This window comes from Thamnophis elegans, chromosome 5 (genome assembly GCF_009769535.1).
Source record: "Thamnophis elegans isolate rThaEle1 chromosome 5, rThaEle1.pri, whole genome shotgun sequence".
Taxonomy (NCBI): domain Eukaryota; kingdom Metazoa; phylum Chordata; class Lepidosauria; order Squamata; family Colubridae; genus Thamnophis; species Thamnophis elegans.
Genome location: NC_045545.1, coordinates 79977535 through 80245177, shown reverse-complemented (window position 1 = coordinate 80245177; position 267643 = coordinate 79977535). Strand labels below are relative to the sequence as shown.

At 40.8% G+C, this 267643-nt stretch overlaps 1 protein-coding gene across 1 annotated transcript; it reads left to right on the top strand.

The window, feature by feature from the left end:
- Positions 1–64259: 64259 nt before the first annotated feature.
- Positions 64260–227852, top strand: NFATC2 (nuclear factor of activated T cells 2). Its single transcript, XM_032218150.1, is given in 19 exon segments — positions 64260–64814; positions 85414–86446; positions 87425–87593; positions 118691–118893; positions 120660–120832; positions 138045–138185; positions 153247–153255; positions 168683–168732; positions 169484–169529; positions 169532–169594; positions 169597–169608; positions 171425–171451; positions 171454–171511; positions 171513–171533; positions 171535–171665; positions 171668–171780; positions 171782–172102; positions 211534–211622; positions 226619–227852. Coding segments are annotated over 18 exon segments (2709 nt in total). The 5' UTR covers positions 64260–64681; the 3' UTR covers positions 211540–211622; positions 226619–227852.
- The last annotated feature ends 39791 nt before the right edge of the window (positions 227853–267643 follow it).

Below are 267643 nucleotides of genomic sequence, written 5' to 3'. Positions count from 1 at the left end.
GGTACTAATTATGACCTTTAAAGCGCTCCATGGCTTAGGCCTAGGGTACCTGCGAGACCACCTACTGCCACCGGTAGCCTCCCATCGTCCAGTGCGATCCCACAGAGTTGGCCTCCTCAGGGTACCTTGGCAAGACAGTGTCAGCTAGTGACCCGCAGGGGGAGAGCCTTCTCTGTGGGAGCTCCTTCCCTCTGGAATGAGCTGCCCCCGAGCTTCGTATAATCCCCGACCTCGGGTCCTTCTGACGCGCCCTAAAAAGTTGGCTTTTCCAGCAAGCCAGCTTGGCCTGAACAAAACAAAATAAATTATTGATCACTGTTAATTTTAATTTGATTTTTTTTAAAAAAATGTCATTGTCAATTTTAATTGGGTTTGGGATATTCTATTTAATTTTTTTAAACTTTTGTATTATGTGTTTCTTTTAATGTTGTACGCCGCCCTGAGTCCTTGGGAGAAGGGCAGCATATAAATCTAATAAACCTAAACCTAAATTAAGATAACAAGGAACCAAGATTTCTACTATAACTGGGACATTTTGATAACTTCACACATTCTATAATAGTGTGGATTTCACATTGGGAATATAGATTATGTGGCTGTTATGTTGATCCAGAACAATTAATGATAAACCCATGATGGAATGCATCATGTTGAGTTACCTGTTCTTCCTTCAGACATGGGAATTATAGTTTTCAGTAGTCCCAGATGCCATGGCCATTCTATAGGTTGTCCTGGTGGTGCAGTGGTCAGAATGCAGTATTTCAGGCTAACTCTGCCCATAGTCCGGAGTTCAATCCTGACAGGGCTCAAGGTTGACTCAGCCTTCCATCCTCTGAGGACCCAGATTGTTGGGGGCAATATGCTCTTCTGTAAACCGCTTGAGATGGCTGTAAAGCATTATGGAGTGGCATATAAATCTAAAAGCTATTGCTATTGCCAGGCATGATAATTTGTTCATGACTTGAGGATCCATAGCTTCCCCCTCTGGATTATATCAGCCCTCAGCTTTCAGATCATGTTTTTTTCAGGCTGGCCCTGGTTAGAAGACTATTGGATGACATGAAGACAGAAAGGTTCTCTGGGCACTCAAGGTATGGAAGGCTTTTCGTTTGTGGGTCATTCTTTCATTTGGGCCTTTGTGGGGACTGCCTTTTTCCACTTGCCTTGTCCTTGTGACAAATGATGCCATCATCTCCAGTGCCAAATATCCTTTGGACGCAGATACATAAACATGGTGGCTCAGTGGTTAAGACGCTGAGCTTGTCGATCAGAAAGTTCAGCAATTTGAATCCCTAGCTCTGCATAACAGAGTGAGTTCCCATTACTTGTCCCAGCTTCTGCCAACCTAGCATTTCAAAAGCATGTAAAAATGCAAGTAGAAAAACAGGGACCACCTTTGGTGGGAAGGTAAGAGAGTTCTGTGTGCCTTCAGCATTTAGTCATGCCAGCCACATGACCACGGAGACGTCTTTGGACAGCGCTGGCTCTTCGGCTTTGAAACAGACATGAGTACTGCCCCCTAGGGTCAGGAATGACTAGCTCATATGTGCGAGGCCAACCTTTACCTTCACTTTTTTACATAACCTCTGCCTGAGAGCCACACAATGCTTTATGCAATGTGTCAAGGGCTGTGCTCACAAATATGAAAATAAAATCCATTTAAACTCTTCCCTATTCCAAAAAGTAAATAAAATATCAATAATCCTATGTTGGGCTATGCGGCCAAAGATGGGAATGCCACTTACAGTCTCCCAGTCAATTTTTATACTTCTGCTTTGCAATGTGCATATCATGCATGAGTAATACATTAAGGAAATATCCTGGAGGTAGATGCTTTAGTGACCATTCGCAGTTACGACAATGATGAAAAAGTAACTACAAGCAATTCTCCCATTTAAGATTTTCACCAGTCTGTAAAGCGTAAGGAAACCTGAAGTAAGATCTTATACTGAAGTATGATCTTATATGCAGAGTAGCTGTTACACTTAGTAACCGCTTCACTTAACAACTGAGTTGTTCCCATGTGTAGTTACTAAATGTGGACCACCTATATATTAGATACTAAAACCAATAATGACTTACTAATGTAAATCCAAGGGGAGGAAATTGTCTACCCAATAATTCCATTTCTGGGGCAGATTAGGAAGGGTATTAAATAAGCCTCCAAAGACTATATCAGATCAGAATACAGCAAGAGTAACACATCCGGCATAGCCTAATTAGGTACAGAAAACTAAGACTGAGGATTAGGGTTGGATTAAAACTCATGCCTCGGCATTTAAAATGGAACAGTCCGAGGGGGATTGTGCTTCAAGTTCTATAAAACTTGTGTTTGAGAGTATTCCAAAACTTTCTGTTAATTGTGATTAGGTTGGTTGCCATCACCTAATTAAATATGTATTTCTAAGCTTTTCAAATGTAGGGCAGAAAACCCTTCCCCTCTTTCCTGTGTTGGAGGTATGAATCCCCATGTCAAATTATTTGTGATGCTAATGTTTTGTACTTGTCCTCTTGTCAATTGAGATGTGCATATTCTTGATCAAAGAGAAATATACATGCAAATTGAGTAATTGTCATGTGCAGTTCCATGTTGCAGATGTAAGAACTTTTAAAAAGGGAATGGTTGAAAACAAATTAACAATAAATTTTATGGAACTTCATACCTATCTGGCAGTGTGAATTTAATATTGTCTTGGTCAAATGTTGAAATTTCTTTACTTCTGTCTCTGTTGCTGCATTCAGAAGTGAACATGAATTTAGTACAACCATCATACTAGTGGATTATAAGAAGAATGTCCTCCTGAAAGATTTACAATCAGTATTAGATAAATTACACATGTGGAATGGATAAAATAACAGTAGGCAGATAATAGTAAGGCTGGAAGAGGCTCAAAGGGTAAGCTTTAATCAGGCAGAAACAAGTGTAGTTAGGTGAAATTCACTTAAGGAAAGAAGAGTTGAATGAAGCTAGGTAATTCGACTGAAAATGATCCAATTCTTCCACTGTGTAGTGCTCTAGGCACCAGCCATGTTTAATAGGGAATTTTCAACCTATTTTAAAATTTGTATGAAATCATTTTTTAACATTTATTCCATATACAGTTGCTTTAGAAAAGCATTTTAAAAGAATGTGAAAATGTCAACCTATATAGTAGGGGGAAAATCCCATTCAACTATATACCATTCTCAAGACTGCCTGATCAAATTCATACAGGTTTTTTTGGTAAGGTTTTTCAGAAGGGGTTTGCCATTGTTTCCTTCCTAGGGTTAAGAGAAAGTGGCTGGCTTTGTGCCTAAGGTGTGACTGGAGCTCACAATCTCCTGGTTTCTATCCCATTGCCTTAACCACTATAGCAAACTGGCTCTCACTAGAAAACTACTGGTAACTCATGTTTAGCAGGTGTAGCTAATGGGCAGGTATAGCTAATCAAGCCAATGACTGAATTTGAAAAAAAACTAAGCAAGATCAGATCTAGTTAATACCTGGATGAGGGTCAACCAGGAATGACCAGGAATGTAAATAAGACTAGGATATAACTTGTTGCCAACAAAACAACAGGAAATCATCAGTTTGATGTGAAAGAGACTTGACTTTAAAATGGCAAAGGAACAACTGATATTTTCTTCATCAGTTTTTGACTAGCACCATCATCATGTACAATTATTTAACTCCTTTTGCATCATTTTAAATACCAGAGCCTAAGTATTTGGCCCCTAATCAAAGTGCTTGTCATCATTTTATGACGATAAAATGAAGCCTTCGAAATAGGTTGATAAATAATATATTAAAATGTCAACAGAAGTCAAGGAAAGTGAGCAACATGTGTCAAGTCCGTTTCTTGGGAAAGAAGGAAGCCTAATACTAAATGTTAAATCATAGAAAAGAGAGATTCTGCAGAACTGAATTAGAAAGAAATTAGAATGAGAAACCTTAGCTTGGACAGTACCTCTCTCCACATGAAAGCAATTCCCATGCACTCTCAGCTGCATTCATGTTTATGCATCACAAAGAGGGAGGGAGGGAGAGAGAGAGAGAGAGAGAGAGAGGGAGGGAGGAGGGATGGGGAGAAGGCATGCATGCATGCAGGCTGGTGCACAATAATGTGAGCCGGAATATTTTGTGTGAAATAAAATGCAAACATTCTCATCATAGAGTCTGCACTGAATCTATGCACAGATGCACTTTTAAAACCAAAACATGTGAAACACCTTTTTGAAAACCAAGGTTTAAAACTAAAGTCTTCATTCCATGATTTTCTGCTTAAAAGGAATGAAAACAGTTGTAAGTATAAAGGTCACAATTGAAGATGATGGAAACCTATAGACAGCAGCAACTACAAAAAGAAAAACAGTTGAATTGGAATTATGTTCCAAAGCCATCCATTATCATTTCCATACAGGTGTCTATTGATCTTTATGTCAGCCTGCTGCTTGCTCCCTAAATTTCTCTAGTGTGCAAAGCTTGCACAATTTGTCCACTAGGTGGAACCTGAGTATTATGGGAATCTTCTCAAATGTATGTTTTCTAGAACCAGTTAGTCCCAGAGTACCTAACTGTCCTTCAGTCAAAATTATAAATGCAGCTATATTTAGTTCATGGGCTGCTACAATGCTTTGCATCTAGCGCAGACATGTTTTTCCAAATTTAATATATTTTTTTTCAGAATAGGCATTCCACAACCTAAAACCATTTGTTTAGTGACTGCTCAAAGTTACAGCAGCATTGAAAAAAGTTACTTACAACCAGTTTTCACCCTTAACAACCAATGCAGCATCCACACAGTCCCATAATCCAAATTTGGGTATTTGGCAACAAGCTTACATTTGCCACAGTTGCAGCATCCTAGCCAGCTTCCAAAACCCAAAGTCAATGGGGGAAAAGCTAGATTTGCTTAACTATCGTATGTTTCACTTAAAACTGCAATGATTAACTTAACAATTATGGCAGACAAGGTTATAAAATCAGGCACAATTCACTTAAAAACTATCTTGCTTAGCAGTGGAAATTCTAGTCCCATTTGTGGGCATAAATCAATGACTACCTGTCGTGAAAAGGTCTATGTTAGCAAAAATGAAACACTTCCATCAAACTGGGAAAAGCTTTTCCCAAAGAAAACTGGGAATTCTGGGAGTTGAAGTTGTACACACCTCTTAAAGTTGCTGAGGTCAAGATCTATACTAATATGTCCGGCATCATATTACATGTGAAAACCTGCTGTATTTTAGCTCGATATGTGAATGTAGCCTACTTCTCAATGTCATCTGCTTCACAAGGTACTAGTAAAAAAAAATGTGAAGAATGACATATACATATACCCAGGAGATATTTGAAGAAAAAAATGAATTATAAGTATAAGTAGCTTGGTATAGGTATTGGAGCTGGGTTCTAAAGAACTGGGGGGGGGGGGGCTGGAGCATCGTAGCTTTGAGTGGTTGCTAAGCGATTGTATACAAAACTGGCACTCAAAATCTAGGTATGTGATGGAAAAAGGGATCTAGACTTGGGATACTTGATTGCCAAGTACTAAAACTTGGCAATCAGCGCAATAGATAAACGTTTATTTTGGTTTTGCTACTCTTTACAATGAACCTCAAAGGGTTAGTTATTAAAGTCATATCTGTTGTATTAGTCATCAATAAAATTAGTTTTGTTCTGTTATCTTCAGGAGTGGTTCTATTTTTTGTTTTCATGAGGGAAAGATGGATGCCCTAGGTGTGGTAGCCAAGGTGGATTGAAATGATTCCCCACAACATTCAGGACACCAAGGCGCTGTTTACTCAGACATTTTTGTCGCAAAATTAGAGAGAAAAGGCAGCACTATCCCCTAAAACAATTTTTTTTAAAAAATCTCAGCAACTTTTTAGGATGCATGGACTTCAACTCCCAGAATTCCCTAACTTCCTGGGGGATTCTGGGAACTAAAGTTTACACATCTTAAAGTTGTTGAGGTTGAGAAACACTGACTTAAAAGGCTGCAGGATTCTAGGAGTTGACATCAGCACTTCTTAAGGTTGCTGCGGTTGAGATATAACTCCTTAAAAATCCTATTTAAACCCCCTCCTCTTAAAAAAAAAACAAAAAAAAAACCACACGTATGAGGAAAAGTCTAGAACATTCTGGGAAAATAAAATGGCTGCCAGACTGTAATAAACTGGGTCGATTATAGAAAATGAAACGTCCCATTCCACACAATAAGAGAGAAATGAGCAACAATGAGCAAGGAGGAAAAACCAGCACGAAATGTCCATCTCCCATGCTATTTGTTTCAGAATAAACGGGACCAAATTTAGTCTTGTTTGTTCCAAAGCAAAGGGAAACCTTCAGAGAGAACGTTAGAAATCAATCTGTCTGCATATAGGTCTTTCCAATCAGCACTGTCTGCTCTGGCAGTGAGACAGAAAGCTCTTTAGCCAAAGCCCTGAATGTGTCACGGGCTGAACATGAAACCCTTTTCATGTAATCCATATGTTGTGCCACTGAGCAGCCATCCCTTCCTTATAACAAACGTTTGCAGTTTTTCGATATTTCATCTGTCCTTCCAGTGCAGGATAATTTCCCAAATTAATTCTCATTGCTTATCCCCATACCCCTACCACCAAATACCTGCAAACTATTGTCTGAGGAGAAGATTGGAGAATTGAATGTGTTGAGAGCAAAGGAGTACATTTCATAATTACAGTAAGTCCTTTTCCTCCAAATGTTCCTAATTTCCCATTTGTAAATGAGTTACATAAGTTTTGTGCAGTGAGCCACTATTATAAAAAGCTGTCCTGAATTAATGGTGAAATGTAATTAAAAGCTAGAAATAGTTTTGGAGAGACATAGGGAATTTCTACAATAGCTTTTCACACAAACATGGCATAATGTTAAAAATGTCATAGATTTCCGTTGGATTACAGTTCATTTTTCATGTGGCTGTGGGTTGTAGAAAACTTTTTTTAAAAAAAGCTTTGCAGAGTTGTCAGTGTTTTTGGAGCTCACCCATGGTGGGCCAGGATTCCAGATTTTAATTTGAATTTGAATTACACCTTAAATCTTTAATTCTCCTCATAATAAATTAAGGCTGTTCTGCGGGAAACACCATATTTGAATGATTGTGAGTGGAGTTGCAGAAACACATAAGGGGGAAAACATCTTAACAGAACCACTGGACGACTATAATAAAGAAGCTGATATACGAATTTCTTTCACATATAGAAGGTGACAAGACTGACATCTGAAACTAATTTCACTCGTGGCACGACAAAACCGCGCTCGACTAAGCTGCGCCCGATTAAACCGCGTCACTGACATCATCAACAGGGCGACAACAGCGAGCGCGGAGAAAGAAGGGCGCTTTAAATAGCGCTTTGAAAGCAAGCCGATTCAACTTAAGATAAGGGTTAGGTTTAGGGTTAGGGTTAGGGTTAGGGTTAGGGTTAGGTTAAGGGTTAGGGTTAGGTTTAGGGTTAGGTTAAGGGTTAGGGTTAGAGTTAGGGTTAGGTTAAGGGTTAGGATTAGGTTTAAGGTTAGGTTAAGGGTTAGGTTTAGGGTTAGGTTAAGATTTAGGTTTAGGGTTAGGTTTAGGATTAGGTTTAGGGGGGTTAGGTTTAGGTTTAGGGGTTAATTTTAGGTTTAGCGTTTACAGCGTGCTTCTGTCTCCGTGCTGTTGTTGCCCTGTTGATGACGTCAGCTACGCGGTTTCATCAAGCGCGGTTTAGTCGAACGCGGTTTTCTGGTGGAACCAATTTCACTAGGGGCTCATCCACATGCTCTGCTTGCTGTGTCACAAAGACATTCCTCTAACCCTTTATAGATGTTGTGTTTTTGTGATCTTGTTTCCATCTCATTGTAACCCAACATAAGGTCTTCTATGAGGACAGTCTAACATGCATGGAGACAGAGAAGCCTTATGACGATATACTCTGGCTTGGTGACTAATTGACCTAGTTGTTGTGCCTGTTGGCTGCTGGCCCCTCCAGCAGCTGAATCAAAAAAGGAGGAGGTATGGGATTCAGGATCTGCAGGGAAAGAGGGAATGGAGCTGGCAGAGTGATAGAGGTGGAGCCTGGGCCATCCATCAGCCCTCAGATGGGAGTCAACAGCCCCCAGGTCTGGAGGTGGCTGATGAGGAAGAAGATGAACAGCTGGAGCATGCGCACACTGAGAACAGTTGATGAGGAAGAAGAGGAACAGCTGGATCATGCGTACACTGTTCTTCTGCCTCACTATTGTCTAACTCCCTTTCTGCCTCCGAGGACGCAGAGCCCTCATTTGAGCTTTCCTCAACCCCTAGGATTGGCCCATGTTCCTCCCCAACCTCCTCACTGCCCGACTCTGCTGCCATTGGCCCACAACAGTTTCAAATGCATAAAAAGGACTTATTGTGGAAACAACACAGCTTATGCCAACATGATTTCCTTCTGCCTGTAGGATGGGAGGTAAGTATAGGAAAGCACTTCTATGGATGAACCCATAGAGTATTCTTTGGTAGCAGCAGAAGGTGCTGTTATGAATGGTCCTAACTGGATACCAACTGTGAACCTAATTTTTCTTTATCTCATACTCATCCAGTGCTACTTCAACATTAAACCTCTTGTACAATGTGAGGAGAACAGAGGTGCATTACTTAATACAGTTGTATGAGAGGATGACAGTCTCATAGACACCCTATAGAAATGTTTCTCAACCTTGTGAACTTTAAGATCTGTAAACTTCAACTCCCAGAGTTCCCCAGTCAGCGATGCCGGCAGGGGAACTCTGAGAGTTGAAGCCCACACATCTTAAAGCTCACAAGGTTGAGAAATACTGTGTCAAGGCTCCGACTAACAAACCCAAGAAAATCAGAATTCTGAGACTTGGCCCTTTCTCAAAGGTCTTCTTTAATGAGTACATGGTATCGGCAGAGCTTCAATGGAAAACTAAATCTAAATCTTTCCTGTGGTTTCAGTATAATGAAACTAGGAAATAACCCCGTCCCCAAGTGTCACAGGTCACATTAGCCAATTGCGTTAATTGGCAGGCTCTTCAGGCACTCCTTCCTGAACCTTATCTATTGCTAGTAGAGACGACCTTGGTTCTCATGAGAAAAGTCCTTTGTTATGTCTAAGTAATGTATTCCAACCAGCTTGTGTGGCAGAACAAGCAACATGGGCATGATGGGAGGGTCGGTAATTACGTCCCCAATCTGCCATCATGGGATCATCATTGTATAATGGATCTACTATGAAAACAGATCATATCTTTATTTTCACTTACTCATTTACTATGCTACTGTGTGCCTCCTGCATCAAAGCTTCCAGGCAGTTTAAACCCAAGCAATAAAACCATTAAACCATAAAAACAAATCAAACCAGAACTTCTAAGCATTACGTTCTAAGACTAATCATATCTATTATGTGTAACTGCCTTCAGCAAAGTAACTTTCTTTATTTTTTACACAAGGTCTTCTTGGAAAAAAACAACAATCTTGGTTGCCAATAAAGGATAATATTTGTAGTTCAGGGCTGAAATAATCAGACTGATGATGTTACCTAGTTCGGGTAATGAAACATCTTCAAGAAAATAGCCAAGCTCAAAATAGCCAAGCTCAGAGAGCTCCAAGGACCTCTCAAACTTGCTTTTGAGAATGTTAGCAAGGAAGAAACCATCCTAACTGGGGGGTGCAGGGGGCAACTTATAGAAGAGCAAAAGTGCAATGACTCAGAATGCTGATTTCTGAACTTCACATTTTCACATCTCAAGTATGGGAGTTTTTTGGTCGGGGGGGGGGGGCAAAATGGATGGATGTATTCTAGCTTAATCAGATGACCCTAACCAGAGGTGGTATTCTACTGGTTCAGACCAGTTCGCCCAAACCGATAGGGGAAATCATGATGTCCCCGCCCACTCTATGGCATCCCATTTAGGCCCTTTTTTTTGCCAAAAGCGCATGTGCGGAAGGCTGTGTGCATGCTCGGAGGTCAGTGCATGCTCACATTTGTGAACCAGTAGGGAAGGTAAGTCAATACCTCCCCTGGTCCAAACAGCAGTAAGGATCAGAGCTATAAAGGCTTTATAAATGAAAACCAGAACTTTGAATTGGACCTGGAAGCCAACTGGTATGCAGTCCAATTCCTGAAAAGTGATTTTATTCTACTACTTACCAACAGGAAGCAAACACTAAGAATGGTTAAGGCTTCCAACTGCTTTCAAGGGCTCTGGTCCAGAAAATATATTCAAATGCATTGATATATTTATTTATATTAATATTTATTTCAGAAAGGATTCTAAAGGCCAATCATTCTAAAAGCATCCAACTCTGAAGAAGATTGCACATGGATAATGCCCCTCTTTGGAGCATGACAGTTTCCAAATACTTAGAATATTCCAATTAAAAATTAAACTAGTGTAATTTCCAGAAATGGCAATAAACATTTGAATTTACGTGGTATCTGATTTACCTGATATATCTTAACCATTGGGCAACACAAAGAAAATGAAGGAGGAAACAGAGCTATGTAATTGTGGGCCAGCTACAGTCTCGAGGAGGCAACAATATTTTTTCAATATTAAAAGAATATTCAAATAGACTTGGCAATTTTGGATACACAAGGCTAATTAGGATACAAAACTAATATGGTTTTGTGGAAAGGTGTTTTATCTGAAGCTAAAAGGATACTGTTCAACCTCAAAGCTGAGTATCACTTCTATAACCTTCCTAAATTTATATGTGGTGGGGACAGGGATTAGTAAATATATGATGACTAATTATGAATGCTATTTAAATAATTTTACTTTCAATTTAAGTGAAATTTTCCTTTATAGACACTGTTACAGGGAGCAAGACAGAGGTGGTATTCATCCAGTTCTGACTGGTACTGGAGAACCGGTAGCGGAAATTTTGAGTAGTTCGGAGAACTGGCAAATAGGCTGGCCCCGCCCCTGCTGCCTCCCAGCTGATCTTCTTTTGTTGCCCTGAACAGGAGAATGGAGCTGGAAAGCAGGTTAGTGGGGAGGGAATGGGGATTTTGCAGTAACCTTCCCCTGACACGCCCACAAAGCCATGCCCACAGAACCGGTAGTAAAAAAAAATGAATCCCACCACTGGAGCAAGAAATAGGTTAACCAAAATCTGTTGCCATTGCAACAATCATGGTGTAGGTTTAAATTAAAATATTAGTTAACATTAGCCTTTCCTTCTTCATTGATGTAGGTTTATGGATTTATAGGGGATTTTGTTATTAGGGCCCACAAAACCTCAGTGGACATGACAACCATGTGATTAAACTCGGGGTAGGTAGAAGAATTTTCCTGGAATTAAATTATACATCCAAATTGTCCCTCAATTCTCTCATTTTTTTTTAAAAGGTTTGTGTAAGGCATACATGTACAAAAAGGAGTTTTATTCTGTGTAGATATTTTCAAAGCAGTAGTAACAAGAACAATCTGTGCAAAGGAATTTAGTGCATTAAAGATGATGGTAACAGCCATTCTCATTTGTCCTTCTATGTGAAACAGATTTTTCATTTAAATATGTTCTCGAAATAGGTTGAACTATATCCAGAAATTTATTTGCCATGAAGAAAGCAAAATTATCTATGCTATAAATTAAACTGTGGTAACAAATAAGATGACCGACCCACAAAATGCTTTTCTATTCATTTATGCATTAGATATGAACGACCACAATTTAAAAGACTGTTGGCTCTTCATCGACACCAATAAAATACAATAAGACATCCATGGTAAAAGAATATAAATAATCACACAATAACCAGACAGTCTGATGGCATCAACTCATCCCTAAAGGTCTTCCAAAATAATTTAGTTTTTTAATAGCTTGCAGAAAGCCAAAAGAATGGGGGCATATCAAATGTCTGGTTTCCCCCCCACACACACACACACACACAAGCACACTAAAGGCATGCCTACAACCCCTCTTCATGAAAGTAGAGGATTGTGAGCAGGTTCTCCCAGGATGTCCAAGTCAGGCAGGCAGAAATTAGATCGAACAGAATAGAATCATAGAGTTTAAAGAGACCCTAGAGATCTTCTAGCTCAACCTCCTGCTCAAGCAGGAGAGCTTAAACCATTTTAGACAAATGGCTGTCCAAATTCTTCTTCAAAACCTTGAGTGAAGTTTTACAACTTCTGAAGGCTATTCCACCGATTACTTGTTCTCACTGTCAGGAAATGTCTCCTGATTTCCATGTTAGATCTCTCCATAAGTTTCCATCCTTTGCTCCTTGCCCTTGTCCTTCCTTCAGGTGCTTTGCAGTATATTTGACCCCTAGTCTTTGTGGCAGCCCCTCAAATATTGGGACGTTGCTATAATGTTTTTCTTTTCATAGGACTAGACATACCCATTTCATCTTATGCTTTATCCTTCAGTTCCCTAATAATCTTTGTTGCTCTTCTCAGCAGTCTCTCTAGTAGCCTCGACATCTGAAGTTAACCTTGGAATTAATCTATGCTGATCTGAGTGGAATTACTGATGGAGAGGTGCTCGGATCTTTTCTCTTTGGACTCATTGATTATCTCTTTTTGCAGTCTATAGATGTTGCTAATGACTAGACCAAAGAATCTCTAAGACCACTCCCATCCACACAGACAGGCGAGACAGGATGAGTTCCTGTCACTGGCCTCAGTTTCTGTCCACCTAACAGTTCGACAGTATGCTACATGTAACTAGATAAATAGGTACCACTTTGGACAGTTGGAGCCCTGCCAGATGCAATGCCTGATTGCAAAGAGCATCAGTGGTGAGAATAGGCCCCAAATGACTCCACAGGGCATCACTCATCTTTCTGGGGCAGATCTAGATAGTGCATCAATATGAATTAAATGGACTAGCACACTTTGGCAGCCAAATAACTACTTTGTACTAACATTGTAGTCTCCTGGCTAATTGTACCATACACCAAACAATAACCTGTACATTGGGACAAAAATTCTTTATTAAGAATACCGAGAGAAAAAAGTGCTGCTATGTGAGGACTAGTTTTTTTCTCCACATTATCTGCCTATATACCTTTTACTTTAGTTGCTTCTGGACAACTTCTGAAGGCAAGGTATTCCATTGATTGACACTGAGAACAATCAACCCATGAAACAGCTTGCCTTTGGAAGTTGTGGGAGCTTGATCACTTGAGACTTTCAAGAAGAGATTGGACTGCCATTTGTCAGAATGGTAGGGCCTTCTGCTTGGGCGGGGGGTTGGACTAGATGACTTATAAGGTCCCTTCCAACTCTGTTAATCTGTAAGACACCAGAATGACAGCAAACAGTATTCCTTACTTCTGTAACACTGACGATGTTACCTAGTTAGGGTAATGATATATCTGCAAGAAAACAAGGAAGCTCAGAGAGCACCAAGGACCCCTCATTTCAACCCTGAGCAGCAAATATTCTCCTTTATTGATCAGAATAATCTTTAGTTGAAAAGCATGTTACAATCTGAAGTCACTGCCAGGTTACTGGTTTCCCTACAGACTTGTGCATAGCACTGAACTCATCAACTATAACCATCTTGCTTTTGTTTATTTTAAAATTCACTATCAATGAGATGAAAAGAAACTAAATTTTCAGCCCCCTGTTTCCTGAAACCAGCTTCTTTCTTCACTTTTTACTGAACATACAACTATGGAGATGTTGTAAATTTATATAACATCCCACAATTTGGTTCTTTCCTGATGCGATAGGATGACAATCTCCAGAATTCCTATCCCACATGGCCAAAAGGAAATATGACAGTTGCTGTGTCAATAGAGCATTCTCAAGACCACAAACACACTGCCTTATTAATTGGATTTCAGGTCACACTAGCTACTTTCCTTCATGTTTTACAAGGCTTCTGTCAGGCATGCCTGCATCAATAACCAAGAAAGAAAACTCCCAACTCCATTGTTCATGGAATTAAAGATACTTTTACAGCGAAAGAAAAGCAAGATTTGAGCCAAAAAGGCACGAACAAGTACATATCAAATGATTAACCAGCTCCCTCCCTCCAAATACCCCAGCCCAGTGTCCAATCTGCAACTCCCTAAGGTGTCATGTGGGATGCATCTTCAAAAGGCCTCATCAGGTTGGTATGCGAGACGGTTGGCCCTGACCAAGACCAAACATCAGCCATCAGCATGCACAGAAGATGGTGAGAACAAAACTCCCTTCTACATGGACTAGTACCATATAATTCCCTTCCTAAATACCATGCCCCCACCCTCCCCGTTTCTATGGCAGCCGATAGCAAGCAAGCGAAGCAGAGGCTAACAGCTTCTCTTTTATCATAGGCATCAGATGTTTCAGAAGGCAAAAGATCTGCCTTAGTTGACAATATTTGGAAAATTAACTGTGTTTAAAAATTATAAACATCACATTTTAATTAATTAATAATTAATAAATAAAATAAAAATAAAAACCTCCAAGTGTAGACTCAATGGACCTGTAGTCTTTTTCTGCCATCAGTTTTCTATGTTTCTACATTTCTGAGTTCAGCCGCAATGATATGCTCTCTAGATAGGGAAAATGTCAATTTATAAGATGCTCCAATTCCATAAGCTCCAGTTCAGTCAGCAGCATTTCTGCATCATGCCCCATCATAGAGGTTGTGAATAGCATTACCTCAAGGTGGACAAGCCAAAATATCATCTTCCTTTTTTCTCCTCTGCCCACTCTTTCCTTTTCTTCTTCCCTTTCATTATCCAACATAGGGAAAGCATCATATAACTCTTTTTCCTTTTCCTTTTCCTTTTTTTCCATGTTTTATTTATTTTATTTATACCAGCATTACTTTCCATTTCCACCAAACAGTGTGAGATCTGGGTACAGTTATTTAAACAGTCATAACCCACATATTTGGTATTAAATTTGTCACAATAATATTAATAGTATAACTATATATCCATATAATTACAATAATACATAACATCTTCATAATCAAATTCTCTCCACATTAACATTTCCTCTTTTTTATATCTCCTCCTTTCTAATTTCTGTTTCTATGGTCTAACCATTGATAAAATACATCCCACGTCAGAAAAGATTCAGTTTCTTCTTTATCCTTAATAATGTGTGTTAACCTGTTCATTTCTGTGCATTCTAAGATTTTCTTAATTACACCCCATCTGACAGTATCTCATCATTTTCCATTGTTGCACAAATACAATTCTAGCTGCAATTAATTTATGTAAAACCAGATATATAGTCTTTTTATCATATTTTTCTGGTGAAATGCCCAAGAAAAATATCTCAGGTTTCAAATCAATATGTGTGTTTTTGTCCAATAATTTTTAGCTTTTGGGCAGATTCACCACATATGATAGTATGAATCTAGTGGTTAATTATACTTCCAACATTTGTCAGATCTATTTTTATACATTTTAGCCAATCTTGCCAGTGCAAAGTACCATCTATAAAACATTTTGTACAGCTCTTTTTCATCCATTTGGGTTAGGCAACTCTCATCTGCCTGAGCCCAACTAGTTGATGGTCATGGGTTTTCTGCCTATCCATGAATTAACCATTCGTGCTTTCTGTCTGTCCTTACCATCATTCATTCTCATTTTCTTTCCTATTCATCTCATTGGTGATATGGTTTATGTCTCCAAGGCCTTCCTTACAGGTTGCTTCAAATAACCTTTTAGATTTTAGATGTTTTAGAATCGCTTGACCTTCTGAATCCTTCTTTTCTTTCCCACTTGGCTCCTGCTGGTGGCATGGAAGCTAAAGATGCATAAATTAGACCAGTGTTCTGCCTGTTTTAGTTTGATGGGTGTAGAAAAAAAGAATACACAGGGAAAGGCTACCGACTTTAATTTAGCATGCAGTATTAATACTCTATTAACCGTTTCCACTTATTTTTTGAGAAAGGTAATATATTTCCCACCCAAAAAATGGAGACGTAACTCTCAAATGCCGAAAGCTAAAGCAAATCTTCCATGAATTACTGGTGATATTATTCCCCAAATATGCCACCTTTTCTCCAGTTGAATAATGTCACTGAAATGCTGTCATCCAAGGCTCAGTCCATTATGAAGCAAAGTACTTCATGCACAGAGCAGTTCAATTTTTTACATCATCGGTAAACTTGAAACTTGTGGATGAAAAGGCCACTTTTAGAAGGACCTCTGTTCTCTTCAACAACACTTCCTTTCTGACCGAGAGGAGCCTAAAGAATTGCCGCATTCTGAAGCTGCGCTAGCTGGATGACTAACACTTTTGGATCTTTTTACTTACTGGGACATCCATGGAATTCTTGACACAGCGAACATGAATCAGCTTCCCTGTGTTGCACTTGGATTTTAAAACATTAAAGGGTCACTAACATTCTCAACACAGTAGGTTGCAGCTGTAGATCTCTGTGTCACAAAGTCAAGCCAGACTAAGGCACAAAGGAAAACAAAATAGGATTTTTGTACCTTGAAGAGTTTTAAGGGCATTTTAACACCTTGTTTCTCCAAAAAGTAGGCAGGTCTTATTTTCTTTTGACCCACAAAAAAACGGCTAGAACTTCTTTTTGGAGGATTTTAATTATTAATTCCTAACTCCTTAACTATCTTGCCTCATCCCATACATAGTGTCTGTATGGAAATTTCACTTCCCAATTGAGTCCAACGTGTAACCGCCATATAAAGCAGCATGAAATAGGAAAGATGTAAAAGCTACATGGATAAAAGGTCATTTCCCCAAGTGAAGCTTGATCTCTGATAACTACTTCCATGAAGTTTCCTTGGCAGTATTACAGAAGTGGTTCCTATTGCCTTTTCCAGAGTATTTTTTACTACTTCTCAATCTAGCCAATAGATCTGGAACTTTTTTCTATCCAATATGAAGCGGGGGTGACCTACCTTAGCTTCCAAGATCAGTTAATATCAGGGAGAAAACTATTGTCTCGTTGATCTCATTATATGGATGTAGACAACTATTTAAAAGAACTATTAAAAAATACAGGTAGTTCTTGACTTACAGCTATTTTTTAGCAACCATTCCAAATGACAACGACACTGAAAGAAACGACTTACAACTGGTCCTTGCACTTACAAAATTCTTTGTTCCCTCATTGAATGTTGACCTATCATTGGAAATACAGATGAAAACACCACTTGTGCTCCTAATTCCTTAACTTTCTTGCCTGATCCCATATAGCAATAGCACTTAGACTTATATATTGCTTTATAGCCCTCTCTAAGCAGTTTACAGTATCAACATATTGCCCCCAACATAGTTTCTGTGTGGGAGTTTCACTTCCCAATTGAGACTCTAACCATATTGACTATCATTAATTTATTTGAAAGACTTATAGTTTACGATAGTTTTAAAACTATTGTAAAACTATTGTAGCATCCCCAGGATCATGTGACCAAATTTGGGCACTTGAGATTCCAGCATGCAATTAACAATGGTTGCAGTATCCATTGTTGTTGTTTGCAACCTTCCTAGAGGGCTTTCGACAAGTAAAGTGAATAATCAGATTCTCTTAAGGACTGTGATTTATGTAACTTAAATGATTTGCTTCATGAACATGGCAAAAAGGTCATAAAATCAAGCACAACTAACCTAACAACTGTCTTGCTTACCAATGGAAATTCTGCTCCCAGTTGTGGTTGCAAGTCAAGGACTACTTGTAGTTTGGTGGAGGAAAGACTGTGGTTTAGAATTAGATCCAGTGTTGGGATTCAACATTTTTACTACTGGTTCTGTGGGTGTGGGGTAGCTTAGTGGGCATGGCTTGGTGGGTGTGGCAACGGAAGAATACTGTAAAATCCTCATTCCCTCCCCACCCCACTAACCTGCTTTCCAGCTCCGTTCTCCTTTGCAGGGCAACAGAAGAAGACCCAGCTGATCATCTGGGGCTCCTATCATCTGGGACTCAGGAGGCAGTGAATAGATGGGGCGGAGCCATCAAGAAGTGATATTTGCTGGTTCTCCAAACTACTCAAAATTTCTGCTACCGGTTCACCAGAACCGGTCAGAACTGGCTGAATACCACCTCTGATTAGAACATACACGTTGCATCTAAAACCTATTTTTCCTTAAAAAAATAAGACTGGGGAAAACCCCTATCTGAGACATGGGACTTAGCCCATTTGTTCATCATTTACAGCAACCAGGTGCCTTCCAGATGAGTTTGACTATAGCTTCTAAAACTGTAGGAACAGGATCAGGGGGTCAAAACTGTAGCCAATATTTCTTGAATGGCGTCAAACTGGAAAAAATTGATTGGAAAAGAAGTTAAACATTCATTAAACTCATTGGCTTGGTTCATATTATCCTACTAAACCACACTGTTTAGATTTCTTTGTTTGCTTTGGGTCTTTTGTTTTGAGGATGGCTTAGTATGATGTGCTCTGGCTACTTAAGAAACCATGACAAGCAAACCATGGCTTAATATAGAAGGGAAATCAAACAATTTTAATTTTCCTACTTCTCTCCAGTGAGGATGGTCTACAGTAGCCATACTATAGCTAACCTGTAAACATCCAAGATGGTAGTAAGGAAATACAGAAACGTTTAGCTATCATGAGGTTCTCTGAGATTCTTGAAGCCCAGATGTGATATACAGTATGCCCAATTAATAGTTTAGGACTCTATAGAAGACTTATTCTCCCTTTTCACAGGCAAAGTTGTAGCCAGAACAAAATCTGACTTAAAAATCTAAAGTTGGTAGAATGAAGTCATTACGGTTGTGATGGACCATAGTCCTTTCATTGCATTGGCTTTTTCTTCATATGCAACAATGCTGTTCATTGGGACAATGCTGTTCATTAGGAGTTCTTCTAGTTGGTCAACAATAAGGACTCTGTGTCTTTTTTAATTATGTTGTACCAGGGCTGTTGCCACAGGCAGATACAACAGTTTACTGTTGTATTCGCCCTTTGTGCTATTCACTAAGTGATTTATGCTCTTCTGGGTTTCAAGATATCTCCTGCTGATGATTTTGCAACACAGGTCCCTCCCTCTCCTTCCTTCCTTCCTTCCTTCCTTCCTTCCTTCCTCCCTCCCTCCCTCCCTCCCTCCCTCCCTCCCTCCCCCTATCTCCCTCTATTGCTTCTTTTTCTTTCTTTTCTTTTTTTCTTTCTTTCTTTCTTTTTCTTTCTTTTTTTCTTTTTTTTCTTTTTCTATAACAATTCTAATCATCCAGGTCATGGTTGCCCCAAAGATGCTTTTTTTTTCAAGAGACAACTTGACTTTCTGGTTTTTCTTTGAAGACGTTTCACTTCTCACCTGAGAGCTGAAGAAGCTTCTTGGATGAAAGGCGAAACATCTTCAAATAAAAACCAGAAAGTCCAGCTGCCTTTTGAAAAAAAAAAAACACCTTTGGAATTCCTTCCTTCTTTCTTTCTTTCCTTCCTTCCTTCCTTCCTTCCTTCCTTCCTTCCTTCCTTCCTTCCTTCCTTCCTTCCTTTCTTTTCCAGAACAAAGCATTCAGTAGTACCAAAGATTGAAGGGAACATCATGTCGGCTGGCGACTCCCCGGGGGAGAGCCTTCTCTGTTGCAGCTCCGGCCCTCTGGAACAAGCTCCCTGTTGAGATCCGGATCCTTACTACCCTCCTGGCCTTTCGCAAAGCCACCAAGTCCTGGCTGTTCCAGCAGGCTGGGGGGAGCTGAAAAGCATCTACCTCCATAGAAATTGTGAATGTTGGTTTTGTTTTTAATATGTTGTCTTTGTCTTGTTCCCCCCTTTCCCTTGTCTTTTGTGAGCCGCCCGGAGTCCTCTGGGAGTGGGCGGCATACAAGACAAACAAACAAACAAACAAACAAACAAATAAATAAATAAATAAATAAATAAATAAATGTGTTAATATCTAATAAGAGCTCAACATGCCTGAATTGAATTGTGAGCCGCCCTGAGTCCCCCCAGGGAAAAGGGCGGCATACAAATAAAGGAAATTCAAATTCAAATCAAAGGTCATTGCAAGGTACCTCTTAAACAGGCTGGATAAAATTTGGCCTGGGGTTGAGGTAGTTGGGTTTTGTTATTTTTTTAACAGCAAAGAAGAATGTACTCATATTAGAATCTGGGCTGCATCATGAACTGACTTGTCAAATTAACTTAGCATCCCAAGGATCAATAATTACACCGTGAAGTCTTTTCCATCCTTAACTAACTTAGCATGTTTGGCCATTGAGACAGAATGCATCTAAATCTGAAATGCTGAAAGAAATATAGCACCAGAGAGAATGCTCTCATTAATAGAGGTGGGGAGGAGGGGGGGGTTAAATGTTCAGATTATTAAATGACTCAGGTTGTGTAGGTCTTGCGTGGTTGTTATTGTATTTAATATTCATTTAAATAAATATTTATTTTCCAACATTTTCTTTTATAATCACAGGTAATTCTAATGGTGTAAACAAGAATTTACAGATCACATGGGTTGGTTGGCTACTTTCTTCCAAGTAAGGAGTTCATTAAATGTGTAAAATTGAACATTAGCGGCAGGGCGCGGCCACTGACCGCAGTAATGAATAGCAAATTGTGCTGAGATTTAAAGTTTGGTGCTCTTTCCCTGCGCTACATTTTTGCAATAGCAGCTCCTTTGTTTAAATAAACAAACAAAATTAATTTTCCATTCTCTTCTCAAAAGTTGGATTTTTTTTTAAAGGTCTGAACAAGTAAAAAAAATACCCCAAAAGATAAAAAAACAAAAACTGCAGGATTGCAGCTTCAGGCTTCCTGCCAAAAATAGATAAATAAAATGAACAATTCTATATGGAAAACAATGAATGTGCATTTATCCTCATTTTATTTCACCTGGGGCCATGAGTTAATTTCTTTAGATAATTTTCACAAAAGCAGCTAGTTGATTTGTTACAGATAATTCACAGCAAAAAAAAAAACTTTCTGTGTGTGTTTGTGTGTAATTTTAGATTTTACACACACACACGCACACACGAATACCTTTTAGTGCAGGAGTGTCAAACTCAAGGCCCATGGTCAGATTCGGCCTGCAGGGCAGAGGTGGGTTCCTACCAGTTCGCACCTATTCGGTAGAACTGGTTCGTCAAATCTACCGAACCGATTAGAAGAGGTTCCACCAGTGGACCCGGAAAGCAGGCCACACCTACAGAAGAAGTTCCCAAAATTTCTGAAACCCACCACTGGTCCTTGGATATGATTGTTCTACACTATCATGCTCATATTTATAAAACTCAGTGCCTCTGTGAAAGGTAAGGATGACTACTGCGTTTGTGGTGCAATCAAAACATTGTGTGTGTTGAAGTTGTTTTAACGCAAACCAAAGATGCCTTTTAAAAAACAAGTTTACATCGGACTTCCTGGGAGGAGCTTGCTGGTGGAGGCAGCAAAAAATCAGCTGCCTCCGAATTCCTGGCTACGTACCTGTTTAGAGGATCTTCCATCTGACGTCTTATCAGGTTTTCTTATCCTTCAGGCAAGAAGGAAAGAAGAAACTGTTTTGCTGGCAAATGCTCTTCGATTTTTGCAGCTTTTGTGCTTGCAAGGAAAGGGGGGCTAGCCCAAGGCAGAACGGCTGTCCGTGCTGGGAACTTCAAACTGCCTTGTGCAGGGACAAAGTAAGTCTCCCCCACTCTGCTCAAAGTTTTGTTTGATTTAATCTTATCACGAGCTGAATCCGTTTACTGCGTGGACAATAATTGTTTATCAACATTTTAGCTTCTTTTCTTTTTCTCCTCCGAAAAATTATTTACTTAGAGGCTTTTAAAATGGCGCCGAGCAGGCTGGTTTCTCCAGTAATAACGAACACTTTTTGCTAATCCTCACAAGAATTCAAAACAAAAGAGATTGCTTATCATATGTTTTGGTTTCACAATAGAAGAATTTTACTCCTTCATTAACTTTGCTTATTTGGAAGTTAAATGGTGATGAATCTGCTGAACGGTTTTGATACAATGTTTACTCACTGAAAGTTTTGCCAAGCCTTAAACTTCAAAATAAAAGCCTCTTTACTTAAAGCTGCATATTCAGGCAATAGAGTTCTACTAACTGCAGGCAGATAAATTTTGAAATGGCCTCAAAACCAAATATTAACCTGAAGTCGTCACCCTCTACTTCCAGGGGCACATGTTCAGTGCCTGGCACAAAGCTGCAGCCTCCACTTCCTACGCCCCCTGCTGGGGATGTGTTAACGAAAGAATTTTTCCTGAGTAATCTAAGCGAGGCTCTTAATGCACAGACAATTAAAATGGAAGATAAGTTTAGAGATAATAGAGAGGAGAGAAAAGAGGAAATAAAAGAAATGAAAGAAGAAATTAAAAGTGAAATAAAAGGACTTAAATAGGAGCTGTATGAGAAATTTGACGCTAAGGTTGATAAAATTAGAGACAACATGCTGAGTCTTGTAACTGTATTAACAGAACATATTTCTGGAATGGAAGATACTCTAGAGGTTCTTAATGATGCCAACGCTAACTTGACATTGAAAACAGAGGTGGTGGAACAAAAAGTGGAAAATGCTGAAAAAGAAATTATTATGATACAGTACCGACAAATGGAGTTCGCATTAAGAGTAAGGGGGCTGCGTGAGGAGAAACAGGAGAACCTGAAACAGATCCTATCGGAAGCTTTTGATCGCCTGATGGGAAGACCAGGGACCAACCAAGACTGGCAAATTGACAAAGCTTACCGCGTTAACTCCTGGCTGGCAAAGCAGAAGCAGCTTCCTCGAGACATCGTTATATATTTTACTACAAGAGAGCTTAGAAATATGGTACTGCAAGCGTCTTATAACACTAAGCTTCAAATTGGCAGTCAAGACCTGGCTGTTTTGAAAGAGATACCACCTCAAATGTTAAGAGCCAGGAGAGACTACGCTTTTTTTGGTCGAAGAACTCAGAAATCGTCAGATACAGTATAGATGGGATGCGCCATTCGGCATCATATTTACATTTGATAAGCAAAGGTACCGCCTCAACTCTGTATGGAAAGCCCGAGATTTTTATTATAATATATTGAAGGCCGGACACCCTGCACCATCTGGACCCAGAGAAAGACCACAAGAAGGACAGGATAGACAGCAAACTACACAACCACCAGACAAGATGGAGCATCTCTCTTCTCTAGAAGTGCAAGGTGCTATGGAACTAAGACCTAGCCGCATGACTACTAGACGTATGGAGAAACAAGCTAAAAAGCAACAGCATCAACAATCATCGGCCATCGATCAAGGAACTACAATAACAAATCTGGAAGCAGTGGGAGGAGCTAGATCTAAGGTTAAACAGGCCGTGCAGGAAGCTCTAAAAATGCTTCAACCAACCAAAGATGACAACTAAGATTTTAACATGGAATGTCAACGGACTGAATTCTCCACAGAAGAGGAAGAAAATATTTCATTATCTCAAACAGTTTAAGAACGATGTAATTTGTTTGCAAGAAACTCATATCAAGTCAACTGATCAAAAATATTTGATCAACTCAAAACTTGGTCAACATTTTGCAGCTTCTGCTATGGAAAAGAAGAATGGTATAGTTGTATACTTAAGAAAAGATATGAAAGCTGAATTAATAGAAGCAGATCCCTTCGGAAGATATATTGCTTTAGATTTAATCTTAGAAGGGAAAAAGACATTACTTTTGGGAATTATGCTCCCAATCAACAGCAAGATAGATTCTATAGAAATCTTCACGCTAAATAGTACAGTGGGACTATAGTTCCTGTATACTATTGGGTGACTGGAATGGAGTGATAGATACTAAGAGAGATAAGAAGATTTCCCGCCTAAATACCAAGATGCGAGCAAAGTTACCCAATCTTTCTTTGACATTATGGATGATTTTGAATTGAGAGATATTTGGCGAGAAAGAAATGCAGAGGAATATGACTTCACTTTCTTCTCGGACAGGCATCAATCCCTTTCAAGGATTGATTTTATCCTAACCACTAATGATTTGCTTTCTAGGGTCAAGAAAACAAAGATTGCAGCTAGGGTCCTTTCGGACCACAACCCAGTTTGGATGGAGTTGGAAGGGTAGTGCAGGCAAGAAGGTCTTGGAGATTGAATGAAAACTTATTTAGATATGAAAAGTATATTAATGATTGTAAAAAATTACTATCTGAATATTTTGTTTTGAATATGAATAAGGGTACATCTATGGAATTTGTATGGGATGCAAGCAAAGCGTATATGAGAGGAGTTTGATGAATATAAATAAAACACATAGAAATAAGCAAGGGTTAAAACGAACAGAACTGGAAGAGGAAATTAAGAGAAAAGAGCTGGAGTTAACAATGAACCCAGACGATACAAAGGTTAAGGAAGCTATTAACATATTAAATCTCAATTTGACATGTTGATCTCTGACCAGGTAGCTACTAATTTATTATGTGCAAAACACAATACTTTTTGTAATGCAAACAAACCTGGCAGATGGTTAGCTTATCAGATTAGGAAAAAAAGGAAAACTCGAAATATATCTAAACTGATTTACAGAGGGAAGGAGGTGTTTCAACAGGAAGAGATTCAAAAGGCTTTCTGGGAATTTTTTACAGAACTGTATAAAGGGGATAAAATTAATGGTTTAGACATAGACAAATATTTAGACAAAGAGAAAATACCTTCAGTTAGAGAAGAACACAGGCAAAAATTGAATCAACCAATAACCTCGGGGGAAATCCTGCAGGTAATTAAGCAATTAAAGTCAGGGAAAGCACCAGGTACAGATGGCTTGACAGCAGTTTACTATAAAAACTTACAGTTAGAAATGGTACAACCTCTTAGAGAATTATTTAATATGATTCAAACGGAAGGTAAAGTCCCTCCATCTTGGAAGACAGCGTTTATATCTTTGATACCCAAAGAAGATCAAGATACTACTCAACCCAAAAATTATAGACCTATTTCATTACTGAATGTAGATTATAAAATTTTTACTAAAATATTAGCAAATAGGTTAATGTTGGTCATTCAACAATTGATACATATGGACCAAACAGGTTTTATACAAGGGAGACAGATGAAAAGTAATGTTAGATTAATTATTAATGCATTAGAATATTTGGGAAAGAACAACCAGATCCCTGCTGCGTTTATATTTTTGGATGCTGAGAAGGCCTTTGATCGAGTTAACTGGCAATTTCTGCTGAAGATACTGCAAAAAATGCAGATAGGAGATAATTTTTTACAATCAATTAAAGCAATATACCAACAGCAAACAGCACAAATTATAGTCAATGGAAATTTAACAGACTCTTTTCAAATTGGAAAAGGTACAAGACAGGGCTGTCCTTTGTCCCCATTATTGTTTATTATAACTTTGGAAGTATTGTTGAATAAAATACGGGGCTTGGATGGTTTAAAAGGGATCAAGATTAGGCAGCAAGAATATAGAGTCCGCGCTTTCGCGGATGATTTGGTCATAATATTGGAACAACCACAGGAATCCAGTATGGTTTTAATGAATACGATTAATCAATATGGTCAAGTGTCGGGTTTTAAAATAAACTTAGGAAAAACCAAAATATTAGCTATAAATATGAATATTAAACAAAAGGAAGAATTAGGAGTGATGCTAGGATGTGAGGTAGTTAAAAAGTCAAATATCTTGGAGTAACATTTTAACTTCAAATGGGAAATTATATAAGCATAATTATGAACCACTTTGGCATAGCATACAGACAGAGATGAAAAAATGGGAGAAATTGCACTTATCTTTGCTGGGTAGGATAACGGCAGTGAAAATGAACATTTTACCAAATTTTTTATTTCTTTTCCAAATGTTACCTATACTTTAAAAAGATGCGAACCTTTTAGAATGGCAGAAGGGTATCAACAAATTTGTGTGGGCAGGAAAGAAGCCGAGGGTAAAGATGAAAATAATGCAAGATGTACGTGAGAGAGGAGGATTGAAACTACCTAATTTAAAACTATATTATGATGCAGTGGCATTATCTGTAATTAGTGATTGGACTCATTTAACCAATGATAGAATATTGAATATTGAGGGACACGATCTGGTATTTGGTTGGCATGCTTACCTGTTATTCAACAAAAAATTGGATAAGAATTTTAAAAGTCATATTTTAAGAAATGCTTTATTGCGGGTTTGGAAGAAATACCAATATAAATTAAATGACAAGATACCCATGTGGGCAATTCCTAGACACGCAATTGAAAATATGAATACAGCACAAAAACAGGACAGAATTACTTACAGACAGCTTCTTACCTCGGAAAGGGGGGTATTACAATTAAAATCTTTTGAGGTATTAAAAGAGGAGAAGGTAGTTCAAACATGGTTTCAGTATGGGCAATTACAGGCTAGGTGGAAAATAGATCAAAAAATTGGTTTTATTCAAGTTGAGGATAATCTGTTTAAACAAATAAGAGATCAAAGCTTAATGCATATAAAGAGGATATATAATGTACTAATACAGATGGATTCGGAAACAGAATTAGTTAAAGATGTATGATAAAATGGGCTCAAAATATTGAGGAACCATAATGTTGGATACATGGAAAGAATCTGGGTAAGAAATGTGAAATTTACACAAGCTCAAATCTGAGAGAAAATTTCTACAAGATGTTCTATAGATGGCATTTAGATCCTAAAAAGTTGGCTTCTATGTATCCGAATGTACAGCCTAAATGTTGGAGGTGTGGTTCTCTCGATGCTACATATTATCATATATGGTGGACCTGCCAAAAGGTTAAGGCATTTTGGATAAAAATATGGTGGGTCATGCAAAATGTTTTTAAAAGAAGGATAAAGTTTATTCCTCAGTTATTTTTACTAGGTATATGTACTGACTTTACAGTGGTAGAGACCAATTTGATTCTGCACCTGATAACTGCAGCAAGACTGTTGGTGGCGCAATATTGGAAGAAGGAAGACTTGCCTACAATCCAAGAATGGACATTGAAAGTAACAAACTTAGCCGAGATGGCTAAAATATCGGCATATCTCAAAGATCATTCAAATGAGATATATAAACGAGACTGGAAAAAATGGATTGACTATATACAAAATAAATACGGGACTAAGAAATTCCAGTTAGCCTATGCTTAAGATCAGAAATGATTTAAACTGTTAAAAGTCAGTTCAGTAAGAAGAAGCTAAGGTCAATCTAGAATGTCATTAATTTCTTTATTTCTTTTTTCTCATAGATTTAGACTGTGTTAGTTAAAAATCCATACCGTGTACGGGTTCTGGGAAGTCGGGGGGGGGGGGAAAGAGGAGGGGGTGGGGGGGGTGGAGGGAGGGAGGGGCACACACAACAAAAAAAAATTGTACTTCAATGTCTTAATGATTGATAAATGATGACATATTTGTGTTTTTTTTAAAAGAAAAATAAAAAAAGTTCTGTTTAAAAAAAAAAAAAACAAGTTTACATCATATTCTTATGCATGCCAGTGCTGTGTGAGAGGTAATTTAAGGTGGTTCTGACAAGTGTCGTCGGCGTCTTCATATCCGGTCACAGGGGCGTCAGGCCACTCCCATCTGGTCACATGGGCAGCAAGCCACTCCCACAAAGGAGGCCAGACCCACAGAGTAGGTTCGAACAATTTTTGAAACCCATCACTGCTGCAGATGATCTGGTCTGTGGGGCCAGCTTGGAAATAGCAAAGGATCAGCCTGCAGTGCCTCTGGCAGCCAAAACAGGGCACAGGGGCGCATGCACAAACACCCGTGCCCCCGTTTTCAGCCTGGACAGCCTCCTGCAGCCAAAACGGGACTCCAAGGAAAATTACAATGCTGATCTGGCCCTTGAAGAAGTCCAGTTTGACACCCCTGTTTTAGTGCATCTTTTAAAATGAGCTGAAGTTTATGGAAACTTATGCCATAATAATTGAGCCAATTAAGATACTGTAAGATTTGCATAATATGGACCATCAGCTCTGGTACCTTCTAATGATTTTGGATATTTTTATAAGGACTAGCATTGTACTCTATTGTCTGTGACTTGCAATTCGAAATATCTGGAGAAGCTAATTGTCTTATAAAGTCTTTCCTCAATAGAAAACTATGCAGTCAATAGTTTAAATGATAGTCAGGAAGAAAATTTCATTAAAAAAAATATTCATGAAATACTGGCTGGAGAATTCTAGGAATTGAAGGCCACACAACTTAAATATGCTAAAGTTGAAAAACATTTCTCTAGATTCTTTCACAGCAATGAATGAAGACACCATATAACATCTGGAGAGTAGAAAATTGCCTGCCCTTGGAACACAAAACACTAGGCTAAATAAATCAGAGGTCATTTCATTCATAATAATGTGTACATTTTTAACTTACAATATTTTTAAGATAAATATCTTCCAATAATATGTGATGGTGGTGGTAATGATGATGATGATGATAGGTGCATTTGAATTCTGACCTTCTTGACAAATCCTCTAGCTGAATGAGCCAGAATACATAGTTGGAATCAAACCACCAATATGATAATCTACATAAAACCTGTCTATTTTTTTAGGAAAGGCAATTCCCTAAAGTATGTAAGCATGGAAGGAGTAGATGGGAATATAGTGATACAGGATGAAATAAAAAGGGCTCAAATAACAAAAAAAAACCCTCCCTTCTTATCTGTCCCTATTCAATGTGGAGTTCGACTGGATTGAGCTGAGCATTTACTGGGTGGATGCCCTTCCCGACACCTATGCAGAGTTTGCAACATTTTTTTTTCTTTGCACCCTAGGAGAGAAACATCTGCCCCTACATTTGATATGTAAAAAACCAAGCTGGCATTCACTGTAAATATACTGCTTCATATAAAATGAGCTGAGTATATCAACTTAGAACCAAATCAGTTACCTTCATTTGTTCCATCTCCAAAGCAAAAGGGATGTTTCTTGCTGCCAGCAGGAGACAGTTAATATTTGCTCCTCCAAATATTAACTATCCCATCCCAAATAATCCTCATGACTATTCTTTATCACACTGGTGGATAATTCTGGAGTGATGGAGCCTGGTCCATAGTTTAAAAAAAAAACCTATGCTATCTAGTTAGCATAGGTGCTATATAGTTAGAAACATGAACATTATTTCCATGATGCCATAATCAGGAAATATATTGGATTCAATATTCCTTGTTTTTCTTGCACTGTTTTTCCCCCCCACCAAAATTCAGGCAACTGTCTTAAATCTGTAGGAGAGCAAGTGGACTAAAAATATATATCAGAAAATCCAGCTGAAATAGCTCCATGTCTAATAAAGATGTAGATAATAAGGGACTAATCACATCTGTTCAAGATATTCTCTTTATCAAATAAGATTTATTATATACATTTTGCTTGGTGCTTCCACTCTGGTGGATCTGGTTCAAGATCTGCGTTCAGCGGCAGAGTCTGTCTATTTGTTTTGGAAGGACCACAGTCTTTTGTCAAAACTAAGTATTGTTGCCGTGAGACTGGAATGCTTTTGCAAGTAGAAAACCGAGTTGGCTGTTATGATAAGCTCAAAAGAGCTGCGGTGGAACTTTGGGGCACATCCTCAGGAAGCCTTAAAGGTTGATCTTCTCAAGAGCTTACAGACCAAGGTGGCCATTTGGAGCCTTTGTTCTGCTTCCCTAAACATCTCTTTGCATCCTGCCACCGAGCCAATATATTAGATCAAGAACGGTCAGCTAGCACCCATGACCTTAAACCATGCACTCATGCAACTGGATTTGGCACCTATTGGAGAGGAACTCTAGCTCAGGGGGAGAAAGTAAGTTTTGCATATAGCAGGTCTCTGGTTAAAGCCCTGCTCTTTCCAATTAGAAGGATCATGTAGCAGAGAAGAGGGAAAAGTCAACTCTACTTTAGAGTTTGGAAAACTGCTGTTAATCGGACAGTTAGTGATATTGAGTAGCAAATAATCTGATTTGGTATCTTTCCTATGAAACAGCCACAAGCATTTCAAATCATGCCGATCAAAGTTCACTGCAATTTAGCTCAAAAGGAGGCACATGTGTGTGTACCACGCCCCAGACATATACCCAAAGAGGGAGAGGGAGAGGGGGAGTGTGTGTGTGTGTGTGTGTGTGTGAAAGAGAGAGAGAGAGAGGGAGGTAGAGAGGGAGGGAGGGAGGGAGGGAGAGAGAGATTTTGTTAGAAGTTTTGTTATGAATCTTAATTGTATGCTGGTTTACCCACAGGGAGGGAATCTATAAGGCTGTGCTTAAAAATATAGCTCCATGATGGTGAACCTATGGCACACATGCCACAGGTGGCACACAGAGCCCTCTCTGTGAGCATTCCAGCCGTTGCCCCAGCCCAGTTCCACCACACATGAGTGTACACCTCTTGCTGGCCAGCTGGTCTTCAGCTCTCTGCCGTGCATTGCATTTTGCTGTGCATGGTGCCCCCCCCCCACCTGTTCTGGGCCTGGAAAGCCTTCTGCACCAACCTGGAAGCCAAAAATGGGTCAGGGTGCGCAGGGGATGCACATGAATGCATGGGGCACACACTCATGCACAGGGGGACAAGGCACATGAAGGGGGTGCATGCATGGGGGGGGTGCTTGCATTGCATTTTGGGGTTTCGCTGGGCAGCCAGCACCAAAAAGGTTACCCATCATTGATATAGGTGATGCTACAGTTTATATGTGAGAAAAGCGTCTATACAAGTGAACGAAAGCCCCAAATATTCATACTTTTCAGTATGCAATAATTTTTCCCCGTAGTGCTCAAAATAAGGGAATATAACCAGAAACAAACTTCCTGGGGTGGTATGGCAAACTGGTATGGTGGATAACTGTGGCAAAGATTGAGGAACCGGTGAGTAGACTGGAACCTCAGACAAAGAGAGGAAGGGAGATTGCCCACAAGTACTCTGGATTGCTGCTTCTCATGAAGAGATTGCAGGGCAGTGAAGAACAGTCCTATCAGACAACAGGATTAGCCATCTTGCCAGCAGCCCCAGCAGAGCTTTTTGAAGGAAGTAAGGTTTGTAAACCTAACTTTCCAATCACTTTTGGAAATTGTTTATTAACTATCTCTAAACTATCTTCAGAACAAGTTTTAAAACAGGCCAAGAGAATTACTCAGAAAATAAATGTTGTTAATTTGTTTTTCTTCCACTTAGTCATGTCCGATTCTCTGACACTGTCTGGACAAGTCTCTGCAGTTCTCTTGGCAAGTTTATCTTTAAGTGGCTTATCCTTACCTGGTGTTGGAAGAACGTGGCTGGTCCAAGATCACTCAGCTGGGTTCATACCCAAAGCAGGACTAGAACTCATGGTCTCCTGGTTTCTAGCCTGATGCCTTAACCACAGAGGAAACTGGCTGTTTATTAATTACAATTATATATTCAAAAAAAGAAAGAGTTCTTATAGGGCTGCAAAACTGTAGACAAACCTTAGATGGCAGCAAAGGTACAATGAAACTCATTCCTGCCATCTAGTGGTCATCTGATTTTTTGCATTCCAAATCTGGTAGCATTTACAAAATTATTTACAGTAATAGTAATATTCTAGTTGAGTACAGCAATACTATAAGTCAGTGTTGGGGAACCTTTTTGGCACTGAGTGCCGAAACGAGAGCACATGCGGAAACCAGAAGAGCAGCCACCTAGTGTGCATGTGCATGCGCATGCTGGGAAGATGATCTTCTGGTTTCCGGTCCGTGCATGTCACCTGGTCTTCTGGTTTCCGGTGCTCCTGCGTACGTGAAGACCAGATGGTTGGCATGCCAGAATCCAGATGAGCAACAGGCGATGGGCTCATCTGCCCAGAGAGATGGCTCTGTGTGCCACTTCTGGCACGTGTGCCATAGGTTCACCATCACGGCTATAAGTAATACTATTACAATTATTAAAACTTGGGCTTTTAGAATACTGTAAAATGACATGCAGGTGGTGCTTTATTACTAAGATAAGAGGCAGCTTAATTTTATAATGATAACTCTCAACTCTTCCTTAACTCTTGCTTTCTCATTTGACGCACATGGAGAAAAGTTATGAATCCTGCCATTCCTGCAAGATTTTTCGGTGACTTCATGTTACAAATGTAGCAAATGCAAGTAGAAGAAGCATCCTATTTTATTTAGAATTTGGGAAGGAATGACTTCCAAATTAATTTGGCAAGAGAGTTTGGCATATTTAGCCTCTGCTGGTATAATTGAATTGACTTTTCTTTTCTTCCTGAATGATGTCTTTAGCTTAATTTGCTAGCCCATATAATTTCATGCAATGCACCCATCTGCAACCATAATTTGGAGACTGCATGGTAAGGAAGATGGGCAGAATCCAAAATTTGATAAATAAATAAATAATGTTTGAAGTGTACTGTACCCACATTCTGCAATGTTTCATACATTTGAATGAATACTTTCTGTGTGTGCGTATTTTATGGATGGAAAATGATCCGGCATTTAAGAATTAGCTCATTTAGATGCCTTCCAGAGATCTAGCCACAATGCAAAAAATATTTTTATATATTCATGAAAAGTATAGAACTGCTGTTACACAACTCCCATTTTGTAAAATCTGGACGGCAGATCTTCCTGTGAGACCTTGCCCTTGAACATTTGGATGGGGAGGGGAGGAGAAAAAATGTTATTTTCTGATTCTGATATCACCAAATGAAGATCTGGAGGCTAAATTATACGACAAACTGTTAAGGGAACTATGTACGTCTAGCCTAATGAAGAGAAAGTTTAGGGAGTGACATGATACTTGTCTTGTGGTACTTAAGGGCTGTCACAGAGAAGAGGGGATTGACCTATTCTAGAAAGCACCTGAGTGTAGGAAGCAATGGGTGGAAGAAAGATCCAACCTGGAATCAAGGAGAAATTTCCTGATAGTGAGAACAATTACTGTATTTTTCGGAGTATAAGACGCATCGGAGCATAAGATGCACCAAGGTTTTGAAGAGGCAAATTAAAAAAAAAAATTTGCACACTGTAAACTTCCCAAAAATGGCCTGTTTTTTCATGAAAACGGGCCCATTTTTTTTCTTCAAAAAAAGGGCATGGGCAGCCCTTAGGAGGCTTGTAGAGTGTTCCTGGAGGGAGGTGGAGCAAAAACGAGCAAAAAAAAATGGCCCTTTGGAAAAAGGGCTCCATTTTTTTTTTATCAAAAAAGGACCCCATTTTGTCCCAAAAAAAGGGCATTAGGAAGCTTATAGAGTGCTCCTAGGGGCTGGAACGGTCCATTTTTCACTTATTTCTGCCCTCCCCTGCCCTCAGGAGCTCTTTGAAAGCCTTCTACAGGCTTTGCATGGCCATTTTGGTGAAGGGGGTAGGATTTCAGGAGGCAAAAAAAATCTGTATTCAGTGTATAATGAATTTCAGTCTCTTTTTTGAGGGAAAAAGGTGCGTGTTATACTCCGAAAAATACGGTAAGCAATGGAACAGCTTGCCTCCTAGTGTGGGTGCTCAGTCACTGAAGGTTTTCAAAAAAAAAGATTGGACATCCATTTGTCCAGGATAGTATAAGGACTTCTGCCTTGGGCAGGAGTTTGGACTAGAAGTCTTCTAAGATCCCTTCTACCCCCATGGTTCTGCTCTGCTCTGCCTTGTCCTGTCCTGTCCTCTCCCCTAGGGAGAGAACATCTGACTCAGTGAGTTTCCCTTAACAAGCCTAACTCTGCTGAGGAATATACGTATGACCAGAAGAACCAATCTCATCTCAATCCCTGTTAATTGAGTGGGAAGAGGAACAAAAGATTCAAACCCAGATGGAAGTCAAGAGAATTCAACAACTGGGAGAAATGGTGTCAAGGAGAACATTGGAAGGAATTAGGAATAAGGAGACTTCTCTCCTTACTAAATGAAATAAAAGCCACAATCCTGTTACTAAATAAAGAAAGGAACAAAATTGGGGGAGGCATCTGGTCTTCCCCTGAAAGGAACTGAAATATATAACTATATAGAAAACTCTTCTGGTTTCTAGGGAAACTCCTTCTCCTTGGGAATTCCAGGAAGTTATATAACACATGAACTCGCTTCCTCCCCAATCCATGGTCACTCTCGGGTCTCCTGTAGCAAAGCCAGGCTCAGGAATGGTCCCACCAGGAAAATTTAAGTCAGCCGTTGAGGAGCAGATGGGGTTGGCTATCCTTCTCTCCAAGCCTTTGACAAGCAGCTGGGTTTGGGGAAGGTTAGATCATTCAGAAGGCAGCCTTTGTGGCTGACCGTCCCTTCTGGACTTGGATGGGAATAGTAGGAGTAAGAGGATTCAGCATTTTTCAAACTTGGAAAAAAATGCTGGTGGAAAAGAAATATTTTAGGAAAATTCTCTCATGTGTAGCAGTAGGAGCAGATGGATTTGGGGGCTATTTAAAGAAAAGACAATGTATTTTTAGAACCAGACTGGCTGAGGAGGGCCAAATGAAGTGTCCTAGCCATGGAAAAAGGATTCTCCCTGTTGTAATGCAGGAATGCGGAGGAGGCTCTTTCCACCTGCAGAGCTCAAATTCTCCCTTCCTTTGAAGGAATGTGTTGATTTAGGAAACCCTCTGCCTCTCAAGAGAAGCAGGAGTTCCTATACTGCTGTGGTCAAGTCTTGCCTTGAGTATCTACTACCATACAGTATGTACCCTGGCAGGTAACTCTAGCCACTCAACTACTTTTAAAAAAAATATATTGATTTACAGATTCAAAAATGCCACTTCTTAGGGGCTGAACTGAACGTGTCAGTCCTTCTATTTTAGCATTCTTCACATTCCTGAACATTTAATATACAGTATTTTTCGGACTCTAAGACACACCGGTGTATAAGATGCACCAAGATTTCAAAGATGTAAGTGAGAAAAAAATTATCCTCCCTGGCCCCCAGGTGCACTTTGCAAGCTTCAGCAGGGCCGGGGGAAGGCAAAATTTCCCCTGGTTTTGCAAAAAGATGGGCAGAAAATGGGTCATTTTTTACCTGTTTTTCACAAAAATGGGGGGCATTTTGCCTTTCCTCAGCCCTGTTGAAGCCTGCAGAGTGCTCCTGGGGGCTGGGGGAAAGCAAAAACACCTGCATTTTTGCAAAAAAAAACCACCCCGTTTTCCACAAAAATGGGATGCGAGGGTGGGCTTCAAGAGACCAAAAATGGCTGTATTCAGTCTATAAGACACACCAACATTTCCACGCTCTTTTAGGGGGGGAAAGGTGTGTCTTATACTCCAAAAAATACAGTAGATTGAGCAACATTTACCATATTTTTTGGAGCATAAGACATTCTGGAGTATAAGACGAACCTTAATTTTGGGGGAGGAAAATAAGAAAAAACAACTCTGCCTATCAGCATCCATCAGCATTCATCTGGCTAGAATCCTTAGCAAACAGCCTGATCACCTTCAGCATATTAACACAGCCTGATTCAGCATGAGCAGCTGATTGGCGGGTGGATCGGTCTCCCGGAATACCCCCAATCAGCTATTCCAGAGGTGAATATTAAAAACCTGCTCAGACAGTTAACACACGGCCCTCCCGAGCTCCATTTTCACTGGCAGTGCTCAGGTCTCCACAGGACCCCCTGACACGAGTGATGTTGAGCTGGCCACACCCACCCCATCCCCCTAAGGCCAAACACAACCCTGATGCAGCCCTCAATGAAATTGAATTTGACATTCCCGGCCTGGGACAAGGCCTTGAGAAGTGAAGCAACCTCCACCAGGCGAATCATGTGTCTTCTGTAGTCCAGCTGAGGTGAAGCACAGCTGTCTAGACCAAGTCTAAAAAATTGCCAATATCTTTATGGGGCCAAGTGAAGTCACAAAAATTGGTACAAGCCAAATTCTATTTTGGACTGGCCATGACATGGCTGAAAGCTTGTCTAACTATGCAGAATTTTTATTTATTTAGTTGTTGCTTCTTTGTAATTCCCTAATTTTTGTAACACCCAAACCACATTGTGGCTTCATGCGATATGCAAAATGAGCCTGCGTAAATCAGTTTCAGATGTACCTTTAATGCTGCTTTATTATGCACTTCAGTTTCAAAGGTACGTTTTAAACCAGGTCTGTATGATCATAAAAGGCTACTTCAGATATCCTGAGAAATATAACTCTTTTGCTTTATTTTATGTAACTCAAGCACTTTGGAGCATTCTTGGATCATGATCATTTAATAGTGTCACATCTCAATTACCAATGAAGAAATCAGATTGATTACTGATTAAAGCTGAAGATAAACAAATGGCATTTTACTTCTGATGCAGTTTCCAAGAAATGTGTATAAGTAACATAATGTTACCATTTTATCTGTAGAAATCTATATATACTACTACTAAAACTATCCTATTGGTAACCTTTAACTTGGTGAAACTTGGTGCATTGTAGGTCAAAATGTTTTGAATGAAGGTACCTCAAGTGGGACAACCTACAGACTGCATCAAAACCAAGGATCCATGATTCCTATGGAATTGAAATTCAACCATTTTTATAAAAAACTAGCCGATAACCCAGCATTGCCCAGGTATTTATTTATTTATAGGGGGAAAATGTTCGGACCAGTGGTGTGTTCCAGATCCCGTCACAACCGTTACGCTGTGACAGGGCCGGGTGTCCACCACGGGCATGTGCGCTGCGCAGGCATGCACACCCACCGCCCTGCTATACTCCAACTGCTCAGTGGAGGTTGCGCAGATGCTGTACGCTGCGCGCACATGCGCAAATGGCCCGGTTAACTCAAATAGAGGTAAGGAACAAGGACGGGTGGGTGGGCTCTCCAAAGCACCGTTCTGCTGCGGTGGCCGCTGCTCCCAGTTTCCACCGGTATGCCCATACCGGGGCATATCAGCTGAAACCCACCACTGGTTCGGACCAAACGTAATTTCTAACATTGGACTTTCCCCATTACCAGAGGGAGCCCCCTTATGAAGTACTATGAAGCTGTTACCATAGCAACTGCACTATGCTGTACAGTAGAAGCCATTTTATTGCAGTATAATAGAAGCCATTTTATGGTGCAACAGGCTGTATCTTAATAGAACACACACCCTGGGTTTTAGGGGGTATCTTACCCCCCACAGAGAGTAAGTCATCTGTGTACCAACTTTGGTTGAAATTGCTTGAGGCGTTCCAGAGTTATGCTGGAACCTACACACACACACACACACACACACATTTCAAGACATTTTATGATATAATAAAAGATGTCTTAAAACATTTCCTTTGGTCGATTTGTAAAGTTTTACGGTGCTATGTAGTTCAACATGGGTTACTTTCTAGGCAGATACATCTCCATGAATTTTGAAGAACTTTTCAAGTACATTAGAAGCTCTGTGATTGGTTGAAGGCACTGAGGAATATGGTAAGGAAATACCTCTGCAACAATGAGCAAGAAATATGGGCTTGTCTGGTAATAGATAACATCTTCCATCACACGGAAATCAATAGGATTCCGTATATATTTTCCATTCACTTCAGTAGAATTTCAGGATTTCCTCTCTATATCTCCACTCACATCTCTAATTAGCATCCATCCTCATGAGAATAGTTCTTTTTTTAAAAAATATGACTTCTTTAATAGGGACAAAGGAAATGCTTTTATAAAAATGATGTATATGCATATATACTTTTTGACAAAATGTCAGAATGAGATCTACAAAAATCTTGTTTTATACTGTTTTGATATTTTGCTAATTGCTTTGGATGAGAATTCTGACAAATGCTGGCCCATATCTTTCTGGAAGAAGTAAAAAAAGGAAGGCCTATGCTCTGAATTCAGTATATTGTGCTTGTAATTACATTTAATGGCGCACATAAATGTGGAGTTGAATTATATCTATTGTTTCTAGTGTTCCTTGATTTATTTCTACAGAGCTTTTCTCCCAAAACAGCAGTTTCCATTGTGAATTCTGAACAGATCTGGGATTAAATTAGTCAGTATACCTGACCTGGAACTTACATTCAGTTATTCTCCTGCTTTCACATAAATATAATTCATAAATTAAATTCACAAACGAGACCAGAGAAATCCCAACTGACTTTTCTGCTGAAATATGAACATGAGATCAACTGTTTTTGCAAGCCAGCTGGGTGACTCTGGGCCAACTCACCTCATAGGTGTGGGAAATAGGTGGCAGAAGGAGTATTATGTCTGTTCGCCACCTTCAGTTATTTTTAAAGTCATAAAGGTGGGATAAAAATTAAATAAGTAAGCCCTATTTCTTCAAATGTAAATTAGATCTTTTGGCATTGGTATTTGTAAGGAATCAAGATAGTGGTCATTACTTTAACTTGGGAAATGGCCAAATAAACTGTGAGAAGAGGTATAGACAAACCAATGTGGAAGTATGCAGATAGGATCCTGAAGGCAGATTCACCTCCCATTCCTTCTCTAGTGACATCTCTGATGGAGCTTGAAAGCCAAGATACATTTGCCTATAGGAAGTGGAACACTCACAAATCAGAACAATGCCTTTGGACAATTACTCAGAACAGATACTATAGAGCACTGTTGGTGAACCTTTTCGGCACCAAGTGCACCAGAAACCGGAAGAGCAGTTCCCCAGCTTGCATGCGCATGCAGGGAAGCTGAGCTTCCAGTTTCCAGCATGCCCATGCACACCAGTCACCTGGTCTTTCAGTTTCTGTTGCACATGTGCATGCAAAGACCAGCTGGCTGGCATGCACACATGCGACAGAAACCAGAAGAGCAACAAGTGATGGCTGGCATGACCAGAGAGATGGCTCTGTGTGCCACTTCTGGCATGTGTGCCATAGGTTCGCTATCACGGCTATAGAGATAAGGGCAGGGTGTGGCAATGTGATGGCACATCTTATGTTGGCATTGTTTTGAGCTATGTCAAGGATATATGCCTACTACTTTTGTTCAGTTGTAGGAAAAATCTACCATGTAAAAAAAGATATAACTAAATCTACAATATTCATCTTTTAGGAAGCAACAGCTGTAATGTCAAAAGGAGATGAGGGCAGGTTCAAAAGACAGCTGTTATTTCTCCCTTTGGGACAGAAGTCTTTCTGTCTTTCACACCTTGTTCACTGAAGGTTCATGTCCCCCTGTCTCTTCCAGTTGAGCACACGCTGGCTGCTTGCGAAGAAATTGTGTTGTGTAACATATGCCCCTAGGCACCAATATATTTTCTCCTAAGTTGTTTCCAAGAGTGATAGGGGAGAAGGGGGTGGGGGAATGTGTTTCCCTCTCTTGCTCTCAGTTGCTACTACACAAACCTTACCATAACAAATCCAGGAACAGAAATTCCAGAGATGCAATTCAAAAACGGAGGAGAGGCAAGATGGAAAGGGCTTGTTTTATGCCAGCCAGTTGTATTGTTGAACTGGAGTCCAAGTTCATGAACAGAAGATGACTCAGCCTCTGCTTATTCCCATGGCCACCTCTGACCCTGACAGCAGTTTGTGTATTGAATGGCAGTTTTGAGATGGCCCAGAGCATCCACAGTTAACCCTAGTCCTGGTGGTAATTCAGATAAAGGCCAGCAATTCCAAGGTATCGCAAAGGGTCAGGTTCAAAGTTGAGTCCAAAAATCTAGTTTTATTTAACCTAAATCATCTCTTACTCTGACAGTGGACTGTACCAAATTCTCTTTCCAAACTTATCATTACAACAAGTCTGTAAAATAGCTTAAGGCTGTGTGTGGTCCAAAGTCACCAGGAACAAGGTTATCTCAATAGGACCCTTCCAGCTCTCTCTAAAACTCTAAATATTGCACTATCTTCATGTGTATTACAAAGTGGTTACAAGCTATAGCTTTCTTCTACATAATATTATTTAAACACAGCAGCTAAACTCGGTTTAATGATTCCTACCCATCCTGATTTTTTTTAAATTTAAAATTAATTGTTTGGAGATGGCCATACGTCTCTCATTCCATTCTTATATCAGATCCCATAAGCAACCTGTATGATTCACTGAGTCAATTCATCAACATCAAGTAATCTTGGGCATAAATTGTCAATAAATGTAGTGAAGGAACTGTATGTGCATTCACACAATTATATTAACACATTATATAGAAATTCTCTTAATATCAATGTCCTGCTATATCAGTTTGGGAGTCTCATTCTTCCAGGGACACAGAGAATTCAGGCTGTCTTTGAATTGTAAGTGTTATTCCCAGATGTGCTCTTAAAAAGCACATGGGACCAGGGTGAAGAAAGTGGAATCAGGCAAAAGCAACAATTGATTTTCATTTAATAAAATGTACATACAATGCCATAAAGGCAACTGATAAAGGCTATGTAGACTTGGCTGAGAAAGATCTGACTTCAATTCAAACCTACCAAGACTGAGAGGACCAACTATACACTTGGATGGGGTAGCAGTTCCCACTTCAAGAGTGGTATCAACAGTAGGGCTTGTCTTGGACTCATAACTCCTGCTTGATGATTAGATGACAACTGTAGCCAAGGAGCATCTGTTACTAAATCAAAAGGTTCTCCTGAAGACGCCCCTTCAGACTGTTATCATGTTCTTGTCATGTCAAATCTTGACTCCAAAACTGGTGTCTAATGTAGAGCAAATCTGAGTAAATTAATCACTAGATTTATATCCTGCTTTTACATTGTTCAAGTCCACGGGGTGCAGTCAATTGTTGGAATGGGTCATCCAAAACAGGGCTGCTGGATGCAGTAAGGGTGAAGAAACAACCATGTTTTACCATTCCTTACAGCTACAAGGTAAGCTTTAATAGAGGTTCTAGGGATGATCTTCCCCAGGAGTACTGTGGGTATTTCTTAGCCCTCTTCAGCTTCCTCAACTCTCCATATATCATGGAGACCATATGGACATGATCTGATCCATGGCTACTCCCCCATTCCATGTGGCCAACCAAGCAGATTTCTCAGGACACCCCAGGCTCCCTCTGAAACCCAGTTGGGTCCATTAGTTGCCTGAGGCAAGTCAAGCTCATAGGTTCAGCCTCCCTGTGGAGGGGAGTGTCACCAGAGAATTGGAGGCTCCCCAAGGTCTTACCAATATCTCCCCCAATTCCTCAGCACTCGACCATTGCTTTGACAGAAAACCATATCATGTACATCATCAGAGTCCATTATGTATTGGACTCTGGATGATTTAGGCAGGACCATCTTGGTATGAATTCCAAGGCTACCTCAGAACTCATACTTAAGAGTTGGCAAGTTGAAATCTCCCAAGACCATAAGCCTGGGGAACTCCACTGCCAGCCCAGCCAGGTAGTCAAGGAACTCAGGCAGGGATGTTGATATACAGCAGGTAAGCTGGTACAAATTACAGTCCCAACTGATCCTTCTTAGTGCCTATTTAATAAATAGAGCCTGGTACCTGGTAAATAGAGCAGTGTCCTTAGATGCCTCCCAAATAAATTGAATGATACGCCCCCCACACACACATCCTACCTTGGGCTAATAAGAGCAGAGGTGGCACAGTGGTTAAAGTATAGTACTGGAAGCTACTTCATCTGAGTGCTAGCTGCAGTTCAGCAGTTCTATTCTCACGGGCTCAAGGTTGACTTAGCCTTCCATCCTTCCAAGGTGGGTAAAATGAGGAACCAGATTGTTCGGGGCAATAGGCTGACTGTAAACCGCTTAGGGTTCTGTAGAGCACTGTGAAGCAGTATATAAATCAAGGCACTATTGCTATTCTGTTTGTCCCACTAATAGATATTGGCTGAATATCTGTTATAAATGCCCTTTAGATCGCAAAAATTAACATCTCAGCTGCTGTCCTCTACCATCCTCTGGAGTCCATTAAAGCTCACGCCAACTGCACCTCATTCTCTGTCGCCCCCTTCTTCTTTTGCCCTCAATCATTCCCAGCTTTAGGCTCTTCTCCAGTGAGTCCTTCCTTCTCATTAGGTGGCCAAAGTATTTCTAAAGAGCAGTCGGGGTTGATCTCCTCTAGGAGTGATCCATTTGGTCAGGGACTCGCAGGAATCTTCTTCAGCACCATAGTTCAGAGGACATTGGGGAATATAAATCGGTCGCCCTTCTTCCAATTCAGTCTCCCTTGCAAGGTTGTTCTGAGGATAAGACAGGTTTGGGGGTGGGGGGGAGTGAGAAGAATTGAAAGCCATGAGAGACACAGATTATAAGATATTCAGCCATGAAAAGGAACTTTGGCTAAATTTCAGCTCTGGTTATTTGGTCTCCTGGTGTGTGTGTATGTGTGTGGTTGTTTGTTTGTTTGTTTGTTTGTTTGTTTGTTTTGCTATTGTTATAAAGGTAAGCTGCAGAGGTTACCGTAATTAAAACCGTTATCCTCAATCTGTCCCTCCATGCGTCCATCATCTTCTCCAGGAGTTTTTTTTTTCTCCTTTTGCTCCTGGCGTCCCTTGCTCCCCCCCCCCCCACACACACACACTTGGCATAGCTCAACAATCGGCTGCTTGTGTCCCGGCCCAGAGAAAGAGGAGAGCGAGAGAGAGAGAGAGAGGGAGGGAAGCCACAGGGCCGCCTTTTGGCTCCGGTGCAAGGAGACGTCATGGATTCCGGAGTGTGGAAGTTTGCAGGAAAGCCCTCCGTTCAGGCGATGGAGGCGATCCAGGGGTTTCCATGGCACTGGGCATAAACAGGAGGAAACAGTGAGGGAATCCCGTTATTTTACAGCATTCAAGACTATAAACACTCCGAGCAGGGAAGGAAGTGGCTTTTCCCTCTCGGGTGACCCACCTCTCGCAGCACGCAAAGTCAGCAGCGCCCTCCGGGCCGCAGGACCCACGCGCGGCGCGGATCCTTCCACGCGGTGCGAGAGGCGGCGGCTGGGCGCGGGACGACCTTGGTCTGAATGAAGAAGACCTCCGTCGGCTCGCTTCTTCGCCCGTCCTCGGCGTGTTGTTCTCTCCCCGAGTAGCTTTCCTTTTCCCAAGTCCAAATGCAGAGAGAAACCGCGTGCCGGCTGGTACACTATCACCACATCATGAGGTCTGTGGATCAAGGTAGAGTCCTCGCATTTCTCCTTCTCCTTCTCCTTTTTTCTCCCCAATTAATGTTCCCGATCCCTTCTTCCGCGCGACCCCGTTGTCCGCTTTCGCTGTGCCTGAGTAAATTGGGAACACGGGTGGGTGAGCTCTACTCCTCCCTCCCTGCTCTTTGGCGCTCTCCCTTTCTCTCTCTCTCTCTCTCTCTCTCAACCCACTGGCCACAGTCCGCGCGCGCCTCTGCATTGGAAGGAGGCACGAAAGCCCACGAGGGACCCGCGGGGCTCCGGGGGGCCGGAGTTGATTGGCAAGCACCCCCGTTTTAAGAGCGGCATCCCTCACCAGCCGCCTTTCTCGATCCTGTAGCTAAGGTTGATCGTGGAGAGGATTGGGGAATGGTAGGAAGGGATTCCGTGGAAAGGCTGGAAAGCGGGAATAAAAGAAGTATTTTCACGCGTGTGAGAAGGCGCCCACGCACGCACGCCCACGCGCCCCGGGGGACGCCTTTGCAACGGGGGAGAGAGGTTAGAGGAGATCCCAGGCGTGGGTTCGCCTCTTGCTCCCTTCCGTTCGGGATCCTTTCCTTCTTCAATCCCTCCGAAGGGACGATTTTCCTCCGGGACAAACCCCTTCCCGGAACCGCAGACTTTCGGGGTTGATTAAACCACTCGTGTAGTTTGCACTGAATTCTCGATTCAAAGAAGCGACTTCAGAGAAGTCGGGGCTTTTTAAGGCAAGGGCAGGATCAGTGTGGGAAGAAGTCATGTAATCCCGAAATCAACGGCTCTGGAATATAACAGGGTTGCACTCACGATTGGACTCCATTCTCGGAGCGCCCCATTTGAGCCAAGGTTGCTGAGGAATGTTAACTATGATTTATGATCTATGACCTATCACTTTGTTCTTTTTATGTTTGTACACTGAGAGCTTATACACCGGAGACAAATTCCTTGTGAGTCTAATCACACTTGGCCAATAAAGAATTTCTATTCTATTCTATTCTATTCTATTCTATTCTATTCTATTCCATTCCATTCCATTCCATTCCATTCCATTCCATTTCATTTCTATTTCTATTTCTATTTCTATTTCTATTTCTATTTCTATTTCTATTCAATGCTATGCCATGCCATGCCACGCCATGCCATGCCATGCCACGCCATTCTACTCTACTCTAATTATATACTATTCTACTCTACTCTATTCTAATTCTACTCTATTCTAATTCTACTCTACTCTACTAGAGTAGAATTAGAATAGTCTGTAGTCTACTGTACTCTACCCTACCCTACTCTATTTTAAATAAATCGCGCAGTTTTAGCGCGCTAACTTGTACCAAACTTATCCGTCCGAGCGCAAGTTCCCCAGAAGCCCACCCCCCTCCCCTCCACGTTTTCCGGGCTTTATGTCCAAGTATGCCTACAGCAGAGCTCTCCGCCTTTAGGTTGCTTCTCAGCCATCCACTCACCAATATTTTTTTAGTTCCTGCCTAGTCCTGCCAGGTATCTTCAGCAGCGTACACCAAGGGAAGATTCTCAGAACGGCAGGAGAGCCGTTCTTTTTAACGGCGGCCTTATAACTGACATATTCCCAGTTCCTTTAATTGGGATCGCGCGGTTAGATTTCCCAGCCGATCCGATCTGGGGATTATTGAGGTAGAGCAGCAACACCAAGGATTCAAATTAAGGCTCGTCGAGGGGGGAGGGGGAGGAAGGATTGGGAATTCCAGCGGGAATGGGGTGAAAATGGAAGAAATTACCCCAAGAGCCAGATACTGGAGGGGTGGTGGTGTCCAAAATGTGCTTCAGCATTTGACATCGGACAGATCGCTACCTTTCCTTAAAGGCGACAAAGGCAAATAGTATGAAAGTATCAGTGAAAGGAATGCATGTATTAATCAGTGAAAGGTATGGATGTATTAAATACGATCCCTGAATATCATATTTCATTATTGTGGTTTCCCCCCCAAATAGGACTTCAATGGAATTTAGCCCTGGAGCACAAACGCGGACCAAGAGAGAAGCGGGTGGGGTCAAGTAAATATTCTCTCCTCCCTCACCCCCCCCACAACCTTTCCCTCCAGGTTTGGTGCCGTGAGCCCCCTCCCTGCGTGTCCCGGTCCTCGAAGTGAAGGAAGGGTTAAGAAAGGCGAAGGGGAGGAGTTTTTCAATCGAGATCAACGTGGAGGGCTCCTCGGTCCAGCCCGGGCCTTCCCGCGGAGGCGTCGGTCGCTTTCCTTGAATTGGGGGCTCGAGGCTGCGCGTTGAGAGAATTAGGTAGCTTCAGATGCCCGGCTCAGAATCATTGTATAGGGGAGGGGGAGGCTTCTCCCTCACCTCTTCCTCCTCCTCCTCCTCCTCCTCCCCCCTCTCTCTCTCGCTCTCGCTCTCGCTCCCCCCCGCCCCCATTTCGGGGAGTTAAGAGCCCGGCTGAAACTGAACCAATCGCAGTTTTCCAATCTGAAGATATTCTAGGGGAATTTCCTGGAGCACGATCGGTAGCAAATGGTTTAAAGCTGCCCTTGGCTTGCCCAACCACCCCACGGCTTGCCCCAACATGCTGGTGGGCTAGGTTGTGGTTGGCAGGGTCTTCACTCGAGGCCTTAACCAGTCGAAGGCCGAAGGTCTGCATAGGCACTGGTTGGCACTCGTCTTGCGAAGGGGAATGGGGATGGGGGTTAACTTGGTAAGAGCCCCCTTTCCATTGTTACAGGCGCCTTTCAAAGCCAGATAGTGGGCTGATTCGAGAATAACAAGAGTTGGAAGGGAGCTTGGAGGTCTTCTAGACCAACCCCCTGCTCAAGCAGGAAACCATACACCGTTTCAAACAAACGGTTGTCCAATCTCTTCTTAAAACGTCCCAGTGTTGGAGCATCCGCAACTTTTGGAGGCAAGTGGTTCCAAGCCACTGGGGAGAAAGGCGGCGTTCAACGAGGACCCTCCGGGGCGCCGCCTTCCTCCTGAACGCCATCGACTCTTCCCGGGAGTCGGACGGTTCGCTAACAGCGTAACGCCTCCCTGGGCTCTCTCCAGCCTCCTCTGCGGCGAGGCGGTCGAGTCCAGCGCGACCGGGGCAAGAGCTCCGGAGATGAGAAACTGCGGAGGAGGAGCGCGGAGAGTGCAGTTAAGGTGAAGCTGGTTGGGAGTGGCGGGGAAAGGATTGCAGGCGCGCGTTTTTGCTTTGGGTGTGCGAGGGAGCGAGCGAGGGAGCGAGCGAGCGGGATTTTCTGATCGCGTCGGAGAAAAGGCTCCAGGGAAGTGCTCCAACGCTCCGCCGGCTGGTAACGGATAACAGATAACAGATTAACAGAGTTGGAAGGGACTTTATAGGTCATCTATAAAGCAGGAGACCCTACACCACTTCTGACAAATGGCAGTCCAATCTCCTCTTGAAAGTCTCAAATGATGAAGCTCCCGCAACTTCCGAAAGCAACTTCTGTTCCATTGGTTGATTGGTCTCACTGTCAGAAAGTTCCTCCTTATTTCCACGTTGAATCTCTCCTTGGTCAATTTCTATCCATTATTCTTGTCTGGCCTTGAGGTAATTTGGAAAATAGCTTGACCCCCTCCTCTCTGTGGCAGCTCCTCAAATATTGGAACACTGCTGTCATGTGTCCCTTGGTCTTTCTCTTCACTAGACTAGCCATGCCCAGTTCCTGCAACCCTTCTTCATATGTTTTAGTCTCCAGTCCCTTAATCATCCTGGTTGCTCTCCTCTGCACTATCCATTGATAGGTGCACTTTCTGGACACTATCTGGATAGTGTCTCTCAGGATTTCACGCCTGCCTCCGTCCCACACGCACTCTCCCTGCTAGAGGGGACGCTCCCGCTTCTCAGCAATCGCTTGTCCTGTGTTCTCTCTTCCCAGCTGACTACGAGCTGGCGAGAGAAGCTGGCGGGTGATAGGATGGGTGGTGGAGGCATGGAGACTTTTGAGAAGGGTCTGGTAAGGCAAAATAGGAGAGTTCACCCCCCCACCCCCAGTAGCCAAACGGACCTCAGACCTTCCTGGGTTGGGAAATAAGGGTTGATCGATTCACAAAGTGAACCAGCAAGAGTATCTTAGACTTAAATACTATCCCCCAAACCACTGTTTGGGTGCTTTACAGTAACAGCATAGTATCCCCAACCATCTGGGTCCTCATTAAACCGACCTCTGAAGGACGGGAGGCGGAGTCACCCTTGAGCCCTTCAGGATCGAACTCCAGACTGCGGGCAGAGTGAAGTAATCCCATCACTCATCACAGCTCTTCTTTAAACCTGAAGCAGGGGTGGGAAGATTTGCTTGAGTGGAAGGGCAAATGGATTCATGGAAAACAGGATTTTCATATTAATGGCCAATACTGGTTAACATTGCTGGGGTCAGGCTGTCCCGAGACTTTTCAATGGGGGTGGGGGTGTGCAGACTGCATTTTGCTCCTTCACATGTTCCCCCCCCTCCCTCAGTCTTCTTGCAGGATTTTAGGATTCACTAATATTGATTCTCTTATGCAGGTTTTAGCTGAGTTAAATACCAGTGTGCCTTTGAGGCCCAGGAAATGGAATTGGGACTGATTTTTTCTTTGAAATTTACTCATGTTGACAGTTAAAGAATAATTTCAGTAGGGTAGTGGTCTGTATATCATTAAAGAGTCCCATATCCATTGAATACTACTCCAAGATTATCTTGTGAATCATCAAGGACACAATTGTACTTCTAATTATTTTAGCCATTGCAACTGTTCTTGTAACTCTCTTACTCTCTGAACCATCAGCCAAGAATACATCAAACCCTGAATTGCTAGTTTTACATAGCATTTTAATTGGCGTAGCAGCTTCTAGTGTTACAGGGGTCGTAGTACTCCAGATTGCAGAGTGTAGTACTTGATCGTGTTCTATTTAAACAGCAAAACTGATTGCTGTTGCTAAGCTGTAATGATTGGATTTTCATATCACCGCAAACTAAAATGAGATCAACCATATTACCAGTATTGTTGCTTGCCCAGTACACTAATAGCTAATTAAACCCAGCTGGCACAACACATGGAGCCACTAACATTTTAGTCGAATGTGTGTGAACTAAGCCTAGAGTTTAGCAGTGTGTTGAAGTTGGCTGGGTTCACACACAATTCTAAATTATTAACTGTGAGTCCCAATGGCTGGATTTGGGCGATTGCACAACCAAATTTTTTCTTATGCTCATTTTTCATAATGGGCTTAGTGAAATGATTTGGAAGGCAGAGGTGATAATAACCCAGGATTAATGGACATGGAGCAGAGAGCAAGGGTAATCCTGCTTCTTTGGACATAACTATTTGCATAGTTGGATCCCAGGGATAGCTAGGCCCACCTTATTTTACATTTCAGAAATGATCCTCATTTCGGAGCAGATAATTTGAAAAGGAAACTATAGCAGAGAATTTTGTGGCTTATTTCAACAGTCGAATAAGCTTCAAAGATTCTTGCTATATACCCTGTTTCCCTGAAAATAAGACCTCCCTGGATTATAAACCCAATAGGGCTTTTGAGCGCATGCGCTAAAATAAGCCCTCCTCTGAAAATAAGCCCTCCCAAAAAATATTGCAACACAGCAGCAGCCATGAGGTGATCACACTTGTTGCCTCCTGCTCCTCAAAAGTAATAAGACCTCCCCAAAAATAAAGCCAAGCGCTTATTTCAGGGGTCAAAAGAAAATAAGACCCTGACTTATTTTCAGGGAAACATGGTAACTGGATGGGGAGGAAAATCATCCTATAATTAATCAGAGCAGCTTTGCTTCCCCCTTTCTACCTCATTATGTCAGCATCCCATGAATACCTACATTGGCCAAATTAGCTGTGCGTTATTGCTGCCAAGATCTTTTCAGTAACGAGGCTGGCAAGGTGGAATCTCCCAGCTTGGTTTCTCCTCTAAGGTCCACCCGTCAGTGAACAAAGCAGTCACCACTCATTCTTCTTCAGGTGTGATGGGACCTAGGTTGAAAAGTGATTGTACCGTAATGGTGATCTAAGCAATTTGTCAAATTCTTTAACTAAAGGTTAAAGGTTATGTAGGTTATGTGGAGCATTTTGGGTATTCTGTACAACTTCTGACTAGCAAGATGGGTATCATATAAATTTAATAAATATGCTTCATCTGTTAGGATCATAAATAGGACTGGATAACTAATCTTAAATGAGCACAATCCTTGGAGATGCAAACATTATGGTTAGGCGGCCAATACTGGCAGCAAGACGCATGGCTTGTAACCAGAAATAGCCTACCAAATTGGTCAAATGTAGATGTAGTTTTCCCGATCTTAGCTACTGCCTGGGGTATTCTGGGAGTTGAAGTCCACATATCTTGGGAAGATTGGGAAAGGCTGTGTAGACAAAATGGCACCTCTGCCCCATTTACTGGTGACCAAACTTGTAATGTGGCTGGGAGAAACTATCTGTCCTCTGGATAGCACAGGACTAAAGCTCTATCCAAATTTGCTAGTCCTAGTTTTTAAATAAGTCTACCACTTTTTCAGTAGTATCCAACCTCTGTTTATATGGTGCTCATGTTTAAGACCCCTCAAGAGCATAGCATCTTGGGAAGCAGAAAAATGTCATATGTTTGAGATAATGAACTCTAAAAAGAAAGAATTGGTTTTAAAAAATGCATTAAAGGTTACTGGAGCTGGCAGCCATAATAAATTTAATAAATAATATTATGCTTATGCATTTTATTTTAAATTGTATGACACTCGCTTCATAAAATTGAGTGGCTCATATTAGTCATGGTTCATCTTATGACAAAAAACAAAAAAAAACTTATAATAAAATCCTGTAAAAATACAATGCAGGAAATAAGTGGACTAAAAGAGGTTTGACCAGCTAAAACAAAGTTAAAAGTTAGGTTAGAAGCCTGGCATGCCTCTCATAGGAAGTATTTTACAACTGATATGTTACTGCATGGAGAAGAAAACTCTTCACCAATAATCCATCTATTGTAGCTTATTTATTAAGGGCCCATAGAGAAGACTCTCTAAAGAAGATCTAGAAACTGGATATTGTTTGGCAGTGAAAAAGTCTAACTACTGGTATGATATATTGTCCAGCTCAATAGTACCCAGCAGTTGTGCGTTTCAAATTTTTTTAGAACCTCTTCTGTAGTTGTGGCCTGCTTTGTGGGAGTGGCTTGTCGGCCATGTGACTGGATGGGAGTGGCTTGCCAGCTATGTGACTGAGTGGGTGTGGCCAACTTGTAAAATGTGGTGAAACTGACTTAACAACGCTCTTACTTAGCAACCAAAATGTTGGCTCAGAAATTCTGGCATTTGAAGCACGCAAGTCTTAAAGCTATCAAGTTATAGGACCCTTGCACCCCCAACCCGTTAGAAAAAAAACCCAGGGGTGTTCAAACTTGACAGCTTTAAGACTTGTGGACTTCAACTCCCAGAATTCCTCCTCTCGCTCTTCATCTTGATGATGTGCGGACAGGCGGGGGGAGGGAGCTGGAACCGGTTCTAAACAGCACTGTAGATTTGTGGAACCTCTTCTATAGAAGAGGTTAGAACTGGCAGGAACCCACCCCTGGTACCCAGCAGTATTCTGTGCTAATAGAAGCTCCCATATACATTTCCAGCGAGGTTTCCGTGGTATTAATTCAAATGGAAGTATAAGAAGCAAGGCTTTTTATGTTCTAACTAGCTGATAACCCAGCATTGCCTGGGTATTTATTCATCCTAACCCTGTATTATTCAGGAAAAGGAATGAATTATATGTATATTGTCGTGCGACACCCACCCCTGCCTCCTGTGCATGGGCGCACGATCCACCCACCCCCATGGCTCGTTTTGGGCCTAGTAGGCCTCCCTGCAGCCTCCTGGAAGGCAAAGCAGCCCCTCCCCTTGTGTCTCACTTTTGGCCTAGTGCACAGGCCATGGTTGGGTTCGCGCCACAACCCCTGCACTCCCCCTGACCCCCGTGCATGCGTGGCAGAGACTCAACAATCAGCTGGCCGGTGGGAGGCATGTGTGCATGCGCAGTGGAGCTGAGCTGGTATCTGCATGCCACCCAGGACGCCACCCAGGACACACACATACACACACGCAAACACTGATGGGTATTAGGGGTTTCTTCTTACCCCCGCAGTGTTTGTCTCCAGAGAGTAAGTCATCTGTATACCAAGTTTGGTTGAAATTGCTCGAGGCGTTCCAGAGTTATGCTGAAACATACACACACAGAACTACTTCTATATAAAGGAGGAAGAGGAGGAAGAGGAGGAAGAGGAGGAGGAGGAGGAGGAGAAGAAGGAGAAGAAGGAGAAGGAGAAGGAGAAGGAGAAGGAGAAGGAGAAGGAGAAGGAGAAGGAGAAGAAGAAGAAGAAGAAGAAGAAGAAGAAGAAGAAGAAGAAGAAGAAGAAGAAGAAGAAGAAGAAGAGAGAACAGCTGACCTCTTGGCTTAAGCTTTTAAAAAACTGCTTCAAGCATTTTTATCCCTGGAAGGAAGAAGATAGATCATTAAACAATAACAAGGAAAAAAAACCTGATCCCTTAGAGCAGCGTTTCCTAATCTTAGCAACTTTAAGACATGTGGACTTCAATTGAAGCCCACATATCTTAAAATGGTTAAGATTAAGAATTGCTAAGATTGATGTAAAAGCACCTCCATGGGAGTTGTAGTCACAAGGAATACATTTTAGGGGCATCCCAAGACAGAGGACTCTCTGTCTAAGCAGAGAGACGGAGCTAATCATTCTCATGCAGGCTTAGTTCTGGATGTTGTTGAATGTTGAATGTTGATTTTATTTATATGCCGCCCTTTTCCCCCGAAGGGGACTCAGGGCAGCTCAAAACTCAACCAGGGAAGGGGGATACAAACAAAATTTAAAAAAAAAAAAACAACACAAAACAATGCATAATTAAAAACACACAACAGTCATACCATTCGAGACGGGGGCAACAGTTCTTTAGCCCCAGGCCTGTCGGAACAGCCAGGTTTTAAGGGCTTTGCGGAAGGCCTGGAGGGTGGTGAGGGTTCGAATCTCCACGGGGAGTTCGTTCCAGAGGGTCGGAGCAGCCACGGAGAAGGCTCTCCTCCGAGTAGTCGCCAGTCGACACTGGCCGGCAGATGGAATTTGGAGGAGGCCTAATCTGTGGGATCTAATCGGTCTAGTGGAGGTAATTGGCAGCAGGCGGTCTCTCAAGTACCCAGGTCCAATACCATGAAGGGCTTGGATAAACCTTGTCGGTTGCTCATCTTCGTAGCAGGTAGCTCTGTGTGTGCCCAACTGGGCAAGAGAATGGGTGGGGTACCTTCTTGGAGCAATGGGCCACTACATACATTGATGCAGTCGGACAGGGGTGGAAACCACTTTGGAGAAGTGGGGTTGAGCATACATTGAGGTTTCACCCAGTTCACCGCATGGCTTGGTGCGGTATCCAAAAGGACTATTAATGATAGGCAGGCCCTGAGAACCTGGTCACTCTTGGATGGGAGACCAACAGGCATTCCCAGGGTGGTTAGATGGGAAATTGGAAAACACTGGGGAAGCAGGCAGTGGGAAGCCACTTGTGAATTGGGGCCAACAAAAACTGTGGAGAAGTGTCAAAATATCAGCAGGAGCTTGGAAAGAGACTTTTATCTTAATTTAGAGGAGTTGATCATTATAGCGGTATCAATCATGGAATCTTGACACTTAAATATTAAGGCGTTATTATTACAGTTGGGAAGAGCTGGCTCTTCACCCAGGTCTCTGCAAGGGGGAGTGGGATCCCTCGTTTCATTGCTCTTGCCAACTTTTATCTTTATCTTTAGTCTTTTATTGGTTTTATTGTAATTTCTTTTGATGCAAGCCACCCAGGGTTGTGGAGAGTTGGGCAGCAGACAAGTTTAACGAATGACCACTATTAGTGATTTACATATATAATTCATATATTTGAAGAATGCAGTATTGCAGCTAACTCTGCCGACTGCCAGCAGTTCGATCCTGACTGGCTCAAGGTTGACTCAGACTTCCATCTTTCTGAGGTCGATAACATGAGGACCCAGATTGTTGGGGGCAATATGCTGACTCTGTAAACTGCTTAGGGAAGGCTGTGTCAAGCATTATGAAGCAGTATATAAATCTAAGGGCTATTGCTATATATTATGTTAAATTTAACTAATTAAATTTATTCCAATAATCCAGGGACAATGATTATGACATTGCTTTTTTCATGACATGCTCATGTTCAGTGGCAATTATTTTATTTTATTTTTTTCAGGTCAAATATATAATTGTAACCATTACTTTCTAGAAATCAAATTATCCAAACAATCATACTACACTGCCGTGGCCACTGTAAAGTGTCCTAATTTGGGGACTTGATTTCTATGATATGATTGGAGGATGTTCACATACCGTATTTTTCAGAGTATAAGATGCACCTTTTTCCCTCAAAAAAGAGGCTGAAAAACTGGGTGCATCTTATACACTGAATACAGCATTTTTGGCTTCCCGAAACCCCACCACCTTTACCAAAATAGCCATGCATAGCCTTATGGAGGCTTTCAGAGAACTCCTGGGGGCTGGGAAGGGCAGGAATGAGCAAAAAACGGGTCATTTTTTGCTCAATTTTGCCCCTTCCCCAGCCCCCAGGAGCACTTTATAAGCCTCTATAAGGCTATCCATGTCCTTCTTTTTGATGAAAAATGGGCCATTTTTTCTCATTTTTGCCCCTCCTCCACCCTGCAGGAGCACTCCACAAGCCTCCTAAGGACTATTCATGCCCTTTTTTTAAAAAAAAAAAAATAATGGGCCTGTTTTCACGAAAAACGGGCTATTTTTGGGAGGTCTGCAGAGTGCAAAACTTTTTTTAAAAATTTGCCTCTTCAAAACCTTTGTGCGTCTTATACTCCAAAAATACGGTACCTTATAACAGGCAGTAGGATTAATTAGGTCAATTAGCTGAGAGTTCTTACACTGTATACTGGGATCTCACGGGGTTATTGCAGGGGGTGTTTGCTCATTTTAAAATCCTCAGTGGGCAGTTGTGATTCCAGAATTTTAACACAGATAGACACACAGACATACACACATGCATACAGAAATTACGTGTTTATTATTAAAAGTGGTAAATGTACTTCTTGGCTAATCCTAACCCCAGTGAAATTGTTAAATTTGTTTGTATCTGAGAGTCTCACAAATTCATTTTTCAATTTACTGGGTGGCTGCACTGCCAAACTTAAGACAGTGAGTTGCTGATGTCCTAGAAGTTGCTCCAGAAAAACAAAATATATGAAAATATTTCCATGAAATCTAGTCAATTTATGACACTTTACTCCTGATGCTTGAACCCTGGGTATTAAAGATCATAGTACAGGAAGGCATAATTAAGACAAAAATCTGGTAAGAATCATTTCAGAAAGCAGTTCAGCACATTAGAGAGCATCTTGTTCTGACTATTCTGAAGTTGTGTCTTTGTTCTTAATAATGTTGTTTAAACTCTGGAATGCCCGATGAAATTGAATAATAGATTGAGTTTCCTTGATTGTGGCTGGGATTAAAAAAAATCAATGGAAGTGACCTTTGAGAGAATAATAAGCTCATGTTTAAGGTCTGTGTTATTATAATTTAGCAAATTAATTTGCCATTCTGCTAGCACCAAAACGCTAGACAGACAGAAATGCTTTTCTAATAAATGGACATATTTTACACAGAGATTTCATGTAAAATATTATCAGTTAGTATCTAGAGCGTTATGCTATTGTATATGTATGTGTGTATGTCTGTATGTACATATGTCTGTATGTATATATGTATGTACGTATGTATGTATGTATGTATCAGGGGTGGGTTTCTCGCCCCGTTCCAACCGGTTCGGTGGGAATGGGGCCGGCGGCGTCCTCGTGCACGCGCGCAGTGCACGCATGCGTACTAGCGCCTGTGCGATGCTCCAGCTGCTCCTGGAGGATCGCGCAGGCGCTGTATGCGTTCTGTGCATGCATGGAAGCGCAGAACTCGTCAAAACCGGGTAAGAAACACGGGCGGGCGGGTGGATCCTTCGGCGTTCCCGGAAGTTACTTACTTCCGGGTTCGCCGACCAACCGGTTCGCGAGGACCGCCGCGAACCGCCTGAAACCCACCCTGGTATGTATGTATGTATGTATGTATGTATGTATGTATGCATGCATGCATGTATATGCATACTTAGCCTTTATCTTTAAAATGGATTATTCTTATTAATATATTGTTGAGGAAAAAAGCCATGAATATTTCTGATAAAGTAGACTTTGGATCACAGAACTTACCGGTAATACAACTACAAGCAAGTTTAAAGCTGAATCCAATTAATTGTTTCTTAGTTAATTCATGACTCCTCCCCCCCATTTCAGTAGTTTTTAAATTAACCCAAGTTTAGCATAGATTTAATTTGTAGTTTTTAATATGCTATGGTATAAGATTTGGCTGTTACTTTTTCTGTTCCCAAACAACTAAAGAGATACACGCTAAATAGAAAAGGATTCATAGGAATAACAATGACAAAATATGTAATTTACTTAGCTCAAGAGAACCTTATCATCAGATCCCTTTCTGGCATATCTAACAGCAAATTCTGTGCTTACATTCGAGCAAAAATTCCTATTCAAAAGCTACTAGATGCGAACTTCTCTTATGTTGAGCAAACTCCACTAAAATAATGTCATCATTCACCTCTGTGGAGGAAAAATAGCCTGGGATAATAATATCTTAGGAAGCCTTTTCCAATATTTGGCTTCCTATACACTTTTTGTTATGATATGTACATTCCATTGGTTTTCAAGGCTGCCTTCAGCAGTTTTAATGGAACATGGAGATTATGAGCAATTTTTCCATTGGCTTTTCTTACCGAAACCACATTATGCTTCAAACTGGGAGCAATATCTCTGACTCAGACTGACCCTAAAATTAAATATGTTTTTAAGGAATCTGTATTCATATTTTATTCTTACTTTTTATAAAATACATACTTTTAGTGCGAAACTGTTGTTACTGGTATACAACAATGGCAATGTTAATTAATCTTTGTTCTCCTTGACCTGTTCCTATAGCCTGCCCTAACTTGAAGGATTCTGGATTTCCCAGAATTTCCCGACAGGTCCTAGAATTCCCAACTAGCACTATCGGAGGACACTATGAAAAGAAATAATATCTAATTATTTGGTTCCAAAGCTAGTTCTGTGGAGAGTCCCTTGAATACAATATTTTGCATACAATTTCTCAGTAGTATGGATTCAACTGAAAAATGGATTGGAAAAATGGATTGGAAAACAACATGAAGTTGTTTGGGTAAAGGGGAATCTTTTCTCAGACATTCACAAGGCTCATTTGTGCGTGCAAACTGCAAAGGGGCTCATTTGTGCGTGCAAACTGGTCCTATTGGCTACATGTTCCTGCTCTGTGTGATCAGCTCAAGTGTGAAGGGACGCCTATTTACAGCAAAGTGCTGTTGGAAGAAACGTCCATCTGGGTTCAGTTCCAAGTGGGGGAAAAGACACTGGTTTCATGAAAGTTGCTTGGAAAGAAGGTTTATTGATGAACAGGATCACACGGCTTGAAGATCTTGGGCAAAGAAAAAGGGGCGAGATGCTGAAAGTGCCTGGGTTTTATGCCCTCTCTGTGCTTTTGAATTTGAGTTTGTATTCTGATTGGTTGTCAGACTCCCATGGGGCCATGCAGGAGTAACTTTGTAAGTTGTCTGTGTCCCAGGCTTGGTTGAGCCTTGCTGGCTGATGATTTAATGAAAGGGCATTGGGCAATTCCTACTATGGCTCTGCTACACAACTTTGTTGTGTGGAATAGACTGACCCAGGCCTTAATGGCTCATTGACAAATGGGGTGTGTGTGAGTTTCTGCCTCCCTTTTAGGAGAAATATTCTGCCCTTTTCATATTTCCTAAAATATCTCATTTTCTTAGGAGAGGGGTAGATGCTAACTTCCTACAGTGCAAGAAGACATATTTCCAAGGAGATCTAATCCTGACTGTGAATCCAATTGTATCTCATACATCAACCCGCTTTCGTCAGCCTTCCCTGAATTAACAGAATCTACATTCTCCAACTGTATCTCAACCAGTGAGGTTGACTGTCACTAACCAGGGAGTGTGGGTAAGGAAAGTCACTTCACAAGTAAATAAAAGTACACTTGATTCTAACTCTTAATAAGGGCTCGTATCAGTGGTGGGTTGCAGGTGGTATGCCCTGGTATGGGTGTACCGGAGCATGACCGGAGCACTGGGTACCGTTCTGCAGGGTCCACCCGCCCGCATTCCTTATCTGTCTTTAAGCTCTTAGGCGCTTCCATGCATACGCATGGCACACACAGAGTCTGTGCGATGCTCTGGCAAGCAGCCGGAGCATCACGGAGGCTCGCGGAGGCATCCCTGGATGGTAAGACACATGCGTGCACTGCGAACATTCATGTGGAAGATGCTCGGGCCCGGTACGGTTGCAACGGGATCTGGAACCCACCACTGTCTCGTATGAACTCCGGGATTGGGTGGCCTATAAATCTAATGAATTGAATTGAATATAGTTATAGATCTAGCAATAACCTAGGATGATGCTTTTTAAATCCTGGATGGAATGTTGACTTCAATTGCATAGCAAAACTGGCTTGCAAATTTCCAGGAAACCACTAGGTGGCAGAAAGCCTTTTCTGCATCTCTTTCTTGCCCTCTTGTGGCCTTCAAGACTTGCAGCTATAATCCTCAATGAATTGTCTTTTAGAAACCATTTGAAGTTTTGATGAATTCCCGCACTTGTCAACCAGCTCACTTTTATGTCTCATTACAGAACTCCATAGCTACACAACCATGATTTATGCTGCCAGGGGTGGGGCTTTTTTTTGCAAGTTTTGGGCTTTTTTAGTCTCTTTTCATAAAAAAAATACCCATAGGTATTTTTGAATGAATGGACACAGTTTATAACTGCAGCATTCGCTTTATGACTGTTGCATTGCTTAATCACAAGCACAAAAGAAATGTAAAATCAGAAATGTTTAGATCACATGGGAACCTCAACTTAGAATTGTCATGACTTATGACAGACATTCCAAGCTCCATTACAGTCACAGGTCAAGGACTACTTGTACAGTTGCCTGTAGCATGCAGTTAATCAGTGTGCAGATGGGTTCTGACATGTCCTTTCTGGCCTAGCTGCTACGGTAATATCCAAATCTTTGCTGGTCTCCTTATGAACTTTTGCTCTCTTTAATTGATCATTTTCTGCTCCCTGTAAGTTGTTTCCCAGAGTTTGGATCAGAAAAGACCTGTCCTAGACAGGAGAGATTTTCCCAGTTGCAATGTATGGCTGTGAAAATTGGACCATAAGAAAGGCTGAGTGCCAAAGAATTGAGACCTTTGAACTATGCTGGAAAAGACTTCTACGAGTCCCTTGGACTGCAAGATGATCAATCAGTCCTAGAGGAGATCAGCCCTGACTGCTCTTTAGAGGACCAGATCCTGAAGATGAAAATCAAATACTTTGGCCACCTAATGAGAAGGAAGGACTCACTGGAGAAGAGTCTAATGCTGGGAAAGATTGAGGACAAAAGAAGGGGATGACAGAGAATGAGGTGGCTGGATGGAGTCACCGAAGCAGCGGCTGTGAGCTTAAATGGACTCCCAGGGATGGTAGAGGACAGGAAGGCCTGGAGGAATGTTGTCTTTGGGGTCGTGATGGGTCAGACACAACTTTGCAACTAACAACAACAACAGACAGGGGAGGGCTAGGTCATGAAACAGCTTGTTTTTATTTTTAAATGTCTTTTCAGTGACATTTGCCTGATTCATTCCTGGCATACGAGATGTTATTAGCCACTTGAAGGCAACCTCTTGAAACATCAAGTTTGCCTGGTTTGTATCAAGGCTGTTATTCTCTACTCAGGGAGTAGAGAGACACTTGCAGTTGCACACAAGCACTCAATGATAAAGCGATAGAAAAACATTAAAGATAAAAATACTTACAATTGCATATTTCTTCATGCTGCAGAGCACCCCTACAAATTCACAACCATCAGAGTTAATCTAGAGCAGGGGTGTCAAACCTGATTTCAATGAGGGCTGCATCAGGGCACAACCCGAGGGCCGGGGTGGGTGTGGCCAGCTTGACATCACTCCTGTCGGGGGCACCTGTGGTGGTCGGAATGCTCTGCCAGTGAAAACAGGCTCCCCAGCTCCGTTTTTGGCTACCATGGTCTCCTGCAACCCTCTGCCAATGAAACTGGAGCTCAGAAACCTGTTTTCGCTGGCAGAAGCTCCATGGGCCGGTCTTTCAGTGTTTGCAGGCAGCCTGCGGACCAGATCTAAGTATCCTGCAGGCCAGATCTGGCCCCTGACACCCCTGATCTAGAGAAAATGAGAGGATTGGCTCAAGATTTCCTAGCAGGTTTTGAGCCTAGATAGAGATTTGAACACTGATCTTGGCCTGCTCTTCTGATATTTCCCATTTTACCATGCTGATTCTCAAGGAAATTTTTCTAAGGCTTTGGAGTAAGTACTGTAATTTTAATCTATGGTGTGACTCTGCAGATACTAAAAATGCCACCTGTTGGTGCAATATATAACAACTGGAATTATCTCTCAGACTTAAAACAACCTGCTCAGTGCTTTATCCCTGCTTCAATAACACAACTCTGCATTATAATACCACTTCTGGATGCTGGCTGGGGAATTCTGAGAGTTGAAGCCCACATGCCTTAAAGTTACCAAGGTTGGGAAACATTGCATTAGCAGGAGGTCAAAGGTAGGAAGTATAATTAGAGATATTAACCATTAGATAATGGCCACTTATAAAGCAGATGTTGGTATGACTGGCATAGTCTATTAATTTTCTATGGGTTAATTGTGTTAATTCATTGCAGTCCAAATTGATGATGATGCAAAAGGCTGATTTTGCATTTTGGAGAAGCTTCCTAACAGTGAGGACAATTAACCAGTGGACAATTAACACCTTGCTTTCAGAAGTTGTGGGTGCTTGGATTAACTTGGATTAACTTTGAAGGGGAAATTAATGATACTGTAGATGTATTAAAAAGGAAATAAGGGTAAAATGGAAAATGTGGAAAGAAAACAATAGAGCTGAAATTGGAACGGAATTATGATGCAAAATGGATCGTGTACATGGGAAGATGTAAAAAGGAATAAACACCAGACAACACTTTGTTCATAAATATGTGTAACAAAAAATAAAATAAAAATTTGATTTAAAAAGAAGAAGAAGTGTGTGCTCCATCACTGGAGGCTTTTAAAAAGAGGCTGGACAGCCACTTGCCTGGAATGACATAGGCTTCCCTGCTTGAGCAAGGGGTTGGACTAGAAGGCCTCCGAGGTCCCTCTTATTTGGTTAAGACATTAAAGAAAATAGAGGCTGGGAAAGAAAAGTAAACAGAAGAAAAGGCAACTAAAGATGGGTGATTAAAAGCTTGTCTGGTTTGCTGCTGAAGCACTGCTTGGCTGGATGACGTCCAGATCCCTTCTGTAATGCTTGTTTTGGCAGTGCTGAGGATATGCAACTAGCTGATCTAGAGGGTAGACATCTTAGTCTGGGCTGTTAAAGTGCATGTGTGTGTGTGTAAAACAATAAGCCCAGAAGTGTATCACTGACGCTTTACGTAAGGACTGGGAAGCATCATAAATGTTGGCTTGGCTTGTTGCACTTTGTTCCATGTCATTTTTATGATCCTGATGCTTGAGAAGTCATCTGCAAATGTGATTCCAATTATAGGGCTGGGTTACTGTTCACTGCAGCTTTGGGACCAAAGAATGCTTTGAGAAGCGAGAAAAAGGCACACTTCAATCGATATAAATGATGTAGGTCTTGAATGCCTTTTTACTTTCAACGTTATACTGATAGTGTCAACCCTGAAGCTGACCTGAACGAAGCCATTTTTGACAGCTTCGGTGTTGCCACACTGGAGATGAGGGACAGGGAGGGGGGATTTGAGATAGTTGGGATTCTGTAGCCAAAAAAAAAAGAATGCCGTGGCTCAGTGGCTAAGACGCTGAGCTTGTCGATCAGAAAGGTCGGCAGTTTGGTGGTTTGAATCCCTAGCACCATGTAAAGGGGGGAGCTCCCATTACTTGTCCCAGCTTCTGCCAACCTAGCAGTTTGAAAGCATATAAAAAATGCAAGTAGAAAAATAGGAACCACCTTTGGTGGGAAGGTAACAGCATTCTGTGTGCCTTTGGTGTTTAGTCATGCCAGCTGCCCAACCATGGAGACATCTTAGGACAGCGTTGGCTCTTAGGATTTGAGACGGAGATGAGCACCACCCTCTAGAGTTGGGAACGACTAGCACATATGTGCGAGGGGAACCTTTACCTTTTTACCTAGCCGAAACAAAATGTTTTTTCATGGGAACCAAGGACATTCTCACACCTGGTCGGAGGAAGGTGGAGTGATGTTGCCCATCAGCCAGACCGCACCGTGATTAGATCATATGACTGATTGTTTTGGGAAAGTGGGAAAACTTTTACTTTTAATTAGATGAAAACTGTGGACGTCTTCAGAGTCGGTTTTCACCAGATCTGTGCCAACACAATATGCTTGATATGGCTCTATTACCTGGAACCCTGACAAATAGACTGCCTCGTCCTCGTTTGAGATGGACCGCTGTCTGTCCAAAATATTCCATAATTAGTTTGAATTTAGATACAGGTAGTTCTTGACTTACAATCATTCATTTCATGACCATTCAAAGCTACAACTGCTATTGTAAAAGTGACTTCTCACACTTATTGCTGTCAGTTACAGCATCCCCAAGGTCATGAAATCAAAACTCAGGTGCTTGGTATCCAGCATGTTTTTTACAACAGTTGCAGCTTCCTGGGATCTTGGGATCATCACCTTTTATACTCTTTCCAGGTGGCTTCCTACAAGCAAAGCCAATAAAGGAAGCTAGATTCATTTAACCACTGCAGCAAAGAAAGCTTGAAATTGCATTAGGTGAAAGCTCACTTAATGACTGATTTGCAAATTCCAATCCCTGTGGCAGTTATAACTTGAGGACTTCCCATAGACCCATCTTTTTGCAACCAGTTGGGACTGCAATTCTGCGGTGGCATGTTAGTAGCTAAAACAACTTTGGAAGTTGCCAGCTTGGGAATGGGGCATGTAGTACATGCCTTTGTATGCAAGATCTGGTTTAGTAATCTGAATTTAGCTTTTGCAAATGATACTGATTATCTGAGGACTCTGCAGAATAGAATATATATAACTTATCAGATAAAGATTTGGAAAATTGCATATATCAGATGGGATGGGATGGAGATAAAGGTAGGACATTAATTTTATACTAACATCATCTGATTTACAGGTAGTTCCTAACTTCAAATTATAATGGAATTATTATGGTCCTAAATTGTGATGCTTGTAAAGTGAGTCACCCACAATGACCGATCCAATTTGATGACCTTTTTTGTGGTGGTCATTAAGCAAATATCACAGCCATTAAGCAAACATAATCATTAAGAATCAATTGTTCACTATGGGATGGTTTTCCTGAAAGCTGGAAATAAATGTAAAATGTGGTCACATGTTCAAAATTTTGTAATGTACTGACAAAACATCTGTGCAACAAGGAAGCCCTCCCCCCTTGGTTTTTTTCTAGCACTTCTTTGCCTGTTTTCAGTTACATGCTGTTAACTCTGCATACAAAGCTTTGTGTAAATTTTACTAGTTTACATTAGTGAAAGGCAATAGTTAAATGTTCTTATGCAGATGTGCTGCACTTCTTTTTTGTGTATTTAATAGTTAGTACATTAGTAGCTACATCTTACTGAGAAGCAAAAGGTGGTGTCCCATCTTAGGTGGGACACTTGAGGATAGACTTTTTTAAAAAAATAGGTTTGATCAGGATGAAAAACTGATTAAAAACTTGGCAAGAGCCAAGGTGGCGCAGTGGTTAGGGTGCAGTACTGCAGCCACTTCAGCTGACTGCTAGTTCTGCAGTTCAGCGGTTCAAATCTCACCCCGGCTCAGGGTTGACTCAGCCTTCCATCCTTCCGAGGTGGGTAAAATGAGGACTCAGATTGTGGGGGCAATATGCCGACCCTGTAAACAGCTTAGAGAGGGCTGAAAGCCCTATGAAGCGGTATATAAGTCTAACTGCTATTGCTATTGATTAATATTTCATTTCATCTAAGTTCACCTAATGTGCATTTTGTATGTTTTCCCACAGGGTAGCAGCTTATGGTATATACTAAATCACCAATATTTGAATAATTATTATTCCATTAAGGTGTTTTGTGTATTTTAAACGGTGCAGGGGTGGTGATGGCACTTATGTAACTCATCAAACATTTATAATTGACACATAGGTATCTGGAAAGTCTGAGAGACATCAAATCAGTAACTGACCCCCTTGCTTTTAACAATGTTCTCCTTTTTTTTTTATATCAGCATCCAAATCCTTCGGGAATGTAGAAGAGGCACGCCGTTTATACAGCGTCATATCCCTCGCAAAATCCATCCTTAAGATGTCCTGTTTCTTCCCGCTTCCCTTGACCCATTGACGGGAGCGCACGTGTGTTTATTTACATTTATATATGTCTGTATGATTTAAACATCGGTTTCCCCAGTCCGACTTCCATGCTTCTTTTGACAGTAGGAAGAAACGCATCAGGCGAAAGTTTATTTTCTTTCCTCCGCTTTTCCCCACGTGGTGAATTTCTGCAGCGAAGTGAAAAGGATCGTGGGATCCCCGCCTTCCTCTCTCTCTCTCCAAGGAAAAACGAGGTTCGGCATTGGTTCAGCATGTCGGGCGCCCGCAAACAACCTACGGGAGGCAGCTGGATTTTCCTGGTTTTTTTCTTTTTCTTTGAAGGCGTTTTGTTTTTCATCCAAGACGCTTCTCCAGCTCTAACAGGATAGTGGGAAATGGCAGGATTTATATTCCTTGCAGACCACTGGTCATCTGCATCCTTAATCTGAGTAGGAGCACTACTCAGGTGGCCGTGAGGACAGAGCTAAACCTCCAAGTGCTTCAACGACTCTCTGAAAGGATGCAGACGATGCAAGGAATAAAGCACTAGCAATAGGACTTAGACTTATATACCGCTTCTCAGTGCTTCTACAGCCCTCTCTAAGCGGTTTACAGAGTCAGCCTATTGCCCCCAACAATCTGGGTCCTCATTTTACCCACCTCGAAAGGATGGAAGGCTGAGTCAACCTTGAGTCTCCTTCCATTCTCCACTATCCTGTCAAAGTTGAAGAAGCGTCTTGAATGAGAAGCGAAACGTCTTCAAAGGAAAAAAAAACCCAAGAAAATCCAGTTGCTTCTTGGGAAAAAAAAGCACCTTTGAGACAACCATGACCTGGATGCCTGAGCATCTCTACAGAACCTTCAGGTTAGCAACCCAGCGTGACCCGCGGAGACACGCAACCGCATCCCCACGTTCTCGAGGGCCGCGCGTGTGCTCGCGAAAAAGCCCGCCACCTTTTCATCTCTCCGTCTGGTCCCCCGCAGTTTCCACTTTCTCCAACCTTTGAAGAGACGGGACCGGGCCAGCGATTAGCCTGCGGGGACCGACGCGGTGGCAGAGTCGCCGCCGCTCCGCCTCCCCTCCCCTCCCGGAGGCAGCGCCGCCTCTCTCGCCCCAGGTGGCTCCCCGCGAACAGGAAGTCGCCGCGCCGAGCCACGAACGGGCTTCACGCTCTGGGAGCGAAGCTGCAGCCGTGCAGGGCCAGAAAGGGGAGGGGGGGGGCGAGAGCTGCAGAAGTGGCGAGCGCTCCCACTTTCGCGGGTGCAAACGCTTCTTCCTGCCACGCGAGGTGCCGGAGGGAGATTCCAGAGATTCTCGGGGCAAACGACCTCCTAGGACCTAGGGGATTCCCCTCCCCCTCCCTCCCCCAGAACTTTAAAGGAAGTGTGCATTTTATTATTATTATTATTATTTGCGAGTTGCATGGTTCAGACGAGCGGGGCGTTCGCGTTCACTCTTACGATTGCTTGCCAAGCGGAGGGCAGAATTGCCTCTCCCGTGTTTTTTTCTGCCTCTCTTCCCCATTTAAAATTGTAAAGAGATCGCCCTTAGACGTTAGAGATGGCTTCCAGTCCAAACGATTCGGATCCGAACTCCCAGCAAGGGGACGATGATCCGAATCCCCGTATCAGTCCTCAAGAAGAGCTGGACTTCTCAATTTTATTTGATTATGACTATTCGCAGCCAGTAGCAGGTTTGTGACTTTGGATTTTATTCCTATTATTAGTCGTGTGCGTTTATGACTATCGACACCTTCAAGCTTCAGAGATGCTTTTCAAGAGAACTTGGGAGGGCTGGGTTTGGAATGGAGGGGGGTTTCTGAAGCAATGGTCACCAACCAGTGGTCCTTGGACTACTGGTGATCCGCGATAAAATTTTGGCGGTCTGCAGGAAAATTATTTGCATTTTTTTTATATTGCACTAAAATACTATTTATCTTTTTTTTAAAAAAAAAAAATCGTATTAGTGGTCTGTGGGATTTAAAATTATGAATTTAGTGGACCCTGAGATCCGAAAGGTTGGTGACCCCTGTTCTGAAGGATGCGTGGTCCCAAGGGCCAAGGAATAGTCATTGGGTGGCTGGGATCAGATCATGTTTCTTTAGCACTTGAGTTGAAAACTCTAGCTGATCAAGAGTTGGACTGGACTGGACTGGCCTTGTGGCCTGTACAGGAAAAAGTGGTTTTCTGCAATTAACCCTAAAGAGGGCAGTAGGGAAACTTTACAATGTTTGCGGAGGTTAATTGGGATCATGTGCAGTTAGGAAAGTTTACCTTTCTTCCATCAGATTGGGTTGAAAGTCTGCCTACATCTTTCTGTTTATCTCTAGAGGGATGGATAATTAGAAGCTCTGATTGCTGATTTTTTTTTATAGGATGGGCAAAGCTAACAAGCAAAAGCAGAAAGGGAACAGTGAAGAAAATAAAAAAATATATTGTACCAATAGATATCTTAGCGCACCAGAGATGACTTTCTGTTTTATCAGACAGCATCAACACTTCACTGCCCTCGTAATTGTTTGTTTGTCCTAATGCAAAGCACAGATCCAGAGGGTAGGGCCAGAAACGACTCTGAAATTAATATCGGACAATGACTTTGGGCAAGCTTGCAAAAACCAGTAGGTTGAGTAACAGAAGGCAAACAATTCTTTGAAAGCCTTGAGTGAAAGCCAGAATACAACCATTGTAATTTCATCTAATGTTTGTAAGGTGCCATAGAATATCACACTATTTCTACTAGCATCAGGGCAGTGATTGCATTGCTCCTGTTTTCAAAGCGTGTGTCCTTTGGGTGTGATAAAAGACATGTTTTTGATGTCCCGTAAAAATATCATACCTATTTGTTCATGCATCACACACCTTCGTCACACGTTGGGAATATCTAAAAGTCAGGATACCAGGATGTTTCCTTATTTCATAGCCCATAGATATTTGGCAAACACGATGTGTGAAAAATCCTGGGGCCACGTTTTAATATGCGTCAGAAATTGCAGATGGTGTGGAAAACAACAGCACACTTCCTGATGTGAGTTTGCCTCTTAATTAGTCATCAAAATGGACAGTATGGTTTCTCGGTCATCTTTTGAGTGTGGTCAGTTTTATTTTGGCCAGGTTTTCTGTAACATGTTAACATAACAAATTCTATAGCAAATTGTTTTGAAGTCTCTACTGCCGTCCAACACTAACCACATCTACCAAGAAATGAAGCAAGAGCTGGATGTCTCAGTTTAAAAAAAACCCCAAAACCATCACTCAGACTCAATAATCTTTGATTTTTAGAGGGGGATTCACTCCTTAAGTTCTGCTATTAATATTTTAAAAAGAATTTAAGAACTGTTTGCTACTGTTGCTAATACTAAATATCGTAGGTCAGCCTGTAACTCAGGATTTGTCCCAGCCTGCTTGTTATATATGCAACAGTGAAGCTACAAGGAGGCTCCCCCCCCCCCCCCCGGCTCCCCAAATCAGAGATGGCAGATTCATAAAGAAAGAGTGGGCAAAAGTATAATTGCAAATGTAAAGGTGTGCAGTGTATTCGTCGCTCTTTAAAGTCGGTTGAAGGGCTGCTTTGACCTAGAAAGAGAGAGCAATTGACTTGGATCCCGGGAGTTTTGAATTGCAAGCCGCAATACTGTTTGAAAAAGAGCAACTGTTTGCAATTCAGATATAATCAAATACAGACACGCGGAAACCTGCAAAGCATTCCCTTCTGCATGCTTCTCGGCCATTTATAAATGCAAATTAAACCTTTTTTCTTTTGCTATTTTGGCCTCTAATATTGGTGACGTTGTTATTGTGATCACATAGTTTTAAACAGTTTGCATACTGCTTTTTTTTTTTTTGCCCTGTTGGGATGGAATAGAATCAATAGCTGTATGCAATCTCTCCATTCCCCCCCCCCCCCCCAATTTTCTTTAATCTGTTTGCAAAAGAACAGCAACGATCAAAATTCTCAGCAATCATGACCAAATAGCTCAAAAGCACTAGCCTGGGCCTGTCATACTTTTTTGAATGATTTTACTGCTGGGGACAGACTTTGTAAATGAGACTGAAAGTCTTCATTTAGATGGTATATATCCATAGAATGTTTAGTACACAAATTCACTGAAGGCAGTCAAACATTGTCAAACATCAAAAGAAAAAAATACAATTAAAAAAAAGCACCTTTGGGACAACCATGACCTGGATGACTGAGAATCTTTACAGACTTTTAGCAGTCAAACTTTCTTGTGAATGAATATATTATTGTAGAATGAACAAAGGTTTACTGAATTTCCCCCCCCCCCCTGAATTTGGGCAAGAAGGAACATAACCTTCTTGGAATGATAGATTATACTTCATGGTAGTTCTACTACAGTTGCTTTTGTGTTTTGAACAAATGACAACTGTGACCATAACTGAGAATGTGTAAAGTAATATAATCTTACAGTGCCAAAACCGTGACTGAGAATATCTTTTCCTGTGAAATAATTCAACAGTAGTTGCTAATTTACATTTCCGGTGCTGGGTCTAGTGAAATGAACACAGGCAATATTTTTACAGCTTTAATGCATAGAGATTCAGTTAAGCAATAAACCCAGCCTACTGGTTTATTATCAAACTTTGGGAAACCTGGGTTTATCTTTAATTCCTAGGCATACAGAGGGGGAGAAAAAAGTCAGTGATATTCTTATTTATTTATTTTATGTTTATTTGTCAACAAGTACAAGGAAACAAGTAGGAAAAACACATGAAAAAATGGCACAAATAAATGGATAAAAATAAGCAAAACATAGCCATAAACACCCAAAAAGAGTACATATAAATGGCACAGTAGGACAGGGATGGTAGGCACGCTGGTGCGCTTATGCACGCCCCCTTAGGGACCTCATAAGAAATGTGTAAGGTCCACGGTAGACAGCTTAAGCTTTAATTCTTATTAAACCCACTTGTATTTTAGTGATTGTTTGAAACCAAAATCAAAGTAGGGCTGCTAACTTAAATACCCTTAATAGAAATAATCTGAATTGAATCAGTGAAACTTAAAATGAATGCATTGAATCATGATGCCTATCTTTATGGAGGCATCTAATTCTTCATATGATATGATCCACAGAATCATACTAAGCTATAATACTTTTCAGTTAAATTAGGTGACAACCATAAAACAGTAGAAAAGTGTTAGCTTGTCAGCCCCACTAAGTATATCAAACCAGGAAATCAAATCCACAGGAAGGCTAAAATTACTTTTACTGAGATTGGCTATATTAGCTGAATCTTGCAAGTCTGGTTGTGTTTTAACCTCTTCCTCCTCCTTGTACTTCAGTGAATCTGACCCACTTCTGAATGTTATCTCATAATTTAGGAATAAAAAAATCCTTCATCCCCTTTTGCATATCTCCACATTTCTTACTCTCTACAAAGCAGGATTTTAATCTTTTTCTGGTCCTTGATCCTTTTGAATGTGGTGACCCCTTCTTTATGAAATTTCGGTGAAAATGAAATTGTATTTTTTCCCCATCCAAGTTCCTAGATTTTCTGAAACCTATCATGGACCTTGGGTTAAAAATTCCCGGGTTAGAATTTTCTGTATCTTTGAGACATCATACAGTGGTTATCTAGATTTTTGCTCGACATGGAAGAAGGAATGTGGGAATCTAAATGCTGGCTTTTCCAGCATCTTATAGTTAAAAGAAGTCTTGAAGAGTGTTGTATTGAAAAAAAAAAACATGGCCCGTTAAGGTGCTTTTACTATCTCAAACTGATCACAGAGAGTAAAAGTTTAAGTGTCATGATTAGGGTGATTACACTTTAATGTTTTGATATTATACTGCGTTATGAAACACATTGGATGGATATGGTGAAGATACACATTGTGCTTAACCCATTTCATGAGTTTATAAGGATACAGTTGGGACTTTTTGTAGCTCCATAAGCCTTTCGAGAAAAGGTGATATGTGTGTGTGCTTATAGAACCAAACACAGCAACATTTGGCTTGTTTGCCATTGGAAATCAAAGCTGAATGAGATTATTGATGTTATCACAATACTTTCATTATTGGACAAAGGACTAACTGGTACCTTATAGGTCCATTTGAAGCTGTGGCCTTGGAGTCGGCCATTGGCTCTCTGCAGCAGATTTTATTGAAGGTAAAAATATACATTCCTTGGAGAAGAACTGCATTGGGAAACATCACCGTAATATCATGTATGAAACCCATTGTGTGAGTCCTAGTAAGGGAATAAAATTGCTACTAAGGCAAGTCTGCTTAGTATAATATTTTTAAAATGTTTAATTTTTAAATTTTATATTTAAAATGTGTAATAGTATTTTTAAGGCTCAAGCTCACTTCAACAATCAAAGCATAGATGGAAAGTTCATGTAGCAGAAAGGTGTTTGCTTAAACTCTCTTCTTTCACAAACTGATTGTCTGTCGTAGATTGCAATCAGAACCATTGTTCTTTTACTGCAAGCCCCCTCTCCCCAGTAGATGTTATTTTTGAGAAAACATGCAAAGGGTTTAGAAAACCTCCATTGCTGATGTTGATTCATTTTTAAAGAATATTGTCCCAAATTAGTTCGTTCACATCAGCAAGATGTATATGGCACTATATGGCATCATGCAAGCATTTTGGGCTCTGACCAGAAAATCTTAGTTCAAACTTCTGCTTAAATCACCAAGGTTGTAGAGTGCTTTCTTTATCACTTTTCATTATCCCAACTGAGATTTTGGGGTTGATATAAGTGGGAGAAGAATGCATCTTGGCTTTAGCTTGGAGGAAGGATGAAATTATCATTATAACTGTTCATCCTGTGTGAATGGAGAGTAAAGGATGCCACTGAACAGATTTGGAAAGCACTTCCAGAGACTGTTTTCCTTATTCTGAGTGCCTGAATGCCGTGATTATTAATTTTTGGTATTTTTGAGATGGAAATCATTAGTGTAAGAGAGATCACAACAAAACATATAATCTGGAGGGCATTCCTTGCTTTCAGAAGACACCATTATGAGTCTGTAAGTAATCCTTTGTACATCAGTGATCTTTAATGTTCCAAGATTAAAGCATGTTTACAAAGAGATGGATTTAACAAAAACAAAAATCTTTAGTCCACATGTTGAAGTGTGCCTGGAAATTGTGGAAGATGACTGTTTTCTCAATTATGTTAGCTTCATTGGAACTGAAATTAGTTTTGGATGTTCACCAGAAATGCAATTTTAGCCATGGGTCAGGATCCCAAACTTTCTCTTCTTTCCTGTAAACATTCTCAAAAATGTGTCCCAAAGAAATTCCAAAACCAAGAGGAAGCAGTAAATTTGTGTCGAGCCTTTAGAACTAGTTTATATATATACATATTTAAGCCTGAAACAAGTAAACATGGATTGGGCTCCTTGCTGTTCTGGCTTTGTCAAAATTTTCTGTTATCCGATATTACCAAAACATCCTCTGGATTTTCATTAGTGTAGTTTAATACATTCAAAAGCCCACCAGGAAATGTATGTTTGTTATATTTATTTTTATACTGGCCAGCTTTTAAGACTCAGAGTGGCCTACAACTCAAGATCATAACATCATCATAAGAAATCCTTTATTGCCCCAAAATTGACATTACTTAAACATCAATAAACCATAAAAGCAAAACTGTTGCCCAATCTCATTAAAAAAACAACAATCCAAACTTCACATGTTACAATTAAAAACTCCATGTAAACAAAAGAGGCTTGACAGCTTTGGAGAAAGCCAAAAGAGATGGTGTCAGGATGACCTTTGTGGGCAGTTAATTAAACAACATCATGGCCATACCAGAGAAGAACCATCTCTAGCTCCACAATTTATCTCTAGTATAGTTAGGACTTTTAGCATCTGTTCCTTGATGCTTACACAATATGGGGAGAAAACATTTGGAAGAAATACAGATGGTCCTTGACTTGTGACTATTTGTTTAGCTATTGTTCAAAGTTGGAATGGTGCTGAAAATGATCCAGTCCTTGCACTTATGACCGTTGCAGAGTCCCCACAGCCACGTGGTCCAATTTTGGGCCCTTGGCAACCGGTGTGTATTTACAACGGGTTGCAATGTCCTAGGATTACATGTGATCACCATTTGTAACCTTCCCATCTGGCTACCAAGAAGCAAAGTCAGTTTCCCAAATTTGCTTAACGGCCATGTGATTTACTCAGCATGTAATCCTAGGAAGTTGCAACCATCGTAATACACACTGGTTGCCAAGGGCCCAAAATTGGACCACGTGGCTGTGGGGACTCTGCAACGGTCATAAGTGCAAGGACTGGATCATTTTCACCACCATTGTAACTTTGATTTGCTTAATGACCACAGCAAAAAAAATAATCATAAAATCTGGCACAACCCACTTAACAACCATCTTGCTTGCTTGCTTGCTTGTTTGTTTATTGGATTTATATGCTGCCCTTCTCCCAAAGGACTCAGGGCGGCATACAACATTAAAAAAAATACATATTACAAAAGTTAAAAAGGAAATTAGATAGAGTTTCCAAAAACAAACCCAATTAAGATTAACAATAACATTTAAAAAAATTAAACAATTTAATCAATCATTTATTTTATTTTGTTCAAGCCAGGCTGGCTTGCTGGAGAAGCCAACTTTTTAGAGCGCGTCGGAAGGACCCGAGGTCAGGGATTATACGAAGCTCCAGGGGCAGCTCATTCAAGAGGGAAGGCGCTCCCACAGAGAAGGCTCTCCCCCTGGGGGTCGCTAGCCGACACTGTCTGGCTGATGGCACCCCGAGGAGGCCAACTCTGTGGGATCGCACTGGACGGTGGGAGGCTACCAAAGGCAGTAGGTAGTCTCGCAGGTACCCTGGGCCTAAGCCATGGAGCTCTTTAAAGGTCATAAGTAGTACCTTGAATCGCACCCGGAAAACAACTTAGCAACAAAAGTTCCAGTCTCAATTCTGGTTGTAAATCAAGGACTACCTATAGTTCCTTGAATAACCAAACCATGCAGAGCTTTGAAAGCAGGACTTTGAATTGGATTAAAAACCCAGAATGCAGGAAAGTCAGTGTTATATTACAGTAGGAGATCCCTATAGTGTTGTGCCAACTGCAATTTTTTGGGCAGTCTTTAAGGCAGGCCCATGTCAAAGGCTTTGCAGTAGTCTAAACCTGTCAGTTGTTATTGTTAAGTTTTCTCACTCCAGGAAGGTCCTCAATTGGTTACCAGCTTAGCTGAGCAAAGGCTACCCTGGCCAGGATTCCTAATCACTGTTCTAGCAGGAGCCGTACATCAAGGAGAATTCCCAAGTTCTCATTCCCAGAAATGTTCTCTGTTCCAGAACTATTACTGGATCTGGAACAAAGCTCTCCCCCCCCCCCTGCAGAGTTTTGATTTAAGCCTGTTTATTAACCCCTTCAGTCCAACATAACCTCTTGGCACTAGGTCAGGATTTCATTGCTCAGTTCAGCCTGTTATAGGGCTGAGTGTCATTAGCATGTTAATCAGACCTTAGTTGACCTCTCCCAGTGGCTTCCTATAAGGAAGGAGACTGAGCTATGGATCACATGCTTGAGTATGGAACACGCAGTTCTCAGATGGACATGCTCAGTTGCGTTTACTCTCAAGCCCAGGGAAGTGGCATTTTTAACTATTCCCAAGGTAGCAAGAAAACTGTGTGCCAGAGGAAGGCCCTGCCTTCTTGGTTTGTTTCAGCTCCCTCTTCCTTTGCTTCTCAAGACTTTCTTGACTTTTGTTAGGAAAGATCTGGGATGAGAGGGAAGGGGAATTGCAAGGAGGAGATATCAAAGTGGAAGGAAAGTTTGATTCCTCCTGTTGTAAATCAGATTTTTTTTTTCTGAGAGTTCTTCCAGTTTCCCAAAAGATATGGAGACTTTGGAAAAAGTGCAGAGAAGAGCAACTAAGATGATTAAAGGCCTGGAGACTGAAACATATGAAGAACAGTTGCGGGAATTGGGTATAGCTAGTTTAGAGAAAAGAAGGACTAAGGGGGACATGATGGCAGTGTTCCAATATCTCAGGGGTTGCCACAAAGAACAGGGAGTCCCATCTATTCTCCAAAGCACCTGAAGGCAGGACATGAAGCAATGGAAGGAAACTAACCAAGGAGAGAAGCAACCTAGAATTAAGGAGAAATTTCCTGACAGATAGAACAATTAATCAAGTGGAACCGCTTGCCTCCAGAATGCTCCGACATAGGACGTTTTGAAGAAGAGATTGGACAACCATTGTCTGAAATGGTACAGGGTTTCCTGCCTGAGGAAGGGATCCTTCAAGGTCCTTCCAAGTCTTGTTATTCCTTTGATTCTGTTAAGTATTATTGTGATATATTTTTGAATCATCCATCGATATAAGTCAGCTGGGCAATTTGTGAACATCTATTAAAAGTGCATTGTAAAAGGAAAATGTATAAACAAGACAAAAGTAGTAATCAGCAGATAGAAACAGTTAATAACAGCAACTAGTGAAATTTCAGGAAATAATGTTTAATCAATTAATAGTATTGTTAGGTTTAAGAAAACTTTGTAGAAATGAGTTTTCTAAAAGGTTCTTAACCTGATGTTAGAAAGTCTAGTGTTGGTGCTGGGGAAATGTGTATTGGGAAGATTACAAAGCTGGTAGAAGAGAGTATTTGTAGCTCAAGATTGAACAGTGGAGTCCTTGGTGATGACTCAAATTAGTCCATTTTCTGGGGAATGCACTGAATATATGTGGCCCTACCCACACAGCTGCTATAAGCAATATTTTCATATCGCAAAGGGTAAAGGAAATTTTATTCATGAAATAATTTCTCAGCCCAATGCAGGTCCATGTTTGTTTGCGGAAAAGGAGAATTACACAATTCCAGCACTTTTCAGTGTTGTAGCTGAGTTTCGGATCTTAACATATTAAAAAAAATGGGACCATATGGGGGATACTTTGCAGCTTTGTGTGATTTTATTTTCAAGTATGCAAAGCAGACTCCTGTTTAATGCTTTTCTTTAAGAAATGTGAAATGCCTATGGAGATTTCTCAGTCATCCAGGTCATGGTTCTCCCAAAGGTCCTTTTTTTCAAGAGGCAACTAGAATTTCTGGTTTTTCTTTGAAGACGTTTCACTTCTCATCCAAGAAGCTTCCTCAGCTCTTAGAAGCTTCTTGGATGTGGAGCGAAACGTCTTCAAAGAAAAACCAGACAGTTCAGTTGCCTCTTGAAAAAAAGCACCTTTGGAACAAAGTGAAACCTTTTGCTTCAAAATAAAAGTCACAGTAATAAATATAGAGAGATAATGAGAGTTATGCAGGAGCATGGAGGTATGTTGAGTTGGATCAAAACTGCACGCTTCAAATTAATGTTTTCTGTGTCTGTTTCTCTCTCTCTGTCTCCCTCCCCCCTTTCTCTTTCTCTTTCTCTTTCTCTCTCTCTCTCTCTCTCTCTCTCTCTCTCTCTCTCTCTCTCTCTCTCTGTGTGTGTGTGTTTTACATTACACAAATGTAACAAGGCAACATTAAAAAAATGGCTTTCTGCATGGATGGCTCCCAGAGTGAGTCGATAGACAGAAAAGGGAAGCAGTATGCTCCCTTCCATATTTGGGCATACCAGGGGTTGTGACACAATACATACATACATACATACATACATACATACATACATACATACATACAGTGTATAAACACACACACACACACACACACATACACATATACATACACATACATACAGTTTATGCAAAAAACACTCACTTAGAATCACAAAATCTCTAGAACTGTAAAGCCTACAACCTTTAAATTTGGCATGTATGTTCCTCATGGCTTCTAGGTGCTTGCTAAGAAAGGATTTTTCAAAATGAGCATCAGATCATTAGTATTTCATATATTATTATTAATATGCTGTAATGCTAATTAGTTAGATGTTCTACTCCCCCTCCCAAATTGAAAATAACTCTGGAGAGAATGGGGTAGGAGACGAGAGTTTTCTGTAGGGCAAGGCTGAGAGAGAGAGGGAGAGAGAGTAGAGGCTATAAAGCCTGAGGGAGAGAAGGGGATAGGATAGGGGAGGATTCTGTGGAGCAAGCCTGAAGGAGAGAATGGGAGAGCAGAGACCAATCGTAACTACTCATTAATTTTCAAGCTGTAAGTGTCATAGTTTCATAGTGGAGCCCGTGTATTCAGCTTGTGTGTGTGTGTGTGTGTGTGTTGTGGCCCAGCAGGAGCCGTTGGAGCTGCCACCAGACTTCGACAGCAGGGGCCCGATGAGTCAGCTCTGGAGGATGTGGAGCACCCTGGAGAGGATTCTGACTCCAAGCAGGGCACAGAGAGGCTGGTTGGCCACCAGGAGGTGCCTGAGCCTTGGACCAGTGGGGAGGAGACAAGGGAGAGTGAGCCGGACCCCAGTAGTGAGTTGTTCCTGGATACACGGCACCGAAGAGCTAATAGGTGTCAGGAACAGTTGTGCAGTTACAGGAGGTAATTGCACTCAGCTGGTGATCATTAGGCTCGTCTCCAGACTATAAAAAAACTACTTGTGCACACGCCCTTCTTGCAGAAATCAACGCAGGCATTAATGTCGGAGAACTTTGTTATGAGCTTGGCAGACTGAATTGCTGCCAAGCCTTATCTGTGTTTATTGCTGCCCAAGCTTGTCTGTGCCGGTTTGCTGCCAAGGACCTGTCTGTCTGTTAATTAAATGCCGTAACTTATCTTTGGCTTGGAGTGTCTGTTGGTGTGGAATGGGGGGGGGGTCAGAACATATGTGTGTGTGTGTGTGTGTGTGTATGTATGTATATATTTATATAGTGGTTCTTAATGTTTGGCAGTTGGCTTTAGAGTACAACTCATTCTTGACTTATAACCATTTATTTAGTGACTGTTCAAAGTTACAACGGCACTGAAAAAAGTGGCTTATGACCGTTTTTCATACTTATGACTGTTGCAGCATCCCCAGGATCACGTGATCAAAATTCAGATGCTTGGCAACTGACTCATATTTATGACGGTTGCAGTATCCCGCAGTGATGTGATCCCCCTTTTGCAAGCTTCTGAGAAGCAAAGTCAACGGGGTAGCCTGATCCACTTAACAACCTTGTTACAAGCTGGATCACTGCAGTGGCAGGAAAGGTCGTAAAATGGGGCAAAACTAATGTCTCACTTATCCACAGAAATTTGGGCAACTCAGTTGCGGTCGTAAGTTGAGGACAACCAGTAATAGAATCAGAATGTGCCTTAGGCTTATATTAAACCCATATTATATTAAATATTTCAAAAAATAAATTGAAGTCTGGATTGTTAGAGAATAGAAGTGTTAGCAGTGAGCTTTCTTTAGAGGTTTGCAATGGGGACTGCTTTCAATTAGTCCTATACAGTACCTACATGATGAATTAGACAAAACCATTGCTGAAGTGCGTCCAGCTGCAGACTAATTGGTTGCATGCTAACTGGCACAATCCAACATGGCCATTTTAGTCAGGATGGAATAAACAACAAGAAAAATCCCCCTTATTCCTCTGTGTTCAATAAGTTGTTGGCCGGCCTTCCTGTCTTTTCCGCGGAGGTATTCCAGCACAACAACGGTAGCCTGCATGAAGCTATGTCTAAGCTGGCACGATTAGCAGCTGGGTTTATTAATTACAGGCTCCAGGTTTTGGTGGCCATGGAGCCTGGATTGGAAGATTTATATTAGACCCAATTGGATTACTTAATATTGAAAGCAGGAACTGCAGATTTTGTACTAGCTTCATGCTTTGTCTATTCAATAACTGGGCAAGCAATATACCATCACGGTAGAGGTGGGTTCCTACAGGTTTGACACGGTTCAGCCGAGTAGGTAGTAACTTGGCTGGCCATGCCCCTGTACTGGTTTTATCGGCACCGCTGTAGGCGGCGCCATCTTGTTTTTTGCTTCTACGCATGTGCAGAAGCATTTTTTTTTTACTACTGCCCGAAGCATGTTCCTGAGCGAACCGGCAGTAACAGAAGCCGGAACCCACCCCTGCGTCATGGATGTTTCCATGACTATAGACTAGGACAAGGGTATGAAACTCAAGGCCTGGGGGCCAGATCTGGCCTGCGGGGTGCTTAGATCTGGCCCGCAAGACCTGCCTGGAAATAGCAAAGGGCTGGCCCACATTGCCACTGCCAACAAAAATGGGCTCCTGAGCTCCGTTGAGGGAGGGAGCTCGGGAGGGCGGCACACTCTGTTTTTGCTGGCAGAGGGTAGCAAAAGGCTGTTGCAGCCAAAAATGGAGCTCAGGAGCCGGTTTTCACTGGAAGAGATCTCTGACCACCACAGGCGCCCCCTAACACAAGTGATGTCGAACTGGCCACACCTACTCTAGCCACACCCACCCCAGTGCCCCGAGGTCAAGCACAACCCTAATGGGGCCCTCAATGAAATCGAGTTTGACACCCCTAGACTATGATGTCACAAAACACATGGGTTTGGCATACCAGCTTAGACAGTGGCAAGTCTTTGGGGATGTATCTCTGCCCCCCCCCTCAAAAAAAACCCCATCCCTAAGAGCTGGAAGATGTGGTGACTCAGTGAATGTCACCTTCCTTCTCACTCTAAGCTGAGCCAATATGACCCTGTGGAATCCAAGGTGTTTACAATGTTCTTTTGTAGGCTGTATTGAGCATTTCAGACAGATGCATTTGTATCCCTTATAGGGAGTCAAGTTCATGCAAAAATTGGTGGCATTTATATTTTGCATCTATGCATATTTTTCCTGGAGTTATAAAGATCGGATTCTGTTCTTACTACACCGTACAGTATGAAAAAAAGGGTGGGATGATTTCACTCGGTTGTCCATTAAAATTATTTTTCCTGCGCAAACTTTTATTTGCACAGGAAAACGAGCGAGTAAGATGTCGCAATAATAATTTGTGAAGCATCAAGTGGGCGCAACCTGAGCCCCAGATCATCACCCTCAGCTCCAACCAATCAAAATTTGTTATATTTTTTAACATAATAGAAGGAGAAAACATACTCTGACTGAAAAACATTTATATACGTTCCATGTAACTATATTTTAATTACATTAAATTCTAAAGTGCTATTACATTTTACTTCTTGTCTGGTTTTGGTAGTGCAGCTCTGCAAATCTGCATTCTTCCTGTACTGAATATAGATGACAGTAGTAGAGTATAAGCATAGTTAGAAGTAGCAGGATACAATGAGAGAAAGCCAGTGGTGGGTTGCAGGCAGTACGCCCCAGTATGGGCGTACCGGAGCGTGCCTGGAGCACCGGATACTGTTCTGGTATGATGCTCCGGAGGGCCCACCCACCTGCCCGAGCCCCTTACCGGTCTTTTAAGTCTTCGGCACTTCCGCGCATGCGCATGGCACTTACAGCCCCTGCGCGACGCTCCACTGAGCAGCTGGAGCGTCACGGAGGCTTGTGGAGGCGCTAAGATGCTTGTGCAATGTGGATGCCTCCAGGCCCGTTGCAACCATACCGGTTGGAATGGGATCCGGAACCCACTACTGGAGAAAGCGCTATTCACATAGTCCTTGACTTACATCCGTTTAATGATGATTCAAAGTTACAGTTGTTTCAGAAAAAGTTATGGATGACCCAAACTGATGACCATTGCACCATCCCTAAAGTCACGTGATTGAAATTTGAATGCTTGGCAGCTGGCAGGCATTTATGATGGTTGCAGTGTCTTGGGGTTGTGGGATCGCCATTTGTGGCCTTCTGGGAAGCAAAGTCAATGCAGAAGCCAGGTTCACTTAGCCACTGTGCTTCTAGCTTAACAGCTGCAATGATTGTGACTGTGTCAAGAATTGTTGTAAAAGGGGGGGGGGCTCAGCAACTGTGTTGCTTAGCAACAGAAAGTTTGGGCTCAATTGTGGTCGTAGGCTAAGAACTACCTGTACTTTAGCCTAATGGACCATGGGAGAGTCTAGGGCCCTGATGGCGAACCCATGGCACGCATTCCCAAAGTGGCATGTGGAGCCATGGGGCCTGGCACACATGGCATTGCTTGTTCCTCTTCCAGGTTTCTGGTGTGTGGTGCGTGTGCGACGATCAACTGGCCTTCATGCATCAGGCAGTGCCGGAAACTGGGAGAGATGGTCTTCCATTTCCCAGAGTGAGCATGTGCACCGGCCAGCTGATTGTCGCACGCTGATTAGCTTGCCAGTGTGTATTTGTGTGCTGGAAACCGGAAGTTCATTTTCTGGCACGCACATGCCCCCTGGGCAGCTCCTCTTCTGGGTTGTGGCCCCAACGAATGTGCGCGCTCACATTTTGGCACTCGGTGCCAAAAAGGGTTGCCATCACTGGTCTAGGGAGTAGTTCTCCTACATCTCTTCCTCCATGGTGCAGCTCTGGACTGTCTTGTCTCCTGTCTCGTATCCCTCCTTGGAATTCCTTCCTTCCTTCCTTCCTTCCTTCCTTCCTTCCTTCCTTCCTTCCTTCCTTCCTTCCTTGTGTTACTGTTCATCACAAGAATAAATAATACAAATCGATCACACTAGTACAAGAATATAACCATTGCGGTCCTGGATTCATGGCTTGAATCCTTTGGAATGTGTATATACTAGGGATTGAAGCAATGCCATGCACAATTAAAGTAGGCTAAGCTGTCAAACCATGGCAACCTCCACTTAATCCCAATCCAAAGTGTGTGTGAGAGTGAGACCAATCACTCCTCAGCTAAATTGTAAAATGGATTATTCGTGGTGGTTTATAGATTTTTCATGTCTAAACTGCTATGATCTTGAGCATGTTTTGCCACAAGCCAGAAAATCAATGAAAACAGGACAAGCATGAGTTTGTGTGACACCTGAGTTTAAGAATAGGATTGATTTAAAATATGAATATATTTGGGCTTTTTGGTATGACTTCTCACAAGAATTTTGATCTTTGATTTTATGACTTTTTTATCATGATTGTTAAAGCGAATCATTCCATTGTTAAGTATTAAGCAAATCCAGTCTCCCTCCTCCATTCATTTCACTTTTCAGAAGCCAATTGAAAAGGTTGCAAATGGCTTTCACAACCGATATTTGGATTATGTGAAGGTGGGACACTGCAATGATCATAAGTGCAAGTGCTGGTTGTAATTCACCTTTTTCAATGCTGTTGTAACCTCTAAATTAATGGTTGTAAATCAAGGATCATCTGTATATATTTTAATACAGATATCATGTCAAGTTACACTTTGTTTTAACTACTGTGTCAAGGTTCCAAATAACACCCTCGATGAAAGAAGACTCCGAGGCTCAAAATTCCCATTTTATTAGAGATGTCACATTGGAACAGCTGGGAAAACCCAAATCTGAAAGCTTCCAGGTTTTCCCCACCCAAGTCCCTGCCCAGCACCCACATGTCCTTCACGTGGCCCAATCAGGCACCGTCCCAACTGGAGATGCCTCCCAGTCATACCCCTCCAGGTGCAGGGCAAGCTGTCCTTGACCCTCTGAGAAAGGAATGTTATTTTGACTATATTTCTCCTATACTCCGTATAATCTCCCCTCCCATTTTCCCACAGCATTGAATGTGGCAGGCCGGAAGGCCCAATGCAAAAGATGGCTTCCAGGGCTGACATACTGTTCATTAAATAGGCCATAGTGCAGTGGTGGGTTTCAATTTTTTTTAGAACCTCTTCTGTAGGTGTGGCCTGCTTTGTGGGAGTGGCTTGCTGACCATGTGATCGGGTGGGAGTGGTCAACTTGCAAAATGTGGAGAAACTCACTTAACAACGCTCTTGCTTAGGAACTAAAATATTGGCTCAGAAACTCTGGCATTTGAAGTACGCAAGTCTTAAAGCTGTCAAATTACAAGACCCTCGCATCCCTAATCCTTTAGAAAACAAAACCCCGAGGGGTGTTCAAACTTGACAGCTTTAAGACTTGTGGACTTCAACTCCCAGAATTCGTCCTCTCGCTCTTCATCTTGATGATGTGTGGACGAGCGGGGGGAGGGAGCTGGAACTGGTTCTAAATGGCACTGTAGATTTGTGGAACTACTTCTATAGAAGAGGTTAGAACTGGCAGGAACCCACCCCTGCCAAATTGTCTGTATCCTATGGCGATCTAAAGTAAAAAAAGCAACTATATGTCAGCATGACGTATGAAGCCAGGCAGTGTCTCTTAATTTGGTTCTCTCTATGGGACCACAAGGATTGAAAACATATAGATCTCTTAGGAATTCTAGCCCTCTAACCAGTGATGAAAGATGCTTAGAGACTGAGGTAATCAGTATGCTGACACTAATTTGAAAGGAGTACTGTATTTTTCGGAGTATAAGATGGATCTTCCCCACCCCTAAAAAAGAGGGTGAAAATCTGGGTGTGTCTTATACACTGAACACAGCATTTTTGGCCTCCCATGCATTCCACTTTTTTCAAAAATGGGCACGTAGAGGGTTTGGGAAGCCTGCAAAGTGCAAAAACTTTTTTTTAAAATTTACCTCTTCAAAATCTTAGTGCATCTTATACTCCGGTGCATCTTATAGTCCAAAAAATACGGTATTTAATAAGGTCTTAAGAATGTCATTGTGACATTTCATCAGTTTTCTGACACCACATTCTGACAGCATTTTCCTGCGGTCGTATGAAGAATGTAATTGGAAATATATCAGATCTAAGAGATATTTTTTAAAATTGCATGGATGCATTATATGATCAGGGCCTGGTTTGATAAATTCTCCTACTGCTGTCCGGTTGAAAGAAACTATCCAATGCTTAAAATTATATATGGAATTGTGCAAATTGTAAGCGTCATTGCATATACCCATTCTTTTTTTTTGGCTGTTATGTATCTGCCAAAGGTTTTATTCAGCTGAGTATTTCAGATATCTAAAGGCAAACATTGCCATCATTTTTAAAGGAGTACATTTTGCATGAAAAATAGTTTTCCTAGATTTTTCAGTAGAAAATTCTTTAAATGTTCCTTTGCTTTGGGAAAGATAAAGCCCCTTACTTTTTATAAATTCCCAGTTTTAAAAATCTAATCTGAATTCTAATAACATTAAAAATACAATAGAAACACAATGGACAATATAGACATAATTTTGTTACAAAGGGTCATTTTGGAACAGTCATTCTGATCAGCGGGTTTTTTTTTTAAATGGGCAAAAACAAAATTAGCTGTATTGGTCTGCAAGGAAAAAAAATCAACATCTATAGTAGAACAATAAGTTGAAAATCCCTAGGGATTGAGGCAGCTGTAAAATTTAACCAAGAAAACAAAGGAGTTGCTAAATTACAGTGTTTTATTCTTGTGTTCTTTTGAATAATCATCCTTCATTAGGGAATACTCTTAAAAATAGTAGGCAGTTTAAAAATAAATGTAAATTTTAATGTAACCCTATTTGAGATTTTTTATCCATTTTATTTATTAGCTTTATATACCATGTTTCCTTTGGGAGTTCAAGGTGGCATCTCCCTCCTCTTAATTTGTTTCCCACAAATACAATCTGATAGGCAGAGGTGGTATTCAGCCAGTTCTCTCCGGTTTGGGCGAACCGGTAGCTGCGGCTGCGGGAGGCCCCACCCACCCACCTCGATGTACTGCGCAAGCACTGCATGGGCGCAGAAGGCGGTGCGCGTGCGCAGATGGTGTGCATGCACTCACATTTGCAAAACGGTAGAGAAGTGAATCCCACCGCTGTTGGTAGGGTAGGTTGGGCTAAGATCAAATAGCAAATCTCAGCACAGGTTGTCCTCGAGTTACGACAACAATTTAGCCCAAAATTTATGTTGCTAAGCAAAATATTTGTTGAATGAATTGGTCCTATCATAAATGCGAATCAGTTGTCAAGCATCCAAGTCTAAATCACGTGACCATGGGGATGCTACAACAGTCATAAGTGTGAAAAATGGTCATCAGTCATTTTTTCAGCGCTGTTGTAACTCCAAACGGTCACTAAGGGAAGTGTTGTAAGTCTAGGACTACCTTTACCTTTCTAAAACGACTGCTGAAAATGAATGGAGAGATTTTGAGATGTGCAAATGCTAGTAGAAAGATAATGGGTGGCATGTGGACTATTGCAATAAATTAATGGCTGCCAAAAGAAGCAAAAAATGACCAGGTGTTTGTTTACTCACTTTTTCATATGGAAGTTAAAGTTTAGTATGTCAGAAGAAGTGTGGTAAGTTGAATGTGGAGTGAACTTAAGAAGGGTGCATGGTAAAACAAGAGACAAGGACAAGAATGTGTTGAATAAATGTCTGGCGATTCTCAATTATCCAGGTCATGATTGTCTCAAAGGTGTTTTTCAAAAGGCAACTGGACTTTCCTTGTTTTTTTCTCATTCATGAAGCTTCTTCAGTTCTCACTGAATAGGAGCAGGGGGAGAGAAAGGAAGGATGTACATTCTTTGCAGTCATCTGATGGTTAGTACTCTGAAGATTGTTCTTAGCTCTCTGAGAGACAGGAGATAGTGTAGTATCCTATCTCCTATCATTCACACCACCTACCTTTTGGTGCGTGGCACGACATAACCGCGAACGTCAAAAGCGCGCCGACAACACCGCAGCGCTAAAACCGCGATGTCAAAAGCGCGCCGACAACAGCGCGCCGACAACAGCGTGCCGACAGAAGCACGATTTAACTTAAGGTAAGGTTTAGGGTTAGGGTTAGGGTTAGGTTTAGGGTAGGTTTAGGGTAGGTTTAGGGTAGGTTTAGGGTTAGGTTTAGGGTTAGGTTTAGGGTTATTTTTAGGGTTATGTTACAGCGCGCTTCTGTCGGTGCGCTGTTGTCGGTGCGCTGTTGTCGCGCGGTTTTGACGGTGCGGTTTTGTCACCGCGCTTTAGTCACACGCGCTTTTGTCGTACGCGCATTTGTGGTGGAACCCTTTTGGTGACAACCAAGAAATCCAGTTGCCTTTTGAGAAGCAGCTTTGGGCTGAGCGTTGAATTACTCGGAAGTGGACAGAAAGAGATTCACCAGTACGAAATAAACCTGTTAAAGTGGCTCGGTCATATAGGCAGAACAACTGAAGGTTGAATGCAAACAAATGCATGAAGGAAGAGTGGATGGCTTGAAAGGGAGAGGAAGCTGAGAAAATTGTGGCTAAAATTGCTGAACAGACAGGTAAGAAATGTAAAGAAGAACACAATACATGGTTATGGGGGAAGCTATAACTATTGGCAAGAATATGGAGAGGAACAGTGAACAATGCAGAGGATAAGTTAGATTGTTCTGATCTCTTACCCGCTTTCTGCAGTCTTCCAACTATTCCTCACACTAAAAGGGGACAATATGATGGGCATATATGTATGCGATTACAGTAATAAATTAGCAATATTAAGTTGCCAATGAGTGGCAAATAACTAAAGGCTGTCTTTCATATTATGAATTGTCCAGTCAAGATTGGAAAAGCAAGCCTTCCAGTAGATATGCTTGGTGGCTTTGTTCTTGACACCTCTGTCTGACACATAGCAAAGCGCCTTCTCTTGTATTGCTCTCACGCGACGGAAAGCATTACTGTATGAGTTGAGTTTGATCCTGCTTCTTTCACATTTAGAAATCATGTACATGTAGCATTTATCATAAGCACCTAAAGCTAGACGTGATTGAGTGCTGGTCTACTGTTTATAGCGTTGACCCACTGATTTTCTAATGCAATACAACAACCAGAATGTTAGAAAATGATGAAGTAAGCAGGTATGTTGATCCATAGGTATATCATACCATTTCCCTTAAAAAAAAAAGAAATTAAGTAGGAGGGACATTTTAACATTGTGTGATTGTGCACACAATGATTGTGCATATTCTGGGAGATTTGCAGTTAGGATCTGATCAGGCCCAGATAGACAACAATCAGATGAGTCAGACAGGAAAAATAACACATGATTGCCAAAGGGCTGAGGGTTGAAGACTGGTACCTAATTAAACAATGGTCAGTGGCATACTGAGACTGGAGACAGGCTGTAATGGATGCATTTTCTGAAAAAGCTATCTGGAGGGTCAGCATTGAGTGTGGAGTTGCATCGTTGCTGCCAGCGCACCAATTGGCTGTCTCCTGCAGCTACTGCTTGCTCTCTGATCCACACCAAGTGTGCCATTACCAGTAGTCATAGCAAAGCGTGATCAGAAGGCAGCTGACGGTGAAATACTGGATTGGTTGGATGGAATATTTCGAGGCTAGTGCAATACGCTGGGTGCAGTGGGGGCACATTTCTTTCCATCCTCTGGCTCTTACTTGGAGTGTGCCCGGAGGGCTCCCCCTCTGAGAAGGCTGACCTGCTGCCTTATGCATGCAATCGATGTCTGTGTATAATGTAACCTTTTCCTAAAAAGCGCTATCGCTAATGCCTTCTTGTTAACCCAGGATTGCTCAGCTTCTGCAGTGGTATGTCTAGTCTTAAAAGCGACCCTTCTTTTTCCAGAAGAACCGACTCCTTCACATAAAATCATCAGCCCACCCACTGGAGTTACTTACCCTCATGATGATGTCTCGGATTATGGCCTCAAGCCATACCCCTTCGCTTTGTCTAGCCTTTCGGCAGATCACATGGGCAGATATGGACAGCCAGATAGCATAGGGTCAAAATGCTACTTGGACCCTCACAAGGCTGCAGGTCCCCCTACTTTGAGCCCTAGGATTGAGATAACACCATCTTATGAACTGATTCACTCAGGGGGGGCCTTCAGCAGCAGAGACACAGATCTATTGGTAGAGCATCAGTCCAGCTCAGCTACCGCTAGCCCAAGGTTTACCCTGCCGGTCCCTGGCTTTGAGAGCTACCGAGAACCGCTGTGCCTGAGCCCGCCTAGCAGTGGCTCTTCTGCAAGCTTCATTTCAGAGACAAATTTCTCTCCTTATACTTCGCCATGCGTTTCACCAAATAATGGCCCTAGTGATGACCTGTGTCCACAGTTTCAAAACACCCATGCTCATTATTCCCCTAGAACCTCGCCAATAATGTCCCCACAAGCATCTGTCGTGGAGGATACCTGCTTGGGGCCACGTTCACCATCACCACGTCCCAACTCAAGGTCGTCATCGCCAGGGGCCAAACGGAGGTACTCTTGCACTGAGCTCTACGGGAGTCAGCACCCCCACTCTTCTCCACGGCAATCGAGGACCCCTTCTCCACAGGCCTCTCCCCACGTCTCCCTGAGAGAAGACGGAGCGACAGTCACTTACACCCAGTTGTCCACCTCATCTAGTCTCATGGATGCCATGAACAATCTCACCACGGATCCTTCCTGCGGAGTTCCCACAAAAATATGGAGGACCACTCCGGATCCTTCACCATTGGTTTCCCACAAAGCCAGTATGCCATGCCATGTGCTTCAGCCCATCGAATACATTGGATCCTGTGAGCAGGAGAATCGAAGGAACCCACCGCCAGATTCAATCCTCTTAGTGCCGCCATCTTGGCCAAAGCAGTTGATGCCTGCGATACCAATCTGCAGGTAAGTAGCAAGTCTTGCACATTTATTTATGAGCCATGGTGGCACAGTGGTTATAGTGCAGTACTGCAGGCTACTTCTGCTGACTGCCGGCTGACTGCAATTTGGCAGATCGAATCTCACCAGGCTCAAGGTTGACTCAGGCTTCCATTCTTCCAAGGTGGGTAAAATTGAGGACCCAGATTGTTGGGGGCAATGTGCTGACTCTGTAAACTGCTTAGAGAGGTCTGTAAAAACACTGTAAAGGGGTATATAAGTCTAAATGCTATTGCTATTTATAGAGCCCTATAGAATTTCTCTCATAGATATGTGTATATCTGTGAGACAGATTGTATATAATAGAGGAGGATTTCTTTTAATGAGGGAAGAACTCTCCTGTTCTTCTTTTTCTCCTAAGCTGCCCTGGATATTCTTCTGTTGGATCTAACAGCAAATGCATGTTCCCCTAGCAAATCAAAGTGCATAATATTTGAGGAGAGCAAATCATTGCAGGTTAGACACCAGCATAATTTGCTCCTCTTCTTTGACAAGGAGAAAGATAAACATTTTCTACTTTTCATTACATTCCGAATATCTGAATCACCACTATTTGCACACAGCGATGATTGAACGGCTACTGAAAATGCTCTTGTGAGTTCCTTCAGGACCTTGTGAATAGCTAGCAGGGTTTGGGTCAATCTGTTCATTACCCTTTGTCCTTCTTGAATTAATTGCCATGGGTTCTTATTTGGCTCCTAGTTAGTGATCGTTGGTTAATTGTGAGGCAAAGATTCCATCCCACTGACACGAGTTAAGCAAAGGTATTTTTAATTGTTCTCCATCTCCTGCCAATCAGTGGTCGATCCAGCCCTCTTGCATTTTGAAAAAGAAACATGACTACCGATTGTTTGAGTCATTATTGTTCAGCCTGTTCTTGTTATCTACATGTTGAACTAAACTTCTTCTCTTTCCTAACTTAAACCCAAACTTTTTTCTCCCCAGCATTCCTGTTCAGTCACTTCCACCTCTTGAGTGGCCTCTTTCCAGCCATTCAGGCGCCTACGAATTACAGATTGAGGTGCAACCCAAACCCCACCATCGTGCTCATTACGAGACAGAAGGGAGCCGAGGGGCAGTCAAAGCACAAACAGGGGGACATCCTGTGATTCAGGTACATTGTGTCTTGTTGGGGGGGGGGGGTATTTTACAGTGCTGTAAACTCCCATGCTGGCTGGGGAATTCTGGGAGTTGAAGTCCTTCCATCTTAAAGTTGGTATATCTTTATCCTGTATTTATTATTTTCTCTTAAACAGTTCAAGGTGTGAATATACCTAATATTCTTTCCTCTTCCTATTGTTACCACAACAACAACAACCCTGTGAGATGGGTTGGACTGAGAGACTCTCCCAAGGCTTTCATGCCTAAGATGGAACTAGAACTCACGGTCTCCTGGTTTCTAGCCTTAACCACTAGACCAGTGGCCCCAAACCTTTTGGGTACAAAGGACCGGTTCCATGGAGAAAGTTTTTCATGGTTTCGTGTGCTGCCTGCATCCTGCTGATGGGGCTTTACTAGTTGGTGCGGCCTGGTTTCTGGCATGTCTTGGCTCAGTGCCAACCCATGGCCTGGGAGTTGGGGACCCCTGCGCTAGACCAAACTGGCTCTCCAAAAATGTTGCTAAGGTTGAAAAACACTGCCGTATCAGATCTGGAAAAACAGAGAACTATTCTTTGAAAACTTACTCAAGCCAACAAATCTCCTTTTCTGCTGTCCTCTCATGCTAAAGAGATTGAGTTGTATTTTCCCTCTTCTGGAAGTGAAAGAGGAGCAAAAATACGTCTACTGGTAAATTGTTCTCTTCTGCCTGCTGATACAGCTTAAAAGCTCAGTTCCAAAAGATGCCATCTTGTACACAGATAAATAAGGCTTTTGTTCTTATGTAAAGGACATTTTGTAGTTGGGAGGGAAGAGAAAAAGGGGACATTTCCTAGGGCTAGAGAAAAGAACAGGCTGTAAATATATCAGCTGAATCAACTTTTAATTGATAAGGCTAAAGAGATACTACTTAACATCCTAAGTTGGCCCTTAACACTAACATTTGAACCATTTTGAACTTCGGTATAGAAAGTTTTGCAAAAAAAAAAAAGATAACTTTGGTTCTGGTATAGTTGAGTATGGAAGTAAATTTGGAAGAATTCCCTTTTCCAGGATGTTTTGTACTGTACTGTAAATATTCTAAATACAGTGTAAATATAAATCAAAATCATGTGAAGTATCATGTGAATCAGAGGTGGGTTGCCAATTTTTTAACTACTGGTTTGGGCGCGCTCCTGCACGCACGCGATGCTTCTGCACATGCGCAGAAGCGTCCAGTCAGGCAGGCGGAGCCTCCCACCACCGCTACTACTGGTTCGGCCAATTTGGGCCGAACTAGGAGCAACTCACCTCTGATGTGAATATATAAAACCTTAGTAAGACCACACCTGGAATACTGTATCCAGTTTATGTCACCACACTACAAAAAACATTACAAAAAAATGTGGAGATTTTGAAAGAAGCACAGAGAAGAACAACTAAGATGATTAAAGGCCTGGGGACTAAAACATGTGAAGAATGGTTGCAGGAATTTGGTTTGGCTAGTCTAGAGAAAAGAAGGAGTGGCGTCTTCCTTCCCCACTAATTAAATTTGTATCCCTCTTTTCCATCCAAGTGAGCAGAGGAGGCTGCTATCAATGATAGAACATAATTATAAAAACAAAAGTCGAATTAAACCTTGAAAACAGGCAAATAAAACCTCCATCAATCAAAAAAGAAATAAACTGTACACACCAATTAAAACTTGTGTCAATAGACATGTTGAATTGTGTGCCCAAAAGTGTATCTGGATATACTAAGTCTCTAGAGAGGACTTAGACTTTGCTATATCTGATCAGTCTAGCCAGTATGAACAGTAGGTGGGGATGATGGAGATTGTAGTCAGATGATAATTGGGTATCACCCTGTTTTTAAAATATTCTCTTGCCTTTATTACAATTGGGTAAAATGAAGGTCAACCTTGCTGGATAAATCAAGTTTAGTCTGAGTGGTAGATGGAATTAAAATTTGAGGTCTCTGCATGAAATAATGTGTTATTGCAGAGATTCAAAGTAGAAACATTAAATCCAGGAGTAAAATTCATTAGGTTCTGACAGATTCTGGAGAACCGGTGGCGGAAATTTTGAGTAGTTTGGAGAACCAGCAAATGCCACCTTTGGCTGGCCCCAGAGTGGGGTGGGAATGGAGATTTTGCAGTATCCTTCCCCTGCCATGCCCACTAAGCCACACCTACAGAACCGGTAGTAAAAAAAAATTGAATTTCACCACTGATTAAATCTGATTTCTGATTTCTCCATGTCTTTTTTTTTTTTTTAAGTGATGAAGAGGCACTTCATTTTTATAGAGATGAAACTTTAGACTTCCTTTTGAGAAAGGGAGGGAGTTCTGGTTCTTTTTGTTTTCCCTTCTGATATTCTGGTGTGTGTATGTATGTATGTATGTGTATATATATATTGTACATACATACATATATATGTAACCATATATATGTAACCATATATATATAACCATATATATATAACCATATATATAACTATATATATATATAACTATATATATATATATAACTATATATACTATATAACTATATAACTATATAACTATATAACTATATAACTATATAACTATAACTATATAACTATATAACTATATAACTATATAACTATATAACTATATAACTATATAACTATAACTATAACTATAACTAACTATAACTATATATATATATATATATATATATATATATATATATATATATATATATATATATATATATATGTGGTTGATACATATTAAAGTCTATCATACTGTTATAAAATGGAAGGGATGGAAGAGAACTTAAGAGATCATCTCGTCTCACCCTCTATCCAGTGCATGGATGCTTTACTGCAAGCAAGAATTTCTTCTTTTTTAATGGAGGAGTAGATAGAGTATTCTGGTTCTACAGGTTGTCCTCTATTTAACAACAGTTCATTTAGTGACCAAAGTTACAATGGCACAAAGAAAGGGAAAGATGACTGTTTCTAGCATGACCATTGCAGCATCCTTATGGTCATATGATCAAAATCCAGAGGCTTGGCAACTGGTCATGTGATTTCCCTTATGACTGTTGCAATGTCCCAGGGTCATGTGATTTCCCTTTTGCGACCTTCTGACAAGCAAAGTCAATGGGGAAGCCAGATTCACGTAATCGAATTACTAACTTAACAACTGCATTGATTTACTTAACAACAATGGCAAGAAAGGTCATACAGTGGGGCAAAATTCACTTTTGGTTAACAACAGAAATTTTAGGCTCAATTGTGATCATAAGCCGAGGACTACTCGTAGAGCATTGCAAAAGCTGAAGCAATACAGACGTTTTGATGCCAGCCCTAATCAAATAAGCTAAAAAATGTCCAGAGAAGACAAGATGAATAAATTAGCTCTTTGTGGTCTAGTAAGAAAGTTTTAATTGGAAGGGAGGTGTTTTTTTCTACTGCTGGTTTGACAAAATGATTAGGAGTGTGGTGTGTGTGGGCCAGTGTGCCTCAATGTGCCTTTTTAAGTACACACTGCTTCAGTTTGAACCACAAACCAAACCAGACTAAAATGGGATGCAGAAAATAGTAGGATCCCACCTGCTAACTTTGTGTAAATCAGGCCATACTATTAAGCCATAATACAGTGCAAACTAATGATGGTTCTGCAACATCTAAATTCTAAAACTGGATTAACTTGGTTTTGCTAACAAGGTTTTACAGTTTAGATTGTTGTAGGAATCCAGCCACCACCTCTACATTTGAAACCTACACCTTTCCAACCTCCCCCTTAATTCTAAAAAAGAAAAAGGAAGAAGCTGTTGAGAAATGATAAGGAGGTCCTAATTCTTCCACATATAACACCCCCGACTGATATATCTCCTGCCTTATATAGGCTTCATATATTCTTGCTTTGGATTTTTCCAAACAGTGTTTAAAATGGGCAAGGCTGAAATAATCTGGATTAGGAAATATCCTGTCCTTCACCCCTACAAATCTGTTTTTTTTTTAAAGGAGAGGGAACATAAGTTATGGCTCAACAACATGGATTTATACATAGCGTCTTGCCTTAAAAGTATTCGGTTCCACCACAAAACCGCGGTAGACTAAAGCGCGTGTGACTAAAGCGTGGTGACAAAACCGCACCGTCAAAACCGCGCGACAACAGCACGCCGACAACAGCGTGCCGACAACAGCGCGCCAACAGAAGCGCGCTGTAACATAACCCTAAAAATAACCCTAAACCTAACGCTAAACCTACCCTAAACCTACCCTAAACCTAACCCTAAACCTAACCCTAAACCTAACCCTAAACCTTACCTTAAGTTAAATCGTGCTTCTGTCGGCGTGCTTTTGTCGGTGCGCTGTTGTGGGCGCGCTTTTGACATCGCGGTTTTAGTGCCGCGGTGTTGTCGGCGAGCTTTTGACGTTCGCGGTTATGTCGTGCCAGAAAGTATTCTGTACTATGACATTGATCACCCAACTGTGAGTCTTTGAAGAAGGCAGCTCTTTGGATTCTCCATAGAGCTTTCTTCTTGTTCTGTAACTGATGGACGGTAAAACCAGTTATGCGATCACCTTTTGTAATCTTTTGATGAGCAACGTCCATGGTGCAGCCAGATTCACTTAATAGCCCTGTTACTAACTTAACAGCTGCAGTGATTCACTTGACTATTGTGGCAATACAGGTTGTAAAATGGGGCAAAACTCACTTAACCATTGTCTCGCTTAGCAACAGGAATTTGAGAGTCAATTGTGGTTGTGAGTTGAGGACTATCTGTACAGTTGAGTTGTCCAATGTCTTCCTACCCAAGTTGTGGAACTATAAAATGGATAACTTGCTCTCTGCATGGAATCCAGTGATTGTGACACATCTATAATAGAAACCTCAATGTCCCTTTTAAACTATGGCTTCAATGTTTCTTTGGAGGAAGCTATTAGAATGGTGTATATATAGTACAATCCAGTTTTCCTTCAGCTCTTGGAGAAAAAGATGTACCAATGATATATCGTGCCCCTGTGTGAGAGGTTCTGACAGGTTCAGCAGGTTCTGACAGGTTCTGGAGAACCTGTATTGGAAATTTTAAGTAGTTTGGAGAACCGGCAAATGCCACCTCTGGCTGACCCCAGAGTGGGGTGGAAATGGAGATTTTGCAATATCTTTCCCCCAGGAGTGGGGAGGGAATGGGCTTTTTGCAGTATCCTTCCCTGGAGTGGGGTGGGAATGGGGTTTTTGCAGTATCCTTCCCTGGAGTGGGGTGGGAATGGAGATTTTGCAGTATCCTTCCCTGGAGTGGGGTGGGAATGGAGATTTTGCAGTATCCTTCCCCTGCCACACCCACCAAGCCACACCCACAGAACTGGTAACAATTTGTTTTGAATTTCACCACTGCTCCAACCCTCTCCCTGGAGGAGGGAATTTTGCTATTTTTACAGTGTGTAACCTGTATGGTCAATATAACTTTGGAAAAAAGTGCAATACTTGAAGTTGTATATAAATCTGGCTTCCTGCATTGATATGTAAGAGCATCATTTCTCCTGTAGTAACTGATGCATAGTTAAGCTAACCATTTTCTTGCTGTAAATCTAGATAAGTGGTATTCAGCTCATTTGTGCAACTTGTATCTTGCCCAAAAAGGAAACAGCCATTGTTTCTTTTAACGTTTTCTCTAGCTTTATTCATAGACGATCCTTTGTATGCTTTAAAAACAGGTGGCTTTATTCACATCCATGATTACATCTGAAATATATGATGCACTTCTTGGTGATAATTTTCATATTTTGAAATTTGTTTTATTTTGTTCAAGTATATATCTGCTCCTTGAAATTACTTTACTGTACATGAATGTAACTTTGGGCCTCCGATTGTGCTGGCTTTCCAGGAAACAGTTGCTGACACACTGAAAGATGTGATAAGTTTGCTCTTGTTTACTTGTATTTCAGGCATCTGAGGTCATCTATTGCTTTTTCCAGTATTCAGAACTACAATATGGAAATCCAGAGTAGCAATATCATGAGATAACAATGCGCAAAACTAGCTTGCTTGCACATCATTCTAAACTATGGTTTCTCTAGTCAACATTTGCTAAATACGCAGTTAGCTAGTTTGATAATAGAATGGAATGGAATGGAATAGAATAGAAAAGAACAGAAGAGAACAGAAGAGAATAGAACAGAAGAGTGGGAAGGGACCTTGGAAGCCTTCTAGTACAACCTTCTGCTTAGGCAGGAAACCCTATACCATGTCCAACTTCTTCTTTAAAACGTCCAGTGTTGGCGCATTTAAAACTTCTGGAGGCAAGTTGTTCCACTGATCAATTGTTCTGAATGTCAAGAAATTTTTCCTTAATTTCTAAGCTGCTTCTTTCCTTGATTAGCAAATCCCTACATTTTCTTGGGGACATGGTGGCTCAGTGGCTAAGATGCTGAGCTTGTTGATCAGAAAGTTTGGCAGTTTGGCGGTTCAAATCCCTAACGCCGCATAACAGAGTTAGCTCCTGTTACTTGTCCCAGCTTCTGCCAACCTAACCGTTTGAAAGTATGTAAAAATGCAAGTAGAAAAATAGGAACCACCTTTGGTAACAGTGTTCAGTGCACCTTTGGCATTTAGTCATGCCAGCCACATGACCACAGAGACGCCTTTGGACAGCGCTGGCTCTTTGGCTTTGAAATGGAGATGAATACCTCCCCCTAGAGTCAAGAACAAGTAGCACAGAAGGGAACCTTTACATTTTCATGAGAGATGGGCAGCTATACAAATATGATAAATAAATACATTTTTAAAAGCCTATTGTTTTCAGATTACTTTTGTGTGTGGTTGTATAACAAATATGCAATAAGTGAGCCCAGCTATCTTGGTACATTTGCTTATTATCCCATATTTTCCTTAGCCAAGCAGATTGTATAGACATTCACCATGACCTGAGGTGGTGGCAGCGTAGAGAATGTTAGGCGCAATATGAAATCCTTATTTATTTTGAATATTCCTTAGCCCTGGAATCACATATTGGCTGAAATTACCCAGAGCACTACAGAGAGGTTAGAAATTTATTTGAAAAAAAATCAATGCAAAATCAGGAATCCTGCTCCTGGTCCTGAGATTCTGCACTTGTCAAGTGACTGAAGTGAATATTTAGCAGCTGCAAGTTCTGCTTTTTGTTTAACCAAGGAACCACTTTAAAAAAAAACTTTAGAAATTCTTTCTAATAATCCAAGACACTGTCATTGGTTCTAGAAATCTCCTAAACCCCTGCTATTTTATTAGCCGCCCAGAGTCCCTGTGGGAGTGGGTGGCATACAAATTCTAATAAACCTAAAACTTGAAACTTGATTTTTTTTTTCTGCAACACTTGAGTCGAGGTAGCTGTGTGCACAGCCACCAAAAACATGGGATGGTACTCCAAATTAAACAACCTGTTTCGGCTTCTAAATCTTAAACAAATAGAGAAGAATCTATTAATAAATTCTAGTTCAGAAACTTAATCTTCTCTGTGTGGAAGTACATGCCCCCATACTAACATTATTCAAGAAAGAGTTGGGAGACGGTGAAGACGGGTACAGCTGCTACACTGAGTGAAGAGTTGAAAAATAATTCTTCATTTTAAAAAAAAATCTCGCTCCTTCTCTCTGTGTCTGAAAAGGGTGCTGTACTCCACTGGATCTGATATCCCCCAAAGCTTTATCTTGTGGTTATGCTAACTGATGCCACTTCCTCTTCATTGCATGTTGGTCTCAGGAGTTTGGCACTCTCCACTGAAGGGTGTGCATGTGTAAAGTACTTCTAGAACACCAGAACAATTGTCTGTCTGTTAAAATGAAGAGCCTCTGGCGGGATGAGAGGCATTCAGCAAGGACATGGGCTTTTGTATGTTTAACGTCTTGTTCAAGAGCTGAGGCTAGCAATAACTGCCTCTGTTTGGTGGGGTGGGGGCAAAGGCTGGTGTTGACATGAAAATTTGTTCCTTCGTGGTTGGCACAGATGCTCAATTCAGAGAGGATGTGATAAATATATCCCTGCCTCTTAGTAAAGTTGAATTCGACCAACTGTGGTTAAAAAAAAATGCAAGGAGACGAGTGGGGATTCAAACTGCTCCTTGCTGATGATAACTGATGATTGATTGTTTAAGAAATGATGATTCCCTGCTGATTTGTTGCTGTTCAGTTGCTAAGTTGTGTCTGATTCTTTGGAACTCCTTAGATCACAGTACTCCATCATCCCCCACACTCCCCTGTCCTCCATTATCTCCCAGAGTTTACCCAATTTTTTGTTCATTGCATCAATGGCACCATCTAACCATCTCATTGTCTGCTGTCCCCTTCTCCTGTTGCCTTCAATTTTTCCCAGCATTGGGGTCTTTTCCAGTGAGTCCTCTCTTCTCATTTGATGGCCAAAGTATTTGAGCTTCAGCTTCAGAATCTCTTCTTGCAAAGGACAATCAGGGTTGGTTTCCTTTAGGATTGACTGATTTGATCTCCTTGCAGTCCAACACCACAATTGGAAAGCATCAATTATTCAGTGCTCACCCTTCCATACGATCCAATTCCCACAGCCCTACATTTAGAACAATTAATCAGTGGAACAATTTGCCTCCAGAAGTTGTGAATACTCCAACACTGGATGTTTTGAAGAAGATGTTGGACAACCATTTGTCTGAAGTGGTGTAGGGTTTCCTGCCTAAGCAGGGGGTTGGACTAGAACACCTCCAAGGTCCCTTCCAACTCTGTTATTCTAATTCTACATTACTACTGAGAAAACAATATTTTTGACTATACAGAGCTTTGTCCACAAGGAGATTCTCTGCTTTTTTAATACACTGTCTAGATTTGCCATAGCTTCCATTCCCTACTAAGGAGCAAATGTCTTTTAATTTCATGGATACAGTTGCCATCTGCAGTGATATTGTAATCCGAGAAAATAAAAACCTGTCACTGCTTCCATTTCTTGCTCTTATATTTGCCAGGAAGTGATGGCACCGGATGCCGTGATCTTAGGTTTTTTTTTGTTTTTACTAATGTTGAATTCCTTGCTGATAATTGTATCCAGCTTGTGTATGTGATTCTGTCTTTGCCATCATTGAATAGATAGGCTTTGAGCAATCAAACTGAGATCTGGATTTAGGTCCAAAGAAAAGAAAGACCATAATCAATGTAGTGATTCATGCTGTTCATGACCTTTTTTGAGGCTACAGCCCCATCCTCTGTGGGTGTGTCTTCTCAAAAAAATGAGTAGAATTGAACAGTTGAAGAGTTGCTGTAAGATTGTACATAAGTACAGGAAATACACTGTATATATAATTTGGGGAGTTTTTCACACATTTTGTTACTCAAGGTAGCTAAAACTAGAACTTATTTACTCAGTGCTGAAGCTTAAAGAAATGAGAATCAGTTTTCTCTATCACGTCCTGCTTGTCACTTTTCTTTGGGTATCAGACTATATCTGAGAGTTCGTTTACAAAATCTCCTGATAAAATTGTGGTTTTACACTCTTAAACATTAACTATTAATGCCTTTATTGTAGTAGAGGCACTATGGATGAAAGTCCAAAGCTTCCACTGTTTAATGAGATTCTACCTCATGAAACCAACTGTATCTACTGTCAGTTGCAACTGTATCTGATAATGCACTAGCCAATGTTTTTAAGGAAGAAGTAGAACTTTTGGTAATGGTGGTTTTTATTTTTATTTTTGAGCAACATAGCCACAGCGTATGGGAAATGAAAGAATGAAGTGAAGTGATAGCCACAAGTTGCTAGCCACAATTATTTTTCTGCAATTTTTTAAAAAGACATTTCAAGTCTACTTTTACTTAAAACTATTTTAGAATACTTCTCTAATGCCCTTCTTTGAGGTAATTACCAGACTTCTATATCATGCATTCACCCTGCAGATTTAGTAAAAATTGGCTTTCTTCCTTTGTTTTTCTTTTCCATTAAAAAGCCACATAGCACAAAAGGTAAACAGGTGCAGATTACTTTTTGACTGGAACTTCAGGGAACAGTTTGATTTGATTTGATTTTATTAACATTTGTAGGCCGCCCTTTTCCCTGAGGGGACTCAGGGCGGCTCACATAAAATCAGGGAGGGGAAGTACAAACAGTGACATAGACACATATAATAAAAGTAATAAGCAACATACATTCATCATTCGGGAGGGGCAACTATCCTTGTCCCCAGGCCTGACGGGCTAGCCAGTTCTTGAGGTCTGTGCGGAAGGCCTGGACGGTGGTGAGGGTACGAATCTCCACGGGGAGTTCGTTCCAAAGGGTCGGGGCTACTACTGAGAAGGCCCTCCTCCTTGTAGTTGCCAGCCGGCACTGGCTGGCCGATGGAATACGGAGGAGGCCCAATCTGTGTGATCTAATTGGTCGCAGGGAGGTGATTGGCAGGAGGCGGTCTCTCAAGTATCCAGATCCACTACCATGCAGGGCTTTATGAGTGACTAATAGCACCTTGAAGCGCACCCGGAGATCGACAGGTAGCCAGCGCAGCTCGCGGAGGATAGGTGTTATGTGGGTGAACCGCGGTGCACCCACAATCACTCGCGCGGCCGCATTCTGTACCAGCTGAAGTCGCCGGATGCTCTTCAAGGGCAGCCCCATGTAGAGCACATTGCAGTATTCCAGCCTAGAGGTCACAAGGGCCCGAGTGACTGTTGTGAGTGCCTCCCGATTCAGGTAGGGTCGCAACTGGCGCACCAGGCGAACCTGGGCGAATGCCCCTCTAGTCACAGCCGTCAGGTGGTGATCAAACGATAGCTGTGGATCCAGGAGGACTCCCAAGTTGCGAACCCTCTCTGAGGGGCATAAAATTTGACCCCCCAGCCTGAGTGATGGAATATTGGTCGAATCTTTGGGAGGGAAACACAACAGCCACTCGGTCTTTTCTGGGTTGAGCACAAGCTTGTTAACCCTCATCCAGTCCATAACGGCCTCAAGGCCTCGGTTCATCACGTCTGCTGCTTCATTGAGTTGGCACGGGGCGGACAGATACAACTGGGTATCGTCCGCATATTGATGGTATCTGATCCCATGCCTACGGATGATCTCTCCCAGCGGTTTCATGTAGATGTTGAATAGTAGGGGGGATAAGACCGAGCCCTGAGGCACCCCATATGTTAGGGGCCTAGGGGACGATCTCTGCCCCCCCACTAATACCGACTGCGACCTGTCCGAGAGGTAGGAAGAGAACCACCGCAACACGGTGCCTCCCACTCCCACCTCCCGCAGTCGTCGCAGAAGGATACCATGGTCGATGGTATCGAAAGCCGCTGAGAGGTCAAGGAGGACCAGGATGGAGGAATGTCCTCCATCTCTGGCTCTCCAGAGATCATCGGTCAATGCGACCAAAGCGGTTTCTGTGCTGTAACCGGGTCTGAAGCCAGACTGGAAGGGGTCAAGATAGTTTGCTTCATCCAAGGACCGTTGGAGCTGAAAGGCCACCACCTTCTCAACAACCTTCCCAAGGAAGGGAAGGTTGGAGACTGGGCGATAGTTATTAAGAACAGCTGGATCCAAAGATGGCTTCTTTAGGAGGGGTCTCACCACCGCCGCTTTCAGTGCGGCGGGGAAGTTCCCCTCCCGAAGAGAGGCGGTCACAGCCGCCTGGATCCAGCCTCGTGTCACCTCACTACTGTTAGTAACCAGCCATGAGGAACACGGGTCCAGTACGCAGGTGGAGGCACTTACAGCCCTCATGGCCTTGTCCACATCCCCGGGGGTAACATCCTGAAACTCAACCCAGAGATGTTCCACCTGATCCTCTTGTGCCTCGGCTGGAACTGCGGGGATGGAGTCCAAGTCCGACCGAAACCGAGCAATTTTGTCCGCTAAGAATTGGGCATAATCCTCAGCTCTGCCCTGCAAGGGTTCCCCCGCTTCCCTTTTATTTAATAGGGAGCGGGTTATCTTAAACAGGGCGGCTGGGCGGGACTCAGCGGACGCAACCAAGGTGGCTATGTGAGATCTTTTCGCTGCCCTAAGTGCCCTGGTGTATTCCTTGGTGCAGGTGGTTACCATTGCTCGGTTCGATTCGGACTTATCGGACCTCCATCGGTGCTCTAGTTTGCATGGGAGACCTGCAGTTTGCAGTGACAAAAATGATACAACAACACAAATGTATACAACCTTAATAACAGGGAGCTGTTTTTTAGCAGCAACACTTAAGATGCTGGATGTTCTGACCTATGCTTCCTAAAAGCATGAAGCAAACCCGTTGTCCTGACAAAAAAACTATTTTATTAATTTACTGTGAATTCTGCTCATTCACATCCAGCAAAGTCTTTCAGTGGAGGATGTACAGTCACAAACCTTATTTGGCTTAGAGAGCTGCCAGACTGGTATCTGCAAAACTCAGCAAGGAGTCTCGGAGAGTCACGAGCCAATTAATCAAACTAATTGTCTCCTGCAAACTCCACTCCCCTTTCGCTCCTCTTATTTCCTCTGGGAGGGCCATTCATCGTCCACCTGTGGACTTACTCCCAAGTCGACCCCTGTTCTTTAGCTGTTTCCTTTGTCTGGCAACTCTGCGCATGCGCACACTGGGAACAGGCTCCAGCTGTTCGTCTGCCTCTGAAGGCAGCTGATAACTGGCATACAGCTCCGGCCCCATCTCTGCCTCAGATACAGAGCCCTCATCAGAGCCTTCCACAGACTCCAGGACTGGCCCATGTTCTTCTCCACTGTCTGAATCTGCTACCAGCTCTGCTGGCCACAATAGATGTCTGTATAGAGATTCCCAGTCATCTAGGTCATGGTTGTCCCAAAAATGTTTTTTCAAGAGGCAACTGGACTTTCTGGTTTTTCTTTGAGGACATTTCGCTTCTCATCCATGAAACTTCTCCAGCTCTAAGATGCTGGAGGAACAAAGAGGCCCAGCTCAGTTCTCCACTGCTTTGGTGCAAAGTAACTGTTCAGAAAAAGGCATTCTTCAGCTTAGGTGTCCTGCTCAAAGATTGAAGATGCGAAGGTTTTCCTTTGATAAAAGAGGAACCTTGAGGAACAATCCTGGCAAATGACTTTAGAAAGTGGCTGGGTAAGGTCATGGAGGTAGTTTTACCCTTCAGGCCTATAGAGGAAACCCCATGGAAAAGGGTTTGGCAGTCATTCATGAAATCCAAGGTTCATGGCATTGCCTGTTCCTATATTAAAATCAGAAGAGGTTTGGGCCTCCCAAAATGGGGTTTTACATTTCTGCTCGACTTGGCATTGGCCAGGAGATTTCTTTCAGAAGCAGTGAGAGGTGATCTGTGTTTCAGACAAAAATCTCTTTCCCCCAAGACTTCTCTGCCACTTGGTCTTAAAATGCCCATTTTTTCCTAAAATCTTGGTAGATGGCAAACAGCTAGCTTGCCTTGCCTCGATCCCCACAAAAATAAATAGAATTGGATCATGTTAGCAGTGGAGGGGATACTGTTTGGGAATCCAAGGATTAAGATCTAGAAATTGGGGGAAAAAATGGAAGAAATCTTTGGCAAATCAGTGTCAGAGGAGCTGCCCAGAAGTGTTTGTTCATGGAGTCCATTTTGAATGGGTATTTATTTTGCTTATCATTAGAAATACCTATCTTATGTATATACCTAATAAGGGTCACCAAACTTGGAACAGTAGACCAGGGGTGTCAAACTCAAGGTCTGGGGGTGCTTAGATCTGGCCTGCTGGGCTGCCCTGGAAAAAGCAAAGGGCCGGCCTGCGGTGCCCCTGCCAGCAAAAACGGAGTTCCTGAGCTCCGTTTTCTCTGGCAGAGGGTTGCAGGAAGTTGTGGCAGCTGAAAACAGAGCTTGGGAGCCTGTTTTCGCTGGTAGAGTGCTTGGAGTACCACAGGCGCCCTGACACGAGTGATGTCAAGCTGGCCACGCCCACCCTGGTAACACTCACACTGGCCCACCAAGGTCAAACACAACCCTGATGCGGCCCTGAATGAAATCGAGTTTGACACCCCTGCAGTAGACCATTGGACAGTCTCACTAAAGGATTCCCATGCTGAGGATAGCCATATTGTCATAGTTCCAAGCAATGAGCCCAATTCAATCAAGACTCGGAAGTTCCATTCAGGTTTGAAAGGCCTTTTATTGAGTGCATCGTATCGGCACTTAGAAAGATAAAGCTAGCTCTGTGTATTTCCCACACTTCAGATTAATAAAAAGAATAAGAAACTTTCTATCCCCCTCAAGTGTCCCGAGTCATGTTAACCCATCAGTCCAGCATTATCAAGGACATTAATTAATGCTTTCCCTCTCAACATGCTAGCTTCCCAAAATTTTTTTAATTAAAGGAATCTTTAAAAAAAGAAGAACATGAGGCATGGCGTTTGCCAGATGTCACAGAATATATTAGCAGACATGCTGCCCTCCATATATACCTTTTGTTATGTAAATTACCCAGGATGCAAAATATCATGTTGATTATCTAAGACAGTGATGGCTACCCTTTTTGTTGTTGGGTACCAAAAATGGGAGGGTGTGTGCGTTTTTGCACCCATGTGTGCCAGCACCCATAATGCACCGCACACACACCCACATGCACATGCATGCACAACCTCCCCCACGCTCCCCCCCCACAAGTGCTGCACTACTTGCCTCCAAGCTGAGCTTGGTATTTCCTTCGGGGGGCCAGGAGACGCTGTTTTCGCCCTTCCCAAGCTTCAGGAAATCCTCTGGAGTCTGGGGAGGGTGAATAACAGGCCCAATGGGCCAACTAGAAGTTTGGAAAAGATCCACTTCCAGCTTCCAGAAGGCTCCCAGTGGGGGGGGGGCAGGGGAGGCGGTTTTCACCTTCCCCAGGTTCCAGAGGCTTTCCTGAAGCCTGGGGAGGGTTAAAACGGCCTCCCTCCGGAAGGCCAAAAATCAGCTTGCTGGCGCATGCATGCGCCCTGGAGCTGACGGCTCTCATGCCAGCAGATATGGCTCTGTGTGCCAACTGTGGCATGTGACCATAGGTTTGCCATCATGGATCTAGGATATAAAATTTCATCTTAATTACCCAGGATCTGAAATTGTGCTGATACAGCAAAATGCACAGAATGCAGAGGAAAGATTTTGTGTTAAAAAATAATAATACTTCAAAGCATTTGTCTGGAAAAATTAAAGTGATGTTTATATGCATGCCTACACTTGAAAACCATCCTCTCTTCCCAAATTGCTGTTCCTTAACAGTTGCTGGGAAAACATACATGTGTCTGGCTGGGTAGGTGTCTACCTACTTACCTACTATCATTGTTTGTGGATAGATCCTTGGCCAACTGAATCCATAGCACTTGAAAAATGCTGGCTTGACATGAAGCCAACGTTTTTGCAGACTGTTTTCATACAATTTGCATAGACCTCACTAGTCTGGTGCAGAGCAAAGGGTATTGGTATAAGTGTATTAAAATAACAAGAGGAAGGAAGTGGTAAGAAGTAGAAAAGACACGCTTTCTCTCTCTCTCTCTTTGTCTTTTTCTGTTGCTTTCTCTCTGTTTTTGAAAATACATCACACCAAAATTTTGTCCTTTTTTGCTTGGCACTAGTAACCTCTACCAACCTTGGTAGATTGTGTTCAGGTGTAATTCCCATTGGTTTCAATAATTTGTCTTCTGAGTTTGGATATATGGTTAACACAATTCACAGAAGAACTTATAAAACTTCACTTGCCCTTTTGACTTTTCTTCCCTGTAAGAAATCTGATTGTGGCCAATTGGTTTCAGGTCAGAATTGCTACCAAATTAATGACAATTTTTTGTACTGGTGAAGATTCATGCAAGCCAAGTTTCTTTTCCTTCCTTTCCCCTGCTCAAAAAATCCATGTTCCTTAAAAAGACAAAATAAATTAAGAATGCAGAGTGCTTTATGTTCAATTGTCTATGTATCCATGTGTGTTTCTGGCAGGCGTGGTCCCTAATATAAATTACAAAGCTACAATGTTTTATGATGTGAAATTACAATTTCTCTGATACGTATGTTACATTGTTTTGCTGCAGAAGAGTATTCTCCCATGCTGGTTTATGGTTTATACCTGGAGAATTAGGACAATCTAGACATGTCTGGTGTAGAAATCACTGTAGAGCAGGGGTGTCAAACTGGCATCCTGCAGGCTGGATACATCACATGCCCACTCCAGCTCCACGAAGGGAAAAAACATCACAAAACGTTACATGATGGCAACATGATTTGGTGAGTTTGACACTCGTGCTGTACAACAATATATGAAGTGTTAGGACTTGGCAGGAAAAATGCAAATCCTTTATCACAATAGTACATGCAAAATCAGCAATAGGACACAACACACCAAACATCACAATAGTTGAATAAAAGTTTTACTGATAGATAGGTCAATGCAGTGGTGAAATTCAATTTTTTTTACTACTGGTTCTGTGGGCGTGGCTTGGTGGACAGGGCAGGGGAAGGATACTGCAAAATCTCCATTTTCCTCTTAGTATCACACCTGCCCGAATTTAGGCTCCTAGGATAGAAAGACCCTCAACTCCATTTGTGCAAAAGAGATAGTTTTACTAAAGCCAAACGGTTATAGTACAGCAAAAAGCCAGAACTAAAGTTTTGCACAAGAAGTTTCCCCAGTTTAACTTCCCCTTTTACAACTTTCTCTGTTGTCTTCCTATTTTCCAGTTACATTGGAAGACGTTTTGGTAACAGTCCCTGCAAATGGCAGGCTGGATGGAGACCCATTCCATTCCATTCCCAGCCCCTGGCCTTGGGATGGTGAGCTGATATCTAGAGATGGCACGATGACTGCTTTCTGTTTCCCTCTTCCCACAGCTCCCTCCTCTTATAGTCTATGGCAGGCTGGCTTCTAGCAAAGCAAGGCCAGAGCTCACGATGTTAGTTCTGATACTTACTGCAGCATTAGGAGCTATAACAAGGGGATTGTCAAAATTCTTGACAAAATTAGAATTAGTCACCCTCACAACATTCAGTTTACACACACACACACACACACACAAACACACACAGAGGAAATATTTCCATGGAATCACATAGACAGGGTATTATATAAAAATTCAAGCTCCATAAAGCAACCACAATATGCTTTATGATAGCAGTATTCCAATAAATTATTCTCCAAAGCACCAGAGGGCAGGACAAGAAACAATAGTTGGAAACTAATCAAGGGGAGAAGCAACCTGGAATTAAGGAGAAACTTCCTAACAGTGGGGACAATTAACCAGTGGAACAGTTTACCTCCAGAAGATGTGGGTGCTTCATCACTGGAGGTTTTTTTTTAAGAAGAATCTAGATTCTAGACAGTCACTTATCTGAAATGATATAGGGTCTCCTACCTAAGCAGGGGGCTAGACTAGAAGACCTTTAAGGTCCTATCCAGCTTCTGTTCCATTCCGTTCCATTCTACTCTACTCTATTCTACTCTACTCTACTCTACCCTACTCCTTATTAATTTTGTTTCAGAGAAAAGTTTACTGTACTTAGGAATGTTCAGAAGTTATGCATCAACTGAGTATAAGGAAGTGTTTAGGAGAACAGGCAACCAATTCAGACTTATAACGTGATTTATATAATAAATTGTCAGTGAGGCCTGACTTTATCTACAGGGGTTCATTTTGCAATATACCCTGTATATTACAGTGGTATTTGGGCAATTATAGAATAAAATGTGAATTAACCCTAAAGGTCTTGATTATTTTATTACTATTAGCACCTGGCAGTTGTGTCTTGAAAGTCTTAGGCATTTCTGAGGGGGGGGGTTTGCACCAGAGAAGAAAAACTCTCAAGAGTTTTCTTATCTTAATTGTGCACAGCAGGAAAAGGTTGGAGGAAGTTAGTTTTCACTTGGTTTATATTTGCCTTTAATTAAGTGTAGGAAGCAGGGACTCTCTTTTTCTTTTCTTTTTTAAACTAAAAGTTGACAAATGCATTTCTGAGTCACCACACCATTTATGAAAAAAGACACACATGCTCAGACTGGATGTTAAAATTGCTTCCCTTAAAACTATAAAAGGATCCACCAGGAATTAATTTAGAACCGATGATCTCCCTCATGAAATTTCCACCTATACAATCAAATCATTTTGCCTGCCAGTGTCTGTTTGGGGGATTTTCAATTGGATGCGCATGGACACTTTTGTTCCTTCCCCTATTTGAAAAAGAGGCACTTTTAATTAAAAGGAGAACAGCAACAACAATGGGAAGCTGTCCGCCTTTAAATCAAAGTGACAGATTCCATTCTTCTGTTCCGATTTCCAAGAATAAAGGTAGCCGTTCATCAGCATTCTTAGAAAGTAAAAGCAGAGCTATGTTGCAAAACTGGCAAAAGAAAGCAAAGATTTGTTGTTAGTTGCAACACCATGGACAACATTCCTCCAGGCCTTCCTTTCCTCTACCATCCTCTGGAGGCCATTTTGCAATCCCAAATTACTGGAGCACCAGTTGAACACCATCGGCATTAACAAATCACCACCAGTCAATTGCAGAAGGCAGCTTACTTCTTGCAACAATACCTTAACAACATCAAACATCAACAATAATAGTAATAAAAATAAAGAAAAAGAAGGAAGCTTATGACAATGAATCATGCTTTGCACCCTAAAAGTGATGTTGACTGATTGTATCTACCAAGAGCAGAAGGTGGTTGAGGACTCCTACAAGTAAAGCAGACTGTGGAAGAAGAAAGACACAGCTTGAATGACTACATCCAGAAAAGTGAAGAACCAATGATTAAGGAAGTAAATAAAGGAGGCCTTTTGAAGACAACTAAGTTAAAAGCTGAATATAAGAAAGAAGTAATTGAGAAACAAGCTGAAAATTGGAAAAGCAAAGCTATGCATGGCCAATACTTGAAAAGTATTGAAGGCAAAGCTGACCAAAAATTAACTTGGAACTGGTTAAGATCAGGAGTACTGAAAAAAGAAACAGGCGGCTTTATTTTGGCAGCTCAAGAACAAGCCTTAGCCACAAACTGCATGAAGGCAAAAAATCAACATGTTACCACCAACAGCAAATGAGAAAGATGAGACAGTCAACCACTTGATCAGCGGGTGCAGCAAAACTTCACAAACTGACTACCTACAATGCCATGGCTGAGTTGCTAAGATCATTCACTGGAAATTGTGCCAGAAGTTTGGATATGAGTACAGCAAAAACCACTGGGAACATCAGGTTGAGAAGGTTCTAGAGAATGAAAAAGTCAAGATCTTGTGGGATTTCAGAATTCAGACTGACAGGAACTTGGCCTACAACACACCTGACATAACAATAGTTGAAAAGAAAAAAGTTTGGTTCATTGAAATTGCAATACCTGGTGATGCACGAATTGAAGATAAACAGCAAGAAAAAATTACAAAGTACCGGGACTTGCAAATTGAAGTTGAGCGACTGTGGAAAAAGAAATTGTGGCTTGTCCCGATTGCAATTGGAGCCCTTGGAACAACACCTAAAGGGCTACCTCGCTATTTGAAAATTCTAAATTTACCTGACTTGAACATTCTGACTCTACAAAAAACCACCCTACTTGGAACAACTTATATCCTCCGACATTACCTTAACAATTGGTCTTTGGTTAGGACTCAAGCTGTTGAGCTATCAACCAGCCCCAAAGGCTGTGAATCTAACCAAAGATTAACATAATAATGATAATGATGATGATGATGATGATGATGATGATGATGAAGAAGAAGAAGAAGAAGAAAAAGAAGAAGAAAAAGAAGAAGAAAAAGAAGAAGAAGAAGAGGAAGAAGAAAAAGAAGAAGAAGAAAAAGAAGAAGAAAAAGAAGAAAAGAAGAAGAAGAAAAAGAAAAAGAAGAAGAAGAAGAAGAAAAAGAAGAAGAAAAAGAAGAAGAAGAAGAAATGCAACATTTGAATTTTACCGGCTTACAATTCTTTGAGATAGGGCAAGTTGGCAACTGAAATTTAATCATGCCCATATTTTAATAGGCCAATTTCTGCAATACAAGTGTTCTTGTTTTCAGAATGATGTTATTTATTTATCTGCCTGAGTACCTAGCATTTCCTTGGGCCAGAGACCAAGTCTGGCCTTGTTAATATTCCAGTGGTAGGCAAAAGAAAAAAAGAGTCCATTTCTACCAAAAGAAAGAAAGAAAACCCCAAAATAGAATATGGAAAGGTACACATCATGTCTGGCTGGTCTTTTCCTTTTTGGTAAAGGTGACTCAAATACATTGGTTTTTTTCTCCAATCTACTCTCTCTATATATATACACTTTGCGGGAGGATTGTTTTGAATTGCTCACCTAAGATGAGAGACGAGATCCTCTTAGGGATTCCTATGTTTCTTTTCTTTTCTTTGCCATTGCTGTCCTTAATTCTTGATTATGAATCCTTTTTGTGCCTAAGGACAAAATAAAACAAAAATATTTTCAATAAAAGTAGCTTGCCGTATCAGAATTATTATTATAATATAATAATTAGGGTTATTCTCAAGTCTCAGTCTATTTTACAGCCTTCCTGTTTCTTAAATTTGTACTAATTGAATCTTGCCTGGCATAACCCTTTCAGATTAGCAAAGACTGAATGGGCGCCTGTCACTTATCTGATCTTGCTATCTAGAAAAGCAAGCAAAATCTTCTTTCTATTTGCAATTGATAAAAAATACCGAGTTAACATTGCTGGTGTTTTTAATTTGCAGAGAAGTATTTAAATTCACTATGTATTTCTGTGAACTCTACGTTAAGGATAACCTACGAACAAAGAGGAATCAATAACAATCAAATAGCAATCATAATCTGAGCTACTTTTTACTACCCAGTTATTAAGTACAATAACATTCTTGGGAAAAGCAATGATCATAGAAAAAACTGTTGGAATATTGGAGGGCATTTTTTTCCCCTGTGAAGCAAAAACAAAGATAAAAATTTTAAATGATTATAGGCCATTCTATGACTTTTGTGCTTGCAGGTACTATAGCTGGAGGCAGCTAATCTTTGTTAGAAAACCTTAGTGGCAATTTTCAATTCAGAGTAGATAGTGCCTAATCAGAGGTAGGTTCCTACTGGTTTGGACTGGTTCAGCCAAGTAGGTAGTAACTCAGCCAGGCACGCCCCCAAACCAGTTCTATCGGTGGTGCCATAGGTGCCACCATCTTGTTTTTTGCTTCAGGCATGCACAGAAGCATTTTTTACCTATTGTGCATGTGTGTACATAGTGTGCATCCACCCACCCACCTGGACGCACACGTGCATGCAAGCGCACCTGAACCAGTATTAAAAAAAATTGCAACCCACCACTGCTACCTACCTAACTAGCTAGCTAGCTAGTTACCTATCTACTTATCTCACTCAGATGTTACAGAGCCTTTTCCAGAAATACAGAATACGGAAATACAGGTATATCTTACTTTATTGCACTTTGCAGATACTGGGTTTTTTACAAGACCCTCCACCAAAAAAAAATCTGCTGGAGTTTCAGGTGATGATTAGTAATTTTTAACAATGGCATAGTTTTAAATCACGGTATATATACATTGATTTTAGATATCATGTTATTGCGCACTGAATAGACTACAGTGTAAGCATAACTTTTTTATTCACTGGGAAGTCCAAAAAATTGTGTGGCTTGGTTTATTGCAATATTCACCTTATTATGGTGGTCTGGAACTGAATCTGCAATATCTCCAAGGTAGGCTGATAATTCTGTGAGTAATTAATTTTGAAAGTCCCAAAGATGAAGATTACTTTCCAACAGACAGGAAAGATTAAACCATGTGGGGGGGATTAACTCTTGCTATCTTGGCAAATGGGATTATTTGGCTGTTCTCAAAAAAGCAAAGGTGGGTTGGACTTTGTAGTACTTTGTTGAAAGACTACAAGAACATTCCAAAGAAAATTCCAAGAAAATTCCAAAGCTCTAACCTAGAATGAGAAGTCAAAAACCCCTGGAAGAAGGCAATGACCAACCAGAATAACGAAGTTGGAAGAGACCCTGGAGGTCTTCTAGTCGAAGCCTAAATAGATGCCCTTCTTCTTAAAAGCCTCCAGTGATGAAGGCCAGCCATTCCACTGATTAATTGTTGTCACTGTCAGGAAATTTCCACTTGTTCCCCCCAAAAATATATGGACACTTCTGTTTGTTAGCTAACAATCAAGATCAACTCATGGCATTCTTCTCACAACTTTCTGGCTTAGTAGGTTTCTGCCAGTAGGTCTTAATCCACCTTTATTTTTTATTTTTAAGGATTGCTTTAATTCATCAACATTCATCCGTGCACAGCTGTCCTTGCATAATCTTTAACGTTTAGAGAATAGAACTGGAAGGGGTCTTGGAGATCTTCTAATCCAGCTCCCTGCTCAAGCAGGAGACTCTATAACCATTTCAGATAAGTGATTGTCTAGTCTCTTCCTAAAAACCTCCAGTGATGAAGCGTCCATGATTTCTGAAGGCAAAGCTGTTCCACTGGTTAATTGTCCTCACTGTTAGGAAGTTTCTTCTTAATTCCAGGTTGCCCTGTTCTCCTAAACTTCCTTAAACTCATTTGATGCATAACTTCTGAACATTCCTAACTACAGTAAACTTTTCTCTGAAACAAAATTAATAAAGAGTAGGGTAGCGTAGAATAGAGTAGAGTAGAGTAGAACGGAACAGAACAGAAGCTGGATAAAACCTTAGAGGTCTTCTAGTCTAGCCCCCTGCTTAGGCAGGAGACCCTATATCATTTCAGATAAGTGACTGTCTAGAATCTAGACTCTTCTTAAAAAACCTTCAGTGATAAAGCACCCACGTCTTCTGGAGGCAAGCTGTTTCACTGGTTAATTGTCCTCACTGTTAGGAAGTTTCTCCTTAATTCCAGATTGCTTCTCTCCTTGATTAGTTTCCAACTATTGTTTCTTGTCCTGCCCTCTGGTGCTTTGGAGAATAGCTTGACTCCCTCTTCTTTGTGGCAACTCTTCAAATACTAGAATACTGCTATACTGTTGTGAACTGCTTTGAGATCCTTCTAATGACAGGCTTAGAAGTCAACTATGCAATCTGAAAATAATGATTTTAGGACAGCTCTTAGATATGGAGATCTTGAAGTCATCATTTCACTCTCTATCCCTTGAGGAGACGCCAAAGCTGGCTGTTCCCAGAGTTCCTCTTTGCCCAAAGTATAGGAAGGTTTTTAGTAGGAACATCGTCAGTGGTGGGTTTCACATTTTGTTACCACTGGTTCACTGGGTGCGTGTATGCTCCTGCTTCGCGGACACATAGACCCCTTCCATGCATGCACTTTGCTAACTCGTGCACCTTCTACGCATGCGTCTGGCCTTCCACACATGCACGTTGCTCACTCGTGCACCTTCTATACATGAACCCAACCTTCCACGCAACCTTCCACACATGGACTTTGCTCACTCATGCACCTTCTACGCATGCTCCCGGCCTCAAAAATGTGCCTAAATAGGACTGCATAGAGCCAGGGCGGGCCCACCTGTGATTTCTGCTACCGGTTCAGATGAATTGTTCCGAACCAGCTGAATACCACCTCTGAACATCATATGTATTTTTTTTAATTCATTCAGAATTAAAAGACCCTTTTAAATGTTTTATAAAAGTAATTAATCATAAAAGAGAGCTTGGTCTGGGACAAGCCAAAAGAGATTTTATGAATCATAAACCACGAACTCTTATGCTGGTTTAATGATGAAATCCACATTTTTGTGGGTGAATCCAGTCTGTTAGCACATGTGTACAACTGTGTACCAAGTGAACGAAGTTATTTGCACAAATAAAACCTGCAGGCTTTATCCCCTTGTCTTTCTTAAATCCATACAAAGGATATGCAAGATTATTTTTCAGAATGGGAGGGGGGGAGGCTTTTGAATATTGAATGCTAGATTTGTGAAAGCAACGTGGGTTCAAAAGACTGTGTCTCTCCTGGGTTCTTCTTCATTAAGCAGACCGTGGAACGCTGCCAGCCAATCTAGAAATTGCATGTGGTCTTTTCTTCTGGGGGAAGGGGGTAGGTCGTGATGGTGGTGGTGGATTAATCTAGGCAGAGATGCCTCCTGCGGACTGTTAAAATGGAGAACAAAGAAAAAGAAACTTTTTTTTTAAAAAAAAAGCCATAGATGCTATTAGCTTAATGTTTCTCTTCTCTGATCTCCTTGCTCTGCTTGCTTTGTATAGTTTAATCAAGATATTTTTTAAAAAAAATATATGCGGACCACGTAATTGAAAACAAATTTACCGTGTCTTAGACCATCAAGTTCCCTTTCAGCTAGATGGTTGGCTATGCGGTAGATTCATCTGCTTTCAATTTTCAATGATGTGAGAAATATAGAATGGCTTGATTTGTAATTGTGAGTGTTAATAATGAAAGAGATATTCTCTGGTCTGGAGTCTGCACAGGAATCCTGGCTCTGTTATGCTTCACGTAATGAAACCTAATTCAAAAGCTGCTGTTATTCTTTACTGAACATTTTTTTAAAATGCTCAGCTCACTTTTTAAAATAAACCCAGGGCTCCTTTTACTTCCTCCAAACATACGCCGCGTACAGGATACATAAATATTTGCATAGAGAAAGATTGCCACGAACATTTTGAAAACTTGTTTGTTTAAATACATATTTCATTTGGTAAAAGGTTTGTTTCGGCCTGTCACCATCAGTGTCAAAACAGTAGGAAACAGTTTTTAATCCAAACAAGTATTTTATGGAGTGCTCCGCTTCATTTGGGGGAGGAGATTTGGGATATATGTTGTCAAGTTTTTATTTTATTTCTGATGGTAGATAATCATTTGATGAAAAATTGAAGATCCAAAGGTTTGGGGGGATCTTTTTGTTATGCCTTGGAGTTCCTTAAGTCAAGCTGTTAATAGTCTTTTTGGCAAATTAGGAAGTTCTAAACTACAGGCCGTTCCCAACCTCAAATCTACAATATATTGTTTGTAAACCTTCATTTTGGCCCATGTGATTTTAGAGTTTTCAAAAAAGGCAATGCCACAGTATGGCTGTTACTGCATATGTGGCTTGAAAAAGATTTCAGAGAGTTTAAAACAGGGGTGAAATCCAGCAGGTTCTGACAGGTTCTGGAGAACCAGTAAAGGAAATTTTGAAGAGTTCAGAGAACCGGTAGCGGAAATCTTGAGTAGTTTGGAGAATCGGCAAGCGTCACCTCAGGCTAGCCCCAGAGTGAGGTGGGAATGGAGATTTTGCAGTATCCTTCCCTTGGAACAGGATGGGAATGGAGATTTTGCAGTATCCGTCCCTTGGAATGGGGTGGGAATGGAGATTTTGCAGTATCCTTCCCCTGGAATGGGGTGGGAATGGAGATTTTGCAGTATTCTTCCCCTGGAATGGGGTGGGAATGGAGATTTTGCAGTATCCTTCCCCTGGAATGGGGTGGGAATGAAGATTTTGCAGTATTCTTCCCCTGCCACGCCCACCAAACCACACCCACAGCACCAGTAGTAAAAAAAAAAAATTGAATTTCACCACTGGCTTAAAGTAAAAAAAGTATTTCAAGAAAGATAGAAAATATACCAAAAGGCAGTCCCTATGTTTTAACTCCATCATAGCTGAGAATGTCTCTGTTCTTGGTCAGACAATGTTAGGTTTTGTATGTCCTCTGTACTTCCAAGGCTAGGGTTAGGGCAAGTGGCTTTCTGACTTCTGATGTGTCTGCTAGCATAGCATTTTCCCATTTCCCCCACACTTCTGTCATTCAGATCTTTGTGGAAAGGCTTTTTAAGAAATTCTGAGGGAGGCAGTTAGAAGGTTAGTAACAAGAGGGTGCTATTCTGAATTCCTGAGACGTTAAATGTGATTTACACTACCTTAAGCATTCAGTTAGCCAGGTAGATTAAAGATATGCATATATTTATTAGGGCTGTGTAAATCATTCCATGGAGGTACTTTGCTCTACATCCGCTTCTGAAATAGCTACAACTGCTTGTTGTGACTGTGATCTTCTGGGAAAGGCTATGCACACACGAGACACATCACTGCCTGGCTACAGGCCTAGAAATCTTGGGACAGTCTCTACACAACTATGCCTAGCTTTCAAAAAGTTGTAGCTGTTTTGCAGCTTTAAGAATAGATTTCCACTCTGCTTTCCCAGGATTGTAGCTTCACGTTAAAGAAAGGTTAAACTTCTTCCCAATGTTCTGTTGTGTTGTATGTTTGTTTGGGTAGGTTTGGGCTTTTGTTTATCACAGTGGCTTTCAAGGTTGCACATCTTGCAAATTCGCTCAACCTGAAAGTGACATTTTAAATAAGAGACAGGATTCCTAGACAACCTTAGCTTCTCCCAAAGGGGATTGTACTTTTCCTGTACTGGGATTGTACTTGGAGAGAGACAATATTTAGGTCCATAATGGTGTACCTTTTTCTGTGATTGACCTGGGCTTCCTCTTCCTCTGTTTCTGAGCTTCACGCAAAGGATGGGTGCGAGCATTTCCTGTCATTTCTCAAAACCTGGGAGAGACAGGAAGCACAAGTTATTTGTGCATCCTCTCAGACCTTTTCTACAGAACATGCATAGCGTGACTGCATTTCACAGTAGAACAACAGCAAAAGTCAACACACTCAACGTAAAATGACTTCACAGCTCTATGTAATCTCCTTTTGCAGGGCCGGCTTCATATTTTAATGGGAAGTGTTAGAAAAAGGTCTCCTGTCAGACTGTTTTAGGCTGTCAAGACAACAGAGCATATTGAAAACCAGCAGTGAGAGACTGTTGAATAACAATGGTTGGGTTTGTCCACGAGATCAGTTGCACACTATTTCAGACTAGTTTCATGTCAGGGCATTTGTGGAAAGATGGCTTCTGCTAAGTATAGATCAAGGCCAAGGGAGAGAGAAAACAATCATTTTGGAATCTGGCACAGACGTCAGGATAGACTAGATCAGTGATGGCTAACTTTTTTGGTACCAAGTGCGTGTACGCACCCACATAATACAATGTGCAGCCCTGTACCCTCCTGTGCATCTGCGTGTGAGCCCCCCTCCATGAGCACCTCCCCCCCACATGCATGCACAACCTCCCTGTGTGCGCCTTTCCCCTTTGCATGGGCACATGAACCCCACACCAGCAGGTGTGGCTCCCCCATGTATAACCTTCCCCCCTGTGCATGTGCACACATCTCCCGCATGTACCCCGTGAAAAATCACTTGGCCTGTGTGCATGCACAGCGGAAACTGAGCTGGGATGATGGCTCGCCTGCCTGAAGAGAGGGCTCTGCGTGCCACCTGTGGCACATGTGCCATAGGTTCGCCATCATGGCACTGGATGTTACTGAGCATTGAGAACCAAATAGTTAGGCAAAGGGTTGCATACTAAAGGTAAAAGTAAAGGTTCCTCTTTCCAGTCATGTCCAATTCTAGGTGAATGGTGCTCATCTCTATTTCTTAGTCAAGAGAGCTAGCATTGTCCAAAGACTCTTCCATGGTCATGTGTACAGCATGACTACATAAACACCGAGGCGTACGGAGCACTGTTACTATCCCACCTATGTGCTACCTATTTATCTATTTGCATGCTTTCAAACTGTTAGATAGGCAGGAGCTGGGACAAGTAACAGGAGCTCACTCCATCACGTGCGCTCAGGTCTCGAACCCAGGATGTCAGCTTTCCAGCTGACAAGCTCAGCATCTCTAACTGCTGAGCCATCACGCCTCCTATTATTGGACAAACATGTTCCTCAGATCAACTGATTTATGTAAAGTATTGGAACGCCATAATGCTTGAAATATATTTTAGGTTTCATGCATCGGGCTGAGTTGCATTTGTGTATGTGTGTAGTTTTGAATGGAGCCTGCCTCAGAAAGCAAGAAGTGTATTCTTTGCTGGGTCTCCATAACTTGACACCGCTAAATTGAATGCATTACCTAAATTTTGAAATATGTACTGTTGGTTGCTTGGCACATCCATCGCCACTCCGAGTCTGTTTTTGAATTCTCTGGAAGGAAAAAGCAAGACAAAAAACTATGTTTAACTCCTTTTTACTTATTTTCTTGCAATCTGAACTGCAACTACTTTTTCTATGTACAAACTTTATTTACTTATTTATTTTATGTACTAATATAAGCATCTCTTCTCTGGACATAGGTATGGTTTGTGTGTGTTGTATTTATATATTGTACACCGACATGATAAATGACACATACAAACTTCCTTGGTTTTGATCTAATCATAATTACAGATTATTTCTTTTTCTGCTAGATTATTTCCAGCTATTGCAAAGCAGGAAATGCTCTGTAAGCTGGAAATGTAAACTACCAAAACCTTTGGCTAAGGATTCAGTTGATGCCTTCTTTACCTTTTAAAAGTAAGCCTTCAGAGTTAGCTTTGAAGTTTTTCCTTGCATTATAAGAAAGATTCTAGACGTCCTGTGTTGAAAGTGTTTTGCTGTTGTTATTGTTTTTCCAGAGAGGAAAAACGAGCAATGATTTTCCTCAGAAAAACAATCGAGAGGTTCAATATTTCAGGTGTCAACCCAGCATTTGTTTATGAGAATTCAATTTCTGCTTCATCTAATGCCTCTTTCCAATGTCTTAGTACAGTGCTTTTGGGGAATATTTTAATTCTGATTTCAGGCTTGGAAATACTGGCTCTTCTCATGGAATGGCACAACTTGCTGAAGTCAATTTGACATGGGACAATCCACATAGGATAACTGAACATAATAAATATTATATGCCACTATTTCTTCAGCATTATTTCCATTGATAAAAATGGAAATAATGTTGAACAAATAGTGGTGGATAACATTTATTGTGTTGAATTATCCCACATGGATTGTCCCATGGTGGGTTATCCTGCACCACAATGCAAAAAAAAAAAAAAAAAGACTCAAGAAAGAGAAGAGAAGAGCAACAAAGATGATTAGAGGACTGAGGTTAAAACATATAAAGAACGATTGCTGGAATTGCATATGTCTAGTTTAATGAAAGGAAAACTAGGGGCAGGGGTGGGTTTCGACCGGTTCGCACCGGTCCCTGCGATCCGGTTGGTCGCCGAACCCGGAAGTAACTTCCGGGAACGGCGAAGCCCCCCCCCCGCACCCGCGCGTGCCCGCACACCTGCGCCCGCTCCTTACCCGGTTTTTATGAATTCTGCGCTTTCCACGCATGCGCAGAACGCATACAGCGCCTGCGCGATCCTCCAGGAGCAGCTGGAGCATCGCGCATACGCTAGTACACATGCGCGTGCCGCGCGTGTGCACGCGCACGCCACGTGCGTGCGCGAGGACGCCGCCGGCCTCGTTCCAACCGAACCGGTTGGAACGGGGCGAGAAACCCACCCCTGACTAGGGGTGACATGAAAGCAGTGTTCCAATATCTCAGGGATTGCCACAATGAAGAGGGGGTCAAACTATTCTCCAAAGCACCTTAAGGCAGGACAAGAAGCAATGGTGGAAACTAATCAAGGAGAGAAGCAATCAAGAACTAAGGAGAAATTTCTTGACAGTTAGAACAATTAATCAGCGGAACAACTTGCCTCCAGAAATTGTGAATGCTCCAACACTGGACGTTTTTAAGAAGAGATTCAATAACCATTTGTCTGAAGTGGTGCAGGGGTTTCCTGCGTAAGCAGGGTGTTGGACTAGAAGACCTCCAAGGTCCCTTTCAACTCTGTTATTCTGTTCTGTTCTATTAAGAGTTGGCCTCAGCTAATTGTGAGTTCACTGTCGCAAGATGACTGTGGCAAGTTGCCCTGGAACTCATCATTTTTAAAGAATATGTCCTCTGATGCAACTTTATCTCATCCCTAGACCTAGACAGACTTGAGCAATTGAGTTTTAGGGTGTTTTGCCTTTTCTCTTGACTCAAGTTTTGTCATTTGTACATTTTTTGATGCCTCATGTGGGTGATGATGCAATCTGGCACTGCATCTGCTTTCATTTGGCCATTTCACCATGCTGACCTCTTCTCTCTCCTGTGGCCATTTTGGCTTGGACTGTCGGAAAGGTGGGGTATCTGGCTTCTGTAGGGGTCTTACCCAGAATCACTATATATAACATTAAGAAGTTCATTTTTATTGTGTGCCAGTACGTTCACAGAAAAAAAGTGACAATCAAGGTTATCTTACAACATAGGTTTTCTTGGCAACTTTAAGATGTGTGGACTTCAACTCCCAGAATTTTGCAACATGAAATAACAATATTCCGGAACCTGATCATGTTACTGATCAGCCCAGTTTATCTGATTTTTTAAAATATATTTTGCATCTTATTGTAGATGTTTTTATTCAAATTGCATTGTTAGTGTGCTTTACTGTAATCTAACCTGAAAGCTTCAGCTACTGTGTGGTTTTAAAATATACATTTCAAAAAATTGCTTTTCCGCTGACTTGAGTACTGGAGGAATATTCAATAATGTGGTTGTGACAAAGAGCCCACAATGAAGACTGGAAATGCTAATCAAGAGCTATGATGGTTATAGTCTGACTGATTTTGGTTTCGTTTTTAGATGAGCAAAATGTTTTTGATTAATGAATTGTAGCTATTAACTGACTAATTATTGTAGTCCAAGCTTTTCTCTCTCTTTCTCAATTTCACTGATACTTTCACTTTTACCAATGCCTAAACTCTTATGTTTAACAGTCTAAATAATTTTGTGTACATGCAAGGTCCTTTTTCTCATAATAGGGAAGTTACAGCTACTTTCTTTTCCACTTTGATAGAATGGCTTCTCTCCCCACCCCCCCGCCCCAATCATATACACTTTTAGTGCATAGGTGTCTACAGTAAGTGAGCTTAGGGAACCTAGGCAAATAATTTTTATTCTGAAAGACCTTTTAAAAATGGTTGAGGATTCCGTGCCGTTCAATAAGTTACGTTCCAATTATGACGATTCTGAAGATGCTAAGAGCAAATATTTTACCAAGTAACATAAGGTTGGAAACTTCAAAACAGCTCCTATTAGAACTATCACATATCTCATTTGTGGAAAATAATCGGGAATAGTCATATTTCAGTCTTGCAAAACGAAGCCGCAAGAGATAATATTATTGCTCAGTATTCTTCATTAGTTAATTTATCCATGTTCTTTTGTATGCAAAACTATTTTAGCCTGAAGGAAAGGAAAAGAATCATCTTTCTCATAGTTATAAAAATTTCCTGCCTGTTTATCTTGAGGTGATTCTTACTCACCGTGGGGAATAAGATGAGCTATTATAAGCTTTTTTGTGCTCTTTATCTGATACTGCTAAGATATTTCAATTCTTGCTTTATTGGTCCTTGAGATAATCGTGTAAATGGTTTGTTCTCTTGCCAGCTTCATGGTTATGTGGACCACAAGCCCTTGGGCCTTCAGATCTTCATTGGAACAGCAGATGAGAGGATTCTTAAACCACATGCTTTTTACCAAGTCCATCGCATCACAGGGAAAACAGTCACTACCACCAGCTTTGAGAAAATCATTGGCAACACCAAAGTGCTGGAAATCCCTCTGGAGCCAAAAAACAACATGAAAGCAACGTAAGGTTCTATATTAGAAAATGTTGTAAGATAGCAACGTAGGAGAACTTAATACATTTAATGTAAAAGATGCCTGCATTTCATTTGTAGAGAAAACTCTCAAGCATAAGCCCACTTTGCTTTACCATGGCATTTGAGTTGACTTATTTCCCTCTTAGGTTTTGAACTGAGGTGAGCATCAAATGGTCTAGTGCCGGGATGGCGAACCTATGGCATGCGTGCCACAGATGGCACGCGGAGCCATTTGTCAGGGCATGCGAGACTTTAGTCTTTTTTTGAGGCCATTTTTCACCCTCTCCAGGCTCCAGAGGCTTTATAGGAGTCTGGGGAGTGCAAAAACAGACCCCGCCATTCCCTTGAGGCCCTCCGGAGGCCTCAGGAGCTTTCCTGAAGCCTCCGGAGCACAAAAAATGCCCCTAGGGGCAAACCAGAAGTTCAGGAACTGACTTCTGGTTTGCTTGTAGGGCCGGTTTAAGCCCTCTGGAGCCTTTAGGGGCATTCTGGAGGCTTCTCTGAAGGCTACGGAGGGCTTAAACCAGCCCTACGAGCAAACCGAAAGTCCATTTTGGTTTGCCCGTGGCTGGTTTTTTGTGCTCCGGAGGCTCCAGGGAAGCTCCTGAAGCCTCCAGAGGGCCTCCGGAGGCACAGGGGGAGACTGTTTTCGCCCACCCCAGGCTCATATGAAGTCTCTGGAGCCTGGGGAGGGTGAAAAAAATCGATGCAAAAAATGGGGGGGGGGAACACCTGTCATGCACGCATGTGTGCTGGGGGTCGCACATTGCATTATGGGTGTGGCATGCCCATGCACAACCCCCTTGCGTTTCCCCCCACTTTTGGCACGTGAGCCAAAAAAGGTTCACCATTGCTGGTCTAGTGTCCATATTGATCATTCACATTTGGATGGATGGATGGATGGATGGATGGACGGACGGACGGACGGACGGACGGAACAGTATAGCTATAGTTTAGCTTCTTGCTCAAGTCGTTGCAAATGTGGAGTATGTATGTGGCTCAGGATTGAACTGTAGTTCTTGATTATCTAGAACAGGGCTGTCAAACTCCCAGCCCATGGGCCAGATGTATCACACACTGGCCACGCCCATGCCCAATTTAATGAAGGGGGGAAAAGTCCCGATACGCCACGTGATGCTGTCATGATGATGTGAGTTTGACATCCCTGGTCTAGAAACATAAATGCCTAGAGTAAGAAAACTAAATTCAGAAAATATCAAGACTCCAGTGAATCATTGTTCCAGGAGGGACAATAACATCGATAAGAAAAATATTGTCAGCTGCTTAAGACTGAAAACTCACTGCAATATATTCCCTAGAATAATGGAGAGTTGTAGATATAGGAGTGTTTGTATCAACCAGTGCTATTGAAGTGGTCCATTGATATCAGTTTATTTCCAGATTAGGAGTACATAAAGAATTTCATGAATAAGGCAGCTGGAATTACTTGCACTTACCTGCTTTGGAACGCTTGTTTGATTGGCAGGGTTGCAAGCTAAAGCGGCAAGTTTGAATCCATATTCTTGCAGAGGTACAGTGGTCCATTTTCCGTCAGGGAAGATAGAGAATCAGCCAGCCCCTTGCTGAGAAAGAAGCCAAGCATACCTGGACCATTAAATCTGTAGTCATAATCAGAGAAACAAAAACAGACATTAATTTCAGGAGTGGGGAGTGTTTGCAAATGTAATCGTGAGTAAAAAAAATATTGATGACACTGGACAAGGATTATATCCCGTTATTTGTTTGTTTCATAGCATTGACTGCGCAGGAATTCTCAAGCTGAGGAACGCAGACATTGAATTACGGAAAGGAGAAACCGATATTGGCCGAAAGAACACGCGTGTGCGATTGGTGTTCCGTGTGCACATCCCTGAATCTAGTGGCCGGATAGTTTCTTTGCAAGTTGCATCCAACCCCATTGAATGCTGTAAGTCATACTTTTCTGGCAATTTTATTTTTTCCAGTAACATTGTTTCTGAAACCCATAACTTTACAACAGAGGTCCCCCAAACCCCAGACTGCAGCCTGGCACTGGTCTGCAGCCCACCAAGAACTGGGCCACGCAAGCCCCATCTGAATCCCCATCCACATGGGATGTATGAGATCCACGCAGAGGTGATATTAGCAATAGCAATAGCAGTAGACTTATATACCGCTTCATAGGCCTTTCAGGCCTCTCTAAGCGGTTTACAGAGAGTCAGCATATTGCCCCCAACAATCTGGGTCCTCATTTTACCCACCTCGGAAGGATGGAAGGCTGAGTCAACCCTGAGCCGGTGAGATTTGAACCGCTGACCTGCTGATCTAGCAGTAGCCTGCAGTGCTGCATTTAACCACTGCGCCACCTTGGCTCTTCAACAGGTTCTGACCAGTTCTGGAGAACCGGCAGTGGAAATTTCGAGTAGTTCAGAGAACTGGTAAATAGCACCTCTGACTGGCCCTGCCCCATCTATTCTCTGTCTCCCGAGTCCCAACTGATTGGGAGGGAATGGGGATTTTGCAGTAACTTTCCCCTGAAGTGGAGAGAGAATGGAGATTTTACAGTATCCTTCCCCTGCCATGCCCACCAAGCCACGCCCACAGAACCGGTAGTAAAAAAATGTGCATCCCACCACTGGATCTAAGGCAACATGTGAAACCATACCTCCTACATGGAAAAATCACCCTTCACGGAATTGGCCCCTGGCGCCCAAAAGCTTGAGGGCCACTGTTTTGCACGACTGAAATACAGGAAGTGTAGGATTGAGACTGTCTGTCTTAAGGACAACCCGTAGATGCAAACAGGCCACCTATTATTAAAAATGGCAGATTGCTTTCTTCTTTCTCTAATCAATGAAGCATTGAAGCCATATAATGTTTACAGGAATGGCTGATAAGACAGCCTGTATGTTGAAAATGCGCAGTTTCAAGGGTTCCTGAAAGCATTGCATGGCTTCAGCCCTTTGTCTGTTCGAGAAGGGATCTGCTATTGGACTGCCTGTTACTACAAATCTGCTATTTGTAGTAACAGGCAGTCCATTTGTAAGTGCAAGATCTGACTTAAATGCAAAGTCGGATTAAAGACAGAGTTAGGGAACACAACTTGTTCTTCATTCAGGAACAGCCTTTAAATCTGGAAAACATGCTAAGCTCTTGCCAAAGGCAACCACCACTTTTTACTTCCTGTCTTTTAATCCTTAAGAGTTTGGGCTTTGATCATGTGTGATGCATCCTTATTTATCTGGGACTGTCTTACGAACTTGAAGATAAACTTCGTATTGCACCATTAACAGAGAGATGTTGCAAACTCACTGACTTATAAAAGAATGCCCAAATGTAGCAGCATTCTTCCAGAATAGATAGCTCAGTATGATTTTGTGCACATGCCTCTAAGATTGTCTGGTACTAAAAAAAAATTGGGAGTTTTCTAATTCTCACAGTGAATTCATCTTATAATTCCAAGCAGTATTCCAATTTAGACTTTAGGACTAGACACAGTTAAAGAGGAAAAAAGGGGGGTGGGTGTTGGGAAGAGGGATTTCCATTAAAAATCGTATCTAAATCAGGGATCACCAACCTTTTGCACCTCAGAGACCCCTAAATTCATAATTTTAAATCCCACAGACCAGTAATATGAACTGCCCAATGACTGGCTGGGTGGGCGTGGCTAGGTGGTCATGTGACTGGGTGGGCGTGGCCAACTCGATGTCACTCACATCAAGGAGCACCTTGCCAGTCTCTACTTGCCCCTCCTTTCCCAGCCACTCCTCACCTCCCCACCTGGGCTCCTTAGGGCCCCAACAGGAAGTAGTTGTTGGAGCTAAGCAGCCACCACGAGAAAGAGTTGACAAAACAGCTGGCTCAATTCAAATTGGATATGACCGAGAAGGAGGCTCAATAGAAGCACCTCACTGAGGACTACGAGCATATGCTTTACAAGCATAGGGAAGACTTGCGGGAGTGCAAGGCCAGATACCTGGAGGCTCAGCAGGCTGAGATGGTCAGCCAGTTCCAGGCCATGATGCAGTCCCACTGGTACAAGGTCCTTCGGCTTGTCGCCACCAGCCACACTTCCAGCCTTCCCCCAAAGCTCCGACCCAGGAGGCTGCAGCAGACCTCAAGTTGGAGTTTCTGCCCCCCTCCGACCCACACAAAAAGACACTGAAGGGGGAGACTCTCTGCAGCAATACAAACATTCATTAGACATATCCATCCCAGGGGGCATAGTTTGAGTACCCCTGATTTAGTGCAATATAAACAATGCAAATAATTTTTCTGCGGATCACCAGTTGGTGACCACTGATCTAAACAATACATGAAGTATAGTGTACTCTCCCATCATGTTTTCCATGGGGACAATGTCCTGGGCTTTCTGGTAGGTGAGCCTCCTCTTAAATAAGCTACTTTATCTTCCCTTGAGATAGGAGGATGTTAAAAATATTTATGGGTCCGTTTGATGAGTTGAGACCTGTGTCATGGCCTCATTCTAAGCACCACAAAGGAGGCTTAGTCATTTTGGGAGAACTTACCCTCGTGACCATCTTTTCTCATCCTGTATTGTATTTTTGTTAGTAACTTGAGTTTTCTCGGTGGTTTGGGGATTTCATAGTTTAACAAATCATTTTTACATCTCATCGTATGACTGATATTAGTGTACAATACACTACATATTAGTGTAACAATGAACCATCTGAGAAAGGAGGCTTTGAAAGATCTGCTCTGTGGTTTTTTGATCACAGCAAAATGCTTTCCCTAAGACACATTTGTATTGGAGATGCACCCTGTTAAAATGGGGTTAGGTTTGCAATTGAATCATCTGTAAAAGTTTTATTATCAGTTGTTGGTGTTTGTTTTCTTGGATGAGGACAAGATCCATATATTTTTATGTTCTATTTCTGTTGTATCCTGATAAGTCAATCTATAAGTGTGTTTGTGACAATGTGTTACTGCTTATGGTTTGCATGTGGTATCAAAATTGGATTGTCTCTTTCCATGAAGATTTCCTTTAGTTAATCTGCCTGCTCATTGTAAATTGGATGAAGAATTTAACCATTTCTTAAAACACACACATACAACATATACCCTCACTTACAAATTTTGGGCAATTCTTGGACTCATAGTTTAATAGTATCAGTATGCATCTTGGTGCTTTGACTGACATTCTTTTTTAAAAAAATATTGATATTTAGTAAGAATGTTATATAAAGCAAAAGAAAAGCCTAAGGGAAAGAAAGGAAATATTATAAAAGGTGACTTCCTACTTTCTCTTCAGCAGATAATTATCTTATAATCCCTCTTCTGAGATGTTATACACATTCCTTCAGTCTATCACTGAAATCTACATTTTAACATTGTTCACCAAATGTGCACATTTTCTCCTTATTCTTTGTATTGATGATGTTTCTTAGTTACAGCATTGCTGTAAGTAGATTTGATGAACAGCAAGCTTTTAGGGACACTGTGGCTCAATGGCTAAGACACTGAGTTTGTTGATCAGAAAGATTGGCAGTTCAACGGTTCGAATCCCTAGCGCTGTGTAACCGAGTGAGCTCCTGTTATTTGTTCCACCTTCTGCCAACCGAGCAGTTTGAAAGCATGTAAAAATGCAAGTAGAAAAATAGGAGCCACCTTTGGTGGGAAGGTAATAGCGTTCCATGTGCCTTCGGTGTTTAGTCATGTTGGCCACATGACCACAGACGTGTCTTCGGACAGCGCTGGCTCTTTGGCTTTGAAATAGAGATGAGCACCGCCCCCTAGAGTCGGGAATGACTAGCACATATGTGCAAGGGGAATCTTTATCTTACCTTTAAGCTGGCTAGAGATGTGTGGCCAACCCCATTAAAATAGTTGATCAGAACTGTCATTCCTTATACTTGATGAATGGGGATGGGGGTCATGTGAACATGTTTGTAAGGTCAAAAGGCAGTTATTATCTCTGGAATTATAAAACAGGTAGAGTTCTCCAATTTCTCACATCAGTATGTTGTCAGCCCTGGAGGACATATTTTTCTTAGATTCTTCAGGGCTGCCACATTTAGTGTTGTGGGAAACTGGGAGGGGGGATTACATGGAGTCACAGGGATATCTAGCCTAAATAACATTCCCTTCTCAGAGAGTCAAGGACATTCGGCCTGCACCTGGAGTGGCGTGACTGGGAGACACCTCCAATTGGAACAGTGCATTGATTGGACCATGTGATGGACATATGGGTGCAGGGGGAAGGGACTTGGACTTTCTTTTGGGTGGGGAAAAGCTGGAATCTTTCAGATTTGGGTTTTCCCAGATGTGCCAATATGGCATCGCTAATAAAATGGATTTTTGAGGAGTGCTGGCCTTGCAGTCTTCTTTCGTTGGGGATGTTACTTGAAACTCTGACATATGTAAAGTTGTATCTTTACAAACAGGGATTCTCTTTACTAGCAAACCACTCAGGGACTGGTGTTGTAGACATCAATCCCAGGAGAAAACTCACAGAAATAGTAGTGTTATTAGTTAGTTCATCTGTTGCTCCCACTAACTGTAGTCCCTTGAGTTGGTGGTTGCTAGCCACAAAGCATCTAAAAGCTCCAAGGAGATCAGCAGCTGCAAAGAAATAAGAACCAACTTGAGTAGAGATGTCATATTCCCCATCACGAGTCTTAAGGGATGTGCTCTTTCATAATTGAAAGGGTGAGGATTATAAACTCGGGATGATTATAAAGTAAGGTACTAAGAAGCTGCCTGTATGGGAAGTGAAAAATAAACACTCTCTTGATCTGAGATTAATTCATAACAATTACATGAAAATATCCATGTTCACCTCATAGTCTCAGTATGGAATTTGTTCATCCTTGCCATGTTCTGTGAGCTTTTTCCAACTTCCCACTCCAGTTTTACAACCTTGACCTATCAATCAAATTTTGTCCAAATTAGATTTTGCTCAGCATTTTGCTTTTAAATCAGATGGTGTTGATTGAAGACAGATGGGGCAGGTCTACCTGCGGCTGGATATTTGTGATGAATGATGTCTCCAAAGGAATCTCTTTGTGTAGATTTTTCTCAGAAATCTGGCAGCAATATGGAGTGAAAGAAATCATTTTCCTTGAATAGCTGAAAGATAAGGTGCAATGTTTGAACAAGAACACATGATGTGTCGAGAGTAAAGATGATGACCCTTGATGAAAAGGGAGAAGATTTGTTGCCAAAGCAACAAAAAGGGAAACATTGCTTGAGTCAAACAATGAGGGAGGATTACAAAAACATCTCAAACACCCCTAAGAAAGTCTTTAGTTTGAAACCCTGGAAAGCTGCTATCAATTAGGGTAAATGAGAACTGCCTAATTTCTACCGAAGACCACACCTGAATCTTTGAATGACATGATGGGAGCACAGTATCTGATAGCCACGGTGAGAAGGGAATGGTGCATTTAATAACCCTGTGGTCTGAACTAGCAGGACTTTTAGGTCTTATCTTTTCCTTCTGCAGATATTCAGTACTATTATTGGAGCAAAGTTACCTTTTTAAAAATTCCTCTCTCAAGATTTATGGGATAAATGTTGACATGTCTCTAATTTACTTTCAAAGGCATTTCTTGATTTGGATGAAATTGGATTAAGTCACTTCTTTTAAAACAACCCCCTTGGAAGTTTCTCCTTTTTAAATTTTTCTCCCCTCCTCTTTTCCAATAAAATTGAGATAGCCTGCATTTATGATATGTGGCATATTTGCAAGGGCAGTGGAAAGAATGTTTTCATCTTGGCAAACCTTCTGCAGCTTTCCTGCAACAAAGAAAGCCAACTGGGAGATTGGCAACAGAAGTCTAGTTAAAGAGTAACAATGAACTATTCTGAGGATTCTTAGGAGATTCATCAGCCTGCTGTTTTCAGGCAGGGCATTACAAGGGCTGTCCATTTTCAGTAATTTTTCTCAAAATCAATGCCCTTCCTTCCTTCCTTCCTTCCTTCCTCAAATTACATTCGTGCTACTTCAATAACTCTTCCATTAAGCCTTTCTCTCAAGCAAGCTTAGGTACATTGTTTACTATGAAAATCAATAGTATAGATGCAAATGGAAGTATTTTCCATAAATGAATGTCGTTTGCATAGGAGGAAAATTATTATAGCAGGAACAAAAATACGTTGTTATTCTAGAGGGGAAAATATGGATAGATGAGCAAAGTGCAGTAGTGTAATAATTCATCTCCTTTGAGATCTATTTAGGGTACATATTTACATAATAAATATTTTTATTCACACAATAGTGGTGATGAGTGAAAAATGTTTTAAAAAATAGGTAGTCTGGTTTTCTAATAACTCAACAATAAAAGTACATCTTGATTAAAGAATCAGCTCTTTTCCCAAAATCGTTTATATATTTTTCTACAGTGTCCCTTTCTAATTTTATGATCTAGAATCTTGGTTTTAAATTAAATTAATCTGAGTTCTTTTAAGTTCAGCTCCATAGAGATAGTCCTCAACTTACAACCAATTCATTTAGTAACTATTCAAAGTTACAATGGCGCTGAAAAAATGTGATTTACAACCGTTCCTTGCAGTTATGATTGTCACAGCATTCCCAAGGTCATATAATCAACAGTATTTATGACGGTTACAGATTCCTGGAGTCATGTGACTTTCCCGCCTAGTTTCTGGCAAGCAAATTCAATGGGAAAACCAGATTTGCTTAATGACCGCATGGTTCACTTAACAACTTCAGTGATTCACTTAACTACCATGGCAAAAATGGTTATAAAATTGGGTGTGATTCCCTTAACAACTCCCATACTTAGCAATGGAAATTCTGGTCTCAATTGTGTTCATAAGTCAAGAATTACCTATTGTAAGGGTTCCAAGTAATAGTCCCATAGCAAGCAAAACTTCAAGGCGAGTTCACAAATCTGGTGAAAACCGTCTCGGGAGGTTCCCGTGGTTTTCACCTAATTAAAAGAGAAAGTTTTCCCACAAGCCCAAACAACCAGTCACATGGTCCAATCAAGATGCTGTATAGTTGTCAGTGGCAGTGGTGACCTCACTGCTCCTTTTATCGTCCAGAGAATGTCCTTGATTCTCAAGACAAAGTATTTTATTTTAGCTACACAACCCCCTCTATCTCTAATCCCCCCTCCCTTTTCCTCAGCTCCAGTGTGGCAACACTGAAGCTCCAATTTGGCTCCATTCAAGTCAGCTTCAGGGTTGACACCAGAGGTGAGTTCCTAATGGTTCGGATCAGTTCAGCCGAGTTGGTAGTAACTCGGCCTGCCACGCCCCTGAATCAGTTCTCTCAGCGGTGCCATAGGCGCCAGCATCTTGTTTTTTGCTTCTGCATATGAACATTTTTTAGCATTACGCATGCGCACATAGTGCACATCAAGCATGCATACACACTAAGCACGGCCCTGAGCGAACTGGCAGTAGCAGCAGCTGGAACCCACCCCTGGTTGACATCTACATTCTATCAGTTCTAATCAGCTTGGAGCTTTCATTGGGCTCCCGAATTCCTAACACTCTTGAGTTCACACTTTAAACACAGTAGGAAGGAGAAGCCTAATATAAATTGCAAAATTATCTTGAGCTTAATCCTAGAGTGATTGCCACCATGGGAGCCATAGCTTGTATTCAGAGGGCCCTGTATCATCCACAGGGCCCACTTAAATATATAAACAACTGTCACACCTATTATTGGAATTTCTGCTTGAAATATGAAACAGTCTAGTCTTGTCTATTCTGTTGCTTTTAATGCTTGCCTGCAGTTCTGGGAGTTAAAGCCATGACTTGTGGGAAATGGTAGGTTGTAAAAAGTTGAGTGATTATTTTTGAATAATGGGTGCAGGTTGAGGGTGGGAAGAGGGAGAAATAGCACAGGGAGGCCTATTGCTTCCATATTGTAGACTTCATAGAAGCATCTAGTTAACTATTGCTGGATATAAGATTGGAAGTTTTTTGGATGTTGTCCTGGTAGAGAAAAAAATCTTCTTACATTCCTGTTAGAAATCTTAGCTGCACCCTAGTTTTAATTTCTGACACACCAGCAAACATTACTTTGACCATTACAATCCCTTCTCCTTTTACCTCTCCTGCTTTTAGATTAGAAGACATCCCTTCTAATCTAAGATAAGCAGAGAAATAGAAGCCAGAATCCCCTTTGGAATCTGTTTTATATAGTACGGTTATGCCGTAGGAATGGCACTTCTATCTCCACTTTCAATAATTGGAGTAGGTGCTGGTTTTGATAGTGCTGCTACGCAGCCAGTGTGACTCATTCAAACAAATAGAGGCAGCTATGGACAAATAAGGATCACTTCATTGAAGCACTATAGGTCCTTAGAGCCTCATGACTGATTTATAATCCTGTCCTCCCCTAACAATTGAACAGCCTACTGAAGAGAAGGCTCAGGGGGGACATGATAACCATCTTCCATTATTTCAAGGGCTGCCAATACTTCAATATTTGAAGGGGTGTGAAGGGAAGAGGAAAAAAAGGATAATTTTGCTGACAGTGAGAATGATTAATAAATAAGACAGTCCGTCCCCCCCCGAGTTGTGGGTGTTCCATTGCTGGAGGTTTTCAAGAAAAGACTGGACACCCATTTGTGTGGGGTGGTATAAGGCTGTGATGGAGAACCTATAACATGCACGCCATAGGTGGTACACAGAGCCCTCTCTGCAAGTACGCCAGTTGTCATCCCAGCCCAGCTCCACCGCGCATGTTTGTGCACTTCCCACCGGCCAGCTGGTCTTCAGGTCTCTGTTGCGCATGCGTGGGGGCAGGGCCTTCCCCGATCTCTGCAGTCCCCCCCCCAGTGCACCCTAGCTTTCTCCTGCACCTCTGCCTCCCGTGCCGTCCCCGATCACAGCATGTTCCACCTTCTGCAGGTGCCTCTCCATGGCAGAAATGGAGGAGAAAGCTAGGGTGCACTGGGGGGAGAAACTCCAGAGATCGGGGAAGGCACGGGAGGAAGGAATGCAGGAGAGGGGGCAGGGTGCATGCATAGGGAAAATGCACGCATGCGTGGGGGCAGGGCGCATGCACGGGGGGTGCTTGTATTGCATTTTGGGGATTGGGGCATGTGCATGTGTGCACTTTAAGCATTCAGCACCAAAAAGATTAACCATTACTGGTATAAGGACTTTCTGACCTGGGAAAGGTATTGGACTAGAAGACCCCCAAGGTCCCTTCCAGCCCTATGATTCTATGGTTTCTATGAAAATCCATCTATAGAGCTTAGATTCAAGAGGAAATGAGTTACAAGGGTGAATCCAATACTTGTATATACTAGGGAAGAGAGGTTTCTGCCTAGCCAATGGACAGCGTAGTTCACATTCAATACATTGTGGGGTAATTGTGTGATATTTCCCATGCTAGAAGCTGTGGCATGGAAGTTCACATAGATAGCATTGGTTTTATGTGAATGATTGATGAACTGTTACTTTATCTCATTTCAAGATGTGAAAGAACTTTACTCGAATTCCTTTCTGGGAGAGAATTTGGGTTTTTCTCGCACCAAAGATCTGTGGCGGGACAACTGGTATTTGCCATCTAAAATTCAGTTAGTATTTGTCCTTCCCCAATGGGGGAAAAAAAGACTGAAATAAAAGAAACCAGGATGGCCCAAAATGTTGCTCTTCTTTTTCTTTTCAAAAGAAAAAAAATGCCCTGAAACATTTTTCCCTAGACATTTATTTTCTCCATAGACATTGATTTTCCTTGGTAGCGTTTCCTAAATTGACCATATAAATTTGCAATATTTCATAATCACATGCTCAGTCAAAAAGTGTTACATCAAATCAGCAGCATTTGAGAAAAACCTTACACCGCTTTGAGCTTGTTTGGGGGTAGGCTGCTGGGAGGAGAAAGAAAGGTGGAAACACTTAGTACCGCCTACCATTTCAAAAATTAGATAAAACCATCATTGCTTCGAAACAGACATGCCAATTTGATGTCCCAATGTTTTGATTAAAACGTCTGGATTTAAATGTGCTGGAACAGATATCTGCTCTTTGAAACAGGGAATGAAAGAGTCCATTCTGTCTACCGGGATAAAACACATGGATTTCCCAAAATAAAATAAATATATTCAGAATAAAACTTAGGAGTGGTGCCTAGGGGTGGAGATCTCATCTCACAATCAGGAGACTGTGAGTCAGAGGTGGGTTGCTAATTTTTTTTACTACTGGTTCGGGAGTGCTCACACACACACACTTGCATGCATGAGCGATGCTTCTGCACATGCGCTGAAGCATCCGGGCGGGAGGGCGGAACCTCCAACTGCCGCTACTACTGATCCGGCTGATCCGCGCCAAACTGGCAACAACCCACCTCTGCTGTGAGTTCGATCCTAGGTAGAGGCAGATATTTCTCTCTCTGGGCACAATGAGAATATATCTGTTGAACAAATCTCTGCATTGGCGACAGGAAGGGCATCCGGCCAGTAAACACTCAGCTCCATTCACTTGCCCAGACTCCACCCCACGAGAGATTACGCGGTCATTAATGAAGATGATGATATTCAGAAGCAAACTTCTGCTTATGTCTCATCTACAGTAATTTTAACTATTCTCTAGAAATGATAAGTCATCCATCTAGCCTGTGAGATTATGAATTAGTTGTTTTTAGACTGTAAAAAAGAGAAGGTTAGTAATATATGGTAATGGTGAAAGCTTCATTAACAGAAATTGCCTAGAATTCTGCTGGTGGCTGTTGCTATTGAAAATAAACACCCAAACTAGATAACTCAATGGTGTTGTGTACAGAGCTCTTAAACTGTAATAGTTATATGAAGTGCCAGCTCCTGAGGGGAAGAGAAGGAGCATGTGAAATTGTAAATCTAAATTTTACTGATTCCTAAGCCCTAGGAATAAGAATCAAGACAGCTTATCCATCCACCCTGAATCAGTCTATGCCAATATAATTCATCAATTTTAACAAATTAAAAAAATATATTTGTAGGTCAGCCACCAGGAATGCAAATAAATTAAAATTATATTAAATTGAATTTCATTTTGTTCTGCCCTTACAGTATCTACTTCCTTGTCCGGCCTGATCTGCTCTGCTATATTTGTATGTCTACAAATGCTGAGTTTGGGTATATGTAGCATGCTTGTATAGCTGTTCATATTCCAGAGCATAGTTTATTTGGAGTAAATATTGCTAAGTATTTTTTTTCCTCCTGTGAACTGAAAATTAGTGAAAGTTTGCTCTCTCTGGATTGGTAGGGGCAACTATGATTCACATAAGGCGTTTCTCTTTGCCTTGGCAGTGTAGAAAAGAAGAAATAAATAAATTTGTTGTCTAAAATGTGGTTAGGTGTAACAGGGCCAACAAGTCCTTTTTTCATGATTTTATTATTAGTATGTTTTATGCGTTGCAGACGTTTAAAGCTGGCTTTTTATGTTTTCGTTTCTATTTGTATCTTGCACATTGTTTGCTTTCCCTGTTGAGTAAGGGACACTGATGGGCACAACAAATTAGTGACATTGGCTAACCATTAACTGCATCAGCCCATCTTCAGCCTTGCCTCCCGTAAACACTGACCTACATGCAGAGCATAAATCAGTAGTTCTCAATCTTTTCTTCATCATGGACTCACTTTAAATATCTTTTGTGGCTATGGACCATGGCCACAAGACCCCCAAGATTTAAGATTTAAACCATAACATTTCTTTAAGACCCCCTGTGACAAGATTGTGGCTCCCAGGTTGAGAACTGCTGGCCTAAATAATGACTTGGTATAAAGGAATTTTCCTGATGGATCAAATGTCTGCTTCTTTTCTAAAGATATTGATCCGTCTCCATGAAATAAGCATCTAGACGCCATGGTGGCGCGGTGGTTAGAATACATATTGCAAGCTAATTCTGCCAACTGCCAGCAGTTTGAATCTCTCTGGCTCAAAGTTGACTCAGCCTTCCATCCTTCCGAGGTTGGTAAAATGAGGACCCAGATTGTTGGGGATACTATGCTGACTCTGTAAAATACTTAAAGCACTGTGGAGAAGTATATAAGTCTAAGTGCTACTGTTGTTGCTTTGGTTTTCCTAAGAGTAGCACCTCTGGGAGATCTGCACTTTGAATATGGACCATAACTTGATGACAGAATGCATATTTGACTATAGAAACTTCCAGGTTCAGTTCTTAGTACTTCCACCGAAGCAAACTTTAAGTAGAATGATGCTTGTTTGAATGTGTGGAAAGCCATTCAAACTTGCAGCTGAGGCTAAAGTCCCAAAGTCCTTCAAATAGTATGGCCATTGCAGAGAATTCTGAGAGTGCACACATCTGGAAGTTGCAAAGATGGGGAAATGTTGAATGAGACCAATTATATAATTTGGTCAAAATAATCTAATTTTATTGATTAGACATCTGAGTATACATTGGTGTGTTGTCATAAGGCTGCTTTCTGTATCTTGTGAATATTCTTATACAATATATCACAGAAGTGAGTACACACCTTCACATTTTGTAAATATTTAAGTATAACTTTTGCCAGCAGTTTAGACATTAATGGCTGTGTGTTGCGTTATTTTGAGGGGACAGCACATTTACACTGTTATACAAGCTGTAAACTCACTACTTTTCATTGTAGACATGTGTCATTGTAGCTCTCAAAAGAGAAGAATATTTTGATTTAGTTTATTAAATAATATTTTAATAACTTTCTTGGTCTATCATATACACACACATACCTACATAACGTATGCATTTATTTGTATATTTTTGTTCATTTTGATCAAACAACATGCATTTGAATGCACATCAATATTGGATCAGCCATGTTTTAAAGGTGGAAATTAATTTAAAATAGTTTTAAAAGCTTAGGGGGAAGGACATTTGCTTAATTCTGAAAAGGTAACAATATAGGCATCTAGCAAGTCTTGTAGAAGGAATTCCACAGTGACAAATGTTCTTTCTCCAGTCATTACCCACTCAACCTCTGTCAGAAAACACACAAAGAAAAGCACTTGTAGGTTGATTGGCAGATTGGCTTCTTTCAAATTATTATAAATAAATTATTGCAGTTTACTCTTGTAATTCTACATTTTTTATGTGTCTTTAGGAAAGGATTTCCCCCTTCAAGGGAAACCATAACTAAACCATCTAGCTTGAGCTAGTAAAAGATATCTCACTGAAATATTTCCCACAAGATACTGTAGCAAATCTGAATCTATGAATAAGAATATTTGCAAGTTAAGAATCTTATTTTAAACCCTAAGCAAAGTAAATACATTTTCTGAAAACCATAGGTAGAACATAGAATATAGAATAATAGAGTTGGAAGCAACCTTCGAGTCTAGTCCAACTTCCTGCTTAAGCAGAAGAGCCTATAGCATTTCAGACAAATGGTTGTCCAGTGTCTTAATGGTCTTGGAAGGTACTCAATTTCTGCTGGCTATAAGTTCCTCCTTTACCAGTTACACTCCTTTTAACTCTCTCTTTCTCATTAGTGAAGTTAAACAAAAATATGAATTCCTTAGTACAATGAAAGAGGATGTGCATTACTGTGACTACAATCTCTGTTTCTTTACCTGAAAACTTTGATCATGGCATGGATAGATCTATTACTGGAACTACATTGAGATTTTCTCCAGAACTTTCTAAACTCAAAATTAGCTCTATAAAGTTATTCTCAAGACACCATTTAAACTTTTGAATATTGTAGCTGGATTTACTTATTTATTTTTAGATATCATTTAACCTTGTATTTTCAGAACCATAAATCTTCTGTTTTGTGGTAAATCCAATTATTAACTCATCAGGACAGTTACTGTTTACAAAGAATGATTAATCATACATACCATGTGGAAGAAATAAGCAACTTCTGTGAAAGTAATCTCGGCATAAACTACTGGCAGCTTTGTGGGCCAGCTGTGTGAATAATAAAGAATGAAGTGCAATAAGTTAAAAAGAGAAGAAGAAACACGTCCCACGTTAACAAATTACTGTGATCACTTCTGAACTATAATTTGAGGTTAATTTTAATCACCCAAGGAATGGGTGCAGCCCACTGAATATTAATAGATATTCTGCTAGTTCTCTGAAATTTAATATATATGCATTTAGTAATAGAACTGTACTGAGTTTCATGTCTGCAATAAACCTTTGTTCTAAATTTAAGTTTGGGAATCCTTTCGTGATTGTTACAACCAAGTTAAATTTAATAGGCTCAGAGCAAAAACTTTTTCAGGCAGAAATCTAAAGACATGATGTTCTCTAGATGTGTTGAGCAACTCATATCAACACAATCAAAATACTTATAGATTATTATTCTCCAATATAACTGGATATCATTAGACTGCATCACAGTACACCTAATCAACAACAGACCTCTTCTCCCAATGTAATCTTGCTGTCTGTACCTAAAGGGTTAGCAGCACTGAGGCAAACAACAACAACAACAACAACCTTGGTCAGAGATATTCAGAAAGATGGCCCTGTAGTCAAAAGGCAGTTCTGATCTAGCTTAATTCTGCTATTATTTTTCATGTTTTATGTATTCAAGCTTGAATATCAGCTTTTAGATTAAGCATGGAAGCCATTCCCAAAACATAAAAAAGTTTCTTTCTATGTCAGTTTTAAAAAAAGGTCTCTTTAAAGACAATTCCTACTTAAGAGCAATAGCACTTAGACTTATATACCACTTCACAGTACTTTACAGTCCTCTTTAAGTGGTTTACAGAGTCAGCATATTGCCCCAAGAGTCTGGGTCTTCCTTTTAAGTGACCTTGGAAGGATGGAAGGCTGAGCCAACCTTGACCCGGTGAGTAACGAGCTTCTGGCAGTCGTCAGAATTAGCCTGCAATACTGCATTTTAATCACTGCACCACCACAGGTTTTTCAAAAGACAAAATACACAAAAAAGCACCTTTGGGACAACTATGACCTGGATGATTGAGAATTTCCATATAGACTATCTAAATGAATGGCCCTTAGTGCTCTCTGAGCTTGGTTGTTTACTTGCAGATGTTTCATTACCCAAACTAGGTATCATCATTGGTGCTAGTAAGGAATGGGGTTTCTCTCAGTTTATATTCTAGTGGGCAAGCCCACTAAATTGAGAGAACACTAAGAGCCGAGGTGGCGCAGTGGTTAGGGTGCAGTACTGCAGGCCACTTCAGCTGACTGTTATCTGCAGTTCAGCGGTTCAAATCTCACCGGCTCAAGGTTGACTCAGCTTTCCATCCTTCCGAGGTGGGTGAAATGAGGACCCAGATTGTAGGGGCAATATGCTGACTCTGGAAACCACTTAGAGAGGGCTGAAAGCCCTATGAAGCGTTATATAAGTCTAACTGCTATTACTATTGCTATTGCTACTAAGGACCCCTCAAATATTCTCTCTTACTGGTACAATACTTAAAGAAACATTTGAAAACAGTTAGTTATATTCCGATCCATGGTTTTATCCAGAAATTATACATTTCATTCATTAAAAATATCTAGACAGTATTTTCCATTATCTCTACTCTCTAGTAGCCACTGTAAATTGGGAGATTAGCACATCTACTCTGCTCATAGTGTAGTTCTCACATCCTGCTCATCATTTAGAAAGCTACTGTTCTCACTTCCTCTAAAAACTGGGCATGATTAAACTTTCAAATGGAGAAATTGTGAAGAGTTTGCCATCAGTTTTATGTATCAGTGTGCAAACTGTGGACCAAATGATGGTATCTCTAACAATGATGTTTGCTAGTGGCATATTTTGGAGACATTCTTTAGCTATTGTTCATTTCAAGCAGGAGTGATAGGAAATGCCCATCTTTAAGCAGAAGGGCTGCACAAATTAGTTTGCAATCCACAAATCAAGACAAAGCACAAGTAGATAATTAAGTAGATTATTAAGATGTTGAACAAAATTCAGGAGTTTGAGAATTCAGATTTTGAACTTCTAGATAGCTTAATCTAAACAACAGCTTGAGAGGTATTAGGAACAGCCCAAAGAAAATATTTGATTTTTTCCAGCTGTTTCAATGGTGAAAGAAAAAGAACCCAAAACAATCTGGTGAAATTCTGAAAATTTCATTACTCCAAGGAATAGTCCAGCGAGGAAACTAGCTGGATCTTTATTATGCTGTGGATGGACCTTTTGTGAGCAAGATGTCTTTCCTTATGGCAAGTGATTGGTTTAGATAAATTTTTAAGGGTCTTTGTTGATTGTTCTGTGAATTTAAGTAAGAAGGGATTTGAAGCTCAAAGTTTGCCTGGCTAGTTTGAATCTCTGAATTCAGTCACTCCCTCTCTACCTCTTTCCAATCCTTTCTTTCCCTTTGAAAGATTGCATTGCAAAGGCGGAGGGGTTAAATGCAAAAGTGCTATATAGAATGCTTCACACCTTTTAAATGCACATCAAAGGTGCCTTACAAGGAGAAACCATTGGACTTTCCACAACACCTTTTCCTGCAATTTAGCTGCCTGTCTCAGATTCCTCTGCTTTCACTTATCCCAGTGAAATACGAGATAAAGTATGTTCTAGCTACTTAGCTGATTGGAAAGTTGTCCTGTTCCATCTCGGAATGAGTTATGTTTCAGCTCACTGTAAAGAATTTGGGCCCATGGATTGAAATTGAGTCTGTAGGTGGCAATTTTAGGTTTCATGATTGTAACATATGTACAATTGAATATTTGGCCATTGGCTTGGAATGAAACATGGGCTGATTCCAGTTCTGAGTTGTTGTTTGTTAGAGACAAGGAGTAAGGCCAGTAGAGCTGTAGTTCTGGAATCAGTTCCTAATTATTATTTGGAGTTCTGGAATCAGTTCCTAATTATTATTTCTGTACATATTTATATTTCCTCTTTTATTTTTAAGTCCTTAATTGAAAAAGTCCCCCAGATGAGTGGCAGGGTGACCTAGAGGTGAAGATGCTTGCCTTCCACTTAGAAGGTTGAGAGTTCAGTCCTAGACAGCAACAGATATTTCTCTATCGGGATGCAAATAGAAAATATCTGCTGCAAACTCCACATAGGTTTCAGGAAGGGCATCCGGCCAGTAAACTCTCAGCTCCATCCAATTGCCCTGACTCCACCCCGATAAAATGGATCACAGGGTCATAGAAAAAAAAAGAGTCTTCCAGATAAGTTCTTTGACAATGAGAAAATGGCAATATTGATAAAATATAACCTGTGGGTACTTCTTAAATTTCCCAATTTTTAAAAAAATATTTAATTTAATTCCAGTCTGTATTTTGTCCATAGCCCAACGGTCAGCTCATGAACTTCCAATGGTTGAAAGACAAGATGTGGACACCTGCCTTGTATACGGTGGACAGCAAATGATTTTAACCGGCCAGAACTTTACAGCAGAATCCAAAGTCATCTTTACAGAGAAGACACCAGGTATGGCATCCTTTTCATTCTTTCTCCCATTTGGCTGATTAAGGAAAGCCATGTCTTGAAGGACCCAGTCTTAAAAATAATGTTAAAATAGGGCCAGCAACTGTAGGTAAGGAAGTTCTTTTATGATAATTCTTTTCACAAAGGCAGTCAGAAAGAAACAGTGAGGCAGTATGGTAGCTTAGTATCCCATTTTTAGCACCAAGCAACCAAACCTGAACAAAGAGGTTGGAGATTTTCATCTGGAATCTGGATGATCATGCTCATCAGTATATGAGCATATCCAGGAGCCGAGGTGGCGCAGTGGTTAAATGCAGCACTACAGGCTACTTCAGCTGACTGCAGTTCTGCAGTTCGGCTGTTCAAATCTCACCGGCTCAGGGTTGACTCATCCTTCCATCCTTCCAAGGTGGGTAAAATGAGGACCCGGATTGTTGTTGGGGGCAATATGCTGACTCTGTAAACCGCTTAGAGAGGGCTGAAAGCCCTATGAAGCGGTATATAAGTCTAACTGCTATTGCTATTGCTATAACTTCCATAACTAAATAGAAGTATACAGTTTGCTATAAGCATTCAGTTTTTACTTTCTAGTGTAGCCTAGAGCCTTGCAATTTTCATAGTGGTGCCTGCCCCAAGTACTAATTTGGCCCAACCTACTGTGTTTTAAGGTTCTTCAAGATCTTCTTGATGCTACTACGTGCTAGCCTTTCCATCATGGCAAACCCTAGCTCCAGGTCAAAGTCAGAAATAAATTCTACCAAAAGCTGCCTTGATTCCTTTTAGGTTTGTTTCTTCCTTTCTTCCAAATACAAACATTCTATCTACAGCCAAAGTTCTTCCTGGGAGGTATGTTAGGCTATTGTTTCTCAATCTGGGTGTCCACCAGTTTTGGAAATACTGCAATCCAACTAACATTGTCAGCCATGTTGGCTAGTTATTTTGGAAACAATAATTCCAACACCTTTCTGTTGTTGTGCACAAAGAGCGTTATGTTAGCCGTTAGACTTAGCAGTTAGACTTATATACAGCTTCATAGGGCTTTCAGCCCTCTCTAAGCGGTTTACAGAGTCAGCATATTGCCCCCAACAACAATCCGGGTCCTCATTTTACCCACGTCGGAAGGATGGAAGGCTGAGTCCGCCCTGAGCCGGTGAGATTTGAACAGCTGAACTGCAGAACTGCAGTCAGCTGAAGTAGCCTGCAGTGCTGCATTTAACCACTGTGCCACCTCGGCTCTATGTTAATCCGAGGCAGGGAATGTCTGTTGAGGGAAGTTCATTGTATGGAACTTGTGAAGATATTGGAATCACTTCCCCATTCTTCTACAGGTTGCCCAGCTCAGATAAGTAATTCTGAAATAAAACATTGGGTTACTAGGACTCTCATTTTACAGCATATGATATATGGCAGTCTTTCCAAAGGCTGAATGCATCAAATTGCTGTCACATTACCAGTGGTGGGATTCAGCCAGTTCACACCTATTTGGGACCAGTTGTTAACTTTCTAAGCCATTCAGAGAACCGATTATTGGAAGAAATATCATTTTGTTTTTTTCCACTTTACAGGGCTAATCTTGTAAGGAAGGCAGGAAGAAAACATTTTGGTGTTGTTTCTAGCCTAATCTTTAATCTTTGGTTAACCCTTATTACATTGTAACAGCTAAGGTGAAACACCCATCGATGTGAGTAACGTTGAGTTGGCCACCCCCCAGTCACATCACCACTGAGCCATGCCTACCCAGCTGGTCATTAGGGCAGAGAAACGGTTGTTAAATTATTTGAATCCCACCACTGCACATTACCAAAGGAAAGTGGTTATTGTAGTAACACATATAGAAGATGGCAATCTGAGGTGACTGGTATTAAAACTATACATTCAGTAGTATGCTTACACGGCGATTCTGTGCAAGAATTTCCTCCCAAATGAAACTTTTACTTCCAAATGAGACTTTTGAGGTAGAAATATTTTAAGAATTTTAATGGACTATGCATGAGTCAGAAGAACGGACTGTTAGTCAGTAGAAACTGGGAAATGAAAACGAAGAAATGTAATTGTGACTAAGAACAATAGATGATTTGCTTTGATGATGGATCTCTGTAAATGAATTTTCACTGAGATATCTGTGTAAATGGGTCATGAGTTCTTGCTCCTATCAACTGCAGTCTCCCTAAGGAGGTCAAAATCTGCAAGATGACTGGGGGGCAGCATCAAGGGGTAGAAGGCCTTCCTCTTTTGTGGGCATATATAAAACCCTGAGGCAGCACTTCAACTGAATGCCAAGTCTGCCGTCTTGCAGTTCTTGACAAGCAATTGCTGTCATCACCATGATCATGGATTGATTGATTATGTGTCATCAAGTTGGTGCTGACTCTAAGAGACCACATAGCTGGATGATCACAACAGCTGAACAATATTCAGATTGTTCAGTTTTTACCAGTACTGTAATACAAGAGGGGTGAGGGATCTCTCTGTTGAACCTATGGCTTTGCACTGGGAAAAAACAAAACCAGAAATATAGTGCAAATGCTGTATTTCAAGTGATAATTCAATGAATTAAGTATTTAGTTAGAGATTCACATGATCTTGTATGACAAAAACCATATTGGGCATTTAGGAAGAGTTAATCAGAGTTGATATTACTACCCTTAAGTAATAAACTAGATCTTTATTTGATGTACATTTCTCTTTTGGAAATGATATGGATCTTTGGCCCTGCTGGATCAGGCCAAGAGCTATTTTAGAGTGGTACTTAATATCTCACAGTGACCACTGATGCTTTTGGGGTCTTCAAAGCTGTGAATCCCAGCACAAAGGGGTAGCAGCTTATCATTTCTTGCAAGTGTCTTCTGCCCCAATTGCAGCCAAGTACAAGTGAAAACACTGCTCCCAATTTGAAGAAATTCCCCAGTAACATTAATGGAGATACGGGTATGTGGGAATAAGGGCATGCATGCTTAGAAAGCCAATATTAAATTTCCAGTAGATAAATAGAAGCTCCAACTCTGACACTGTGACTTTTTTTTTTCATAGTAAGGCATGGCACAAATTAAGATTGTCAAGACTACATTTGTTAAAGAGAGGAAAGAGGGGAGGAAGTACAGAATGAAAGTCAAGAATAGAGCCCAGCCACTGCAATTTATGTGTCTGTATGTGTTTGTGTGTGTTCTCTCTCCCTCCCTCCCTCTCTCTCCAAATTTGTTGAGCCATGGACTGACTTCCCACATCACAGAGTTGTTCTCTTTCCTGCCTTTGTTCCTTTGCAACTGATAATTGCAGACACACATACACACACACACACACACAATATATATATATATATATATATATATATATATATATATATATATATATATATATATATATATATATATATATATATATGTGTTTGTGTGTGTGTGTGTGTTATATTTGTGCTGATAAATAAATAAAGGGAGACTAGTATAGATCTATTTCAAGCTATTTAGCTCTCATCAGCTAGCCATACCCTTACTGGGATTATGGCTAGTTGATGAGAGCTAAATAGCTTGAAATAGATCTATACTAGTCTCCCTTTATTTATTTATCAGCACAAATATAACACAAAATGTTTAACAAAGGCAACAGTAAAAATATTGGGTTTCTGTCGTGATGGACTCTTGTGACGAGCTATTTAGTTGTGACACTAAATATATTTATATATATATTGTGTGTGTGTGTGTGCAATTATTGTATGTATGTATGTATGTATGTATGTATGTATGTATGTATGTATATAATTTCATGTTGCATTTTTGCTGATAAATAGTGGGGCTGAAAGGCAAAAGGGAAGTAGTATGCTCCCTCCCATATTTGGGCATACCAGATGCTTTGACTGCTAGCTGCAGTTTGGCAGTTCAAATCTCACCGACTCAAGGTTGACTCAGCCTTCCATCCTTCCGAGGTGGGTAAAATGAGGATCCAGATTGCTGGGGGCAATATGCTGACTTTTTAAACAACTTAGAGAGGGCTGTAAAAGCACTATGAAGCGGTACATAAGTCTAAGTGCTATTGCTATTACTACCATTGCTCTTCCCTCCAAATCATAGTCTTCATGATAGCAACTGCAAATTTAGCCCTGGGGTTATCAGTTGCTGAATCCTTACGTATATCGATATGCATTTCTTTTGGACTGTATCTTTACTATACCTTCCCTTTCCTTTCTATTGCTTGTTTTGAATAGTTGCTTTGATTTCTGACCTGAATCATATCTGACCTTTAAAAAAATATTTAGGAGGGACTCATTGTTTTTGTTAAACATGCAGTGCAACAGTTGAAACAATGGTAATCACAGAGGATAGGAATTTAGCATTCCCACCCCAATGGATTACTGCAAAGGTTTTGTTACCCTGAAGGACCAGTTGACAGTAAAGTGCTACTTCTAGCTTTATAGTTTCTCAGGAAAGAGTTCACATCCAGAAGTGTCCAAAGAGGACTCCTGTGCATTTCTGTTTCGAATTTTAAAAGAAAAAAGAAGAAGGCCTAATATATATGGAGATTCTCAGTCATCCAGGTCATGGTTGTCTCAAAGGTGCTTTTTCAAAAGGCAACTGGACTTTCTTGGTTTTACCTTGAAGACGTTTTGCATCTCATCCAAGAAGTTCTTCTGAAGACCTGAAGAAGCTTCTTGTATGAGAAGCAAAATGTCTTCAAGGGAAAACAAAGAAAGTCCAGTTGCCTTTTGAAAAAGCACCTTTGGGAAGAGGCCTAATGGTCCCTCCTCTTCCTTTGCATTCCAGGTTGAAACTTTACAATTTGTAGAAGTCAGTCCATGGTCTTTGAAGAAAAATGTGAAAACCTCAGTGGTCACACCAGATATTTCTGAAAGGAATCTTCACCTGTTTTCTCATGTCATGCAGAGAGATACAGGAAATATACCGTATTTTTCAGAGTATAAGACACACCTTTTTCCCTCAAAAAAGAGGCTGATAATCTGGGTATGTCTTATACACTGAATACAGCATTTTTTGCCTCTTGAAACCCCGCCCCCTTCACCAAAATGGCCATGCATAGCTTGTAGGAGGCTTTCAGAGAGCTCCTGGGGGCTGGGGAGGGCAGAAATGATAAAAAAACCCGGGCTGTTTTTTGCTCAATCCCCACCCCCATCCCAGGAACACTCTATAACCCTCTTAAAGGCTATACATGTAATTTTTTTGACATAAAATGAGCCCGTTTTCATGAAGAACAGGCCATTTTTTGCTCCTTTTTGGTGGGACCCACCCCCCAGGAGCAGTCTACAAGCCCCCTAAAGGCTATTCATGCCTTTTTTTTGGGAAAAAAACGGGCCTGTTTTCACGAAAAATGGGCGTTTTTGGGAAGTTTGCAGAGTGCAAAACTTTTTTTTAATTTGCCTCTTCAAAACCTTGGTGAGTCTTATACTCAGTTGCATCTTATACTCTGAAAAATACGGTACACGCTCATCAGAATATTAACTAGCTTGTCTGCCATAATACTGATGCCTTAAAGCAGTGATGGTGGAACGTTTAGGCACAGAGTGCCCAAATCGGAAGGTGTGCGTCCGCCCATGCACATGTGCGGACCCCAGAGCACTGGAAAACCGATGACCAGCTGGCTGGTGCACATGTGTACCTCGAAAACCTGACGACCAGCTGGCTGAGCTAGGTTAATGGCACCCATGCCCACAGAGAGGGCTCTGTGTGCATTGGTTCGCCATCACAGCCTTAAAGGAAAAGTGGAGAAGAGACTAAGAGCTCTAATCAGAATTTCTAAAGGGAATTATTAGTTTTATTTTTCATAGCTAATCAGCCATGTGGATCTTAATGGACAGGAATTAAGGCAGTTGTAAAGCTGACCTAACCCTTTTATCAATTTGGTGCCTGGTTCTGGATTCTTATAGAGTCCATCACATCACAGCATAGTTGAAGATATAAATATACATATGTGTACCTAGTTGTTTAGTTGTTTCTGGGGAGCAATAAGATGTTTATTGCTTTATTAAACAGATGTTGTCCCCCCCAATTGTATCTATGAATTCCTTCAAATAGGAATACAAAATTGAATGTAACCACAAAAATACATCAATATAATCATAGAACTCAAATGTTATTAGATCATAAAATTGCAGTATCATAAATCTATAAAATCCCAACATTGTAAAGCATTTTTTTAAAATTAGAACAACGAGATAGAGCACCATAGACCATTTAAAACTTGGGTGAACAGTGTTTGCAGCTGATACCAAAATCTTACAATTTTGATACTATTCATTTCTAAAGGGGGGGAATCCACAATCAGGTCTACATTAAGAATGTTATACCTTTAATAGTAATGCTGCAAATTCCTGACAACTATGCCATCATTGTAAGCATTCGCCACCAAATCTTAAGCAGTAATCTATACTGCTTCGTATCTTTGGCCACCTAATGAGAAGGAAGGACTCACTGGAGAAGAGCCTAATGCTCGGAAAGACTGAGGGCAAAAGAAGAGAGGGACAACAGAGAATAAGGTAGCAATAGCAATAGCAGTTAGACTTATATACCGCTTCATAGGGCTTTCAGCCCTCTCTAAGCGGTTTACAGAGCATATTGGCCCCAACAACAATCCGGGTCCTCATTTTACCCTCCTCGGAAGGATGGAAGGCTGAGTCAACCCTGAGCCGGTGAGATTTGAACAGCCGAACTGCAGAACTGCAATCAGCTGAAGTAGCCTGCAGTGCTGCATTTAACCACTGCGCCACCTCGGCTCCAAGGTGGCTGGATAGAGTCACTGAAGCAGTAGGCATGAGCTTAAATGGACTCCAGAAGATGGTAGATGACAGGAAGGCCTAGAGGAATGTTGTCTATGGGGTCGCAATGGGTCAGACATGACTTTGAAACTAACAACAACAACAACAACAACAACAACAACAAAGCAGTAAGGATTATGCCATCATGCCTGCTTTGTTGATTAATTATCTAGCAAGATTCTGAGGTTTCTATGAGTATTTTAAAATCAATTTTGACTTCTTGCAACTGCTTGGACAAGTCCATGCATTTTTCTTGGCATCATTTTCAGAAGTATCCCCCCCCTTTCAATTGTCTTCTTCCTAGAGCAAAGAGAGAATGATTGGCCCAAAGTCACCCAAAATGGTTTTCTGCTTAAAAAGAAGGGAACACCCAATTTCTAGTCCAGTGCCTTTAACCACTACGCCAAGCTTTGCTCACACTTCATAAGTTAGGGTGGTTTGTTCACCATTGCTATGTCAGATAGTTTTCATTTTGTTGCAATTGTTTTTCTTTGCTAGCCTTAATTGCTGTAATCTCATTACAGTATTATAAAATGAACACCACTCAGAGTTGCATTTGGTTGCAGTAGCATATCAGCCTGACCGATAAATAAATACACAACTTCCTTTGTTTCGAAGACTGCTCTTTCAAGTGGAACTATTCAGATCTGAAGAGCAGTTCTTCTGAATGTTGCATCCTTCCATTTATGCAATATTTTTAAAGTGGCCTGTTCATTTCTCTTTGTTTTACTAGGTTCACATCTTATTGTAGCTTACGATGATTGCAGATTAACATTGGAATCCCAGACTTCCACTTTATTTTGGAGTTAAGGCTTTGAAGGACTTGCTTTAACAGCCTTTCCATCCATATGCAGCAGCTGCAGACTTTGTCTGCATTCAAATACAGGAAAAGTACAGAAAAAAAATGTAGATTTATCTATGGGAACTTATGCATAAGTTTGTAATTGGGCTTCGACTCATATATTTTGTACGTAATGTTAATGAATAGCTCAAAGGATAATAAAACTACCATAAGATCTTGGAGCAACATACCCTCCTTGGTGAGGCTGTCAATTATCTTCCTGATTGTTGATTCTAGGAAAAGACTTGCATTTTTAGAAAAAGGAAATAGCAAAAAGAAGAAAAGCACATCAGGAGCTGGAAAGGAAAGCATGCTCCCTTATCTCTCCAGTTCACTTGGATGACTCATGGGGAATGGAGACAGCCAGAAGCAGCATCATGAGCCCTGCAAAAGATGTGGCTGCTTTAATAGTTTGGAGGGAAAAGATGCTTTGTATAAGTTGTAGCGCTTGGCAAGGCTCCCGTTTACAGTTCTAACTTGTAACCATAAGTCACAGCACTGTTAAGTGTGTGCAGCTGAAAGGGGGAGAGAGGTACCCATAAGTATGATGCAGTGATGAGTTTCAAAAAATTTTGGAACCTACTCTGTGGGTGTGGCCTCCTTTGTGGGAGTGGCTTGCCAGCCATGTGTTTTCTTTCTTTCTTTCTCTCTCTCTTTTACCTCTCTGTCCCCTTTTTTTTCATCTCTCACTTTTTCTTTCTTCTTTCTTCTTTCTTTCTTTCTTTCTTTCTTTCTTTCTTTCTTTCTTTCTTTCTTTCTTTCTTCTTTCTTTCTTTCTTTCTTTCTCTTTCTCTCTCTCTCTGTGTCAGTCAGTCAGTCAGTCTGTCTGTCTGTCTGTCTGTCTGTGTGTGTGTGTGTGTGTGTGTGTGACAGTGGTGGGTTTCAAAAAATTTTGGAACCTCTTCTGTAGGTGTGGCTTGCTTTCCGGGTCCACTGGGGAACCTCTCCTAACTGGTTCGGTAGATTTGACGAACCGGTTCTACTGAATAGGTGCGAACTGGTAGGAACCCACCTCTGGTATGATGGAAATGGGAGAGTTAAGCTTCTTCTCAACTTCATGCAGTTAATCTACTCAACATCTTAGGTTCCCTGAGATTATTATTTTGAGACAGAGTTAGAGGACTCAGCCAAGTTTTAATTTCTCTAGCTAGCCACAAGACTATCCCTCTCCCACAATCAAATACAGCTTCCAGACCCTTGAACAGAAAGGTAGGACAGATATCCCACTCTGATTTTTTACTTGTGCCTTCCAATTCAAAAACAGTTACAATTTAGGCCATCACTTCCAACCTTCTTGTCTAATTAGAAAGTCAATCCAGTGATCTACATCATCTGGATCTCAACCTGAAAGTAATGTAGGTGTTAAATTGCAGTGCATTGAGGCTGGGCCATGAAAATAACTGACCTTCACTATGTTGGCTTGACTACACTACATATTAATGAGATCAGCATGCAGTTTATAAAAAGACCCAGTCATTCTAAACCTGGCACAGGAAATGGTGGAAGGAAGTGAACTCTGGGGGAATGGGAGTTTGCAAATTTGTGCTCTAACAGCATCTGAATAAAGCTCTTGTGTTTAAAAAAAACCAATGTATGCAATACACATGTAATATGTGTGTGCTTTGCACCATCTGTGGATGATGCATAGTAAGTGGAATGCACATTGCACTCGCTTAAATGAACCTTGTGGTGTTTGAGTTCCTTATGTTCCCCCTCCCTAAAGCAGTGATGGTGGTAGGACTAGCAATACTTCTGGGTAAGAATTGTTAATAATGTGCCAAGGTAGATGAGTAGAACTGGGAATATGTAAGTTGAAGCTTAGCATGGAAGCATAGGTACTTTTGGGCAAATCATTCCTCTCAGCCCAGCATGCCTCATTGTGTGGGGTTTTTTTGGTAATGGGGATAAAATAAAGGAAGGTTTCCACATAAGTGATCTTTAGATTGTTTTCTTTTTAGGAAAGACCAGATAATGCATCTAATAAATAGCTGAATTCTTAAGTTTCTACAACTCTTGAAGGCAGTGTAGTCTGGAATGATGCTTAAAGTTGGTTTAGGTTTTTACTATCCTTTTCATCTATGGAGCCTTTAGCTAGCAGTTAAAAATATGCTATTGGAATCTTTGGTGCTCTTCCAGTTTTCTTGCAGACATTTCATTACCCAACTAGGTCATATCCTTAGTGCTAGTGAGTGTGGGGTTTACTTTCTGTTTATATGCAATACCTTACCCTCTCAGCATTGGTGGGATTGTTGTTTTATCCTTGGTAGTTCCTTGGTTAAGACATTGTTTACTGCTTGATTCTTTATCTGGTGTTTCTCTCTGTGTCTTTTAATACCAAACAGAATCAAGACTAAGTTGCCTCGAGTTTATTTCTCACCCTCTATTCCTTCCCAGGGTTAAGTTGATATTTACTTAAGGATTCCTGCATTCCTTCTTCAAGGGTATTTCCATACTCCTCTACAAGAAATCAAGTGACTAACTGGGAGCAGAGACTGTTGAAGCAGGATAGGGATTGGCAATAGGGAAAACGTGGTGGGATAGTTGTCTATTGTCTTAAGATACAATAATAGCATCAGATTCTACATTATGCAACTCAGCAAAGCACAAAACTCCCAAGTTAGTTTCCATGAGCAAGGGAATTGGCCCCAAGATGAATCGTATTTGCAGATGTTCATCTGTTACTTCATTAATGCAAGCAAATCTCCTTTCAATTTAATATCTCCTCCTTGTAGATTACTATTGCACCAAAAAAACGTAGGTTAATTTACTTTTCAAAGAGTTTCCATCTTCTCATGTCCCTTTTTTAGCTAATGGAATTGGGGCTGTATAAAGCTGTATAAGGACTAAAGAATAATCATGCATTGCAGTGGTGGGATTCAAAAGTTTTTACTATCGGTTCTGTGGGCATGGCATGGCTTTGTGGGTGTGGCTTTGTGGGCATGGCAGGGGAAGAATGCTGCAAAATCCCTATTCCCTCCCCATACCACTAATCCACCTCTGTTCTCCTGTTCAGGGCAACAAAAGAAGATCAGCTGGGAGACAATGGGGGCAGGGCCAGCCTATTTGCCAGTTCTCCAAACTACTCAAAATTTCTGCTACTGGTTCTTCAAAACCTGTCAGAACTGGCAGAATACCACTTCTGATGCATTGATACAAAACCTCCACATTTTGTACATTTTCCACCTCACTTGATATCTTCCTAAAACTTATAAACAATGTCCTGTGATTATTGTCTGCTAAAGCATTTGATTATTTTTAGTGTTGAAGTCCCCATCTCTCCTGCACGCCCCCAAAAAGAACACTTTCCCCACCTCCCAGATTATCTTTTTAAGGTTCTTCACCAAGAGAAAAATCTCTTGATAGTAAAGAAATGTGACATACCTTTTTTAACTTTATAAAGTAATTCATAGAGCATGTTTTAATTTCTGCCAGTGGCAGAAATGAAAATAATGTTAGAAAGAAAATTGAGAAGGTAGCCACATTATTCCTAGCTGAGGGAAGGAGCATTCAGCTTTCTTTCTCCCAGGAAAGTATGCCTCTGCAGGATATCGGGTTCCAAAGCAATGTCAGGATTACTTGGTTTTCAACAACAGCACAATCTCAATTGCCTTACAGAAAAAAGTGTCAAAATCCATCCATTCAGTCACAGTAGCTCTATCCTTCCTGACATGCCTCCAAGATTGTTTTGACCTAGTACAGTTTGACTTTGTGATGATTATCTAGCCACTGTGAATTTTCTGCCCTGGCTGGTATTGTTGCAAGTGGAACAATTACACCAATGGCCCTGAATCCATAGGAACATGTAGTTACTGTTATTTTCATCTATTTACCATTGTTCTATTGTATTGATATTATACTCCTAATATTGTACAGTATGGATAGACAACTTTAGAGGGCTGATAGGCCTCAGAGGCTTTGAAGAATAGGTTGACCCTTTCTTCTCTGTGACAGACCCTCAGCTATTGAAAGAGGGCTTTGTTAGATTAGACATACCCAGTTCCTACAGCTGTTCATCATATGCTTTCGCTTTCAACCCCCTAATCATCTTTGTTGCTCTTCTCTCCACTGTTTCTAGAGTCTCATCATCTTTTTGTTTTATTGTGGTAACCAAAACTGGATGCAGTATTCTAAATGTGGTCTTACCCGTAGAATATAAAGTGGTTCTAGTACTTCATGTGATCTTGATACTATCTCTCTGTTGATGCAGCCTGTGATTACTTTGGCTTTTTTCACAGCTGCAGCAGATTGCTGGCTCCTACATACGTAAGTGGTGGTTCACTTATATCCCTTTGTTACTGCTGTTGAGCCAGGAATCAGCTATTCTACACCTGTTCATTTGGGTTTGTTTGTTTTTTGCCTAGGTATAATAAGACCTTACTTTTCTGGTCACTGAATTGCATTTTGTTGGATAAGGTCCAGTGTTGAAGCCCATCAACATCCTTCTGAATCTTGAATCTATCTTCTAATGTGTTGGCTATCCACTCCCCCAGCCTGGTGTCATCTGCAAATTTGATGAGTTTCCCTTTTATCCCTTCATCTAAATCATTTATGAAGATCTTGAAAGGGATTAGGCAATTTTTTGAGGTACCCCACTGCATGCTTCCCTTTATGTAGATGTAGTTCCATTGAAGACTACATGTGAGTATGGTTGGTCAGCTAATTACAAATCCATCTGGTGGTGATGCTGTCTATCCCATATTTTTCTATCTTACCGAAAAGGCTGTGGTCTACTTCATCAAATGCCTTACTGAGGTCTAAGTAAAGTGTGCCCACGGTATTTCACTGGTCCACCAGTTTAATTACTTTTTCAAAGCCTGCAATACTTGCAGATTTGCCAGTTAATATTACCTTACAATAAAGTTAAATCTAGTACTTCTGGGTGTGCTTCTTGTCTGGACTACCTGACAAAAAGCTGACCTGTATGGAGGAAAGGCTAACAGAAGTACAAAGCTGTGGCATATTTGGCAAGGAGAATAACATGAACGTTGATGAATGTAGCTTTGTGAATGTTCTGTGAGAATTTCTACCTTTTGTATTGTAGCTCTTCATGTCTTTGGCTGCTTGTACAAGCATTTCTAATGTCAGATGGAAATTAGGGGAATCCCAGACCAATCTTGTGAAATCAGGGTGGAGGTGGGGGGGGAGATAATCCCAAAAATAAACACTCAAGAGAAAATAAGAGAGTGGCCGTAGAAACTCAGTTGCCATAACTGAAAAAGAATTAGTGACAGCGTGGAATCCAGTGTTTTGGAAAATCTCTCTGCATGACACACGGTTTTGGAATTTTGCAACTGGTAAGCACTCTGTTAACAAAGGCAACTACTTCTGGCTTGGATTCCCTGGCTTGCTACACACTATGGGGGCGCCTAGAAACCAGCCTGTCAGTGATTATCAAGCTTTGCAGGGTATTTGTTTAAAAGCAGCAACTGCCTTTTAATGCATTTGTCTTGGAACTGAGGAAAGGCAGCAGGAGGAAGAGAAAGACTCTTCTATCACCTGTTGAAAGCTAATTGATCCCATTAAAAAGCTGGCACACAGAGTGGAATTCCCTAGTCTCCCACTTAGTCATAGCATCCTGGTGTGACTCATTTCATTATGCGGTGGTTCCCAGTGGTTTTATTTTGAGTGGAGCTTTTGTTTCCTTAAATGCATTTTTTTTCCTTCTATGTTGTTTCTTGAATCCCAGATGATCTTTGTTGAACTAAACCTAGAACCAGATCAGTCCCTGCTGTTTGACTGCTGAGCCGCTGTAATATTCTGTTCAGATGAGCTAGATAGGGGGATAAACTTATTTTCTGCGTGCAAAATGTCAATTTTGGGGTTGGGCTACAGCATGGATGACTAATAACCCTGGCCGTTTCCCAGCCAGACTTTGACATGTATGTTTGGCCATGGTGACTCATTCCTTGGGTGCTTTTTTGGTGAAATTAAAATACTGGCCTGTTCATCATCGGGCCTGTTTAAATAACTATGGTCTCTTCACCCACTTGAACAAACACAGTGACCACAGAATGTAGCCCTTCTTGAAGAAAGAAAATGTTTTGTTTTAAACTTCTGGAAATCAAATTCTTTTAAGATGCTATAACAGCTTTTCTAAAATCCTGGAGATGCCCTATGTCTGTGATAGCAAACCTATGGCACGTGTGCCCGAAGCGGCGCATGGAGCCATGTCGCAGCATCATCCATTCCTCTTCTGGATTTCTGGTGTGCATGTGCATGTGACGATCAGCTGGCCTTTGTGAGTGCAGCAGTGCTGGAAACAAAAATGTTTCCCAATGTGGGCATGCATGCCAGCCAGCTGATTGTCAAGCACGCATGCATGCCAGTAACCAGAAGTTCATTTCTCGGCACGAGCATGTGCATGCATGCCCCATTTGCAGCTCCTCTTCCAGGTTGCACGGCTCATGAGCGTGCAAGCGTGCACCCTTTTTGGCACTTAGTGCCAAAAATGTTCGCCATCATTGCCCTATGTGATTAATCATGCACAATCTACAAGATCACAATGGCAACTTAAAAGAACTTGATCTGGATGACCTTCTGTGAAGTCCACAACTTACATCACCAGACCATCAAGCCAGATAATTGTGGAAGATTACAAGAAGTCGGGTAGAACTGATATGTAATTAATTGTCTGTGGTTATGCTAACCTAGGTCTAATGGGGAGATGGTAACACACATCTTTGGAAGCTGATACTTAGAGGTGACTGTATAGGGATTATGAAACAGCATATGTGCATAGCATCAGAATTAGCCATGCATTAAGTTTGAAAGCACTCAGGGAAACTGTTAAGTCAGGTCTTTGGTTATTGAGAACCGCAATAATTTTTGCAGAGGATTGTGTTAGTTACAGTTGACTTTTCAAAGGTAGTTGAAGATTTGCTTACACTTTCTGGAGTAGCATATTGTTGCCTTGCCTTGCTAGTAATTCAACATAGGCCTTGATCGAGTGCAAATGAGAGTTTATAACAAAGATCTTATATAATATTTTAGCCTAATGTCAATGATAGGGGCATATTACTTGCACAATAGAAAATGGAAAGGCTTTATGTCTTCAGAAGAAAAATATTGACTCATGAAAAGGGTTAGGAATAATAACGGAGACTAGCCCTGATCACTATTTATTATTTATCAAATTTATTTATCAGATGTATTTCCTGCCATCTCATGGTTTATCTAAGGGTTGGGGTTCAAATTTTACATCTACAGTATACTGTTACTATAATTTTATTTGCTAAGAAATTGACTTGTTGTGCTTTATTAAATTTAGATTTTATGAACAATGAACCATAAAATGGTTATGGTGAGTTATAGACCCATTTGGATTTACTAAGTTTATTTAGGAACTAGTTTGAATGCTAGGCTGGACATTAAATTTGGTTGTATTTGGATAGTGCTTGGGTGAGAGACTCTTAGGAATATGAAGGCAGTACGATAGATTAGAAGTTTAAAAAACACCCTGGAAGATGGTCAAGGTAAACCCAACCATTTTGTTGCTGAAGAACTATATACCTGTATTTGTCAGAGTATAAGATGCACCTGTTTTCCTCTTAAAAAAGGATGAAAATTTGGGTGTGTCTTATACACCTAATGTAGCCCTGCCCACCCACCAGCCCCACCCGTTGGTTTCTGCCTCCCAGCAATTTACCTCTTTGCAGTAAATGGAGAAATGGGACTTGCTGAGGCAACCAATAGGCTGTGGCAATCCCTGCAGCCTAAAACAGCTGATGATCGGGAGGCCCATTGAAAGTGAAACTTGCTGTTTGCTCCACTAGGCAAATTGCTGGGAGGCAGAGGCAGATTTTTTTTTCTTGTGCTAATCAACCTGTTTTCTGTTTGCTGCAAGAAAGTACATCAATAACTATAAATGACTATAGAATGTTCAAATTATAGACTTATTTTTTAAAGACTGCTTTATTATTGTTCTAGACAAATTAACAAATGAAGAAGCTTTTGAAATAAATGCTTGATCTGAAGAGGCCAGTGCTATTGTATTTTCTTTTAAATAGCAGAGAATAATGTATACTTCCAGAAAGCCACATCAATTTTAACAGCATCTTTACAAGTATAGTCTGAAATGTAACACCACGAAAAGTGTATATCTTCTGTACTGTTTGCTGTTTGCTGCAAGGAGGAAAATTGCTGGGAGGCAGAGGCAGATTTCCCCCCCCCCCCTTTAAAAGCTAGGTGCGTCTTATACTTCGGAACATCTTTTACTCTGAAAAATACGGTAGATATATCCATGAAGTCATTAGGAGTCCAGTTTGAAGAAACATTGTTGGTGCATTCACTCCTAACATTAAGCCACAACATCATTACATTTTCTGCTAAGTTGTTGAACAATTCCGTAGTTACCCCTCTCCTTGCAGTGTGTTCCATAATTAGCCCTGGGGGCCTTTTGGAAAGCTACCAAGACATGATTGGGAGGTTGACCCTATGGTAGGTATCTATCAGTAAACAATGCCCAGCAGTAAACAATTGTTTCCCTGTAAAATTCCCACAATTTTATTTTTGTAAGTTGCTCAGAGCCTTTTTAGGAATTAGTCACCATACTAATTTCAGAAATAAAGAAATAGGAACCAGCATGGCACAATGGCTTGGTTTGCATATAATAACAAGCCACAATAGATGAGTTCATGCATCAAGCAAACTCATAAAACCAAGCCAACAAATTCCATACATAAATCCAGGTCCATGGCAAACTAGCCCAGATTGAGTTACTCATGCCGAATCCCACTTGTGTTGATTGGATCAGATGTACTATTGGAAGCTACAGTAGATTTTTTTTCATCCACAATAATTTAAATAAATGTTACTTATTTTGGACACTTTATTTGACAGTCTGTCAAGTTGCTGCTCTAAACCTCAGAGTAAGCTTGTGAGAAATGCAAGAGAATTTCCCAAACCTCTTGGTTGATCTCTTATGCCAGCTCAGCTAAGCTGTGGCAGAAAACACATTTTTGCCGCCATTTCACAAACCCCTATTCATGAATAAGGGATTGTGAAGTAATGTGTGCAGATTTGGGGTACCCTTTAATTGGTTAATTAAGCAAAACAATTCTGAGGGTACTGTAATAGATCAAATAACATTTACCTAATGCAGGCTGACATCTTGACTTTGCCTAGAGTTGGCACAAGGCTTGTGGTCCAATCACAGTGTGAGTTAAACAAGATAGAATTACATTTCCCTTAAAAATGCATTTAATCCTGTTAAAGAGTGCTGACACTATTAGATCTTCTGCTAGAGCTTAATTTTATATTATGCCTATGCAAAATCAATACAAAACCCATCATTGTACTACAGAGTAGAAATATCACTCAAAGAAACACTTTGTGATATGGGTGTGCAGCCTTTTTTTTATAGGCATGGCTGGGATGGTTTCACTATTGCAACCCTTAATCCAGAGGTGGGTTGCTCCCTGTTCAGCCCGGATTGGGCGAACCAGTAGTAGCAGCGGTGGGAGGCTCCACCCACCCACCTGGACGCGCAGAAGTGTAGTGAACGCACGGAAGTATGCATGGGAGTGTGCCCGAAATGATAGTAAAAAAAAGTGGCAACCCACTACTTCCTTAATCCCTTGTATTAGGGTGGAGTCAAGGCAACTGAATGGAGTTGAGCATTTACTGGCCAGATGCTCTTTCTGATGCTCTGTGGGGTTCACAGCAGATAGTTTCTCTTTGTGCCCTGATGGAGAAACATCTTGGCGTTACCTACAATTGAACATTTAGCCTCCTGAGTGTGTCTCAAACATCTTCACCTCTAGGCCACCACGCTATTCATTCAATGGCCTCACTATATTTAGTGCTAATAACATCTTGGTACATCTTCTGGTAAAACGTGCCTGAAGGAAAGAGATATGAGAATAATATGTGGCGTCCTTGGTGATCTCTGAGCTGATTGTTGCTTATGGATATTTCATTAACCAAACTATGGAACATCATCAGTGCTCAGCACAATATCTATTAAATGCATTTATGGGTTCTTCACACTGACTGTATTCATATGGTTAGCTGATGGTAAAGGACCCAGGCGTCTCTGATGTTGCTTGAAAAAGGTGAAGTCAACAAGCAATTTGCACTTTAGATTAATGTTATTGCTATGTGAAACCATGGGACTCTAGCTGTGGGAATTGTGGAAGAAACAGGGAATGAAACCACCGACCAATTAACAGATCATGTTTTTATTGACTCTGAAGCATGAGTCAATAAAAACAAGGATGGGCAGAATCTATGCACGGGAGCCTCTTATAATCCCTAGTTGTTCATAACATAGTCTGTTTCCAAAAGAAAGAAGGTGGAGATAAATAATCATACCGTATGAATCCGGTTATGGTTTTGTAGAGCACTATAATATTTCCATATCCAGGTAATCAACCCTCAGGCTTACTCCCTCAGTTTACCTCCCATTATAAATGCCTAGCCTGTTTTCCACTGGCCCATATTAAATGATACCATCCATAATTAGCAACAGCAATTATGTTTCTGTATTTATATAAATCCAGAGTAAGAAGAAGTATGATTGCTGAAATTATGGTAACCTGAGCAAAGTAGCAGCCATAAGAATGATCCTGGAATGCTCATAAAAAAGGTCGATGCCTCATCAGTATGTATAATCTTTATTGTCATTGTACTGAAATCAGTGCTAGGTCAACTTCACTGCTACTCATACAAGCCCAGATTATTATTATTATTTATTTATTTATTTCATTTGCCCTTGAGCAACTTGCCTTAAGTTGCACAATGATCTTGAGATCAGAATCTTAACTGAGGGCACACACAGAGGAAGGTCCTCGAAATAGTTTGAACTGCATACGCACATTCTTATCTTGGAATGTTTCCTACATTGACTGGTTCCAATTGGGGAACGAAAAAGATTCCCCTGGAGACAGAGCTGCATTGTAGACATCCCAGCCTGAATTCTGGAAGTTTAAGAACCCCAAGTTAAACCACTTACACATTCTGCTATTTGTAGGCATAGATGAAGAGGTATATTCTCAGATTGTGTGCCATATGCTTTAACCACAGATGATAAGTGGCTTATAACAAAATATAAACAGTATGAAACCTGTCAGGTGGCCATTAAGAAACCCAAGTATTTAAGAACTGCTATAAAACATCCTTTTCCCTTGTTAATTCCAAGCAGGAGCTCAGAAGTAGCCAAAAGATGAAATAAAACACTGCAACATAAAAAATAGCAGATACCTTTTGTCTATGTGCAAAATAAACCTGGAAAAATGCTCAATAATTATCTTTTTCTCTTTCTTAAATTCAGTATTGTTGTGAGGGTCGGAATGAATTAATTCCATGGACATTACCTCTTGCTAGTTTATGAATCTCTTTAGGAGCTTTTACTGCTGTTCTTTTGTATTTAGTTTTCTAAAAGGCGGGATATAAACTTATCAGATTAATCTTTAATTAATCCATAAAGTTGTAGATAAGCCACCAATAAACTTTAACAGAGGCTAATTGAGCTTTAAGTTAATACAAGTAATACATCTAATGTATGCTGTATATGAAACAGTTAAAACGGTTATTTAAAATTATTATTAATTTTTAAACCCACACTAAAAATACAGATAACACCAAAGATAACAATTGCAAACAAAACATTAAATTTCATTTCATGTGTAACTACGAAAACTTGTAACATAAAAGTTAAGGTTCAGAGAGATAAATAGATGTTAAAGATTTTAAAAATGTTGAGCTTTGCTATATATGAATAGCTTGGAATATATTCTGCAGGCAGTTAGTAACAAGAGTTATGTTGTATTCTTGCAAAGATATATGTATATCAGAATTCAAAGTCTAAGTTAGCATTTAGAGTGTTTGGTATTGGTTATAATGTATGCCTATATAATCGGTAGCTCTCAATATGTGCAGATTATTATCGCTGTGATTAATTATAGCTGTCCAGCTGTTTCTAGGACTAGAGAAATCCCTAAGTTTGAGAAATGAAACTTAAGAGAGGGGAAGCATGGGTGATGGCTGGAATGTTGGACTAGATTAGGGATTCCCAGTTGTGGCAACTTTTAGACACATGAACTTTAAGTCCCAGAATTCTCAGCATGGATGGCTGGGTAATTCTTGGAATTCTGCGAGTCCACCTGTTATAAAGTTGCCAAGACTAAGAACCCCTGGACTAGATCTATGAAAATGTAGTATTGAATTAACCAAGGGACTGCAAAATGCATTAGCTAACTTTGAGATATTTGCTATCTACCTAGATGATGAATTGCTGGGATGATAACTGGGAGGGGAGATAGAAGAATTTTGCATGCCAATTTGTGCTTGTTCAAACTTGACTGAGATAAAGAAGCATAAATCATTGAGAAATTAAATTAAATGTTCACCGAGAGCTTGGCAGTTAAGTGGATTCCTAATGGGCTTAAAATAATATTCAAAGAATGCTCATCAATGGATTCTTCATCAGATTGGAAAGAGGTAATAAGTGAGGTGCACGAGGATCAGTCCTGGGTGTTCAGTGTTTTTGTTAATGAAGAGATAAATAGAATGCTTATTGAGATTAGCAATGGATAGAAAAGGTTATGGATAACTGTTGCATTACAAGACAGAAATAACATTTACAACCATTTTGTTACGTTTGCAATGAATCCGTTTGAAGGAAAAGATGCATGTATTCAGGTTTCAGGAACTATTATTTGCATTCTTTTCTGCATGGTAGACTCAAGCATTACATTCAGTGCTTTCTTAAAGATAAAGGATTTCAGTGAAATTGATGAGAGAGAGAGAGAGAGAGGGAGGGAGGGAGGGAGGGAGGGAGGGAGAGAGAGAGAGAGAGATGAGAGAGAGAGAGAGAGAGAAGAAAGAAAGAAAGAAAGAAAGAAGAAGAAAGGAAGGAAGGAAAGGAAAGGAAAGGAAAGAAAGAAAGAAAGAAAGAAAAAAGAAAGAAAGAAGAAAAGAAAAGAAAGAAAGAAGAAGAAAGAAGAAAGAAAAGAAAGAAAAGAAAGAAAGATGCATGCATTCATACCGGTAGTTATGTTTAGGGGATTACAAACTGAAAAAAACAATTAATGAAGCTGGATGTTTAATTTGGAGAAAAAAATGACCAAGGAGAGTTATGGTAGTACATTTGGAATATAAGAATGCCCAACATGTGCCAGAAAATCAAGATCTGTTTGTCTCATTCTCAGTACAAGATCCAAAATAGTGGATTTAAGTAATAGGAGGCAGGTGTTAATGAATATTAGAAAAGTAAAAAAGGTGTTTGATATTGGAATCAATTATTCAAAGTGGTATTAGACTCTCATTTAATGTGTTCAGGTGAAAGCTGGATCTCTGATCTGGGGTTGCTTTAAATTGTATTCCTGCATTGAGCAGAAAGTTTGATTTGATGGCTTAAGCAACTTCTTTCACCTCTAAGATTCCAAACACTTCAAATCAAGAAGCATTGGCTACACATTGCTTTGCTTTCTGTAGAAAACCCAGCACAATGTTCATTCAAAGTAGGAAGTAATAGATTACAGGAAGACTCTTCCCCCCCCCCACTCTCCCAAACAAAGCAAACCTGATTTCAAACAGCCTCCTGTTTTGCCATAGATTTAGAGCTAACATTCAGAGATGTTAAGATGAAACACAAATATTGACAACTAAAATTAGGGCTTGTACACTCAAGATTATAACATCATATTAGCAAGACAGATGGAACATGATATACAACTAAAAGGCCAGTACAATTGCCATGAGATTATTGCCTTTTTATGTACAAGGCTACCATATTTAAAGAACCAGGCTTGTTTCAGCTATGCTAGGGAAACATTTATTTCCCTGCAGACATGGGCCTATGCAGGTAAATCATCGTCATTAGAACATTGTACAGTGAGTAAACAAAATGCTGATCAAACAGGGGAAAGCTTTATTAATTTAATTGTGTATGTCTTCACCACCATCCCTAAACAGACACACAGTGTCTGTCTCCAGTGACATGGCTGTAGAATTAGGGTCAGTGTAAAGTATTATAAGGGGACGAAGTGACTCAGTGGCTAAGATGCTGAGCTTGTTGATCAGAAGATCGGCACTTCAGCAGTTCAAATCCCTAATGCTGCGTAGCGGGAGTGAGCTCCCATTATTTGTCCCAGCTTCTGCAACCTAGCAGTTTGAAAGCACATAACAAGTGCAAATAGAAAAATAGGGATCACTTTGGTGAGAAGGTAACAGCGCTCTATGCGCCTTCGGCATTAGTTATGCTGGCCATATGATCATGGAGATATTTTCAGACAGCATTGGCTCTTTGTCTTAGAAATGGAGATGAGCACCGCTCCTAAGAGTTGGGAACGACTAGCACACATGTGCGGGGGAACTTTTACCTTTATCTTAAATATTATCAGGTGGTCTGAATGAGTACTGAGATTGTCCCAAAGATGCTTTTTCCAAGGCAACTGGACTTTGTTTTTAATTTAAAAAAAACATTTTTGAGACAGGTGGTTTGAATATTTTAGGCTCATGAGATTTCTTAGTATTGTTTGAGTGGTTTGGTCACCAAATGAAAATCAAATGCTCTATTGCTTTAGGGTAGAGTATCATTTCATTTACAGTTCCTTGGTCTTTATATACAGCAGGCATTGAAATGTGTCTGCTGCTGAGGAAGGAAATGATATGGTGAAGTGGTGTGTGTATACCATTTTAGACTACATGGGAGGAAAGGAAGAGGTTTTCAGTGTTCTCATTTGCAAATGCTGACACCTGTTATAGCAGTTAGACTCATTTGGAATGTTCTCTTTATTGTACAATTTACTTAAGAATTGCAGGAGGATTTTGTTGGCTTGCTTGCTTTACATAAAGAAGGGCTTTAAAATGGCACTTGTTATCCACAGCCAAATAATCTTATGCATTCCTGTCGATCCAAATTCCACCACATTGTCTGTCTCATCTGTAATCCACGTGTTGTAACTCTTCCAGAATATCTGTGTACTATCTTCTCTCTTTTCTTGTTCCAGTTAAAATGGATCTAAATATATGCAATAGTCCTGTTCATTCCACACTCACTTTTCCTCCTTTCTTCTCCAACTTCAATTGCTTCCTGTAAAGTTGAAACTGAGATTATGAACCTCTTTAGATAAGACTGTTCTGTTTCTTCTCCATATTTCTAGCCTACTTTTAATCTATGAAATGCCTGGCATAGAATAAGTAAAAAAAATACGTCCCACAAAAACTGTTCAATTCAATGAGAAGAAATTAAATATGTTTAGATTTTTAAAAAATTAACCTTCATGAAATCCTGGCAACCATATGGATATATTTGTGTTGTTTTCTTATGAATAATACATAGAAATTTTTTGCGATTGCCTTATTCCGGGATGTGTTTATGACTCAATCCAGCCTACAATCTTGAGTTTTTCAGGTTGGATCTCATTCAAGTATCAACTAGGTCAAATCCTATTAATTTTATTGAAATCACTCAAGCTTAGATAGATGCTGCCACCTGCTGTGGGCTTCTTGGCTGCTGAAGTCAGACCTTCAAGAATTTTATTCACATTTAGGAGACTAGAAGAGAAAATGAAATGGTTTTCTTATTTTTTGACTAGGTGATGGAACAAAAGGCGATAAGTAGCATCTAATTCAATAAAGAATTTAGGACATGTCAGCGAATAATAAACCGTAAACATTTTCTGCTAGCCTAAATGAATGTGTGACTTTACAAATATGAATGAATGAATGAATGAATGAATGAATACTACATTTGAAGAGACAGAATGATGGATATGCCTGCTCCAGCCTGTTTTTCTTCCTTCATAAGTAGAAAGAGATGTTTTGCAATGTGGCAAACTTCTATCCAAAGAAGCTCTCTAAGATATTTAAATATTACATATACTGTAGATTTGCAAAATCACCAGGGGACAAGTACATCTTTAACAGTGGTAGCAGCTGTTTTCCAACCAGCAGGCTTACCATTGAGACAAATAGTGTTTGATAGTGCCCCAGTTCAATCCTTACAGTAATTAAGAGAAAACCTCTGAAACAGTTGGGTAGGTGTGGCTTCTGTCATCTTTGTCCTTTTTCATGACTAGCAGAAGGATGATAAATTGTATAAACTTGCTAACTCTGCAGATTGGCTTGAGGAGTTGCAAACTTGGATATAGTCGCCTGCAGCATAGAATTGTGCTGCTTGTTTGCTTACTGCGGGTTTAATCTTGGGCTTAAATATATTTCAGCTGTGTTTAGTCTAATGTGTTTAGTTTAGTCATTGAGTTGGCTGATTGTGTGCTAGAACACCTGCAATCAACCTGCGTTGAAGGCTGCTTGTTCTCTTGAGCTGTGCAGCTGCTGTGCAGCTTCCTGAGGGTGTTTTGTAATGATGTTTCAGCACATCTGAAAAACTGTAACCCTTGTGTGTGTGAACTGAAGAACAGTGAAGGACTTTGTGCCTGTATGAACTCCCCTTGAGCAAAACTTCCCTTGAGTAAAGGCAGCCACCTTGGGGTAGTCCCAGAGATTCCTCTGGCTCAGTAAATCTGACTCATAACTTCTCCTTTACCTTTACCTTCTCTCGTTCCACAGATTATGCTTTCATTCCAAGCTTCTAACAATACTGTCATTTTACTTTCGTGTTATTTTCACTGAGTGGTTGTCCAGGCATATCAAACAAACTCCTTCCTTGCCACCATCTAAAAACATCTAGAGCTGGCTGAACTAAAATAGGAACCCAATTGCCCATAATATGTTCAATACCTACATTAGATGCAGCTTACTGTGCGTCATATTGAAGCTACAGGGAATGGGGAAAAAATGTACCTACACAAGGCAACCATGAAAGGAACAGAAGTATCCATTAATAAGTCCAGTCCCAACATAAATCTTGCTCAACTTAATCTTAGCTCCAAGTGTGAAGTGCGGTCTACTGCTTCCCCTCTTCTACTGCTTCCCTTCTTCTCTCATCTCTTGTTTCCACGTCTTCAGAGCAAATTGTTTTTATCTGTTCTTTGAAGCAGCCATCTTTTCAGGTTGCAAATGGAGAATTTTAACACAGGTCTGAATGCTCTTTGACAACAGAACATTTCCCTGCACTTGGAGTCCTCATTGATACTTGGGTTCTTCTTATAGATCATGAGTGTCAAACTTGTGGTGTCATGTTGCTGTCCTGTGACGTTTCACAATGTTTTTCCCTTTGCGGAGTGGGTGGGCGTGGCCTGTGTGTGACGCATCTGACCCGTGGGCCACTAGTTTGACACCCTGTTCTAGATGATGTTTTCTTTTAGGACAATGTCAGTTCTATCTGGGATCTAAGGTGATACAATCCAGGGACAAGCATACATTTTTCTGAAATGGCCCAGATTGAAACAAAGTTCTCTTCTGGGAATAAAAGGGTGCTTTTTTGGAGAAGGAGGTCTGGTCAGAGGTGGTATTCAGCCAGTTTCTGACCAATTTCTGGTAGAACCAGTGGCAGAAAATTTTTGAGTAGTTCACAGAACCAGCAAATACCACCTCTGGCTGGCCCCAACCCCTATCTATTTGCTGCCCTTGCACAGGAGAATGGAGCTGGAAAGCAGGTTAGTGGAGTGGGGTGGGAATGGGGATTTTGCAGTATCCTACCCCTGCCATGCCCACCAAGCCATGCCCACAGAACCGGTTGTGAAATTTTTTGAATCCCACCACTGGTCTAGTTGTATAGTTTTAGAATTACAGATGAACATATACTAACTGTACTGCATTTACACATCCATTCTGGTCAGATTCCTCTCAGAGTTTGAAGTTCTTCTTTAACCAGATAAGTTTAGTGCATTGTTTGCAACATACCACTATTTGTTTCACATTATTCAATATATACGGTATTTTTTCAGTATGGGGGCAGTTTGCACACTGGTATGCATCAATTGATTGAGAAGTTGCTCAGTGGATTGCACTTGTCACCAGCATCAAAAAGCAAATGAAACACAATTGCTAAAATGTGAGATGATGGGTTGTGCATAATTAAATCTTGTTTTGTAGAGTCCTTGGTGCTCTCTGAGCTTGATTGTTTGCTTACAGATTTTCCGTTAACTATCTTGTTTGGTAGTGAGTGGGGTTTTCTCCCTGTTTAGTATACATTAACTTACCCTGCCACTGTTGGTGGGGGTATAGTTTCTCAGTAGTTCCTTGATTGGAGTATTGCTTTCTGCATGATTGTTTGTCTCATGTTAATCCCTGCTTATCTAAATGCAGGCTGCTGGAGAAAATGCGTTTCCTTCTTAGCTTTTTGCATTGTTTCTTGTCCCCCATTTTCATAAACACTGATGATGTAGACCTAATCAAATAATGAAACATCTGCAAGCAAAGAACCAAGAACTCCACAGTTAATCCTGAACTACATATATTCTCTTCTGTTTTTAACTTTATTTTCTTCCAATGTTACCCTTATGAATATTTTCTATAGCTGCAGTTATTTGTTCTGGAATGGATGCCATAAACAGGACTAACAGCTACGGGGGGGGTGGGGGTGGGTTATTTTGAATAGTACCACTGCTTTCTGCTCCAACATAACTATTTTATAATCTGTAACTTCTAGTAATTTTATTTTTTAAAAAAACAGTAGCACTCAAAACATACATTTAACATTCTAGCATCCTATGCATGTTTAGTCAGAAATAATGTTCTGTGAATAGGTTCTGTGAATGTAAATAAGTGCATTTTGCTTAGCATCATTTTGTGAGAAAAATAACTTTAGAGTAAAGTGTTTTAGATAAAGTCATTGATTTATTTTTAGACTGTGCTAGAAAATATCCACCTCTTCATTAAGGTTGCTAGTTAAGTTAAAGCAGAATCTTGGTCTTTGCTAAGCTATTGAGTCTAATATTATGGCAAACATATTTGTTTTGTGTATCCTTATCAAATGCCATAAATGCTTGCAGTCTTCATGTTTGCAGCAAACAAAGAATGGAGAGTCTTGCTAGTTTTTTTAAAGTGTTTCAAGAATATTTGCTGTTTTGGTTCCTGAATCTTATTGCTTTAATTTAATTTAAATTATTGTCCATAGAATTTGATACCATGTTTCCCTGAAAATAAGACAGGGTCTTATTTTCTTTTGCCCCACAAAATATGGCCTTGGGTTATTATAGGGAGGGCTTATTATTTTCTGGGGCAGGTGAGAAGTGAGGCATACCTTTTACCTTTCCAGCTCCGTCGTGTTCCTCGCCATTGTGCTCAGGGAAGCGGCTGGTAAAAAAATCCCTTCTCGTGAGTTCAATCAAACTTCTTGAAGTCGTGAGAAGGTTTTTTTTTTTACCAGGGGCTTCCCTGAACACAATGGTGAGAAACGCGATGGAGCTGGAAAGGTAAGAGTGTGCCTCATGGCCCAACACCACCTCAATGGTAAAGACAGCCTGCCTGGTTCCCTTCCCCGCCGTCCCTTAGCGAGGGGTGGCAGGTGGGGGGGAGAAGCTGTCCCTTTAGTGAGGGGTGGCAGGTGGGAGGGGGAGAAGCAAGATGCGCCTCTACCTTTCCAGGTCCGTTGCGTTCCTTGTCCTTTCACCCAGTTCAACATCGGCGAGGTTTTTTTTTTACAAGGTGCTTCAGTGGGCGAAAGGGCGAGGAATGCAGCAGAGCTGTCAGGTCTCTGGTAGCGCTAGGATGCGCGGTCACGTTTCTCCAATGGGCAAAAGGGGGAGGAATGCAACAGACCTGGAAAGGTAAGAGGCACGCCTTGCTTCTCCCCCCCACCCCCCGAACTGCCACCCCTCGCTAAATAGCAGTAGACTTATATACCGCTTCATAGGCCTTTCAGGCCTCTCTAAGCGGTTTACAGAGAGTCAGCATATTGCCCCCAACAATCTGGGTCCTCATTTTACCCACCTCGGAAGGATGGAAGGCTGAGTCAACCCTGAGCCGGTGAGATTTGAACCGCTGACCTGCTGATCTAGCAGTAGCCTGCAGTGCTGCATTTAACCACTGCGCCACCTTGGCCCTAAAGGGATGGCGGGGAAGGGAACCAGGCAGGCTGCCTTTACCATTGGGGTGGGTGGTGTTTTTTTGCACGAGAAGAAGCAGGTGGGAGGGGATGATCGCATTGCTGGCCTGCCGCTGTTTTTGCGGCGGGCTCTTTTTGCGCAGGAGGGAAGGACTGGGGGGTGAAGCACTTTGCTTCGCCTGCTGCTGTTTTTGCAGTGAGCCCTCTTTTTGCCCAACAAGCTGTATCAGTAGGTGGTACGGAGACTTCAGCTTGTCCAGAATGCAGCCGCGCGAGCGATTGTGGGTGCACTCCCATTTCACCCACGTCACACCTATCCTCCGCGAGCTGCACTGGCTGCCCATTGGTCTCCGGACGCGCTTCAAGGTGCTAGTCGTTACTTTTTAAAGCCCTACATGGTATTGGACCTGGGTACTTGAGAGACCGCCTCCTGCCAATTACTATTAGATCCCATAGGCTAGGCCTCCTCCGAATTCCATCTGCCGGCCAATGTCGACTGGCAAACTCCCCGGGGGCGGGCCTTCTCTGTGGCTGCTCCGGCCCTCTGGAACGATCTCCCCGTTGAGATCCGGACCCTCACCTCCCTTCCGGCTTTCCGCAAAGCAGTTAAGAGCCAAGGTGGTGCAGTGGTTAGAGTGCTGTACTGCAGCCACTTCAGGTGAATGTTATCTGCAGTTCGGCGGTTCAAATCTCACCGCCTCAGGGTTGACTCAGCCTTCCATCCTTCCGAGGTGGGTTAAAATGAGGACCCAGACTGTGGGGGCAATATGCTGACTCTGTAAACCGCTTAGAGAGGGCTGAAAGCCCTATGAAGCGGTATATAAGTCTAACTGCTATTGCTATTGCTATTAAGACCTGGCTGTTCCGGCAGGCCTGGGGCTGCTAAATCTTTCAGCCCCATTCGAAGGGTATGACTGTTGCTGCTTTTAAAATGTGTTTGTCTTCTTATTTTTTATCTTCATTTGTACCCCCCTTCCCTTTTTGATTGTTAGCCACCCTGAGTCTCTCGGGAATAGGGCGGCATACAAATCGAATAAATCAAATCAAATCAATCAATGGTACAATAATGGCGGGGACCAGTTGCACACACACTTAAATAGTTGGGAGATGGCTTATTATGGTACATGCTCTGAAAAGCCCGATTGGGCTTATTAGCAGGGCATGTCTTATTTTTAGGGAAACAGTCATCCTTCAGTGTGTAGTAAGATACTCTAAAACAATTGCCCTTTGGTTGGTGGTGGAGAACAATGTTTACATTATCAACATAGGTTAGTTGATTATTTTGCCTAAGTTCAAATTACTTTGCAATCACTGCATCATAGTGGAGGGTTTTTTCTATTTGATATGCAAACATTTGAAAGAAATCACTAAATTATAGCCATCATTAAGGAAGACCCCAGGATTGGCGCCATAACAGAAATATGGTTATGACATTAAAAGCATCAAATTTTGTTAGTAGCATTGGTAGAACCAATGCGGAAGAGGCAGTTTCCCCACCCCCAAACTCCCATTCAGCATCAAGGATGTGAAAGTGTGTTTCATGTAATAGTGAAAGATTTGTGTAATTTTTTTACAATGCCTGTAATATGCTGACAAAGTAGAGAGGAAGGAAAGGAACTCATATAAGGTCTTTTGAGTTGCAAGGAAAGTTTGGAGGAACTAGGAAAGTTTTAGTTCAAGGAAGAAGCTAGCATTTGTGGGAACATCATAACAAGTTTTAACTTTGTTATGGCTGCTTGGGGCAAGATGCTTATCAGATTTTCCCACCTCCTCTAGTGCCAACTATGACAGATCAAGATATGGTATGGGTCTCACACTGGGAAAGATTGTGTAGCCAACAACTGTTTGTCCTTAGATAGTACAGTAGAAGCATCTCCACCTGGAAACATTTTCAATACTGGGCAGAAATATAAACATTGAAAAGCTTCTAGTTTTACTAAACCTATGTAATGCAATAGAATTGCTTAGGGTGAGAAATTAATAGCATTAAATCCTAAAAACAAAATTAGCCCTGTGCTTTCTGATATCTTCTGTATATATTTATATCCATATATCCAGGGACATGGTGGCTCAGTGGCTAAGCTGCTGAGTTTATCAGTCAAAAAGGTCGGCAGTTCAGTCAATTCGAATCCCTAGCGCCGCATAACGGAGTGAGCTCCGTTACTTGTCCCAGCTTCTGCCAACCTAGCAGTTCGAAAGCACGTAGCAAATGCAAGTAGAAAATAGAGACCACCTTTGGTGAGAAGGTAACAGCGCTCCGTGCGCCTTCGGCATTTAATCATAGTGGCCACATGACCACGGAGACGTCTCAGACAGTGCTGCCTCTTTGTCTTAGAACGGAGATGAGCCCCATCCCTAGAACCAGAAACAACTAGCCACATGTGCGGGGAACCTTTACCTTTATATCCACATACACTCAGTTTTGCAACTGAATTTAAGTTCTACATTAGTGAATTTTAATGTGGTATGTTAGTTTGGAAATTCAAAGAGTTGCCTTTTGCATGACTGACTGCAGTCAGATTCTGATCTTTGTAATTTGGAACTTCATCTCTATGATATATTTGTGAGCTGGTCCTGGTGGGGGAGGGGGAGGAAAGCAATTCATTCAACCTCATCTTTCCATGTGCAACATGCAATAATAAACTGGAAGCACCACTGAACACCATCGGCATTGACAAATTCACCAACAGTCAATTGCAAAAGGAAGCTTTACCTCAGACAATACCTCCTACGTCATCAACATCAGCATGTGCCTATCCCAGGTTCTTAGGATGGACTCAGTAGGTAGATTAAAATGCCAATCCATTCTGACATCTGCATGACTTTGCAATGAACTATAATAATAACCTATGTCTCTTTAAGGGTGGTTTAGGACAAATGTGCAAAAAAAACAGTACTTTGAACACTATAACATAAAAAGGGGTTGCATTCCTAATGACTTTATCTACATCTACATTTCTGGAACAATTTTCATGGATGACTTAATTTGTTTTTCAGATGGGCAGCAGGTTGGGAGATGGAAGCCACAGTGGACAAGACAAGAGCCAATCTGTAAGTTCACTCTGTTGCTAGCACAGAAACACAATCTTCCTCTTTCTATGAAAAAGAATGGTTAGTAAATTATGTCTTCTGTAATGCCTAACATAGGCCATAGTGAACAGGAATCTATTATTGTCCTTGTGTTGTGGATGAGATTCTCATAATAAAATAAATATTAAACTAATAGTATAAATAATGTTAAAATTATGTATCTAAGATTGAAACTTCAGATACTATATGTCAGGTCAACTATTTAAGGGGGGGTTGCTATACAGATAAACACATATGACTATTCATTTAATAAACTATTCAAAGTATGACAGGGCTGAAAAAAGGTGACATGCGATTGCTCCTTGCACTTATGACCATCTCAGTGGTCATGTGATCCAAATTTGGGGGCATGGAACCTACATGTTTTTATTATGGTTGTAATGTCCAAGGGTCACATGATCAACATTTGCAACCTTTCAGGGGCAAGCAGGGGATGTTGATTGCTTAATAGCTGGTCCCAGTTGTAGTCATAAGTCAAAGACTATTTACAAGATTATAGCCCAGTTGATCTCTCACTGATTGCAAAAATTAGGCCCTACCACATTTGAGTTGCAAAATCTGGACAAGCAGAAAATAGATGCAGAAAATGCATTTCCTGCCATCTGTGACATCTGGATTTTTGCAGATTAGATGCGTATGCCGTTATACTGAATTACTGACATTATTATACTATATGTCCCCACAGTTATTGTTGTTGTTGTTGTTGTTGTTTACAGAACATGCTGTTTGTAGAGATTCCAGAGTATCGCAACAAGCACATTCGTGTCCCGTTAAGGTGAATTTCTATGTTATCAATGGGAAACGAAAAAAAAGTCAGCCACAGCATTTATCTACCATCCAGGTAATTTTCTTTTATGGAAAGGGATTTGTAGCACAACATTTGTGGGAACACAGAACTATGGTATGGTAACTGAATAGCAGTACAATATACGTAAGGGCAATACAGTGTACCACTTGGATGGGAAATCACAGGAAATATCATGGTTGTAGAGCAGAAAAATTGAGAATGGTCTTGAAAGATATCACTTCCATTCTGAAAATGAATAGGTGTGGTCATGGGGCATCAGGAGTTAAGTTCTGTTCTGTTAAGTTAAGTTCAACTCAAAGAGGACATTACCTTCAAAACAAGGTGGAATCTTTTTAGATTAAGTTGGATACTAAGAGAAGAGCCTGGGATTTGTATTCCGAAACACTCTCTCAAGGATGTTTGTAAGTTCCCAATTTTGAGGAGCAACTTGTGCAATCATTTCCCTCTGGCTGATCATAGTTTTCTATCTTTCTTTCCACAAAGCATCTTTATTTATTTGTACATGCCATTTACATTAGCAAATTGCAAATTGTGACCTTAGGCAGTTAACAGGATAAAAGACCAAAACAAATGACCAATGAACATGATGTTCTTGGCCAGAGAGCTATCAGCTGCCCTTTAAGTAGGAGCCACAGTTCCAGATGCACACCTGCTATGTTTGAGGATGCTAAACCCATCCAGAATTTAAAAAATACAATCTCCATGTTTAGAGTCCCTTAAAAACTACTGGTGCTGGACCTTTCTTGAGTTGAGCCTTATAAACTACTTCTTCCCCATCCAAGTAGCCACGAGCTTCAGATGCTGGGAAAAAAGTCAACTTAATTAGCCTAGCATAGACCTCTAATCAGGATACACATTGTTGCTACATTAGTATTTTTTCTGGCAGTAGTCAATTTGTTGCTTACATACACAAAGATCATTCAATCCTTAATATTAACATATTACATCGCTTGATGCTGCCTTTACTAAATAGAACAATATTTTGTGTTTCTTGGCTTGGTGGAATTAGTACCATGTCAGCTGGTAGTCGTCATGTGCATAATGAGGGTGATATAAGTTGCTATTGTTGTGAGAAGGAGGTTGGACTCTAGTCCCTGAGATAGGACATTCTTCAGAGCTTGAGTTTCTCTCCTTTCTACTTATCATTTACATTAAAATGCTAGATGAGATAATTTGCCACCACAAGATGTGATATCATCATATGGCACCCATGGCCTGCCACAGGAACTATTAGAGTCCATGACCTGCCACAGAGAACTATTATAGAGCCTAGGTGGCACATGGTTAGAGTGCAGTACTGCAGGCTACTTCATCTGACTGCTAGCTGCAATTCGGCAGTTCAAATCTCACCGGCTAAAAGTTGGCTCAGCCTTCCATCCTTCCAAGGTGGATATGAGGATCCAGATTGTTGGGGGCAATAGGCTGACTCTGTAAACCATTTAGAGAGCGCTGTAAAAGCACTATGAAGCGGTATATAAATGCTATTGATATTGCTATTATAGTGCAGACTTTGGATGAGAAGAACCCACTTTAACTCAATCCTAGTATGATGGCGGGGACTTTCCACTTTCTAACTCCAGGGTCAGTGCTATTAGCCATTATCCTTTCTAGCTGACACATAAACTGAGCCACCACAAAAGTATTTGAGGACAAGGCAATAGAGGTGAAATGAAAGTTCGAATTGTGGATATACAGTAAATCTTGAATCTGCCAGTAGATATGTGAGTAATATCTGAAAACTGAACAAGCTGAAAACTGATGGTGGGGAATTACAGTGTCCGAGTCATTCCTCTCTTTGACTGTCATTAGCAGTTCTTTTAAACTGATATCCTTTATGTGCTTGTTCCAGTGCCTTCCATAAAAAACAGAGCCATTGATGCTATGATCCAAGTTTAATCTGCAATACAGTACACAGTGGTCGGAGAACAGTAACCAGCCTTATATTCGCATCATACAATGCCTCGAGTCTCCTTCCTGGCTTGTGGCTACAATGGCTTCTTGCCAGCAATTGCATTCAAACCTCTCTTCTCCCGAATCTCAGTATCCTTCCCAAAACCCAGGAGCTATAATATATCAAAGAAGCAAGAGTCTCAGCCAAGCCACCTGGGCTACCAGCAGTCCAACCTGATGGGTGCCCAGGTGCCCATCCCAGATGTTCATAGGTCAGTGCTTGTGCACACAGGATCCCCGAGCCAAAGTTCAGCAATGCCTCCATCATTCCCCAGCCAATCAGCCATCTTCTCCAGTGATCCATTGCTCTCCCACAGCCAATCATCAGATGAGATGTGAAAGCCCTCAAGAGTTTCAGCATATAATGTGCAGTGAAAATTCACATCCAGTGGAGTTGAGGCCCCATCAGCCTCAAGTCAACCAAGCACAAAGGTTAAGCCCAAGTTCTTATCCTACTGTGATTCAGCAGCAGAGAACGGCCAAAAATGGACCACCAGTAAATGATCAGAAGGAAGTGGTATCAGCTGGAGTCACTGTAAAACAGGAACAGAATCTTGACCAAGCTTATTGGATGATGGTAAGCAATATATGTTTTGTAAAATGTTATTTTCTCCCCAGATTGACCTTTGAAAGGCATCAATTGGGCTTCCTCTTCTTAAGGTGCAAATATGTAGTTGGAGAATACAAGCAACTGCATTTGCACAAAACAATAACCTAGAATTATAGGGTATCTTGGCATGTTATCATATACACAGCTCTGCTGGTTCATATTTCCTATTTCTCCAAATTGGTTTCTTCTGCCAGTAAAAAAAAGAGCTTCAATATCTTTAAATAATTAATGTGAAAAAGCAATGTACCATGGAATTTAGCTCACCACACAATAGCAATAGCACTTAGACTTATATACAGCTTCACAGTGTTTTTACAGGCCTCTCTTAGCTGTTTACAGAGTCAGCATATTGCCCCCAACAATTTGGGTCCTCATTTTACCCACCTTGGAAAGATTGAATCAACCTTGAGCTGGTGAGATTCGAATTGCCAAACTTCTGAGATGAGGATCAAGGGAGCATTCAGACAAAGATTAATAAATTAAGGCCTCCAAGATACTCCTTTATCACATTATTTATTCCGGGACAAAATCTTACATGTATTTGAAAGCAGGGCTTTGGCTTAAAACTATTTAAAAAGTCTGCCGTTTTTAAAATTCTCTAACTATGTTGCCTTTGGATCAATTCCTTGACTTAATAATAGTACAACCTAATAAATTTTATTTGTTTTAATGGAAAGCACAGCTTTACTGTTTAACTGCAATTGTCTAAGCACATTTAAAATACATCAGGATAGACTTGTGCCACAAATTAATTTTAACACCACTCAAACCATTATTATAAAGTATTTTATTAGATTATTATATTATTTGCTTTAGATATATTGACATGATCTCTATGTCTAATTATTGTTTTTACCTCTCTTTTTTGGAGTTTTTTAAATATATATTTTACTTTTTAGCTTTGTATTTAATTAATTTTGGGGAGGTATTTTTGGATTATATTTTATTTATTGTACCCCATTCTCTTAATGCCTGGTCTTTTACTGTAATAAAGGTGACTTGATTGCCCAAGCAAATAATAAATTGGATTAAAATAAGATACTAATGTTCCGGTTTTTAAAAACAATAGACCATACCTATTGGATTCTGTGTTTGTAAATTCTTTGAAGCATGCTGAATGACAAAAGAACTTTTTGTTGCTAATATTTTTACTGTTTTTTTTTTTTTAATCACTTGAAGGTCATTGGGTTCTTGGACATGTAGGTGGCAAGTGATTTTACCACTGGAATGGCTTAGAATTGAAATTATTTGCCTCGAGGTGGAACATCTGGAAGGATTTCAGCTCAGAATGGACATATAAACCTAACATATCTATTCATAGTGGTATTATTGTGTTCATGGTGTCCTGTCCTACACCTATTAATATTATAGAATATTAATTAATATTCTATTAAGGATGCAGTTGGCTTGTATTTTTTTAAAAAAAATATTTGTAGATGCATATACAATCTGTTAAAAGCATCATATTTTTGCCAGGAATTCAGATATTTTCACTTAGGGATAAATAGGAAAATTGTAATGAAATGTCTACCTCATACAATGCTAATATGGCATTATTATAAGCAAATAGATTTCTATTTCAGGATTGTTTTAAAAAGAGTAGGTTTTTTTTTTGCGTTCTCCATATGAATAAATAGTGCTCTGAAGAAGATGATTATGGGTTTTTGCAACAAATTTATAAAGTTTATTGTGTCTCCTATACTTGGTCAGTATGTCACTTTAGAACTCAATAAATTCTGAATTGAGGGAAAACTGAACGAAAGCTATTATTTAGCACTTCAGGTTTAAAAAATGATATGTTCTTGGAAACATAAACCTTCTCTTATTACTCATTCTTCTGAAGAAAACTTTCATGGATTAGAGTTTGAATGAAGTAATTTGCTGACCTTTGATCACTGAAAGGAAGAGGTTATTTCCTAATACATTTGGATTGGTTCCCCTTTGTGATTTTGGATCTGCTTAAAAATGCTCATGAGAATTGACCCCCTGGTGACTTTGGGAGCGTGGATTTCAGAATATGTTCACTATTATGTTTCGCATGTTCATCATTATGGTTGCTTACAGATAGGACAGGTTCCTAACACTTCTTGGCTTAAAAAAATAATAAGCGCCATAATTCATTCATTCATTCATTCATTCATTCATTCATTCATTCATTCTCTCTCTCCTCTCTCTCTCCCCCCTCCCTCCCTCCCTCCCTTCCTCCCTCTCTCTCTCTCATGTATGTGTGTGTGTGTGAGAGAGAATAGTAATGGAAAAGCTTCAGAAAATTGCAAATAGGATCTTTCATTTACTGCATGCCTGTACATTATTTTAAACAAGGCAAGGTTTCATTGCAATAAACTCTAAAAGAACTAGGTGCAAATAGCTTGCATGGCCATGAGGAGATACTCTTTTTTTAAGGGATACTGGGTCAATTAAATAAAGTTAGTGCGAAAGGATTTTCAGATGGGAAAGAACTGTGTTGGCACAGTGGTTAGAATGCAGTACTGCAGGCGACTTCTGCTGACTGCCGACTGACTGCAATTTGGTAGATTGAATCTCACCAGGCTCAAGGTTGACTTAGCCTTCCATCCTTCCAAGGTGGGTAAAATGAGGACCCAGATTGTTGGGGGCAATAGGCTGACTCTGTAAATCACTTAGAGAGCATTGTAAAAGCACTATGAAACGGTATATAAATGCTATTGCTATTGCTTTTTTTTTCTCCCATAGGAAAATAAACTTAACACATGTAACTAAACATTCTTAGGACGGCTATCAGATGGAATATGAATAACAGATATTTGTGGGAGCTTATTTCTTCAGTAAAATTAAAATTGTTGCTGTAAGCAAGCAATACATGCTGTTCTTATCACTGTCCAGATTCTGTATTTTCTGTTTTCCCCTGTCCCAAGTAAGATTCAGTCTTTGTCCTTTTGTATTCTGATTCATTCTTTCTTTCTTTCTTTCTTTCTTTCTTTCTTTCTTTCTTTCTTTCTTTCTTTTTCTTTCTTTCTTTCTTTCTTTTTCTTTTTCTTTCTTTCTTTCTTTCTTTCTTTCTCTTTCTTTCTTTCTTTCTTTCTTGTCATTGTTTTTGCCATTGCTAACTTCTCTTCTGTGTTTTAACTATTTCCCAGTCCTTCATAATTTCCCAATATTGTGTGGTAGCAATTTCTACTTTTAAATCTATACACTTTTGACTTCTACAAATTGGGTGTCTTTTTATTATGCTAGTTCTGAAACTAGAAGATACCTGAATAGGTAATGCTGCTCAGAGTTTATTCTTGATAAATACAATTTCTGTACAATTTCTCACTCAGTAAAATGGGCATAAATTACATTTCTCCCATAGCAAATCTATCAGACTTTCTTTTGAAAATTTGTCTCTCTACGTGGACATTCAGCATGCTGGAATGGCAGATGCCAAGAGAAAAACTGCATTCCCCCCTCCCCTTTATTAAATGGATAACTGGTGGATTATGAAACATATGCACTGATTCTTATGGCTGCTTTCTTTGCACAATTTACACAATGAACTTTTTCCTGGAAGAGTTTTAAACCACTTACAAAGGATTTTTTGGAAAACAAAAATTCTCCACCCTATACAAAGCAACATAAAACTTATACCCACTTGATCTTCACTGAAAATTTACCACTGCCATGCGAAATCTGGCAATGAAAACCAAGCAGGAAATTCATATGGTCTGTCTGACTCAGCACTATGATTGACAGCAGGCCTCCCAAGTCTCAGACATTTTTCTGGGCAGATTTTTAAACTGGAGACCTTCTCAACTTGCAAAATAGATTTTACATCTTTGAGTTTCAGTCTCTTCAAAAACCAGTCCTGTAATTATTATGAAATGGTTTAGGAGTACCCCTGGACTATTTTAGAAATAGCAATAGCAATAGCAGTTAGACTTATATACCGCTTCATAGGGCTTTCAGCCCTCTCTAAGCGGTTTACAGAGTCAGCATATTGCCCCCAACAACAATCTGGGTCCTCATTTTAGCCACCTCAGAAGGATGGAAGGCTGAGTCAACCCTGAGCCAGTGAGATTTGAACCGCCGAACTGCAGAACTGCAGTCAGCTGAAGTAGCCTGCAGTGCTGCATTTAACCACTGCGCCACTTCGGCTCATGCTTGGAACTGATCCTTTCTAACCAATTTAGGTTAACAGAGGCACAAGTACATTTGTCTTTCAAACAGGTGAATATTCAAAGGTAGATGGGCATCTGCATTATGATCATGCAAGTTTCGTTGAATCAGTGTTGTCCAAGGTGATCCATCAAGCCAAATTAATCGAGGGTTCCTTGGTGATCTCTGAGCTTCCTTGTTTTTTCTTGCAGACATTTCATCACCCAATCTAGGTAGCATTATCAGTGCTAGTAAGGAGTGCTGTCTAGTGTCAGTTTGTATTCTAGCGGCTTGCCTGTCGGTGTTGATCCGGGTGATCTTAGAGTTTCTTTGATTGGGCTGTTTGCTGTTGCAAACAGATTTTTGCAGATTTTTGGTCAGGGTTTTGTTTACTTGATTGTTGGTCTGATGTTAAGCTCGGAGTTAGTCTATGCTGATCTGGGTGCTGATAGCTGGTGGAGAGGATAACTGGAGTCTTTTTGTTCCTTTTTTGGGCTGGGTGATACTCTCTCTTGCATGGTCGGTAGATGTTGTTAATGTCTATACGTCTATTGATGGGAAATTAATAGAGATGTTGCTTCTTCCCATGTGATTTAACAGGCTGTTAAAGACTTTGCTCTTCTATATTTTCCCACAGACTGTGCTATATAGATGGTTACCGAATGAATTCTCAATCAGGGCACCACAATTATGGGATTGTGGTTGGCAGCAGCCTTATTGCGTATAACATGGATTTTATTTCATTTCATTTCACTTTCTTATTATTATTTTAATCGTGCCTTTCCTCCAATGGTGTCTGCAAGTAAAACTATTACATTATTTTAGAAAGAGTTGGATAAATAGCATTTATTGTTCTATATTCAGTAATGAGTTGGGTTGCACCGTTTTGAGGCACAATAGTGCTTTGCCTACGATACTTTTATTGCTCATTATTGTCTAGGTATGGCTTCACTGTTGGCAACACTGTTGGCAACAGTTTCATATCTTTCAAAATAGAATGACAGAGTTGGAAGGGACCGTGGAAGTTTTAAAGCCAACCCTTTGCTCAAACAAGAGACCCTGTACCATTCCAGAGAAGTAGCTGTCCAATCTTTTCTTTAAAGCCTCCAATGATGGCGCAGCCACAACCTCTGAAGGCAAACTACTCCATTGGTTGATTGTTCTCACTGTTAAGAAATTTCTCCTTAGTTTTAAGCCACTTTCTCCTCGATTAATTTCCATCCACTCTTTCTAATCTTGCCTTCTGGGACTTTGGAAAGTCACAGAATTTCCAAAAATTCATAAAATTCACAGAAGCCTCACAGAAGTTTAAAAAAGTATTACAAAAGAGTATTCAAGTTCCTTGAATTGAAGGTACAATGCCCTATATGTGCATTGTAAGCATTAAATAAGTATTAAAAAGTTTAACTATCCCAAAGTCTAACATTTTTTTTAAAAAAAAGGTTTCCTTCGGTACTAGTGTTCATTTGCGTATCCAATCATGTAATAACATATAAGCTACAAACACACACAGAAGCGCGTGCACACACACACACACACACACACACACACACTCTGACATACAAACTGCAAACACCAAAATGATAAACCCAAATTCAGCACAGGAGGAAGGAAGAAAATAAATTGAGCTACTAAAAAAAAAGTAGTTGCTCTACTGGTACTTCTTTGTTCTCGAATTCAGGAATCCTTTAATTGGTATAGTACAATGCCTGCAGGCAAGTTTTGCTATAAAGCGTTTCCTGTTCAGAAGAACATACAAAATCTATTAAGAGAGCAAGAGCACCACAAAAAAACGGAACTTGAGCCTTGCTCAGAGTACACATTCACAATTTGTCCTTGCACTCCTCACGTAGAGGCTGTGTTTCAGAGTGAAAAATGTCTCCTATCTTTGCAAAATAATGTTGGGAAGCCAAATCATAGCACTAGCGTTGTGATTTTTGTGGGGAAACAGGTGTTCAGTCCTTTCATGACAAATATTTCCATTCTGTTGTCTAGACTAATCTCACTATAGTGAATGGAAAGTAGATTTAAGGCTACAGTTACTATCACTAGAGTGGAATAGTGTAGGATTACAATTAGAGTGGAAATTAAAACTGTCTTGGAATTGGATAAAGAGTTCTAAGTGAGGACTCTCCAATAGACTAAGTATGATGAATGGATTTGTGGATGAAATAGAAGTGAGGGAATGCCGGAAGGAGTATTTAAGAGATTTGACTCAGTGGCTCAGTGGCTAAGATGCTGAGATTGTCGGTTAAGAAAGGTCGACAGTTCGGCAGTTCGAATCCCTAGTGCCACATGACAGAATGAGCTCCCGTTACTTCTCCCAGCTTCTGCCAACCTAGCAGTTCAAAAGCATGTAAAAATGCAAGTAGAAAATTAGGAGCCACCTTTGGTTTCATGCAATTATAAGATATGGAGCCCTACATATTTCTAACAGCTGTCAGGATTATGATCTCAGACCTGATTTTACCTAGCTTGCTTTAGTACAATTTTCATTTGCTGTAGTTTGGCTTCTCCATGTCCATGAAGTCTCTGTCCTGACTTCTTGTTTAGACTCTCAGTTTAGAGCCATTGCAACATTGGAGATATCCTACCTAATTTTCCAATCTTCTCAATAAAACGCACCTAATTTTAACTGTTAAAAATAGCCAAAATGGCAGGAATATAATCTATTTGTTTTGCCTTGCAGCCCTAAGAACTTAATCCTATAAGAATTGGAATATGGATATACAGCAATAGTGACAACATGCTGGGGGAGTCAAGCATAGACCAGACAGTAAAAAGTAAAGGATCCTTCAAGCACAGCTTGAGTCTTAATGACTTCATGAATAACTCTGTGTGATTTTCTGGGCATTGCCTTCTGATATATATTTTTTTCCTACTTCCAAGCCTAGGCTACAATTCTGCAGACGCTCTTCCAGAAGCCAGCCAGGTTTGAACCTGCCAACAGATTCAAATCAAATAGCTTTTGCAGCTGTGCTGAATTATATACTTTTAGATTAATCTGTTTTACAAAATTGTTCAAAAGACAAAATAGTGTGTGGAATCCACAGAGACATTGCCAGCTTCCTCCAAGGAATTCAAAACGAGTTATTTCAACTTTAGGATTTGAGGACTTCAACTCCCAGAATCCCTCAGCCAGCCAGCTGGGGAATTCTGGGAGTTGAAGTCCACAAATCTTAAAAGTTGCAGACCCCTAGGTTGAAAGTAAGTGGTACAATAATTTACTCCTGTTTCATAGTAGCATGAATAACATTTTCTTCCCAAACCCACCAATACTTACAATTCTTTTAACTTCTGCCCCAACTATACAGTTGGTAACAGGCAGTCCTTGCCTTAAAACAGTTCATTTAGTGACACTTTGAAGTTACAACAGCCCTGAAAAAAGTGGCAATCATTTTTCACACTTTGCAATTGTTGCAGCATCCCCATGGTAACCGGATCAAAATTCAGATGCTTGGCAACTGGTTCATATTTATGACGGTTGCAGTGTCCCGGGGTCATGTGATCACCTTTTGCAACCTTCTGACAAATAAATGGGGAAGCCAGAGTCACTTAACAACCGTGTTACTAACTTAACAACTACAGTGATTTATTTAACCACTGTGGCAAGAAAGATTGTAAAATGGGGCAAAACTCACTTAACAAATGTTTCGCTTAGCAACAAAAGTTTTGGGCCCAATTGTGGTCATAAGTGGAGGACTACCTGTAATTCTTAGCTAGACAGGGAAATTGGATTCATTTATTTCTGGGCTTTAAAGAATAAGGGCTATTGCCAGAAAACGTCTACCAAAACCTATGTTGATCTGACTAATTAAATCAACCTTTATTACAAAAACCAGCGTAACTCTTAATTAAGGAAACAGTATTATTTGCCAAGGTTGGAATTCTATTATAACTGAGAACTTGAGCATAGATGTTGGTGTCAAGGAGTAGTAAGTCTGGAGTCCATCTTTGCAAAATAAATTTGAAATAAAATTACACACCATTTTCCGTTCCATTTGCTGTTCATATTTAGGAGTGTCTTATAATATTTCAAGGCAGACTTCAAGTAACAGATATCTTGGAATGATGTAGATCAAGAATGGTCTAGATAGAAAGCATAATATATACTTTCACAGAATGACTATCACAAACCATTTTATAATTTGCGGCCAAGCACAGTTCTGCTCTGCATCTCATCGAACTTACTAAGATGCCTTGTATTGTGTCTTTGTCTTTCTTACTTTCCTTCTTACTAGTAAGGCCAACTCCTAAAGAAAGCATTTTATTTTCTAATGATACTTTTGGAGTCTGTCTGGGGCTCATTATCATTGCTGAAAATATGGGTTAGGCTGAATCTGCACATATCCAACAAGATAGGGACCCTGATGGGCAATGAGGAAGATGAACTCATAGGTCTGAGCATCAGAATGGACTTGAATTATGGATAAATTTGTTTCATTAGTTTGGACCGGGTGCCTGCAACCTGCAGCTCCGGAGCCACATGCAGCTCTTTGGGCCTTCTGCTGTGGTTCTCTGTCAGATGATCCCACCACTGGCTGGCCCTGCCCCTCACCCTCCCCTCCCAGTCACTACTTGCCTGGCCTGAGAAGGTAAGGGCAACAGCGGGGGTGGAGGGGGGAGAGAGAGGGGAGGTCATGTGACTGAGTGGGAGTGAGTGACATCAAGTTGGCCATGCCCACAAAAGGTTTTCTGTGGGAAACGGCCCCTTGAGTGTTTAAGGTTGCAGACCGCTGGTTTGGGCCATAAGCCTTAAAAGTAGTATTTGGAGGGAGTGAGCAGAGCAAAATGTTTGCTGATTGAGATTCTGTAGGCAGGAGAGCAGAGTTCTGGACACACCTCCTCAGAATCATCCTATTCCATCCAGTTTCTCCAGTTAAACCTACATAGGATTGGAACCTAACCATCCCGGCATATAGATTTCTAATCAGTTATAAATTTCAGTATGAGTTACTATCAGCTAAATCCATATGGATTATAATCTTTGAGGCAGATTTCTTTGTGAGCCCTTCTAGTGTAGAAGACATTAAAAAAAGTGGCAATGGATATCCCAAAGATGCTTTTTCAAGAGGCAACTGGACTTTCTTGTTTTTTTTCTTTGAAGACATTTTACTTCTCATCCAAGAAGCTTTTTCAGCTCTGACTGGATGGTGGGGAATGAAAGGATTTATACTCCTTTGCAGATTAGTCATTTGCATTCTTTTAGAGGGTCTTTTAAGCACTTGGAGGTTTCTCTCTGTCCTCAGGGTCACCTGAGTAGTGCTAATGGGTGTGGAGCCTTCTTGGCTGCAGGATGTTTTTCTGCCCTGTGTCCCTTCACTGTTGAAGACAGGTGCAGGCTGTTGGGGATGAGTCCGTGTTGTCTGTCTCTCAAACTGAAGTGCAAATGGTTCCTGTAGTCTGCACTCTTTCTAGATATCCATTCATACTCCCACAGTCCCACCCCATTCAAAGTGAAAGACACCTTTGGGACAACCATGATCTGGATGACTGAGAATCTCCATAGACTTTTAGCTAATCCCAGTGGATAGGTTCAAGGAGAGATCAGGCAACCATCTGTTAGGGATGCTTTAATTTGGATTCCTGCACCAGGTTAGATTTCATGGCTTTAATGGCCACTTTCAATTCCATTGATATGAGAAGTTGTGTCAACTAAATAGTTTTTACCCATATATATTATTCCCCAATAATTATAATGTGGTTGTTGGGGGTGGGAATACTCCTTTCCCTAAAGGGAAGGTGGAGATAAGCTCTGGTAAATGCATATCTGCTCTGATTTTGGCTGCAGATGGCTTATTATCAAGAATGAAAAGCCAGATGTCTTAATCAGGGAAGCTAATTTGAAAGTTAAGTTGTTGGGGCTTAATTGAATCTGCTCAAACAAGCAGATTTTGGCAGTCAGCAGATTTGAGTAATAAGCTAAAGGAGTTGCTAAAAGCTGTAAATGCAGGATTTGTTTTTCCTATTAGTAAATACCTGCCCAGTGACAGGATTCTTTGCATGGTTCTTAGATGGTTCTGCAAAGGCTTGAGAATGACTATGAAATGTAGTTGTGAAAGTCCTTTAGATATTACAGTATTTAAAAAATGGTAGATACATTTCTAGATACTCCAAGTATTAGGCACCTTTCAGTTGCTATCTAATTCAGCAATAGCAATAGCACTTAGACTTATATACCACTTTACAGTGCTTTACAGCCTCTCTGGGTGGTTTACAGAGTCAACATATTTTCCCCAACAATCTGGGTCCTCATTTTACCCACCACAGAAGGATGGAAGGCTGAGTCAACCTTAAAATTATTCTGATGGATTTTCTGGTTACCAATGAAAAAAGAGAACAGATACTTGCATGCCAAAACGTGTTCAATACCAGACATTATGTATGAAATAAAGTGTTTTTTTTAGCCGTTACTTAGTTGTTTTATAATTTATACCCAATAAGTTAATAGCATTTGCCAAGTTATACAGATACATAGAATGAGACTGATATTATCCAAACAAAAAAACACTCTTCTTAATAAGAATTCAGTACAGTTAGATGATTTACTATATTATGAGAAAATTAAGAGGCAGAAAATATATCAGAATAATCCTGGGAAATTTTGATGGTGGAAGAGAGAATATAAATTCAAAACAGATTTAAATATTCTCAAACCAAGTTTTAAAAATAAGGGGGTGGGAAACCTAGTGGTTATTTTTTTCTTCAGAAGTGTAAAGAGAGGTACAGCTTCTTTTATTTTCACTGGGGCTTCCACCCTATAAAGTAAGATTTAACATGATAGATGAAGAAGAAGGAACTTTTTTCACTGTAGTATCCATTCCAGTAAATAAACTTGAGTACAACTCGATGAGGTTGAAATCCCTACAGGATTTAATATTCTGTTGAAATTTTATTAATTGTTTAGAGTACAATAGATCTCTTTGATATGTTAATGTTACCTAGCTGTTACCTACCTGATTCATTTTTACCCATTTTTCTACCCATATTAAGATGTGTACTTATATATGCATACTTATCTCACAGACTACTCTGAATGATAAATACGCTTCTGTATAGCAATCTTCTCTTATATCATGTGACCATGATTTACTGATCTGGTTGAGTCTTGGTAGTTCAGAGGTCAGACTGTACAGTATCTTAGTTTTCCAAATCTAAATATTCAACAATCTGAATTGTAGGTCCTCTACATATTTTGCTTAGATATCCAGTCTGCATGACATTGCTGTCATTGCCAATAATAAAAAAAGAAATCATCTATCAGTAAATCATACATTTTCCATCGATTTAACCAATTCTTTTTGTAAAAAGAAAACAGTATTATGTTAGGGGAAGCTTTCTATCTACCCACAGCTGTAATTAACATGAACATATGACTAACTTTATTCACCAAATGTAGAGTACACTCTTAAACAGAATACTGTTAAGTTTCTGGAAAAACAAGAATGAGAAAGGAATATATTACTAAGGAAACTTCTATTTGAATGAGTGAAAGACTAGATAGATATAACATCCTTCTTCCATCTGTATTAGAAGTTTTAATACTGCAACATGTCTACAACTAATTCATCTAGCTCAGTCATCTGCAGAAAGAATTGTGATCCTCAAATTAATGCACATTCTAATGTTTACGTATTAGCCAACCTCTGCCTAGTTTAGGTTATGTCTTCACAGTTTTGCAGGTTTCAAGAATGCAAGCTGCATACTTTCATTTCTTCAAGCTAGGGAGAAAGTTTCGTGATCTGTGCATCTTCTTATTGGCACTGCTGGATAGGAATCCATAGATATTGCCATTCAGCAGGAAGCCTGCAGAAAGCTGTGTTTTTCCCACGTCAATATAATTGTGTCAACATTTGATCTGCTGGGAAATATTTAATTTGTTGATTACAATAGATCCCTTCCAGCAAAGAGATTCTGAGCACATTCAGGACTTTGTCCAATTTCTGTTTGCTAAAGAAGAAATGCGAGGACCGGGCTTCACACCAAGCATAGTTGTACTCCTTATTCAAGAATAGAACTCTCAAGCATGATTAGTGTAGACAAAAATGAAAACCATATATTTACAAAAATGTAATGCTATTAGTAATCTTTATCATTACATATTACATTTGTAGACTGCTAAGTGTGTTAGATTCACAGATGTTTGTGACAGCATAAAACTCAATTTAGACAATGACATAAATTTACCCCAAGCTACAAGGCAATATGTAACATCTATCAAATGAATTCCCTAATAAAATTAAAGTATTTGGATCCTGATGGCACAGAGTCAATCTCCAAAAGCCTTCTAGAACACTATGGTTTTTACTACCATCTGGAATTCCATCACTGAGAACAGCTAGCTTCTAAGGGAAGGCTGCTCTATGAGTCAGATGCGTCACACGCTGCCAACGCCCAGTTTAGCGAAAAGGGGGAAGTCCTGATACATTATGTGATGCCACCATGACGACGTGAGTTTGACACCCCTGCTCTAGCATATAGGCACTCTTCAACATTTAGAAAACTTTCGTTGGAGAATTATAAGCACGGACACAAGTACACACAATACTGAAAATGATATCATCCAAACTTGTGACATGTAATTCCACATAGCTGTTGAATGGAAACATCAAGAGTTGGTCTTCATACCCTGGAAGACCCTAGTGTTAGCCCACTAAAGGAAATACCGTAAGCTCCCAAATTATTAAATTTGGATCAAAAATGATTTAATGCTTCCATAATGAATAACTAGTGTTCCTCGTTCTATCAGCATGGGATTAATGTTTCATTGAACAAATTGGGTCCAGACGTAGGTTTTTAATCCATATGCTGTGGGGAATCTTCTTTCTGATGTAGAAACTTTATAAGTAATTATTTTTATTTAAATCCAGCTTTAGTGATGCCATAGTGTTCTAATGTAAGAAGCATTTTTATATCCTGTGGAATTGTGTCGTTGTAGAATATGGGGCAACCCTTTGAAATCAAACTAAGAGACATTCCTTAAAATAAGGGACATGTGGTAATGCTAAATTAACATGGAGACTGCCACCAAGCACGAAATAATTTAAACTAGAAAGAGAAAAGCAAGCAAATACCTCCAGTATGAACTTATTTTCCCAATTTTCTCTGCAAATTGAGTAGGGGCCAGTTAAATGTAGGCTGGTTAGGTTGCCTTTGGTTTGTCTGTGTGTTTAATATAAAATTACTTCATCATCTATGAATGGATCAAGTCAAACATAAACCAAGAAGAAGGAAATGTATGAATGACGCCTCTCACATGTTCAATGTCTCACTCGGTGCTCATTTATTTGGGTGGTTTCAAAGCTTGATGGAAAGAGTGAGGTTGATTTAATACTAGCTGTGACATGCAGTTGTGTGTGTCTTTCTTTAAAAAAAAAAGAATTAACCAAATGTAGCTCAGAGAGGCTAAGGGTTTAACCAAAGCCATCCAGGAGGAACTGCTTAACTCTTAATGCATTCCCAGATGTTCCTTCAGTTTATATTTCTTTTAAGAAAAATTAGACTCAGAGAAAGGATAGGCTTTATCCTTTTCTCCCACCCACTCTTTTGCCCAGTCTCTTTCTATCCTGGGACCTGGGATTTTTGGAGTAATCAGTCCTTCCCACAGCTAGAACAGTTGGGGATGGGGTGGGAGACTGTCCCAAAAATGAAGATATGGTGTAGAGGGTGAAAATGTTCAGTCTTTTTTGGGGGAGGTTACAAGTAATGTGAATAGAAGGATAACATGATCATAACCTTGTTCATGCAATGCAGTAAGCCATAATATGTTTTGCTTTATTGAGGCTCAAAGACTTGGGTTTTTTTTAAGCCTGACTTGGTTTAAGACTTAGCATGGTTCACGAATCCATTCAATATGTTACATCTGCTATGCGTTAACCAAAGCATAACGTTTTTAACCTCAGTAGTAGGAGGCCAGGTAAGCAATCTGGCAGGAATACCAATGCCTTTGGCTGGAAACTATAAATTGCACATGTAACAATTGTGTTGAATTATCACCTCCCAGCGTGAAATGAATCATTTAATGTAGTGCCACAAAAGGAAGAAATATTCTTCATGTGCATCTAATCAACCTGTAGAACATGGCGCTACGTGTTCTGATGTGAGCTGCTGGTTTAAATGGTTACAGAAGGGGGTTATATACTGTACGTTCCTAGAGGACACGCCTACCACTGGATATTAGTCTTAATCACCGGGTGCTGCCTCCAGGCACGGAGGAAAACCACCTATACATGCTAGATGTACAGGAACAACAATGGAAAAGGAAGGATGCCTTGATCTCCCATTTGTAGCCTAAGATTGGCCTAACCCTGATCCAGCAGAGCTAGTCATGTGTTCACATGTTGAAACAATGAAGAGAAATAGACATCGATGTTCAAAACTAGAATCACACTACACATAGTCCTTGTTTGCCAACTGTTCTTGGAGTGATCATTCAAAGTTACAAAGGCACTGGAAAAAGAGATTTACATCCTTGAACTTGCAGCCATCACAGGGTTACCTGTGGTCACGTGATCAGCTGACCTTCAACGAGAAAAATCAATGGGGAAGCCAACAGGAAATTTCATGTGATGTCATTGCTGAATGACTGTGTGTAAATTGATTCACAATCTCACCCAGAACTGATGTAAATAAGTCACGGTCACAAGATGTCTTACCTTAAAACCGCATAGATTACTAATGGAGTTGCCAGTCCCAATTGCAGTTGGAAGTGAGGACTACCAGTGTGTCATTCAAGAAATCAGTTGGCTGGTAACAAAACTATATTTTTTACAATTGAAACATTCCTTCTTTCAGCTCACTGCAACATCATAGTGTTTGTGGCTTTGACTCCAGTATCTAAGGGGCTGCCGCGAAGAAAGGGAGGTCAACCTATTTTCCAAAGCACCTGAGGGTAGGACAAGAAGCAATGGATGGAAATTAATCAAGGAGAGAACCATCCTAAAAACTAAGGAGAAATTTCCTGACTATTAGAACAATTAACCAGTGGAACAACTTGCCTCCAGAAGTTGTAAATGCTCCATCACTGGGGTTTTGAAGAAGAGATTGGATAACCATTTGTCTAAAATAGGGTTTCCTGCCTGAGCAGGGGGTTGGACTAGAAGACCCATAAGGTCCCTGCCAACTCTGCTATTCTGAATTGATATCCTGCTTTTCTTTCAGAAGTGCAAGTTAATGCACTTAGTCCTTTTGCAGTTGTTTTCCCCACTAAAAAAACTCTGTGGAAGACAAAGCCTAGGCCAAAGTCATCCTTTGCACTTGCCTGGTTGAAGATGGGCAAGTTAGTGAATGATAAAATGGTCACTATGAGAAATAAATTGCTAGATTATCCTGACTTTCTAGGTTTATCTTATAAAGCCACCTCCCCAACCCCATATACATCATCCAGCATTGTTCTGATGACTTGGACTTTTCCCTGAGCATGCATATCTCATTTTAAGTCCAACATGGTATCACTTGTTCAACGATCAAGAGAGGAAAATAGCTTGAGGAGCTAAAGCTGTGAGCCTATCCAAATGCATCTCAAAGTACAATGATTCCACTAGCTATCCACCCTTGCTGAAAAGAATGGGAACTCTTTGTTGCCTGAAAAGAGTCCATAATCCCCTGTCTTGCCTTTTGTTCATGTTGATTTGCCTCTGGGAGTGGCTAGCCAAGAGGGTAAGAAGAATCTGCCGCCAACTCTCGGTCCTCTTTTCCTTCAACAGAGCAAACTCTGTTATTTTTTAAGCTTCAGCTCTTTGAGCAATCATCTTTCAGGCAATCATCTGTGTCCCATTCTTCTCCCTCTATTTAGCCCAGTGAAACATGTAATAATTCTTCCCCTCATCCGCTCCTTTCAAACAAGCACCTCTGTTTCAGCCTCTATAAGAACACACTTATTCTCAAGTATAGCTGAGATGTACTTGAACATAATTTTTATATCCACTTCCCCTCTTTAAAAAAAAATCATAGAAAAAGAATATAGGAAATGGGTGTGGGCTGGAGATTGCCAAAACCCCTTTCAATAGACAACCGATGCCTTCAATCAGTGAAGTCGGGGGTGGGACGGGGTGGGGGCAGGACAGCTGCACATGTTTTCAAGTTGTAATCTCCACCAGCTCCATCCATTATAGTCAAAACTGAAGAAAGCTGGAAATTGTAGTTCAGCAGCATATGGAGAGCAATGGTTTCCCTTCCCTACGAGATAAAGAAAGAACATTTGTTTTTTCCAGGTGTAGAAAATATTTTCAAAGAAATTATTGCTTACTTTGTCCTTCTATTGGCATTGTTTGATCAGATTTTGCACATTCGAAAGCATTAAACACCCCTCCCTCCCAAATTTTGCAAATCTTATTGAGCAGAGCTAAAATTAAATGAATATTTCAGCTGGAAGGAGGGGTGTTTTCTTAACCCATCAAAAGATAAAGTTTCCCTGTCCAGTTGTGTCCAGACAGCATTGTTTTCATGGTCATGGGGCCAGCATGGCTCTACACCAAAGAAGCACAAAATGCTGTTACCTTCCCACTGAGGTGGTACCAATTTATCTACTTCCATTTGCATTGCTTTTGAACTGCTAAGTGGGCAGGAGCTGCGGCAGGTTAACAGGAGCTTACCCCATTGCATGGAGTTCAAATCTCAAACCTGGGCTGTCAGCTCTGCAGCTGACAAGCTCAGCATCTTTAATTGCTGAACTATTACTCTCCTCCTAGCCTATCAGGGGAATATTATGGTCTCAGGAGCTTGCCCTAAGAAAAAGCATCCTGCTCATTCTACAAAGCATTTGGGGTGGGGGAAATCCATCGAACCATCCTCCTGATTTGGTTTCATCAAAAATATCCCCACCTACCCAACAGTACAAATCTCTAATCCTAGCTCGACCAAACTACTAATGTTTCAACAATATTGTGGTGAATAGATCAAGACGTTCATTTCCTCTTTTGTATGTAGAAAGACAGCAGGCGATACACCTAGGGCTCATCTGGTTTATGGCAGGAAATTTGCATGGCTACACAAAGATGCTTTGCACGCAAAACCCAGTGAGGGTTCTAGTTGAAATGAATGGAAGGAAGAGGATTTGGGAAGAAAGATGGTTTCCCTCATGTTGGGCTTGTGTTGCCCAGGAAGCTCTGGAAAGAAACTAGAATACTAGAATCTTAGAGTCAAAAAGGGAACCATTTATGCCAACCCTTGCTTAGCAATCCATATGACTTCCCAGTTGATGCTTGTCTCTACCTTGGCCTCCAGGAAGAGAAATCTGAGGCAAACTTCCACTGTGGGCTGAATGAAATATACACGCTATGGTGATCACCATAACCCACTTCAAAGAGTCAGGACAGTTATTTATTTTATTCATTTTTAGAGAACTCCCATCTCCCTCAGAGCAACTCTGGGCAGTGATACACTGATAATCTTCCTGGTTTTTTAAAAATTATTATTTATTAGTCTGCCTTTATCACGTCATAAGTAATCCAGGGCGGTGAATATACATAATATTCCTTCCTCCTATTTTCCTATGAGGAGGGTTAGGCTGAGATAGGAAGGGCGTGGCCCACCATCCTCTTTTGCACCTAATGTGAGATTGGAATTCATAGTCTCCTGGTTTTTAGGCCAGCGCCTTACACAAACTAATTTGCCTATTCCCCCTATGGGCAGAATTGCCTGTCCTTGGAGAAATACCATGGCATACCATCAGTTCCCAAAGGTGAAGTCCTGAGACCACTTAAAATGATAAAATAAATTTTATCAGATAAAGTGGTTCCATTGGTGTTAGGGTTGAGCCAGGAATAAATGTATCCCATGTACTTACTTACTTACTTACGTACTTACGTACTTACGTACTTACTTACTTACTTACTTACTTACTTACTTACTTACGTACTTACTTACTTACTTACTTACTTACTTACTTACTTACTTACTTGTCAAATGTATATGACACAGAGGTGGTATTCAGCAGGTTCTGACCAGTTCTGGAGCGGAAAATTTGAGTAGTTCGGAGAACCGGTAAATACCATCTCTAACTGGCCCCATCTATTCTCTGCCTCCCGAGTCCTAGCTAATCCGGAGGAAATGGAAATTTTACAGTATCCTTCCCCTGCCATGCCCACCAAGCCATGCCCACCAAACTACACCCACAGAACCGGTAGTAAAAAAAAATTGAATCCCACCACTGTTATGACTGCTCATATGAATTAACTCTGGGTGGTGTACAAAACATTTTAACCTTCTACAAAGCCAATTAAAACAAATTACAAAAATAAGACCCCGGGAATGTTACACATGATACAGTCAATGTGCAGGCTCCCTATTGCCAGGTGATCCCTGGGTTTGCTAAAAGATCCACTGTTTTAAGGACTTTTCCAAAGGTCAACGGGATTGGAGCTAACCTCAGCTCAGGAGGAATGAGGGTGTTTGAGAGGGTGGGTCCCATGCCAAAAAAGGCCCACATCCTAGGTCCCATCAGATGGAACTCTTTTGCAGACATGACCTGCAAGTTACCTCTTCTGCAGGACCTCATGAGATTGGCAAAGGAAATTAGGAAGAGGCAATCCCTCTAATATAGTAATTCTTTATTGGCCAAGTGTGATTGGACACACAAGGAAATTGTCTTTGGTGCATATGCTCTTAGTGTACATAAAAGACAAGATACATTCGTCAAGAATCATAAGGTACAACACTTAATGATAGTCATAGGCAGTGGTGGGATTCAGCTAGTTCGCACCTATTCTGGAGAACCGGATGGTAACTTTCTAAGCAGTTCGGAGAACCGGTTGTTGGAAGAAATCTTTTGTTTTTTTCCCACTTTACAGGGCTAATCCTGTAAGGAAGGCAGGAAGGAAACATTCTGGTGTTGTTTCTAGCCTAGTCTTTATTGCCCTGCTTACAGAAACTGCCCCTCCGGTTAACCCTTATTACCATTGTAACAATTAAGGCGAAGTGCCCATTGACCTGAGTGACATTGACTTGCCCATGCCCACATGATCACATGACCACCGAGCCCCACCTACCCAGCTGATCATTAGGGCAGAGAACTGGTTGGTAAATTATTTGAATCCCAACACTGGTCATAGGGTACAAATAAGCAATCAGGAAACAATATCAATATCAATCGGAAGGATACAAGCAACAAATTACAGTCCTGCAGTCATAAAGGGGAGGAGATGAGTGATAGGAATGATGAGAAGACTAATAGTAATAGTAATCTCTGTGACCGCCTCTTGCAACATACCTCCCAGCGTCCAATAAGATCGCACAGGGCGAGCCTTCTCCGGGTGCTGCCGGCTACACAATGCTGTCTGGCGGCTCCCCGGGGGAGAGCCTTCTCTGTTGCTGCCCCGGCCCTTTGGAACGATCTACCCCCTGAGATCCAGACCCTCCCCACTCTCCTGGCTTCCGTAAGTCTGTTAAGACCGGGCTGTTCCGGCAGGCCTGGGGCTGTTGATCTTGACTGAGCTTCAGCCTCATTACAACTGAGTGTATGTTGTGCTTTTGTTTTTAAGTCGTTTTAAGTCTGTTTTTAATCTAATCTTTTTTAATATTTTGTATTGCTTTTCTGTAAGCCGCCCAGAGTCCTTCGGGATTGGGCGGCATACAAATCTATTAAAATTACAAAAAAATTACAAATAATGCAGTCTTAGTGAATAATTTGACAGTGGTGAGGGAATTATTTAGTAGATTGAGGGCATTTGGGGAAAAACTGTTCGTGTGTCTAGTTGTCTTGGTGTGCAGTGCTCTATAGCATCATTTTGAGGGTAGAAATTGAAACAATTTATGTCCAGGATGTGTAAATATTTTCACAGCCCTCTTTTTGACATGTGCTCAGTCAAAGTGCCTCAGTGGAAGGCAGGTTGGCAGTAATTGCTTTTTCTGCAGTTCTGATTATCCTAGATAAACTGTACAACTAATTCTCGACTTAACGATCCTTCCTTTAGATACAAGGAATGTTCAAAGTTACAACAGCACTGCAAAAAGTGACTTATGACCATTTTTTCACCCTAATGACCATTGCAGCATCACAGGTCACATGATCAAAATTTGGACACTTGGCAATTGGCTCATATTTATGATGGTTGCAGTATCCTGGCATCGTGTGATCACCTTTTGCAACCTTCTGGCAAGAAAAGTCAATGGGGAAATCAGATTCACTTAACAACGGTGTCACTAACTTAACAAATTCACTTAAGTACGGCAAGAAAGGCTTTAAATTGAACAAAAATCGTTGAACAGCTCTCTTGCTTAACAACAGAAATGTTGGGCTCCATTGTGATCATAAGTCAAGGACTACCTGTATATCACGGCGTTTCTTGTGCTTTGTGTTGCAACAGCTGCCCATTGCAAACTTGCTTGGGTAAAATAAGGAGCAAAGGCCGCAATGAGGGTTCCACTCTACCTGTGCAATTATTGGTTTTTTCTAAAGACCCTCTCTTAGGTTGCTTGTAGCTGTTTGGGGAATCCTGACCTGCAGTTGGAGACTATTTTGAGAATATTTGCCTTAGCTCTTTCCCAAAAGGTAGTTTCTCAAACAGCACAAATTACCGTATATACGCGAGTATAGGCCGACCCGAATATAAGCCGAGGTACCTAATTTTACCACAAAAAAACTGGAAAAGTTATTGACTCGAGTATAAGCCTAGGGTGGGAAATGCAGCAGCTACCGATAAATTTCAAAAATAAAAATAGATACCAATAATGCCATTGCCCATTGAATAACATATACAGCCTGCCTGTGCCCATTAAATATACAGTAGCCATTGTAAAAATTTGCTCTGCATAACAAATTATTATCACACAATACCGGTGTATTCAATGAAATACTTCACTCACCTCATGATGCTGATGTCCCGCTGTGATGATGATGTCCCGCCTCCTATGACACACGGCACACTGATTCCTATCATTGGATCACTGTACCAGAGGAGGTGGGACATCGCTATGTGGCTGCTTGCCATAACAAGGAGGAGGTGGGACATCGTTGCAGAGCGGCAGGAGGGGGAGGAAGGGGAATCGTAAGATAGCCCTGCATTACATTAGAACGTGAGGAGGGGGGATGGTGCGGTGCACGCTGCGCGGCAAACTGACACAGAGGGAGGGGAAACTCAGGGGCGCTGGGCCATTCATGAGCGTCACCCAGCGGCATGGCCCCGCCCCTTTTTCTCTTCCATTTCGGGCAAATTTTTCACTGACTCGAGTATAAGCCGAGGCGGCTTTTTTCAGCTCAAAAAGTGGGCTGAAAAACTAGGCTTATACTTGAGTATATACAGTATTCTTCCAGTTATTCAGAGGAAAATGAGATGGTTAAGCCTGCAGCAATGTTTTCACCAGGAAAAGAAAAAAAATGATAATAATGATTTTGGGACTGACTCCTAGTGCTTTGGAGAAATATCCTTCTGGGGTCATTTCCAAATATTTTGGGGAAAGTGTAGGTTTACTTGGCAGTAGTCTGCTACTATCTCAGAAATTTATCATCATTTGGAGATATGTGTTTTATTTACTTAGTACATTCCTGTTCTACCTTTCTTCTCAAAGTTCACTGCAATTTTCCCCTCCCTTTTTAGCCTCCTAAACAATGACCCTGTAAACTAAATTGAAGCAAGAGTTTCTGGATGGGAGGGTGGGGAACATGAAAAGAGTGAACGAATAAGCAAACAAATAGTAAGATAAAAGGTAAAGGTTCCCCTCACACATATGTGCTAGTTGTTCCCGACTCTAGAGAACAACTCTAGCTCATCTCCGTTTCAAAGCCGAAGAGCCAGGGTTGTCCAAAGACATCTCCATGGTCATGTGGCCAGCATGATTAAATGCTGAACATTGTTACCTTCCCACCAAAGGTGGACCCTATTTTCCTACTTGCATTTTTACATGCTTTCAAACTGCTAGGTTGGCAGAAGCTGGGACTAGTAATGGAAGTTTACTCTGTTACGCGGCAGTAGGGATTCCAACTGCTGACCTTTCTGATTGACAAGCTCAGCGTCTTAGCCACTGAGCCACCATGTCCCTTACAACAAATAGTGTTTGCCCCCAAATCTTCACACTTAAATGAAGATTGGTAACTGGCTGGTATTGCACTTGTAATATTTTAGGGGATACAAATGCTTCTAACCCTTAGTCGTTTGCAAAGCATTTTAGGATGCCATAATGAGGCTGCTGTCATAATAGCACTTAACATCCAAATCCAGGACATTAAAGTTAGCGCTTTGACAACATAAAACCTGCCCTAGCAGCAGACTCGATCAAGCTTTCTTGTGATGGCAACACAAACTCTATGGAAACCATTGTGCAAGAAGACTCGGGATTGCTGGTGATAGTCTTGTGTTGATGTGTTTGGCATTGTTATGATGTGGGTTGAGATCCTTGGATGCTGGGGTGGGGTACGAGGGAATGCAGGATGAGGTTTTTTCCATATCCAAGATGAGGACCTGCCAAATTGAAGCCCCTCCTCTTTCTTTTCAAACGGAGTGGTGTCTGCCTCCAAAAGATAATCTTTACTGTGGCCAAGGATGGTGGAAAACATGAGGTCGGCATGGATTAGCACAGGAATTCATATGGACTGACAACTTGGGTTTCCCCCTAGAAAAAGAGCGGTAGTATTTTCTTCCTCTGGACTGAGCTACCTATTTCATTCCTTCCTTTTCTTCCGTCCCCCCTTAAAGGCTTCGCTGGAGTTCAAGCTCTGTTCAAAAGCCTTCTTTCTCTGCACGGAAAATAGCATGAAATCAAAGTGGCATATATTTTGTTTTACCCAGAAGCTGGCTTTTCAAAAAAATATTTTGATTTCTAGATGAAAGGACCCAAAAAAAGTTTCCACTTTCGTCATAAACCACCTATGGCATGCTTTTTTTTGGAGGGGGGGGGAATAAGTTTCCCTTTCACTAATTTCCTTGAGACTGTGCACAGACTCAGGGCTCTTTCATAACATGAGACAGTTTAGATTAGCTATGGTAAAGAACTTACAGGAGACATTTAGGAGGGAAGGATGGGCAGTTTAGCAGAAGATTGTGATTATCTCTTTATAGACCAGGAGTATGAATGTAACTTTAAAATAGTTTTTACAGAACAAAACTTGAGAAGAACATATTGCCAAATGCTGAGAGTGTGTTGCTAAACTAGCTGACAAATATTTCCAGCCCTGTTAGGTAGGCTGATTCAAGATACAGATGGAAAAGTAATGCCAGGAAAGAGTCATCAGTCAAACATTAGCCGGTGAAATTATAGGAATGTTGAAATTAGACTAGCTGGAATCTTTACCGCATAATTCTGTATTGATCCTTTTGGAATCAATATATACCAATCTGTCAAGATTACTTTCATTCAGGTTTTTTGTTTGCTACATAAAAGTCCTATTATTTTCATAACACAGTTATTGTTGTGAAGAAACTAACAGAATAGGAGTAAGATAAATGATTTGGCAGGCAGGACAAGAAGTTCATTATATGGTCTGCCAAATCAATTTTGAAGTAACCATCAGCAGAAAGTTGAGAGTCACTTTAATTGATTTAAAACAGTAGAACGCTAAAAAAATTTCTCCATTCTTGAGTGTTAAATAATTTTTATTACATATTTTAATTTCTGTCTTATTGTGCCCCAATACTGATGCACAATGTCTTCATTTGTGTAACTAAAATTACACTAAGAACAGGGGGTGGTTTCCAGCTGCTGCTACTGTCGGCTTGCTCAGGGCTGTGCTGCGCGTGCATTTTTACTTCATAAAATGCTTCTGCGCATGTGCAGAAGCAAAAAACAAGATGGCTGAGAACCAGTTCAGGGGTGTGGCAGGCCGAGTTACTACCTACTCGGCTGAACCAGTTAAGATATTATCGTTAATATATCTCTCATTCATTTAACCTTTAAAATTAAACTCTTCCCAAGGCAAAAAAAGCTGAGCATACATTTCCTATAAGTGGTTGAAGCTGCCTTAGAGGATGTTTCGAGGATACTACTTTAAAAGTGATGAATTTCTCAAGGTTGTGAATAATTTAAAATGAGGAAAGTAAATAACTAGAGGAATATTTTGCACAATCTCTGATACACATTCTGGCAAAAGAATGAATATATTTTCTCTTAGGCAAGAGTCTAAGGCAGAGTTGTTGTCCATTCAAAGGAGCCCAATCTTGGTTGTGCCCCTCTTCTCTAAAACCACATTCCTCCTGAATAACAGAATTGGAAGGGACCTTGGAGGTCTTCTAATCCAACACCCTGTTCAAGCAGGGGACCTTATACCATTTTAGACAAATGGTTGTCCAATCTTTTTTTAAAAAACCTCCAGTGTTGGAGGACCCACAACTTCTGGAGTCCACAAATTAATTGTTCTAACTGTCAGGAAATTTCTCCTTAATTCTAGGTTTCTTCTCTCCTCGATTAGTTTCCACCCATTGCTTCTTGTTCTACCCTCAGGTGCTTTGGAGAATAGTTTGACTCCCTCTTCTTTGTGGCAACCCCTGAGATATTGGAACACTGCTATCATGTCTCCCCTAGTCCTTCTTTTCATTAAACTAGACATACCCAATTCCTGCAAACGTTCTTTGTATGTTTTATCCTCCAGCCTCCTAATCATCTTTATTGCTCTTCTATTGTACTCTTTCTAAAATCTCAACATCTTTTTTATATCATGGCAACCAAAAGTTGATGAATATTTGAAGTGTGGTCTTACCAAGGCATTATAAAGTGGTATTAACACTTCATGTGATCTTGATTCTATCTCTATTAGTGCCTCCTAGGACTGCATTGGCTGTTTCCGCAGCTATAGCACACCGTTGGCTTACACTGAGACTGGAGTGACTCCCTTTCTTAGTTGTTTTCAGGAAACCATTACAATCTCTGTTGGGAGTAGATGTGTAATGAGGCAAGGACCCTCCTGCTAGGGATTTGAAGGCTGTTCAGCACCCCTGTTTTGCTTTCCATATCTTCATTTTTATTTTTAAATTATTTTGTAGGATGCTTAGAGATAGTGCTTCAGTTGTAATAAATAAATTCATCCTTTACTTAATACAAATTTTTAATACAAATTTCAACTTCTTTGTTGAAAATAAAATGTTCCCAGAGTTTGAGTGGTGAGCCAAATGGTGATTGGCTTGTGGGCTGCCAGCTGTCGACTCTTCAGGTTAATATATGACATCAAACAACTTTTGTATAATGCAGTTTTCTAGGTAGTCTAGCAAAATCATATTCTCTATCTTTTTTAATATGTCTTTCTAAGTCATGAAATGTAATAAGCAAGCAATTAAAAAAAGCAGTGGATATTAACAGCTTTAAGAACTGCCTTTAAATAAATCAACTTTTCTACTTGTGAATAGATGCCGACTTTCTAACTGTTCCCCTTTGTGTGATGTGTGGTGATGTGTACAACATAGGAACTGAGCTCTGAATTACAAGAAGTAGAAGGAAGGAAGGAAGGAAGGAAGGAAGGAAGGAAGGAAGGAAGGAAGGAAGGAAGGAAATATGTGAAGGATGGCATTGTCTGTGAGGCTCATATCCAAATCAATACTCAATAACTAGGTCAGAAATTAACAGGAATATTAATAAACTGACAACTGACAAGCCTCAAAAAGGATTGATAATTACATACCTCTAGCAGAGGTAATAGCAGCTTTGACTCATTTGGCCCATCACATACAGCGTGCAAAGATGTGATTGAGCCCTGAAATAAAAACGTTGGTGCAGCACAAAATATTTTCATTATTTAATACTGTGTTTTTCCCCAGGAGAATTTATACTTTGCTTTTCTGTCAAATCTATCAGTTTAAATCATCTATATTAAGTAAGCTAAAACAGTTTAAAAAAAAACAAGAAGTATAAAATAAACTGAACCGCCGTGGTCTGCAAACGCTCACTGGTGTTTCTTTTTTTAAAAAGAGACAGCAATCAGAACAGCCTGATCTCTTTGAAAAGGCTATTCCCACAGCTGACATGCCTATTGTTGGAACATTGCATGTGTATTATTGAAGGCTGAGATTAAAAACAGCATCCCAAAGAAAGAATAAATTCCTTTGGTGCAGTAGGATGAAAACAGATCACTGGCAAACAAAACAAAAAAAAAATCTCTAAACCCCATTCCCTAAGATGCAGCCGAAGAAAATTAAAAGAAAGGGGAAAATATGTAAAGGAATGAAAGAATGAGGAATATCTCAAACCAGTAGCTCCTCTGGTCAAGTAGAATTCTTAACTAATTCACTCAAGCACAAATTGTAGAGTTCATGATGCTAAATGCTTAATTCTTTTTTTTTAAAGCAAGAATCTTATCCTTGCCAAATAAGCAAAAGAGGAGCCAGCTAGCAGGATTGTGCAGAAATGTCTGGATGAACAGTGCCACGCAGAACCTTCCTGTAAATTGCAAATATGCCATAAATTACCTTCGTTATTAGTAGCTACATTTTCACATCACCTTGCCTAATTTCCCAGCACAGTTTAAAATGCAACTTTTGTTAATGCAGAATCTGGATGTTTACAGAGGCCTTGCCTGTGTCTCATAAATAGAGGTTTTAATGTCGTCGTCCCCCCCCCCGTCCCCCGCCCCCACCTCAGTGGACTGGCTTGGTTGCAAAGGACTTTCCAGCTACGTTTTTGGACTTCAGTTTTGGCATGACCAGGCAATCAGGGAAGGTAATCCAAGTCTGGAAGATAGTTGACTACTGTTGGCTACAAGTAGGTGACTGGAGAGCATATTGTACTAGGGAAATACCATCCCAGCCTGCATCCAGCTGTTAACAAATTCCTAGTGTGTGCAGCGTTCTTTGGCCAAGTCTTTACAGCGTTGTGAATTTCAGGGCAGTCTTCTTTTGAGTTTGTAGCTCATCTGGAATTCTTTCTCATTGTGATTTGTATTGAAATCCTTTCTTTTTCTTTTCAACCAGAACGCTTCTGAATTGATCACCTCTGTAACAGTGGTGGAATGATCAAACATACTTGTAAACATTGGATTTGTCATTATGATTTTTAATCTCCAGTCCCTCCCTCCCTTCCCGATCCTCCTTCCTGTTATAGCATCAAAAGCCAGCAATAGGTGGGGGGGGAGGGGGAACACACACACACACACACACACACACACACAAGCTTTTCTACAAATCAAAAATGCATTTTAAAACCGACACGCTAGTATCTCAGGAAAGTTTGTCACTGAGCTGAAAATGTGTTGAAAAAGGCTCAGCTGCCTTCACAGGTTTTTCTGGTATTCTTTTGATGTGTGTTTGGCCTGTGCTTTTATACGTTAGCTGACTAGATGTGCTAAGGCAACACGGGAAGCCATGTAAGTCAAACAAAATAAAATAAAGTCTATTAAGCTTATTGTACCTGACATGCTACTGGCATCTAGCTGACCTTTTGATCTTGAAATAGTGAAGCAGAATTGGACTCCGTTAGAACTCCAGAAATCTCAAGGCTCAAGGTTTGGCAAAAACAACTGGGAAGACAACAGTAGCGAACCACTTCCGTGTTATCGCCAAGAAAACTATATGGAGTTAATTTTAGCTTCATGGGGAGTCTTTCTTTTGTGCGTCTGTCCAAGCACACTATTGTGGGTTGAAACAGGTTAGCCCAGGGATGAAAGTGAGATGCTACTGTAAACCTCATTTCACATCGTCTTGAGCTTTCCGGAAAAGCTACTTCAATTCTTCCCCAAAATAGTATCTGTCACCAGTCAGTTATGTTCTAAATTAAATAATAACCCACATTTAATAAGAGTCCATTCCTCCCTAATGCTAAAGTTCTGTTTTAAATCAGCCGTAGGCTTTCAATATACTGTGTTTGCTTCTGAGATAAGGGTTTTCATCAGATAACAAATCTGTTAAGTTTCAAGGACTCAAGTCCACATTATCACATTTATTTATTGGATGTATATCCTGCCTTTCCTCCAGACGTTCACGGGTGAGATAAATAATGCTTGATCCTCAGTTTTTCTTTCACAGCAAGCCTGTGAGATAGATTGAGAGTGAGTCACAAAGGTGCTTTTTCAAAAAGCAACTGGCCTTCCTTTGTTTTTGCTTGAAGGCATTCATCTTCTCATCCAAGAAGCTTCTTTAGTTTTGCATGTTGGATGGAAAGCAAAAAGTCTTCAAGCAAAAACAAAGAAAATTCAGATAATTTTTTAAAAAGCACCTTTGGGACAACCATGACTTGGATGACTGAGAATTTCCATAGATGTTGTGAAGGAGTAATTAACCCAAACCCAGCTTGAAAGCTTCCGGGGCTGAGCCTAGTTCGAATTGAACACTTTATCTACCATACCACACTGACTCTCATGCAAACTCTTATCCTAATTAGATAGATAGATAGATAGATAGATAGATAGATAGATAGATAGATGATAGATAGATAGATAGATAGATAGATAGATAGATAGATAGATAGATGATAGATAGATAGATAGATAGATGATAGATAGATAGATAGATAGATAGATAGATAGATAGATGATAGATAGATGATAGATAGATAGATAGATAGATAGATAGATGATAGATAGATAGATAGATAGATAGATAGATGATAGATAGATAGATAGATAGATAGATAGATAGATGATAGATAGATGATAGATAGATAGATAGATAGATAGATAGATAGATAGATAGATGATAGATAGATAGATAGATAGATAGATAGATAGATAGATAGATAGATAGATGATAGATAGATGATAGATAGATAGATAGATAGATAGATAGATAGATAGATAGATAGATAGATAGATAGATAGATGATAGATAGATAGATAGATAGAGCAAGTTCATAAATTGGTGGATTAGGTAGAAATATACATGGAAATGTAACATTAAATCTCATAAGGTGCTATTTTGCTTTAGCATCATCACACAAACATTCCTTTAAACATTACAAACCATATTTTGGAGCATTGGGAGTAGCAAAGCAGGTGACTGAAAAACTTTAATTAAATTAAAAGAAAATTTCATTGAATATAGTAGGATACACTTGTTAGTTAGCATGCATGTATAGGTAAAGAATACATAATGGGACTGAGCTTCTGTGGCTGTAGGTAAACTTGAATCTTGTCTTCCTGGGGTCAATCCAGCACTTTAATCAGTACACCATAGTGACTCTTAGGCATGCAAAGATCTGAGGAGAATTTAAAAGCCTAGGATAGGTCTTGAGGGCAAAACCAATCTCATTCCATGGGCGAAGAATGGGAGTTGTTTATGTGGAAGTTGGATTTCCTGTCGCATTGGATGAGAGGACTAGACTACCAGAAGAAAAGTATATGATCCTGACAAATTTGGCAAGATGGCCTTATCTTCCATTCCCAGCATTTTTAGTTATCTACATAAGTTGGATGTCAGTCTTACCTCAACTTGAACCTTTAAGCAAGAACAATCCTTGGCTTTATTGAGAAAGGTATAGTTTACTAAAGATCAAGTGAAATATAGTAGAGCAAAGCCAGAACGGAAATTCGTGTGCCAAAATCCCCAAATAACTTTCCCTCTCTTGGGCACTATCCATTGCTTTTGCCCCCCTCCCCAATCGTCCAATCAGTTTCAAAGAAAATGTTTGTGAAATGGTCATTCTGGGTGTAGCTGCATTCTTCTAATGATGGAGCGACCTTGAAATGCTGTCTCAGAGAGACACCCTTACGTCCATTACTTTCACTATCCCCTCAAGCATTCACCCTCCCTTCTACCCACTCACCCACCCCCAGTTCATAGCAGACTTGCGCCAAAAGATAGCAGAGGGCAGGCATCAGGAGGCAGTCATGGCACTTGGTTAAGCACATTTCAGAATTTGGGGCCATAACATAGCCTTCCGGCATTCTGGAAAGGCTCAAAAACAGCCCAACCGGAAGTTCAGGAACAAACCTCCGGTTGGCCCATTGGGCCTTTTTTTTTTGCCCTCCACAGCCTCTGAAGGCTTTCCTCAAGCCTGGGGAGAACAAAAGCGGCCTTCCCTGGAGGCCCTCTGGAAGCCAGAAATGGATTGTTTCTGAACCTCTGGGTGGGGCCGTTTTTCACCCTCCCCAACCTTCAAAGGCTTTCATGAAGCCTGAAGAGGACGAAAAAGGACCCCAATGTGCTGACTGGAAGTTCAGAAACATTCAATTTCTGGCTTCCGGGGGCCAGGGGAGGCCGTTTTTGCCCTCCCCAGACTTGAAGAAAGCCTCAGGACCCTGGGGAGGTGTCATGCATGCAAGCATGGGGGGGGGGGGGTCGCGCGTGCATGCGCAGGTGGCCAGGGAGGAATGAAGTGGTGTGGGCACATGCACGTGAGTGATAACACATGTGTGCAATTTTGGCACGCGATAAGAACAAGACATGCTTTTTTTGACCTTTTGGCAATACAGATCTGATGCAGAGGAGACGTCAGAGTAGGACAGAGTTTTGATTAGGCCAGAGAGGACCCAGTGTGGGGACTCCAACACTGGAAGTTTTTAAGACGAGATTGGACAACCATTTGTCTGAAATGGTATAAGGTAGGGATGTCAAACTCAAGGCCTGTGGGTCAAATCTGGCCCCAAGCCGACCTGAAAATAGCAAAGGCTGTGGTGCCTCTGGCCGCCAAAACAGGGAACGGGAGGGGCTGTGCGCTCCCCCCCTCGTGCCTGATTTTCAGCCTGGGCGGCCTCCTGCAACACTCTACCAACCAAAACAGAGTGCAGGGGGCTACATGTGACAAATTGCTGCAAGAGGACATCCAGGCCAAAATGAAGCATGGGGGACTGCACATGCCCCCCCGTGCCCCGTTTTGGCTGACAGGATGCTGCAAGAGGCCGTCGGTTCCATTCCCCCCTCCCCCGCTCAGCTGGCCCACAGAGGAGAAGTACAATAGTGATCCAGGTCTCGAAAAAATCCAGTTTGACATCCTTGGTATAGGGTTTCTTGCTTGAGCCAGGGGTTGAGTAAAGACCTCCAAAGTCCCTTTCAACTCTGTTATTCTGTTACTCTGTTATTCACCTGTGAAAAATCGTTGGGCATGTCTCACAGCTCAATCTCCATCACAGGTTTTTGCTGTGGAACTAATAATTCCTTGAGCTATGATTCTTAACAACTAACAAAAAGTGGGGGCACTCCCAAATCCCACTGCACTTCCTTGGAATCACTTTTAGTACTGAAAGAATATTCAAGAACTCTGACAAGCATCTTAGAACTTGGGAAGAACAATAGGTAGCCACTTCTGTCCCTCAAAATTCGTGATTGCATTCCTTAAGACAACAAATCGTCAAGAATCAATAATTATTTTTCTCTCTGTTGCTGAACCAGCTGGGTTGGAAAAATTATTTTAAAAGCCCCCAGCTCTGGCTGGGAATTGAAGTCCACAGTTGTGAGAAACACTGTTCTGGAACATTTGTCTCACCATCACTAGAAATGTGTTGTTGTTGTTGTTTTGCAATAGGCATGCTTGGTTTTAAGCATGGGACACTCGAAATACCTATTTTAATCTCAAAACATTTTTCACTCAGAATGTCTACCATATAGTTTCAACATGTATCTATAGATTGACTTCAGCTTCTCTTCCTTTGTTATTTACCACTTCTATTGACCATCATATTGTCGGGTTCTTAGAACAGACACCTTGTCCTATGGTTTTTTAAAAATTGCTCTGTAAAGTGCCATGTTTCTGAGGTCTTTCATTTCGAAAATACGGCTGAATTAGTTCAATGCCCAACATCTCTCACTATTGATTTACAACAGCCTGCATCTTTCCTTTCTTACAATCAAGAAACAAGGCGACTAACAGCAAAGCAAGATAAAATATGTGGTGTGTAACAATAAATAGTAATTAACAAAATCCTAAAAATCAGAAACGCAAAACAGAAAGCAGTGGAAGCAACACTTGTGAAGATTTTACCAAAAGTATTGGGAAACAAATAAAAAATTGCATTTTTGTGTCCGTTTAAAAGTAGACAGTGTAAGGATCAGACATTTTTCTAATATTTTGGACGCCCTCCCATAATCTGGTCAGGAAAAGTCATCTACCTTATTCCCATATCACTAATAGAACAGTAAGAAGGGTTTGAGAAGCTGAGCTAATTTTCTTTCCGGCATGTCTGCAGAAAGCTGAATTCTCCAATTTAGAAGAATTCTCTCTTTCTGTTCCATAAGAAGTTCAGCCCATGAGTAAGTACACCGTACTTGGAACTAGTTATCTTGATTTCCATCATATGTAAACTAATATTAAATACACATTTAATATATTCCCTATAATTTACCAGCAATCAACCTGGGAGAGCCAAATGCTTGACTCACTCACACATGGTCTTTCTTGCCCCCGCCTTCCCCCCCCCCCTTGTTCTTCCAACCTAAACCATCTGGCAATCAGCATTTGCAAATATTACAATAGAAAATGTTCACTCAAAATAAAAAAGTGAGTATTTTAGAAAAAGAAATAAGGAGGGGGGGAAGCTAGATAAACTTAGCAGGGTTGAATTCTAAGGCCCAAAGATACATCAGAGCCTGCAGTGCTTCAAACTTGCACTTAAAGCTGCTTTCCACAGCTGCATGCTGAGGAAAGATAGCTTTAGTTTAAAGATTTAGAGACTGCTATCTATACATCCCTGGACACTCTGAAATACCCCTAGGCTTTTGAATCTGAAGTACCGCAGAGCCCTAATCATCTGCTTGCTAATATTCCACAGTATTAAGAGTACTTAGGATCCTTTCATTTCTCTTTTCATCCTCACCGAAACAGATTGTCAAGTTGACCCTAAATAATGAATAAATCCATAAAAGCTTTGACAACACAAATTATAGCTACAGCTTTTTTGAGGCAACTTGTGGAATATTTCGGAGTGGCTCAGAATTGTTTTCGATTGAACGAAAAATGGCTATTCTCAGGTTCTGAATCTTTTCCATTATTCATTTGCTGGAATTTCAGGATAACAGGACCAATTCAGATCAAATCAAACCTTATGGAAACCATAAGACTAGCAGTTAAATATAGATAAAATAAATAAAAATTAATGAACATATATGTTTGGGTGTGCCGGGGTGTGACACAATGAGAGACAGATGGTGCATATTGGACCATCGGAGATAACATCACTGAATAATGATCAGAGAGGAGAAGCAACTAATAGAAGTCATGTCCTCTGCAGAGGAATTTCTTCAGGATGAGATGAATAAAAATTGTATATGACTCCCTATAGAGGACACGTAAAAGAGCATGTGGCTCAAGGACCATACTAAGCTGTTTCCACAAATACTAAATTCCCAAATATTAGTGTTGGGAAGTATTTTTGAAACTCCCCAGTAGATGACCAGAATAACGGAATGAAAACATTGGAAGGGACCTTGGAGGTCTTCTAGTCCAGCGGTCATCAACTGCTGGTCTGTGAGAAAATTTTGGTGGTCCCCAGAAAAATTATTTGCATTTTTTATATTGCACTAAATCAGGGGTCCTCAAACTATGCCCCCTGGGCCAGATACATGCAATGAGCGTTTGTGTTGGTGCAGAGAGTCTCCCTCTTCTGGGTCTTTTTGTGCAGGCCAGAGGGGGGCATAAATTCAGACTTGGGATCTGCTTCAGCCTCCTGGGTGTGGGGTTTTGGGTGAAAACTGGAGGGAAGCGTTGCTGGTGGTGAAGAGCTGGAGGGCCTTGTTCTAGTAGGAATGCATCATGGTCTGAGCCATCAGGCAATAGCATCTGATCTTGCACTCCTGAAGGTCTTCCCTTTGCTTGGAAAGCCTATGCTCGTAGTCCTTAATGAGGTGCCTCTGCTGAGCCTCCTTCTTGGTCAGATCCAATTTGAACTGAACCGGCTGTTTTGCCAACTCTTTCTCATGGTGGCTGCTTATCTCCAGCAACTGCTTCCTGTTGGGGCCCTAAGGAGCCCGGGCAGGCAGACAAAGAGTTGCGAGTAGAGCAAGGCGCCCCTCGATGTGAATGACATCGAGTTGGCCACACCCACCCAATCACATGACCATCTCACCACGCCCACCCAGCTGGTATTAGGCAGATCCACGGGATTTAAAATTATGAATTTAGTGGTTCCTGAGGTCCAAACACCCCACTCAAGCAGGAGACCCTATTCCATTTCAGACAAGTGGTTATCCAATCTCTTCTTTAAAATCCCCAGTGCTGGAGCACCCACCACTTCTGCTAGCCAAAACAAAGACCCAGTGAAATTTCATAACTCTGATATAACAGGAAGCTGTCATGTGCCCATTTGAAAAAACTGCACATACTGTCAGGCTGGGAATCAGTGCCTCCGATACACTGCTTAAGAATACTTTTGGCATTTTGGAAGCCTATTGGGAAGACTCTGCGGCAGGAATCCTATGGAGTGAAGCTTGCCAATAACTTTTTTTTTTTACCAAGTTGAATTAAGGCAGTCTCTAAGAACCAGTGGGGCAGGACCTGCTGGGAAGAAAGTTAACTTTAGCCAGATATTAAAAAAGCAGTACTATGCTTTAGTGTTCATGGAAACCAAGTCCATCTCTAAATGTAGAGCAGCATGCCTAATATATCTTGGAACTGCATAGATACCTCTAGTAAATTAGAATGAATGGCTTCAGGAATATCAGGAATAATGTTGAGAGTTGATCTTTGTTATGAAGACTGTTTAATAATATCCTTATTAGTTCACAATTATGAATAATTTGGCAGTTTCATGCAAATACTAAGATGTATTTTTCTGATACTGGTTACTAGTTTTTCCTCTGGGGAGAAAAAGTGATCAAAGCCCCCAGTTCCCTTCCCAATAGATGGATATAATTACAACATTGTGTGCATAGAAAAGAGCTGGAACAACTTTATTCGCTAATAGAGGAGGAGTGTGTGTGATTACCAAATTAATATATAAATTAAAAAGTAGAGAAACGAAGACACTTCTACGTCTCACCTCTTTCTGAGAGGTTATAACTCCAAGGAGCTGCCACTGTGAGGAACATCTGATCATCGTTCTGGTATGGAATTAAGGGACTTAATGAGAAAACGTCACTTTTTTCTACTGAGGACCCCCTTATTTTGTGCCACAATATCTCCCTTGGAATGAAACCAAAAGATGATTCCAAATTAACAAAGGCTCTAAGTAAAGAATCTCTGGGCTAGGAAGTACTTCATGGTTAAATTGTTAGAGGCCAGCTGATCCACTGAAATTGCCTACTCCTCAGTATTTTGACTTTCAATCTTGTCAAATGGATTTAAGTAAAGATATTTAGCATATAGGGACGTGGTGACTCAGTGGCTAAGATGCTGAGCTTGTCAATCAGAAAGGTTGGCAGTTTGGCGGTTCGAATCCCTAGTGTCGTGTAACGGAGTGACCTCTCGTTACTTGCCCCAGCTTCTGCCAACCTAGCAGTTTGAAAGCATGTAAAAATGCAAGTAGAAAAATAGGGACCACCTTTGGTGGGAAGGTAACAGTGTTCCATGCACCTTCGGCGTTTAGTCATGGCAGCCACATGACCAAGGCTCGTCTTCAGACAGCGCTGGCTCTTTGGCTTTGAAATGAAGGTGAGCATCACCCCCTAGAGTCGAGAACAACTAGCACATATGTGTAAGGGGAACCTTATTTAGTATTTATCCTGCTGACTAGGCAAACTAATGGGTCTGTAATTGGCAGGATCCACTTGATTTCCTTTGTTCTTGTGGAATGGGATGAGTTTTTCACTAATCTCTTATAAATTCATGTATGACATTAATGATTGATAATGTGTTGCCATTTCAATGGCAAATCAAAATGGGGCATTGAAAATTAGAAAAGCAGCTGACTACCTGAAGACAAGTGTATCTTCAGAAGACCTCTTTTCATCAGCAATTATTTCCATTCCTGTTTCTGTTCCATTTGATTAAAAGCATTGAGGAAGGAACTATGGCTAATATACTAAAGAAGGTCTCCATTTAGTGCAAAGGGCATAGAGAATGGCCTTGCAGGACAGCAGGAAGATCCATTAGTAACGCGGTGATCAGACAAGAAAGTCTTAAGCCCATTCCAAGAAACTAACTCATGAAAATGCCGCAGACAGCCTCTCCCTAATTCACATGAAGATATAAGTGAGGAAGGGAACAGTCTTCCTACTGTTCCTATAACTGTATAATAATAGTAATTTTAACCTTCATGACTTTGGTTCCTTGCTGGTCTATTCTATAGACTGATATCTGGATTCTTGATGTCTCCATTTAAGGGCTCAGAAGATAGTAGATGATGTACAAGTTTTTGCCTGTGGCAAGGGCTGCTGCCAGACAGAGTAGGAACTATTAAGCTGAATAGAGTAGGGTAGAGCAGAGCAGGGTACGGTATAGTACAGTAGAATATGGTAGAGTACAATAGAACAGCACAGAATAGAATAACAGAGTTGGAAGGGACTTTGGAGATCTTCTAATAAAGAAATGGTCTGGATTCAAAATCCTCATCCATGCTGAAGAAAGAGGACCTGAACAGGGACAGGGATGTATAGATTCTATGGAGCTTTTTATTAGTGCAGGATCCAATCTGGGTCTGTCACCAGGACCAGAGGTTTAGTCTTCTGAGCTTTCAGACTTAAGCAGGAGCCGATCCGCAGGGAACACAGAAATGTACAGAATACCAGCAGTGTCCACCATCCTACTATACAGTCATTTAATTCTCAGGATGTATGTTGGAAACACTCCCCAAATTTCACGAAATGACTGGGCTGTTTTGGTCCAGCACCAGTTGGAACTCTTATAATATTGCATTTTACATTCCAAAGACCAAAAGAGAAGCTTTTAAAATCCAGCTCTCCGCAGGCACCCTACAAAAAGCAGTCTTGTACACAAGTTGTCACAGCAGGTGGCAGTACCTAGTCAACCTTGGCTGATCTCAAAAAAAGAAGAAAAAAAACCCCTGAAATGCTCAGATCCAGCTAGTAGTTGGGTGGGAAACTATAAAGAAATTCCAGTGCTTTAGCTAGTCTGGAAAATTGAAATTGAAAAAAACACCTTGCAAATGTTTCTATTAAGAAAACTGCAGAGAGATGTCCACATAGTTACTACAAGTCAAGTCCAACTCCATCCAAATGAGTTGTATATTGCAAATTTCCCTCTTGTTTCTTGGAAACATTTATTCAACAAAGGGAGCATACAGTGTATTTTTATTTTCATTCCAATAATACAAAAGCAGACACTGGAGTGATGCCTAAAGGAAGGAATAGTTGAGTGAAATAGTCTTGAACTGAAAGGTCCATAACCTCTTGCCATTTTGAGCGATCATATTTCATGAAATATACAGTGCTCCCCCAAATTTATTTCAAAGGTAGGAGATTTGGAGGGATGTCAGGCAAGGTTTTTACTATGCAATCCTCCTTACTAAAGTTTCAAATTTTACAAGACCATTCAGTTTTTTCTTTATAGTGCTGCAATATTTCCTGGCACTGGCGTTTTAGATAGGAAAAGTAGAATAGCTGTGCAAGGATCTATATGATGCATACAGCCATACATTGTTTGATTTTACATTGCTAGCCTTAGGATAAAAAGTAATAAATATCTTAAAAGTCGTGTGAATGAAACCAGCAGAACATTCATCAATTACTTGGAATTATTGGGGAATTATGGATAGTATTGGACTGCAAGGAGAATCATTTTTGGTGGAAATTTTGGCAGTTTTAGCCCCAGTACATTTCCAGAGAGCTGAGATGTTAGTTTAGTGGTCGTGCAAAAAAAAAAAAAAAAAAAAGATTGAGGGATCAAAACATCCTGTGCTCAGAAAGTGGCATTAAATTTTTTTAAAAAAAGAACTTGAAGATGCACGCTTTACTTTAAAAGAAAGTTTGAATGTATGATGCAATTACTTACCAGGGAGGAAAAAAGGCCTCTGCAAGTACATCCTATTTGAGATAAGCAACTATTGAGATACGTTAAGGGCCTATGATTTGAATAACCGTACTGTATGCACCAAAGATCCAGAGGTGATTTAAATACTTGGCTTTAGTGTATGTGATTATCTACATCCAGGGTCCTTTTTCATTCTTCCTTATCCCAATTCTTCCCTCCCTCATAGATACCCTCAGTCTACTTTTATGAATATTTCAGACATTGAAAGAATGCAGAGTGGACTGCAGAGAAGGAAAATAATCTGTTCTCCTGTCAGATGCTGCTCATTGGTGGAGGGATACCATTCAGTATAAGGCCCAGTCTTCAAGGCACTGTTCTGACCCTTCCCAAGAACATGAAGTAAACTCCTTGTCCTGACAAAAATCCCTTTTCTTAATTTACTGTGAATTCTGCTCATTCACATCCAGCAAAGTCTTTCAAGGGAGGATTTACAGTCACAGACCTTATCAGGCTTGGAGAGCTGACAGGCCAATATCTTCAAAACTTGGCAGAGAGTCTCAGATAGTCATGAACCAATTAAGCAAACTAATTGTCTCCTGCAAACTCCACTCCCCTTTCACTCCTCTTTTATTTCCTCTGGGAGGGCCATTCATCATCAACCTGTGGCCTTACTCCCAAGTCGACCCCTGTTCTTATGCTGTTCCCTTCGTCTGGCAACTCTGCGCATGCACGCACTGGAAACAGGCTCCAGCTGTTCATCTGCCTCACTCTGCAGGCAGCTGATAACTGGAATACGGCTCTGGCTCCCTCTCTGCCTCCAATGCAGGACCCTCATCAGAGCCTTCCCCAGACTCCAGGACTGGCCCATGTTCCTCCCCAACCTCCTCACTGTCTGAATCTGCTGCCAGCTCTGTTGTGCGGGCCACAACAGGCACTACATAACTTCTGAAAACTGTATTGTTTTGAATGATATTGGCATTCGTACCAATATCATTGGCAGAAGATACCTATTATTGAACTAAATAATTCTTGTGTTTTAATCAGACACATTTTCCACACCAATGCATGGTGAAAACCACATTGCATTGTTACAGGAGTTGACAACCTTTTAAGACACCAGGGGCCATGATCTGATGGTGCAGGTGACATCCAAACAAATTGAAACACAAGCAAAAAAAGAAGTCAAACTAGCTGTTTTAAAAAAATGCCTTACATGAGATTCCCCCCACCCCCTAGAATTACTAGACTTAAAGTGAGAATATTTGAAATCCCAGAAATGTTGCAATCTTTCAAGCGTTCATCTGTTGATTGCTCTTCAGTCTGATGGATGTTTTCCAAGGGTCCAGGGGTGAGAGGCCTCTTTTGAGGGCCATGTTTCCATCAGAGCACTATTTGCATTCTAGCAACTTTGAATTAGTATCTTTGTGTTATAACTCCATCCTGCTGCAATAGAATACTAGGAGCAGGTACTATATCCCTTCTGGCACAAGCAACTTGTGATAATGGTGGTCCAGGTTAGTCCAGACATGTGTAGAAAAATAGCATGCGATGTGAAACAGAAAGCAAGCTTGTAACATTTGACCTTATCACTGGGTCAAAAGTTACACTTTCTCAAAAATGGTTTTGCAAATCTTTTTCAGAGCTGATAGATACACACCTTAGCTGGATACAAAACATTATATGAAACAGAAAGGCTGTGCTTTTTTGATCCAAGCAAACAAAGTCCCAGGTAATTTACTTTTTTTTTCCTCCTGACTTTTGTCTAGCTTCAGTTCTTCTTAAGCTTTCTTTGACTTGGCTGGTCTTCTGCAAATGTCTTTTGGGTTGCTTGCTCGGTTGAAAATTGAATTGCAGAAACATCTAATATTTGGTGGTAAAGGAAATGCATTTGGGGTAGGGTTGAATGGTGGCTACATGTTTTCTTTCAAAATGGTTGAAGTTTTATTTTTAAAGAAATTGGGTGTTTTTAAATGAGTAGGAGATTCTCAGTGATCCAGGTAATGTCTGTCCTAAAAGTGGTTTTTCTTTTCAGTTAAAAGAAAGATCATTATGATCCAATGAACAATGTTGGTAGGAACACTCAACTGATATTTTTTTGGAGCGCTAATCATTCCGTGTTTGACAGTCAGCCTGATCCAATTAAACCATTCACTTAACCATGAAGCAAGAACCTAATGGGGTGTGATCTGGACTAGATGTGTTCAACAGCTCCCTTGATAGCCGAGCTACTAAATCTTCCCCTTAAAGCAAACTGTTGTTCAACCCAATTTCATCAACTAGGGTTGAACTGAGGGGATCATTTACCCAATCAGTTCTTATTATTATTATTATAGTCTAGTTTAATGAAAAGAAGGACTAGGGGAGATATGATAGTAGTGTCCCAGTATCTCACAGGCTGCCACAAAGAAGAGGAGTCAAGCTATTCTCCAAAGCACCTGAGGGTAGGACAAGAAGCAATGGGTGGAAACTAATCAAGGAGAGAAGCAACCTAGAACTGAGGAGAAATTTCCTGACAGTTAGAACAATTAATCAGTGGAACAACTTGCCTCCAGAAGTTGTGAATGCTCCAACACTGGAAGTTTTTAAGAAGATGATGGATAACCATTTGTCTGAAGTGGTGTAGGGTTTCCTGCCTAAGCAGAGGGTTGGACTAGAAGACCTCCAAGGTCCCTTCCAACTCTCTTATTCTATCTGGAGATTGACTGCAAACCCTTTGTAGGCTTTTTACTCAAAATGGGGAAAAATGAATTGCTGGTTAAAAAGATTTGTTGAGAAGAAGAGAATAATGGGAGGGTGAAGATGGTAACTACAATGTTTGCCACAAAGTAGATGGTTAGTTACTTTTCTTCTTGCATTTTTGTTATTCACATGTTCTTTTATCCTTTTATCGTCTTTTCCTATTTCTTCCATGTTTATGCAGTTTTCTAAATCTCTATTTTAATAAAAATTATTCATAAAATAATAACATTATATTGCTGCCCAACTCACAAACAGTAAGAGACCTAAGCTGGCCATTCTCTTTTAGCCCAACCAACTTTGTGTAATTGATTTAGGGAATGAAGATCTCTTTCCGCACTGTCCTGATTTGGACAAAAGTTGGGATATATATTTCTAATAAATAAAAAGAGTTTTATATTTCTTGCAGACAGCACCTGGAAGTTTATCTGTGTCATCAGGGTTAACTAAGTAATCCAAATAGGTGTGGAACCTTCTCGGAACTGTTGGGAGGACTGTGTTGTAGATTGGAGATAGATGATGCCATAACTCCCCCCCCCCCAATCTGTTCAATTTTGATACAGATCGTCTCTTTGACCCCTCTTTCAAACTAGTGGTCCTCTTTATGCAAAATGTGGGCTTTACTGTCTCCAAAAGAGTGGCCCTTGTCCAGTGGTGGGATTCAAATAATTTAACAACCGGTTCTCTGTCCTAATGACCAGCTGGGTAGGCGTGGCTCAGTGATCACGTGACTGTGGGCGTGGCCAACTCAACGTCACTCAGGTCGATGGGAGCTTCCCCTTAGCTGTTACAATGTCATAAGGGTTAATCAGAGAGTCAGTTTCTGTAAGCAGGGCAACAAACCAGAATGTTTCCTTCCTGCCTTCCTTACAGGATTAGCCCTGTAAAGTAGAAAAAAAAACAAAAGGATATTTCTTCCAACAACCGGTTCTCCGAACTGCTTAGAAAGTTAACAACCAGTTCTCCCGAATAGGTGCGCACTGGCTGAATCCCACCACTGCCCTTGTCTTTTAAATGCAGATGAACTGCTGAATCTAGTTCTGATGGATTTGTTTTCCTATGTTATGCCATGCATTTATGAATGAGAAGCAAAACATCTTCAAAGAAAAACCAGAAAATCCAGCTGCCTCTTGAAAAAGCACCATTGGGATATTAGGAACTGAAGTTTGCCTAATATTTCACCTATATATTGTCTGTTGCAAAAATGAACATATTCTTCTCTTGCAACGCCTAAGCACACCTCTCTTCTGCATTGGACATTTTCCATATTTACACTAAAATAATTTTCACACAAACTAGTAATCTTCTGTAATAGTCTGTACTTAGAGCAAGAATTTGCTTTTGTAGGTTTCTTATCTGCATTTCTCCTACACAGATCAGAGAGAAGAATGTCTTTTTAAAATACTATTAGCTTCTTTTTTTGTCAAAGATTAGAGACGTGATCTTGTTCTAGAATTTTGACTTTTCCCCAGGTGGTCTATAAATCAATATTTCTTAGTAATTATTGATTAATCAACACTAACATTATGCCCATTCCATAACATTATGCCCTTATAATCTTTGACTTATTTGGAAATCCTATCCACAATTTCTTATACCAATAGCACTTAGATTTGTATCTTCACATGCTTTAGCCCTCTCTAAGCAGTTTACAATATCAGCATATTGCCCCCAACAATCTGGGTCCTCATTTTTAAAAAATTATTAATATTTTTATTATACAGTTTTCTTCATTTTACATCACAATTTCATATTTGCAACAACTCTATACCGGTTTATATTCCCAGTTTTGTCATATATACCATTATATATGCATTATATAGTTATCATTCTAGATATATTTTTTCCATTTTTGTACCACCTTATCATTATATACTATTATATATAATTAAATATTCTTCATTATATTTACACTTATTTCTAATTTCTAATTCATTAATCATCTTTCATTATTAGTTTTCTAATCTTTGCATCTACTATCAAGCCAATTATACCATATAGATAGTGTAGCTATAATATGGATCCTTATTACCAACCTTGAAAGGATGAAAGGCTGAGTCAACCTTATAATTCATGGTCATGCACTATAGTTCCCAAGTCAAGTGTTAAAGACCCCAAAACAAGAGTAAATAACATCAAATCTTAGGAGAAAGTAAAAGCACAGCCTTAATAAATCCATGAGCGCAAACATTTGACTCAACTCAGTGTTAGCCATATTATTCTTCCAATAAATTTTCAGAAGGGCAGCCAAAACTTAAAATAACCATTGACTATTTCGCTGCACTTTAAGCATTTCAAATATGTCCCCCTTCTAATCTCTTTTGATAAAAAGGATTTATGTAATATCCCCTCTGTTAGAGAAGATTCTTGAGAGTCCCTTGGACTGTAAGGGGATCACATCAGTCAATCCTAAAGAAACTCCACCCTAACTATTCTTTGGAGGGACAGATACATGCAGCTCAAATACATGCACCAAATGAGAAGAGAGGACCCTGATGTTGGGAAAGATTAAAGGCAACAGGAGAAAAACACAGTACAGCATGAGATGGTTAGGTACTGTCATTGAAGTTGTTCTGACCTAGGCTTCCCAAGAGCATGAAGCAAACTTCTTGTCCCAACAAAAAAAACCTTTTATTAATTTACTGTGAATTCTATTCATTCACATCCAGCAAATCTTTCAAGGGAGGATTTACAGTCACAGACCTTATCAGGCTTGGAGAGCTGCCAGGCCGATATCTGCAAAACTTGGCAAGGAGTCTCAGAGAGTCACGAACCAATTAAGTGAACTAATTGTCTCCTGCAAACTCCACTCCCCTTTCACTCCTCTTTTATTTCCTCTGGGAGGGGCCATTCATCATCCACCTGTGGCCTTACTCCCAAGTTGACCCTTATTCTTTAGCTGTTCCCTTTGTCTGGCAACTCTGTGCATATGCACACAGGGAACAGGCTCCAGCTGTTCGTCTGCCTCACTGATGTCTGACTCTGAAAGCAGCTGATAACTGGCATATGGCTCTTGCCTCTGGCACAAAGCCCTCATTAGAGCCTTCCCCAGAATCCAGGACTGGACCATGACTGGACCACGTTCCTCAGGCAAGGGCTCTGCATCGGAGTCAGGAGGGAGCTAGACAGCAGTGAGACAGAAGAACAGCTAGAACCTGTTCCCAGTATGTGTATGCTTAGAGCTGCCAAAAAACAAGAACAGCTAAGAAAGCAGGGTCGACTTGGGAGTAAAGCCACACCTTGGAGGTGATTGGCCCCTCCCATGGGAAACAAAAGAGGAGAAAATAGGGAGTGGGCTTTTGCAGGAAACAATTCGTTCCTTTAGTCGTTTCAAGAGAGGAAAATTCTGTTTGTGATTATAAAAGACTCTGTACCAAGTTTGCCTTGCCTTGCATTTGGAAACTAATTATCTGGCAGCTCGCCAAGCGAGATAATGTTCATGTTGATAAATATTCTTCTGAAAGACTGTTTGCCAAGCCTTGCTGACTGTGAATGAAAGGAATTCACAGTTGTGTAAATAAAAGAGGTTTTGCCGGGACCCAGACTCTGCTTCATGCTTGTTAAGGAAGCCTAGGTCAGAACAATAATTGACTAGGATGAAATCTACCAATTTAAACCTTGCAGTATTCTCTTTCTCAACCTTAAAGCCATGGACTTCATTTCCCAGAATCCTACCCAATAAGTATCTGGCTGTAGAATTCTAGGAACTGAGCTCAAGGTACCTGGAATTCAGCCAGGTTAGAACAAGAGAAACTCTTTGTCTGGGTTCCAAATAGCATCCAAAAGTAAATCAGAGTCTAAGGCAAAGTATTGCTCAAAGTTCCAATTTATTAAGACAGCCATGTTGGCACATCTGGGGAAACCCGAATCTGAAAACTTCCTGGTTTTCCCCACTCAGTTGAAAGTTCAAGATCTTGCCCCCACACCCACAAGTCCATCACATGGTCCAATCTCCCACTGCCATACTGGTTCTACCCTTCCAATTCCGGTCATCTGTAGAGCTGCAGAGACAAAGGATGACCTTGGCTTTCTAGAAAGAATTTTGTTGTGACTACGTAGTATGTTACTCCTTACAATCCCCCCTCCCATTTTCTCACAATAGAAAATGCAGAGCATAATAATAGAAAGTGTGGCAGATCAAAGACCCAAAAGAAAAGATGTCTGCAGGCCTGACACTCTTATTATCACAATCAGGTACTCCTCAACTTGCAACAGTTCATTTAGTGACCATCTAAAGTTACAACATCACTGAAAAAAGTGACTTATGATCGATTTTCACATTTACAACTACATTTACAATCCTATGGACATGTGATCAAAATTCAGGCACTAGGAAATTGACTCATGGGTATGATGGTGGCAGTGCCATGGGGTCATGTGATCACCTTCTGCAACCTCTGACAAGCAAAGTCAATGGGAAAGCCCAATTCACTTAACTATGTTACTAATAATGCAGTGATTCACTTAACAACTGTAGCAAGGAAGGTTGTCAAACCGGGCAAGGCTCACTTAACAAATGTCTCACTTAGCAACAGAAATGTTGGGCTCAATTGTGGCCATAGGTCAAGGACTACCTGCAATATATAAACTCCCAGTATGTTGTGTTGAAGAGATTAAGGTTATTCTCCAAGGTTGTGGTTGAAGCCATGTTGGTTATTTCACCAGAAAGTCTTCCATCTACAAGTCAATGCAGCTGTAATTCAAAGGCTAAAACAAATGCAGGACACAGGGATTGATTTGTGGGCCTATGGCTGCATTCTACTACACAGGCTGCTCTTGAGTACACCCCCGCTTTCAGAATCTGTTATTGTTACATAACTAATTAAGAATATAGAAATAAAGAAATGATTGTATATTGTTAATGGTAGAAAAAAATTGAAAGAAATGCTCTCTTTGCTTAAATTGAATTAGAGGATGTACGCTATTTATAGCAAAATATACCGATGGGAAAAAATAAGAGATGAAAATTTGGTGTAGCTTTGAAAGGGCAATTGAAGATATCGTTTATGTATTAAGAAAAAATAACTATAAAGATGGAAAATAATGGAAGAAAATAATTTGGCTGAAAGTGAAAACAAAACTATGATGTAAAAAGGACTATGTAATTGAGAGGATGTAAAAGAAAAGACCCGGACAACTCTTTGTTCCTATAATATATATAATTTGTATTAAAAAATAAAAAAACCTTGGGGAAAAAATAACCAATGAGATGAATATTAATAGTGGGACACAGAAGCATTATGCAATTGATAACAAGAGTTACAGCAATATATGCCTAATGTTATTCTCTTACATATTATTATATGCCATTATTTCAATTGTCATGTAGTGAATACTGTTTTTAAAACTCATGTGATCAAAGTAAACTTATACCAATAAAAAAAAAATATGTTGTCCACAACAGTGTAATTCTATGAACACAAGGACTCCCCATTATCTAAACCTCTGATTATCTTAATCTTTTGAATGTCTTCCCAGCCATTTGGCTACAAGAGGGCACATTTTTATTAGATATTTACAAGAATCAAAGCACAGTATTCAGGCCTCAGGAATTTTTGGACTATTTACCACCATCTCCCCATTCCCTCTCTTGCAAAAGCAGAATGAGTCATAATAAGCTCTAGATATCAGCTGTGCAATCATCAAAAGTACAAAGAAATATGAACGGATTTGGAAAAAGTGAGTCTGGAGCAGTTGTTTGCCCTTATCTGATATTAAGATCACTGAGACAAGAGAGACTGACATGAATGTGCAGCAGGTTAAAAAGCATCAAGATTTCTCACACACGACCCGAAAAACCACACAAATAGTAATGTAGTTGACTTAGAGGAGCCATTCACAATTAGTGTTAAAGCAAAATATGAGCCAGCAGTGTTAGAAGGGATAGAATCAGTGGTGGGTTTCAAATCCCGTTCCATTTGGTACATTTGGTACATTTGGAACGGGGCCAGTGCCGTCCTCATGGACGTGTGCAGCGTGCGCAAGCATCTTAGCGCCTCCGCAATGCTCTGCAACGCTCCAGCTGCTTTGCGGACCGTCGCGCAAGTGCTGTATGCCCCTGCGCGGAAGTGCAGAAGCCTTTAAACACCGGTAAGGAGCTCGGATGGGCAGGTGGGCCCTCCGGAGCACCGTACCGGAATGGTATCAGGTGCTCCGGGCTGGCTCCGGTATGCGCGTACCAGGTCGTACCGTCTGCAACCCACCACTGGATAGAATCAAGATTATGTAAAGTGTTAAAACCACTTTATAATGCCTTGGTAAGGCCACACTTGGAATACTGCATTTAGTTTTGTTTGCCACGATGTAAGAAAGATGTGAAGACTCTAGAAAAAGTGCAGAGAAGAGCAACCAAGATGATTAGGGGACTGGAGGCTAAAACATATGAAAAATGATTGCAGGAACTGGGTATGTCTAGTTTAATGAAAAGAAGGACTAGGGGAGACATGATAGCAGTGTTCCAATATCTCAGGGGCTGCCACAAAGAAGTGGGAGTCAAGCTATTCTCCAAAGCACCTGATGGCAGGACAAGAAGCAATGATAAACAGTCTGATTAATCAGATTTCAGAAAGTCCTAAATTGAGTCAGTCGTAGATAATATTTGCTTCAGAAACCATCAAGAATCCCCACTGGGAAATCTAAAAAATACAGTACAGTATTGAGAGGAGGAAATGAAAAATCTTTTTTCTATATTATGGCCACGAAAACTACATGAAGGTAGTGCTCATGTAGTCACCAAATAAATACAAGCTTCCCTTGAGAAAAGTTTTTACTTAAAGAAAATCAAAAAACGAAACAAACTTTTGTTTGTAGCCTGAGATAATCTGCATTTCTAGGACTGGATTCTGAGTGTATAACAGCACCAACATTAATTACACCAGCATTGGCTTCCTTAATGAATTATCTAGTGTCTGTCTGTCTGTCTTTCTGTCTGTCTGCCCATCCATCCATCCATCCATTATCTTATTATCTATTGTCTTTCTGTCTGTCTGTCTGTCTTACATAGCCATCCAGTGAGACTTTTCCAATGCAATTTGCCAATTTGTATAAAAGTATATATTAAAGAATTTATTTTTAAATAAACTATCCCTATTAAAAAAATTACAGGAAATTTGTGGAAACCCAAGTGCATCAGACAACATTGCAAACACAAATGCAGACAGGGACCTGTTTTCCAAGATGCAAGCTTTAAAACAACCTTTTTTTTAAAAAAAAAAAAACACATTCTCAAGTTCAGTAAACAGAAGTTGAGGGCTTGACAAAAATGATTGATGGAAATCTTGCCTCTTGAAATGAACGTGTTTGCCCATTCTGATTCTCTGCCCTACTGTGGAAATGCATGTTCCGATGCTCTAGTTTTTGCAGGCTAATAACTTTTCAAGGCTCAGGGCGTGTCCATAGGATAAGGTAAAAAATAAATAAAAGAAAACCAAAAGGCTGCCGACTGCAATGCAATTGAAATTCTGCCCCCCTTTTTCATACGCAACGCATATTAAATATATATATATATATATCAGGCAGAGTTTATATAGCACATTATAATATAGAATGTAGAGCGGTGCCATTTTGACTTGATTTAGCTGTGCTTGGTAAATAACTACATAAATATTATTACTTTTGAATGTTTTCTTTGTTTCATTTCCCATTGAGTTTGGGATCACATATGACCCTGGGACACCGCAACTGGCATAAATTGCCAACTGTTGCCAAGAGTCTGAATTTTGTTCATGGAATCCATGGGAATACTGCAGTGGTGGGATTCAAAAGTTTTTAATACCGGTTCTGTGGGCATGGCTTGGTGGGCAGGGCAGGGGAAGGATACTGCAAAATCCCCATTCCCTCCCAATCACCTGGGACTCAGGAGGCAGAGAATAGATGGGGGCAGGGCCCGTCAGAGATTGTATTTACCGGTTCTCTAAACTGCTCAAAATTTCCACTACAAGTTCTCCAGAACTGGCCAGAACCTGCTGAATACCACCTCTGGAATACTGCCATAACAGTCATAAGGGTGAAAAACGGTCATTTTTCAGTGCCATTGTAACTATGAACGAAGTTACTTACTGTTGTGAGTCAGGGACTGCCTGTACCATGAGATTTTTGGCTCATTAAACTCAGTACAATTAATTCAGAGAGCTTTTCCTCCTTCAGATCCTGATCTATTTTGCATCTGCCGCTTCTCAATACATATAAATGAACATTTCCCTCAGTGCCAGCCAGTCCCGTTTTGGCTGTCCCGCTGCTTTCGAACAGGAAAAATGTCTCCTTTCCAAACAGGTTGATGTCTTTAAATAAAAAGGAAATGTCCTTACCATGCATAGAGCTTTTTTTTTCATTCTCAGTATTTAACCCTGTGAACACAAATGTGCTGATAAATAAAACAGCTTGTAATGTCATCCCACTTGTTTACACGAAGGAAATGACCCACCACTCCCTCCTTAAGGTTGCTGCTCACCTTTTTTTTACCTATATCCTATTTTTAGCATTTCAAAAGACCCAAAACTTTCCATTGAAGATCTGCTCTTCTCATTTCCTGGGTAAAGAAAACAGGAAGCCTATTTAAAAAGAGGAAAAAAAAGGTATATAGTCTTCAGTCAGGGTTTCTTCTGAACCTAGATCCATATCACCCCCTGCTGGCAATTCCAGGACATTGCCAGACTTTAGAAGCCAGCAATTTCAATTAAGGCCTAGCCTTGTTTTAAAAACCAACAATTAATTAGATGTCTTAAGTGTAACTGAAGGCACACACACATTCTGCATATTGATTAAATGCTTAGAGCACTTAGCAACACAACCCCAACAGGATAAGATGTATTGATGATGTTTGAGGAACAAGATTGTATATTAATTACACAATCCCATCAACAAGTATGGATAAGAACAATGTCTAAAATCCCCCCTCCTGGATAGTTATAAGAGAAAAGCTTAGAATATTTTTGAGTTCATTGGGTTTTTTTAAAAAAAAAAATTCAACCATGGTTAAAATCTTTAAAAGTACATTGTTGTGTTAGATCTGTAGTTTGCAGAGTTGTTGTTTTTATTGAGAAAGCTCAATCCTGGTTTGCATCCTCTATATGTTTCCCTTTTTCTATTTACAGTACAAAAGGTAATAAGTAATGTACTGAGCAATTACAAAATCTATAGAACAAGCAATGCTCTTAATAACCATTACAACTTGAAAATGTGTGTTATGACCTGCCCAGATTGAGTCCAGGTAATCCTCAAAATGCAACCAGTTGCTTAGCAATTGTTTGGAGTTACGATTGACCTCCTCGGGGTTATGTGTGATCCAGATTCACAGTTCTGACCCTCCCCTGCGTTCACACGATCACATTTTGGGCAGCTGACCCGCATTTGCAGTCGTTTGCACTGTCCAGCAGTAACGTGACCACAATTTACATTTTTTTTTGGCTATATACTAGCACTTATATCCTATTTCTGCAAAAAAAAAAACATTACAGACAATAGATTCATTTAACAACTGTTATATTTGCTTGACATCCACAGTGATTCACTTAACAACTGCCGCAAAAAAGGTTGTGAAACCTCATAAGGTCATGATGGCGAACCTATGGCATGTGTGCCAGAGGGGGGCACGCGGAGCCATATTTGGTGGCATGCCAGCAGTCAGGCTTTGGTGAAGCCTGGGGAGGGTGAAAAATGGCCCCAACAGCCCAACCGGAAGTTTGGGAACAATCCATTTCTGGCTTCTAGAGAGCTTCCCGGGGCCCCGGGAAGGCCATTTTCGCCACCCTCAGGCTTCAGGAAAGCCTCCAGAGCCTGGGGAGGGGTCATACGTGCATATGCGATGTGTGTGTGTGTGTGCATGCATATACACAGGTGGGCGGGGAGAGAATTTTAACACGCCGTAAGAAAAAGGTTCACCATCACTGTCATAGGGTAACACACTTAATGACCAGCATGAATTGTAACCATAATTTTGAGCTTAGTTACAGTCGTAAGTCAAGAAATACCTGTGTTTGAAGCAAGCAGAGCTTTTGAGTCACCAGACTGGCCCAAATGTGGTCACACTATTATAGGGGGAATTTTGCATGGCCATTGTTCCTTCAGATGATTGCATCAAATTCCACCACAGAGATATCCAAGTCTGGCGTGGGCAACTATGGAAACTTTATGACTTGTGGACTTAAATACTGAGAATTCCCAAGCCAGCCAACTTTATGACTAGTGGACTTCAACTCCCAGAATTCCTGAGGCAGCTGACTCAGGAGTTCCGGGAATTGAAGTCCATAGGCCGTAAAGCCAGAATTACCCATCTCAGATCTAAGCCCATCTTGAAGTACCAATGATCCTTTAAGTTCATTTTCATGCTTGCTGATGCCAGAATGTATACAACCTCACAGTCTGATTCCAGAACATTCCAGTCTCCATTATGACATTCCCAAAATTTGCCAGAATGTCCTTGCCCCTTACAGAGCCAACGTATTGTATTCTAGAATTTATTATTCTGGAATAGAAAGTGGTACAGAGTGTTCTGGACATGGGGGAAAAGGCCAGAGAAAGCTGGGGAGGAGGTAAAGAGAATTAGGAGACCAGCAACAACACAACAATTTCATGTTTCTCTTAGAAACAAAGGGGCTGTGTTGCTTGGCGAAACAGTTTTGGAAGGTGCTTCATCTTTATCTTTGTCAAAGTAACAAAGCAGTCCCTTGCAATTTTCACAGCCCTACAAATAGCGTATTTTTTGGAGTATAAGACGCACCTTTTTCCTCCCTAAAAGAGCGTGGAAATGTTGGCGCATCTTATACACTGAATACAGCCATTTTTGGCCTCCCAAAGCCCCATCTCTGCATCCCATTTTTGCCCCCAAAATGGGCGAAAAACATGCCATTTTTCACAAAAACATTTTTCAAAAAAGTTTCAGCAGGGCTGGGAGAAGGGGAAAATGCCTCCATTTTTGCAAAAAACAGGCCATTTTCTGCAAAACCCGGGGCATTTTTGCCTCCCCCCAGTTGAAGTCTGCAGAGTGCTCCTGGGGACCGGGGAGGACAAAAACTTTTTTTTTTCTTATTTACCTCTTTGAAATCCTGTGCATCTTATACACCGGTGTGTCTCACAGTCCGAAAATATGGTATCTCTTTCATTATTTTTTTCTCAACAACCAGCATTCAGAAACACACTGCAGGTCTAATGTATAATCAAAATAACTAACAGCCATTAAAACTTTATCTTCTATGAACATATCTAATCACTTTTCTAGACCTATCCCAATCATCAGCAATCACAGTATCTTCTGGAAGTAGCTCCGGGGTCCTGGGAAAATACAGCTGCTACCTTTGAACAATCCTGATAGTACCGTATTTTTCAGAATATAAGATGCTCTGGAGTATAAGATGCACCTTAGTTTTTGGGGAAGAAAATAATAATAAGAAAAATTCTGCCTCTGCCTACCAGCATCCATGGTATTCAGGTGACACATGGTAACAAGGTCAGCCAATGAATAGGCATAGCAACTAAGTCAGCCAATGAGGCCTTTTGGACTCTAAAATTTGCTGTGTGAGTCTGGCTTAGCTGAGAAATGAAAGTGAAACTGCTTGTGTTTTACTTGTATTTATTGCTTCCTTGGAAAACCTGCTTTACTACCAGTTTGGTCATGCACAGAAGTGTCGGGTGGGTGAGCAGAGCCTCCTGATGCCGCTACTACCGGTTTGTCCAATCTGGGCTGAACCGGCAGCAACCCACCACTGATGTGGGGCATGTGGGACATGTTCTCCCCTTTCCCCGCCAGGAAATGGCGGGGACTGGCTGGGCATGCATTTAAATATTTTAGGAGAGGGCTTATTTTTGGAGGAGGGCTTATTTTAGCACATGCTCTCAAAAGCCCAATTGGGTTTATTTTCAAGGAAACAAGGTAGTAACAATAACAACAGTAATTATGGGTCATCTCTATCGACTCTTAATGATGATATAAATAGATCTTCTCCAGGATGACCTTTTGCCCACCTAGTTTCTTCAAGTCTCCCATCACCTCTCTCATTAAATCCATCCACTTTTCGGCCAGTCATTGTTTCTTTTTCCTTCCACTTTTCCCAGCATTTTGGAGTCATCAGGGGAACTGGATCTAAACAAGTGTCCAGAATATAATAATTTGAACCTGGTCATTTTGCCTTAAATGAAATCTCAGGATTGATTCTTTTTATGATCCAGTTGTTTGTCTTCTTGGTTATCCGTGGTATTCCTAGGCGCTTTCTCTAACACCAGAGTTCAAAAGCTTCAATACTTCAGTACTCCTTTGATCTGCTTCTTCAAAGTCCAACTTCTGCTTTCATACAATGTCAGAGAGAATATCACTGCATTCTGACCTTTGTAGATATAAATGCATATCCTTTCTAAGGCTTTCGCTGCAAACCTACCATTCTATAGGATGCATTTCTCGTTCCTTTATTGTTGTCAATCAATCCTAAAAAGCAAATCTATTTCCCACTTCAGGGTACCTGGGTGGTTGTTGTATATGATGTCATTAGTCTGTTCTTCTATTTAAGTGTGAACCAATTTTTTATTGTGCGCCTTGACTTTCATTACTAGAATTTCCTGAACCTTTGTATTTTCAGTTATAAGAATAGGGCCATCAGGATAATGCATGTTTCTTTCTCTAATTTTGAACCCTTGATGATTTTAAACCAAAGCAGCAATATATATTTGGTTGGATACATAAGGGAAGAATAGAAGCAAAAGACTAGACTGGACTGGACTGGACTGGACTGGACTGGACTGGACTGGACTGGAATGGAATGGAATGGAATGGAATAGAATAGAATGCAAAACCTGAAGGCAGGACAAGAAGCAATGGATGGAAACTAATCAATTAGGGAACCAACCTTAGAACTAGGGAGAAAGTTCCTTACAGTAAGAACAATTAATCCGTGGACTAGCTTGCCTTCAGAAGTTGTGGGTGCTCCAATACTGGAAGCATTTAAGAAGAGACCACACAGCCATTTGTCTAAAATGTTACAGAGTCTCCTGCTTGAGCAGGAGGTTGGACTAGAAGACCTTCATGGTCTATTCCAACTCTGTTATTCTCTTATCTCACTCCTTTGCTAACCTGGAGCCAGTATTATATTCTGACCAGATTTTTGATTTCTGTGCTATGTGTGTAGGTTTTACATGGACATCAATAGTAACAATACCATATTCTACAGATGATTGCACAATACGGTGTTTTGTCTCCAATATATAGCAAAATGGGTTGTTTAGTCACTTCCAAAGATTTGCAACCTCGTAGACATTTTGCCAAGACGGTCTGCCAGTAACTGCTTCATTGAGTTTTTGCAGTTAATGTCAGTTTAGTGAAGAACATTTGAGCAATATATAGGCACGTGGAATATACACTAGCAAGCAGAGTTTTACCGTGAGAAATCACCAATATGTTCATTAAACAGTGGAGAATATAAATGTATTGGGGGTATTTTGTACACTGCCTGGAAGTCTTCTCACCTAACTGAGCTATGAAGTTAACAGGACCATAGTTTACCAAGTCATAATCTGACTGGGGCACTCCAGAATATGATTTGAATGATCCACAGTTGGTACAAAACATGAAAAATGAGAATGAGCTTGCAAGAGTTTCTGGACAGGATTCAGTAATAAAAGTTCATTACATCTGTGTCAGTCCTGTATTTATAAAAGTCAGTGAAGTGTTGCATTATTATATTACATTACTTTCAATAAACCAGAAATGAAAACTCCCAGGAAAGTATATCTCCCTCCCCCCTTCTTTCCATCTTCTTTACAGTTTGCAAGCTACTTAAGGCTGAACGATAATGATGGACTGAAGACCATCTAGCAGGCTTCATGGCTGCACTCCAGCAATTGGGACTTGTCATTGCCAGATTGTCCTAGTCTTAACCCATTATTGAATGCCAGCTTTTCAACAGCAACCATACAGGTGGTTTGATATTAGATTCTTTCGCGTTTTCTGCACAGTAACGTTTCTGCTTTTGTGTTTCTTTTTTCTCTCTCTCTTTCCCTTCCCAGTTAATGAAATTATCAGGAAAGAGTTTTCTGGACTCCCTGCCAGAAGTCAGACATAGAAGATGAGATTTATGAGACAACTTTTGCAGAATCCATCCGTATCTGACTTCTAAGATTCTTCTCTTGTCCTGCCTGCCTTTTGTTTCCTCAACTGACCATCTCAAGGCACCAGTTCATCACCAGGAACAATGCACTGGCATCCAGCTGACAATTTTGTGTAAGCCACTCAGCACCTCTCATTGTAAACATCAAAGAAAACTCTCTTCCTTTTGTCCAAAGATCATGCAATTCTCAATGTAACCTTGCAAGTGCCTGATGTAGATTACTGAAGTGTCTAAAGATGCGTACATGGACTAGAAATGACAATTGGAGGGGGAAAGGTCCAGAAATTTCTATTGAACTAAAGTATGGTTGTGTACATGAATGCATGTTATGAACGCTGGATGAATTTTATAATTGCCAACTCAACCCCAAAAAAATGAAGTAGGTTTCACAATGCATAGCCAGAAACAAAATTTAAAACTTGCAAAACTCAAGTATTGAACCTCCCTCCCTTAAATGAAATGGAACAGATCCACGTATGCAACATTATGTTTATTCTTTTTTTCAAACAGAAGCATGACCATTGCTCTGCACAGATTCACAGGTGTTTTTTTTTTAAAAAAATTAAAACCCCATCAAAGTGCAACAAGGAAGTTGCTGCAATGGAAAATGGATGAAAATCATCTGGTGTGGGCACAGCTTCTAGTGAGAATGTAAAGTAGCTTTTTAGTTGTAGCTTTGTCATATTTTTGCTCTATTTTTAGATGGACAAAGCCATATTTTCATTGGACTGGAAAGTATGTAAACTCAATGCAGTCAACAATTAAGCATTTTTTTTAAACCAAACAATATCCACAGAAGAGAGCTGAACCTGTATTTGAAACTCTGAAATGAATGTTAAAGCTAAAATATTTAACTTTAGCTAGAGTGTACATTCTGTTCCACACTGTTCTATGCAGCATTTCGCTGTACGGTGTACAGATTTGAAACTGATTTATTTTAGGTTCTGTCCCTTCCACACAAATAACAAAAGTTTTTTTTTAACTTAAATCAATCATCTCAATTTGATTTGGAAACTGCTTTTATGGTTTCACAGTGGAACTTTTGCAGATCTAGCCAATTGTTCAACTCATGGTAAAAATCACAAGATGGCATATTTATATTCATAGGGAATGTGAGATCCTAGTAACTTAATTGGTTAAGCATAGAAATGTTTGATGAATAGTAATTTAATTGGTTAAAGCGAGTAGGACTTACTGATTTATTCTAGCAGCTATCAAATTATCCAAAACTCTCAGAGCCTCTTCATTTGTGGTACAATATGGTTTTTCCCTCCAAACTGTAAAAAAAATTTCTATTGAGGATTAGTGTATTCTGCATTTAGATGTTATTTCTCTAAATCAGGGGTGTCAAACTTAGTGTCATCACAGCACCATCATGCGATGTATCGGGACTTTCCCCCCCACTTCGCTAAACTGGGCGGGGCATGGCCAACGTGTGATGCATCCAGCCTGTGAGTCACGAGTTTGACAGCCCTGCTCTAAATTTTTTGTTGCCAGAAGAAGCCGCAACATATTTTTTTACTCTTCTGCCCAATATATGTTGTCGTTTCCTTTCTTCATCCCTTGCAAAATTAAAACTGTAGATCAGTCTACGTAACTCACATGGTACAAATTGTTTAGAACTGCATACTTTTTTAGGCATACGTAGACTTATCCACATTCCATCAATAAGGTTCTTAAAGAACTGATAAAAGCTAATAAAACTATTGTAATTGTCAGTTAAAAATGTGATTTTGGTTTCTTGAGGATTGGTCCCAATGTTCAAATTTATAAATGGGCATGGAAAGTAGGACTGATAAAAGTACATTTGCAATATATGTATCTACGCAATATAAGAAAGCATAGCTACATTCAAGGAGTTATGATGGAAACGTTTTGTCCATATTTTCCTAAGCTTGATTCAGAGAAGTGAAATAAAAGAAACGATGAAAAGCAGCTGAATTGGATAGTAGTAGAGATAAGGACAAAAATAATTTTCTAGTTGCAGCTAACCTAGCTCCTCAAAGTTAGGTAAAGACTTTTAATATATGAATCAGTTTTCAGTTTCACTTCAAATTATCCTAAATTATTAGCATTAAGCCCATCCTTGAATTCACTCCATAATTGTTTTCATCACTAATCCTCAAATGTTTGTTTAGATACCTGGATTTCAGGCCACAACTTGGAGTCATTTTTGTGCCAAGTATAAAATACCAAAGAAACTTCCTATTTGAATTTCCTTACTGGGTTATTGTTGAATACCATCATTTCATACAATTTGTTTATCTTTATCTGCCTAATCTATAGAGAGTTTTAAGGATGTGCGGCAACCTTGCTTTGGCTTTTAAGCTCTAAAACACCAAGTCTAAGAAATAAATTATTGACAAATGTTAATAGCATTTTTGGATAAAAAGTAAAAAGTCCTTTGAGTTGAGCTTAATTCCTTTGACTTCATGGCCACCTATAGTATAGTCTTTGGCAACAATATGCAAATGATTTGCAATTGCCTTCTGTAAGGACATTGGCATCCCTGGTTTAAATGCAATAGTAAATCCTTGTGGCCGTTTGTTTCTACCTAAGTTTGGTGTGAAATTTACCCTTTCTGACTTATAACTACTGTTTCTTATTAGAGCTGAGTATGTATATCTGTCACTAAAAGAAAACCAACCAACCACCTAATGGCTTAATATTATTTGTGAACCAGGAATATTCATGTTATGCCAGTGAATTACTGCAGAGGATAAAAAATATCAATAACTATTGATATCAAATACCAATATCAACAATCCAGAGTTGTTGTTAGATACAGAGCTGCGATTCTTGCTGATCCAACTTGATCAAATGTTCTTACAAGCTCTTGTAAAGTATACGTAAACATGAAAAGTAGTCATAAGGTGTTTAGTTCTCTTTCATTTCCTATGGATTAAAACCATAAGGAACGACAACAGGACAGTCATATTACTTCTTTGTTTGCTTCTCTGCAATATCTAAAAAAAAAAACAGATGCAGCATTGTATTCTTATCTTAAGCATCTGTCCTACCATGTCTGATTTAGAATATTTAGCAAGCAACCATTCACTCATACTCTTCGGGTCTTTTCTTACACGGGAAAAAACCCGCCTTAACCAAATATATATTTCTCAAGCAAAGACATTCCGCTACAGATGTTTGTCTTAAAAAAAAATAACTGGATACATTTAAGATAGTACAGGTAATTCTGAAACATTCAATGAATGAAATTATTTATTTTGGTTTTGCAATAGTTCTACAGTGTTAACATTTGTAAACTTCATGTAAACTTTTTTATTATTATTATTATTATTGCTTTGGTCTAAAGAAACTTGGACAATTAACTGCCTTATGTGAGTAATTTGTTCTCAGTTTATCTGGAAGACAGCCATAGTTGCATATGAGGAAATTCTTTTTTTCCCCCTTCAGTTATCTGAAAGCTTCATGACAAGTGCCTTCCTGTCATTGTATCAAAAGGCCTCACAAAGGATTGTCTACCAAGTGAATGACTGTAATGCATTTTCCATTAGTGTTTTATTATGCTAAAGTCAAAGCAGTTTATTGTAACTCAATGGCATTTTTTTTCAACATTATTATTTCTTAACCACAGTTTAGGCCTACATATTATAGGATGAGCGTCTATAAACTTTTGCACTAAATAGTTGTCCATCTTTAATGTAAACAGTCAGCTGGTGTTGGAGAGTCAACTCATGCTAGTAAGAGCTTTTCATTACTTTGGAATGCATTTGGCATTAAAGAATACCAAAGAAAAACTGCACGTGAGAATGTTTTGTGATTTGAATGGATTTTTTTTTTTCATTCTGGGGAAATCTTTTTCCCTTTTCATTTCCTCTAGTTTTTGATCTGTGTGTTTGGAGGAGAAATGTAGGCTTATTTGAATAATAGCGATACTGAGATGGAAAGAATACCAAAATACTTATGCCTTGCATTTGGTTAGTATTGGCTGTGGGTTCAATCCAGACAAATTGAAGCACTTTTCCATGTATCTTTTGCTAGACAGTAGTTTAATATAATAATTTGTTATTCCCTTTATTGTGTTCAACATCTGGTCTTCTTGTGTAATAGATATCTAACAGAAGTGGGTTTCTGCCGGTTCGCCCCGGATCGGGCGAACCAGTAGTGGTGGTGGTGGGAGACTCCGCCCACCCACGTGGACACTTCTGCACATGCGCAGAAGCATCGCACGAGCGCACAAGTGAACCAATAGTAAAATAAATAGAAACCCACTACTGATATAGAAAACATAATTCCATTGAATTTATAGAGAACATTTCTGTAACATGTGTGTTTTTACTCCGTTATTCTCAAATGTTCTGATTCTACACCTCCCTAAAATAATCAAATGAATTTGAATAACTAAATAAATAATACAAATCCATTTTTAGGAGTTAGAGTTGGGCAAGAAAAAATACCCCAGTTACTAAAAGATATGTCATAATCATCATAAATGTTTGACTTAAATCTTAATCGGATGAGCACTGTGGTTATAGTGATCATTTTAAATGCTTATCTTCCCACCCATCAAAAATTCCCATTTTGAAAGTCTAGAAATTGAACATAATGGGTAAAAATATTGAAATTTACTTCTATAGTCACACCCAGATTACAGATATCCTATTACATGCCGTGTGGGAAGTCACCACTTGGCAAGAATTTGTTAGCTGGCATCAATCACAGGGCTGCTTTGATTGGCAAATGCTGCTGACGGTTGGCTAGATCCACATGTTTAGCTGTCCTGGGCTGTTCTCTCAGGCAAATCATAAATTAGCATTGACAACCCTCCTGCCTGCTTTGTCTAGGCAAGTATGATCAACTAAAAATGCTATAAACCCCCCTCTGCCCACTTTACCCCACTCCAGAGGTTCATAATCCACCCTTTGAGAATCTCTGTTTTTCCTCACACATTAACAGTCCTAGGATTTGAGAAGTTACATATGTCCTTGGCTTGATTGGACTCTGCCTATCTACACATCTTACTTGGAATGCATCATGTTATAAACATTTGCAAAAAGAGCATTTGATTATATAGAAAAGCTGCTTCTTGACTGTTGGTTTCAACCCATTGTCAGAATTAACTAGCCTGTTGTATTGGGGGGGATGGGGGTGTTATATATATTGTACTATAAGATTTTTTTAAAAGGAGAAATGATCTATGATATTTTCTGGTTGCTACAAAAAATGAGACACCTCCATGGTGGTGTCTCTAAATAGTGTGTCTTTCTTCAGCTGAAACCTTCTGAAATGTTATTCTACAGAGGCAAGTACTGTTGAATTCACTGAGTAAACTCTTGTACTTATGGAGAGCAGTATGTCAGGAAGCTCCCTCAGGGTTTCTTAAATAAATTCTTTCCTTAACCAGCTGCTTCCCCTTATGCTCTCCCAGAGAATCAAGCAAGGACAAAAGACTTAACACCGCTTCCTCTAATGCTGTGATTTTGGGACACCCCAAAAACCAGTCCTATAGACTCATAACATACGTGACCTTCACAGATGCCTTAGTGCCTGTTTGATGTGATCCACGAATCATTCTTTACCTTGCTACATTGGATGATTAAGGAACATGAGTACACAAGCAAAGAAACTGCATTTTCCACCCTAATTTCAGCTGTGCTAACTTGCAAATGTCTGTTGTCTGCTTCATTGGCCTATCAGTAATCCTGCTTGTAAAAAAAATTGTTTATTTTTGAATGCCTGTATATAACAAATTTAATAAGTTGGTATCTTGCATCTCTCTGGATTTCCAGGGCATTGTGCATATTGTTGAAGGAAGGTGCTGAGAGCAATTGTATAGATTCATTTAGGCCAAAATTGTATTATGCTAAGGGAAACCTACGGTCCTCTTGCATAGGGCCTATGAGAGGCTGAGAATTTTGACAATCCCAGTTTTTCTTTAAACAAAAAACAAAGTTAGTCCTCACAATTTGGAAGATGGGTACCTGAAAATGTGTTGACAAAAAAAGTTCAGAAAGGAAGATGCAATAAAAAGGGTGCATAAATGATGTATCCTAAAACTCTTCATGAGGAAAAGGACTTTCATAATTAGCATACTGTAAATCACTGTTTCTCAACCTTTGCAACTTGAAGATGTATGGACTTCAACTCCCAGAATTCTGGGTGTTGAAGTCCTCATATCCTTAAGCTGCCAAGCTTGAGAAACACGGCTATAAATAATAAGCACAATAAATTGCAATCCATAGTTAATTTTTTTTAAAAAAAATCAGATAACTGGAGTCTCAGGAATGTGGTCATGATATACCCTACCAATAGACCGGTAATTTTTGTGTTGGAGAAAATGAAATGCAAGTTATGTTATGCATATAATTATTCAGCTTGTGTTGTATGTATCATCATTCCTGTTCATTCCTGCTATCAGTTGTCATCAAATGTTGACAAAGAACATGGAATGTAAAATATATCAAAACCCAGTCTACTGTTATTGAGCTTCTCTCTACCCTACGCCATCCCAAATCTCACTGTCTCTCAATTAATTCAGCAGCTTTGAAAGATTTCAGTGAATTACCAAGCGCCACTTGGAATTGCTATTGAAAAATGACGATTAGCAACCCCAAAGACGAAATTAAGAATACTGTCTCAGTATTCGTGTCTGAGATTTTGTGTGTGACCCATTAACATTATGCCATTGAATTCCAGCTGCTACTTGTCTAGTATGAGAAGATCCTGTCCTCCTTGTGGGCTTCCGAGAAACATCTGGCTGACCACTGTGTGAACAGGAGGCTGGACTTTATCTGATCAGATGGAGCTCTTCTCAAACGACACCAAAGATTTCTAAGTTTCCAAATCCGTAGACCAAATTAATGAGCTCCATACATCCAAATTAAAAGAATTACACATCCAAATGGTACATTTGGCTTAAAAATAATTATTTGCTTCTGCTTCCAAGTCATCAACATGTTTCACAAGCAGGAATTCCAAACTAACTTTTAAAATAAACTGCCCTGAGAAGCAATCCAACATTGGGAAATAAGGTTTCTTTGGATGGCAAGGAAGTCAGGATGAACATGTATTTCCAAGTGAGGCAAGACAAATATTCAGCCTGGTTTGCAGCTAGTCATGCCTGCTTGATTCAGTCACAGAGTCATAGACCTAAATGGAAAACAGCTTTACTGCTCATATTTTAACACATGACTAAACTGCTCGCTCACCTATTTTTAACTAAAAACCAAAAAAAAAAAAAAAAATACCCCACAGGAGTGGTGGGTTGTATCTGTTCTATTGTCCCCTTGTTATGTTTTAATCTCAAGTTTAATTGTGATTTTGCTTTCTGTAAAATATTTTTATACAGCTTGTATTATTAAAGTTCAGCAATAAATTGAAGGACAAACAGCTACTTCCGTTGTTCTTGTACTTTGTACTTCATTGCAGTTAAAAGAAAGATCATTATGATCCAATGAACAATGTTGGTAGAGACACTCAACTGATTTTGTTGTGTGTGGGGGGGAGTTCTAATCATTCCGTGTTTGACAGTCAGCCTGATCCAATTAAACCATTCACTTAACCATGAAGCAAGAACCTAATGGGGTGTGATCTGGACTAGATGTGCTCAACAGCTCCCTTGATAGCCGAGCTACTAAATCTTCCCCTTAAAGCAAACTGTTGTTCAACCCAATTTCATCAACTAGGGTTGAACTGAGGGGATCATTTACCCAATCAGTTATTAATACAATACAATAGCAGAGTAGGAAGGGACATTGGAGGTCTTCTAGTCCAACCCCCTGCCTAGGCAGGAAACCCTATACTGTTTCAGACAAATGGCTATCCAACATCTTCTTAAAGACTTCCAGTATTGGGGCATTCACAACTTCTGGATGCAAGCTGTTCCACTGTCTAACTGTCAGGAAATTTCTCCTCACTTCTAAGTTGCTTCTCTCCTTGATTAGTTTCCATTAGTTTAGCTTCTTTTTCTACCCTCAGGTGCCTTGGAAAATAGTTTGACTCCCTCTTCTTTGTGGCAACTCTGGAGATATTGGAACACTGCTATCATGTCTCCCCTAGTCCTTCTTTTCATTAAACTAGACATACCCAGTTCCTGCAACTGTTCTTCATATGTTTTAGTCTCCAGTCCCCTAATCATCTTTGTTGCTCTTCTCTGCACTCTTTCTAGAGTCTCCACATCTTTTCTACATCGTGGAGACCAAAACTAAATGCAGTATCCCAAGTGTGGCCTTACCAAGGCATTATAAAGTGGTATTAACACTTCATGTGATCTTGATTCTATCCCTCTGTTTATGCAGCCTAGAACTGTGTTGGCTTTTTTGGCAGCTGCTGCACACTGCTTGCTCATATTTAAATGGTTGTCCACTAGGACTCCAAGATCCCTTTCACAGTTACTACTGTTGAGCAAGGTACCACCTATACTGTACCTGTGCATTTCGTTTTTGTTGCCTATATGTAGAACCTTACTCTTTTCACCATTGAATTTCATTTTATTAGATGGCTATTCCTGCCAGCTTGGTGTCATCTGCAAATTTGATGAATTCCCCATTTATTCCCTCATCCAAACCATTGATGAAGATGTTGAAGAGTACTGGGCCCAAAACAGAGCCTTGGGGTACTCCACTGCATACAGTACTTCCCTCTGTAAACCGTACTACAATAAATGTATAAATTTTCCATGCATAAAGGAAGAATGTTACATACTGACAATCAGTATAGTAGTTTCCATCAAGGTCCTCTGTTCCGGCGGGAATAGTATTCAAATCTGATTGGTCAAAGGGTCTGACAGCTCCCTATAAAAGAGCCGCTGCCAGACAGAGTCTTTGCTGGATTGTACATAGTTGTCACTAAATAAAGAGCTTGAGTCTGCCTCATCCATTCACCCCATCTAACAAAGAAGAATTTGGAATTAACAGCTTCCCTCATTTAAGAAAGAGTCATCTGAAGAGGAAATTCTGCACAATCTTGCCTTCTTGTGCAAAGCCACTGATATGTGGGGCTCTGATCTGACAACCCCAAATAAATTCATGTTAGCATGCCACACAGAACTGAGTAAAGTTTTCTCACTTCGACGAAGACACAGATGGTCATATTTCATATCAAGGGAGAGAGGGAGAGAGGGAGAGGGAGAGAGGAATAATGAACTACAAATTTAGTCCTTCCATTTCCTCGAAATATATCCAAGTTAGTAACATATTCTTTTGGGAACAAGCTGGATACATAGCTAATAAACAAAGATGGGTTGCATATGAAGCAGAGGTGGGTTCCTACCAGTTCGCACCTATACGGTAGAACCGGTTCATCAAATCTACCGAACCGGTTAGAAGAGGTTCCACCAGTGGACCCGGAAAGCAGGCCACACCTACAGAAGACGTTCCAAAAATTTTTGAAACCCACCATTAGTCCTTGGATATGATTATTCTACACTATCATGCTCATATTTACAAAACTCAGTGCCTCTGTGAAAGGTAAGGATGACTACTGCTTTTGTGGTACAATCAGAACATTGTGTGTGTTGAAGTTGTTTTAACGCAAACCAAAGATGCCTTTTAAAAAACAAGTTTACATCATATTCTTATGCTTGCCAGTGCTGTGTGTGAGGTAATTTAAGGTGGTTCTGACAAGTGTTGTTGGCATCTTCATATCCGGTCACATGGGCGGCAAGCCACTCCCATCCGGTCACATGGGCAGCAAGCCACTCCCACAAAGGAGGCCACACCCACAGAGTAGGTTCGAACAATTTTTGAAACCCACCACTGATATGAAGTCAGTGACTTTTTAAAATAATAATTTATTGACAAGGCACCATCAACATGCATAGCAAGCAAATAGGCTAATGACCCCAAAATGCTTAACAAAGTCAACAACAGAGGCAAGGGGGAAACAAATGAAGATAGAGGAAACAAAAGAAGGAATATATCAATGTTTCAAGGCTCACGATACAATTTGCCTCAGAGAATGCTGGTTTTTCCCATTCTATTGATAGCCAGAAATATTGGAACTACAGTTCCCAGAATTCATAGCACTGATGTTAGGGACTGGGAATTCTAGCAGTTCAGGTAGTAATCCATGTGGAGGCTGAGTTTAGGTATCCCTGTAGCTTGTTTCAAATACTTTCTGGCAAAAATGGATGTTAGGAGGGATTTTATAAGCAGTAACAACATGTAGATGTTTAGAGATGGTCCTTAAAAAAATGGAGCACTTCCCCAAACATATCTCCAATCATATCTATTAAAATTCCCTAATTTTAATCTTCAGAGTAATGGGTGGCTAAAGTGTCACAAATGTTACACATCTTGAGGCTGACCTTGGACAGTATGGTAATGATAGAGGTATGGTAATGATAGAGGAAGAAGTACTGCTGTAGATCAGGACATCTAATTTTGACTCTTATGGTTGTCTCATTGATGGCCTGGGGAACCTGAGGTGGCGCAGTGGTTAGAGTGCTGTACTGCAGCCACTTCAGCTGACTGTTATCTGCAGTTTGGCGGTTCAAATCTCACCGGCTCAGGGTTGACTCAGCCTTCCATCCTTCCGAGGTGGGTAAAATGAGGACCCAGGCTGTGGGGGCGATATGCTGACTCTGTAAACCGCTTAGAGAGGGCTGAAAGCCCTATGAAGTGGTATATAAGTCTAACTGCTAACTGCTATTTTTAAAGAGGCCATTGGACTTCCTTGTTTTTCTTTGCAGAAGTATCACTTCTCATCCAAGAAGCTACTTCAGCTCTAAATGAGATGAGATTCTTGGATGAGAAGCGAAACATCTTCAAAGACAAAAAAAAAAAAAAGTCCAGTTGCCTCTTGAAAAAAGCACCTTTGGGACAACCATGACCTGGATGGCCGAGAACCTCCTGGGGAAGAGATAAATCAATGCCATGGAACTAAGGGGAAAATTTGGGACTGCAGATAATCCTCCACTTATGACCACACTTGAGCCCAAAATTTCTGTTGATAAGCGAGGCAATTGTTAAGTGAATTTTGTCCAATTTTACGACCTTTCTTGACAATATTGTTAAGTGAATTGCTGCAGCTGTTAAGTTAGTAACCCAGTTGTAAAGTGGATCTGGCTTCCCCATTGACTCTGTTTTTGTCAGAACACCCCAAAAGGGGATCACATGACCCTGGAACACTGCAGCCGTCTTAAATGTGAGTCAGTTGCCAAGTGTCTGAATTTTGATCCCGTGACCATGAGGATGCTGCAAAGGTTGTAAGTGTGAAAAATGGTCGTCGGTCCCTTTTTTTCCCAGCGTCATTGTAACTTCAAACATCCACTAAATGAACTGTTGTAAATCAAGGACTACCTGTATTAAAATAATCCCATGGTTAAATGCGACTATGAACATTTCTTCTTTTTCATTCCAGGTCCATCGACACCAGACCTCTTCCAATTTTTGGAAACTGTTGGTCTCACAGTCTCAACAAGTTTGGGAGATAATTATTAGGGGAAATGACTCCACATTATTGAACAAAACCCACAAGGATTGTTGTCTGCCTAAGGCCCCTGTTTATTTCACACTTTCCCCTGTGAACTGCAGTTTTTGTCATTTCTACACTCTACTCCATCCTAAAGATTTGTGTGTATGCATAGATAATTAATCAATATTCCTTGGAGATGCCCAGAAACCTCCAACTTCAGTTTGCTGGAGGATGTGGGAGGATTAGTATTGTTTATGAAGAAGAAAGTCATTGTTATGGCAGAAAACATGAGTCAGCTCAGCTTTTAAAAGGGTCCAGCTGGAGAAAGTCAGTGGCCAGAAATGCTTTGCCATGCACTTTGCTCCTTTTGGAAGGGAAAAGGGAAAAGAGGGAGAACAAGGAGTGTGTAGGAAATGAAGGGGGTTCTCAGTTGCCTAGTGACTGAATGTTATAGCAACAGTCTCTACTGTGTAGAAAAGATCAGGATTTGTGAATGAGATCTGTAGTGAGGCTCCCTCAATTGATATCAGTCCCAACGCAACTCACTTAGTCATGGGTGAGTCAAGCAGACCCTTTAAAAAAGCCAATGGAGAGTTGCCCAACATATATATGCACAGCTGCTTCAAGGTTCAAAGGAGCCCAATTAAGAATTCCCATCAGGATTGCTGGTTAAACAAAACCAAGAGTCAAGGATCAAGCTAGGAGGAGGCAAAATCTTTCAAGTCATCTATTGTGTAGGCCCAAGCTCACTGCTTTTCTTCATGGCTGGGTTAATGCAGTGGTTCCCAAACTTGGCAACTTTAAGACTTGTGGACTTCAACTCCCAGAATTCTCCAGCCAGCTCTGCAGAGCTGACTGGAGAATTCTGGGAGTTGAAGTCCACAAGTCTTAAAGTTGCCAAGTTTGGGAACCACTGGGTTAATGGGCCTTTCCCCCCAGATAGTGAGGCAGCTCAAAAGTCTGCCATCCTATTTTATGTTGGCCTCAGTGCCAGTGGTGGGATTCAAATGTTTTACTGTGGGTGTGGCTTGGTGGGCATGGCAGGTGAAGGATACTGTAAAATCTCCTTTCACTCCCTACTCCAGGGGAAGGTTATTGCAAAATTCCCATTTCCTTCTGATCAGCTGGGACTCGGGAGGCAGAGAATAAATGGGGGTGGGGCCAGTCAGAGGTGGTATTTACTGGTTCTCCAAACTACTCAAATGTTCCGCTACCGATTATCCAGAACTGGTCGACCTGCTGAATACCACCTATGTTCAATGCCAAGATTAACACTTTTCTTTCTTTATCAGGAAATGCCCACTCGCCTCCCAGATATTATACCTAAACATAGTTAATAGGAAGAAGGACAGTTGCTGGGTGCTGGGGTGCTTCCTCCCAAATTCCTCTGGCAACCAGTAGCTGCCCACTTACTTGTCATTTATTTTTAGAGCTATTTTTTTAAACATGGGTTTAGTCCTGTTGTGGAACACTAGAAGAGCTATAGTTAATAACAGCTTCCCATCTCTGTCTTCTGACCTGCTTTTCAGGCTGGCAGGAGGAGAGGCAAAAGCTCATTTTAGACACAAATTTCATGCTCTTCAAGAACACTGAAGATATCTCTCAACATAGCCAGAGAAAGGGCTTGAGTGGGGTTGGCTGAGGGTGGAATACAGACTTCTTCTCATTTGCATGTCAGATCATTTTATGGCTGCTGTAATGAACATGTATGTATGTATGCATGCATGTACTGTATGAAAGAGAGATAAATACTCCTTCAGAAGAAAAGGATCAGGGGGGTTGGGAGCCCATCTATCATATAAAGGGGAAAAAAATTATGGTAGAAGTCTTTCTCCAAACATACATTTCCCAAAAAGGTACAAATTATACATGAGCAATGAAGTACAATTGGGCCCTGCACATATACTTTAATACTCTGGGCTTCAGTCCAATGTTCTCCATTTTCCATAGTTCCATTGGAATCCATTATTCCCTAATGTAACTATCCACATTCCTGGCCCTTCTTTGGCAAGTCAAAAGAGTATCTTGGAATAAATAGCAAACTTCTATATTATTATCAAGAAAAGTACAGGTGTTCATAAAGTCATCAGGAGTTGACCATACCACCCTCTTTCAATCGATTATAAAAACATTTTCTCAGGATTCTGTTCCTTAATATCCATCTTCCCTTAGTAGATGCATTTTAGATCCTACACCTATGAGAAAGAAAAAGAGAAGATGTTAACCCCAAAGAGTTAATTCTTTTACAGGATCCCACAATTAGAATCTTACAGCAAATAGAAGCAGAGTTTATGTTGATTAATATAATATCTTTGTTAATCTGTGTCCACCTCTCACTATTCGGATTAGGGTGAGGAAACTTAGTTTTATCAATCCAAGTTTGCTTCACATTAAAATATTCTGTAATATCTCACATTTTTCTTTAATAAAGCTTTCCACCCGTCTTTCATTTGCTATTTTTCTAGATTATGGGTATAACCTCTCCTTGTGTGGCCCTTTGGGGTTTAGTAGAACTAAAAACACAGTATATTGCAAAGATTTAAGGGGAATGCAAGTTACTTTAGTTGGAACCACAATTCTACAGAACAATACAATTACCCACATAGACCCAAATGCATAAATAACCTGATTAACATGAAGAATGAAATTGTTAGTCCTTCGGGGTTCATAAAGAAAATTAGATTATTTTTGCTTGCAGACTTTTTAATCAGCCAGCAAAAATATTGCTATATTCCACCAAGGATCAGGATGTTCAGAATGTATTCTCTGCACAGTTTGTCCACCAGCTATGGCAAATGGCAATTTTATATACTATGGCTAAAACTGTCTAATTTTGCAACACCACCCAAAAATATTAGAAATAGAAAAAAGAGTTTCCAATTCCCTTACTAAACAAAATGAGCTGTCCCAATTTGGTTATAACACCAAGTCCAAAACAAAATAACTGAAATCATTTGGATTCAGCTGGGAAGGGCAGAGAAGCGACATCCTGACCCTGTCCTTCAAACTGGACAGACTGGGAATAAACAATCTCTAGAAGAGTGTAAATTATATCAGTTAAGGCAGGTGTCAGGTCTGCAAGCCAACATGGCTCTTTTAATAAATTGGAACTTTGAGAAATCCTTTGCCTCTGATTTAATTTTGGATACCTCCCTTATTTTTCGGAGTATAAGACTCACCAAGGTTTTGAAGAGGCAAATTTTTTAAAAAAGGTTTTGCACTCTGCAGACCTCCCCAAAACAGCCCATTTTTCGTGAAAACAGGCCCTTTTTTCAAAAAAAGGGGGAGCATGAATACCCTTTAGGGGGCTTGTAGAGTGCTCCTGGAGGGGTAGCCCCCCCAAAAAACGAGCAAAAAATGGCCTGTTTTTCACAAAAAAGGGCATGGATAGCCTTTAGGAAGCTTATAGAGTGCTCGTAGGGGGTGGGGTGGGGACATTTCTGCTCTTCCAAGCCTCCAGGAGCACTCTGAAAGCCTCCTAAAAGCAATGCATGGCCATTTTGGTGAAGGGGTTTCAGGAGGTAAAAAATGTTGTATTCAGTGTATAAGACGCACCCAGATTTTCAGCCTCTTTTTTTGAGGGAAAAAGGTGTGTCTTATACTCTGAAAAATACAGTATTTGGAACCCTGACAGCAGGGGTTTTGATTGAGGGCCACATCAGGGCTGTGTTTAATCTTGGGGGGCAGGGGTGAGTTTGGCCATGGTGGGCTTGGCCAGCTCGATGTCACCCGTGTTGGGGGTGTCTGTGGTGGCCCAAGCGCTCCATCAGTGAAAATGGGCTCCAAGCTCCATTTTCAGCTATGACAGCCTCCTGCAACCCTGGGCCTTGAGTTTGACGCCCCTGAGTTAAGGCATATGTATCCAATACAAGCCATGCTGAGGACATTCACATCACGACATCCTTGCACATATTAGGCAAATTCTGTAAAGTATATAATTTTCATCATTTACATGATGAGGCATCTGATGTCCCTTGCCCACTTATTCTGCCCAGAGACCTGCAGTTGAAGTGCATAGATCAGGGGTGTCAAACTGATGTCATCACGGGAGTGTCATGTGATGTATCAGGACTTTCTTTCCCTTTGCTAAACTGGGTGTGGGTGTGTCCAGCGGGTGATGCATCCGCTGCAGGTGACAAATTTGACAGTCTTGGCATAGATGATCTTACAAGGCTTGATATCTTGATAGATTCATACAGAGCTAGAAAATGTCTCAAGAAGATGGGGTCTAAACTGTTTGTAGTTTTAAAGGTGATGCCAACAATTGTTTATGAAAAATAATTGATGGGTCACACCTTCCAGCACGAAGATACTACAATATTATTCAGATTTTCTGAAGTAACTAACAATTTAGCTGTTACATTTAATAACAAATCTAGCTTCCAGACTTAGTCAAGGAAAGCTTCACGTATATAATCCATTTCAGCAAATACAGCTGGGTTATAATTTATGTTTCCATCACATACTGCATTAACTCTCCACTCCAAAATGCTCCTTTTGTGAGGAAGCTGATTTTGTCGAGATAACAAGAATCAGGTCACAGTGGAAAGATGAGTTTGCATTATAAGTAGATCCTCGTGTCAAATATTTTAGTTTGGTTCGCCTTTCAACATTTCCCTCCTAACTTGCTCAGATGGAACATATGGTACACATGGCATATGTTGAGCAATGAACCACCCAAGAAAAGTGGGAGACACTACTGAACATCCCTAATGGGAACAAAGGCCTACAAAGCTTCTCCCTATTTAATTGAGACCCCACGATGGAGTTGCATTCCAGAAATTCCCCATGACTTTGAACCATGAAATGAATACCCATCTTTTAAATAAAACAATACGTTTCCAACAATAAATTCTTCCAGATGCTCTATGCTTCACGTATGCTGTGCCAGATTTTAACCATCAAGTCTCAAGGTTCTCACAGTTGGATAATGCAGTTACAAGGATCAACGCAAACTGCGCACCTCATTTGTGTCCCAAAGGTGCTTTTTCAAGAGGCAAGTGGACTTTCTGGCTTTTCTTTGAAGATGTTTCACTTCTCATCCAAGCAGCTTCTTCAGAGGAAGAAGCTACTTGGATGAGAAGTGAAAGATCTTCAAATTAAAAAAAACCAGAAAGTCCACTTGCCTCTTGAAAAAACACATTTGGGACAACCATGACTTGGATAACTGAGAATCTCCATGGACCTCATTTGTGTCAAAATGTGTTAGTGGAAAAAGCAAACACAGATAGTCCACATTGTAACAGAGGTGGTATTCAGCCAATTCTGACATAGGTTCTGGAGAACTGGTAGCGGAAATTTTGAGTAGTTTGGAGAACTGCCAAATAAGCTGGCCCCGCCCCCACTGCCTCCCAGCTCTCTTCTTTTTTTGCCCTGAACAGGAGAACGGAGCTGGAAAGCAGGTTAGTGGGGTGGGGAAGGAATGGGGATTTTGCAGTATCCTTCCCCTGCCATGCCCAAAAAGCCACGCCCACAGAACCGGTAGTAAAAAAATGTGAATCCCACCACTGATGTACAACCATTCAATTAGTGAGTGTTTGAAGTTATAACAGCAATGAAAACAGTGACATATGAACAGTTTCCACACTCACAAACATTTCAGCATCCCCATGGTCACAGATCAAAATTCAGGTGTTTGGCAATTGGGGTGTACTTATGACAGTTGCACTGTCCTGGGGTCATGTGATCACCATTTGTAAGCTTCTCAATTGGCTTCCGATAAACAAAGTCAATGGAGTGGGGGAATCAGATTTGTTTAACAATCACATGATTCACCTAACAACTGTGGCAAAAAAGGTCATACATTGGGGCAAAACTCACTGAAAGTATCTTACTTAACAATGGAATTGTTGGGCTCAGATAGACCTCGATACTATACTATAGCATAGACTGGATAATCAGACATAGCAATAGCAATAGCAGTAGACTTATATACCGCTTCATAGGGCTTTCAGCCCTCTCTAAGCGGTTTACAGAGAGTCAGCATATTGCCCCCAACAATCTGGGTCCTCATTTTACCCACCTCGGAAGGATGGAAGGCTGAGTCAACCCTGAGCCGGTGAGATTTGAACCGCTGAACTGCTGATCTAGCAGTAGCCTGCAGTGCTGCATTTAACCACTGAGCCACCTTGGCTCTTACATAATCATCCTAAAGATGAAACGCAAATACTTTGGCCACCTAATGAGAAGCAAGGACTCACTAGAAAAGAGCCTAATGCTGGGAAAGATTGAGGGCAAAAGAAGAAGGGGACAACAGAGAATGAGGTGGCTGGATGGAGTCACTGAAACAGTCAGCATGAGCTTAAATGGACTCCAGGGGACGATAGAGGACAGGAAGGTCTGGAGGAACGTTGTCCATGGGGTCGCGATGGGTCAGACACGACTTCTCAACTAACAACAAATCAGACACCTCAACAGATTCAGAGACTTTTATCCAAATTACAAAACCACTATTATGCCATCACAATCTAAGTTCCACTTCCTTTCTGTAAAGGAGAGTTTGTCTTGCGACAGTCATCGTTTTGCTTGTACGTACACACCCACAGATATCCTCACAAATGCCTTGGTTTATAACATTGCATGCTAGCAAACAACGGAGAGACGTTCTTTCTCTTCTTTGGATGAAGGGCACTCTTTCTGGAATCTTTTTTTTTTTTTTTTAGATTGTAATTATCCTTTACCATTAGCATCTTCTTTAACATTGTTCACAAAGGGGGGGAAATATAAAATGCAATTCTATTACTTGTTAGTGATCTCAGTCAGTGAAGCATAGGCTTTGCATGAGGTCGGTCCTATCCCCCCTACTATTTAACATTTACATGAAACCGCTGGGCGAGATCATCCGAAGGCATGGGATAAAATATCACCAATATGCGGACGATACACAGTTGTATCTGTCCGCCCCGTGCCAACTCAATGAAGCGGTGGACGTGATGAACCGGGGACTGGAAGCCGTTAAAGACTGGATGAGAGCAAACAAGCTGATACTCAACCCAGACAAGACCGAGTGGCTGTTGTGTTTCCCTCCCAAAAATTTGACCACCATACCATCACTCAGGCTGGGGGGACAAAATTTAAACCCCTCAGAAAGGGCCCGCAACTTGGGAGTCCTCCTGGATTCACAGCTAACTTTTGACCACCATCTCTCAGCTGTGACCAGGGGGGCATTTGCCCAGGTTCGCCTGGTGCGCCAGTTGCGGCCCTACCTGAATCGGGAGGCCCTCACAACAGTCACTCGAGCCCTTGTGATCTCTAGGCTGGAATACTGTAATGTGCTCTACATGGGGCTGCCCTTGAAGAGCATCCGAAGACTTCAGCTAGTCCAGAATGCGGCCGCGCGAGTGATCATGGGCGCACCACGGTTCGCCCACATAACACCGATCCTCCGTGAGCTGCACTGGCTACCTGTTGGTCTCCGGGTGCACTTCAAGGTCCTACTCACCACCTATAAAGCGCTCCATGGTAGTGGATCTGGCTATTTGAGAGACCGCCTTCTGCCAATTACCTCCCTGCGTCCCATCAGATCGCATAGAGCTGGCCTCCTCCATATTCCATCCGCCAGTCAGTGCCGACTGGCGACTACTCGGAGGAGAGCCTTCTCTGTTGCGGCTCCGACACTATGGAACAATCTCCCCGTGGAGATTCGTACCCTCACCACCGTCCAGGCCTTCCGCACAGCCCTCAAGAACTGGCTAACCCGTCAGGCCTGGGGATAATCTTATTTCGCCCCTCCCGAATGCTGAGTGAATGTTGAGTTTTATTGTCTAATTTACTTTGTGCACATTTCTTTTTTCGTATTGTCCTACACTCCCCTTCCTTTTTGATTGTAAGCCGCCCTGAGTCCCCTCAGGGAAAAGGGCGGCCTATAAATAAATAAAACAAACAAAAACAAAACAAATTGCCTATCAATCTATAGCTAGAGAGCCAGTATCAAATTAGATAATTTTGGATTAAGGAAGCAAAAACATTCTGTGTAGTATATGTGTCCAGTCCTTTTAAGAGATATCCCTGGTTTATAATGACCATTTGCTTGCTTCTTTATATTGAATAGAAGAATATATTATGATCTAGCTACTATAGAATTGTTTACCAGTACAAGCCTAAATTATTTTATTGCATTATTGGGATCCAATGCTACTGTCCTTTAACTTATTTATGCAATTATGTGGCTTTGCAGGCAATCCGGAAGATTATTTCATACTGTGGTTTATATATTTTTGGCTTAGCATAGTGCACAAACCAGGCCACTACAGCTCAGTCAACAATTTGTGTTCCAAAATATTGTTGGGGGATTATTTATTTATAATTTAATTACTGAGTCCATTCTATTAAATCCAGAGATTTAAAGAAGGAAATAACTGTCCAGTTTGGAATAAAACAATGCCCTATGTACATACACCCTTTGTATATCTATAAACATTATTGCTGATTTCCACATGTTCAAACAATGCTCTAAAGCAGTGGTTCCCAAAGTGGGTGGTACCGCTCCCTGGGGAGCAGTGGGATGACTTGGGGGACGCGCTAAGAGGCAAGGGGGGCAGCAGGGGGACGCTAAAAGGCAAGGAAGGTGGCAGAGGAGAGCTGGAGGTGGCCTCCTCACAGGGCGCAAGACTCTACTTGGAATGACAGGGCCATAGAAGGGGATATAGTGTGTTGTGTGTAAATAACAAGCCCCAGAAAGGCCATCCAGCCTCCAGCGAGAGCCTCATACCAGCGATAGGGAAGAAAATGGAGAAACGCACATCTATGGGTACATTTAAAAACAAAGCAGAGAAGCCAACTCGTTTCTTTCCCAAGGCTCCTTCTTCCTGCTTGGGAGCTCCTCTCGAAATCCTTAGCCACAAAGCAAGGGCTTTGCCTGGCTATTCTGTTTTGTGCCCCTCCTCCCTGATTCATTTATTTTTTTTAAAACCTGGATTGAAAAAAAGCGATCCAGGGTCACCGTAGGAGCCGTACTTCCTTCGGCAAGTTGAGGCACCAAAGACCGAGTATATCGGCCTCCTGTCTGCTTTGCAGCACGGAAGTGGGAGAGCGGAGAGGCTGGTTCTTAAGCCCAGGAGGGGGAGAGAGAGAGGGGGGGAGAGAGAGGGAGGGAGGGAGAGAGTGAGAGAGGGAGGAAGGTCCTGGAGGGCTACTGAGTATCTTTGCAAGAGGAGGCAGAGGATGGGCTGCCTCTCTTTCTCTGCCGATCTGCGCTGGACCAGCCGGCAGTGCGGAAGGATGGTGCCGCCCGTTCCACTGTTAGAGCCTCTGTTTCTCTCCCCCACCCACCCACCCGCCTCAGCCCACTGCATGTCAAACCTGCAGCACCCCCCCGGCTGCTTCGGCCCAGGCCCCGCCAATTTCATTAAGCACAGAGCAGGCCAAAGGTGAGGTGGAGCAGGTTTTAAGGGAAGGCGAGCATGCAAAGGGGGCTGCAGGGAGACCTAGTAATGCAATGGCAGAGGCCTTCCTACATGGCGACAGAGCTTTATTCTCCTCCAAAACAGCATCTTCCCTCCCTCTGCCCCGCCTTCCCCAAAACCTCTGGCCCAGATTTTTCTGCTGCTGCCCTTCCTGTCACTGGTGCTCAGGCTGCTCTCTGGCCCCAGAGAGAAGAGCGCCCTGCCAATCATAAATACAGCAGGAAGCTGAGGAGGCGGGTGGGAAATACATGGGGGGGGGAAGGAATCCGTCATACCCACAAGGGAGATTTGCGTGACAGTAAATGGAATGGTTTCATTGGAAGTCGGGAAGAAATGGGCCATTTCAATATTTAAGGTTTAAATCTAGAAATCAGGGGTTCTAGTTTTGGGTACCACAAGTGGCTTGTGCAGACAAAGAGAGGATCAGAGTCTTGAGCTCTTCCTCTGCCTGTAACCAGGTTTTTAAAAACGGGGATCCTCCGGGTCCCATATCCTGGAGTTCTGCCTACATTTTGGGAAATAGCTGATTGCCACTTCCTTTGAAAAGACATTTTTTTTCTGGTATCACTTCATCAAGCCCATCCATCACATTAAGAATTTACTGAACAGTGAAGTAGTTACTAAATTTTACTGAGTTTACTAAGTTACTAAGGTTCTTTATAAATGACTATCAGACTTTGAAAACCTGGTATCACCGCATCATCTTCAACAATTTTGTTGAATTAACATTAACTAAAAGGTTTTTAAATTGGATTGTGGATAAATGTGCAATTAATTGTTACAGTTTTGAATTTTACTGTTACTATCTTCCTTCCATTGTGCCAACTGCCCAGTCACATGACACCCCCCAGCCACGCCCACAAAGCCACGCCCACAGAACCAGTAGTAAAAAAAATTGAATTCCAACACTGGGTGGGGGGTACTGGGGATCAGTTTGTAGCACCAAGGGGGTGATGGACTGAAAAAGACTAAAGCAAGTCTGTCTTTTGCAGGATTCTCAATTTACACACACAAAACCCCAATGTGCATAATATAGTTTGTATATTAAGTGTTCGGAGACTGCAATTAGTCCAGAATGTTGCCGTGCGAGCGATTCTGGGTGTGCCAAGGTACACCCATATCACACCTATCCTCCGCAAGCTGCACTGGCTGCCCATTGGTCTCCAAGCACGATTCAAGGTGCTGGTCGTCACCTTTAAAGCCCTACATGGCCTAGGACCCGGGTATCTGCGAGACCGTCTTCTGACACATACCTCCCTCAGACCAATAAGATCGCACAGGATGGGCCTTCTCCGGGTGCCGTCAGCGGGACAATGCTGACTGGTGACGCCTAGGAGTAGGGCCTTCTCTGTTGCCGCTCCGGCCCTGTGGAATGAGCTGCCCCCTGAGATCCAGGCCCTACCCACTTCATGGCCTTTTGCAAAGCCATTAAAACCTGGCTTTTCCGGCAGGCTTGGGGCTGTTGACCCCTTGATTGAGGTCCAGCCCCCTCCTGATTGGGTATTTGTTGTGTTTCCCTTTTTAACCTTGTTGTGTCCAATTGTTTTTAATAATTCTTTTTAATCTTTTTTTTTTCATTTCTGTAAGCCGCCCGGAGTCCTCCGGAATTGGGCGGCATAAAATTTAATAAATGAAATGAAATGAAATATGGTGGCTGATTCTTAAAGCTGCAACAAAATGACGCACAACAAATTTTAGACTGTGTGCCTAGTTAATTAAAGGCATCGAAATACTATAAATGAATAGCTTCTCTGGCTGTAGAACTGTTACCATTTTGATTGTCTTATACACAGTTCCACGCAGGAAAAGTTCATACTACGTAGAAAAAGACTAATCTGGTACTTCACAAAAATGCTGACTTCCAATTTCAAGAAGTTTTAAACAGATTTTCTCCCCTTTCAAGTCATACTTGATTATTGTCAATTATATGGACAGATCCTTGCAGTCTTCTCAGCAATATTTCTGAAAGTGGTTTGCTGAGAGAGAGAGTGGCTGGCCCAAAGTCACCCAGCTGGACTGGGGCTTAAAGCAGGACAAGAACTTGGGTTTTCCCATTTCTGGTCTAGTATTTTAACCACTAGGCCAGACTGGCTCTCATTCCATTTCTAACTACCGTAGTAAAGCTATTGTCTAAGCATTCTGTCAGCTGTAACTGCTGGGACTAAAGTGATAACAGAATTACAGATTTGAAAGGCACTTTGGAGGTCTCCTAATCCAACACCTGATCAGGCAGGAAAGCTTATATTATTTCAGAGGTTATCAAATCTCTTCTAATAAACTTCCAGTGTTGGAGCATTCACAACTTCTGAAGGCAAACATTTTCACTGATTAATTGTTCTGTCGGGAAATTTCTCCTCATTTCTAGGTTGCTTCTCTCCTGGATTAGTTTCCATCCATTGCTTCTTCATCTTGCCTCCAGGTGTTGTGGAGAATAGCTTGACTCCCTCATCTTTGTGGCAACCCCGGAGACATTGGAACCCTGCTATCATGTCACCCCTAGTCCTTCCTGTCATTAAAACAATTAACCTCTGGTATTCATGACCAGAAGAAGTAATGATGGCACTTGAATGGTTTTAAAAGAAGATGGGATGGAATACTATACAGCAGATCTGTTGGTTTTGATGATTCAGTGATATCTCCAGATTGCAGAGCATGTCTCCAAATGTCCAGTGCGGGGTGTGTGTGTTTGTGTGTCACACAATTGAAGCCTATCCTTCAAGCAAGAATTTGATTGCACATTTGACTTTTTGATACGCAATCCCCCTGCTCTTTTTCCACCAACTCTAATGGCCAACCTGGTGCCCTATTCTTGTTTTGGATAAGTATTTCTTGAAATATTGGGAAACATAGTCTTTAAAAAGCCAGAAAGACACAAATTGGAGAAGTCTGATCTGTATAGCTTTTGTGAAAGTTGAAACTTCATGTATCTTTACCTCCCCCTCACCAAATGCTATGCAAAGTATAAATAAAACAATTTCAGTTTGTAATTTCATAAATATGACTAACATGGATCTCATTGAGTTTTCGAGCTTTTATTCTAATGGAAATATTGCAACTTAAGTCTGTGGTTACCTTTCTGCACAACAGAAACTAATTAGTCTAAAATATTCTTTCATAAATGGGACACAGTGGCTCAGTGGCTAAGACACTGAGCTTGTTGATCAGAAAGGTCAGCAGTTTGGCAGTTCGAAAACCGAGCACTGCATAATGGAGTGAGCTCCTGTTACTTGTCCCAGCTTCTGCCAACCTAGCAGTTCGAAAGCATGTAAAAATGCAAGTAGAAAAATAGGAATCACCTTTGGTGGGAAGGTAACAGCATTCTGTGCACCTTCAGCATTTAGTCATGTTGGCCACATGACCACAGAGACATCTTCGGACAGCACTGGCTCTTTGGCTTTGAAATGGAGATGAGCACCGCTCCCTAGTCAGAAATGACTAGCACATATGTGTGAGAGGAACCTTTACCTTTAATCTTTCAGATCACAATTGCTTTCTTCCATCTGTCCAACAGCTACCTGACTAATAGGGAGATATTTCTGTATGTTTGTAACCTATATGGTATGTATTTCAAGATACTCCTGATGAGCATCGCTCACCTGCTAGTTAACTTTCTATTTGCATCTGTTTCTTCTTTCATGGGGAGCCAGAAGACTTGAATGAAACTTGTTTCTGCCAACCAGTGTGAGGCTTTGATGAATTATTTTATTATCCATGCATGCCACAGTGAGTTTGATTTAAAGATGGTTGTCCTTTCCAAATACTTAAAAGGGAGCAGAGTGCTCTCCTTCTGCCTTTTAAACTGGATGCTTTCCCAGATACAGAAATCTTAGAGCACAGCAAGTATGTATCTGTCTACTTAGAAGTAAATCCCATGGTATTCATGTGTATAAAATTGAACTGAACGTGTTTTAATCAGTCCAGGGATGAACCAATTATATAGTTCGCCAATTATATAGTTACCCACTTCCATATGAATAAAACAATAGTGCTTAATATGAGTGAAAAAGAGGAATGCTTCTTCAAAGACAGCACATTTTGCAGTGATTTTTATTAAACATAATTGTGAGAAGATTAAAATCAGTTAACAATTTAAATAAACACTGCCCATTTGAGCAATGTAAAACTCAAAGGTATGCCCACCACATTGCTTCATTTCTCACTTCCTATGCTGCGAGCAAACATGGTTGCAAGATGTTGACATGCATATCTTTGCTTTTTCACTTTCCTGCCAAAGACAGCTTATGGAACAAACTTGGTTAAGTTATAGCTCACTCTGACGTATGAACCTAGTCTCTGTGTGGCCCCAGAGGGGCAACATTCACAATGCAGTGTTACTTCACTTAGAAAATAACTCAGTGGTTAAAGATGTTGGGCTTGTCAGCTGGAAAACTGAGAGTTCAGATTCAAGACTGGTGCGTTGTATGAGAGGTGGGCTCTCTTTACTTGCCCCAACCTAGGGGTGGGTTCTGGCTTCTGCTACTGCCAGTTTGCTCAGGGACGTGCATGCATAGAAGCAAAAAACAACAACAATAGAACCAGTTCAGGGGTGTGGCAGGCAGAGTTACTACCTACTCGGCCGAACTGGTCCGGACTGGTAGGAACCCACCTCTGCCCCAACCCCTGCCAACCTAGTAGTTCAAAAGCATGCAAATGAGAGTAGATAAATAGGTACCACTTTGGTGGGAAAGTAATAGTGTTCTGTACACTTCGCTGTATAGTCATGCTGGTCACATGACCACGGAAGTGTCTTCAGACAACTCTGGTTCCCTCCTCTAAGAGACAGAGATGAGCAGTGTCCCCTAGTGTCAGACACAACTGGATAGGGTAAACTTTTACCTTTAAGTAGTGCCATGGTCATAAAGGAAACCTGGCCTACAACTTACAACTGGCAGTGTTAACCCAGCACTGCTGCTACCTGCCTGCCTCAGGTACAAAATGATCTCTGATTGCCATTCAAACATTTGCACATCACAACATTGGTACAAATATGTGTGATTGGCTTAATGAGAAAGCTATCTACTTGCTTCAGCACGCTGGAAAAGCAAATAAATAACAAATAGCTTGATAAATCAAGATTAGTGTGATGTGTGATAGTGTGAATATAAAATACTGGACTTCAACTATCTAGAAAAAAAAATTAGGGAATGAAGCTATTAAGAAATATGCAACATTCATTGCTAGGGCAGTCTTATGGTTTCGCATGATGTTTCTGTTTACACAGCACAAATCAGCTTATTCTGTTTTAGCCTAGCCTTTTGTACAAACTTAATATGATTAATTTGTGGTTCAGTGTATTAGGAAAACTAAGTTGAATACAATGGTTAAGCATGCAAAGCAAATCATGGAGAATGGAATACATGAAATGGTCCAATGCTTACTTAATATCAGCTGTCAATTGCCAGTTATGGATTATCCATAGGTCTCTTATTTTGGTCTTGGTGGATTCTTATCAATAGTAACCTGTTCTGACTCCCACCTTGCCCGTTCAAAAACTACAGCCAAACAGAACTTCAAAGGAAATATTTTTATCAGTCCCGGCTTTTGCTGGCTGCGAGCCCAAAATAAACACAGATAAATTCTCTGGCAAAAAGTTAAACAGCAAATGCAAAAACAAACTCTTACAGCAAACCACTTCTCCAAGTTGGTTTCTCTGAATCATGAACACGAACGGGGAACCTTAACTAGAACAGGAACGGAATGGAACGGAACGAACGTTGACTTCTGCAACTAGGGCGTGGCACCATCAGTCTTTTAAGTAAGAGCCGAGGTGGCACAGGGGTTAAATGCAGCACTGCAGGCTACCTCAGCTGACTGCAGTTCTGCAGTTCAGCTGTTCAAATCTCACTGGCTCAGGGTTGACTCAGCCTTCCATCCTTCCGAGGTGGGTAAAATGAAGACCCGGATTGTTGTTGGGGGAAATATGCTGACTCTGTAAACCACTTAGAGAGGGCTGAAAGCCCTATGAAGCGGTATATGTCTAACTGCTATTGCTATTTTATCCGCAGGAGGAGATCCTTAACAAGCCACAGCTGCTTGTTATCCTCTCCTGTGAGCATCCTGAAACTACTCACAGGAGGTTTCTGTGTCAGAGTCTGATAGCAGCTCCAAAGGCTCCTACCAAGCCACAACAGTAACCCATTTAGGTCCATCTGCAGCAGTTATTTTAAAACTGAAATCATAAGACAAAATCTCTCTATTTGAGAAAATTGAGCAGCCTAAAAACACGAAGTATAAATAAGTAAACGTAGCTTAGTTTTGCCTTAGTGAAATAATGGTTTAATGTAATGTGTGAACTCAGTCACTGTGAGTTATAAACCATGGTTTATTGCTCACCACACTGTGCAAAGTCTACCAATTGTGCTATAGTTAACAATCCACAATTAAACAAATGGCGGCTAGCAAGATAAATAAGCAAATAGGGCATTTGATTCCGCCGAAGATTTACTTTTATGAAAGTTTAGGTGGACTTAGCATAAATATGCATAGAATTGCAATGTTAACCAAAAGACTTTTCTCTGGCTGTGTGTGATACATCTTATCAAAATGACTAAGACTCCTGTGGGTGTAGCCTCCAAAATGTTTAGTTCCAATTTGTGCATGGATTTCTTTTGCCAATGGTATTTCTTCAGGGCAGGCGGTATCAGATGATAACATTATTTATGATTGCCAGAGGCAAGACATGACTAATGAATGATTTCATACCCACAACTGCTTGAATGTATCAGAATGGTGCAACTTGACACTTCCAAGGAAAGGGTGGGAGGGAATCCATTTGACATATTTGGAAGTCATCAGAGATTCAAGCAGATTTTTAAAATATGTATAATTGTTTTCTTTTGGAAATGCTACATCTTATAAGAGTGAAGGCAGTGGAAAGAAGAAAGTGCGCAATCCAAATGCTTCTCTCTGATTCATTACAACAACTTGTGTCTTCCACACAACATGCACACCAGTACCAAAGGCATTCCAGAGTTGTTTGAATGCCTGGATTCAAGTGGGGCACTAACAAATCAAGAGGGGCTGTGCAGATGGCGCAATGGTTAGAGTGCAGTACTGCAGGCTACTTCTGCTGACTGCCAGCTGCCTGCAATTTGGCAGCTCAAATCTGACCAGGTTCAAGGTTGACTCAGCCTTCCATCCTTCTGAGTTGGGTAAAATGAGCCAGTGACTAGAAGGGAGGGAACATTTGGCAGCCAAAAATGACCAATTGTATCATCAAGAACCTCACTGAAGAAGTGTCATGGATCATGTTCACAAGAACTATATCAAGAGAAAAAAGAAAATGCTACTTTTAAAAATGGAACCACTATGGGTAACTTTAAGCTGACTTGCTGTGACTTGGAAGCCAGATGAAGCCACAACATGAGAACCAAATCTGAAATGTAGCTGAGGGGACATCTTTATGCTAGAATTATAAGAACATGGGGAATGAATCCTTTGAGCTGCAGTGGTGCAGTAGTTAGAGTGCAGTACTGCAGGCTACTTCTGCTGACTGCCGACTGCCTGCAAGTTGGCAGTTCAAATCTCACCAGACTCAAGGTTGACTCAGCCTTCCAACCTTCTGAGGTTGGTAAAATGAGGAACCAGATTGGTGGGGGCAACAGGCTGACTCTGTAAACCGCTTAGAGAGGACTGTAAAGCACTGTGAAGCGGTATATAAGTCTAAGTGCTATTGCTACACAAGTGTTCGGGAAACCCTGAAACATCTTTGAAGCGTGTGTGTGAGAGAGTGTGTATGTGTGTGCCTTGCCAAAAGCATGACTTGCACCAAGGCTTCTAGAGGATGTGACCGTTTGAAAGACTCTGAGGCAAGCTTTATTTATTGGTTTATTTTATATAGTATTAATGTGCTGCTTTTGTTGCAAGTTTATGTGCAGCTAACAAGAATGAAACCCAATCTTAAAATCATAAAAGCATCACAAACTTTCCAATCATAAAAGTGAATCATCATTGCAGCTAACCATAAAATGAAGCTATCTGCTAATGGACTATAATCAGCGTGCAAGCATGCTTTGTACAAAGTGTTCTTCCAGCTGCTTTGGGCAGCCTCAGTGTCACTCTGGACAGCCCTTTCACAAATCAAATCGGTCAACTGAGGCTGGACACAGACAGAACCTCCAAGGTAAAACGGACCCACCAATTGCATTCAATCCTAGCATGGCTTGATTGTTTAGTACACGGCCTAACCATTAAATGAGGTCTGCAAATTATGATTTAACATGATACATAAACCAAATCACTGTAGCTTGTTCAGTGAAACTTTGCACACACTGTGATGCGTGAAGAAGCTCTTCAAAAGCTGTGCTTTTCCAGCCCATAAACTTGATGGGTCTCTCCACTGTAATTCAACTCAGTGCCCGTGGAAGGGAGTTCTTGTGAGTCAGCCTGCATTTCTCCTGGTGCCATTCAAGAAGCAACTGGCACATCCTTGACTGATAGAACCAGAGATTTCCGACCTGTGCAATAAAGACTGTCTGTATTCTGCCTATGGACCACAAAAGAAAACATGCAGATATTAGTCCAATGAAACGTAAGGAGAGGCAGGATGGACCTCAGGTTACAAACCGTCCTATGTTGACATCATCCCCAGGCAAACATTCAAATTACCATCTGTGGTTAGCTGGAAACGGGGAAAAAAAGAAAAGCCACCAATTTCTCCATTTTCTGGATCCAGTTACCAGTAATTACTTATCCACATATAGGCGAGTTAAGCAGCGAAACGGCTGCCAAAAAATCTCCTATGCAAGAGCCAGAGTTCTTGGGAGCCTGAGCTCAGTTTGTTGATGCAAAAAATTTGCTTCTTTCGCTAGAAGCGATTGTGGAGCATTTTGTCAGTCTATGTAGAAATAATTAATTGTTATGTCGGGGCATAAGGTTTTTAAAGGAGCTGAAACAAATCAACAGCCTATTGTCTTCTGCAGCAGGTTATCTAAGTTACAGGGGCATCTGTAGAGAAGAAGGATCAAAAAAGTCACATACCAACATTTACTTACATTATCAAGTAAATCAACCAGGGAAGTTTACTTGATAATTAGAAACTGCTCATCACTCATTAAGAGGAAAGACTAAATTATGTAGTTCTAAGAGGTTGCCTTGCTTTCAAAGATCATACTGGCATTTTTCAGAATGTGGTTGAAGGCGCTGCTCCTATTTGCCTCATATCTAAAAGGAAAAGGATGCAAAAAAAAGACATACATTAAAGTGCTCTAATAATTTCTTTTTTTAAAAAAAATATATTTTATTCATTTTCACATTCCATTTTACAATCACTTATATACAGGGTATTTGCTATAAGAAAAAAAAGATAAAAAAATAAAACAAAATAAAAAAAGAAAACACAACTCATCATTCACAACCCCACCTGACACTTCTATCCTCCATACACCCCATCTACCCCCTCCAACTTTCCTTTCCTCCCTCTAACACTCCCCTCCTACTTCCCTTTCCCCTCAAGCCTTCCTTCTCCCCTTACTCCCAACACGCCCTCCTTACATTCCCCTTACTCCTTCCTTACTCCTCCCTCTTCTTTCCCTCTACCTCCCTCCTTGGTGTATGCCTTTATTCAAGTGTTGTTTAATCTGATAAAAAGTAAAATAAACCAAGGAAAAAAAATATAAAGAAAGAAAAGAGGAAAAAAAAAAGGGAAAAAGAAAAAAAAAACCGTATATAAGTGCATTCTTGTTCTTATTGAGACTATGTTAACACCCACCCACCCACCCCCCATAAATCCCCATCCCTAATCCTCCCGACTTCCCAGGGCCCACACCTGGCACTGCCTTGTATCTAAAGTATCTTGTGTTCGTATGGATTAAAAATAAAAGTAATATATTAAAGGAAAAAAAAAACAAGAAAAAAGAAAGAAAAGAAAAAAGAAAAAAGAAAAAGGAAAAAAAAGAAAAAGAACTCTTTGTGTTAAGCTCAGCCCCCCATCTTTATCTATACTTAAATAGTGTAAGTCATTCTATCTATATTTTATTCTCGTCTCTTGCTTCTTTGTTATTTACCCCAACCTCCTGTAGACTCTCCCGTTCCTCTTCCTTAACCTTGTATTCAGATAAACATTTATACAAATTTGTATAGGCATCAATATACAGTCTAGCTCAAAAGTAATCCCTACCAGTAAAATTTAAGGAGCGTGGATCATTCCACATATTCAGATATTACTTTACAGAAGAATAATCAAACTTTCCCTTCTAATAGGATTTAAACAGCGTAAATAATCTTTCTTAACCTTATTTTCAAACAATAATTCAAAATAATCTAACCAAACCTTCCCTTCTTAGTAAAATTTAAGCAGCGTGGATCAAGTATTACTTTACACAAAAATCAGTTTACATTCTATCTTAAGATGATCCCGACCGGCTTTCCCTTCTAATAGGATTTAAACAACGTAAATCATTCCGCATGCATTTTACCCTCATCCCTTGCTTGTCTGATATTTACCACTATCAAATTTATGCAGACATTAATTTAAGATCTAGCTCAAAATAATTTCACCAAACTTTCCCTTCTAATAAGAATTAAATAGCATGGATCATTCCACATATTCAAATAATACTTTCAACAAGAATCAGTTTACCTTCTGTTTTAAAGTAATCCCTTCTAACAGAATTTAAACAACATAAATCATTCCGCATTCATTTTACATATATAATCGCGTTTCTGGATTCTTTTGTGGAAAAATATATAATTATGTCCCTCGGGAGCTGTCGCTGTTCCGCTACTAATGAGTTCTGGCGATAGATTTTCCGAATCTGCCAATCAAAGTTAAGTCCCGGGCTTCCCACCGCATGGCTGAAGGCTTCAACAAAGGTCTGTTTCAGATTCTCTCGCTCCTTTTCGCGGAATCCTCTGACTCTTATTGCGAATGCCTTCTTATTAAAATTTATCATCACGAGCTGTTCTTGAGTGTCTCTAATTTTTTGTTGTAATATTTGAATATTAGTAGTCAAATTAAAATTAGCCTCCTCCAAGCTTTCCAATTTATTCTCTATTTCAGCAGAATAATCTGACAGGGCAGACACGGCTGCAAACGTATTCGCCTTCATTTGGTCAATTTTAGACTTTAAATCATCATATAGCTCCAATACAAATTCCTTAATTTCTTGTTTAAAATCATTGAGCATTTGAAAGAAAAATTCCTGTGTTAAAAATTCTCCAGTAGAGGGCGTAGGAGACAAGGGCTGCGATTCCAGTATAAATTCTTTAGATTCTTTAGGCACATTTGTAGAGAGACGCTTCGATTTTGACCTGGGTGCCATTATAAATAAACAAATAAACAGCGCTTTCGCTCCCCTCTGTTTCCAAAAAAAAAAAAAAAAAAAATTAATTTTGTTAAGGAGCGGTCTGCAGGAAGGTAAAACCGGCTAAGTACATCCCCTATCAATCACCAACGGAGAGAAATCGCCATTTTGAAGTCCGTTTAAACAAAGACGCCTCTAAGACAAATGGTGCTGGTATTTAAGATAGTAATAAAAGCATAAATCTCACAGGAGTGGGACCCGCCCGTATTAATCCTAGCTTCAAACAACTTTGCTTTGTCCTGGGGGGGGGCTCGCCTGTCTGGGCTGCAAAAAAGGCAGCTGAGAAGAACTGGCTGGAGATAAAAGCTCCGCTCACGCTGGGTCTAATCTCTGTCCACAGCCAAAAAAAAAGAGAAAGGCTATGGATTACGAATAGACCCTAGCACACAGAGCTACTCCCTGCCCCTTTCTTAGCCAAAAAGGGGTGATATCTATGATCTTATTTAGATATACAGACCAGATCTCTGAGAGGAGCTTGGTTGAGCTCTCCTCGGCAACAGGCTCCGCCCCCCGGTCCCAGTGCTCTAATAATTTCTTTTCTTTTCTTTCTTTCTTTCTTTCTTTCTTTCTTTCTTTCTTTCTTTTTCTTTCTTTCTCTCTTTCCTTCCTCTTTCCCTTGCTACCTTCCTTCCTTTTTATTTATGTATTTATTTTCTTCCTTCCTTCCTATCTTTCTTTCCTTCCTTCTTTCCTTTTCTCCCTTCCTCCCTTCCTCCCTTCCTTTCCCTTTCTTTTTTTCTTTTTTCTTTCCTTCCTTCTATCCTTTCCTTTCCCTCTCTCCCCTTCCTTCCTTCCTTCCTTCCTTCCTTCCTTCCTTCCTTCCTTTCTTCTGTTATTAATTAGCCATGATCTTCGAAGGAGGGACAGAATTCCTTGAATGAGTTAATTTTCTCTGTTTAAGCTAAAGAAACTTTCTTGATCCTTCCCTGCTGTTTTATTTCTTTATTATAACACCACGCTGAGTTTCTGGAAGATTTTACCGATGTTTTATGAACCTTCATTTCTATTGTCCGTGATATTATGAGACATTTACGAGCATAGCAAATAAAAATTCCCTGCCCAATTTTTGTTGTTTGAAAAATGCATCGGTGCCTAGTTAGGAATAAGACTTTTTTCAAAAAAAATAATAATCACTGCATCATAAACATAATGTGAGTTTATATTTTTATCTTTTTCAGGATGTTTTAAAAAAAATCAGTGTTACAGGGTTGTAGCTCAGAAGATGGGAACTAGTCCCCCCCCCAAAATTGACTAATCAAAACAAAAATAAATTTGGGGTGCTTTTCCTTCGCATAGTTGGCAAGTACAACCCATAGCAAGGGTTGTACTGGAAAGAAAAAGAGATGCCAACTGTTGAAGAATGGATTTTGAAATTGACTGAATTAACAGGGACGGCAAAATTAACTGCTTTGAATAGAAATAATGGAGTAGACAGCTTTATAAGAGACTGGAAACCATTTGTGGACTTTCTACGTGTTTAATAGCATAACAGGGGAGGAGAATTTATTGCTTTTTTCTTTTCTTTCAGCACCCACTCAGGGTGGATCCTACATGTTAAATGTTAAATTAAATTGAGCACTTTTTCTTCTTCTTTTTTTTTGTACCTCTTTTTTGTTGTTGTGAATGTATGCTTTTGTTTTGTTTCATTTTGTTTGTTTGTTTTACTGTTTTGTATTTTATGTTTTATGATAAAATAAATAATATTCAATAAAAATCACACTGGATGCAATGTGTGTATGTGTGTATATATGTGTGTGGGTGTAGGCATATCAATCTATCAATCTATCAATCTATCAATCTATCAATCTATCAATCTATCAATCTATCAATCTATCAATCTATCAATCTATCAATCTATCAATCTATCAATCTATCAATCTATCAATCTATCAATCTATCAATCAATCAGTCAATCAGTCAATCTATCTATCTATCTATCTATCATCTATCTATCATCTATCTATCATCTATCTATCATCTATCTATCATCTATCTATCTATCTGGATTGGCATATGACCAAGTGCTTTTCTAATAGAAGGCATATTTCTTAAATATTATATATAAAATGCATATATAAGAGAACAGTACATATAAAAATAACCTTGATTTTTGACTTCTTTAATTTGAAATAGATTATTGGTCCAGACAATTAATAAAATAGAAACACAATTAACATAAGAATGTTTATAATTTGATTCATTCCTGTCTGTTCAACATATCAATTATGTAATGTATGTGTGTAACGCCCTCACTTTTTCTATGAATGGAGGAGGAAGCTTTGGTAAGTAATCTTCCATGGGTTTTGGACTACATATTACAGTTTCTTAGTTTGACCATGCTGGCTGGGAATGATGGAAGTTGAAATTCAAATGTTTGGACGGCCCCAGATGGTCCAGCACACTTCAGATTGATTCATGAAATGAAGACAACAAGACTGATAAGTAGGATGAGCCTTCTCCAAGTATGAGGGTCAAAACTGAAAGAGGTGGTGAAATTTATCAGCAGGCTCCTCTGTAAATATCAGAGACCCCATTATACCACTCATTTCCTTTTAACTTTGTGTATGGAAGTGTTGGAAGAAATGTCCTTCTGGGTTCAGTTCCAAGTAGGGAAAAAGACACTGGAAACATGGAGGCTGCTTGGAAAGATGGTTTAATGGTGGACAGGATCACATGGCTTGAAGTCCTAAACAGAAAAGAGGGATCACATGCTTCAAGATGTTGGGTGAAGAAAAAAAAAGGGCAGAGATGCTGAAAGTCCCTGGTTTTATGCCCTCTCTGGCCTTTGATCTTGATCTTGTATTCTGATTGGTTGTTAGACTCCCATGGGGCCATGCAGGGGCAACTCTGTAGGCTGTGCTTTGAGTCCAAGTTTGGTTGAGCATTGCTTCTTCCCAGGTGCCCTGTGGTGAGATGGATAAAGGGCTAATACTATCATGCCTTAATCCCATCACCCTGGAGCTGAAGGGGGGAATATATGTGTTATGTAGAATAGACTGGCTGAGGTCTTTTAATGGCCCATTGACAAAGGTGGGGGATATTAAGAGTGAGTCTGTTTCCTTCCTAAAAACATGTTTCTCCATTTCTTATCCAGGGAAATATAATATTCTGCCTTTTCAATATTTCCAAGATATTTCATTTTTCTAGGAGAGAGGTAGTGCTAACTTCCTACAGAAGGAAAACCGAAATGACAGCCTTTGAATCAGAGATGGTATTCTATTTTCTTCACTAGTGGTTAGATAGCGGGAGCGCCCCCCCCCCCCCGGCCAAGAGGCATTGTGGGCGGGTCCTTCATTGTTAGAGAGAGCCGAGATGGTGCAGTGGTTAGGGTGCAGTACTGCAGGCCACTTCAGCTGACTGTTATCTGCAGTTCAGCGGTTCAAATCTCACCGGCTCAAGGTTGACTCAGCCTTCCATCCTTCCAAGGTGGGTGAAATGAGGACTGTGGGGGCGATATGCTGACTCTGTAAACCGCTTAGAGAGGGCTGAAAACCCTATGAAGCGGTATATAAGTCTAACTGCTATTGCTATTGCTATTGTTTCCAGGGCACCCCTATGGGCCAGATCTAAGCAACCTGCAGGCCAGATCTGGCTCCTGGGCCTTGAGTTTGACACCCATGCATTAGAGCATATTCAACCCTTTTGATTAGTTTGTGGTTCGACACATTGTATAAGAAATCTAAGTAATGTATTTGTTGTGAATGCAATCAATGGGTGGCTGCAGTCTGCTCCTTTGAGCGGAAATGTATCTGCTTATCCAGGAAAAAGAACCCTGGCATGGTAAAACCTTGGAAAATCATAAGTTAGAGCAAGGCATTTTGCATGAACGCTTCAAAATATAACACTAACATTTGATTCAGGTCCTTTCATATTATCAGATCAGCTTGATAGACAATTTAATCAATTTGTCAGGCCTTTGGAAACTTCCCTACATCCTCCCCCCTCCCACAGGTTCATTTTAGGCAAAATAATTTCATTTCATGGCCACATGAGGGCAGCATTTTCTTTCTTCTCTTCCTTCTCTTCCCGCCCCCCCCCCATAGAGAACAAACTATGAGGCATTGATAAACTATTGCTTCTTTTAAGATTAAATGTCGAGTATGTAAAATACCATACACATTCAACATTCATGTTTTTAGAGAGAGAGCATTTACAGAATGCAGACTATCAGAGTTGGGGAAGACCTTGGAGGTCATCTAGTCCAACCCCTTGCTCAAGCAGGAAAATCCAACCTCGTCCTAAAAACTTCCAGTGATGGAGCCACACAACCTCTGAAGGGAAATTGTTCCACCGATTAATTGTTCTCACTGACAGGAAATTTATTCCTTAATTCTAGCTTGGATCTTTCTTTGTTAAGCTTCTGTCCATTACTTCTTGCCTTGCCCTCAGATGCTTTGGAGAAGAGGTTGGCCTTCCCTCCTCTCTGTGCCAGTCTTTCACATATTGGAAGACTGCTATTGTGTTGTAGGAAGTTAAAACCCACCCCTCTCCTAGAAAAATGAAATATTCTAGGAAATATTAAAAAGGCAGAATATTCTATTTCCCCCAAATGGAGAAATGTGCTTTTAGGCAGGAAACAGACTCACTCTTAATAGCCCCCACCCTCCTCCATAGCCCACAGCAGATGTCCGCACTTAAGAGATAAAGAGATAGCTAGGACAATTCATAAGCAAATGCCCTCACCAGAGGTGGGTTCCTACTGGTACGGTACGGCCAAATAGGTACTAACTCCGGCAGACCGTACCGGTTCTGTCCTCATTGGTGCCATCTTGATTTTCTGTTATGCACATGTGCAGAACAAGCTTCATTGAAAAAATGTTATCCCCCTCCCTTTTTAATGTTGTGCGCATGCACAGACTATTTAAAGTGCAAATGCGCTTCTACGCGGAGCATGCATGCAAACTTTTTCGGGCGCCGAACCGGTAGTAATGGCGGCAGGAACCCACCCCTGGCCCTCACCCAAGATCCAACAAAGGTAGGATTAGCCATCTACCCATCTCACCACATGGCACCTGGGAAGATTACATCACCCAGCAAGGCTCAACCCAGCCTGGGACTCAGGGCAGCCTAGAGAGTTGCCCCTGCACGACCCCATGGGAGTCTGACAACCAATCAGAATACAAGCTCAAGATCAAAGCCCAGAGAGGGCATAAAACCAGGGACTTTCAGCATCTCTGCCCTTTTTTTCTTCTTCACCCAACATCTTCAAGGCATGTGACCCTGTTCATCAATAAACCTTTTTTTCCAAACAGCCACCATGTTTCCAGTGTCTTTCTTCCCACTTGGAACTGAACCCAGAAGGACATTTCTTCCAACAATGTAACCTTTTTAAACTTCTACTTTATACTTCTGATCTCAAGCTTGATTTGACCTGCTTCATAGCCTCATTCACACATTCATGAAGCTTACCACCAACTCAGGATAGTCACTTCCAAATTCATGAGCAGCTAAAGCTTGCCGAAGAATACATGAGTGCCACCAGTGGTGGGATTCAAAATTTTTACTACCGGTTCTGTAGCCGTGGCTTGGTGGGCGTGGCAAGGGAAGGTTACTGCAAACTCTCCATTCCCTCCTGATCAGCTGGGACTCAGTAGGCAGAGAATAGATGGGGGCGGGGCCAGTTGGAAATGATATTTACCAGTTTGTTTGTTTGTTTATTGGATTTATATGCCGGCCTTCTCCCAAAGGACTCAGGGCGGCGTACAACATAAAAAAACACATATTACAAAAGTTAAAAAAGAAATTAAATAAAGCATCCAAAAACAAACCCAATTAATATTAACAATAAAAATTTTAAAATTAGATTAAAATTAACAATTAAATTAATCATTCAGGCCAGGCCGGTTCTCCGAACTACTCAAACTTTCAGTTCATCAACAAATGCGCGCTCGACAAAAGCGTGACCGACAAAACCGCGGCGAGAAAACTGCGAGTTCTAAATTGCACCAACAAATGAGCGCAGAAGTGCGCCGACAACAGCGCACCGACAAAAGGGCGGCTTCAACGAACAAGTAATAACCGCAAGTTCTAAACCTAACCCTAAATCTTACCCTAAACCTAACCCTGAACCTAACCCTAAACCTAACCCTGAACCTAACCCTGAACCTAACCCTTACCTTAACTTAAATCGCGCTTCTGTCAGCGCACTGTTGTGGGCGCGTTGTTGTGGGCGCGCTGATGATGTCACGGTTTTCTTGACGCAGTTTCGTTGGTGCACTTTTGTCGTGCGCGCATTTGTCGGGTCACGAAACTTTTCACTACCGGTTCTCCAGAACTGGTCAAAACCTGCTGAATACCACCTCTGAGTGCCACCCTTTCGTTCCCTTTCATCTGTCTACCTGGCTTGGAGTGCTTATACCTGTGCCTGGAGGAATTCTGCCTTCTGTTGCAAACAGGTGAGCTATTAGCATATTTTTGTGCAGTCTGCATGAGACCCAGCTTGGGCTAGTCCTGTCACATCATCACTGTTCATTCCAATGGTGGGTTTCAAATTTTTTTAGAACCTCTCCTGTAGGTGTGGCCTGCTTTGTGGGAGTGGCTTGCTGGGCCATGTGACCAGGTGGGAGTGGCTTGCCAGACATGTGACTGGGTGGGCATGGTCAACTTGTAAAATATGGTGAAACTCACTTAACAACGCTCTTGCTTAGCAACTAAAATGTTGGCTCAGAAACTCTGGCATTTGAAGCACGTAAGTCTTAAAGCTGTCAAGTTACAACACCCTTGCACCCCTAACCCCTTAGGGGAAAAAAACCCAGGGGTGTTCAAACTTGACAGCTTTAAGACTTGTGGACTTCAACTCCCAGAATTTGTCCTTTTGCTCTTCATCTTGATGATGTGCAGACGGGCGGGGGGAGGGAGCTGGAACTGGTTCTAAACGGCACTGTAGATTTGTGGAACCTTTCTATAGAAGAGGTTAGAACTGGCAGGAACCCACCCTGGTTCATTCACAGATTTGCTGCCCCACTGCTCAGTGGGCGTGGCCATGATGGGTGTGGCCTAGTCGGCCTCCTGCACAACAGTGTGTGTGTGTGAGTGTGCTTTCCTCGAGCCTCTGGGAGGGCAAAAATTGCTTCCCTCATGCTCCAGAGGCTGGAAATGTTTCCAGACTTTCGGAATTTCCAGTAGTCCCATTTTTCATCTTCCCCAGGCTCCATAAGCTTTCCTCAAGCCTCTGGGGGGGGGGGGGTACGAAAACTGCTTGGAGGCCAGAAACAGGTCCATTTCCGGACTTCCAGAACCTCTGGTAGGCCCATTTCCCCCCCTCCCCGAGCCTCCACGCGGACCCTGCACTTACATGGCGTGATGAATTGACCTCGTGGAGACTCCTGGGAAGGAAGGAGTGGGAGGGGCAGGGCAGTGTGGGTGTGGTCAGCCAAGGGTGGCATTTGAGGGTTTGCCAAACTGGGCAGAATCCTAGCTAGAGGACCGCCTGATCCCGTACGAACCCCCATCAGTCCACCCCTTGGGATGTGGCTGGATTTGGGATTTACAGCTGCTGTCCTGACTGCTTAGAATGGGATCTCTCAGCCTTGGCGGCTTTCAGATCGGTGGGCTTCAACTCCCAGAATTCCCCAGATAGCAGGAAGCAGAGGACTACCTGTAGTTGCAGTGGGGGAAGCATTTCCCAGCAGTGGAGCAGTTAGGCAACTGAGTTTGCACATCTGATGTGCGAATGCAGCATATGGAACCAACCCTCCTAGACATCTGTTCCTTTTTCTTCCTCTTGCCAGATTTCATATTGTGTTTTTTTTTTCCAGCTCAGCCAATTCCCACTCCCTGTGTAATGAAACTTCATAACACTTGTAGCAATATTAATATCAGTGCAATTAGTCAGTCTATTTATACCTCCCAGGACAGCTCTAATGGAACAGAAAAATTTATACTTAGGCCCGGCTGGCTTAGCCTCCTCTCTGTAGGATATCATTTGGATGCTTGTTTTCACCTCAGGATTTGCACTAAAGGCCGTGCAGAGATGAATTGCTATCGGGAAGAAAGAGAGGGTGAGAGGAAGAGAGAAGAATGCAAAGAAGCCCTTTTTATATCAATGCCAGAGTTCCGTCTGGATGGGCTTTCACCACCTGTGAACAGAGCAGGTTAGCAAGCTGGGAGTCCTAGCTAAGCAGCAGGTGGAAGCCATGGCTGGAGGGGATTTTGGCTTACCTGGTGCGGGAAGACTTGGCAACAGCAACACAAGCCTCATTACCACTCAGTCATTCTGCAACATCTCCTCTCCATGGGGCTGCTAACTTGGAAGCGACAGCTAATCCAAAATTCAGCAGCCTGTTCGTTACATTGAGAACCTATCATATCAATATTGGCTGGTGGTGGCCTATCAAACCTTGTATGGCTTGGGCCAGTGGTGGGATTCAAATTTCCGCACTGCCGGTTCTGTGGGCGTGGTTCTGTGGGCATGGCATGGCTTTGTGGGCGTGGCAGGGGAAGGATACTGCAAAATCTCCATTCCCTCCCCACCCCACTAACCTGCTTTCCAGCTGCGTTCTCCTGTTCAGGGCAACAAAAGAAGATCAGCTGGGAGGCTGGGAGGCAGCAAAGGCATGAAAGCCTATTTGCCGGTTCTCTGAACTGCTCAAAATTTCTCCTACCAGGGAAGAGAGAGGGTAAAAGTAGGGGAGAGGTAAGGGAAGAAAGAAGGGGAAGGAGAGGAGGAAGGAAGGAAGTAGAGAAGGAAGGGAGGGAGAAAAGAAAAAAAAGAGAAAATAAGGTGGTGTTACAACAGCGCGAGGGATGGTAAACAAAGCAATCCAAACTGTACCTTATAACCTTTTAAATGGAATAACAATAGTATAAGAATGGCAAAGAAAAAGAATAACTATGTGA